Source organism: Mastigoproctus giganteus, chromosome 3 (genome assembly GCF_048544385.1).
Source record: "Mastigoproctus giganteus isolate SK-2022 chromosome 3, ASM4854438v1, whole genome shotgun sequence".
Classification (NCBI taxonomy): Eukaryota; Metazoa; Arthropoda; class Arachnida; order Uropygi; family Thelyphonidae; genus Mastigoproctus; species Mastigoproctus giganteus.
Window position 1 is genome coordinate 237305521 of NC_143577.1, and position 233793 is coordinate 237539313.

The 233793-nt window shown below is 36.0% G+C and overlaps 3 protein-coding genes across 4 annotated transcripts; 2 read left to right on the plus strand and 1 right to left on the minus strand.

The window, feature by feature from the left end:
- Positions 1-11617: 11617 nt before the first annotated feature.
- wfs1 (wolframin ER transmembrane glycoprotein wfs1) lies at positions 11618-14056 on the plus strand. Its single transcript, XM_090370357.1, has one exon. The coding sequence runs from the start codon at positions 11618-11620 to the stop codon at positions 14054-14056; it is 2439 nt and encodes an 812-aa protein (XP_090226483.1).
- Positions 14057-45423: 31367 nt separating this feature from the next.
- Positions 45424-160096, minus strand: Ing3 (Inhibitor of growth family, member 3). Of its 2 annotated transcripts, none has more exons than XM_090369719.1 (11): positions 160004-160096; positions 100829-100952; positions 95694-95765; positions 92968-93068; positions 91738-91803; positions 86634-86730; positions 77253-77306; positions 73576-73892; positions 70400-70578; positions 62777-62969; positions 45424-45754 (listed from the first exon to the last, which is right to left on the minus strand). In XM_090369719.1, the coding sequence occupies exons 2-11, from the start codon at positions 100854-100856 to the stop codon at positions 45638-45640; spliced, it is 1224 nt and encodes a 407-aa protein (XP_090225845.1). In that variant the 5' UTR covers positions 100857-100952; positions 160004-160096; the 3' UTR covers positions 45424-45637. The 2 variants fall into 2 exon arrangements, with proteins under 2 accessions (XP_090225845.1, XP_090225846.1); XM_090369720.1 differs by lacking the exon at positions 160004-160096 and adding an exon at positions 159721-159839.
- Positions 160097-160130: 34 nt separating this feature from the next.
- On the plus strand, positions 160131-215243 carry LOC150088915 (aminomethyltransferase, mitochondrial). Its single transcript, XM_090369718.1, has 8 exons — positions 160131-160336; positions 169938-170175; positions 183031-183176; positions 185356-185437; positions 189197-189342; positions 196206-196392; positions 206259-206375; positions 215004-215243. Exons 1-8 carry the CDS (start codon positions 160214-160216, stop codon positions 215219-215221), a joined length of 1257 nt encoding a protein of 418 aa, XP_090225844.1. The 5' UTR covers positions 160131-160213; the 3' UTR covers positions 215222-215243.
- Positions 215244-233793: the final 18550 nt, after the last annotated feature.

The following is a 233793-nucleotide window of genomic DNA, read 5'->3' on the forward strand; positions in this document are numbered from 1 at the left end:
AGTGCAACATGGGGTGTATATTTTGGACAATGACGCCAAATTACCGATAATATCCGGATTTGTTCAAAATGTTCCAGCTAAATTTTTAGTCGATACAGGAGCAAGTGTCTCCCTTTTGAGTACCGATCTATATAATAAAATCAAGCATGAGAAATTATTAAACCCAAGGTCACCAGATTTGACCGTAACGGGAGTATCAGGTTACATTGTTCCTATCAATATGGAAATTACAGCTAATCTTAAATTGGATAATGCGACCTTTCAGGATAATGTTTTGGTGGCTAATGGGAATTTTAAGGGGCATTATGACGTTATTTTGGGGTTGAATGTTTTGAGACGTTTTTCCTTCATAGTTGACTTAGGCAAAAAAATGATCCGATCAATTCCATTGAATATTTGTTTAAGAGAAGTAGGTGTTAGGGAACAAGTCATGAGTTCTAAACCCGTGGTAGCTAAGCTCACATGTAAACATGTGCTACCCCCTGCGTCAGAGAGGGTAGTGACAGCATATTGTAACCAACTTGCTGTTTCCACTGAACAATTGGTGCTAACAGAGCCTAATTTTAACCTAAGTAGTGAAGACTTAGCTGTCAGGTGTTCAATCGACAAAGTACAGTCCGATGGATTGATATCAGTCTTGGTGGCAAATTTGTCGGCTGAGCCTTTACATCTTCCAAAGGGGATGGGCATTGCTAGTTTGGAAAGGGTTGAAAATAATCCAGTTACTTTTGCAGGTAAGGAAGTAGAAGAAAATAAGGCATCTCCTGTGACTTTAAAAGATTTTGATCTTGATCATTTGACTGGTGATCAGAAACATAAACTATCGGACTTGTTGTATGAATATAGAGATGTTTTTGCCAAGTGTCCAGCTCAGCTAGGAAATTCAAAGGTATTTAAACATAGAATTAAATTGACAGACAGTATACCAGTTAGGCAATCAGCTTATAGGGTTCCTTTCAAGTTGAAAGATGAAGTCCGGAAGCAGGTAAACGATCTTTTGGAATCAAATATTATCGAACCCAGCAATTCACCTTACTCTGCCCCGATAGTTTTAGTAAAGAAGAAGGATGGCACATATCGGCTCTGCATAGATTTTCGCAAGCTGAATGCTAAGACTGTTTCAGATTCGTACCCAATCCCGGATTTAAATCAAATTCTTCAGCTTCTAGGGGAAGCGCGCTACTTTACTTCGCTTGATCTGCAGAGCGGATTCCACCAAATTGAAGTTCACCCCGCTGATCGTCACAAAACTGCCTTCACCACTGGTGAATCCTTATATCAGTTCCGAAAAATGGCGTTTGGATTAAAGAACGCGCCCTGTTCTTTTGTGAGAGCAATGGCCTTGACCTTACAAAATTTGCATAAAGACTCCATTTTTGCTTACATGGACGATTTGATTGTCGCCTCATCCGACTTCGATTCACATCTCCTGAAATTGCGAAAAGTCTTTCAGTGTCTCAGAGAATATGATCTGAAATTGAAACCTAAGAAGTGTGAGTTTCTGAAGGAGCAATTGAAATATTTAGGTCATTTAGTCAGCGGTGACGGTATTCGTCCGGATCCGGCCAACGTCGCGGCAATCCGAGATTGCAAAATTCCGAGGACTATCAAACAAGTCCGATCGTTTCTGGGAATGGCGGGATTTTATAGGAAATTTATCCCAGATTATGCTGAAATCGCCCGTCCATTGACCCAGCTGACCAAAAAGGAAACGCCATTTGTTTGGGATTGCTCTACGCAGCAGGCTTTTGACCAGCTGAAAACTATTTTGACCACTCCTCCGTTATTGGTTTACCCTGATTTCACTAAATCTTTCGTTCTTTCGGCTGATGCCTCGTCCTATGCAATTGCCGCATGTTTAGAATCGCAAGTAGATGAAAATTCAAGACAACCAGTTGCCTATGCTTCGAGATTATTGAAGAAATCCGAAGTAAATTATAGTACAACAGAAAAGGAAGCATTGGCTATTATCTTTGCAGTTATGCAATTTAGACCTTTTCTAGTGGGCAATCACTTTACACTCATAACGGACCACCAACCATTGAGCTTTCTGCTCCATTTGAAAAATCCTTCGCCCCGCTTAGCGAGATGGAGCATGCTGTTACAAGAGTATGACTATAAAATTGTGTATCGTCCGGGTAAAGTGCATTCAAATGCAGATTTCCTCTCGCGACCTGTGTTAGAAGCAGAGGAAAAACCAAAAAGATCAAAGGTAACAAGAACAACTGAGTTAGTCGCTCTCATATCGGCTGATGTAACCATAGAATCACTGGTTATGCCTCAGCAACAAACCAGAACTCTGATTAAAACTCTGCAAAGAGAAGATCCAATTTTGCAGAAGTTAATCGAACAGTTGGAGGGAATACCCCAAGCATCAGTGAAAATCCCAGATTCCTTCTACTTATCTAAAGAGGGAATACTATATCACTACACTTTATCTGACCCTGGAGCGACAAGAGAAGAGCCAACGGAACAACTAGTAGTGCCCGTTGGCCTGAAGTCAGAAGTGTTGAAGGCATGCCACGACAATTCTTTAAGTGGAGGCCATTTTGCGCTACAGAAGACATTGGAGAAACTCAGGAAAAATTTTTTTTGGATTGGGATGTTTTCGGAAGTGAAGAACTATATTGAGACATGTCCATCATGTATGCAACGTAAAGGTTATAACCCTAAAGCCAAAGCAGCTCTGATGAGAGTTCCCGTTGAAAATTCACCTTGGGTGCGAGTGTCATTAGACATTCTAGGACCTCTCCCTATGTCCTTGAGAGGACATAAATATCTATTGTTAGCAGTAGATAATTTCACGCGTTATGTTGAAGCAGTTCCACTCAAAACTCAGAAGGCAGATGAAGTAGCCACAGCATTTATAAACAATGTGATAGCGAGACATGGAATTCCTAAATACATACTCACAGATCGAGGTACTAATTTCATGTCCTCATTATTGCGACAAGTATGTGAAAAATTGAACATTCACCAAATTCATACCTCTTCGTTTCATGCGCAGTGCAATGCCAAGGTGGAACGGTTAAACCGTACCTTAGCGAACATATTATCTCATGTCATAAATCAGACCCAGTCAGATTGGGATGAGATCGTACCATTGGCTGTCGCTGTATATCATGCTGCCACTCACAGTTCTACTCAAGAAACACCCAATTTCTTAATTTATGGAAGAGATCTAGTGTTACCATCAGATTTATGGCACGCTAAAGCGAGACAGTCATACTCATCCCTGGAGAATTATTCAGAAGAGATGTGTGCACGACTCCGTAGAACCTACGAAATTGTTTCGGAACATTTGGAGGAAGCTGTCCAGAAACAAGAGCAACGTAGAGCAGCAGTAGCTGTTGACAAAAACATTCGTGTGGGAAATCTAGTGTATCTTTTTACACCTAAGGTGAAGGTGGGAACAACCAAGAAACTAGCTCGCCTGAGTACAGGCCCGTACCGTGTAATCAATCAAACCTCTCCAGTCAATTTTGAAATACAGAATTTATACGTCCCAAAGGACAGACAGTTAGTGCATGTAGATAGATTGACAAAATTAATTGATAGGAAAGTTTTTCCTGATCTCAGAATGGAGGAATCAGAAGACAGTGAATTATCAGATCAAACATGTACTGAAACAATACCTAAAGAAACCTGGATCTTTGATGATCCCCTTGTGGAAGAGTGTGATTGTATGCCCCCTGTAGACCCACTACCAGTGACAACCCAGCTAACTAGAAGAGCTGCAACTATTCCAGTGTCAATCCCTTTAAACCTCCTCCCCAATAAGGATCAAAATGAGCAAACAAAGACAAAACAACCTGAAGCATTAGTGGAAGCTGCCCATAAACCAACCCCGGCACATGGGTATAACTTGCGCAGTCGTGATCATGTGACCCACACTCCACATATAGTAACTATCAAACCTCCAACCCAAAAGGAAGTGTTAGTTCCTGAATCAGTTCCGGAGGGAAGAGAAAGAGCAGAACCAAATAATCCACCCAGTGAGCAGGAAAATATTAATCAAAACGAACAGCCAAGTGGTGTCGATAGAGCACTACAGTGGATGTTAGGTCCGCTTGCATCAAGGTTAGACCCACAACATGAAGACAAAGGACTTGATTTGGTGGGTCTTATTAGAGATGCATGGAAAGATTGAAAAAAAGAGAGATTTTTTTTTTGTTATTTTTGTTGTTGTTAGTGGGACGCAGTAAAGACGCACCTGAGTAATTTTTTTTTCCTCCCTTTATAGTTTGGTTTTCGTGTCCTATAACAAGTGTGACGCCCAATATGAGTTATTTGCTGAGAATGATCATCCTAGGAACTTTTCTCCTGTTTTGTCAAGCTGAAGTTGAAATTTGTCAAGTCAAACATGGAGTGTACAAGTGTGAGATGACCAAACCATCTTTGTCTCTACGAAAATCACTTCCCCAGAATAGTTGTTCAATAATGAACTGCGGAAATTGCCTCAAGCAATGGGTATCTCGAATTCTCCTTGAAAACGGCACTTTGGTCCCACCAGCCCATTTTATATTAAAACAGTCCCTGAAAGAGAATGGCACTTCAGTTATTTATGAGTGTCAAAGAAATGGAGAGAGTTGTGAGTGTAGCAAGGAAAGATGCAAGGGAAGTATTGAGTATTGTTTCGAAACTGAGTGCAATCAGCAAGCGTCATGTGTATGTCAGAGACAACCAGCTGAAACATATTGGTTAGTGGAGTGGGGCTCGCAGACTATCAGGAATCCGCCAGTGATTTCCTATAAAGTCTGTTTGACACCACCCGTTGAACATGTGCATCGAATTAGGCACACAAGACATGTGTTGTCTGATGAGCAAGCTCATTTTGAAGAGCAAGGATTAGACGTCAAGTTTACAGACCCGGTTTTCTCTATGAGAGAAAAGGGTACCTTAATAATAAGAAGGTTTGGCCATGAACGAACTTTTGTAATAGATAAAGAACCATTTCAGGCAGAAGTTCCTCGCGAGTTTATGTTAACCCCAGGACCATTAAAATTTCTTTTTGTTTCCCAACAAGGGAAAATAATGCAAGGAACAATACATTTGGCCGGAAGAGATGAATGTAAAAAGATGACTTGTATTTTTTGTTGGGAATTCATAAACAATAGACATTGCTTCCCACCTATTGTATCTTATTTAATATACCTAGTTTTGGGTATTCTAGCAGCAATCATTATTTGGTACTCTAAGCTCATCATCGAATCTATAGTGCAAACAGTCAGGGGATTTTTCATGTTGATTAGTGTCATGTGGAAAATGTTTCGAATTGTTTGGCGCCTAACAAGTATGGCAGGCCTAACCACCGGGGCAACTATTAGAACAACCACAGGAAGGGTACAAGAATATTTGGAAGAACATATCCCCATGGAGCCGAGACGACTTTTGCAGGCTGCACCCCTGCAAATCATTGTATACCTATCAGCCCTTATACTTATAGTTGGGTCAACATGTACCAATCACCAGATCTTACATGCCAAAATAAAAGAATGTCAAGCAGACTTATCTCAACCTTGTAAAATCACCACTAAAGCCCGTGTGACTTTGTTAAATTTGGAATACAAACAGTGCTTATGGTTCGTTTCTGATGCAGAACAAACTCTTTTCCAATTGCAGTTAACCTTTAAACAAGTGCAGTGTCATTGGCAGACAAAACGAATGTACTACACTTTCCCCACAGAATTACATCTCATAAGTCAAGTGGCATGCCCCCAGAATGCCTTCTGTGCTTGGGGCCAACATTGTGTGGGTGACTACCTTTTTGAGGGTATCACCAAAGAATCCTTGAGTTGGCCAGGAATTACTAACTGCATCGCAGGAGACAGCGGTTCAAACTGTCTCATCATTGATAGTCAGTCCTGTTTACACTATCGAGTATGGTTAGTTCCAGACTTTACAAGGGTGTACGAAGTCCGCAAAATTGAAGGAGTTTCTTGTCGTTACATAGTTGAAGTTCAGACACGTGCTAATGAGACCGTTGAAACTATTTCTCTAAAGAATTTTGCAATTACACGAAATAATATTGAGATTCAAGTCTTGGGAACCTTTGATCAGGGAACCTTTGAACCTTTGAACCTTTGAACCTTTTGCTTGAAGACGAGTGAAAGGGAAGCAAAACAGTGATAATTATGACAGAGAGTGAGAATAAGAAGAATAAATGGGAAGTATAACTGAGAAGCGTAATTGCTATAAGATCTTCTGCCCTCCCTCTCTCTCTCTCTCTCCATGGACTTATGCATAAAAGGAGAAAGAAACAAGAGTAAATGAAGCAAATCTTTTGAGTGAAAGAGAAGAGGAAGAGTGGATGATGGGATTTGTACCCTACTTACTGTAAGTATTTTATTGTTCTCAGCCACTTCAATCGGGAAGAATATCAGGAGGGTATTGTTCGCCCTATGGTCCTTCCTGGGTGTATACAGTCGATGGCTGTACAAAAGCGTAACACGTGCTGTCACTACATCGGAAGTTACCCGGCAAGTGCCCTCTGGGGCTGAACTAATTCTTACCCCAGAAAGATTTTCTAAAAGACGACGGGTGTGCGGGGCATTCCGCACCCAGCACACAAACAGGATGCCAGTTATGAGACGCCCTCCTCCCCAGCAGTACCAGGTTCCTTTCAACCAGTGGATGGTAATAGATTTCCTGTCCTCGGACGAGATAGAGGCTACACTCTTCGCGGAGGAAATCGCCTGCATCACCTGGGACAACCAGTTTATTACTTCTTCCCTAAAACCAGGGGCCCTCACCTCACCACATTTTGGATCTTGGTTGTCGCACATAACGAGAGAATACCACACGATCCTTACCATGGGGGAAGCGAAGGCACAGCGCCTTGAAGAGCTCCTTCCCTTTAGAACCGTTGTCAATATTAGGATTCTCACTACTTTTAAGAAGGGATCACTGCCAACGGTGAGGGACCATTCCGTTAGATGTCCATGGAATCACCCCACCGAGCGCTGTGCCGTGTACACGGCTGATTTATACACTCAGTGGCTCGAGGGTAAGGGGTTGATTAAGGCGAGACTGTCTCCTCCCATAACGGAATGGTGGGAGTAATAAAATTTACAGCCCAGGGTGTCAGGAAATTACTATGTAAGAAATATTAGAGCTAAAAAAAAAAAAAAAAAAAAAAAAATTTTAGCATTATGTAATCATTAAAACCCACTTATAATTATATGTAAATGTAACCTACAGCGTATTTACACCATTAATTAACCAGATATATATTATCCTATTAACTAAAATTATCACTATATATACTTTGTATGATAAATATTTTTTTAACTTCATTGTTATAATAAGATAAGACAATGTAAACGTCTAAATCATTGTAATCCCACAAATATGTAATTTTGAGTATAAATAGATTCCTAAATTTTACTATTGTAAGTTACTCTGGGCATTTATAGTAGTAAATCTTTATGTATTTTGAAGAGTAACTAGTTCATTTTATGTGTAACCAAAATGTTTATCAACGTGAGTGTATAATAACCACGTGTGTTTAAGGTATAAGCTGACTATATAATAACGGTCAGGAACAAAATTCATATCCAATGCTAAATATATATATGTATATCTATACAAATCATTGAATAATATTGTATGTATAACGTATTACTTGGTATTGAAGCATGTTTAATGCTAAAGGTATATGATACTTTGTAAATGTCTTTAAAGCCAAGAGCAGATACTAATTGTTGTTTATCTCTGTTTCATATCATGTTACATTGGAGAGAAGAGTTTGACGGAGCAGCTACATGCAGCCAGTCCTAGAAGAGAAAATTACCTTAGTGCCCTTTGGACCGTCAGTCTAGTGTTTCTCCAGGAGCTCAAAGCATGGTTTCCCCAAGATTGACAGTCATCAATGAGAGAACACTTTTACAACGTAGTCAATAAAGAACAGTGCGCGATACAAGAGACATTTTTATGTTTTATACAACCTATAGACATTTGTTATTTCATAAACAGAACATTACAGAACATATTAGTGTTTTTGTATCAGTGATCTTGCAGAAAGAAATCTGTGACGACCAAGGTAGGTTGAAGAGACAAAAGAAGGGAGGAACTGTTCTGTTCAAAGTAGCAAGATAACTTTATTGTCCAGAGGAACCCAAAAGGCTCTTGGAAAATTGTTATGTTATTATCTTTCGATATTGTATTATATATATTAGATTAGGGTAGTTCAATTTGTTAGAGGAGACAGGTTGGTTCTTTCCCCCCCATCCAAAAAGCTCCATGCAAACGTTTTTTTTTCATTAGAAAAGCATCTCAAACCCTAAAATTTTGAGCAAGAGGTAATTTCTTTCCCCCCTGCTCGAAAATTTTCGTCGTAGACGGGAGGTGTATTAAAATGTGAACATTTTTATATCGTAAAATATTCTCATAAATAGCCACACATTACTTTTGCCAGTCACTATATGTGTAGAGTAATAAGGCCGTGTTGAAAGTTGTTTTGTCCGATTCTATTCTTAGGAAAGCAGTAATCGAATTTCCATCTCACTCCCATAGTTCGGTCAATCCACTACATGAAGCCGACATTCGATAGGATCAGCTAAGTAGTGCTGCGCTTGCATTACTCAGATATACAATGGCAAAATCTGTGGGGGCTAGTGAGTAAATCGGAATGAGGAAGGTATTCTTGAGAGAAATTCGAACTGATTACTGCGAATTGACTCTTGTTGAAAAATGATGGACAGAGGTAAATAGACTTTGAGTGAAGAGAATACCTTGGTATAACCCGGAAGTATCATCGTATATCAATTAATAATTTACTCCTTTCTCACGGTAGATTTCTCAAATTAAACGTGTCTAATTACTAGGACAGGTGATCCTAGATTTGCTTTTCCCCACAGGAATAAGCTCCTAACCAATCAAGAAAGGGGCCATCCAAAGGAGAAAGGGGTGTATATATTGGGACTATGGGAAAACCGAGGGTCTTTTGGTGGGATGAAGATGGAAACAGAGTTAAAAACGTCCATGATGAGATATAGCGAAGAAGAAGTCGTACCTGGCAAGTCGGTAGGAAAGTATTTGGGTAAGTTCGTCCTTTAGTTTAGCGACCGGTTATCTGGAATTACTGAACGACCACAGCTACTATTATATTCCCCGCCTAATATCACATACTAGCCTCTCTCCTCCCAGCTAAATTCACATATGTATTTTCTATATTAAGGCCAGAATGTGTCATCTATTATACCAACTACTGGATACTGCGTTTCCAGTAACGGTAAACATAACTATATGTCAATCTTACACATTCACCTATAAATTCGAATAGCTGGATGCTCTTCTACTTATTGTATATTAACAACGATTGTTTACCGAAACTACATGAAGAATGTCGACAGAATGGCAGAAAGGTGCCATGTTACTACTATCCATTAACTAGAAAATGTAAAGCTATCCTGAGTAAAGCTAACACTTACAACATAATATAATTCTAATTCCCTGTTTTACTTATTAATTCTTTTACTGTAAATAAATACACAAGTCCATGTATGTATAATAAACTATACCTTGTTTGTTGATCTATCTTTCTTCAGGACTATTCCGAAATACACACTTTTTGATAGCGTATATATATATTTAAATAGACTATCATTAAAGGCGGGCTCAAAGGCCAATACACAAAGGGCCTTAGAGTTAATCATCACAACGCAATTCTCGTTGCTGCATTCTTGCCCAACGTCCATCTGGGTGAGTTTTAGAGCACAGAATCTTGTCCTAATTTAACGCTAGACGCTCATATAAAATCCTAGTCTTTCTGGTTTCTCATTTTAGTGCTGGAAACCTGCCTGGGAGTCTTGATATCCGTATTAAACGCTGCCCAGCAGGCGCCCTACATTATTACAGAAATGACTTCGGAACATGCCACAGGATCTAGAAAAGTTGAGCAGATGGGCCGAGAGGTTGCAAAAGTTTAACATTGATAAATTTTGATTTCTGGAACAAAGTTCCATGTGTAGTTGTAGAATTTGATAGCTTAAATAGATTCAAGGTATAATTAGACAAACATTTGGAGGGAGTGGATGGGTGAAATGAGAGGTTTTTTTTTTTTTTTTTTTTTTTTTGTCTGCTGCTATACAGTATAATAAATTTAAAGCTGAGCTGGACATGCATTTGGGACGAATGGAGGGGTGTAATTGGAGGTGTTTTTTTTGGCTGAATCTGCATATGCTTGCTTTCTTGCATCGTATGTCTCTACTAAATAAGCTTGTTTCTTGCATGACGTGCCTTTACTAATGCTAATGCTAAGTCTTATTTCTGCTGATAAGTACAACTGCCCATTACAGTTCTTCGCGTCATATGAGATTCGAACCCGGGCCTTTTCCACCCGGTGTGGGGAGGCTCTGACGGTGACGATATCACTGTGCTACACGCGCAGGCACGCTGATAAGTACAAAAAAAAAAAAAAAAAAAAAAAGAAATCAAATTATTACCGGTATATCAGGGCCACCTGTAATTTCTTACATATTTTATGTAATATGTCTGTCGTTAATAACATGTCTGTAAATTTCGTGTGTTCTCTGGTCGATTTTCCTGTTTTACTGGGCGAAAAACCTTGATATATATATATACACCTGAGACCGACTAATTCAGCCACGGAGTGAAAAAAAAAGTCCATTAATGTCATCCGTAAATGATTACATCTACTCCTATATTTATTTGGTCTGTAAATTGCGTGTGTTCTCTGGTCGATTTGCCTGCTTTGCTGAACGAAAAAACTACAGTTTCTGGCGGGAAAACCTTTCTATCTACGCCTGAGACAGACTAACTCAGCCATAGAGCGAAAAAACCCCCTTAAAGTTCCTCGCGTCATCGACGGATTCGAACCCGAGCCTCTTCCACCCGGTGTAGGAAGGACGGGGATGATACTACTGTACCACCCCGGCAGACACACTGCTACGTACACATGTGGACATATGTATATGTAAGGGCGGCACCTAGAACGTTTGTTCAACTCCGCCTCGACGCTGCTACGTACATTCGTTTAGGAAGCTATTCATTGTGTTTTGGAAAAAAATGGTCACCATTTATATGCACTGGACATCCTTCATAAGTATCAATCTCGCCTATTTCTGATTCCAACACCCTTCTTCTTTTTTCTTTTATTTTGTAAATTTTTTTTAGGCCGAAATCAATTAAATTAATAATACGTTATATATAGTCTAGTTCACATTAATGATATAAAAATTTAAGATGCTTCATGTCCCTGTAACTGTAAATTTGAATTTAACGGAATGATAACGCGTTGTTAAAACCCACGAAGACTAATAGAAATTTTTTAAGTCGAGTAAGTTTTTTTTTTTTTAGCTCCAATATTGGTGAGATGCTCAAATCATCCGTTAGAGGGACAAATTTAAACTTGTCAAATTGATCACTGAAATCGTTTCGTTCATGCCGTCCAATGTGTGTAGTGTCCGTAGGTTGTACCCATCCCACTACGGTTATGGAAATCTTCCCGGTGCAAACGACTACTTAGTATGTTGTTATTTTTAGTGAGGATTCTTGAAATTTGTGCCTCGACACACTTTCAGTGACGCTGTGAACCTCGTGCTCTTAAACTTGGCTCTCTCTCAGCTGGCACGCGTTTTAGGAAACAGGGTTCCAAATGACAACTCAAAAAATACACAGTGGGTCAACCGCGCGTAAGACTTGGCATGCTTGCGACGGAGTTAAAACATCTACTCATCGTCTCCGTTATCAGCTAGCGGAGGATGGCTGTAAGGAAAGCCAGGTATCTATTGCAAAAAGTCTATTATATGAGTTGACAACTAGTGCCCAAGAACAACGGATAAATGCAGAGTTGGCTGTCCAGTGGTTGGTTCGAGCTGCTGCACAAGGTCACGATGAAGCAGTGACCTTATTAGATCAGTGCTATCAAACTGGAATTGGTGTTACGCAGATAAACAGAAAACGCGTGGAACAGTGCCTCAACAGAAGTGAAGCAGAGAAACTTGCCAACAAGGTAGGTCACAGCATATTTCGTTCAGTTTCTTTGGACTGGGATGAAGCAATAGCCATGGAAGTTTTTCAAGAACAAGCATTATTAATGCTAAATAATGACAGAGAAGGGGAGACTGGCGTAAAAGTGTGCCCGGCAATATTTAATTCTAGTAATGATGTTGGGGAACATGACCCCCTAAAAGGAAAAAAATCTGGTAAAAGTATAACATCAGTTGAAATTGTGTCATCTGTACGGAAGTGTTTAGATGGGGAGATGCCATTAATAGCTTTAAAAGATTCTGCTACCATATATCCCTCAAAACAACGGATAATTGTAAAGATTATAAAATACCCATGGGTACTGTTCTGCTCATGTTTTGAAACATTTATAGAAGGTTTTGCATCAACCATACCAACAGTTACAACTATTATGATGTGTTTTATAATTTGGATGTTGGCACTCATTTTTTCTCCGTCCACTTGGCTTACATCTGGTCAACTAACACGATTTGCCCTTTTTTCTGTGTGTCTTTGTAGCTTTCTTACTATGGTGTCATGCACATGCTACCTCATATTAATAAATGTTGGTTTTACTAGTGTGTGTCAGTGGCTGAATTTAGTGAAGCTCTTTGAGCCAACAACAGAAATGACTGGAATAAAGAAGAAATATGAAAAAAAGAAATTTATACCATCACTTTTATTTTTAGGTGCCACTTCCATTTTCATTTTTGTTTATCCTTTACAGGGCAAAAATAATTTTTCATCTGATATACTCATCTTATCCTTGCTACTTATGTTATGGACTGATAGGAGTATAACAAATCGCACGTATTCTGTAAAATTGTCATTGGCATTAAATGCATTATTGTGCTTGTATAAATTAAACCTGTTAAATATTTTAACATTTGGGTTATTTAGCAGCTTTGATCTCAGTTTTTGCTTCCATCTTGGAAATTTTCAAGTCACAATTAATTGTTTCTCTATTTTGATGTTTCTGCTAGGTTTGTTATATGCTAAGATGGCTCTAAGCAATTCAAGGGAAGGTTTTCGAAAGATACTGCTTCCACATTTAATGGCAGTTGTTTGGATGAATGTGGGACTTTGGCATCTGGAACATAGCCAGTTGCAGAGTTTCATGTCAAGTTTTATTTTTTTATTGGCAATTCTTCTTCTTGCAAAAGTGATTGGTGCATTTGGGAGCCTTGTAGTGATGTCTATTACAAGATGTTGTTTAACTTCCTGTAGTAGTGGATTATCACCAATTATACTAATTTTGGTATTACTTCTATTTACAATTTGTTATCCAGCTAGTTGTCTTCTTGTGCAACAACTTAAGAAGATACCAAAGTTCAAAGTCATTGCCTTACTATCTGGGGGACTCTTAGGATTAGTCCTTTTGTCAAAACTAGCATTGACTCCAGATGTCACAGCCATTAGTACAGTTCTACCTTGGGACCAGTATCAGATGTATTGCCATAGGCCAGCATGGGACACCACCAACATGGCTGAAGTTGAAATGGCTTGCCTTCCCTTGCAGTCTAGCAAGTTAGCTACAGAAGGCACAATTAATTCTCTTAGCATCGTTGGTGTCGAGAACCGTCTTCAAGTTATTACAGATATTTTGCCATCTCCTGTTTCAGAGTGGATGCAATGTGCCTTTGGAAAACCATTTCCCAATTGCACTGATCGAATTTTGACCCCAGTTCAGCAGGAGCGTTGCTTACTCTACGAAGCAGTGGGTCTGAAGGGATGCCACTTATTTGATTGGAACCAGTATAAATTTGAAATGGTTTTGGAAATAGCTGCTCGCTTTTCACCTGAGCTTCAAGTTGTTACTGACGACATTTGCAAAGAATTTATTACAACATTAAAAGAAGGAGATGCTGTTTATGTAGTTGGTATCCTTGAAAGCAATGCTGGTAGTAGAAAACCAAGACTTCATCTTCAGACTGCTTCATGTATTAGTTGCTATGAGGAGATTTCATGTGAACCAAAAATAACTCATTACAAGATTGACTGGATCCCATCAGTCCACTATTTCACGTCATTTTATTTTTCTCCACTTCTGGAATTTGTGCCAATTGAAGCTACACCAAAGAAGTAAAGTGTTTTTTCAACCATTTTTAATCAAGTTTTTACAAAAACTGGAAACAAATACAGTGAGTGGCTTATTTTATAACTTTCTTATTTACAAGCCAGAAAAAAAAGTCATAAACAATTTTTGCTCACCAAAAAAAAAAAAAGTTTTTTTTTTTGTTTGAAGATGTATGTGTTTGTAAGCTGTTGGTTTATCATAGGACATTAGTTTTATCAAAAGATAAATGTTTGTAAGGTTTAGTGAAATTTCAGTAGTTTTTGGATGATAATATATATAGCCAATTTATGCTGCAACTCTCTCGGACTGTTTTGAAACATAAGTAAACTTTCTTGAACTATTTTAAAACATAATTAGTTGCTAATATGATAGGTGTTTTTCCAGACTATTGGGTTGGAGTGGGAGGTAAACTTACATTCCCTTAGAGATTATTTAGTTTAATCTTGGACAAGCTCTGCTTAAGTGGAGAAATTGACTCAATTTCTGCAGTTACTCAATTGTGTTTATTGGTGGTAAAACTATAAATTGTGACCCCTACACCCTCAAAGAGTTATAGACAGCCCATATGATCTTAGATCTTAAATGACTATACCAAACAAGCCATCAGGCCATCTGACTCCTTGATCTGATAAGACTTTGGACTTTGCTCATTTTTCATGCCACTGTCTTTTCGATGATTGATTCTACTTTATGTTCCTGTTTGTTCATTCTTGAGGCTGTCTCTCCAGTAGTGTAGATTGATGTTTTTACTTGTCTAGGAGTCAGAAGTGTTTGAAAAAAATTTTGGGATTTATTCGAGGGTCCGAAATAAGGAAAAAAAAAAAATATAAATGTGTCTTATTTTGAATGGTTATAGTAAAATATTTATTTGCACTAGGTGCATATTTGCTTGTTATCATTGTTTATTTTATTAATTTTTGTCACTTTGACCTCCATAACCATTTTTTTAAAACTTAACAGTTTCTGTTAAGTTTTTTCCATTCAGAACTAAATGGTTAGAGAGGCTCTGAGTTTAAAAAATGAGGGATTTTTTTTTGAACCCTGGAATACATTCCAGAATTTTTTGTACATACATCTGAAATGTCTTTATATTACTGAGTTTATTATTAGTAAGTTATTTAATTTATGAATGAACAGTCATATAAATATGCCAAAATTTTTGCATAAAGACTGATTTTTAGTCTTTGTCATCTAATAAGGGAAGAATTTCAGGTTGCCAATTCCCCCCCCACCCCACCAAGAATATAAAAGTATAAGATAGTTCATTTTGAAATGCACCCAGCGTGGTTGATGACTGCTGATAAAATTCATTTTCATTACTTCAGTTTTTGTCCCAGTGTATGTATATCATCTGCCAAATAACTTATGTATGTTTAAAATATATAAAAGGCAGTTTAATATATAAAATATATAAAAGCAGTTTAATCAATATTTTATCCAGTATAAAAGATATTCTCTCATAATTTTAAGTAAATAAATATTAGCTTTCAGTTATGTCTAGAGGGAGTGCAACTTGCATTCATTTTTGATTATTTTGTTTCTGTCAACAATTTATGGATGTTCTAACAAAGAAGTGCTTAGAAGCAATTTATAAAGTAAAACTAGTGTAGTAGATGTGTTTAAAAATGATAGTTTTCTTCTGCTTGCATCCACAATGCAGTTTGCATGCAAAACAGAGTTGCTCTTACCAAGAAAGGCTTAAGTTCAGCAGATTGCAGCATCTGTAGACTAGGCACCTGTGAGGTGATCTGATTGAGGTGTATAAGACTTTGAATGGTTTGAGCAAGAATCCCATCAGTGCTGATGGGATTCTTCCTCTTGCTCAGCTTATGCACTTGAGGGGGCATAAATTCAAATTGAGGAAAGACAGTTGCAGAATAGATGTGCAGAAATTTGCCTTTAGCTGGCAGTTAGTTGATTGCTGAAACAAACTTCTATCTGTTATTGTGGAAGTTGATAGCTTAAATAAATTCAAGGAAGAACTGGACAAACTTTTGTAGTGAATGAATAGCTGAAATGGGAAGTTTTTTTTTTTTTTTTGGTTGATGCTGAATAAGCTTGCTTTTTTGCATCATATGCCAATACTAAGACAGTCAAAGTAAACTACTTAGCATAAATAGGAATGAAAATACAATACATTTTCCAGAAATAGTAGTGCATGAAACATCATGTCATTCTAGTAGAGTTTGACTGCAGTTGACTCCAACAGCTTCCAAAATTTTGCTCCCCCTCCTTTTTTTTTTTCTCAGCAGTAATGTGCTGCAAATTCTGTTGGCCCCAGTGGCACTTGCAACTTATTCGCACAGGCCAGTTCACCCCTGATATCATGTTTGATATGCTTTCTAGAAACAGCATGAAAATTCCATTGTGTTTAAGATATTTGTAGTCATAGCCCGTGTTTTTTTTTTTTTTTTTTTGTTATTTGTTGGCGCATCGGCTTCTGTGGCCATAATGCACCTCCCAAGGTTTTTGTACTACTCTGATCCAAGCCTGAGGCGGGATTCAAACCCGCGACCTTTGGGTTGCCAGGCAGGCACTTTACCCACCCAACTAGCCCGGTCGGTCATAGCCCATGTGCATTATGATATATGCTCTATTAAAAAGTCTTGGAAAATGCTTGCATTGCTATAGAAAATGCCCTTACAACGATTTTATTATTATTTTTTTTTTCATGAGCCTAAAATTATTGCCAAAAGGTAGTTTCAAAGATTCTTACACAAACTTCTGACTACCATAACAAGTATACTAAATATGGTGGCACAAAAAATGGTTACTCGGATTATTTTTTTCAACTTTAGGACCAGTAGCAAAAGTACATTTAGTGCTTCACAGATACTACTTTTTTAAGGAAGTGTTGCTGGTATGCACCTGGACTCCTTTTTGAAGAACAAAATCATTCTAAAAATTTCTTGGATGTACTGTATATGTAATTATGTAGCAGCATCGTCATCAACTTTTTTTATACCTTTAATTAGGCAGATGGATTTACAAAATAATGCTAATAGTAATAGTCAGACCCAGATTATCAAATCACGAGTCTTTTGTATAATCTGAAATTCGCATGTAAACTTGTGAACTTTTTTGAAGTTCTGCCAAACCATGACTAACTGGCTTTGTGCATAGCCAAATTCCAAAAAGTTTTTTTCCTCCCAAAAGTTTGGCAGTCCAAACTATTATACTAATTATTTGTAACCTTCCCCTTCACTAGTCACAAATACTTTTCAATCTCTTTTGTATATCCCTGATGGAGTGGTATTCTATTTACTCCTGTGTAGAATTCTATCTGAGTGGTTTATGGTTTTAAATCCGTTATTGTTCTGATCTAGTTCTATAGTAATTGGAAATACACTACTGTAATTCTAAATAAATGTATATTATGATTGTGCTGACTTATGTAACAGCTGAAACTAAAATAGCACAGAGAAACAAGAAGCAAATTATCATTCAATCTTAACCTAATAAATAGATTCGTAAACTTAATTTTTGCATTTCTCTTACAGTTTCACAGAGTGCCTTGCTCAATTAAAGTGAAAAATCTCTCCAGGGGGTATATGTTAATCAGTTTAATTTCTCTTAATATAGCTGGAAGTAAAATTTACCTGCTATGCAGTTAGCATATCAATGTTTCAGCTGGATAATTTTTTCAGGAAATGTTTTTATTGTAATTGAGAGATAGGGAGAGTTGAGAATCATTTTCTTTTTGTATTACTAATGCATTTGATAGAATCAAAAATGCATGTATATTTTGCTTTGTTTCTAATCCATTGTAAAAATCAAACTAAAAGGATTGAGACTGTGGCAATCATGACTTATTCTAATTTTGAGCATTTGATCTCAAAATATTCAATTTTTAAGGAAGTTGCCAGAACCAATTTAGTCTTCTAATCAAAAAATCAAAACCAATTGAGCCTTCTAAATTGGTTTTGATTTGCCAGTAATAATTGGAAATACCTTCTATATAAGATAATGGTAAGACTATATTTGGAGTGTTGTATTTAGGTTTGGAGACCACACCTAAGCAAGAAGGTAGAAGTTCTGCAGAGTGTACAAAGAAGGATGACCAGATTGGTGATGAGTGCAATTGAAGTACGTATAAAGAATGGCTTAGAAGATGTGGACTGCAAAGTTTTGCAACTGCAGCAGCCCAGAAAGCAAGTTGCTGGAGATTTCAGGAACTGCTGGGAGCCATGAAACAAGTAAATACATGCGCTGTGTTAGAGTAACTAAGAGTAAGAACAGGTGCATGTATACTTGCATGTACACCAATGGTAGGAGTATAGTAAATAAATTTGATGAATTTGAAGTACTGGTTAAGATATCCAAGGTGGATGTGGTGTCACTGAGATATAAGGGATGCAGAATTGGAATTTGGGGAATACAATGTGTACAGAAAGGATAGACAGGATAGGAAGGGTTATGTTGTTAGTTAAGAAACACATAAAATCTTAGGAAGTTCATTCAGTTGACATAGATGGACAGTGCAATTGTTGAGTCAGTTTGGTGTGATATAAGTGTTGGGAAAGCAAAAATGATAGTAGAAGTTTGTTATAGGCCTAATGACTGATGATGAGTACAATGAACAATTATACAGAGAAATAGTGGGCCAGTAAATCAGTTGTTTTATAATGGAGGATTTTAACTTCCCAGATATAGACTGGAACTTGTGGGTTGGTCACTCGCACACAAGCAAGGCTTTTGTGGATTTATTGGATGATTGTTTTCTACAGCAATATGTTTGAAGGGCAACCAGAGGGAGTAAGTAATACACTTGATCTGATTATTAGCATTGATGATTCATACATTAGGAATTTGCAGATAAAGGAGCCACTAGGTGACAGTGATCACAGTCTACTGATGTGAGATTTACTTAAAGATGTAACTATCATCAGGGATAAAGGGAAGGGTTTTTGCTTTCGTAAAGGCGACTACAGTGGTCTCAGAGATTTTTTAAGTTCTATACAGTGGGATCAATTGATAATGTTACAAACAGCAACTTCTAAATGAGAAGCATTTAAGGAAGTAATTTTGGAAGCTACTAGGCTTTTTGTTCCAACTAAGAAATGAACAATTATCTTAGAACAATGAACAATAAAAAAGGCTTAAGTTTTGCAAATTACAGTGTCTGGAGACTAGGCACCAGCGAGGTGATCTGATAGAGGTGTATAAAGCCTTGAATGGTTTGAGCATGCTCAATGCTGATGGGATTCTTCCTCTTGCTCAGAATAATCACCTGAGAGGGCATAAATTCAAATTGAGGAACGACAGATGTAGGATAGATGTGCGGAAACTTGCCTTTAGCCAGCGGGTAGTTGGTTGGTGGAACAGACTTCCATCCCTTGTCGTGGAAGTTGATAGCCTAAATAAATTTAAGGCTCAGCTGGACGGGTATTTCGAACGAACGGAGGGGTGAAGTGGAAGTGGGTTTTTTTTTTTTTTTTTTTTTTGGCTGATGCTGCATAAGCTTGCTTTCTTGCATCATATGCCTCTACTAATGCTAATGCTGCTCTAGGTGTAGGCCCAAATGGATGTCAGATGAACTGAGATTCATTGCAGGGAATAAAAATGCATGGGATGCACATAAATTGTCAGGTGACACAGAAGCCTATGGTAGATACAAGCTAGTCTGTAATCAAGTCACGAAGGAGGTTAGGCAGATCATGAAAATTTTTTGGCAAAGGATTCAAAGAAAAACAGCAAAGACTTCTTTACTTATATAAACTCTAAAAGGAAGGGGTTGAATCCGATTAGTCCACTTGATATCAGTGGTTTGACTGTAGATGATCATTCTCAGATTGCTGCCGATCTAAATGAGCATTTTGCAACTACATTCACACATGAGGAGTTATTCAAGGAGGGGAGGGCCAGATGTTTATCAAATTCTAACAGGGAGTTAAATGATTTTGTAATAACAAAGAGCAAAGCGGAGGAGAAATTGTTGAAGTTAAACATAAGAAAGGCACCTGGGGTAGATGAGATCTATCCAGTTTTATTAAAGGAGGTGGCAAAGGAAGTAAGCAAACCCTTAGCCATAATTATGAGAGCATCCTTGGACTTGGGGGAAGTTCCCACTTTGGCTTCTGTTCCAGAGAAAATAATGGAGTCACTGGTTAAAGAAGCATTGCAGGATTAGCTAGACAAGATAGCAGTAATAATTAAGACACAGAATGGGTTTGTCAATGGAAAGTCTTGTCTGACCAATTTGATTGGATACCATGATGTGGTTACAAAGGAACTGGATTCAAAAAAATTTTTATATCATATAATTGGATTTCAGGAAACTTTTGATACTGTTGCACATGGAAGACTACTGTACAAATTGGAGCAGTATGATATTAAGGGCAAGTTGCTACAATGGATAACAGGATTGTTGAGTGGGAGACAACAGAGAGTGGTAATCAATGGATACTACTGTACATGGACTAATATTATTAGTGGTGCCTCTCATGGGTCCGTGTTGAGCCCCATTGTTGTTTTGTATATTTATCAATGATATTGATGAAGGTATATCAGGCTTAATGTCCAAGTTTACAGATGATACAAAGATTGGCAGGGTTGTTAATAACAGTAATGGTAATATGCTGCTGCAACAAGATCTGGAAAAGTTGTATAGATGGGCTGAGAAATAGCAACTGAAGTTTAACATTGACAGATGCAAAGTACTGCATATGGGTAGCAGTAACCCTAGAGAAATGTACCAACTGGGTGGTGTTACATTCAGGGTAATGGAGAATGAAAATAGACCGGGGGGGAGGTAATTGTGCAGCCAGATATGAAGTTTTCTGAGCAGTGCAGACAGGCTGCCAGAGTAGGTCATGGGATCTTGTAAATTATATACAGGAATTTTGCGAGCAGGAATAAGGAGGTGATTATCCTCTTGTGCCGACCGGGCTAGCCGAGTGGGTAAAGTACCTGCCCGGCAACCCAAAGGTCGCGGGTTCGATTCCTGCCTCGGGCTTGGATCAAAGTACTGCAAAAACCTTGGGAGGTGCAATATGGCCACAGAAGCCGATGCGCCAACAACTACCAAATCAAAACAAAACTTATCCTCTTGTATAAGGCAATCGTCAGGCCACACCTTGAGTGCTGTGTACAGGTCTGGAAGCCTGATTTTAAGAAGGATGTCGAGTTGCTAGAATAAGTACAGAGAAGGGCAACAATTTCTGTGATGGGAACAAAGGGATGCTCTTATGAAGAAAGGCTTAAGTTCTGGAAATTGCAGCTTCTGGAGACTAGGCACCTGCAAGGTGATCTGATTGAGGCCTTGAATGGATTGAGCAGGCTCAATGCCAATGGTATTATTCCTCTTGCTCGGATTACAAACCTGGCCTGAGGGGGCATAGATTCAAACTGAGGAAAGTCAGTTGTAGAGTAGATGTGCAGAAATTTGCCTTTAGCCAGTGGGGTAGTTGATTGCTGGAACAAACTTTCATCTGTTGTTGTAGAAGTTGATAGCTTAAATAAATTCAAGGCACAACTAGACTAACATTTGGAATGAATGGATCAGTGGAATGGGAAGTTTTTTTTTTTTGGTTTTTTTTTCTGATGCTGTATAAGCTTGCTTTCTTGCATCATGTGCCTCTACTAATGCTAACTAAAAGAGTATAGATATCTAAGGAGAGAGAGATCTCATTGAGGTGGGAAAATGCTAAAGGGAATGAGTAGAATGAATAAGAAAGGTCTGTTCTCTCTTGTAGTTGAGAAAAGAACCATGGGACACAAATATAAAATCTCAGGGAATAACAAAAGGCTTGATCTTGTAATTTGTTTATGGACAGCAGGTTGTCAGACATTGTAATAAATTGCCACCCAATGTAGTTTGTTTTTGGAATTAAATTAAATTCACCATATAACTTTTAGTCATTAAATTAAATATTCATGGCATTAACGTTTTTTTTTTTTATAATTTGAATCGCATTTTTCTAACTCTCAAAAAATGGTAGAGGCTGTAAGTCTGCTGAATTTAAAGCAGAGTTGGATGATTACCATGTGGCGAATAATACGAATATTGTGTTTTATTTTTTTTATATTATTTATTTATTTTTATTTTTTTATGAAAACTCCAAACACGAGAGGTATTATTAGTTTATTTTTTCTCTATTAATTTTTTTTTTTTTTTTTTGGGCTGATCCAGAAAATGTCTGCTTCCTTGCATCATTTAGCCTTACTAAAATGAATAGCTCATAATCAGGAGCACACTGGCACTTTTTATTTTTTATGAAGTTTCATAAAGGTTTTTATGGTTCTCGTTTATAATATAAATTGAATTTTATGTTTGCATGTTGTTTGTGTTTAAAATCATTAGTTACATGAATTTAAACTGATGCTCAGTGATTTGGGGAACCTAGCAGTGCCAAACATAGGAGTCTGGGATGCTTCAGCACACTGCCAGGATGCAGGGTGCCAGAGTCCATGTCCTGCTCATGAAAATATTAAATTCTTTCATGCAACTCTAGCCACTTAGATATTTATACATGAGTTTAATATCCCTGATTCTCTCTGATGCCATGATATCAGGGCATAATTTTGTTTTTTGTTATGTTTGTTTTTTAGTGTAGAAAGGGGTCTGCAATGCTGTCATTTGGAAAGAATCTTCCACTGGATCAGAATGACTTATTCCCATCAGGAACTTCTGAATGGTTTTTTAAACACTAGTTGAGTTGGCTGGTTCTGGTTGGAAGTATAGCTTCTCTTAACAGAAAAGACAGACCAACCAACTATCAAATAATGTAGTCTCTGTCTGTAACTTATTGTAACATTATTGACAGTTATCAAGTCCTTAGGTTGATTCTGTGCTCATAATGAAATCTCTGAATTCAGTTTAAGTTTTTATATTTAAAAGTAAAACATTTAAGAACCGTGTGCATTCTTGTTCCTGTAATAATACCAGTTATTCTGTATTGTTTGCTTTTTTTAATTTTTTTATTATTTTTTTATATATATGGATCGTTTGAATTCCAATCACTGGCTTTGTGCACTTATTTTGTTTGCACCACAAACATCAAATCAAGCAAAAGCACTTGTGCACCTTGCTCCACATACCCTAGTCTGTTTCTGATAGTCTTGATTTAGAGTATGTATAATATACCATACGTTTACAAACTTGGTTCCATGAAATTCTGGGATTCTGTCAAAACCTTTTTACAATCTTTATTAGTGAATTTTACAATCAGAATTTTAAGTCAGACTCGTCAGAGAATTTTACTTTCTTTGTTATGTTTTTCTGTGGCGCCTCCGTAGCCAGGTGGGAAGGAGCAGCAGTGCGTAGCACATGCTTCTTGATTAGACCGGGGTTCAAGCCCGTCACCACCAAATACGGAGGATGCGGAAAGGTCAGGGAATGACCACCGCATTTCCTGGAGCAATATGGCATTAGTTGCTAATGCTCCTAAAAATCAAATAACAAACAAACAAACTGTTTTTGTTTTAATGTAAGAGGGTAGTGAATGAAGAAAGAAATCTATACTGAGGGTATGTGAAATATGTTAACGATGTATTAGCAATTTTAATACATATTGACATATCTAAGTGATAGTTTTAACCGTGTGTTCTGTGGAATCATGGGGGGGGGGCAGAATCACAAAGGGATTCTAGAGGTTCTAAAAATGTGCTGTTAATTTTTTATCATTGATTTTTTGATTTGTACATAGGTATTACTGTTTTTAATTTGTTGTTAATGATAACTATTTTTCAAGATATAATTCTGTAAATTTAGATTTGCGTAACTGTTATGCAATTGAAAAATATTGAAAACCTATGTAATATTCCATATCCTGGTTGTCGTTAAATCCCTTTTTTCTTTAGTTATAGGTTTTCAGGTTGTCTCCTTTTACTCCTGAATTATTTTATTACTTTTTTTTTTTTTTTGTGCTTTAGATCTTAAAACTCTTTGTAAGGTAAAGGAAATGCTCTTTTCAAAATCTAACACAAATTTTACTCTGGGCTGCTAACCAGACTGTTCTATCACTAAAATTACTTCCATCCATTGTAAGAAGTGGTATTATAAGGAATATGTGGATGCCCTTCACACATTGTTCAATTCTTAATCTGATTAGAAAATTTGAATGCACACAGATGCACTATGTTGGCTTTTATTGTTTGGTACTCTGTGTTTTGAAGAACGTATTAAATTAATATTGCTGGATTGCTGTGATATCACTTAATATCACAGCAGTCCAGTGTTTAGCAATATTAAGCATTAGCTGCATGGAATATATATTTATATATAGATTTGCGTGGAATATATTTTAAAGTTAATTCAGTACAAATACTAATGTTATATTTTGTGTGAGTATATTACTCAATAAATATTGATGGGACTAGTTTGTTTTTCTTAATGTACAAATTAAGCGGGCCTCAAAATGTATGTCCATATTTTGAGCCCCAAAAGTCAACTACTGCAAAATCTGACTTCTGTCTTACTCTTTCTCTACTTCAGCTTCATCAGCACTTCGATTTCTATTAAAATTCTTGACCAGCATTCACCTAAGGCAAATTAATCTAGTCCATCTGTTTTTGGGATTCACTTTTGCAAACTTCTAGTCAAACTGCTTTGAAGTTTATTGTCCATTTCTCCTGCTCCTATATCTCAATTTTCTCTCTGGCCCTCTGTTAGTTGCCTCTGAATTTACTGTCTGTGGTCCTGGGATAGCATGTGCATATGGATTGGCATGCTGCCACAAAAAACAGCTCATTGCTAATTGTGAACACCAGTGTGTGTCTAATGAAGATACAAAGTTGCACCATTGGATAAAATAAAATGTAAAATGGATACTCCCTCCATGAGTATTGAGGCTATCTTTTGCAATGTAACAATAACTTTGGAGTAATGGAAATCTGATATTAAATATGGCTATCTGTTATATGTACTTTTATGTTATATGTATTTTAACATGTACTTTGATTCATTTCTCCAGTGAAGTGCCATTCTATAGTTTTCACCTTTTTGGATACATGCTCTTTTCAATAAACAAGACAGTTCAGTAGCTGGCCTACTTATCCCATTGGGCATTTCTACCCCCCCCCTCCCATTTCTGTTATACACCATAAAATGTTTTTTGTAATAATAAACCATTCTGTCTACCTAACAGCTTGCAGTACTTTTAAAGAGAAGTTTTTGCCCCATTTTCTCAATTAAAAATTTGAGAAATTCCCATTAAATAAAGTTTTCCAACCCTCTTTGTCCACTATGTTACTTTTCTTTTGCTTTACTATTTCAAATAACTTTACTATTCCAATTTTTCCTTGCTTTAAGTGGCTAACTCTCTTCCTAAGCTTCTTTTGCTGCTCTGTGCCCACTGAAGAATTTTCATGTCTAAATAGTAGTATGAGAACAGTAGTAATATTTCGATTCTTATAAATGTTTGGATTTTTAGCTAGAGTTAAAACTAAAGTTGAGACAGTAAGTTGTTTTTATAACTTCTGTATGCATTGCACTGTCTATTTTAACCTAAAAGGATCACACAAAATAATGAAATGTAGACAGATTAACTGTTACAATGTGATGAGATACATTTGTTTATCAAAAAAAACCAAAAAAAAACCCATGAACAAATTGCAGTTATTTTATTTATAGTGATATAGGAACAAATTTTTTATATTTTATGTGACTGTTTTGTTTGGAAGAAAATTTGTTTCTATGTTCTGTTGTATCATGCTCAGATTCATTTGAACAATTTTCCACCTCTGTATCCATGTTTATGATTATATTACTTTCTTTTATCTCACTTGATTCACTTTCCAAGTGTTTTTACATTTGTCTCATCATCGTTCATACATCATTGTTCTTCTTGATAGAGGATTTTCAATTTATTTATTTAGAGGCCAGATTGGTTCGAACTTTGTCAGAGGCAAAGAAAAAACCCAGTTTCTCCCCTCATTAATCCAGGCTGTATCTTGGATTTTTGAGGGTGGAGGAGTTAGAGCAACCAACATAATATGATGCATGTTCTAACTGTAACTTTAGACTAATGTTGATTGATTATATGATAAACATATTTTGATGTTCTTTTAAACATTTTGTTAATATTAATAATGTATTTTATGTAGTAGGAACAATTGTGTAATAGCATTAATAGTAAAGGTGCTAGCATACAATACTGGTACTTTCAACAGTAAATGAACCCTGGATTTTTCAAGCTTGGAAGCTTTTGCAGTGTATTAGAATTTAATAATTCTAATATAATATTAAACTTAATTACTCTTACACGATTTTAATGATAAAAGAATGAATGTAGTAAGAAAGCTTAACTCCTATCAGAGTTCACATTTGACTGCAGCTGCATTCATTTTTAATTTTCCTTTGAAATATATTTATTGTTCAGAACAAGGGCTTCCAGTCAAAACTGGTTGAATCACATGCCAGCCAGAAATTTCAGTTTGAAATTGGATTCTGTGAAATTGTCTGCTATGAAAAGCTTTTGTATATTTTTTTATTTTCTGTTGCAGTTTCTCCTGATGTGTTTTGTTAAATTTATAAAAATTTAAGTATATATTTTTAAGTTCCTCGGTCATTTGTTATGCAGAGTAAGAGTAGTTGCTATGAGCTTAGGTATCTTAAATGTTTAATAAATCATTTAATTTTCAAAAGTTTTATATAAGTTTTGTAAATTATAAAAAAAACCCACCAAGTCATTGTTGAAGTCTTCCATGAAGTCAAATGACTCCTTTCACATACTTTTTACCGTGCCTTACATGCTATTAGTTTTGCTATAAAAGATTTTTTCAGTTAGGGATGTAGTAGTTAGCCAGCATCAGGTGAAGGTGTAGGACATTTTCTGGAACATTCTTCCCAGATTGACTTGGAATATAAGCGGTTTGTAGATACAGTATACTGGCACCTGTGATCTTAGCTAACTTTCCTACACAATTCACTTAACCACTGAATTTCCACTTAGTCACTTTCTATATATAGGAATTGCATTAGTCATTTCTTTATATAAGAAGAAAATCTATAATGTTGTCATCAATTTAGTGATAAGCTTGAGGTAAAAAAAATCATGGATTAAGTTTCTTTATTCATACAGAAGTATGAAACAGTGGCCCTTCAGGAGAGTATTTTGTGTGTGGTGTTTGCTGAGAAATTTGTATTTGTTAGAGGCTCTACTTATGTCTTGCTAAAACTAATAACTACAAAAACTAAATATGATTATTAATGGCCCCCAAATGTGCATTCTTAACTGTAAGTTTATTATGCCTGTAGGAATGTGTGTGTCATAGGCCAATTTATATGTTGTGTGGGCTGAAAAACCTGGTATAATTCAAAGAACCCCCCCCCATCTGAGATTGGCTATCTACAGCATTGAATGAAGAAGACTAGAAATTTCTCTAGTCATTGAGGAATCAAATCGGATCTCTCTCTAAATGAGTGGCAGATGGCAATGTATCATGCCAATTAGTCTGCCACAGAAGGCTATAAGCACAGTTGAATGCTTCAGAAATTGCTGTTTTAAACAATTTTAGACAAAAAATCGATTTCAGTGCTAGAATACCCCTAACCTTCCCCAAAATTTTATTGAAACTGTGTGTTTGTCTGTGTATATATTTATGGTTGTGCAATATTTTGACAACACAGATTTTATAAATTTATCTTTTTATAACTATCTTTTCAATCCCAGTAAAGGGCGATTTCTACTCGTTGAAAACTACAAGTTTAATGGACAATGTGCAATCTCTTAAAGTTTGTTAAAAATGTGCGTGACTAGATGTGAATTTTTTTTTTTAATTGCAAAGAAATATGTGCAAACTTTTCTTTTTTAATGATGAAATAGAAGTACGTACAGAAGTTCTTGGTTTTATCAGGAAAAGGTACAATAAAATATCAAAATTAGTTTATAAATATGTCGATTTTAAGTTGGGTTGCATTAAAAACACCAAGGGAGTTTGTGGCATAAATAAAATTTGTTGAGACTGTACATATAATTTATTAGTTGTTTTGCTATTCACAAATGTGAACTTTTGTCTATGTATATCATAAAATTAAGATGTGTGATCTTTTCTGTTTAGACTGTGATATAGAATAGTGGTTCCCAAACATTTTTTTCTCCACAACAATGTAAAATAATATTCTGTACTATCTTGGTTCCAGTTTCAACAGCTAGTTTTTGGTTAATTAAAAAAAAGTGCTCTCTTTTATATAATTGCAAATACAATTGGGTAGAAAACTGTTCAGTTTGAAAAAGAAAGTATTTTGGGAATATATGGATTATGCATTTTTAATAAATGGCTGCATTCCTCTCCCCCCCACCCCAAAAAACACACACACAGTTTGAGATATGCATTTTTGTGTTTGAGTTAATGCAGATCTTCAATTAATGTGCCACCAGGTTAATTGAAGAATTGTTAGAGCATATGCTGTTCTGTACATTTGGATAAAACTTTGACTGTGTAAATATTTTATGAACAAATTTAAAAAAAATAACCTGGCTCCCTCCACCCAAGGGCAACTTCATCCAATCAATCATGCACCCATAAAGCAGTTTGCATATGTCATGTATTTTGAGGCAAGTTTTCCCATCGTGGAGCACACATACTGATTTTATGCATTTTTAACTTAAGTTACATTATTTATTTATATTAGTCATCAGCTTTGTCCTACTAATTCCAAGTGCTCTAATCACTTTTGTTGAAAGTACAGATGTTGTTTTTGCATGGCTTCTTATTATTGTATTTAACACATAACAGTATTAATGCACCTTAAATGCTTTTGTATGTTGTTATAATTGTATTCTAATTAAAATGTTTATACGAGGTGCATTCAAGTTATAAGGTCTCCAAATTTATTTCTCATAAAGTACACAAGATATAGAGGTGGCACTTGCCTCACTTTTCAATGTAGTCTCATAGAAGCTGCATACATTTTTCACACTTGTTCTTCTAAGCTGCAAAGGCCAGAAAAGTTTTTTGGAGCTGTTTGGCCCACTGGTAAATGACAGAGGCAGCTGCTTGTCAGCTAGGAAGTCTTCTGCAACCAAAAGTCACCAGGTATAAGGTCAAGCAAGTATGGAGGATGTGGAAAAACCTCAATGTTTTCTTTAAAAAAAAATTTTGTATATTCCAGAATGATGGGGTGTTGCCATGATGGAAATGAATGTGATTCAGTCCCCGTGAACATTTTTTTTTTTAAGTGCTGGGAGGAACTTTTTTTTTTTTTTTTCAGAATTTCTTTATATGAGTTTCCTTTCACTGTACTGCCCTTTGGTACACAGTGTAAGGATTATTCTATCAGTATCCCAGAAAACAGCAACCATCATTTTCTTTGAGCAGTGGTGAATCAGTGTTCTTTCACTGGGCAGATTGACATTTCATTTTTGAATTGAAGAATGCAACCCATATCTCTCATACATCATGACAATCGAGGAAAAGAAAAATCTATTCACTGCTGCAGCACCTTGAGTGAGCATTGCTTCACACAAGTTGACATGATTGTCTTTTTGTGTGTTTCTTTTTGATGAGTGAAGGATGCAATTTTAAACAGAGTATACTGTTTAGCATGCTGCAATCAATGTGATATAATGCATTGTGCTGCCATCTTCTGAAAATATTCATAACTAATTGGCAATTAGACTAAAAGCAGTCCCATGGATATACTTTGTTTATTTTGTAAGAAATAAATTTGGAGACCGTATAACTTGAATGCACCTTGTAAAACATTAATATTTTACATTTAATTTATATTAATTAAATATGGGGAAAAAAGTGGAAGGGGGCTAAACAAGAATATTTTTGAGATATGCATTTTCACCTTATGTGATATTTTCCAGGAATGCATTAACCATGTTTTATATACAGATATCCCTTTTGAATTATATGAACAAACCTCAAAATGTATTAATTTAACTTGAACTAATGCGTAATGTGTAGCTGAGTCGTTAAGTGCAAGAGTTTAAGTGTACAACATTTGAGTGCACTGTGGTTCAAGCTCACTTCACTGCTACTTATGGTTAACAATTGTATTCATTGTTGAAATGATTAATTGTAAACGCCTCTGTCCTGGTAGTTTTGTCAGAGTACAAACAGCTTTTTTTTAAAAAAAAAGCTAAATCTTTTGCTACTTTTTCACTTCTTTGAATTGCTTTTGCATGGTATACACACCATAGTTTGGGAACCACTAATATACGATTATAAGAGCAGACTATTTATTAAAATTAATACTTAGTTTGGAGGTTAGCTGTAAATTGAACAAAATTTATATTTATTATCACTAAGTGCCTGGTAAATTTTAAAACAGACTTGGGTTTGTGCAGTAAAAATCTTTTGTCATTTGTAATAGCATTGATGATAACTTGCCTTATATACATTTAAACTACAAAATATATTGTAGTCATTGTCTTCTGTCATATGTATTGCAATGCATGTATATTCTCTGAACCACGTTTTACTTAATTGACATTTTCCTATATTTAATAACACTATGCATAAAAATGATTGCACCATATGAAATATGGTTCAATTAATTTTTATGCATAGCACTATTACATATAGGTTACACTATTCTTTTAAGAATATGCTGAAACCTAAGTCTTTGCATGGGCTATCAAGCCACGTTAAGTGGCATAAAATGCCATCATGTAATGCTAACAATTCTGTTCAGCACTATAGAAATTATGAATGAATAGCAAAATATACCTATCATTATGACACATGGGTTAAGTGTAATGTGTCTCATTTGTAATTTATTTTTTCATTTTTTTTGTTGATTCATTTAACTTAGCATAAGGTGAGATTGAACCAAATCCCCAAGGGTGTTCAGAGTTTTTGAAAACAAAATACATATTTGAAAAATGTATTTTGTTTTCTAGTGTGCTGGGACCTTTCAGGTAAAACTTTGATTTTTTTTTTTTTCTTTTTCTTTTTTTTTAGTAATAATATCATCTCTACCTATGCACAAAAATGGAATCAAATAGTTTCTGGTTAGTCCTAGCAGTGTTGAAAGAACCATGATTTCATAACTCCTTCAATTATTTGGAAGCCAATCATGCAATAAGCTATGAAAAATTGTGCAAAAAGCAGTCAGTTCACTGGAGGCAATCCTCTATATTGTTTATTTATCACATAATGCGCTATCTGACCATTCTTCACACAAGTTTGAGTATTCCCACAGAGAGCAAATGGTTTATCATAAATATAGAATAGCCCTTTTTATTCATTTATCTACTGATAAATGAATGCACTGACAGACCACCAGATTAATTTTATTAAAAAATAAAATTGGGCAGTTTTACAGAAAAAATTCTTAAAAAAAATTATTGCAGCTACAAACTTAATTAGCAGGCAATGGTCAGGCCACACCTAGAGTACTATGTACTGGTCTGGAGGCCTCATTTTAGGAAGGATGTAGAGTTGCTAGAATGAGTACAAAGAAGGGAAACAAGATTGGTGAGGGGAACAAAGGGGTATTCTTACCAAGAAAGGCATAAGTTCTGCAAATTGCAGTGCCTGGAGAGTAGGCACCTGTGAGGTGATCTGATTGAGGTGTATAAGGCCTTAAATGGGTTGAGCAAGCTGGCTGATGGGTTTCTTCTTCCTCTTGCTCAGATTAAGAACCTGAGGGGGCATAGATTCAAATTGAGGAAAGACAGTTTTAGAACAGATGTGCGAAAATTTGCCTTTAGCCAGCGGGTGGTTGATTGGTGGAACAGACTTCCATCTTTTGTTGTGGAAGTTGATAGCCTAAATAAATTTAAGGCTGAGCTGGACAGGTGTATGGAATGAATGGAGAGGTGAAATGGGAGGGTGTTTTTTTTTTTGTTTTGGCTGATGCTGCATAAGCTTGCTTTCTTGCATCGTATGCCTCTGCTAATGCTAATTTTATATTTTCATTGTGAACTGTATCCTTGATATTTTTGGTGAAAATGAATGAAAAATCTTTATATGCTGCTGCATTATAATTGTTTTAAGAGTTGTATATTTAAAAATTTAATTAAAAATGAATATAGAGTGAATATGATATTATATATGTTAAAGGATGGATTATTCTTTACTAACAAGAAAAAATTGATTGAGAAATAGGTTTTATATTCTTGTTATTTGCTTTTAAAGTGAGATTTAAATATTGCTGAAAAAACCTAATTTCATTATGAAATGTTATTTGAAAAAGAGTCACAATATGAAAATGGTATTCTCTCTTTACGATATGAAAATGGTATTCTCTCTTTAAAGTCTATATAGTATTAGTAATCAGTGAAAAAAAAAAAACAGAAATATTGAAAAATGGCTGCAATACAACTATTTAAATATAGTATTGGATTGACACAATCTCCACATGCTATCTGGTTGCAAAAAATATTGACTGTGCATTTTGTTGAAGTATAAAATTCAGGATTATGCACATTCACTGATTTCACATGTTGAAGTGCACAAAAATTAAAATTTGTCACTTCAACTAGTTGGATATATGCATTAATGAACCTTCTTCAAGTTAACATCTGTTGCTCTCGGTGATTCTCTCATCTTTGCTTTTCGCTGCTATAAAATTCAAGACACCTCATCTAAACTCGAAGTTAGTTTACACATATTGGATTCTAAAGGATTTAATTCTTAAATTGGATTCTAAAGGATTTAATTCTTAAATGGCTGCACTACAAGCATTTAAATACAGTATTGGATTAACATAATCTCCACATCCCATCTGGTTGCAAAAAATATTGATTATACACTAAGCTACTTTTTTAGCTAAGCAGTGTTTGCTTAACTTCAGTTACTAAAGAAGGGAATTTTTTGGAACTTTTATGAAATAAAGTGATAATTATATTTTAAAAATACCATGTAAGCATACATTACACAAAACTGACAGCTAAAACTTATGCATGGATGCAAACACTGTCGTATTTTTTCAAATGCAGTCAGTAAGCTGCATTTTTCGGAAAATTTTTGGTATAGCCAAATGAAAAAGTACAAAAGGATAGCTTTTATATGAAGTTAGATTTGCCGCAAAATGCTATGTTAGTTTTTAATGTTAAGTTAACATTTTGAAATATCTGAACGCAGAAATGAATTGTTATCTCTGGAAGAAGTGAAACTACAGGAAGTTAAAAAAAAAAATTAGTAATAAAGTAATGCCACCAAAAGATATATTTTATTATCACAGAAGTGAGTAAACTGTCTTGGGTAATGCAAATGGGGGGTTAAATTGTTTGTCTGGTTTCACTAGTAGGCTAGTGTAGAAAAATGCTGCCTTTGGCAGTATTCAGTGCACAAAATTCATAATTTCTGCATGTACACTAGCAAATTAGATAAGCAGATTGACAGTTTTAGAGAATTATCACGAGAAGAAATAAATTAGTTATCATTGATGCTGTGGTTTTGATTTGAGTAAATGTTTTCTAGTCACATAAGTGGGCAACTTTGCATTTTGGCATCATTTCAGCAAAACTGAGAAAGATGTCATAAAAATTGAGTTTAATATAAAGAATGTAGTGGCTAAGAATCTAGAATTGTAAAATAAAAGTTAGTGAATGCCATTAGATTTTAGAAATATAATTGCTGTAGATGGAATAGATGTGAAATGGCTATAGTTGTTTAGAAGAGGATGAAATGCATTTCTTTTAATAATATGAATCAGTCATATTGCATTTGTTAACGTGTCAAGTAATCTGCAGGGTACTTTTTTAAACTTTTAATACTGTGCTTTTGGAGAAGCTGGTTTTTAACTATAAAAAATCACTCTGGTTTTACAATCAGCATTGCACCTTTATCTAATGTAATAAATGTGTAGGTGGTTCCCAACTTTTTTTTTTTTTCCATGCCATGCCTTATTGCTTATGTGTTTTCTCAGGGGAAAGAAGAAAGATATCACTTTCAGGAGTGGATTTATATTTGGTTAGACCTCTAACTTTCATATGTTAATACAGGCAGTCACCTCCACTGAGGAATATTCTGTCACAATTAACAGAGACTATGGCATTAGTGATAGAAGTCTTAGTAAATTATAAATAATAATAAGTAAATAAATTTCTGTTTAGTTCTCATCCACCCAAGGCCAAAAGAATTTACATATTCATCATGACTGCATACGCATTTAATTATTGAAAGCAGCTAGATTTTTGGTTACAGTTTATAACACTGCATTTATCGTGGCAGCATACAGACTCCTCCTTACTTTGGTTGCACATGCTAACCACTGCACTAGTCAGCGATGATATTTAATATATTTTCCTATATTTAAAATATGCAAAAAAAGTAAGTGTTGTTAAATGAAAGATCCAAAATTACTATGGATCTCCCATTTCTGTTGCATTTGCACCTTCCAGCAAGGTATTTTATTGGTTGGGAATCACTGGTGTAATATGAGATTTCAATAATGAACTATTTTTAAAATTTTTTTTTAATGGCATTTAGAATTTAATAATAGTGTCTCTATACATGATTAAATACTAGCATTTATGACCACTATTCATTGTTCATATTTGAAATATTGTGAAATAATGAATCAAAAAAAAAAAAAAAATTAGACTTTTCCTCAATGTATTTCATGTTGTAGATTTTTATTCCATATTATACATGTTCTCAAAGTACAAATTATCATTACTGTGACTTATTCAGATGTATTATATACATATTGAAATATGCATAAGTGATTGATTAGACTAATCATTTCATCAGTACTTTCCCAAATGTGCTAAGGAGTGTTAGATAAATATGATTTTTTTTTTATTATTTTTTTTATTTTATAAAGATTTCTTGTGGAAACTGTTTGTCTGGTGTAAACCCTCTTCAATTTAATAATATACGAGATGAAAATTTAAATGTCTTCTGTTATAATAACAATAAAATGTGTGTAATGTTAATTCTTTTGCATGTGTATATCATCCTTCAGTGTGTTGTCCAGAAATATAAAGTCGTTTCCTTGTTCCTTTTTTTGTGCCAAGAAAAAGATTTAAAACTATTAATTCTATCTTTTTTGTTACCACACAGAAAGCAGAGAAGGCATTTAAGTGTCTATCTTTTTAATTTAATCAAGAAGAAAACAGCAAATTTATACTTATAATTATGAGATTGGTGGCAGAGGAATCATTATGGAAGTCTGGTATGTTGAATTATATTTAATAAAAAACTATCAGTGTAAATACACAATACTTAGTTCGTAATAGTAAACTACAGTAATAGTGGTGTGAATGGCATCGATTTAATCGTATCTCATATTGTGACTACCTTTACAAGTTACCATGTATTGCACTACCTCTTACCACCTGTTATATAAGTAACAATAGCCTTTTTCCGTTGGTGAAGCGCTACTTAGTATTAGTAACGGCCGTATGGTGCAAGAAAGCCTATGGCTTATGCTGCACCAGCCAAAAAAAAAACAAAAAATCCGAACAAAACAAGGATAAAAACAAAAATTAAATAAATAAATAAATAATAATAATTAATAAATAAATAGAAATAATAAAATGAAATAAAAAAAAATAATAAAAAGGAAATTAATCCTATCATCCTATGCGCTTCCCTTAGCCAAAAGTACTATCCAGATGACCTTTGAATTGCCCCAAACTGTCGGCCTCTACCACCCATGAAGGCAACTTATTCCAGTAATTTATAACTCGCTGGCTAAAATAAAACTTCCTGCAGTCCAATCTAAACATTTCCCCCCGTAACTTGAATTTATGTCCCCTAGTTCTAGCATCATTTATAATCTTGAAAATTTTGTCCTCATTCATTTTACTGATGCCTCTCAGAGCCTTAAACACCTCAATCAAATCTCCTCTAAGGTGTCTAGTTTCCAAACTCTGCAACCCACATATTCGAAGTCTTTCTTCATAAGGACGCCCTTTTGCCGATCTCACCAGGCGAGTTACCCTTCTTTGCACCCTTTCAAGAAGCTCGATGTCTTTCTTTAGGTTCGAGGTAGTGCAATACGTGGTAACTCGTGAAGGTTGTCACAATATGAGATACGATTAAATCGATGCTGTTCACACTACTACTGTAGTTTACTATTACGAATGAAGTATTGTGTATTAACACTGATAGTTCTTTAGTAAATTGCAAGTTCGTAGTATATTATGCCGTGTGCATTTATTTTTATTAGTGAATTATATTTAAATATAAGGATATACTTAATAAAATTATTTCGCATTATATTGTGTACATTGACTAAATATGCTCAATTCTTTTAAAAATTGCGAAGCTTTAAACTGGGGGGGGGGGCAAAATAATTATCAAAATAACGTACAGAAGTTTGTGTATATTCGGTACACAAACTTCCAAAAAAAATTGTTCAGTTTAGTGCAAGTTAGCTACGCTGACTTTATTCACTACAAGTGAGATCTTACCCTCGAAAAATTACTATATTGACCCTAAATCAGTTGCAGAGGGTCAATATGACACCAATAAGATTTAAGCAATTTGTGCTTCATCTACTCAGTCTGTACAGCTGAAACTCCTAATAGCTGTTTTTGAAAATATTTTCTTTGAATTCTCTCCATAAAATTCTGGAAATATCTGTTAATTTATCACACAATTAGGAAAAATTCATGATTACATTAAACCTAATTATATGCACATATTGATTGACCACAACAAATAAAACAACACTAAAAAGATGTATGATGTAATTAAGTCCTTAAGACAAAAGTTCCAACCAAAACTTAATGTAATTAAGGACTCCAAAGGAGAAATTTTAACAGAGGAGAACACAATCAAAGGAAGGTGGAAAGAATACTGCAGCTCTTCCGAGCATCTGCTGGCACTAATAATCTGCCACCCCCTTTTCAAGAGTGTGATCATGAACCAGTTCCACTGAAGGAAGAATTCGAAAAAGCCATCAGAGAACTAACGTGTGGCAAGTTACCTGGAATTAATGAAATCCCAGCGGAATTGATTAAAGCTACAGGTTTCACACCTGTAGGGTGCAGAGTTTTTTCATAAAATGATTGTAAAAATTTGGGAAATGGGACGGTGGCCATTAGATTGGAAGAAATAAATTTTCATCCCCTTACCAAAAAAAAAAATCTCAAAATTTGCTCAAATTGCAGGACAGTGAGAATATTAGCCTAATTTCTCACGCTAGCAAGATTCTTGTTAAAATAATATTGAACAGAATTTCAAGAAAATTTGAAGAAATGGCAGAAGAGCAGCAGGTTTCAGAAGGGGTAGAGGAACCAGAGATCAAACTGATTATTGTTATGGGTTTCCCAATCCACATCATTTGGCTGATTAAGCTACTGTACCAGGAACAGGAAGGAACTTTGAGAATGAACATGGGAAACATGGACTTTTCACAATAGGTAACGGTGTCAGGCAGGATTATTTTGTCACATAACCTTTTTAATCTTTATGCTGAAGATATTATGCGTGAAGCTTTGGAAGATTTAGAGACTGGCATTAAAATTGGAGGACTAAAGATAAACAACCTTCGTTATGCAGATGATACTGTGCTAATTTTTAATTCTAAGGATCATCTTAAAGAAACTCTGAGGAGAGTATGTGAAGCAAGTAAGAAAAAAGGATTGTTTCTGAATGTGTGTAAAACTAAAATTATGGTGATAATCTCGATTCCAGTAAAGTGAAGGTTAATGGGCAAGATATCGAAGAAGTTGATGAATTTGATTACTTAGGGTCAAGAATAAATAAAAATAGTGACTGCTCAAACAATGTAAAGAAACAACAAGCAATTGCTAAACGTTGGTTGCTGATCTGATAAAATTATGGAGAGATCATGATCTGCCTCTAAAGACGAGCTGAGAATCATTGATTCGTTAATTTTCCAGTTGCCACTTATGGATGTGAAGGATGGAATCTGAAAAGAGTTGACAGGAAGAAGAAAATTTAGGCATTTGAAATGTGGTGTTACAGGAGAATACTACATATTTCTTACTTGGATTGAAGAACAAATGAGTGAGTATTGAATAAAGTTGGCAGGTCTAAAATTCTTCTTCATAGCATCAACAAAAGAAAACTCAAGTTTTTGGTCATATAGTAAGAAGGGAAAACTTTCTATTGAAGAATATAATGGAAGGAAAAACCAAGGTGAAGAGGTGCAAAGGAAGACCTGCAACTAGGTGAAAGGATGGGATCAATGAACTTCTGGGCATGACACTTTGCAATGCTGCTCATATAGCACACAATCGATGCAGTTGGAGGAATTTGTTGGTAGCCACAACAGCTCCTCAGGGGGCTATGTGACTGGAAGAAGATGGTGTCATGTACAGTAACTGATAGTACACTGTTGTGTGCTTTCAACCAGTCAGTAAATGCCTCTCTGGCTTTATTACATTGATGCATCATCTGGGTCAAACTGTTTATTGAAGTGTGCAGTTTTTAAATTTGCATTTGCTTACAGGCAGGTCTAAAGGGAGTTTTAATTTTAAAAAATTAATTTAAAATATACATTTTTTTTAATACAGAACATGGACTTTTCAAAATTGTATTCAGAAAATCTGCAAATGGGGGGGAACCCCATTTGCAGATCTCCATAAATTCAATTATTAATTTAACTTCATATGTATTTTACTGTTATTAAAGATATTGGAGTTCTCTGTAAAACTTAGGTTTGCAGAAGTTCCATGGTCAAAAAATTTGAACAGCATTTATGGTGCAACCCATTTATGATCAGCAGTGTGCATGAGGTAACCATGGCAATAAAGCCAATGATGTCATTGGATATGAAAATATATTTTTCAGGTGGCATAAAGCATTTTTATTGTAGTTAGGAGCCAGTACAGAATTTATTAGAGCAGTGTGTAAATGGGTTTTCCCCAAGAAATTTTTTTTTTTCGAATACTACCTTACATCCACATCACTTTTACAATGCCAAGAGACATTCACTAATAAATATCCAAACAGGTCTGTACCAAATGAAAAACAGTGCACTCATGCCATGGATGAACTTATTTCTTTGTAAAGATGCATCAAATGGTAAAAAGAGTGAATTTATCTGTCTGCATACCTTTGCTGGAGAAGACATGCATTTGCTCTTCTATCGTGTACTGTAACAGTTTTAAATTTTCTTGTTTTTAATAAAATTGTATTGCAAACTGGCTTACATTTTAATTGTCTAAATCTGTATTATGAATTGAGAAGCAAGAAGAAACTTGTTAACATTAGCCTTGAACCCTGATGTAATTTTCTGGGAGTCAAAAGGAAAGCTGTCTCAGAGAATTGGAAGTATTGAAACTGAGGATGCAGTAGAAACTTAACATTTGTGTTAAGTTTCTACTGATCAGAGGATTTAGGGCATTTACTCGAAGATTAATGGTATTCCATTATTATGGAATACCATTAATAATATGATAATATAAGATGTAAGGAAACAATGCCACTATAATAATTTCATTTAATTTACTGCATATAGGCATGATGCATTTTCAGTAACTTATATGCCTGTAATATGATTATAATATGATATGATGAATTTGTAGGATTCAATAGCTGTCCAGAAGAAAAGTAAAAATTCTTATTTGATGAAATTAGACCTGTATATGTTTAAGCCAATGGCCTTTCATATTACCTATTTGTTAATGCCTATTTTTCCATTCTGAAGTTTGCCAAAATAATTCTTTTAAAAAAAATGTTTAAACAATACACAGTGCAGTAAAAAAAGTAATGAGATTGAATTCAAATAAGGCAAAATGTGGACAAGGAAAATATTTTTTCCTTATCCACATTTTGTGATGGTATTTACTTTTGCTGTTATATTCACCTGAATGTCATAAACACGATCACATTGGCATCCTTTTAGTCTCAGTTTCAACTTGGAAACAGCTACAGGTTATTTTCAGTCATCTTCTTCAAGGATTATCTGATACATTCTAGGATCATTACAAAGATATTTTCTGCTAACTTTAAACTGTGTCTGCAGAAGATATAGCCAGAATTACCTGAAGAGTAGCAGTGGACGCTACTCTTCAGGTAATTTCGGGCTCTGAACCTCTATCTGGATGCAAAGAATAATTTTGATATCATATATTTGGATCTTAGAAAGGCTTTTGATACTGTTGCACATGGAAGACTGCTGCAAAAATTGGAGCAGTGTGGCATTGGAGGCAAATTGCTGCTATGGATAAAGGGATGGTTAAGTGGGAGAAGACAGAGTGGTAATCAGTGGACACTGCTCTTCGTGGACTAATGTTATTAGTAGAGTCCCCCATGGTTCAGTGTTGGGTCCATTGTTTTCTGTATTTATTAATGATATTGATAATGGTATGTCAGGCTTAATGTCCAAGTTTGCAGATGATGCGAAGGTCGGTAGGGTTGTTAATGACAGTACGCTGCTGCAACAGGATCTAGAAAAGTTGGGCTGAGATGTGGCAATTGAAGTTTGACATTGACAAATGTAAAGTACTGCATATGGGAAGCAGTAACCCCAGAGTAATGTATCAACTGTGAGGTACTACACTGACAGTGGTAGAGAATGAAAAGGACCTGGGGGTAATTGTGTAGGCAGATATGAATTTTTCCAAGCAGTGCAGATGGTCTGCAAGAGTAGCTCATGGTGCCTTGTCAATGATATACAGGAATTTTTCTAGCAGGGATAAGGTGATTATCCCATTGTATAAGGCAATGGTCAGGCCCCACCTTGAGTACAGGTCTGGAGGCCTCATTTTAAGAAGGATGTAGAGCTGCTGGAATGAGTATAGAGAAGGGCAACAAGATTAGTGAATGGAACAAAGGATTGCTCTTACAAAGAAAGGCTTAAGTTTTGCAAATTACAGTGTCTGGAGAACTAGGCACCTGTGAGGTGATCTGATTGAGGTGTATAAAGCCTTGAATGGTTTGAGCATGCTCAGTGTTGATGGGATTCTTCCTCTTGCTCAGAATAATTGCCTGAGAGGGAATAAATTCAAATTGAGGAAAGATAGTTGTAGGATAGATGTGCAGAATATATAGATAGATGTGTATAGATAGCAGAGTATAGATAGATGTGCAGCAATCAACCACACGCTGGCCTTTGGCCAGCGTGTGGTTGATTGCTGGAACAAACTTCATCTGTCGTAGAAGTTGGTAGCTTTAAATAGGTTCAAGGCAGAACTAGTTAAACATTTGGAGCGAGTGGATGGGTAAAATGAGAAAGTTTTTTTTGGCTGATGATATATAACAGGCATGGGGAACCTTTCGTAGTTCGGAGGCCAAATTATCATTCTGTCTCCAAGTCAAGGGCCGGACCAAATTATTAAATAAAATAAATTCATATTAAATTAATTAAAACAAGTTGCTACTTCATATTTCATTTATTTATAATATAATGCTTTGGTATAAAGCTCTACATAAATTTTATAATATAATGAACGACATAATTTAATTGTGAAGATTGGCCTTGTACTTGAACTACGAGACTATCAATATTGACGTTAATATTACTTAAGGATAATCGCATAGAATATGAGGTTTTCATCCATTATTCTTGTCCGAATTTTTGATTTATTGTATTTCATCCTCGAAAAAACTGTTCACACATATATGTGCTGCCGAAAAGACAAATCATTTTTCTTGAAAAGGCGCGTAAATTTGCATATTTTTCTTCCACCAAATAAAATTTATAAAAATCCATCAAAGCAATGTTGTTAAATTGTGATTTTAGAACTAAATCCACCTGAAGCTCAATAAGTTCCATCTGTAAGTTTTCTGGCACATTATTTACATCAGCATCCATCGGACGAACAAATATAGCAAATGTGGAGTCTTTGTTTTGGAAGTCGGCAAACCTTGTATCAAATTGCTCTATTAGTGCCTTCAGTTCTTCTCCATATCTATTATAAGGGATATTTTTATGAGTTGCTAGAGTAGGAAAATGATAACAATTTTTAGCTCTTATCTGACTTTCCAACAATCTTAGTTTATTACAAAAAGCTCTGACATGTCCATCCAGTTGTCCTTGTTTTTGCAATTTGAGATTCAGTTTGTTTAGGTATCCAGTGACATCTACAAGATATGCTAAATCACACACCCACTCGTCAAATTTTACTTGGTTAATTGTTTCCTTTTATGTCCATAAAATCTGCAATGTCTTGTCTCATATCATAAAATCATTTTAACATTTTACCTTTACTCAACCACCTCACTTCACAATAATAAGACACATCTTCATAATCCAAAAATAGGTCTGCCAAATACTCCTTAAATTGGCAGTGATTAAGTGCACGTGACTTAGTTAATACTGGCTACTACAACTTCCATAACATTTGTGAATTTAATCGATTTTGCACACAGATTTTGTTGGTGGATAAAGCAGTGAAAATTTGTTAAATTTTCCTGATGGATCTGTAGTTCTATTGCTCTTTCATGAACTATTCCAATAAATCCCTTCCGTGCACCAACCATTGCAGGGGCTCCATCAGTGCATATGCCAGATAGTGAACTCCATTTAAGCCCAAATCTCTCAAAGACGGTGTTGACTGTTTCAAATATATCTTCACCGGTAGTTGTTCCTTTTAACGGCCGAAGCGCCAATAATTCTTCTCTGATGTTGAAATCCACATCAACTCCTCGAAGAAATATTGCTAGTTGTGCTGTATCGGAGGCATCGGTGCTGTCATCCAAAGCAATTGAAAATGCTTTCAATCTAGCAGTCTTCTCTTTTAAACTTTTTTTTGATGTCATCAGCCATAATTTCTATCCATCGGACAACAGTATGTCTCGACAAACAAATATTCTCGAAGTCTTTTTTCTTTTCAGGACATATTATACTTGCAACATCCAGCAGACATTCTTTGATAAATTCTCTTTCAGCAAATGACTTAGAATGCTTAGCGATTTTTTTGCTTACCACAAAGCTGGCTTTGACAATGCTGTGGTGCTGCATTCTTTGCTTGTTGAACATTTGCTGCTGGGTATCCAAGTTCTTCTTCAACTTCTGTATTTCATATTTTCGTAGTTGTCCATCAATTTTTTTGGTGATCCGCATGTCTCGAAGTGAAGTGTCTCTTCAAGTTGTATTCTTTGTTGACAGATACAGATTCCTTGCACAGCAAACATACAGAAAATCCTTTATTCAGAATAAAATAATAATCCCCCATCCAGTTATCTTGAAATTGACGATTCTCTGCATCTACTTTTCTTTTTTTTGACATAATCCCTGACATTGTCCCAAATTTATAAGCAATATTCAGAACTGTCAAACAAACTGTCTTCTACACTGCAGGCACCGAACTGACACGTTGTAACACGTTCACCACACACACACACACACACACACACGCTGCTAGTCAAAGTAAGAAAGAGACCTTGGTGGGAGAAAATGTGTGTTTTGTGCAAGTCATATGATGTCAGCTTAATGTGAGTTAGTAGAACACACCATGTTTTCTCCCACCATGGATCAGACAAACTTCGCTGAAATAGATTAGAGCCGGATCAAAAGAAGTAGAGGGCTGGATATGGCCAGGGGGTTGCCCATATGCCCACCTTGCTTTCTTGCATCATGTGCTTTTACAAATGCTAATCTAATTTACAGAGGTCTGTGTTTCCATATGATAAATAAAATGCCAATCGAATTTGATGATATTACCATAAATACTTCAGTTGACCCAGTGAGAGAAGGCAAATTGTTTGCAGATGGCAAGATAGATGGAGAGAAAGCACAAAGGGGCTCAAATAGAAAGCCGTTACCAAATGTTAACTTTCTAAATAAGTCTACAGGAAAATGATGCACAGTTTTTTCACAAATTATATCATCGCTGGACATGGACATGAGTTATTCAACACTAAACTTAAATTTCTTCATCTTGCTGACTCAGACTGCTGCTTTTGGGGATCTCAAGAGGATTGGAAGCACCTATATTACTGCCCAATTTATGGAGATTTGGGACAACTGACTTCTTTCACGCAAATATTTAATACAGGTCAGGAGCATAAATTCATTGAAGATCCAACCATGTTCCAGATTTTTCAAGATTATGCCAAAGCTTTATGTACTAGATGGAAGTCAGTCCTCTAACAACTGAGGACAACTTTAATGGTTATAACTGATAATTTTATTTTAAGAAAAAAAAAAAAAAAAAAAATGTTATTTTGTCTTTTGATATTTTTATCTGTAAATGAGTTAATACTTTTGTAATGTTATGGAATTATATAGTTCTGTCTTTTGCAGTCTCCTTCCTTCCCCCCCCCCCCATTTATTCCTTATTCTATTTGTCTCTATTCATACCCTTTCCATTATTATATTTTATTCATCCTTTAATATGCTGGACTCACTCACCTGCTTCAGAGTGGAATTTTACTTTATTTCTTAATTTTTCTATTTTCTTTTTTATTCATACTCTTTTTATTAATATTATTTTTTGAACTATTTTTATTTTTCTGTTCTCTAGTATTATTCTTAATTTTTTTTTTTTTTTTTTTTCTGGTAATACTATAATAAGCTAACAGATTCCTAACTGAGTACTTCGTATTACGCTATCTAATTTTACTTTATTCCTTATGCTATCAATTCGAGATATATATACTTTTATGCTATTTTTTTATCGACTACAATATGGCAGCTAGTTCAACAACATTGGTGCCAACATTGGGAGTCGTAACTTCCAAAAATCGCTAGTCAAATTCAAAATAAGAAGCTAACGAACGTTACTAAACCTATTTAATATCGCTGTGAAACAATGTACTATGTTAATTTATGAAGAATACAGTAAAAATTAAAAATACTTATCCCTTTATAGCAACCAAAAATCCACTGACTGTTCTCTTCCATGATTAGAGCATGTCAATTAATCCTTTTGTGAGTGATTGTAGTATCATCCTATTGTTCTATCTTAGACTAGCCACAATGAATCTTTCTGTGTTAAATACATGCTTGTCAAACCTCAATTCTGACATTATTAAAATTGTCAGAAATAGTAAAAGAAAATAATCCTTTCATGATGGTAAATTTAAGGGTAAAAAATAAATGAACATATTATATACTTCTAATTAATATTTTGCTTATGTCATGACTTGACTACAGACATTTAAATTTTTCCTCTGGCATATAATACATGTGTAATTTGATAAAAATCACAAGGAAATGTTGACAGTCTTTCACAGAATGTGTTGCTGTAATAAAAAAAAAAGATAAGCAGCAGCCGTTATCAATCCATTGTAGGATGTAAGCCTCCTCAACAATTCATGTTGAGGAAAATGGACCATAATCTGCCACGCTAGTCCAGTGTGGATTGGCAGATTGACTGTATTTAGCAGTCAGGGGCTTAAACCCCAGTCTACTCAGCGTGTGTGTGCTACTGCATGCCCACTCCTGACCACTTGGCTACGGAAGCCTCTAATTTGTTGCTGTTAATACTAAAACAAAAATGTAACCTATAATGATCAAGCCTAAATTATGTTGATTAAAAAAGACAACAACATGTTCGGTGCAGCCTTTATTTATATATACACGGAGTTGTTTTTTCCCCCTTCTTTTTTTTTTTTCCTTCAAGGAGTCTGAAAAAAAAAATTTTTTTTTTTTGAATGCCATAAAGAATGTAGGCAGTAAACATCCTACATACATTGACACACTACTACACCAACAGGAACCAGATGAACAAATGTGTAGTACACATATCACAGAATGCTAACTGCACAGTAATTAACCTGCAAGATTTCATTAACAGGAAGATGCAGCTGTTCTTCTCCTGTTTTTCCAATTTGCTTATGCTTCTAACCTACAGATGATCTTCCAACTTGTTTTCTTCACTTCTCTTTGCGCCCTCGCCTCTTCATTGAAGCAGTGCACTGTGGACAGTACCACTTTCCTTTAGGAGGTTGAGTAATGCCAACACAAGCATAGTGAAACCATTCAAATGGACACTATAAAAGAAAGCATAATATGGTTAAGTACAGAACTGAGTCTTCCCAATACTACAAAGAAATTGCATCATGTTTGTCACAAATTAACTATCTTTTGTTTTTACAAGATTTCCATGACATATTTCCTTATCTGAGATCATGCATGATTTCAGATAAGGAAATATCTATATCTTGTTACCAGAAACAAATATTATAATGCTATGTATGCATATTATATAGTATGAATCAGAGCTGTAATACTCAATATGTTCTACGTTGATAATAATATTAGTAAATTAATAAGAGGAGTTTACCTCAATATAGTACGTGGAACACTTCCGGAAGTGTTCCACGTACTATATTGAGGTATGCATATTATATAATATGAGTACTGCATTAATATGCCTAATATTAATACTAATGATAACAATAAATACTCATTTAATAATAATTTTAATCTCTCATAAGATTTTTTTTATGCTTTGCATCACTTTTCTTATTAATGTCTCTTGTTATACACATAAAAAATGTTTTGTGTATAACTTTTTTTTTTGAAGGATTTATTCTGAATAATTGAAGTTGTACGACCAGGCTGCCATGCACGGAAATTGAACTTGGCCTGTTATAACGTACGATCACTCATCGGTGAAGACAGGATATTAGAGCTGGAAAAGGAATTAGAAAATGTGAATTGGAATATCATCGGTTTGGCTGAAACAAGAAGAAGAAATGAATCACTTATAAGTTTATCAAGTGGAAATCTGCTGTACACTAATGGAAACAGTGAAAGGAGTGAAGGTGGAGTTGGGTTTCTGGTCCATAAAGATTTTAAAAACAACATTTTGGAATTCAAAAGTACATCACCAAGGGTGTCAAGACTAATACTCAAGATTTCTAAGAGGTACAAGCTAAAGATTGTAATGATTTATGCACCAACATCGAGCCATGATGATGAAGAGGTTGAAGACATGTACACTGAAATTGAGAGTCTTCTAGATGAGCAGAAAACCCACTACACTATTATTATGGGGGACTTCAATGCTAAGGTTGGAAAAAGGCAAAACAGTGCAGAAAGAGGAATTATAGGAAATTTTGGAATTGGTGAAAGAAATAAAAGAGGTGAAAGACTTGTGGAATTTGCAGAATCTCAAGGAATGTCAGTAATGAACACTTTTTTCAAGAAAAGGGTGAACAGAAAGTGGACATGGAAGAGTCCAAATGGATTAACAACTAATGAAATCGACTTCATCCTCACTAACAGAAGATATATTGTGAATGATGTTACCGTCCTGAATAAAGTAAATGTTGGAAGTGATCACAGAATGGTAAGATGTACACTTGATATAGATGTAGGAAAGGAAAGGAAAAAACTGACTCGAGTAAATAATACAAAGGTCTTTGAAATAACAGAGGAGGAGAAAAAGCAGTATGTACTGGAACTTAAGAACAAGTTTGAGCTTCTGCAGACTGCTCAGGACCAAGATATCGATGAGGAATATTACAACTTTCTGAAAGTGATAAAGCCCAAGAAACCTATAGGGAAACAGAAATCCAAAGAAGAGAAAATTAGTCAAGAAACACTTTCATGATGAACCAAAGACAACAAATGAAGAGCAAGAAAAACACTGACAGGGAGAAAATTGAGTATACTGAGTTATGCAAAGCCATTAGAAAGAGACTCAGAGAGGACATAAGAAGATTTAACACAAGAAAAGTAGAACAAGCATTAAGGGAAAACAAAGGATTTAAATCAGCAGCCATGAGCAGTAATACAGAAAGACAAATGATACTGAAACTGAAGAATAGCGATGGTGTACTTATAAACAGCAGAGAAGGCATAATTCAAATAGCAGAAGACTATTATAGAGAATTATACAAGGAGCGAGGGAATGATACCAGCAGTGGGGAAGATGGATTGCAAAGTAGCAACACATACGACATACCCAATATTCTTCCTGATGAGGTAGAACATGCATTGAAGAAAATGAAGAATCGGAAAGCCCCGGGGGAAGATGAAGTTACTGTAGAGTTGTTAAAATTGGGAGGAAGAGACATAACACAAAAACTGGCAAGGCTCTTCACAAAGTGCATTAGAAAAGGTATGATGCCTAAGCAGTGGAATAATGCAATCATAGTTTTGCTGCATAAGAAAGGAGATAAATCAGAAATTGGAAATTATAGACCAATTAGCTTGTTATCCCATATCTACAAGTTGTTCACAAGGGTCATTACTAACAGATTAGAAAGAATACTTGATGAGAATCAACTGAAAGAGCAAGCTGGCTTTAGGACAGGATTCTCAACTATGGATCACCTTCACGTAATATCACAGCTAATGGAGAAAGCAAATGAATATAAAACACCATTATGCCTGGCATTTGTGGATTATGAAAAGGCATTTGACTCCATACAGCATAAGGTAATGTTTCGGGCACTGGAAAGACAAGGCATAGATACTCCATATATTATGATTTTGAAGAAAATATATGAGAGTGCTACATCCTTTATTAGACTAGACAAAGTCAGTAGCAAATTTAAAATCGAGAAAGGAGTTCGACGAGGAGACACAATATCTCCGAAGCTGTTTACTGCTGCCCTTGAGGAAGCTTTCAGAAGATTAGACTGGTCACAGAAAGGAGTCAATGTGAACAGAGAGTACCTAAACCATTTACGATTTGCAGATGACATTGTGGTCATAAGCCACGATCCCAAAGAATTGGAGGAAAATCTTAATCAGTTATGCACAGTTAGTAAGGATTTTGGACTAAAGATGAATATGGCTAAAACAAAAGTAATGATGAACAAGTATGCCATGGAAAGGGAAATAATGATTGAAGGAGCAGTAATTGAAAAGGTGGAGTCATATACTTATCTGGGACAAGTTATTAGCTGTAATAATGATAAATGGCTGGAAGTCAAGAGAAGAATAAATTTTGGATGGATAGCATTCAGGAAATATAGTCACATACTGAAGAGCAATATCCCAGTTTGTCTGAAACGTAAAATAATGAATCAATGTATACTCCCCACCATGACTTATGGAAGTGAAACTTGGGCACTCACCAAAAGAATGGAAGAGAAGCTAAGAACTACACAGCGAAGAATGGAACGAATTATATTGGGAATCAGACTGTTAGATAAGAAGAGAAACACATGGATTAGGCAGCAAACTCAAGTAAAGGACATTCTTATCAAAACTAAAGAACTAAAATGGTCTTGGGCAGGACACATAGCTCGAAGACATGATGACAGATGGACTAAGAAAATAACAGAATGGTACCCAAGAGGAGTTAGAAGAAAACCTGGAAGACAAAGGCGGAGATGGATAGATGAAATTCATGAGTTTTTGAGTAGTAAATGGATGGCCAGTGCTCAAAACAGAAGGAACTGGAAAGTTGCTGGAGAGGCCTTCATCCTGCAGTGGATTGAAAATGGCTGATGATGATGAATTGAAGTTGTATCCCCTAGGTGAATTTGGATAATAAAATTAATAATTAAATGGACAAATTTTATCATTCTTCAACTCTCCATTCACTTATAAATAAAATCAAAGATTTCACGTCATCCAGGCATTTTTTTTTTTTACTGTTCTGATAATTAACTAAGAAATAACTTATTCTAATGAAACAGTTGTTTCTTTATATTCTTAACTTAAATGGCTTAATGAGTAATATGTCTACAAGGAGCTAAAATGTTATCAAATTTTTTTTTTTTTTTTTTTGGCTGGTGCAGCAATTTTTTGTCAACCTTTTGATTGTTATCGAAAGGTTGACAGTGTTTTGGAGGAGAGGGAGATAAAGAGGGCATTATTATTCATTTGGGAATTAATGACATTAATTTCACACAAACTAACTGAAAAAGTCATGAGTTAGTGCAGCATGTATAATAGGAGGGACTTTATGTTGAAAAATCTTGTGGATTAACTCAAGGCTAGAGGACACTGCAAAACTTTGAAGAATTTTTTATCAGCATGGCCTGCACCTATAAGTAGAAGGAACCTATTTTGTAGAGACAGAATACATTTGAACAAAGGCAGTGCAAGGGTCTTTACCAGTATCATTCATGCCTTACGGGTTCATGTAAATTTCTTGTTGGGGGGATTATAGTAGTATAGCTATGGTTTAATAATGCTTGTACACATCTCAAGAGTTCTTCTATGAGGCCTTAAATGCCAGAGATCCCTCTGATATTCAAATATATAGAGAGCAGTGATATTTTAAAAGAAAGGAAAATTAATGCTAGGGCAGCAAACGTGCATTCCTTTAAAGGATGTATTAGGGTAGTTAACAGAGAAGAACACTTAGTCAAAATTGCATGTGCAGTAATGTCAGGAGTGTTGTTAATAAAATGAGCAAGTTTGAATCTCTGGTTAGGACAACTAATGCTGATATATGGCCAACAGAAACTTGGTTCCACCCAAAAATAGAAGTAAGTTTCACTATGGCATGTATAATGTGTTTAGGAAAGATAGACAAAATATGAGGAGGGGGGGTGGTCATGCTTTTTATCAAAAGAAGTCTTGGATTTGAACTTATGTATTTCAATACAGAATCTGTGTGGTATGAAGTAGTTGGAAGTAAAGAGCAAATGAGAGTGAGAATATGCTACAGACCTGAAGATAAAGTTTTAATTTCAGAAAAGTGGACTGACAGTTCATGGTTACATGGTCTTTAACTGGGAAGATGGCACACTTTTTAAAGAAGTAGATCTATAATAATACCACATAAAGCAAAGGCTGATCATGAGAAATCACTGGCTAAGAAAGCTTATGAGAACACAAAGAAAAGAATGAATCTGATCTTACTATTACATAATGGATACAGGAAAGTTGTAGGTAACTTAGCTGATGAATTGAACAGGTATCTTTACAGATGAAAGACTTTTCATGGAGAGTAGTACATAATTAGTGATAGTGAAGTTACAGATTGTTTATTAGAAAAATTTTCAAATCTTTAAAGGCAAGTAAAGATCCTGGAGTTGATGGCATATAAGGTGGTGAGCAAATGTATTGAACCATTATGGTTAATTATGAGGGCATTATTGGACTTAGGTGGAGGTTCCTTTGAATTGGAGAAGTGCCAACATACACCAATCTATAAAGGTGATGCTAAGAGTGAAATCAGTAACTAGACCAATCAGTTAGGCCACTGGTTCCTATCACTGAAGTTCAGTGGCAGAGAAAGTTGTGAAAGTGATGATTAAGAATGCAATACAGAGACATCTTGATAGAAACGTACTGTGAAGTGGAAACAGCACAGTTTTGTAAAGGGAAAATCTTGTTTAACTAATTTAGTTAGCTATTTTGAAGATTGAGAGGATTATTATTTATTTGGTTTTTTTTTTAGGAGCATTGGCAACTAAGGCCATATTGCTCCGGGGATATGTGGTGGTTATTCCGTGACCTTTCCGTATTTGGTGGTCACGGGCTCGAACCCCGGTCTAATCAAGAAGCGTGTGCTACGCACTGCTGCTCCTGCCCACCTGGACTATGGAGGCGCTGATCGAGAGGAACAGACTGAGATTGTTTGGTCCTGTAAAGAGAATGGAGGATAGACTGCCAAAGAGGATATTAGAAATGAAAATGGAGGATAAAAGACCAAGAGGAAAGCAAGAAGAGGTTAAGTGTAATGTGGAGAGAAGATGCATTAGCTGGGAGGAGCTGGAGAGAGAGAAATGGTGGGAAGATAGAGCTAAATGGAGAAGACTGGTTTCCTTATTGACCCAGCAAGAAGCTGGAACAACAATGGTTAAGTAAGTAAGTACCAAATGTTAGACACTAAAGAGTTTGATACTTATATCCTAATACTCAGGATATAGGTATCAAATAATCTTATATCCTAATACTCGGGAAATAAAAAGGTAAGAATCTTATATCCTGATACTCAGGATATAAGATTCTTAAAGCTTTGAGATGATATAATTTTTAATTTTCTTGGTTGGTAGCAGTATATTTTAGTGTTTTTTAATTATATAGTATTTTTATTTGTGCAAAATGCTGTTAAGTAGTAAACTCATAATTATGAATTCGTAGTCCATTTGTATTTTGTTTTTTCTTGAGACCAACAAAAATTTGGCATTTCTAACTGGTTTACTTTGTTAAGTATTTTCAAAATCCTCAGATGCAAACCTAAGGGGACATAAATTCAAATTGGAGAAAGACAGTTGTAGACTTTCTTGCATCACATGCCTCTATTACTATTTCTAAATGTTTTTAGATTGTTAAAGAAAAAATAATTTGGGGGGAGAGGTTAATGTAACTTATTTGTTTTGCTTTTATTTGAGTTTAACATGATGGTTTCCTAAAAGGAAGTTAATTGTTGGTAATAGTTCCTTGCTGATGCTAAACTAAAATTGTAAAACTTTTTGATTTGGGCCAAAGGTAATAAAATTTGCATTTGGCTGCCCATGATTGGCTATTCTTTCTCTGTCATGTGAATATAATTATTTGGTTTTGCATACTAAATTTTATTAAAGCATTTTGAAATGAACATAATCCTTTAAGTATACATTAAAAACTAAACTGTTACGTAATCACTTAACTCATTGTTTGTCCCATAAGGATCATTTTGATTCCCTCTTTTTTTTTAAACTCTGACTTCACTCTGGAATAACTTGCATTGCTTTTGAAGATTTTATTTATTTATTTATTTATTTTTAAAGTTTCTTTATTAACACAGAAGCAGGCATGTTATATTGCCACAAGCACTACTGCCCCCTTAAATTTAAATATTAAAATGTATCAACACTAAGATTTGGTACTGGTTGTGCACAAATATATAATTTAATAATATTTTGGATAGAAAATCTTGAGATTATGAAAATTTTGATGCTTATAATTTTTCCCCCCAGGAATAGAATTAACAATCAAAATAAGCAGCAAAAGGATTAATCAGTTTGTGTTAATCTATCGTTCAGCCAGAATGTTTCTTTCAAATTAATACAATAATAATATTATTATTATTTAATGTGGCATGCTGCATAATGGAAAAATTGCGCATCATTAAGAAATGTAATAAGGTATCAAAAATGATTGAGACAAGTTAAATAAAAAAAAAAAACCACCATCTCTCCATTTTTTATATTTTTGAGAGAATTTTAAATACCCTGAGGGATGTTTATTAGCTCAGTGGCTGATGGAAAATGGTTTTACCCTAAGTTCACCCTTGGGCTTAGGAAACAGGAAATACAGCAAGGGGCAAGATCTGAGCATATAGGGAGGGTGGGGAATAGTGTTGTGCTCATCTATTATGTGGTGTTTCCACAACAGTTGAGGCTGTGTATACCATTTTCATAACAAGTCATCTCTGGCCCACCTTTTGATTCAGTTTTTTAAAACTTCATTGCAATATTGTCCAGACTAATTACATTTCCCCACAGTATATGAGTGTAGAAAAAGGTGATGATGATATACTTGCCAACAAACCTTATAGTTCATGAGTTATTTGTATGTAGAGATGTGCTATGCTCCTTCTGTGGACTTGGTTTTGATTCAGGATATCAGTAGCAGATCTAGAACTCGTCTGCAGTGATTATTCTACTTAAAAAGATCATTTTTCCAATTGTAATTTTTTTTGTCTTCAAGGATGACAGCAGTTATTGATGTTGATGGATGTACTGGGATAATCATGTTTAGTGCTGGTTCTTCCATCTTTTGCAAGTGTCAGTATTTATCTCTTTGCTGAATTTTATATTATTTTAAGGTACTTGAGACAAACAGCGAAATTTGTACCTTCCCAGATATGACCTCAATTTTCATTAGTTTCAATTCTCCTTAGAAGAAATAACCATTTTTCTTTTACTATTTAATGTCTGTGTAAATTATGCTCTTAGGATATTAAAATGCAGTTCTAACTTATTAAACAGTGTGTGTGTGTGTGTGTGTGTGTGTGTGTTTAATGGCGATTCCCAACATGAAAGGTATTAGGACCTATAGTACTTAGTATACCATGTATTGGTTGAAAGGACAGAGGATATTTGTTGACATTGACTGGACTTGAATTTCTGTAAATTCTAATTTTCAGGAAACGGAGGAAGGTTGTTTCAAATAACAAAAGTAGCAGATAAATGAGGAAGAGGGGAAAGTTTCTTGTTTATGCATTGTCACAACCACTGGTCAGAGAAGTTTACAATTAATTACTGTGACAATGAGTACAATCATTAGCAGTCACATGGGATTGAATCACAGTCTACTGAAATGTATGCATTACTGCACTCTTGTGCTTGGCCTCACAGCTACAGCAAGCTGTGAGGCCAAGCACAAGTGTGGCAAGAGTGTAAAAATGGGTCATCAGTTAACACTGACTGCCCTCTTTTGGATATGGTCAATGAGCTTTAGAAAGGTTTTGCTAGCAACAACTCAGATTTGGGAACAATATTTCATGGTAGGGCAGATGTAAGATTTGTTTTTTTTTTTTTTGTTTTGGTAGTTGTTGGCACATCGGCATCTGTGACCATAATGCACCTCCCAAGGTTTTTGCAGTACTTTGATCCAAGCCCAAGGCGGGATTCGAACCCACAACCTTAGGGTTGCCAGGCAGGTACTTTACCCATCTGGCTAGCCCGGTCGGCATAAGATTTGTATGGAGTCAGCAATAGGTGCAATGCTCTTATGCCAAGAGAGAAGTTAGAAATCAGGGTTATCCCTAGTAAAGATATGTGATCTTTTCTGGAAATCCAAGAGTTGTTAAAGCGGAGCATAGGAACAGGAAAATTTTCTTTGTGAGGAGTAAAACAGGGCTGAGTTTTACTCCTTAGAAGGATTGAAATTAACTAAATTTTCTTCTCCCCAGGAATCAGCATTTGTGGAATTAATAGTGAATGTTCAAGAAGTTGTAGTTGCTTATGCAGAGGGGAATATAAGTGATACCATCAGCAAAATTATGGGTAAGATTTACAGTCAGAGAGAGGTCATTAGTATACAGGAGGAAAAGTGAGAGAAAGAACAGAACCTTGGGGAACTTCCATGTTAGTTAAGAAGTTAAAGACAGAAAAGCATCTACCATTGCTCACTGTGAGCAGTGGAAGAGAAAATTGGCTACTCAGTTGCAAAAAGGTAGTCAGGGAAATGGGTAACGTTTTTTGTAATAAGGATAAGTGGACTAGAATCAGGGTCTATATGCCAGGAGTGACAATTAATGATGTCACTAACAGTGTGAGGTTTTAGAGGGGATAAAGAGAAAATTATAATTCATATGGGGGGGGGAACTAATGATATTAAGCACATTATGATCTGATGATTTGTTGGAAAAATATTGGACCATGTTGAAAAAATGCTGCATCAGGTCAGAGTGTGTGTGTGTGTGTGTGTGTGTGTGTGTGCGCAATTCTGCCTGGGAAAAATAGAAGGGACTACGTGCTGAAAGCCTTATGGATTAACTCAAGACTGGAAGGACTCTGCAAGGGTTTAGAGAATTTTTATCAGCGTAGTCTGCACCTGTAGGCAAAGGGAATCTATTTTGGTTAGAAATGGGATACGCCTGAACAAAGTTGGCACAAGAGTTTTTGCCAGCATCACTGAGGAGTCTGCATGGGTAGCACAGTGGTATCGTCACCATCCTCCCCACACCGGGTGGAAAAGGCCCCGATTCAACACGAGGAATTTAATGGGCTTTTTTCACTCTGTGGCTGAGTTAGTCAGTCTCAGGCGTAGATAGCAAGGTTCCCCCCCAGAAACGGGGTTTTTCATCCAGCAAAACGGGCAAATCATCCCGAGAACACACAATTTACAGACACAATATGCGTGCATGGGTATATGTAGGAAATTACCGGATGACCCTAATATTATAATAGTTTTTTTTTTTTTTTTTTGTTGTTTAAGTATCACTGAGGATACCTTAAGGATTTGCAGAAATACCCAGTTGTGGGGGTTGGAGTAACAGATGTGCATTTATCTGATGATATGGATCAAAGTAATGCTTGCATACACCTGAAGAAATCTTGTTTGTTGTCACAACAGTTGATACTATCAAGATGTTTGGAAGATAGTGATATTTCAAATAAGCAGGAAGGTCAAACTAGGGAATTAAGCTTAAATAACTTCAAGGCAATGTCAAGGTAGTAAACCATACAAGGACACTTAGTGTTAACTGTATATACAGTAATGTCAGGAGTCTTGTCAATAAAATGAGTGAATTTGAATGTCTGGTTAGGACAACTAATGCTGATGGGGAAAAGTGGTGCCACCCAGAAATAGATGAGTTTCACTGTGGTATGTGCAATGTATTTTAGGAAGGACAGAAGAGGCAGTGGGATCATGCTCCTTATCAAAAGCAGTCCCAGATAGAGAAATCTCAAGTGCTAGTACAGAATCTTTATGGTGTGAATTGAATTAGCAGAAGCAATGATATAATGAGTAGGAGTAATCTACAGATCAAAAGATCATGATGAGAGTCTCTACACACAAGTGGAATGAGCAAACCAGTGTGAATGTCTTATTATGGGAATCGAATGGAGCAAGTGGGAGGGAAACTCACCATGCAGAACAAAATTTTTAAACTAATTAGATGTTATTGTTATCAGCATTTTAGGAAAAGTACTAGGGAAAAAAATAAGCTAGATCATCCCCCATGAACAAGATGGCATCATAGGGTTACAATACAGGAACCATTAGCTGGGAGAGATCATGAACTTCTAAGTTAGATGATGAGGAGAAAGGTAGTTGTTAAAGACAAAGGAATGGGTTTCAATTTCAGGTAAGGAGATTATGACAACTTCAGGTGCTACATTGCCTCTATCAACTGGGGAGACAGCTCATACAGTGTAAATACATAACTTCAAAGCTATGGTCACAGAAACCTTGAACCATATATACCATTAAGAAAATACATTGAGTGATCACTGAATTATGACCACCTGCCTAATACTTCGTAGTTCCTCCTTTTGCCCTCAGTACAGTAGCTATCCGTGGCACTGATTCAACAAGATGTTGGAAGCATTCGGAAGGTGTGACCAACCAAGATGTATGTAATGCGGCTAGCAATGCAGGTATGGAGGTGATTGGTGTATCCAGACGCCTTTCTGTAGTGTCCCACAAGTGCTCTTGGGATTGATATTGATGGAGTTTGGAGGCCAATGGCTAGGCGTATTTGTCATCTTGGAAGACACCATTGCCATTTGGGAAAAAGTGTAACATAGTGGGGTGTACACAGTCAGCAAGCAGTTGACGATAGCGGAGACCAGTGATATGTTGTTCCACATGCACCAGGGGATCTAAGTTCCTGTCAGTGAAACATGCCCCACACCATACAACTGCCACCACCACCCTGCACTTTTGATACCATGCATGATGGATCAAGAGCATCATGTTGTTACCAAATCTGTACCAGACCATCCATGGTGTGTAGTAAATAACGTTATTCATCCGAACAGTACACCTTCTTCCAGTCTTCTAACATCCAACATGCATGCTCTTTGCACTAGGCAAGTCTTTTACGCCGATGAACCTTGGTTAGGAGAGGGATGCCATAGGGGTTGCCTGCTGGTATAGCCCATACGTGCGAGTGTGCGATGCATGGTCATGCCAGATATTGTTCTGGGTTGGCCCATGTTGTATTGAGTAGTCAACTCTTCAACAGTGCTGCACCTGTTCGCCTGTACGAGTCTTTGGACCCAGCGGTCACCTCTAACATCAACCTTTCGCTGACCTTTGCAGTTGGGTCATTATCTGACCATTTTGACACCAGTCCTGGTACACTTTAACTACGGCGGCTCTTGAACACCCCACCAGTACAGCTGTTTGGGAAATCGAGGCACCAGCTTGTTGAGCTCCCACAATCTGTCCTTTATCAAAGTCCGATAACTCCTTCCTTTTAACCATCAAGCTCGGAATTTTACTACCCACTGAACCACTGACACCTTATCTGTGCTATGTAGGCCGACTAACTGTGCACTCACGTGGTCAACGGATTGCATTCGGTGATCACTCAGTGTATAGTATTAGGAAGATTCCAAGATGGATGAATAATGAACTAGCAAGTTTAATAGAACAGAAAAAGATGGTATGGAAAAGTTACAAGCTGTAAAAAGCAATGAAGCTTGTAACAGCTAAAAATTGATCTGTATCAATACCCCTGAAAAGGTTAAGGCTGCCAAAGGGAGATTGTGAGAAATCGCTGGCTAAGAGAGCAAAGAACAGAAACAAGGTGTTTACCTCAATGTGTGAATACTATGAAGAAGAAGAGCAAAATCAGATTGGGTCCAATCTGATTTTGCTCTTTTCTTCAATCTCTCATCATAATCTTGCGTAATGGAGTGGGAAAAGTCTTAGATAACCTAGCTCATGTTGTAGATGAATATGTACTTTGCATCAATATTTACAGAAGAAAGACCCTTTATGGTGAGCAGACACAGTAATTGTGCAAGTGAAGCTAGAGATCATGAAATTGGTGATATTGTAATTTCAGATGATTATTTATTAGAAAAACATTTGATTGCACCTAAAGGCAAGTAAAGCTCCTGGAGTTGATGGCACCTAGTAATTTTGAGGGAGGCAGCAAAAGAGTGCATTGAAGTTAATTGAGTTAACAACTAGGCCAGATGTTATTCCCTTGGATTGAAGAAGTGCCAAATGTATTGCCAGTACATAAAGATGATTAAGACTGACGTGGGTCAGTCTTAATCATCTACCACTGAAATCAGATTGGCCAATCTGATTTCAGTGGTAGGGAAAATCATGTAGGCAATGATAAAGAGTGCATTACAGAATCATTTAGATATAAATGGTATTCTGAAGAAAATACAACTTGGTTTTATAAAGTTTTATATATTAAAAATTTAACCAACCTGATTAGCATATTAGAGGAAACCTGATTAAGGTGTATAAGGCTCTGAGAGCAGAAAGTAAAATGAATGAGGATGAAATTTTTAATGTTATATATGATTTCAGAACTAGGAGCCATAAATTAATTTTGGAAGAGGTAGGTTTAAAATGGATTTCAGGAAGTTTTTTTATTTTATTTAAGCTAACAAGTTGTTAATTACTGGAATAAGTTGCCTCTGATGCTGAGAGCTTGGAGAAATTCAAAGGTCAGCTGGATAAGTATCTATGTGAGTAGAGAATAAAATACAGTCTGTCCTCGTATAACACGTGTTTGCATTACACGAATTCGATCGTACACGATTTATAAATAGGGGAACAATGTCGCATATAACACAAACGTAATTCGCTTATGCACGATTCGCCTTTGTGTTTACTAGAAATGGTAGTCGAACGCGGCGGAATCACCACAACTGAACACAACACAGTAGGAATGAAGAGAAGATTCTGAAATTTTGTTTTTATGATTTCGTGGAAGGGGAAACACATTTAACATAACGTAAAAATCAACAGAATTTCAGCTACTGTATCGGTATTATTGCAAATGTAATTAGATCGACTTTTACTACCCGTTTATAACAGACTCCACTAGCAGGAACCACCAATAAACCGGAAACTGCAAATTTTTTTTATTGTTTTATGGTAGTGACCTCCAGAAATATGCTTTAGTAAAACATAAGCATGTAATGTGCGAGAATAGTGTGTTTTCACTTTTACTGCATTGTTTATTCAGTTTGTACACGGGCATTGCATCGTTTATTCAGTTGCTACTTGTTCTCTGTGCGTTTATGTATATCAAGCTTGCCTCCTCATTTTCGTTCAGTTTATAATTGTGCTCTATTCTCAAAAAAATGAGTAAAATACTTGAAAAAAGTGTGAAAAGGAAGCGTTCTGGTGAAAATACTTCAGAGAGAAAAAGAAAAGTAATATCAATAGAAGAAAAATATGAAATTGTGAAACGCTTTGACCGGAATGAAAGAACATGCGATATTGTGCATGCTACAGGCCTAAATGAGGGAACGCTGAGAACAATTAGAAAGAATGCAGAAAAAATAAAAGCAACTTTCATAGCAAGAACAACACAGAGTGTAACAAAATCAGTTAGATCAAGACACAAAGAACTGGAAGAGATGGAATGTCTTTTATCTGTTTGGATAGAAGATCAAACAAAGAAGAGATCAGGAACAAGTTTGCTTACGATAAAAGCAAAGGCATTGGCAATATTTGAAGACCTCAGAAATAAAGCTGAAATCCCTCAAGAAGTGCCTCCCTTTACTGCCACTAGTGGCTGGTTCAACAATTTAAGGAAACGTCACGCTTTCCATAATGCGAAATTATCAGGTGAAGCTGCGAGTGCAGATGAAGCAGCAGCAAAGGCATTTCTGCCGATACTGAAAAAACTAATTGAGGAAGAGGGCTATACACTGGACCAAATTTTCAACTTTGATGAAACCGGACTGTATTGGAAAAAAATGCCATCACGAACATATATCTCAAGAGAGGAAGCACGAGCTCCAGGCTTCAAGGCTGCTAAGGATAGGTTTATCATTATGTTAGGAGCAAATGCAAGTGGCGACTTGAAACTGAAGCCTGTTATAGTTTATCATGCAGCCAATCCACGAGCGTTAAAAGGGATCACAAGGACTACCCTGGGTGTTTACTTTAGGAACAGCAGAAGAGGGTGGATGATAGGGCAGATCTTCACTGAACTTCTACTACATGTGTTTGAGGATGTGTTTCGAAGCTACTGCAAAAAGAAAAATTTGGATTTTAAGATTTTAATTATTTTGGAAAATGCACCAAGTCACCCTCCAACCCTTGCTGAACTATCACCAAACATCAAAATCCTGTTTTTACCACCTAACACAACATCTCTTATCCAGCCACTTGACCAAGGAGTAATTGCTGTTTTTAAGCACTATTACACAAGACGGACATTTAAGATGCTGATAGCAGAAACAGAGGGCGAAAATGCACCAACAGTTAAAGACTTCTGGAAGCGATTCAACATTAAGAATGCAATTTACATAATTGTGGAGGCTTGGAACGAAGTGACAAAAGAATGCTTACATGGTGTTTGGCGGCCTCTTTTACCAGATTTTATTCGTGATTTTAAAGGCTTTGATCCTGTAAATGAGCTTCCTAAATTAAAAGCACATTGTGTTGCCCTCGCAAAGCAGGTTGGCTCTGAGGAATTGGAGGAAGATGATTTAGAAGAGTTGCTTCAGTCTCATGAAGAAGAACTTTCAACTGAAGAACTGCAACAACTTGTTGCTGGAGGGCAGGTGGAAGATGAGAAAGACGAAGTTGAATGCCTGAACGCCACCATAAAACTGTTTTCTACTTCAGAGTTATCTTCAGTTTTAAATTCATTTGAGAAAAGTATGCAATGGCTAGAAGATAACGATTATAATGCAGAAAGAAGCAGAAGAGCACTTCATACAATTCGATCTGCTTTGGAGCCATATAAGCAGCTGCTTTGTGAAAGGAGGAAGATTGCAAAACAACAGAAACTAGATGTCTTTTTTATGAAAACACCCAAGAAAGAGACAGAAAATGAGCCGCAGTCCTCTAGTTCTGGCGTGACCACATTTCGTCCAAAGTCCTCATCGGCATCTCCTCCACCTCCCAGTTCCGATAATGATGACAACCTGCCGCCACTTTCCCCATAATTACGCTGCTTCAACCCCTTTCCCTCAAGCTGTCTTCATTTACTTTTAAGGTAAGAATCTAAATTTAAATGATTAAATTATTAATTTTACATTTTTCAACCGTAAGTGTTTTATTACAATTATTTATTGTGTTTGGTAATGTTTTGGTTAAAAATGTGTGTCCAATCTTGGGTGGTCAGCCCCTAACCCTATTTTTTCCATAGGGCCTGTTTATATTACACGATTTTGCATTGCACGAGGGTTTCTAGGAACACAACTATTGTGTTATACAAGGACTGACTGTAGGTACTTTATTTATTATTATTTAATATAGCAAAAGCATCAGGCTTCTTTGTACCATATGACTAATACACAGTTATGAGTTTAATCTGCCATACATCACTTGGCTGCTCATTTAGACTTAATACATTTATAAGAGGCTATCTCATCTGGGTGGCCAACACTGAAACCTTGAGTTCGAAATTATTGGTTTCACTTTTTTTTTTTTTTTTTTTTGTGATGCTATTTATATTAATATGATATTGGTAACTTGGGCCACACACTGAAGTCTGAAAAGCAGTCTCTGCACAGGACAGACTTTGAATGCAGCAATGTTCATTTTCAAATCCACCATGCCTTTATTTATATTTAAAACAAAATTTAAACTATTGTTTAAGGTAAAAAAACATTTTAACTATTTCATATAATGATTACGGCATAGTGTTTGAGGAAGACATTTTTTTTACAAGTCTCATTACATTGTGCAAAGGATTACATAAATGCCTCAAGTAATATTGGGCAAATACTCTTTCTCTAACAAGTTAATAAAATCAGAAGTTTTAGGACCTTTTTCTCTCTTAGCTGTAGATATTCCATTGCTGGCATGTATGGCTCAAGCTAATAGTTTTGCCAACACCAACAGCAGTTAAGTACTCAACTCTCAACAGATTTTCTGTCATATGTTAATGCACAAGTAAAGCACTGTAAGAGTGAGAGTATCTGAGTTCATTCATTCAATGAATAATCCACAATTTTTCAATATCCCAAAGACAAATCAGCCTGTAAGTTGCAACGATACGGAGAGGGTGTTCATTTGAAGGTGTTGATGGTTAGTTAGTTAGTTATTTTGGTTTTTAGGAGCATTAGCAACTAAGGCCATATTGCTCCGGGATATGCGGTGGTCATTCCCTGACCTTTCCGCACCCTCCATATTTGGTGGTGACGGGCTCGAACCCCGGTCTAATCAAGAAGCGTGTGCTACGCACTGCTGCTCCTTCCCACCTGGCTACGGAGGCGCCGATGTTGATGGAAATCAGTATTGGTTATATTAATAAAATTGAATAGGTTTTAATGACACATTGTCTAAATGGTTGTAAGAATGAAGTAAATTGAATGTTAGCTTTTTTTCTCTCCTTCATTGTCACTGTATTAATATTGTAAAATAAATCCTATAGTAATAAAGTTAATTCAGATTACTTAAATATCTACAAATTTTGATAAAAAAAAATTGCTTCCAAAATAAAATGCAGTTTATCAGTGAATATAAAATAAGCTAATTGTTTACAGTTAATTACTTACATCTTCATTATCACAGGCAACCATATCCCCATAAGACACTTGATTACAGATGCAATAACGAGGCTCACTAGGATCAAATTGCCAGTCTACCGGTAAGCCATTCTCATCTACTAATGAGGAGTCACCAGAATCTTCACAGGGTGGTGGTGGGGGTGGAGGTTCAACAGGTTGTGATTGTGAAGCACGTGCTGCCCTATAAAGATAGAAAGCGTATAACACCACTCTTAAAACTAAAATTATGGCAGTGGTTACTTTGATTGCAGTATTCATGTAATATTATAGTAACTATCTGGTACCACTAATACAATCCTCCAAGTTTCAATAAAACAAAGGCAGTTTTATATTTCTAATAGAAATTTAATAATTTATGCATTCTGTCTTAACAGAATTTTATGTATATACCATTTAAGTGACACATTCATGCTCAAACCACAGTGATTATTTTTTTTGAGTCTACATATAAAAGGTAGAGATATAGGTGATGAAGCTTGTGTAAATTTCAGATCAATGGCTCCAGTTCTTTTACTTTGCAATTGAAATTTAAAGGTTACATTTTCAAAGAACGGAAGAAAAAAGGTTTAATTTGTTTCTGCAAAATTATTAAAATCATATTTCAAAATAACTGTCATTGAACTAGCCATAATTGTGTAACAAAGTGATCATTACACCTTCTTTGAATCCATAAGAGTACAGGTAACCCTCGTATAACACAGTAGTTAGATTCCTATAAAATCTCATGTAGTGCGAAACCGTGTTATATGGGACTAAGAACCAGTACGCAAAAGAGGTTACGTTCCAAAAGCTAACAAAAAAATACACCATTTTTCTTAAAACTATCGGAAACTTAATTTTTATTAAAAATAGTAATAACTGAACAAAAGTCTTACAAACTGTGATACATACATATTTGTTAGATAATGTACGTTCACTTAATTTTCTTCCTCTTCATCGCTGCTAAGCACAATCAAACGAGAACGTTTTCTCTGTTGCAGAATACCTCTGAACTCTCTTTTGCAACATCTAGATTTCATGTATCTTCTGCTCTCTCAAAAAAAAAAAAAAAAAAAATCAGTAATCTGGGTTTGTTTGCTTTTGCTTGATAGATCTTTGTAAATTTCATGGTATGGAACTAAGTATTTTTGAAGCTCCCTTTTGAACTTTGTGCTCCTTTCAGTCGAAGGATCTGCATCCAAAAAACAAGATTCTAATTGCTCGGCTAAGTTTATGCTTTCATTTAGTGTAAAATTTGGAACTTCAGAATTTTCATCTATGCCATCATCCTCTGAATTGATTTGATTTACCTCTTATACCATTTCCACCAAATCCGCTTCGCCAGCCTTTTTTCTACCAGTAATTCTTGAACGCTTCAGTAGTCATATCATTAAAACCTCTCCCTCCTACTGACTTAGCAAGTTGTACTATCGCACTGATTCCATTTTCTGCCAGTTTGACCATATTTCCTGAATAAACTGACTCTGGCCATACATTTTTCCAACACTCAGTTAATGTTGACGGTTGGTTTTACTTTGAGTGATAAAGCTATGATTCTAATAGTCCACAACTGAAAAATATTTCCATGCCTCCATCACTTCAATAGATTTGGAATCATTTTTTTCCAAAATCCATTGTAACGATTTTCTGATGTAATGAGTTTTAAAGGAAAATTAAAGAAGTTGTATTAGATGGTAGGAATATTACTTCAATGTTTGGATGACTTAAATCTTTTGGATGGCCTGGTGCGTTATCCAATAGTAATAAACTTTGAAATCTAGATTTTTTTTTTCCACAAGTTCAATAGCACAGAATCTAATACAGGGATTTCTTAAAGTAAAATTTCTGGGATTTCCCAGTTTTTTTTGCATAACGATTAGCGAGCCAAAAGCGGAGATGTACAAAAAAGATTGGAAATGTTCAAAAATTACATCCAACATAATAGCAGGGTTCCCCCTGCACAAAAGCTCAAAAATATCATGTTATGTGAGGTTTGTCACAATTCTCTAACCATGTTAGAGAGAAACTGTGTTATATAAGTAGCGTGTTGTGCGAGGGTTGCTGCAATTTATCAATCATGTTAGATCGAAACCATGTTATACAGGGGTTGCCTGTATTCAAAAAAGTTGTTTCATAATATACCAGTATATCATTTGTGAGGAAATGATTAAAGCAAGCAGATTTCTTATATGAGGAAAAGTTAAAAAGTAAACCCTTTTTTTTTTCTTTTCTTTTGAAAACAATTCATACAGTTGTATGAACGAAAGCGCAATCCACATGTGCATTTTCCCTACCAGTGGATACGAAGTTTTATTTATTTTTTTGCCAGCAGCATCAGTGGAAAGTTATAATGCAATCATATATGAACATTTCTCATTTTTTCATGTACGTCAACAATACCATAGGCACTCTAAAATAAAATATAACTGCAATAATTATTTTATTCTAAAATATTTTCATAATGTCATTCCATTCCACTTTTAGCACTCTTGCACAAAACACTCATTAAGATAAGATAACACTTCTAGAATTACAAGGACAGTCACAAAACATCAAAAACAACTGTCATTCTTTCTAGACAACTTTCTCTAAGATGAGATTTTTACAGTATGAACAAATAAGTGACTCTCTGAAAAATCATGCTTATTCTCACAGTTTATTATTATTTTTACATGATTCAGAGTTCTGTTCAAAGAAAATAAATTTGAAAAAAAAAAAAAATAATAAATAATAATGACTTTTGATTCCATTGTCACTAGAAGTAAACTAATTTTATTGCTTCCATCACAAACTTCCAAAATGTCTCTGAAAGGTAAACAAGATCTCTGAGGGAATACCTGCATGAAGAAAGATTTAAAAAATACTAGGTTGTCCCCCTCCCCCATACCATTCACAGGAATAACTGCTATATTAATTTTTATAGGACCCTCAGCAACTAAGGCCATGTTACTTTGTGTATATTGTCTATAAATTGCGGCATGTGTCCTGAGGTCGATTTTTTTGTTTTTTTTTGCCGGACGAAAAACCCCGAGTTTCCAGGAGGAAAAAACCATGCTACCCTCGCCCAACTTTTGCCACATTGTGAAAAAGACCCATAAAAATTCCTCCCTTCATTGACAGGATTTGAATTGGGGTATTTAAGCCAGTGTGGGGAGGAGGGCAATTCTATTAACGCTGATAATTCATTCCGTAAAAACAGAGCGCTAAGTGAATCCGCGCTAAGCGAGCGTCGCATTCCCATAAGGTAACATATCTATTTGTGAGTTGCGGTCGGTGCCATAGGATATTTCCTAATCAATAATAAACGGTAGTGAAAAGATGCACAAATGTCGGTCAAAATATTTAATATTCAAATATCTGTACATATAAAATATTCCGCATTACATACGTATATAATTATGTGGTAACTATTTACGTATCAAAATTAAACTTAAAATTCCAATTAAAATCATGAATTTAATTGATCTAAATTGATTTAATTTAATTGATGAATTTAATCATGAAAAATGTGTCTATTTTGGGTTGAACTTTGGCCCTCTTCCAAATAAAATAAAAGGGGTATTAATTTTAAATCCCCCGCAGCGTTACCACCCAACAATAAAGTCAACCGATCCTTCGCCGCTTTGAAACCTGGCATGTTTTTTTTTACCTCTTTCAATAGGAAACTTCTTTTAGGCATTCATTTCCACAAAAGTCTATGTTAAAAACTTGTTGAGAAGTATAACACATAATATCCCTCTTCAATAATTTTAACAAGTTCTTTTTTGAAAGTTTCGGCTCCTTCTGCACTGGATTTTAAATCTATTCAACCAGCCCTTACTAGTTTTAAATGGTTCCACATTTTTTTTTTTTTTTAGGTGAATTTTCTTCAGATCATCATATTGGCTAATCTCTCTCTCTCTTTTTAAATAAAATTTAACTTAACTGAATTCTGCATTGGATATTATCTTCAATAAAATTAGTTAAAGTCTTTCCATTTCAATCCTAATAGTCGGCCTAGCCCTAGTTGCTTGCAGTGGAACAGCTATCTTTCCTGCTGCTAAAATTAATTCTTTATTTTTTTTTATAATTGTTCTTACAGTTAAACTTGCAAGTCCTAAATTACGGCACACATCCACTTGTCTTTAACCGGAATCGATTCGCTTCAAAACGTCTAATTTGATTTTCAAATTCAGTCTTTTTTCTTACATTTATGTCTTCGTACTGCACTCAGACGTTGCTTTTTCATTCTTATTGGCTATTATTAACTCTTCGAAAAAATGTAACTGCATTGGTTGCATTAATTATGATACAATGTTCAAGTAAACTGTCCGTTACGCACAATGTCTAATTAATACTGTACTGAGTGATGACTAGACTTCGCATAAATGCATATAACGCAAATATTACAAGCAATATACTTGATCATTTTTTAAAATGTTGATCTCGGAACTACGTAACAAGTCACTGTACTGCAATTAAATTAGTGTGCGAGAAAATTTCACTGAGCGTGGGAAAATTTCTCAAGTCGGCGTGGGAAACATTTTAATGCCATTTTGCTATTCATTTTCAAGCTATCGACTCCATCAAATGAAACGATTTCGTTAAATATGCCAAAAATGCAATCTGTAAAAGAGCGTTATAGTGATCTGTGACAGCGTTATAGTCAGATAGGGGTTATAATATAAGGACAGCGTTATAGCGAATCGGCGTAAAGCGAACCGTGTTATAACGGGGGCCTGCTGTATTATCAAAACCTTCCCCTCCTACTGACTTAGCAAGTTCTGCTATCACATCGATTCTGTTTTCTGCCCATTCCATCATATTTCCTGAATGAACTGACTCTGGCCATACATTTTTTCACATGCACTTAACGGTGACGGTTTTACTTCTTTCAGCAATAAAGCTATGATTCTGATACAGTCCACAACTGAGAAATGTTTCCATGCCTCTATTACTTCAATAGATTTGGAATCAATTTTTTCCAAAATCCATAACGATTTTCTGATGGAATGAATTTTAAAGGTGTATATAATGTCTTGATCTAATGGCTGTATTAACCCAGTACAACTGTGGCGGTAAAACTTAACTTAAACATTTGGATGGCCTGGTGTGCTATCCAATAGTAATAAAACTTTGAAATCTAGGTTTTTCCACAAGTTCAATAGCACAGAACGTAACATGGGAATTTCCCAACAAAATAAAATACAGGGATTTCTCAATTTTTTTTTGACTAGCAAGTCAACGGCGGGGGATTCAAAAAGAGTGGAAACATTGAAAAATTACATCCAACATAATATCACTGTTTTCCCCGCAGGAAAGCTCAAAAATACCCTGTTATGCAAGGTTTACCAAAATTCTCTAGCCGTGTTATAAAAGTACTGTGTTGTGTGAGGATTGCCAATTTATCAATAGTGTTAGAGTGAAACAGTGTTGTAGAAGTACCGTGTTATGCGGGGGTTGCCTGTACTGTAAACCAAAAACATAGAATATATCTTAAAAGTTTTAATAATATCTTAGAATTATAGCAACATGAATTTTAATATTTCTTGGTATGATATTCATTTTCATTGGATAAGTACATTATTATTATTGGTCCTGAAAATAAATGATTGCTGTTACTGAAGATATTATTTGTCCTTATTATTCAATATAGTGTCAGAATGAAATTATAAAGGGTACCATTTTGAACTAGTTCTTGCCTTTTATTCCAAAAACTGCTAAATGGTATATAAAATGTACAACACACCCAATATTGGATTCCTTTTTCTGCACTCACTAGAATATTAAACTGAACGTTGACATAAAAGAGTAAAATACAAAATGTAACATCTAAAATTAAAAGATCAGTCAATATAATCAAATAAATCTAAAATACATAAGTATTTTTTTTATTTTAACTTTTAAATGATAATTTCATTCTAATATATTCAGTCCATAAAGTGAACAGTGCTAGAAGGCAGCCTCTGACTACACCCCAAACAGATTCCCCACCACACACACACACACACACATACATGCTTTCTAAACTTTGTAGCTGGCTGAATTAAAGTCTCCTCCTCATACTATTTTGATTATTGCATATATAAAACAATACTCAAAATTACCAAAATTTTTCATAAACTGAAGGAATAAAAGTCTGCAGCCTAAAGTGAAATCCTCTTAAATGATGTGGAAAAGCAGTAAAAATGAATGGAGGATATTAGAGGGATCATATCTTAAAGGGGCATCAGTGTAAAGCAGTGACACCAATCCACACTATTTGAGATATAATACAAATGCTTCTTATAACAGATATTCAAGAGGATTTTTAAGGATATATGCTACAATGTATAACACATGGCTTTGCAGCATTTTTGCAGTCAGCTCCACTGATAGCACAACTGTAGGCAATTAATAATGCAATAGCACTTGATTATTTTGTGAATGAGCACATTTTCTTCTTTTAACTTCAAATTAAAAATGAAATAATTTTATTAACTTATTGACATTTTCTTAACCTAACCAGATGTAACAATTTCATTAAGATAGGTTAGAGAAAGTATGCAGCCTGTTTACCACTATGGGAAAACTGCTGTAGCTCTCTGGTGATTTGGTCATGTAATATAGACTTTCACTAATCATGATTTACAGCTGGACATTTCCAGTTGTAGCTAAGTGAAGTTGTAAGGAAAAGTACAAGATATACTTTGCCTAGAAACAAATTCTTGCTGTGAGTTACAAGGTGGGAATAGTTTGAGTGGCTTTTGAAACATTTTTGAAATTCTTACCAAAGTGATATCAAGTAAAAATATATTAAAAAAAAAAAGTTGAGCTCTACATGAAAATAAAGATCTGAAATGTCAAGTTTACCAAGAGTAATAAAAGTATTGGTAACAGGCTCAGCATGATTCCTTTAAAGATCAATAGTTAGAACAGGAGCATGTCAAAATCAACATAATATGCTTTGCCAAGAATTAATAATTTTGCTGATACATTTTAATATCACACAAAAATGACAGTAAAAAAAGCTATATTTTTACATCAAAGTAAAGGGGTTTGAGATCCTGAATTTACTGAAGTGTGTGGCTCCCAATGGGTTCTCTGACCTGCTGTTACTATCACTGTTGCCGATGGCTTGCCTATTTCCTCTATTTCTTACTTAATGGAAATGCTACATCTGGTTAGTTTTAGAAAATGGGGATAAGTTAATAAAATTTTTATTTCTAATTTGTAATTAAAAGAAGACAATACATTTTCTCAGCATTGTTTCTTGATGTTTTCAAGTGTCATTGATCAGATCAGAGTTTGCTGACTGCAAGGGAATGCTGGAAAGTAACCCAACACACATATTTCTAATCACAGTCATCCAAAACCTTGTGTATATGAAACAATTCTAAATTTATCTAAGTTGCTGCAAGATCAAAGAGTGGTATTTTATGTTAGCCCTTATTTCAAATTTCTCTATTTTCATTTCTTATCTGGTTACTAAAAAAAGGGAAGGGGAAATGATAATATTTGGTATACAATACACATTTGATTATAAGAGATGCAATTAAAAATTGTGTATTACATGACATTTTTGTCTTTGATTAGTAAAAATGTGTTTATTTACAATGATCAATTCTTTCCCTAAAAATAAGCCTTCAAAAAAAATTGTGCAGATTAACTTACTTTTTTGACCTATTACTAGAACTTTTAACTTCAGGTGGATTTCCTGAGGTTCCAGAAGTCACAGTTAATGAACCAATGTCTCTACTACCCAAAGTAAATTCCCGTCCAAGAGTTGGGAGGCCTGAGTTAATCGCTTCATAGCTTGCTTTCAAACTAGCTGTTCTCCTACCTTGTTGCATCTGCAAGAAAGAATGAGAAGGTCAAAAATTGATACTTTCAAGAATAATGTACTGAATAAAAGAATAAATAACAATACATTGGAATGTTAAATTCTTCACTCTTCCATTCAAACTGTTTTTGTATTATAATAATCAACAATTAAACTTTAATCCGGAAGAATAACTTCTATCACTTTTAGAAAAATAATATAGAAGTGTCCATTTAATTTGATGCACCTTTTGGCAATATAGTTTTTGTCTCTTCTGATAACTCTGCTATTGTTACTAGAGGCAAAAAAAAAAAAAAAAAACAATAATAAGTATATCTTCATAAAAACAGCAAGTAATGTGAATGAACAATAAATATTCCAAAGAAATTATTAAAAAACATTAAAATGAATAGGAAAAAACTGAGTTCACGAGCTAGAGAACTTGCAAGTTAATTGCATTAGAAAATTAATCAGGGCAAAGTCTTAATTTTCCTAGTAGCCAGTGCTAATATACAGTAGAGCATTGATAATCTGAACTAATTGGGACCGGGGATAGTTCGGACTTTTGAACTTATCAAAAATGTTCTGGAGAGTAAAAAAAAAAAAAAAAAAGGTTTAGAAATAAGTTTTACTTGCGTATTTTTATTCATAGGTAACAAAACAAGTGTAACTTTAACCACAATAACATACCTATAGGCCTTTAACAAAAATAATTACTTATTTTTTTGCTGCACCATTTTCAAATTTTTTTCCTTTTCTGTCAGATCTTTCTCTTTTCAGCAAGATAGCTGAGAGTTGGATAGCAATCAGTTTGCTGATTGTTTGTCAATTCAGGTTATTTGTCGATTTTGGCGTATAATTTAATTTTGTTAATTGGTAAGGTAATAAAAGTGTAAATTTGTGGTTTATGTCTTCATTTTTATAGCCTGTGGATAATATTCCTCCAAATTTTGCTTATTAGAATTGCCGTTTAATAGAATCAAAATTCAATTCGAAAACGTGATCACAATAACCGGTGCTTACTGTAATTATTTTATGGCACCAGCATAAAAAAAAATAATAAATGCTGGCTCGTTCGGGATTTCAACACTCTACTATATTCCACTTTTATGGGGTAATAAAGGAACTTACAAAGCTGGTTCTGTTTTTGACAGAAATATAAGTCTACAGCCAAAAGAACATTTATGGATGATGGTATAATGCTGTCATCAAAGAGCAATGAGTAACTGGGATGAAAGTGTACAAAAGTAAGTCATCTAGAATTCGATTACATGGATGAAAAGCACATCTAGAGCCTATACTGACTGATTTCCAATGTAACAGGTGACTACAACAGGCAAAGCACCATGTACAAGTGGACCACGGTACTTTACCTATAAAATCATAAATCTGAAACAATGAGACCAGGACGAAAGCATCCAAGAACAGTAGGTCACCTAAAAATTAGACACGTGGAGGAAAAGCTCAGCCAAAGTCTTTACTGACTCATTTCAAATGCAACATATGATTACAAAATGTAAAGCAGCATGTGTGAATTAAAATGGAAAACACTAGTAACCAAATTGAATTTTGCATTACTGAGAATTAACAGTATTAAACACAACAAAAAGATGGCTACAACAGCAATGGAGCACAGTCAAAATTATAATATTGAACTAAGGCATTTTTCAATTCCATAGCTTGATGTGAAGATATTCTATACGAAATACTAAAGTAAAATTACCTACTACAGTGAATGACTGGTGTTCTAAAGCTGATATATGTTTTTGGTGGTGGAAAAAAAATAGGGGAAATCTTACACCTCTGGAACTTATTGAAGCCTTTTCAAAAGGAAATGATCTAAGCACTTTTTGAAAAGGCTTCAATAATTTCCCTATTACTATCAACATTTACAAATTAATGGTGAGTGACAAATCCAATTGGTGGCAGTCTCCAGGAAGGAACTTGGATAATCTCTAGCCATTTTCAATCTGTATTTTCAGAATTTTCAATCTGTATTGAAAATTCATGGTGTAAAAGGCATATTACACAAAAAAACTTAGTTGAGATACCAGCAGAACATCATCAATGATCAATTATCAGTTTTTTCTTTCTTTCCATGTGCAAGATAAAATAAATAGTGATTTTCATAACTCACAAGATAGAGTGCTCAATCAATTAAAGTTATGATATAAAGGTGCATATAACATTCTGAAAACAAGCATAATTAAAGTAAGACTATTTTCCTGGAACCTCATTGCTGCCAAAAGACAAATTGGCAATTCAATGCTCAAAAGATGCTAAGTAGACTTATAAACAAAGGGAGTTGGCTTATTTGCAATTTTTTTTATGTTAAAATGCCTAATAATGGCAATGATTCATATGTTTCATGTCCAGTTGAGTGGATACAACATATATAGTATACGTCCAGTTTTCATGTACCTTGAAAACAAATTAACTTAAAAATATGGTACTGAACTAAGGCATCTTTCAACTTCACATCCTCTTCACACTCCCTTTACTGAGAAATAATTTGCACAACTTAAATCTTGAGGTCAATTTTCATTCCCATATTACTTTATAAATATTATATTTACATGATGATATTTAAATGAATTGTTTTCAATAATTTACTTCTTTGAAAATTGCATCTCTTTTTGGTAAATTGACATATAGCCCATTCTATATATTTAAATCTGTTAGTCTGGTGTAGATTTTTCAACATACTGTCAAAATTTCATGATTTGGATAGATGGCAACTTTGGTCCCATTGTGGAGCACATAAAAACTCACATGTGTATTTGGCAGCATCTCCAAAAAAGTAAAAAGGATAAAAAAAACACTGCAGGATTACCACTTTTAGTGCCATTTTTAAAGTTGGGTAAATGAAATGAATTTAAAGAAAGTAAGGGCATGTGGCAAAGCAAGACAGAGTATGTACTACTAAACAGGAAGTATATTGTGCACATTCCATCTGCAAAGCATCGCACCACATTTGCATAATAAAAATATCCTGTAAAAATTCTTTAGCATTTTCATTCTAATTTACCTGTTGTGTCGCTGCAATTGCTTGAGATGCAGCAGCAGCAATAGCATTGCTGCCAGCACCTAGTCCATAACCAAGTGGTGGCTGTGATACATTCACTCCTTTGTCTGATGCTGAACTTCCACCTGAACTATTACTACTAGTAGATGACGATGATGAAGTTGAGGATGATGAATGACTCGAAGATCCAGCAGTTGGGCCTCTGTTAGTGATGGTTTCCCGCATCACTTCTGTTACTATAGTTGATAATACTTTATCTGTTGCCACTCTCTTTTCAGGAGGATGACTTGTGTTGCTTCCTTGCTGGGAATATTTTCTTTCTGTAAATATTTTTTCAATAACATGATGCAATTTAATTTATGATCATAATGAAGTAAAAAAGTAAACAGAAAAATGTCATACAAAATAAGTAAACTTGAATAATGTGAAACCCTAAATACAAACCTTTTTGCTATTCTTTAAGGTACAAAAATATACATTGAAATCCTTATTTAATGAATCTTTTAAGGATGGATTTCTTACATTAACTCAAGGTTTTCACTAAATGGAGGTATGCAAACTATATCAAAAAACTATTCATCTTATAAGACTTAAAACTGTAGACCTTCCACCAATATCAGACTAATGCAGAGGTTCCCAAACTGTGTACCGCAGCACCCCAGGGAGCTTCAGCGAACTCACAGGAGGGCCATGAGATATTTTAATTTTCGAGGGAAACACAGCGATACTCGACATCTGTCGGACACCACACGAACTACTAGCTCAAGGTAGTTGACAGTTTCAACATTACTTATTAAGTTGTTTGGATCTAACTACTTAAAAAAAGGAGCTGTTAGGTATTTCTTTTAGCCTAGGGGCACCATGAAAAAATTACTGAGACACCAAGGGTGCCATGAACCGAGAAAGTTTGGGAACCTCTGGACTAATGCATTTAGCAGCAAATCCAGGGGCTATTACTAAGTAAAAAATGAGGCTTTATACCCAAAATTTTACTTGAGTTCTTTAATGGCCATACGATCTTGCATCTCCCATATTGTGAATATAGTTCATTATTAGGTTGTTCAGATCTTCACAGTGTCTGCCTACCCACCAATCTATCTGACAACAGAGTTAATAGAGTTAAAACTGCAGTATGGGTACTGGCATTCTTTTTTAATAAATCAAATATAATTCTCTCTTTCAGTACTTTTTCTTTGTGGTAGTACAATACCAAGGCAACTTGTAGTGGAGGGACTCCACAATACAAGATTGATGCATTTAGTAGTAAGCCAGTTTGCTTGTTGCTACGTAAAAATGAGACTCTACCCTACTATGATGTTCTAAAGCTTTCGTGGCATGAGGCTTTTCTCCCTAAATTTTACTTGAAGACTTACTGTATATAATTAAGACAAAATGGTATTAGCATATGATGCAAGAAAGCAAGCTTATACAGCACCCCAAAAAAAAAAAAAAAAAAAAAACCACTTCTCATTTCGCCCATTCATTCCCTCCAATAGTTTGTGTAGTTCTTTCCTGAATTTAAGTATAAACATCCACAAAAACAAATGAAAGCCTGTTCCAACTATCAACCACTTGCTGGCTAATGGCAAACTTCTGCACATCTATTCTTTAACTGTCCTTCCTCGATTTGAATCTGTGATGCCTTGTGTGTAGTCTGACCAAGAGGAAGAATCCCATCAGCGTTGAGCTTGCTCAATCCATTCAAAGACTTAAACACCTCAATCAGATAACCTCACAGGTGCCTAGTCTCTAGGTGTTGCAATTTTCCAAACCAAAGCCTTTCTTTGTAAGAGCACTCCTTTGTTCCCCTCACCAATCTCGTTGCCCTTCTCTGTACTTGTTCCAGCAGTTCTACCTCTTCCCTAAAATGAGGCCTTCAGACCTGTATGCAGTACTCAAGATGTGGCCTGACCATTGTCTTATACAATGGGATAATCACCTCTTTATCTCTGCTAGCAAAATTCCTGTATATCATTAACAAAATCCCATGAGCTGTCCTGGCAACCTGTCTGCACTGCTCGGAGAACTTCATATCTGATTGTACAATTACCCTAGATTTTTTTCATTTTCTGCTACCTTGAGTGTAGTACCACACACACACACACACACACACACACACACACACACACACACACACACACACACACACACACACACACACACACACACAGTTGGTAAATTAATCTGGGGTTACTGCTACCCATGTGCAGTACTTTGCATTTGTCAATGTTAAACTTCAATTACCATTTTTCAGCCGATCTGCCTAACCTTTCTAGATCCTTTTGCACTAGCATGCTATCATTACTACCGTTAACTACCCTGCCAATCTTTGTATCATCTACACACTTGGACATTAAGCCTTATATGCCTTCGTCAATATCATTGATAAATATAGAAAACAACAATGGGCCCAATACCAAATCCTGGAGAACTCTATTAATAACATTAGTCCACAAAGAGCAGTGTCCACTGATTACCACTCTCTGTCTTCTCCCACTCAGCCATCCCTTTAAAAAATAATTCCTTTATATAAATAAACTTGGGAACAGCAACTGAAGTCATTATTATCATCTATAGAAGAGGTGAAATGAGATTGTTTCACTATATTAAATAATACAGTTTGTGTAAATTCTGTCTGTTAAGGTGAATTAGTAGCAATAGCATCTCGGATAACATTTTGATGAAATTATAATATACCTGAAGAAAAGAATATTAAAGTTTTTGCTGTCAATGTGAATAAAATTATCAGGTGTGTTTAGATACATAATAAGCTTTTGCACATGTTAATACAGTGGGTTTGTTCAAAGTGTTAAGTAAAGGCACTAAATTATCACATCAAACAAAACACATACTATAATTATTAACACTTTTTTTAAACTTAAAGCTAAAAGTACAGTCACAACTATGGTAAGCAAATTAGCCCGAGAGGCTATTTTAAATGTCCAGAAAATCAGAGCCAATGTTATGACCACTGTAATATTAATTTCACCTCAATGAATGCCACTCTCAAACAGTGATAAATGATGAACATTATAATAATAAGCAATAAAACTCAAAACAAAATCCAGTATAATTTTCTATAATATAAATTTAATTAGTTGGTCAATGTTAATTTAATAAGCCATAAAATTAAGTAATTATTATATATTGTAGGTACACTTAATGTTTAAAACTCGAATGTAGACTGCCTCTTAAAATAGTTATCCTCTGCACGTTAATATGGTTACAAACTGTATGTTAGTTACTCCCATACAGCTAATAGTGACTTAATTTGCTGTTGTGAAATATACACAAATAAATACAATTAGTTAATTAACATCCAACATTTTTGTATAATCTTGTTCTTTTTGTGCATCAAGTACAGTGTGACAGTTCAACTGGTAATCTAGTTCATACAGTTTTTTATACATTATATCTATACAAGAATATTTACAGGCTGATTTATATGTTATGCGGGCTGAAAGCTTAAGAACAGGGACAATTTAAAAACGGTAGTTACTTTTCTGAGACCCTGTACATTTTTAGATCTAGAATAGCTATAAAGAAGAGAAGAATCAGTGACAGAAATGTTTTATAAAATATAATGGGAAACACTATGATATTACTAAAAACATTTTAATGGAATTCATTTTATTTTTTTGATCACTAAGAATAATATAATTTAATTTTAAAATACTTACTTTCACCCTTTACATTATTAACTGTAGGTGGAGGATTGTCCAGTTCTAATGATCCTATAACAAGAATATGGCAATTGTAAAAACATTATTAACTAAGTTGGTTAATAAATAAATAAACAGAAATTTTAAAAAATTTAAAGGCTCAGAAGTTTACACAGCAGATAAACCAACACAACAGCTTACAATGGGCTATGCACTTTTTGTGGCACTGTATGTTGCTTGATCTCTCACATGTATGGAGTGAGACAGGAGTCTGGACCCATAGGAAATACACGTGCCATTTTCTTATGGTTACAAAAACACGCTCCTAATATTTTTTTTACATATTTCAGAAATCAGAATACCCTGATGACTAACCACTAGATGACAGTGATCACAGTGCACTGACTTGGAATTTAATTAAAGATATAACTACTGTCAAGGGTAAAGAGAAAGGCTTTTGCTTTTATAAGGGTGACTACAGTGGTCTCAGACAGTTTTTAAATTCTATACAGTGGGACCAACTGATGATGTTACCAGGAGCAAATTCTAAATGGAAAGCATTCAGGGAAGTAATCATAGAAGCCACTAAGCTTTTCATACTAATGAAGAAATACTGTTCAAGGCTTAGATCTAATATGCTAAGAAAAACAGCAAGGATTTCTTTACTTTCTGATATCCATTTACTTTCTAAATGGATATCAGATGAACTATTGAGACAAGTGGCAGAGAAGAAAAGTGCGTGGGATGCATATAAATTATCAGGTTATCCAGAAGCCTATGGTAGATATAAATTAGTTTGTAACTAAGTCACAAAGTAGGTTAGGCAAGCTAAGGCAGATTATGTCTTTGGAAAAGAATACAAAGAAAAGCAACAAAGACTTCTATGCTTATATTAACAGTTTATAAACTAACGAGAGGAATTACCTTGATATAAGCATGCAGAACACTTCTTTCCTAACACTCTCTTTGAATAAAATAATTTAAAATAACTAAACGAATTCTCTATATTCGGAGAAAAAACATTAGCGATAAAATGAAACTAAAAAATTTGCTGTTGTGAAATTTAATTACAATATTCTGAGTATTAAAATACTGGCACAAGCTACTTCATTTAGTATTGTGAAACTCTTGTTAAAATAACGATATTTAAAGAAGCAACGATTTCTTCGGGAAGTTAGGAAATTACGCAATAAATTTTTAAAATATTTACATGCCAGTGATTGGTCTTTATTAAAGACCTCAATTAATTTTCAGGTTGATGCTTTAGCAGTGGAAAAAAAAAACTGACACCGCAACAAACTTAATGCAATATCCTGAAAATTTGGCAATATGCATAAAATTTATACTGAACATCCCCTTAGGTCTCATTCTGCACCAGATCAACCACATATAACCAACCTCTCTTTGTTCAATTTGACTCGAAACCAAATTTAACTTATAACTGAAGGATTAAATTACAATTTACCACCACGTATTTTGCCTAAGAAACAGCTAATTGTAAATGTCAAATTCGGTTTCTGCAACATACCACAAAAAGATAATCATTCAGCAGATAAACCAGGTTATAAATAACCCCAAAATTCTGCATCCCTCCCATAAGCTTAGCAAGAACGAACTTTCAGTGTTATATTATCTCAGAAGAAATAATGATATCATTATATAGCATGCTGACAAAGGAGACACTATTAAAATATTAGATAAAAAAAAAAGACTACATAAATAATTTAAATAACATAATCTCTGACGATTCCACTTTTTATGAAGAAACTTACCAAGAAATTAATGCAGACATTTTCAAACCTGATAAATCAATATAACAAATCTTTGACTTTTTACCGGAAGAATGATTACATCTCAGAGAGCTCATCCACCTCTACAACAAAATACTCAAACAGGGACAGGCGCCTGCGAGGTGGTTGACTTACAGAGTCGTGGCAGTTCCAAAAAAAGCCTCATGGGAAAATACCTGTGGATTTCAGGCCAATATCAATCGCCTCTCCCTACCTGTAATGCCTCGAGAAGTGCATCTATAATGATGTTGCACTCGCAGTCTTTGCACATAGGCTAGATCATACCCATTATGCCATGCCGAATAGATCTACTATAACCTGTCTACAGTCCTTATCGCAGAAAATACTTCACGCCTGGAATGACAACGAGGACCTACATATCATTTTTCTGGACATCAAATCTGCATTTGACTCAGTCCAAATCACACACCTCCTTGCATTACTGAATAGTTTCTAAGGGATATCCGGCAATACACTCAAGCTCCTCAAAAGCCTTTTACATAGGAGAATGCTTCATTTCACATGTAATAACAGCACCATCTATAAAAGTGCAGAAGTAGGAATCCCACAGGGTGGTTCTCTCTCAGCTCTGCTATTCACTGCAATATTCATTCCACTTATGGATCAAGTTCCAGCATTCTTGTCGTATGCTGATGATATTGTATGTTACTTGCCATATAAACACCAGGTTGTTGATCCACAAGAAAGACAAACCTTCTCAGAAACTTTGAACAACTACCTTAATACTTTCTGCCAATATGCCAAATTTTTTTGGTCTTTCAGTTAATCCCCAGAAGTCAAGAAATCTCATCTTTTCTTCAAGTTGCATGACATCCGCTGATACCTTACTTCCGGAATTAGCAGGAAAGGTTCTGACTCCCACAGACAGTGTCAAGTTCCTAGGGGTAATCCTAGACGCGAATCTCGCTTTTAAACAACAAATCCAAGCCCAGCATTCCAAAGCCTTGTGAGTCTTCTGGGAATGAAAATAGATTTATGCAGAACTCACAACAAGCAAATAATTAGGAAATACCTCGAAACGTACTTCAGTAGCATGATGTCCTATGCTCTGGAAGTTTGGTCAGCCGCACCTCCCATCAGCCTCAAGAAACTATGGGGTCTAGAATTCTGGGTGCTGAAGTGAGCCAACGGGTGGTTTTTTTTTTTTTTTTTTTTGATTTGGTAGTTGTTGGCGCATCGGCTTCTGTGGCCATATTGCACCTCCCAAGGTTTTTGCAGTACTTTGATCCAAGCCCGAGGCGGGAATCGAACCCGCGACCTTTGGGTTGCCGGGCAGGTACTTTACCCACTCGGCTAGCCCGGTCGGCCCCAACGGGTGGTCTCATCAGATCTACATGACATACAAATCTGTACTATGCTCCAACCTGCAATACATGCCAGAAGTCTACAGAGCCCACGTGCAGAAAATAAAGGCTTTCCTTCATCTGTGTTCATCTAAGCATGATCATATGAACATCTGGAACACTGTTGGTTGGCGTTTGCAAGGAAGACACCTTCACAATATCCCCTCTTTGTGCTCAAGGCTCCAGAGTTTCAATAGACACTTCCCAAATGTGACTTTGGACACTCTCAACTTGCTCAACATCGACTTGGACCTATGATCAATTGACAAGTCATATCGAGATGACATCTTGGGCTATCTTACTATATATATAAAGGCCAGGTTTGCAAGTGCCGGCCCTAGTACGCCGATGTCATTTTATGTTATGCTTAATTTGTAGTCTTGTTTTTATTAAGATTAATTCTCTGTTCAGATATTTTGTCTTTAATGGTTACTTTGTAGCTGAACTTTGTATCTTTGTGATTGGTCACTTGTATAGTGAATGTTTTGCAAGATTCCTCTGGTTATCTGTGCAGGGAATCAAAAATGTATACCAGGTAATTTATTAAAGAATTTTATTATTATTATCTCCATGGCACAATTAAAGGATTTAAAAGCTAGAACATATAACATTCCCACATTTTGGTCAAATTAAACTTCATAAGAAAGGCTACCCCATCTGTCCAATTGTTTCATATAAACATTCAGCCTTTTCATCCTTAGCCACCCATCTATACAATATAGTGAAGTCCTTTAGACAGCTATCAATTTTGGTATAAAAAATTCTGATGCATTATTAGAAAGTTTGAAACAGATTGAAAGATAAATATGTTATATTCCCTTGATATTACCTCACTATATACTAACATGAATTTTGAGTACAAGTTAGATATCATATGGGAAATGTTGAGTAATAACTCCTTCCCATACAAAACTTCCTATTACAGTAATTTTTGGCTTGATCAAACTTTTAATAGCAGCCAATAAGGAGGTGATTATCCCCTTGTATAAGACAATGGTCAGGCCACACCTTGAGTACTGTATACAGGTCTGGAGGTCTCATTTTAGGAAGGATGTAGAGCTGCTGGAACAAGTACAGAGAAGGACAACAAGATTAGTGAATGGAACAAAGGGTTGCTCTTATGAAGAAAGGCTTAAGATTTGCAAATTACAGTGTCTGGCGACTAGGCACCTGCAAGGTGATCTGATTGAGGTGTATAAGGCCTTGAATGGTTTGAGCAAGCTTAATACTGATGGGATTCTTCCTCTTGCCCAGATTAATCACCTGAGGAGACATAAATTCAAATTGAGGAATGACAGTTGTAGAATAGATGTGCGGAAATTTTCCTTTAGCCAGCTTGTGGTTGATTGCTGGAACAAACTTCCATCCGTCGTCGTAGAAGTTGACAGCCTACATAAATTCAAGGCAAAACTAGACAAACATATGGAGCGAATGGATGGGTGAAATGGGAAGGGGTTTTTTTTTTTTTTTTGGCTGATGTTGTATAACCTTGCTTTCTTGCATCATATGCCTCTACTAATACTAATAACATCACATTTCAAAATAAAGCTTAAAAACAGATTTTTGGATTGCCTATGGGTCTGAGTCTAAGTGGCCTCATGTTGGAAATCTACTTGTCCAAATTGAACAGTTATATTTATCACCTTTTCTTCCTAGGATTAGATATTACGGTAGATATCTAGATGATGTCCTCTGTATCACAGATCAACCACCTTGTAGGAAATTTTATATACCTTTAATGACATTCATTCTAGACTACAGTTTACCTTGGAAACTGAGAATGTGGACAATAGAGCATTAAATTTTGTAAATTGTACTCTTATCTGTAATAATAATGACATTTTGTTCAAAATATATAGAAAACCCATAAACACTGGCATGTTTTTACATTATAACAGCTACCATCCCTTCATAAAAAGCACAAAAGATCAACCATTCTAAATCAATTCCTAAATGCATTTAAATATTCTTCATCTGGATCTGCTTTAAATACAGAAATAAAAATATTAACAAACAGTTACCCACTACCAGTAATAAACCATATCAAGGAACAAGCAGATAGTCAGCTAAAACAAACTGATCTGAATAACAATAGTAATATGAGAAAAAAAATATTTTATTTCTTTACCATACATTGAGCGATGGCATAAATAGCTTAACCAACTTTTCAAAGAGACAGAATTTAAAATTGTTTCTAAACCTATGAGGAAATTACAGACTGTGCTAAATAATCATTCTATCCAACCTTCTTTCATGTTTCAAACAAATGATTTGGTCTATCATATTTCATGCAAAGACTGCAACTCATTCTATCAGGGATCTAAATGCTGCAATTTGGACATGAGAGTGAAACAGCACAAGGCTTCTGTCCTTGCTTCACATTCTTCAGCCTCGGAATTAGCTTTCCATGCATCAGTGAAGGCCATACATTCTTGTTTAATGATGCCAAAAATTATTAATATCCAACACGATTATATGAAATTTAATAGCAGAAATGCTCGAAATTATAAATTACATCAAAATTCAATTAATGTGCAGCACCCCTATCCGATTTCAGATTTTTTACACACATGCTCCGGGATAACAGCTGATCTCTCATCTATAAATTCTGCCATTCATTTCATGTTTTTACTATCCTGTGATCATGACCAAAGTCAAAAAGTCCTGTCCACTTCAGAAAAATAAAAAAGAAATTTTTTTTAGAATAGATTTGTATTCATTTTAATCATAGACACAATGTCTTCTTTCACTTGTTGACATTTGTTGGTGGTCCGATGTATTTTGACGTCGAGTTTAGAGCTTTTGAACCACAGATTCTGGGTACATTTGATCGCTAATGTTTTTCCTCTGAGTGTAGAGAATTCATTGTGATAACTGAAAGGAAAGTGGAATTGTTGCAGCTTAACATAAAAAAGGCACCTGGGGTGGATGGTATATATCCAATCATATTAAAAGAGGCAGCAAAGGAAGTAAGCCTTTAGCCATAATTATGGGACCATCCTTGGATTCAGGGGAGGTCCTATCGACTGTAAAAGTGCAAATGTATCCCCAATTCATAAAGGGAATCAAAAGTGACATAAGTAATTATAGACCTGTTAGCTTAACATCTGTCCCAGGGAAAATAATGGAATCACTGGTAAAAGAAGTAATGCAGGACCATTTGGACAGGCAGACAATTATACTGCAACCACAGCATAGATCTGTTAAGGGCTGATCTTGTCTAACCAATCTGATAGGTTACTATGATGCAGTGACCAAGGAACTGGATGCAAAAAATAATTTTGACATCATATACTTGGATTTCAGGAAGGCTTTTCATACTGTTTCACATAAAAGGCTGCTGTATAAACTGGAGCAAAGTGACATTAAGGGCAAGTTATTGCTATGGATAAATGGTTTTAAGTAGAAGAAGACAAAGAGTGGTTATCCACTGGCACCTGCTCTTTGTGGACTAATGTTATCAGTGGAATCCCCCAAGGTTCAGTGCTGGGCCCATTATTGTTTTCATATTTATTAATAATATTGATGAAGGCTTAATGTCAAAGTCTGTAGATGATACAAAGGTTGGCAGCGTGACTAACAACAGTAATCAGGGTGAGCTACTGAAACAAGACTTAAGAAAATTAGCATTAGCATTAACAAGGGCACATTGTGGTTTATAACCCAAAAACAAATAGTACTGCAGCATTGAAGGAAAACATTTGAAATGCATGCTCTCAGATCAGCACTTCTGTTTTAAGAAATGTCCAAGAAAATATTCATACAAGAATTCATATGTATGGATGTTAGTGGCAATCAATTTGAATATTAAAAAAATAAGTATATTGTTTCATTTTTCCTATGAAGCCAGACTTCTGATACTTCTGAGACACATGCTAGTGTCTTTCATGCCATCACAAGACTGTGGCCATCCCACTTAAAGAAAGAAAGAAATGTTAAAGGAATATTCCTCAAAAAGAGATAGCAATAACAACCAATTTTGTTTGAATACAGCTTCTGAGTCATACTCGCAAACTTTTAGAAATCTGAATCCATAAAACTTTTAATACAGATTCTTCTTCTATCTAAAACGTTGTTCCAGAACATTTCTTCAAAATTAATATATATCATACAACACACTGAGAAAATTATGCATGACACTAAAAAATGTAATCAACTGTATTTTAAAGTTATCTACACTATTTTTTATATATATTCTAAAAGTACTTTTAGAATATATTCACTTTTAAATACTCTAAATAATTATATAATCTATATAATCACTGCACTTTTATATATTCTAAAAATATTTTATTTATTTATTTTATTTTTGTTTCACTCAATTATATAGTATTAGCTATTTTTCATGCTTACAAAAATTAACATCAAAATCAACCTTCAAGCAGTTTCATCAAAAAAAAAAGTCATATCAGCAGTATACTGTTCACCATTCATTTGTTTTGGAATAAAGGGGCAAGGCTAGAAACAATTTAAAATTGTGTATTTTATAGTGCATCCATTATTTTGGCATTATAAAAGGATGTGATTATATATATATATATTTATTTATTTATTTATTTATTATTATTTTTTAAATATTCAAGATAATGGATCACAAGGTGTAACTTTCTGTACCATTTAGTATATCTGTTTTTGGAAAAAATAAAAATAATAAATAAAGTAGTCAAAATATAATTACAATGAAATGTTAAAATTCACTGTAATCACTAACAAAAATTAATAAATGTAATTACTTTTTGCTTCAAATGTACACTGGAACACCCACTTGAATTTTAAAATCAAATCTTTACTAAAATAAATTAAAAAGTAAACATGTTACATAAAGTTGTAGAATACATGTGGGATTTCTTCCCTTACTTCCATTATGCAGAACTCTGTAAAAAAAATGACAATAGTTGATTGGTCGAAGAAAACTTTAAAATTCTTCCAGTCTCTGATGGAATACAAACCTAGACCTTCAAACGAGTGAAAAGTAGCAAACCCATTATATTGTTGTGGAGATGATTTTGTATATTTGTTCATATGTGTGGTTATGCAATAATAACCCTTTATCACAAAAACAAAACCAATAATGAATATTTGTGGGACCCTTGCACAGAAGTACAGGTCAAATGAAAAATAAATAATTTTATTCTATGTATGGAATTGTACTTTTTTTTTCATCCCAGAGTATTTGTTTGGAACATGATACATTTTGGAGAAAACAACATTCACAAAAAATAACTCAATTCTCAGGTAAGGTTCATGCTTCCAATATATTTTATGAGAGCAAATAAAATTAGGAGAATTAATGTAAACTATCAAACAGATATATTTTTTCAAAAAGGTCACTATTGTTTGTCCTTCATGCCAAAAAAAAAAAAAAAAAAAAAAAACATTATGCAAACAGGCAAGCTGGTGTACTGCATACAACAGGATGAAACAGGAGGGAGAACCTTGATTTTTTTTATGATTTATTTATTTTTTTAATTGATTTATTTTTCATACTCAGACTTTAATCCATGCAATGATACAGATCAAAAGTCAGAATGTGGTTATTCTTTAATAGTTGGCTTTTTTTTTTTTTTTTTTTTGGTTGCAAAATAGGCACAGGACTGGTTACAAGTAGTGAGGAAGCTTTTGTATAAGCCAAAATATGAAAACTCATACTCAACAAGATTATGCTATGCAGTAAGCTGAACACAGAAAAGAAATTCTTCGTTTTCAGAAGAATAATGACTGTATCAGATATGAAAACTTAAGAAGTTTAATCAAAATATTTCTAGTGAGAAATGCATTGTTTATTATTACTAGATGTTCATTATTACTATATGGATGAACTGTACCTGTTCATTATCTGCATACATGATAAATTAAAAATATAGTTTAATTTATCAAACTAGCTATTTTTCATTAACAGCTTTCACAGGTAGTTTGTATTATACAATGCCAGGCTGGCCACAGTCTCATATGTTAGGAATCCCACTTTCAGCTAGTAGACACAACAGTAATCAGTGAATCCTGATAATTGAGCTGCAAAGGATACTCATATGACAGGCAGCAGTAATCACACCCTTCTGGTTAGTGATCAGAAATTATGCAAAAACAACCTGAAATTTTAGAGTTTATGATCTGGCCACTTAGTACACTGAACAGTGTAAAGTGCAGTGCTGTTTAGGTATAAAACAACCAACTGATCTCTACAGTGATTATATTTATATATAGAATACCTTTAACATCTACACAAGATATTAAATATTACTTACTCCTTTCTAAAATTTCTGTGATACCAGCATTGTCTGCTTCTAGTTCCATTTTAAATTTTTGCAATTCTTGATCAAGTCTCCTAAGATATCTGTCAACCTAAAGTAAATAATATTATAGTTCATAATTTAGTATTTTGATATTATTGTACAGGTAGACACAGCAAAGAGCAAACTAAGTTCACTATTTAATTCATCGATTTCATATTGTGGAGGCCCTTCACCACGAGAAGCTCAATATTGAGGCAGCTCATATTGAGCTGCCTCGATACTATACTATTCCAAATAAAAAGCATTATTCCAGGGAATTAGTATGTTGTTATTTATTTAAAGGTATGACATTACCCATACCAATGCCTCCTTTTTGGAAGCCTGATCAGTGGGTACCATGAAGACTTGAATAATCCAATGAATTGATACATCCACAATATGGAAGATGTGAGTGGTAATAGCAATTAAGCTGGCCTTCAGTCCAATGAACATTGTAAAAAGTGCAGTGCTGTTCAGATACAAAATAACTAACTGATCTGTCAGTGATCATAGTATGAGGCATTTGCCCTAAATTTACTTAAGTATATTTAGTAGAGAATTAGTATATAGTGGGTCTTTGATATCCATTGTTAATTGGTACCATAACAATTTATGGTACCAATTAAAAATGGATAATTCTGCTTATCTGCCATTTCCTTAACCATCACAAGATTAAGTAAATGACAGATAAGGAGCAATATACTCACAGGTTAAGGAAATGACAGATAAGGAGCAATATACTCATAGGTTATAATGATAATTTGTTCCAGGGGGAACTATAAACTTGCACACTCACTAATTTTTCGAGTATTTCTGTCATCACTGGCATGTAGAGACTCGTTATTTTTTTTATTATTCTAACGGTAAGACTGGATGATTAATAAGCAGCTGTTTCTTGTCGACATCCCATAATCCTATAGTTGAGTGATGTGAAGACCATCCAAAAAAAAAAAACCTAATAAAGACTAGATTAACAATACTTTTATTGATTTCAACATACAATGTGCACGTCAGTTTACTGTACAGTGCTCCTTGAAGAAGGAATCATTCCCTATCTAATATTAGGAGCTTAAAGGCCTAAATTGAGGGCTGTGGCTGCTTGGTATCTCCTTTCTTCTTGTAGAATGAATCTAGAGTTGATTATACTAGTCTTTTTCCTTTTATTCAGAACAGAAATGAAAATCAGCTATAACATCCCTGATGACTTTGAAAGATCTCACTGAACATGTGAAGAGCTTATGCTGAGCTCTTCAGCTTGTGCTGCCAACAGTTCTAAAACATTAGAGAGTTATACAGTAGAGCGTCAAAAATCTGAACAAGCCAGCATTTATTTATTTTTTTATACTGGTAATAAAGTTTTTTGTCAATGTGGAAAATTGACAAACAAACTGAATACTGAATCAACAAACGATCAATAAACTCAATGCTATCCAACCCAACTACACTTGCTAAAAAGAGTGAGAGATCTAGCAGCAAAGAAAATAAGTTCAGAAATTCTGCGGCAAAAAATAAGTAATTATTTTCATTAAAGGCCTATACATATGTGTTATTGTGGCTGAAAAGTTTCATTTGTACCAATGAATGAAAATACTTAAGCACAACTTGGTGTTTTTATTTCTAAACTTCCTGAACTTTTTTTTTTAGTCTCCAAAACAGTATTTTTGATAAGTTCGAAAATCTGAACAAATAGGAAGTCCGAACTACCCCCGGTCCCAATTAGTTCGGATTATCGCTCTACTGTAATTTCAAGCCTGATTGGTTATCCAGCTCCATAATCTTTTCCTTCATTTTTTTGGGTGTTTCCTCTTGGAATTCTTGTAAACTAGTGACACAATAAGCCAGAATTTCTTTCATTTGCAGCATTCATACAGTGGAAACCGACTTTACCTAGGCAACTGCAATACTGTCAACTGCACTCTTTATTGAAACTTACCTAATTCCCTTAGAATGGGCGTTTCTCCATCAGTGGTCTCCAAGCATTTGGTACCATATGACCATATGGTAGTAATGTTTGAAATTAACAATAACATTCTGTTCCATGGGCTGTAAGATTGATGTCCTACCAAGAGAAAAAAAGATTGTTTTTGCTATCCTATAAGTTAACCCATCAAGGTTGTCTGGATAACATGCAGCATTGATGCATTCTCAGCTAGTTATTCTTACTGACCTTGACTATAGGGCAGAAATGATGACAGAACCATTCCTGGAATAAGGTCCTGGCAACCCAAGCTTTCTTGCTTGACTTCCAAACTACAGGAAGCTTTTCTTTCACAAAGCTCTTCAAATCTCTTGGGTTCTCAGAGTGGTAAATGAATGTTTGTTTTAACTTGAAGTCACAAGTAATGTTGCTTCCCTGAAGAGTCAGTCGGTCCTTAGATGGCTTAAAACTTGGCAAACCTTTCTCTTCCTTTATAATGAGACTCCTGTTGGGTATCTTTTCTTCCAGAACAGTTCCATTTCATCAATGTTGAAAACTTATTTAGGACTGTATCCATGTTCATCAATAATTCTAGCAAACACTAATGTAACGCTCTACCAACATTGGCTGAATCATGCCTCAGAACCAAATGAATTCCAGTCCTCAATTTAAACTTATAGAACCAGTCCTTACCCGTGGAAAATACAATGCAGAAATTTTTTTTTGTACCTTGAGATTACTGAAAATCCTCTTAACCCTCTGTCTTATCAGGGTGGAATCTGCATCCTTCCTTAGCTTGCTGATCAGAAATCCAAATCAATAATAACTACTCCATTTTTAGCAAAATATTTTCTCTCTCTTAAGCCTTTAATTCTGTCAGGCACTGCTAATTTTGCAACATCGATGTTTCTGTTTATCAGTTACAATTGTTCTTACCATTGTAGAGCAGTATTCCATGTCTGCATCTGGTATCAGTTATTTGTTTGCCAGTTCAAAATCAGCAATAATTTTCAATTTCCATTCCAAAATGGGGAACTACTCTTGACCTCTTAGAATTCTTATATGACATCAAAAACAATAAAACACAAAATTAGCACTGAACTGGTGTTTGAAAATATCTCATATACAAATAAAACTTAACTTGGGTAAAATTCAATGCTGCAATTTATTAACTAGAGTGATAACATCACATTGTCAGTTGGATGTTACATGCTTACATGTGAGACTTTCATTGTTTTATGCTGCCTATATATAAAACTGTTATGTATATTGGTGTGTCTGTAAATAGTGTCCTATATGGAAGTATGAATTTATTTACAGTTTCAAAAGTTGTTTTTAATACATACAAGTATTACCATTCTATGTGTGTATATGTATAGCAAATATATCACCTTTTTAATCAATGTGCAACTCAAGTGACAAATGGTTGGAAACCACTAATTTAAACTATGGACATCCACAATAATATGAGTGACATTTTAAAGACAAGAGATATGAGAAATGACAGATATTGAGAGCCTACTGTATATACGTATACTAATTCAGTATATGCAACTACCAAAATGCAACATACCATCCCCTTTATTTTCAATTCACATAATTGAAAAATGTAGTAATTATTTGCATCTTCTAACAGCAATTTGAATATTGTCTACTCCATGGATTAAGTCAATTATGTATTGCATATTCACAGAACCTTGATAACTAGATGAGAATGGCCTTATGAAATTTTTTCGACACTTTCCCCTTACATTATGCCAAATTGATGAAGATTTTTTATCTAACACTTCAGTTTTCACAACAAAAACTGACAATGTATTCCAGAGAAGCAATTTGACTTTTAAATGGGTGTGTGTGGGGGGAGAAGATAAGAAAAATTTTCAAGTTTCTGAAATGTAATAATATTATTTTAAGGCTAATCTAACAATTAAAAAAAAAAAAAAAACGTATTTCAGATAAAGTGAATTGGACAAATTTCAACTTTTCTTTAGAAAGTAATTATTTTACAATTTTAAGTAATTTTTGAAACTAAAGAATGAAACAAAAATAATAAATATGAAAATTCATTACATAATCAAACACGATTAAAAAATGTATATTTTTCTTTTAACAAATTTAAAATTTCTAACTCTAATTTCTTTTGAAATTAGTGCTAGTTTTATAAATCTTATTCAATCACATCTGTTGTAAGCATATATCTTTATTCTTTTCATTAACAAAATTTCTTAACAGTCAAAATGGACATTAGTATTATGGTGAGAAGCTGTGGCATGCCTTTACTCAGTGAAGATAGAGCTTAGAAGCAGCGCCTCCGTAGCCAGGTGGGAAGGAGCAGCAATGCGCATCACACGCTTCTTGATTAGACCGGGGTTCGAGCCTGTCACCACCAAATACGGAGGATGCGGAAAGGTCAAGGAATGACCACCGCATATCCCGGAGCAATATGGCCTTAGTTGCTAATGCTCCTAAAAACCAACCAACCTGCTTAGAAGCATTAAGGGTTCATCTGGGTATTTTTCTGAAAATTTATTCATTTTATTCATTTGTATTAACGCTTTTAAAGTCACATAAATAACATAACTCTTAATTTGCATGAAAATCATCACTAATCCTAAGCACTGTTCCAAGAATTAAATAAATGTGAAGGCTGTTCATTTAATTTATAAACTGAAGCTATTAAACACTTAACCCTTAATCAGGTGCAAAAATTTTCTAACAAACTGATGTGACCAGTAAAGGTTAAAGAAGTGGAATGGGCAAAAAGAATGGTTCTTTAAGGTAAAATAAATAAATCTTGCCTACTATTTTGATCATTCTTTCTAATAATTCTTTCCTTCTGAAAAAAAAAATTCTGGTGGTCCTGTGCTCGGTAAAGGGTTAAATGCTGTCACAGCAGCAGGAGCTACAGTGAATCAAAATGCTGGCTGCTCAGCTCTTCAACCTTGGGAAGAATAAAAAATCACATAGTGCGAGAGAGAGAGAGAGAGAGAGAGAGAGAGAGAGAGAGAGAGAGAGAGAGAGAGAGAGAGAGAGAGAGAGAGAGAGAGAGAGAGGATGTTATGGCAATATCCCGTCCCCCCCTACTCATATTAGCATGTCTTCATTAAGCTCAGCATATTTTTGTTTTTGGTTAATGATTAAAAGTTGGGTTCTACTTACCAAGTCATAAATCTGATTGGCTATATGAACTTTTTCATCTGCATCTTCTAATGCTTTGTAATAATCCTAAATAAGGAAGAAAACCAATAAAGCAACAGCAGTAATTAGTTATAAAATATAAATTGTTAAATGTTACATATTCAAAACTTAATGCATGCAAGTGAGTAAATCATCACATATCAACTTGTCACGTGTGCATCTAGATTCTTTATATCTTACAAATTGGGCTGGTGGTGTGTTTCTGTTAGCTTGTTCATGTTCGTTTCAGTTATTTTCTTTGTTCAAATTTCTTTAATATGCTTATTTTTAAATAAATTTACTTCTCTAATTATAGCTAAATTTATCTAGCTTTAGTCAGTTATATTTCAGAATTTAATTTAATGAGAATCATAACTTAGCATCATATTCCATACATATAACTTTTATTATGTTGGTTAACTTTGAATTCAACCTCATATTTAAAAATAAAGATGATAAAAATTCATGCTTATAAGCTCATTCTGATATGAACCTTTATCAATTTATCCCATAATTGATAATTTAGTAACCGAGTGTTTCCATTTTCTGAATGTATCATGGATAAGAGGACTGGAAGGGCTAGTTAACACTGATTTTCCAGTTCAACTCTATATGGCATCTTTGGAGTTGCAAGTACCATGGTGGTGCTGGTATAATCTTATCTTTAATACTATCTGTTTTTACAATGCCATATGTGTAATGCAACAATGATCCCTTAATAGATGTGACATTGCTTCTTTGCACAGACTGGCACCATCTATAAAACTGTGTTATTTTGTTCACATTCAATTAATTAGCAAGGTAATGATAAAGTATTTTCCCACCCTTATTGTTAGGCCAGATGGCAAGATTTCACAGAGAATCTAGAAATGTATTCAAATTGTTAGGTAGTGTTTTGTGTTGGAGCAAGGGTATATGTGAATGTACACTATTGGAATGTCACTAACCTAGTTTTCAGCACAATAAATCCCATTAAGAAGCATAAGAAGTCATGTGATGTTTTTGGTTTACTGGTGTTTCTTTTTTTAAATAATAATTATTTAATTAAAACATATTTTGGATCTGCTATCTTCATTTATTCACAACAAATGAACAAATAATAAAGAACAACTTGAAATTTTTGAAAAGTAATTATTGGACTAATTCATTTTACATGTTTTATGCATATATTAAAAATCAATGGCAAATAAATAAAAACTAAATAAACAATACCTGACGTAGCTTTTCATAATCTCCATCTCTCTGTTCAGTTTTTTGTTTCTTTGCATTTGTGAAAAACTGTTTTACTCTCTCATCCAGACTATCCATAGCATCTAAAATAAAGAGGGGAAAAATTATCTCACTTATGCTAATAGAATAAACAATTAAAATAACACATTATCAATTTTTTAACTGGAAATATTTTAGTCAATAAAAAATCTACAATTAGATTTGTGCACACAGTTATCACTGTACAGCTACCATATGCAGAATAGCTCTTGTGTTATGATACCTCTTCAGAAGTTATGATATCAGAGTTTTGCAAAAAACACAGCAGAATATGATATCTGAAACAATATAATTAGTCAAACTAGTGTTCATGTGCCATATCTTAGATGATAAGTAGGGCTGCTAATAGCCATGTATTTTTTTTCTATTTTTATTTTTTTGGAAACAATACTATATACATGGCAAAATTTAACATAACATAACGATTTTTATAACTGAAAATTTAAAATAATCATGCACAAATTACTTCTCTAGCAGGTGCGTTAATTATGTTTTGAAGATCTTCTGTGCAGTCAGAAAAAGTAACCAATTTTACAACCTTAAAATCAGGGAAAAAAAAAAAAAAATCTAAAATCGTTCATTTTTTATACCACCTTTATTTTTAATATAGTAAGAGCTGTGAAAAATCCATTTTTTTTTTTCTATATTGAAAACAGTTTTAATTATTTTTTAAAATAAAACTCCCTATGGAGTGATCTGGTAGTGCTGCTTATCACTACCTACATTTGGATATCTTCACTGTTGCTATGGCTAGCATCACTGAGAACGAACCAAAAAACCTGCAGGCTTCAACAATTAAATATCACCAACCAGATGGTGCAGTAACATGTGAATCCAGGATGTGTAAACAATTGAAAAATGCTGATACAGAACATGAAGCCAGCACACTTCAATAATTGCATGCAAGAGGTGCCACTAATTTTAAATTCTCATTGTACAATAACTGCATTAATTATGCTTAAGAAATGTTATTTTATTTTTTTTTTTATGACCAAACCTCTTCAATGATAAAACAATTAACGGAAAGACTGAAAGTCAAACCAATCAATAAATCAAAAGTCACATTGCTCCAGCTGTATAAGTTATTTATTTTGGTTTTTTTTAGGAGCATTAGCAACTAAGGCCATATTGCTCCGGGGATATGCGGTGGTCATTCCCTGACCTTTCCGCATCCTCCGTATTTGGTGGTCACAGGCTCGAACCCCGGTCTAATCAAGAAGCGTGTGCTACGCACTGCTGCTCCTACCCACCTGGCTACGGAGGCGCCAAGCTGTATAAGCTGGAGCAATGTGGCATTAAGGGCAAGTTACTGCTATGGATAAAGGGATGGTTAAACGAAAGAAGATAGAGTGGTTATCAATGGGCACTGCTCTTCGTGGACTAATGTTATCAGTGGAGTCCCCCAGAGTTCAGTATACTGGATCCATTGTTGTTTTCAATATTTATTAATGATATTGATGAAGGTATATCAGGCTTAATGTCAAAGTTTGCAGATGATACAAAGGTTGGCAGGGTGACTAACTACAGTAATCAGGGCGAGTTACTGCAATAAGTCCTAGGAAAATTGGCTCGATGGACTGAGAAATAGCAGTTAAAGTTTAACATTGACAAATGCAAGGTACTGCCTATGGGTAGCAGTAATCCCAAAGAAACTTATCAACTGTGTGGTACTACACACATGGTAATGGAAAACGAAAAAGACCTGGGAGTAATTGTGCAGTCGGATATGAAATTCTCTGAACAGTGCAGATATGCTTCCAGAACAGCTCATGGAGTTTTGTCAACGATATACTGAAACTTTGGTAGCAGGGATAAGGAGGTGATTATCCTTTTGTACAAGACTATGGTTAGGCTGCATCTTGAGTATTGTATACAGGTGTGAAGGCCTCACTTTAGGAAGGATGTAGATCTGCTGGAATGGATGCAGAGAAGGGCAACCATATTAGTGAAAGGAACAAAAGGTTTCTTACACAGAAAGGCTTCAGTTCTGCAAATTGCATCTTCTGAAGACTAGACGCATGGGGGGTGATCTGATTGAGGTATTTTTAAGGCTTTGAATGGATTGAGTAAGCAGAATGTGAATGGCATTCTTCCTCTTGCTGAGACTACACACATAAGGGGGCATAAATTTAAGTTAAGGAAGGATGCTGCAGGATAAATGTGCAGATGTTTGCCTTCAGACAGCGGGTTAGAACAGGCTTCTATCTGTTGTAGAAGTGGATGGGTTGAATAAATTCAAGGAAGAAGTAGACAAATTCTTGAAAGGTATGGAAGTGTGTAGATTTTTTTTTTTTTGGCTGAATGCTATATAAGCTTGCTTTCTTGCATCATTTGCCACTACTACTACTATTATTATTCTAACTAGGCCTGAAAATTTTGAGTAAAAATATTTGTTGTCTAATGGTATTAGTCAAAACTTCTGTTGGTGTTAACTATAGACTTTTCTATCCGGCAGTATAAGTAACTTATTAATCATGCCACCATTTGGTAATAACTTCATAATTTATGCTCTTTTATCTGAACAATTATACAAATATTTAATTAATTAATGTGAATATATTTAGGACATAATAAATTAAAGTAATTAAAATACTGAATATGTAAAAAATAAAGTCCTAAATTCCTATTAAACTAAGCAGGAATTTAATATAGATATAAGTAAATCTTACTTTGAACTTGAAGATCCATCTCTCTCATTTCTGTAAACCTGTCTCTTAGCTCCTGAGGTAGATGCTCTATCACTGAAAGTAAATGTAGATTAACATGAAACAAAGTTGGTTCCTTTACCCAGAAACATATGGATATTTAAGAAGCACAGATATGGAGTAATACCAACATTATATTACAGAGATATTACATTATATATCTCTGTGCAAAACACAGTAAAAAAGGTTGCTGAACTTAACCAACTCCCCCACCTTTATATTAGATAAGACCAGCAGTTATAAGATAAACTGGACCAGCCATATTATTTTTTAATAATATAATCATACTTCTGTCATTTACTTAATAGCTCAAATGCCACATGAAGTCAAAACCAAATAGTGAAAAAGATATATAAAATAGCTTAATCAGCCAGAGATGGCACATCATCAGGATAGTACATCACCTCCAATAATCTTTGATAAAATTATATAAATCGTAAACAGCAGTCTGATAAATGCAAAATAATAATGAAGGAATCATTAACTGGAACTGGATCTCGTCTTGTCTTGAGTTCAACCTGTACTGTATTCTCTTTCCCCCACCCAACTCCAGTCCCTAAGTCAAAACACAGAAGTTGAGGCAGTAAAATCCATAGCTATGATTTCGTTATGCAATTAATCTGGATGGTTCCCCTTCAATGTACAGAATACATTCCAGGCAATAACCTTGTCAGAACTTCATAAACAGCCGTAGCACTCTTATAAAGTGCTGCCAAAAGCATATATAAAATCTTGCTCAAGAAATACAATATGTACAAATTCCTCTCCTGTCCAGAGTATAAATATTTTATTCATTTAAAAGCTTGTCATTTAAAACCTATTCACTAACAAGCAGATACAACGTTGGCAGCACCAATGAGGATGCAGTCACGATTGGTCAATAATCGACGGAATGGAATACTCAAAAACCTCTACAATAACATGGATAAAATTGCTGTTTAATGTATTTACATCCAATATATATATTTATAAATAAAATTGCCTATAAGTGCTGTTTACTTATAATCTTCAATGAATATTATCATAATTATGTGTTACTGATGTCATTTTAACAAGACATTGTATCAGCTCCAAATTTAAATATCTCAGGATAGCACATCACACCACAATGGTGGTGAAACAAGTTATATCAGTTCACTAATATTCGAATGCAAGAGTAAAAAATAAAATTAAAAATTTGGTCTTGTAAGTAATTCTTTCTTCTTCCTAATAATCCAACTATACTGTTTAATAATATTATTAATAATAATATTATTAAGCAAATATATTGCTTGCTCTACACATCTAAAAAAATTAGTTTTCTCTTTTGCTCTCAGTGTTACTTTCTTCCAAACAGCCGTTCACTCTGTACAAATTGCCAATCTGGAATACCATGGAATATTGTTCCCACATCTGGGGGGGGGGGGTGCAAACCTGCTCTCAAACTTCTAGATTTCATTCAAAAGAGGGCAGTTAGGTTAATTAATGACTCATCTCTAACAGAGTCTGTTAGAGATGAGTCATTAATTAACAAATTTCTTCTATCTCATTTATTCCTTCAGCTCCCATTTTTTGGAACAACCTCCCTTCAATTTTCAGGAAGTATTTCCTGAAAATTGCAATCTACAGAAGTTCAAGTCTAACGTCAACAAATATATTCTTTCATCTTCTCAACCTCCAACCCATGCACAGTACTAAGTATTATAGGTTCTAATACCTCTCGTGTTTGGGGTTTTCATAAAAGAAAAAAATAAAATTACTGTCAGCTTATCTCAGAAAGTGTTTGCATGTAAAAATAAGTTTCCTGATCAACCAGAGTAAACTGGAAATGTCCTTTTTTAGCATTGCCATTAACATTAGTAGTGGCAAGTGATCCAAGAAAGCAAGTTTATAGAGAAACAAACAAACAAACAAACAAAAAAAAAAAACACACACTTCCCACTTCACCTATTCATTTCCTCCACTAGCGTTAAGTATCTGCAAAGATGGTTTTTTTTTTTTTTTTTCCAGTTTGTTCCATTCTTTCTTGAATTTATTTAAGCTATCAACTTACACAGAAACAGATGTAGCTTGTTCTGACTATCAACACACCCACTGGCTAAAGGTAAACTTCCGCATATCTATTCTGCAACCATCCTTCTTCAATTTGAACCTGTGCCACTTCATATGTGAAGTCTGACCAAGAGGAATAATCCCATCAATATTAAGCTCACTCAATCCATTCAAAGCCCTAAACATCTCAATCAGATTACAAGAAACACAGCAAAGACTTTTTTCTTATGTAAACACTAGAAGGAAGGACATGAATAAAATTGGTCCACTTGATATCGATGGTTCAACTATCCTGCTCAGGTAGCTGACAAACTGAATGAGTATTTTGTATCTACATCCACACAAGAGGAATTCTGTAGGGAAGTGAAGGCTAGAAGCTTAAGCTTATCAAACTCTAACAGGGAGCTAAATGATTTTGTAATAACTGAGAGCAAAGTGGAGGAGAAATTGTTGAAGTTAAACATAAGAAAGGCACCTGAGGTGGATGGGTCTATCCAGTTATGTTAAAAAAAGCAGAAAAGTAAGCAAGCAAACTCTTATCCATAATTATGAGAGAATAGGACTTGAATTCTTTATGACTCCAAGAATGACCTCATAATTATGGCTAAAGGTTTGCTTACTTCCTTTGTTGCTTCTTTTAATATAATTGGATAGATCCCATTCATCCCAGGTGCCTTTCTTATGTTTAACTTCAACACTTTATCTTCCACTTTCCTCTCAGTTATTACAAAATCATATAGCTCTCTGTTAGAGTTTGATAAACTACCGGCATTCCCTTCCATAAAGAATTCCTCGTGTGAGAATGTAGACACAAAATACTCATTCAGTGTATCATCAATCTGAGCAGGATCATCAACAGTTGAACCATCGATATCAAGTGGGCTAATTTTATTCATCACCTTCGTTTCTTCCTTCTAGTGTTTACATAAGTAAAGAAGTCTTTGCTGTTTTTCTTTGCATCTGTCACCAAAGATTTCTCATAATCTGCCTTTGTTTGCCTAACTTCCTACGTGACTTGATTATAGACTAGTTTATATATACTATATAAATATATAGGATTCTGTGTCACCTGATAAATTATTTGCATCCCATGCATTATTATTCTCTGCCACGAGTCTCATTAGTTCATCTGACATCCACTTAGGCCCATATCATGAATAGTATTAGTTGGTATGAAAAGACTAGTAGCTTCTATTTAATTTTTTGAATGCTTCCCATTTAGAACCTGCTAATGGTACATCAACAGTTGGTCCCAGTGTACAGTATTTAAAAACTGTCTGAGGCCATTGTAGTCATCTTTATGAAAGCAAAAACTCTTCCCTTTACCCTTGATGTTAGTTACGTCTTAAGGAAATCCCAAATCACTGTCATGTAGTGGTTCTTTTATCTGCAGATTCTTAATGTAAGAATAAAAACTGCTGATAATCAGATCAAGAGTATTAGTCCCTCTTGTTGCCATTCTAACATACTGTTGTCGAAAACCGTCATCGAATAAATCCACAAAATTTTGCTAGGCTGTGAGTGACCAACCCACAAGTTCCAGTCAATATCTGGAAAGTTAAAATCCCCTATTATAAAACATTCAATTTACTGGCCCGCTCTGTTTCTCTGTACAGTTGTTCATTGTACTCATCAGAGTCATTAGACCTATAACAAACTCATATTCTCATTTTTGCTTTCCCAGCGCTTATGTCACTCAAAATTGCACTTGCCTTGTTCTATATATACAGGGTGTTTCAATTAAAAGGCACCAAGGTTTATCCCACTCATTTTTCGGTTCATACTATTTGTTGTTTGACCTTTTTTGTCATATTTAGACTGAAAATTTTGAATATGATGTTAAAAAGAAACAAAATAACACCACATAGATTTTACAATTTGAAAATTAAATTTTGCTGAAGAATCTTTTTTTTTTCTCAATCAGGAAGTCACTCTTTATTTAGTCTAAGAACTTTGCTGGTGTTCTTCTGAAATGAACATAAACTATTTTATTTGGGGGGGGGGAAATAATAATAACACAATGGCCATAGCATACAGAGTTGTGACAAAAAAACTGCCAAAACTACTCAACTGCATACTGCAAAGCAAACATTACATACAACTGTTGTGTTCTGTTTTGTTTTTTTTCTTCAAATAAAAATGGTTTATGTTCATTCCACAATGACGTTTTTAGACTAAACCAAAGACTGGGAACAACTTTCCCACTAAATACCACTGAAAAAAAAAAAAAAGTAGTTAGTTAAGCAATTTTTAATTTAAAAATTGTAAAATCTAAACCACAATACTTAGCTCAATTTTAGCATCACATTCAAAAATTTCAGTCTAAATATGATAAAAAAAATGTTCAGACAACAAATAGTCTATACCTAAAAATATATGAGATAGAACTCACCTGTGCCTTTTAATTAAAACACTTTTGACACTGCATATTAGATTACAGATGGTAGATATATATATAGATTTTCTGTTTGCAGCTGAACACAGAATTAAATTCACAAACAGAACCTTGAAACCAATTTTTTTTTCTTATCGTAATCAAAAATACACAAAAGGTTAATGAACCTGTAGTACCCTTAATACTGTAGAAGGATATAAAAGGATGTAATATTAAAAAAAAAAAAAAAAACATTTACATTAATTTCAATTTTGAAAGACTAATAACTCCCAACAAAATATTAGGCAAAATATTGTTTTGGAGAATAGATGCAGATAGGATCATTAAGTTAGGTTATTTATATTAGCACAGAGACAGCTCAGGCCATAATGTGTCTATAAACTGCATTACAAAAAAAGTCAGCATTTCCATCGGGAAAAATTGTACCACCTCAAAACTGTGGAAATGGAGACCTGTCTGTATTACGTGAAAATACAATAATGAAAAAGAATTCTTTAACATCAAAACAAATTGTACATTAAGCACAATAAAAATTTAGAAGTATTAACAAAAAAAATCACGAGGGTTAAATAATTAATTAAATAAAAATAAATGGTATCATAATTAGTACACCTTTCATTTCATGTATTCATATATTTTTTAGTTATAAAGTAAATAATGCAAGCATACTTACTCTCCAGATAATCTTCTAAGTACAACATATTTTCACTTTGTTGCTTTACTATTTACAAAGCAGTAAGTTTTATTTACAAGAAATAATTGGCCTTACAAGTTGTTTCTTTAATCAGCAAAAAAACCTGCAAAAAGAAATTTTGCTTTATTAATATCTGTAGGAAAAAAAAATTAAAACTTGAAATGTAATACAAATTTTGGATATTACACAGATCACTTTCAAACATTATCTAAACAGTAATTTGCAATAGTGCATCATACACTAAAGGAAAACTTATTATGAAGGAACAGAGAATCAAAAGCATTCAAATGTCAGAAAAAATTACTTTTGTTTTATTTGTAATAAACAAGAAAAAAAAAAAAAAGGTGGAAAATACTCATTAACAAAATAAGACCCCTTTAATTTCACCAAGCCCCCAATAAAAATACAGATCTTAACACCAAATACAGATGAGGATATTATTAATTTTTGTTCAAATATTTTTCAAAAGTAATTAATTCTTAAATGATCCATATAAATATACATTAAAAGTTAATATTATGCAGCAAATTCTTTCATAAAAAACAGAACCTATTCATTAAATAATGAAACAAACTTTGAACTAGAAAAAAACTTTTAAGTTACTGTTCTGCTTTGAAAATATCTCTAGGATTATTTATTATGTAATAACTTGTGAATATCCTCTTAGTATTGAAAGGATGCAAGGAAGCAAAGCTTATACCAGAGGCAACCCAGGACATAATGTGCCTTTGTACCATGTCTATTGTCTATAAACTGCATTATAAAAACTCAGCATAACTGCAAATAAAAAAAAAAAGTTATCTAATTCATTTACCCACCCCTCCAAACTATTCTTTCAAATCTTCTTTTCAAGGGGTAAAATTTTTCTCAGTGTGGGCTGTACTTGTTAATAGGAGTAAGAGTTTTTACGGGGATGGAATACACTTAAACAGAAAGGACTCAAGAATATTTGCTGCTGCTATTATTATTATTAGCTACATGGTGCATGGAAGCCTGAGGCTTATGCTGCACCAGCCAAAAAAAAAATTCCCCAAGTTACCCTACGAGAGAGAGAGAGAGAGAGAGAGAGAGAGAGAGAGAGAGAGAGAGAGAGAGAGAGAGAGAGAGTAAAAGGGAATCACCAAGAAAGAGAAGAATGATGATATCCAGCTGAGGACACCGGGTGTGCCAAGCCCATACTCACCAGATGTAAGCCCCTGGGATTTGTTTTTTTGTCAGCACACTGCTAGTTTGGTGGATACAAGAAAAGATATGAAACTGATTCTTGTATTGCTTCTATTATGATATGAAAAAGCCTGGAAAGCAAGGTGTAGGGATTACAAGGCCAGGGAGTCCTCATGGAAGAGGCAAATATTTGTACTAAGAGCAAAAACAGGCACATATATTTGCTTGTAAACTAAGGCTAGGAGAATATAAAATAGCCGACCGGGCTAGCCGGGTAGGTAAAGTGCCTGCTTGGCAACTCAAAGGTCATGGATTCAAATCCCGCCTCGGGCTTGGATCAAAGTACTGCAAAAACCTTGGGAGGTGCATTATGGCTACAGAAGCCAATGCGCCAACAACTACCAAAATAAAAAAAATAAAAATAGAAAATAAATTTGAAGTATTGGTTTGGTCATCAGACACAAACATTATATAGATAACAGAAACATTGGGCCACTCAGACATAGGGGAATGCAGAATTTGAATGTGGGAAGTATAATATGGACAGAAAGGAGAGACAAGACTGGAAGGGAAGGAGTTATGCTCTTGGTTAAGAAGGACATAAAATCTAAGGCAGTGTATCCATTTGATGTGAGCTGCCAGGATAATATTGAATCAGTTTGGTGTGATATAAACATTGTGGAAAAAAAAAAAAAAAAAATAGTAGTAGTAGTAATGGGAAATGATGCAAAATAAAAACAAGCTTGTATAGCATCAGCCAAAAAAAAAAAAAAAAAAAAACCTACACAGTTCACCCATCTGTACTCTCCAAGGATTTGTCTAGTTCTTCCTTGAATTTATTCAACTCATCCACTTCCACAACAACAGATGGAAACCTGTTGCAACAATCAATCATTTGCCGACTGAAGGCAAACTTCTGCACATCTACCATGCAGCCATTCTTCCTCAACTTGAATTTATGCCACCTCATGTGTGTAGTCTCAGCAAGTGGGAGAATGCCATCAGCTTACTCGATCCATTCAAGGCCTTAAACACCTCAATCAGATCTCCCTGCATATGCCTAGTCTCGAGACACTACAATTTGCAGAACTGAAGCCTTTCTAGGTAAGAGCACCCTTTTGTTCCCTTCACCAGTCTGGTTGCTCTCCTCTATTTACCCATTTCAGCAGATCTACATCCTTCCTAAAGTGAGGACTACAGATCTGTATGCAGTATTCAAGATGCAGCATAACCATGGCCTTATACAAAGGGATAATCACCTTCTTATCCCTGCTAGCAAAGTTTCTGTATATCATTATATCATTAACAAAACCCCACTCCATAAGCTGTCCTGGCAGCATGTGTGCACTGCTCAGAGAATTTCATATCCAACTGCACAATTACTCCCGGATCTTTTTCATTTTCCATTACCATGCATGTAATACCATACAGTTGATAAGTTTCTCTGGGATTACCACTACCCATATGCAGTACCTTGCATTTGTCAATGTTAAACTTCAACTGCCATTTCTCAGCCTATCAACCCAACTTTCCTAATCTTGTTGAAGTAGCGTGAGCTACTTCAACAAGATTAGGAAACCTAGAAAACTCCACTAACAACATTAGTTCACAAAGAGCAGTGCCCATTGATAACCACACTCTGTCTTTTCCCACTTGACCATCCCTTTATCCATAGCAGTAACCTGCCCTTAATGCCACATTGCTTCAACTTATATAGCAGTCTTTTATGTTTTTAAGGTGACTACTACGACAATGACAGTTCTTGAATTCTTTTCATTGGGTCAGCTGAGGATGTTAACAACTGCAAATTCTAAATGGGAAGTGTTCATGGAAGTAAATTTAGAAGTTTTTATGTTTTTACACCAACAAAGAGATACTGTGCATGGTTTAGACCTCTCATATGAACTGATTAGATTAATGACAGAGAAGAAAAATGTGTGGAATGATTATAAATTATTAGGAACTCTTAGCATTAATCAGCAATCAAGTCACTAAGGGGGTTAGGCAAGCTAAAGCAATTACAAGAGGTCTTTGGCTAAGGGTGCAAAGAATTCTTTGCTTATATTAACACTAGAAAGAAAGGGATCAACAAAATTATTTTGCTAGGAATGAATGGCAAAACAATTGATGATCCCATTCAGGCTGCTGACAAACAATTATTTTACATCTACATTCACAAGTGAAAAGTTTTCAGGAATGGGATACCTTGAAGCATATAAAATTCTAACCAGGAACTAAATCATTTGGTGATAACAAGAAAAGTGGAAGAAAAACAAACTTTTGGCCATAATTGTGAGGACTTTACTGGATTCAGGGTTGGTCCCTACAGGTGCTTTCTTGCATCATTTGCCACTACTAATGCTATGCTATTCACAAAGAGAAATCAAAGAGCAAAGTGAGTAATTACTGTCCTGTAAGCTTGACTTCTGTTCTAGAGGAAATAATGGGGTTAATGATAAAATAATGCAAGATCATCTTGACAGGAATGCAATTATATGGCAATCACAGCACAAATTTGTTAGAAGAAGATCATGTCTGACCAATCTAATTAACTACTCTAATGAAGTTACAAATGAACTGGATGCAAAGAATAAATTTTCCATTATATAGTTACATTTCAGTAAGCCTTTGATATTGTACCACATGTACAGTTGTTGTATAACTTGGAGCAATGTCAAATTAGAGGTAAGTTACTACTTTGGATAAAGTAGTAACTTACCTCTTGGATGGTTGGTAGGAGATAAAAAGTGGTCATAAACAACCACTGATCTTCATGGACTAATGTGATGAATGGGGTTTGACAGCAGTCAAAGTTGGTCCCTTACTGTTTTCAATATTTATTAATTAATGACACATGTATATCTAGTTTGATACTAAGTTTGCTGATGATATAAAGTCAACACAGTGGTTAATGACAGTAATCATGATATACTACTCCAACTAGAGCTGGATAAATTAGGTATATAGGCTGAAAAGTGGCAGTTGAGGTTTAATAGTGATAAATGCATTAATCCATAATAATGTATCATTTGGGTAGCACTCGAGGTAGTGGAATATGAAAAAAAGCTAGGATAACTGTATAGTCCAACATGAAATTTACGGCCAGCCCATGGAGTTCTGTCAATTATATACAGGAAATTTTAATGGTAGGGACAAAGAGGTAATTATCATATTGTATAAGGCAATGGGAAGTCACATCTGGAATACTGCATACAGGTTCAGAAACCTGATTTTAAGAAGGACATAAATCTGTTCAATAGGGTGCAGAAAAAGAGTAATGAGATTAGTTAGGGGGTACAAAAGGATATTCTTACCAAGACAGGTAAGAGGTTGTGTAAATTGCAGTTTCTTCAGTCTGTTGCTGAAGGAACAATCCCCCCCCTCCCTTCAGCCTGTCTTGTATAACACCACTCAGGATGGTTTTCAATAATCGTAAACTAATAGCTGTTTTAACTTAGTTTTTTCCTGATCTCAGAAGTTATTCGCTTTTATCATGTACCATTTTTTCACAAATGACTTAAGTTGATGTCATGATTTGTATTATTGAATGTATTAAGTTAGGAGTAAATTCTGAGAATTTGTAAACTAAATCTTCACATTGGAAACACTGCCTTCAGTCATTTGTTTCTTAATCTTGAGAGCTCCATGCAGCAGTGTTCATCAGTATGAGCTAAGTTTATTTTTGAGTCATGACATTAGAATGTGAAATTTGTGCTGAAAAGTGAGTAAAATGTCTTCACACAAGTGTTTGAACAATCTGAACTTATTTTGTTATATTTGTGGAAGTTATGTAGTCCTCAAGCAGACAAGATATTACAGATTTTGTAAAAAATGTGTACTGTGCTTATTTTTGAGCGAAACTCAGTGACCAAGATAAACAATGGGCTCCACATGAAGTTTGCCAAACCTGTGTTGAAACATCGGATTGTGGAAAAATGGTAAAAAGGAGGCTATGCCATTTGCAAATCCCAAGATTTGGAGGGAGCCTAAAAACCACTGTGATGACTGTTACTTTTCCTTAGTTAATGTAGAGGGATACAAATCAATGAGTAAGAGGGGCATTATGTATCCTAATATTCCACCTACCATTAGACCAGTCCCATATGGAGATAATCTGCCAATTCCATGCCCTCTACTTATATTGGAGAATGTAGCAGTACAGAGAGCTGAAAGTGAAGCTTCTGAAGAAGAAAATGAAGTCTACATGTCTGGAGACAGTGCCATCGTGAGATATTTTTGTGTCCTTTTAAATAATCCGCATGACCATGAAGCACCACTACCCAAATGACGCCCTAGGCATTTGCCTGGATGCCTACTGATAGCATGATTGCACTGCCTGGAGACATGAGTCCACCCCTCAATGTTTTTCACAGCATGAACTCAATGATCTGGTAAGAGAATTAAATTTACCAAAGGAATCTGCAGCACTCCTTGGTTCTTGGACATAACTCAAAAAATCTTCTAGCACATGGGATGTTTTTTGGATGGTACAGAAATAGAGAATGAGAACTAGTCCCCTAGTTTTCTGAGGATGATTATATTTTGTTTTTTGCAGTAATATAAATGACTTACTGAACTATTTAGGAATTAGTTACAATTCTATACAGTGAAGACTTTTTATTGACTCATGAAAGAGGAGTCTCAAAGGTGTGTTGCTCCACAATGGAAATAAATAGGGTCAATTCCAGTAGCTCACTCTGTGCATTCGAAATAAACATATGAGAACTTGATGATGAAGTTGTTGACAAATATTAAGTATGAAGAACATGGTTGGTTGGTTGGTCTGTGCTGACTTTAAAGTTATAGGCATGTTACTTGGACAGCAAGACTGCTGTCCAAGTAATGTCCCACTCACACAAAAATGCTTTGCTTTCTGTGTGAGTGGGATAATCAGGAAAGGAGTAAGCAATGGACTGTCAAGGTCTGGTCAAAGAGGCAGCTTGTTGTCTTAATCAAAGAACATAGTTCATAAACCACTGATAGACCCCAAAACTGTCCTCCTTCCACCCTTGCATGTTTTATGAAACACTTTGTGAAAGTTTTAACTCAGTAAGGTCCTTGCTTCAACTAACTTTGTACTAAATCCCACTGATCACCCAAGAGAAGTTAAAACAAGGTATTTTTGTTGGATCTCAAATTCAAAACCTGATGAGGAACTGACATTTTGAGGGAACTATGAATAAAAGAGAAGAACAGGCATGGATTAGCATCAGGTCTGTTGTTGAGAACTTCTTAGTTAATAACGAGGATCCAGACTGCAAGAATATAGTTGAAAATACGTTGGCAAACTTCACAAAGTTGAGCCGCAACATGATGAGTGTCAAAGTACATTTTTTACACTCCCACATTGACTATTTCTCAGAAAATCTAGAAAGCGTTAGTGAAGAACTGGATGAGAGGTTTCACCAGGACATTAAAGACATGGAAATGAGGTACCAAGGGAAGTGGAATGTCAACACGATGGTCAACTACTGCTGGATGCTGAAGAGGTACTGTAAAGTAGGAGGATCTGCAAGAAAATCAAAATTTGCCACACCATAGATCAATTTTTAAAATGAGAAGTGAGTGTTTAGTGATCTTCTTACCACATTGTCCCTGGAACAACACCACTGCATCGCATGTCATCCATTGAGGATGTAACCACAATGCAATCCAACAGGCTCATCATGGCATCTAACTCCACTGGAGCCCAGATCTCTCTGATACAAGCTTGCCCGAAAAGCATCAGCAATCTCCTCAACAACTGCTCTGAATCACTGTTACTGGAAGAGGCATCTGAAGAATGTATCATGAGGTTCCTTAAAAGCCGTAGTGTTCACAGGGTCGACTCCCACCTATAATTAGAACAGTACCACTCATCCTGCATACACCCTGTCTACCATAATAATATTCCATTCTAATGTACTGCATCATGACCTTTTCAAGCCCCTTTCAAATTGACATTCAGCATTTGACTCATGCTCTCCCAACTGCAACAAGATAACTTCTGAATAGTTGGACTGCAAAATTTTGAAGTGCGTAAAAATCTTATTTTGCACTAACTAACAGTTGTTCACATCCAAGAGTAAGGGAGAGGAGATTAGAAGCTTCTTCAGTTGTCCCTCAAGTCACAATACTCAACATATGCATTGAAAATATGGTCCAATCTTCCAGGAATCTGCAAGTACATAGAGTACACTCAGTGATTCCAAATTCCATTAACTTTGCAAAAAAAGAATCATGTCTAGTCAAAAGATAAGTTGTATGGAGATTGAGATTAAACCAAGATGCCCCACTGTTTACCATTAGCATTTACCATAGGAAAAATTTTTTTTTTATTTTTATTGCCATTCCTTTACCAATTCTATCCATAGAAGCTTCCGTTCCTCTTTGTAACTCACATCACAATTTATTTTAAGTGACAAACAGTTATATGGCAGCTCTTTCTCAGATGATAGCTCATTGACAGAAACACCAAATGTAAATCCAGTAGTAAGCGACCTGTCAAAACTTGTAGTGCATCAGCAGAAACATCTTCAACAGAATGATCGCTGAAATGTAAATCCAGTAGTAGGCGAATGTAAATCCAAATGTAAATCCAGTAGTAGGCGACCTGTCTAAACTTGTAGTGCATCAGCAGAAACATCTTCAACAGAATGATCCAGAAATATCTTCAACAGAATGATCGCTGAATTGAAAAAATCTTTCGCACATTAAATTTCTGCAAAACAGAGCTCAACCAGATATTAGCATTAGTTGAGGCATATGATGCTAAAAGCAAGCTTACATAGCATCAGCCAAAAAAAAAAAATCTTCCCATTTCGCCCATCCATTCACTCCAAATGTTTGTCTAGTTCAGCCTTATATTTATTTAAGCTATCAACTTCCACAACAACAGATGGAAGTCTGTCCCAGCAATCAACTACCCACTAGCTAAAGACAAACTTCTGCATATCTATTCTACAAATGTCTTTCCTCAATTTGAATCTATGCCCCCTCAGGTTCTTAATCCGTGCAAGCGGAAGTATCTCATCAGCACTGAGCCTGCTTAAACCATTCAAGGCAATATTTCGGGCACTGGAAAGACAAGGCATAGATACCACATATATTATGATTTTGAAGAAAATATATGAGAATGCTACCTCCTTTATTAGACTAGAAAAGGACAGTAGCAAATTTAAAATCGAGAAAGGAGTTCGACGAGGAGACACAATATCTCCGAAGCTGTTTACTGCTGCCCTTGAGAAAGCTTTCAGAAGATTAGACTGGTCACAGAAAGGAGTCAATGTGAACGGAGAGTACCTAAACCATTTACGATTTGCAGATGACATTGTGGTCATAAACCACAATCCCAAAGAATTAGAGGAAAATCTTAATCAGTTATGCACAGTTAGTAAGGATTTTGGACTAAAGATGAATATGGCTAAAACAAAAGTAATGATGAACAAGTATGCCACAGAAAGGGACATAATGATTGAAGGAGCAGTAATTGAAAAGGTAGAGTCATATACTTATCTGGGACAAGTTATTAGCTGTAATAATGATAAATGGCTGGAAGTCAAGAGAAGAATAAATTTTGGGTGGAAAGCATTCAGGAAATATAGTCACATACCGAGGAGCAATATCCCAGTTTGTCTGAAACGTAAAATAATGAACCAATCTATACTGCCCAATATGACTTATGGAAGTGAAACTTGGGCACTCACCAAAAGAATGGAAGAGAAGCTGAGAACTATACAGCGAAGAATGGAACGCATTATATCGGGAATCAGACTGTTAGATAAGAAGAGAAACACATGGATTAGGCAGCAAACTCAAGTAAAGGACATTGTTATCAAAACTAAAGAACTAAAATGGTCTTGGGCAGGACACATGGCTTCAAGACATGATGACAGATGGACTAAGAAAATAACAGAATGGTACCCAAGAGAAGCTAGACGAAAACCTGGAAGACAACAATGGAGATGGACAGATGAAATTCATGAGTTTGTGGGTAGTAAATGGATGGCCATTGCACAAAACAGAAGGAACTGGAAAGTTGCTGGAGAGGCCTTCATCCTGCAGTGTATTGAAAATGGCTGATAATGATGATGATGAGTAGAGGAGACTACCGTTATTTATTTTTGGTGGATACCACCACCCAGACGATCATTTCGAAGCTAGTTGGCTTTGTCATCAGTGAGACAATTAAAACAATGCCTTTTACGCTATATACGTAGTTCAAATTTATGGGTAAATTATGGTATCTACACTGATATTATATAGTTAATTACCTAAACCCATAAGAAATTAAGCCTTGTGTATTTCATCTTCTAATACATCATTATTTATACACCATTTGGCATATCTCATATTGTGGAAATAACTTTGCAACTGTGATGGCATGTTGCACTACCAGGGTACCTGTCCACTCACTGATGACGAAGCCAACTAGCTTTGAAACGATCATCTGGGTGGTGGTATCCACTGAAAACAAATAATTAAAGTAGTCTTCTCTACTAGAGAAGCATTATTTATTTGAAGTAGTGCAATACCAGCTATCTTGTTGTGAAGGCACCCACAATATAAGACACAATTAAAACGATGCCATTTGCACTGCATAAGTAGTTCAAATTTATGGGTAAACTATGGTGTATCTACACCGATATACAGCAATCTTCCATGTGCAACAGTGTCAAAAGCTTTCCTGAAATCCAAGTATATGATATCAAAATTATTTTTTGCATCTAGTTTCTTTGTAATCACAGCATATTATGTAATCAAATTTGTCAGACAAGACTTTCCCTTAACAAACCCATGCTGTGTCTGGATTATTGGTGGTCTTGTCTAGATGATCCTGCAATGTCTCTTTAACCAGTGACTCCATTATTTTACCCGGAACAGAAGTTAAACTAATTGGTCTGTAATTAGTCGTGTCACCTTTAGATCCCTCTTTGTGAATTGGGGATACATTTGCACATTTCCAGTCCGTGGAGACCTCCCCTGAGTCCAAGGATACTCTCATAATTATGGCTAAGGGTCTGCTTAGTTCCTTTGCCGCTGCCTCCAATATAACTGGATAGATTGCATCCACTCCAGGTGCCTTTCTTATGTTTAACTTCAACAATTTCTCCTCCACTTTGTTCTCAGTTATTACAAAATCATTAAGCACCCTGTTACAGTTTGATAGACTTCTGGAATTTTCCTCCCTTAATAACTGCTCACGTGTGAATTTAGATGAAAAATATTCATTCAGATTATCGGCTATCTGAGCAGGATCATCAACAGTCAAATCACTGATATCAAGTGGACCAATCTGATTCATCCACTTCCTTTTAGAGTTTATATGAGTAAAGAAGTCCTTGCTGTTTTTCTTAGCATCCTTTGTCAAAGATTTCTCGTAATCTGCCTTTGCTTTCCTAATCTCCTTTGTGACTTGATTACAGGCTAGCTTATATAATCTGTTATAGGCTTCTGTATCGCCTGATAATTTATATACATCCCATACATTTTTCTTCTCTGCCACGAGTCTCATTGGTTCATCTGACATCCATTTAGGCCTAAACCCTGAACAATATTTCTTAATCGGTATGAAAAGCCTAGTAGCTTTCACAATTAATTCCTTGAATGCATCCACTTAGAATTTGCTGTTGGTAACATCATCAGTTGGTCTCACTGTACAGAATTTAAAAACTGTCTGAGACCACTGCAGTCACCATTACGGAAGCAAAAACTTTTCCCTTTACCTCTGATGGTAATATATCTTTAAGTAAATCGCACATCATACATTGTAATCACTGCCACCTAGTGGTTCCTTTATCTGCAAATTCTTAATGCACAAATAATCAGCAGCAATTATTTGTGACTAAGGGTTTACTTAGCTCCTTCGCAGCCTCCCTTAATAAAATTCAATAGTTCCATCCACCCCAGGTGCCTTTTATGTTCAGCTTCAACAATTTCTCTTCCAATTTCCTTTCAATTATCACAAAGTCATTTAGCTCCTCACTGGAGTTCAATAAACTTCTGACATCCCTTCCCATAAAGAATTCCTCATGTGTGAAAGTAGATGCAAAATAACTATTCAATTTTCACAGCCTAAGCAGGGTCATCAACAGTTAGCCCATTGGGGTAGAATTTTTTTCAGCGTGGTCTGTGCTTGTAAACAGGAGAGAATGCTTCTACAGGAATGGGATACAGTTAAATAGAAAGGGTGCAAGAATATTTCGTGATGCTATCGAAGCAGTGTTAGTGGATCGGAAAACTGCTAGCTTGTGGAGGATACACAGGCTAATAGATTAACATTAGCTGCTGGCAGATGTGACAGTTATTCCTGCACTACTTCTATTGAAATAAGCAGCAGCCTAGAAAGCAAGGTACTAGGGATTTCAAGAACTGCTGGGAGTCATGGAACAAGTAAAATACAAGGGCTGTGTTGGTGTAACTAAGAGTAAGAACAGGTGCACGTATACTTGCACCTACACCAATGCAAGAAATATAGTAAATAAATTCGATGAATTTGAAGTGCTGGTTAAGACATAAAAAGCAGAAACTGTTAGGATATCAGACATGTCATGTCATACAGATTTTTTGGAATGCAAAATATGAATTTGGGGATTACAATGTTTACAGATAGGAAGGGAAGGGATAAGGCATTATGCTGATAATTAGGAAATACATAAAATATATGGCAGTGTATCCAGCTGATATATGTGGGCAGTGCAAACTTGAGTCAGTTTGGTGTGACATAAGTATTGGGAAAGCAAATATGAGAGTAGCAGTGTGTTATAGGCCTAATGACTCTGATGAGAACAACAACTGTACAGAGAAACAGAGTGGGCCAGTAAATCCGAATGTCTTATAATCTGGTGAATATGGCCTTGGCACACCCAGGGTCCTAAGCTAGATATCAGGAATAACTGTCTCTCTGAGGGTAACTTGGAAATTTTTTTTTTTTTAGCTGGTGCAGGATAAGCCTCAGGCTTCTTTGCACTATATGGCTAGTAGTAATAATAATAATAATGGAGGATTTTAACTTTCCAGATATTGACTGCAACTTGTGCTTTGGTCACTCGCACATTAGGAAGGCTTTTGTGGATTTATTGGATGATTGTTTTAGCATTAGTAGAGGCATATGATGCAAGAAAGCAAGCTTATGCAGCATCAGCCAAAAAAAAAAAAAACTTCACTTCCCCGTTCGTTCAAAATACCTGTCCATCTAAGCCTTACATTTATTTAGGCTATCAACTTACACAACAAGGGATGGAAGTCTGTTCCACCAAACAACAACCTGCTGGCTAAAGGCAAATTTTGGCACATCTATCCTACATCTGTCTTTCCTCAATTTGAATTTATGCCCTCTCAGGTGATTATTCTGAGAAAGAGGAAGAATCCCATCGGCATTGAGCATACTCAAATCATTCAAGGCTTTATACACCTCTATCAGATCACCTCGCCGGTGCCTAGTCTCCAGACACTGTAATTTGCAAAATTTAAACCTTTCTTTGTAAGAGCAACCCTTTGTTCCATTCACTAATCTTGGTGCCCTTCTCTGTACTCGTTCCAGCAGCTCTACATCCTTCTTGAAATGAGGCCTCCAGACCTGTATACAGTACTCAAGGTGTGGCCTGACCATTGCCTTATACAAAGGGAATAATCACCTCCTTATCCCTGCTAGAAAAATCCCTGTATATCATTGACAAGACACCATGAGCTACTCTTGCAGCCCATCTGCACTGCTCAGAAAACTTCATACCTGCCTGCACAATTACACCCAGGTCCTTTTCATTCTCTACCACTGTCAGTGTAGTACCACAGTGGTAGACACTGTGGTACTACACTGACAGTGGTAGAGAATGAAAAGTGGAAGAGAATGGTACCACAGTTTATACGTTGCTCTGGGGTTACTGTTTCCCATATGTAGTACTTTACATTTGTCAATGTTAAACTTCAGTTGCCACTTCTCAGCCCAGCTACTCAACCTTTCCAGATCCTGTTGCAGCAGCATACTGTCAGTAGTGTCCTTAACAACCCTGCTAACTTTTGTATCGTCTGCAAACTTGGACATAAAGCTTGACATACCTTCATCAATATCATTTATAAATACAGAAAACAACAATGGACCCAACACTGAACCCTGAGGGACTTCACTAATAACATTAGTCCACGATGAGCAGTGTCCATTGATTGCCGGAACAAATTTCCATCTGCCATTGTGGAAGTTAGCTTAAATAAACAGAAAACAACAATGGACCCAACACTGAACCCTGAGCGCATTGTACATTGCTGACATTCCACTATTTTATTAGTGGAGTCCCTCAGGGTTCAGTATTGGGTTCATTGTTGTTTTCTGTATTTATAAATGGATTTACTGAATTTTCTTAAATATTTACTGGGATTTACTTAAATATTTAACTATCATGAGGAGTAAAGGGAATGTTTTTTTCTTTTGCAAATGTGAATATGGTGGTCTCAGACAGTTTTTAAAAATTCTATGCAGTGGGACCAACTGATGATGATCCTGCTCAGGTAGCTGACAAACTGAATGAGTATTTTGCATCTACATTTGCATGAGGGATTCTGTAGAGAAGTGAAGGCCAAAAAATTTATCACACTCTAACTGGGAGCTAAATGATTTTGTGATAATCCAAAGGAAAGTGGAGGAGAAATTGTTGAAGTTAAACATAAGAAAGGAAGCCACCTGGGCTGGATGAGACCTATCCAGTTATATTAAGAGAGACAGCAAATTTAATTAAACAAACCCTTAGACATAATTATGAGAGCATCCTTGGATTCAGGAGATGTCCCCACAGACCGGAGATGGGAAAATGTATCCCCAATTGACAAACCGGGATCTGCAAATTGTAGCACCTGGAGACTAAGAGTCTGCGAGGTGATCTGAATGAGGTGTATAAATTACAGACCTGTTAATTTAACTTCTGTTCTGGGGAAAATAATAGTCCCTGGTTAAAGAATCAATGCAGGATCATCTAGACAAGACTGCAGTTATAGTTCAGACACAGCATGGGTTTGTTAAAGGGAAATCTTGTCTGATCAATTTGATTGGATACTACAATGTGGTCACAATTGAATTTCACGAAAGCTTTTGATAATGTTGCACATAAAAGATTGCTGTGAAAATTGGAGCAGTAAACGGCCTCCGTAGCCGAGTGGTCAGGAGCGGGAGTGCAGTAGCACATGCTCTTTGAGTAGACCGGGGTTCAAGCCCCTGACTGCTGAATACGGTCGATCTGCCAACCCGCACTGGACCAGCGTGGCAGATTATGGTCCAATTCCCTCAGCATGAATTGTTGAGGAGGCTTCCATCCTGCAGTGGGTTGATAATGGCTGCACTTTTATGGCATTAAGGACAAGTTGCTGCTATGGATAAAGGGGTGGTTGAATGTGAGAAGACAGGGAGTGGTAATCAATGAACATTGCCTATATGGACTAATGTTATTAGTGGTATCTCCCAGCGTTCGGTTTTGGGCCCATTGTTGTTTTCTATATTTATCAATGATATTGATGAATGTATATCAAGCTTAATGTCCAAGTTTGCAGATGATACAAAAGTTGGCAGGTTTGTTAAAGGAAGTACACTGCTGCAACAGGATCTAGAAAAGCTGGGCAGTTGGGCTGAGAAGTGGCAACTGAAGTTTAACATTGACAAATGCAAAGTACTACTTATGGATAGCAGTAACTTCAGAGTAATGTAAAAACTGTGTGGTACTACACTTAGGGTAGTGGAAAATGGAAAAAGACCTGGAGGTAATTGTGCATTCTGATATAAATTTCTCTGAGCAATATAGACAGGCTGCCAGCACAGTTAATGGGATTTTGTCAATGATATACAAGAATTTTGCTAGCAGGGATAAGGAGGTGATTATCCCATTGTATAAGGCAATGAGATTGGTGAGTGGAACAAAGGGGTGCTCTTACCAAGGAAGGCTTAAGTTCTGCAAATTGTAGCATCTGGAGACTAAGCATCTGCGAGATGATCTGATTGAGGTGTATAAGGCTTTGAATAGTTTAAGCAAGCTCAATGCTGATGGGTTTCTTCTTCTTGCTCAGATTACGCACCGGAAAGGGCATAAATTAAAATTGAGGAAAGACAGTTTCAGAATACGTGCGTGGAAATTTGCCTTTATCCAGTGAGAGTTTGATTGCAGGAACAAATTTCCATCTGCCGTTGTGGAAGTTAGCTTAAATAAATTCATGGAAGAACTAGGCAAACTTTTGGAGCAAATGGATAGGTGAAATGAGAAGAGTTATTTTTTTTTTGGCTGATGCTCTGTAAGCTTGCTTTCTTGCATGATATGTCATTACTAATGCAAATTGACATCAAGTGAACCAATGTGATTCAATCCCTTTTTTCTACTCTTAATATAAGCATAGTAGTCGTTGCTCCTCTTCTTGGTATTCTTCACCAGAAACGTCTCATAATCTGCCCTAGCATGCTTAACTTCCTTTAAGACTTGATTATAGAATAATTTATATCTACCATAGGCTTCTATATCACCTAATAATTTATATGCATTCCATGCACTTTTCTTATCTGCTATGTGTCTCAATAGTTCATCTGACATTCATTTAGGCCTACGCCTTTAAGAGGATCGCTCTGTTGGTATGAAAAGCCTAGTAGCTTCTTTGATTACTTCCTTGAATTCTTCCCATTTATAATTTGATGTTAGCATTAGTATTAGTAGAGGCATACGATGCAAGAAAGCAATGCTTATGCAGCATCAGCCAAAAAAAAAATTGGAGTGGGTTGTGTACGGGGACACAATCGCAATCGTTTAAAGCGTGAATCCGTAAGGCTGATGATAGGAGAAGTAAGATACATATGGCATAGTATTTACATCGCTGTTTCTTACAAAAGTTAAAGCTATACAAGTGTTGCCCAGAGTAGTGGGGGATGTAGAAATGTACTTCAAGTTTAACTCACGTTGAACTTTTGAATTTTTCTTTCCAATGATATACGTTTCTTACATTTCTGTTCATATTTCCTTTGCAATTTTTTTGACATTATGAAAATTTTCTTCAACTCAGCACACTTATCGGCTTATAAAACTTCAAATTTTATTTTATCAGTTATTATTGCTAAATAATATTGTAGATCCTGTTATTCTCTACAAACCGACACCAATTTCAATGTCCTATCTCTTCGCAATGCAAAGTTACACTGCTCAAACGCGTGCGGCATTGCCATTTTCAGTGTTCATGCATAAGTGCTACCCCTCCCCCTGCATACCCCCACTACCCACCATTTTAGATACGGACATAAACCCTCTATCCAACAAATTTTAAATCATTAGATTATCATTTATAATTTACGAGATATAAGTGCAACAAATCTTGCATTCACGTAGATACAAGATTTCCATTTCTCTCCTCCATTTGTTCCAAATGCCTTTCCAGCTTAGCCTTAAATTTATTTAGGCTATCAACTTCCACAACAAAAGATGGAAGTCTGTTCCACCAAGCAACTATCCGCTGGCTAAAGGCAAATTTCCACACATCTATTCTAGAACTGTCTTTCCTCAATTTCAATCTGTGCCCCCTCAGGTTCTTAATCTGAGCAAGAATCCCATCAGCATTCAGCTTGCTCAACCCATTCAAGGCCCTATACACCTCAATCAGATCACCTGCGAGGCGATCTGATTGGGACCAACTGATGATGTTGGTAACATGATCAGTCAGTTCCACTGCATAGAATTTAAAAACTGTCTTAGACCACTATAGTCACCCTTACAAAAGCAAAAGCGTTTCCTTTTACTCATGACAGTAGTAATGTCTTTAATTCAATTTCACATTAGTACACTGTGATCGATGCCACTCGGTCGGTCATTTACTGCAGATTCTTAATGCATGAAGGATCACTGCTGATAACCAGATCATGATAACCAGATCTTGGGGGGAGACAAAGACTAATGGATTAACAGTAGCCACTGGCAGAGGTGAAAGAGATTCTTGCACTGCTTCTATTGGAATGAGCAGAAGCCTGAAAAACAAGATGCAGGATATTTCAGAGACTGCTGGAAGTCATTGCGGTACAAGTAAACACATGGGTTGTGTTAGGGTAGCTAAGAATAGAAACAGGTGCATGTATACTTGCGTGTACACTAATGCTAGGAGTTTAGTAAATAAATTTGATGAATTTGAAGTATTGCTCAAAACATCAAAGGCAGATATTGTTGGGATATCAGAGACGTGGTGTCACACAGATATAAGGAATGCAGAACTGGAATTTGGGGAGTACAACGTCTACAGAAAGGATAGACAGGATAGGAAGGGAGGAGGGGTTATGCTATTAGTTAAAAAACACATAAAATCCAAGGAAGTGAAGCCAGTTGACATCGCTGGACAGTGCAGTGTTGAGTCAGTTTGGTGTGACATAAGCATAGGTAAATCAAAATTGAGAGTAGGAGTGTGCTATAGGCCTAATGACTCTGATGAGTATAAAAAGATGCTGTACAGGGAAATAGAATGGGCCAGTAAATCGGAGAGTCTTATAATGGGGGATTTTAATTTCCCAGATATTGACTGGAATTTGTGGGTTGGTCACTCACACACTAGCAAGGCTTTTGTGGATTTATTGGATGATTGTTTTCTACACCAGCATGTTCGGGAGGCAACTAGAGGGAGTAATACTCTTGATCTGATTATCAGTAGGGATTCTTCATGCATTAGGAATCTGCAGATAAATGAACCACTGGGTGGCAGTGATCACAGTGTGCTGAAGTGGGATTTACTCAAGGAGGTAACTACCATCAGAGGTAAAGGGAAGGGTTTTTGCTTTCGTAAAGGCGACTATGATGGTCTGAGACAGTATTTAAATTCTATACAGTGGGACCAACTGATGATGTTACCAACAGCAAATTCAAAATGGGAAGCATTCAAGGAACTAATCTTGGAAGCTACCAGGCTTTACATACCAACCAAGAAATATTGTTCAAGGTTCAGGCCTAAATGGTTGTCAGATGAACTAATGAGACATATGGCAGAGAAGAAAAATGCATGGGATACATACAAATTAATGGGTGACGTGGAAGCCTATGATAGATATAAGTTGGTCTGTAACCAAGTCACAAAGGAGATTAGGCAGGCAAAGGCAGATTATGAGAAATCCTTGGCGAAGGATGCAAAGAAAAACAGAAAAGAGTTCTTTACCTATTTAAACTCAAGAAGGAAAGGGATGAATCAGATTGGTCCACTGGATGTTGATGGTTCAACAGTTGAGGATCCAGCTCAGGTGGCTAACAATCTAAACGAGTATTTTGCATCTACATTCACACATGAGGAGTTATTCAGGAAGGGGAATGTCGTAGGTGAAGTAAACATTGGCAGTGAGCTAGATGATTTTCTAATAACTGAGAGGAAAGTGGAGGAGAAATTGTTGAGGATAAACATAAAAAAGGCACCCGGGGTGGATGGGATCTATCCAGTTATATTAAAGGAGGCAGCAAAGGAAGTAAGCAAACCCCTAGCCATAATTATGAGAGCTTCATTGGACTCAGGGGAGGTACCCATGGACTGGAGATGTGCAAATGTAACCCCAATTCACAAAGGAGGATCAAAGGCTGACACAAGTAATTATAGACCTGTTAGTTTAACTTTGGTTCCAGGAAAATTAATGGAGGCACTGGTTAAAGAAGCACTGCAGGATCATCTGGACAAGAAGTCAGTTATAGCTCAGACACAGCATGAGTTTGTTAAGGGCAGGTCTTGTCTGACCAATTTGATTGGATACTATGATGTAGTCACAAAAGAACTGGATGCAGGGAATAACTTTGATATTATATATTTGGATCTTAGAAAGGCTTTTGATACTGTTGCGCATGGAAGACTGCTGCACAAATTGGAGAAGTGTGGCATTCGAGGCAAATTGCTGCTATGGATAAAGGGATGGTTGAGTGGCAGAAGACAGAGAGTGGTAATCAATGGACACTGCTCAACGTGGACTAATGTTATTAGTGGAGTTCCTCAGGGTTCAGTGTTGGGTCCATTGTTGTTTTCTGTATTTATAAATGATATTGATGATGGTGTATCAGGCTTAATGTCCAAGTTTGCAGACGATACAAAGATTGGCAGGGTTGTTAAGGACACTACTGATACTATGCTGCTGCAACAGAATCTGGAAAGGTTGAGCAGATGGGCTGAGAGGTGGCAAATGAAGTTTAACATTGACAAATGTAAAGTACTACATATGGGAAACAGTAACCCCAGATCAACGTATCAACTCTGTGGTACTACGCTGACAGTGGTAGAGAATGAAAAGGACCTGGGGGTAATTGTGCAGGCAGATATGAAGTTCTCTGAGCAGTGCAGACGAGCTGCAAGAGTAGCTCATGGTGTCTTGTCAATGATATACAGGAATTTTTCTAGCAGGGACAGGGATGTGATTATTCCCTTGTATAAGGCATTGGTCAGGCCACACCTTGAGTACTGTATACAGGTCTGGAGGCCTCATTTCAAGAAGGATGTAGAGCTGCTGGAACGAGTACAGAGAAGGGCAACAAGATTAGTGAATGGAACAAAGGGTTGCTCTTACGAAGAAAGGCTTAAGTTTTGCAAATTACAGAGCCTGGAGACTAGGCATCGCCGAGGTGATCTGATAGAGGTGTACAAGGCTTTGAATGGCTTGAGCATGCTCAATGCCGATGGGATTCTTCCTCTTGCTCAGAATAATCACCTGAGAGGGCATAAATTCAAATTGAGGAAGGACGGATGTCGGATAGATGTGCGGAAATTCGCCTTTAGCCAGCGGGCAGTTGGTTTGTGGAATAGACTTCCATCGCTTGTTGTTGAAGTTGATAGCCTAAACAAATTTAAGGCTCAGCTGGACAGGTATTTCGAACGAATTGAGGGGTGAAATGGGAGTAGTGGTTGTTTTATTTTATTTTTTTTTTTTTTTTGGCTGATGCTGAATAAGCTTGCTTTCTTGCATCATATGCCTCTACTAATGCTAATGCTAATGAGTACTGCTTCCTCTTGTTGCCTCTCTAACATGCTGCTGTTGAAAACATTCATACAAGAAATCTACAAAAGTTTTGCTAGTGTATTAGTGACTAACCAACAAATTCCAGTCAACATCTGGAAAGTTAAAATCCCCATTATGACATTCTAATTTCCTGGCCCACTCTATTTCTCTGTATAGCTGTTTGGTATATTGATCATAGTCATTAGGCCTAGAACACACTCCTACTCTCAATTTTGTTTTCTCAGTGCTCTCTCTGACTGACTCAATATAGCACTGGTCACCCATGGTAACTGGATGCACTGCCTTAGATTTAATATGCTTCTTGGCTAAGAGCATAACCCCTCCTGTCCTGTCTGTCCCCTCCATCCACCTGTACTGCCCTTATTCAAATTAACACACTCCTACTCTCAATTTTGTTTTCTCAGTGCTCTCTCTGACTGACTCAATATTGCACTGGTCACCCATGGTAACTGGATGCACTGCCTTAGATTTAATATGCTTCTTGGCTAAGACAGGACCCATCCTGTCCTGTCTGTCCCCTCCACCCACCTGTAATGCATACACTGTACTGCCCTTATTCAAATTAAGTATCACTTATGTCTGAGTGATGCCATGTTTCCACTGTCCCTACAATGTCACATTTGATGACAATCAGTACTTCAAATATCTCAAATTTATTTACAATGCTCCCAGAATTAGTGTACATACACATGTTCTTACTCTTACCCTTACACAGCCCATGTATTCACTGGTTCTACGATGACAACAGCAGGGCCTGAAATCCCCGATACTTTGTGTTACAGGTTGCTGCACGTACCAACAACAGCAATGCAAGAATCACCTTCACCTCTGCCTGCAGGTCTGGTTAATCTATTAGTCTGTGTATCCCCAAGCTAAGCATCAGCAAATATTCTTGCTTTCATATGTTGTTGTTGTTATTTGGTTTTTAGGAGCATTAGCAACTAAGGCCAAGGTTTAGATAAAGGACGAGATTTTAAAGTGGAGTGTGGGATGAAGGATTCCATTCCTGCTAGAATAATTTCACTGATACGATCTGAGCAAACGTTGACGAAATGAAACAGTAATCTGACCAAGGAAAAGAAGAAAAGAAGTCTCGCAGGTCATCTCATTTTGCATTCTTGTAATGCCAAACAACACGAGGTTGCGAATAGCCATGAGATAAAGGTTCCATTGGAGAAGAGACAATAACCAAGTTGTGATCTGAGGTGCCTACAGGACCTCTCACTTCGATCGTGTACTTAGAAGGGTTGTTGTTTGTGAGAAAAAGATCAAGCGTGTTGGCTGTATGGTTAGGACTGTCCCGTATTCTTCTAGGTAAATGAGCAATCTGAGCAAGGTCATTAGTAATTGCAAAAGCCTCAGTATCTCGACCAGTTGGGTCGGGATTGATTAGTGGAGTGACTAAAAAACGGAAGCCAGCTGGAGTTGTGAACATTAAAATCACAAGGAAAATTACCCCACTGTTAGGAAAGTTGGACTGGAGAAAGTCAAGTTGCAAAGAGAGGAAGTCAAAGAGCTCTAAGTGATTAGTGGAGTTGGGAGAACAGTAGAGACAACAGATGAATTTGACACAATGAGGTAGAGAGTTTAAGCCACAGAAGATCGAAAAGAGGAGATTCCAAATTACCAAGTCTTTGACAGGGAATATCAGAACAGACATATGCACAAGTACCACCTTTGAGGCGAAACGAATCATACAGCGAATAATTTGGGCAACTGAGATTCTATCAGAAAAAGTACATAGGGTTTGGCAGACTGCAAGTGGAAATGGACATCGTTGAAATTAGAATTGAGACCACGTATATTTGTGAAATGAATTAGGAAGTGTTTGGGAGGTTTAGATCTTTTCGCAGATAAGCTTGCTCTATTAGTTTTACAATTCGTGGTGTAAGAAAAAGTGGGTGGGACATGCTGTATGAGGTAATAAAATTTTTGGATATGGCGTACACATGGTAAGAATATATCCAGATCCTTGACATAATGTGGCCTCGACAATGACCCCCACACTACTCGGACTCCCTCCAGTCACTATCTGGCAGAGTAAAGGTAGCAAGATTATACACTAGCTGATCCGGAAGCCTTCTAGATAGTTACCAATAGGTTCGGTCTGGTGTACTAACTAGCAGCCCGCCTGCGAACACCGTATTAGAGCTTTACCCTTGAAATGTAAGGAATATCAGACCTCGCCACGATGTTCATCATAACCTCAAAAGTCATGAATCATACTGCATGATGGATGAGATGGGGAAGGGTTGACTGGAACTTAGCTCTGGAGACTAAACATGGGTTCCACCACTTCAAGCCTCCAATAAGCAATGTGGTGGTATTGCAACGGTTGATGAGAGTCATCTACCACCTAGTACTGCTTGGTAACACAGAGGGGCAGCATTCCTCCATGTGGTGTGGGTGCCACACCTCGACCCCTGCTTACGTTGGTTCACACCTGTATGCACCCTCCATGTACTTGTGCATGGAGGTTATACCCAGGATTACTAACAGTCCCACCATCTTGAAGGTGCAAGCAGAGGATTTGACCGTCCCAGACTGTCCAGACTTCACCAAAATTGGGTCCACTTGATTTGAGTGTCAACCTAATATCAGTTCCATCAGCGTTTTAGACTTCCAGGTAGCAAGTACAGCTTGTCTGAAATATCTGAGAGAATGTCTGTGACAACCTCAAGTAGATGTGTGGAAATTTGCCTGCAACAATTTGATTGCTGAAACAAACTTCCATCTGGTGTTGTAGTGGTGGTGGGTAGTTTGAATAAATTTAGGGGAAATGGATAGTGTTGGATTAGTATTTTTTTTTTTTTTTTTGTGTGGGTGGGTGTCTATATAAAGCTTTCTTTCTGGCAGAATTTGCCACTACTAATAGTAATCTAAACTCTCATCTTTATCCACACCATTCTTTTCCAATAAATATGCTAAGACTTTTCAAGAACGCATTACAACTGGCTGCTATTAAATCTCGGTCTTCATTTATTGTGTACTAAATCTATAAACAATTGTGGAGAGATTATTAATGGAAACTTGATTCTGAAAGGTTAAGAATAGGAACATTGCTTCTCGTCCAAATAGCAATTCAGCTCTTTTTTGGTCTCTTGCCAAAACTATTCATCACTTTTTCCATCAATACTTCCAGCCAATGGTGCTATATTCCAACAATTCTGCTGCATCCACATCTAAAGATGAAGCTGTCTTATTAGCATCTTAATTTTCCTCTAATTTTTACATTGAGAAACTTGGTAGATTTCCCTGAATACATTTCATTTATTTTTTTGGTTTTCAAATGCTAAAATATTGACAAGTCTCCAGAACCTGGTGGCAGTTCTCCACTTGTTTCTTAAAACATGTGCTCCAGAATTAATCAGTTTTGTATCACCTTTTTTACTCTTATTCTAATAGTGTTTTTCCTTCTGCATCAAAATTTGCTAATATCCAACCAATTCCTAAAATGGAAGCAAATGTCTTCATTACAGTTATTGTTCCATTGCATTCTCATCAACCCTTTCAAAAGTAAAAGAGAATTATAATGCCAACTTTTATACTAACTTGAAACCTTCCTACTGATTCTGTTAGTGTCAACCCACTTGTGTTATATTTGCTTGTTTTATTCATCTGTGTACAAATCAAGCAGTTTCTCTAGACATTTCCAAGATTTTATCACAATTTGAAGTCAAAGTTTGTAGATGACACCAAGCTTAGCAGGGAGGTTAATGGGAGTATGCTACAGGCAACAGGATCTAGAAAAGTTAGGCAGATAGGCTAAGAAATGGTAATTGAAGTTTAACATTGACAAATGCAAATTACTGCACATGGGTAGCAGTAACCCCAGATTAATGTACCAACTGTGTGTGTGGTACTACACTCAAGGTAGCAGAAAATGAAAAAGACCTGGGGTAATTGTGCAGTCAGATGGTCAGGCCACATCTTGAGTACTGCATGCAGGTCTGGAGGCCTCATTTTAGGAAGGATGTAGAGCTGTTTGAAAGAGTACAGAGGACAATGAGATTCATGAGTGGAACAAAGGGGTGCTCTTACCAAGAAAGGCTTCTGTTCTACAAACTGCAATGTCTGGAGACTAGGCATGTACCTGCAAGGTGATATGATTGAGGTGTTTAATGCTTTGAATGGATTGAGCAGAATCAGTGCTGATGGGATTATTCCTCTTGCTCAGACTATGCACATGAGGGGGGGGGGGGGCAAAATTTCAAATTGAGAAATGACAGTTGCAGAATAGATGTGCAGAAGTTTGTCTTTAACCAGCAGGTGGTTGACTGTTGGAACAAACTTCTGTTATTGTGGAAGTTGAAAACTTAAATAAATTCAAGGAATAAGTAGACAACCTATTGAAGGGAATGAATGGGTGAAATGGAAAGGTTTTTTTTTTTTTTTTTTACTGATGCTGCTTAAGCTTGTTTTCTTGCATCATTTGCTACTGCTAATGACCACAACATCACCAGGAACTTTATTGCCACACTTCATGTGTAATCACAATGCATTTGCACTCTTCTATCTTTGATCGTCTGTAGAATAAATGGTTCATTATTAATACAAAATGTTGTACACAATGCAAAAGCATGACTTTTCTAGATCCTGTTTACAACTGTTTTTGCAGCTTTCACTGCAGGATTAATTAAAGACTCCAAGTTTATTCCACTCCATCACATAGCCATTCAGTTTCTGCTGCATTCCCTTGCAATAGATATTTCCATGGGCACTGTTATTTTGTATTGGCATCTGTAATTCCATTTTCCTCCCTTCTGAATTAGTCCAAACATGTGCCTCAATTAGTCTACATCTATTCAATTGTTCAATACAACTCACTAAAATAACCTTTCTTCTTCCTTATTTATCCCTACTATTCTTTGAAAAATCTTCTTTAGTATGTATTTCCTGAAAATTACAATCTACAAAAATTCAACAACGAACAGATATCCTCCATCTTCTTAATCCAGACATGGTACTAGAGGTTCTAACACCTTTACTTTTGGCATCCCATAATAATCATCTAGCTAGCACACTGATGTATTTGATACACCAAAAACAGTAAAACTTATGCATTTAAACTTTTGTTATAATCAACATGTGTGAATTTTAGTATTAGTATTCTTCCAGCATATTGAGTTTTAAGCTCCATAATTAATTAATTGGAAAAGTCTAGTAATAAAAAAATTTCTTCATGACAGAGTGTATGTCAAAAAAATACCATTCATACGGTAACTTAACATGGAGTTTAGATTTCCTTCTTTTTTCACCTTTTTTTTTGCCACTAACAGCCCTGATTTTTGGCTGTACAGTTACTTGGTCACAAAATATATATATTTTTGGATATCTAGGTTGTTGTTTCTAATGATATTTTTGATTTTATTATACAATACACTGCTAGAATTAAGAATAAAATTTTTACAATTTCCCATTTTAAACTATTTCCCCCTCTCAATTCAAGAAAAAAAAAATTGGTGAAGGAAAGACAACCATATACCTGCTATGATTTTTTGCATATCTACTACAAGGGTTAAAGAAGAAAATTCTCTTAAAGCATACCCCTAAAAATATTTTGTTAATTTCAATAACTTCCCAATGATTCTTCAATTCAAATCAGCATAGCTCCAGAGACAAAGTGTTATTCAGTTTAAACAACAGGATTAAATGCTTTTTAATGAAACATCTATTATCATGTTATTTAATACAGTTGTTTCATTTCACTAAACTAGTGGAAGTGTAGTTCATTTATTAATTCAGCCCTGGATCATGCAGTACATTCAATGTAGGCGGTACCAAGAAAACTAAATTGTATGGAAAATGTATTTTTGGTGGCAATAAATTCCGGAAGAATATTTACATTTTACAAAAGTTATTTTATTCTGTAATACAGAAAAGAGAAAAACGTGAATTATTTTACATCCTGTGAAAGGTTACATTGTATAATAAATATCCTTTCCTTCATTTCTTCGGACGAAGAATTGATTCATTAAAAAATAGAATAAGTAAAATAAGTGAAAGGCATGGTGTAGAACGGATGTGATTTCACAAAATAAACATGAGATGTACACACAATGAATTTCCATAGCATATATCAAAATCTCAATCACTGATTGAAACTACACTTACATAACTTCCAAGTATGAAAACCTTTTTTATATTTTAAAACTTAAGATAATTAGACACCAGACAAAAGATGGCAAAAAAATGATGCATGCATAATTGAGAAAAATTCAATCACCCAGTCAGAAACTTTATTCTTGGCAAATGGTGACAATTTCTGTTATCAAAATCACATTGGAGTTATCTTAAAAATGCTTTGTGTTGATGGTATTTTTATGAACATTATTTATTAGGGTATAAACAAATATTTTTTAAAAATAATTCATGATATTTAATAGAGACTATATAAGCCTTAGCTGTACGGCTGTATATATAGTTATTGTACATGCACTTGTACACTTTAAATAAAAAGCAATATGCTTCTCTGATGGAGCTGTGCCTTTTATTTAGAGTAGTTCAATGTGAAGGAAAATTGTAGTGAAGTGCCTCCACAATATGAGATCAATGCACTAAGTAGCAAACCTAGTTTGCACACAGCTATGTATAGTAACTCTATATAGTTTTCATATCTTGAGGTTTTTGCTGCCCTAGCCTTAACTATGGCTATATATAGTTAATACATTGTATATATGTAACAGTACTTTTGTCCCTGATTTTTAGTCAGCAGACTTCAAATTTCAGTGAACATTGTATGATATTCACACAATAGAAAAAAGGTTCAATTGTGAGTAATAAGCAATATTCACTGAATATTGCATTGCCATTTACTGAATTTAAAATATGACAGCCTGTTTTAGTTAAGTCTTGAGACAGGCTGTCACAGAAGAAGTATCTCCCCTTTTAAATAAATGGCTGATTAGCCATTCAGTAATGTCATTAATTTAAAGTACTTAAGGAACTCGTATATTAACTTGATCGTTGCAATATTCACCTGTCTGAACCTGTTGGCAAAATGTAAATTGAAACACCTGCACCCTTCAACCATTAGACACAAACCTGAAAGTAACAATTGAAGCCACTGTGAATGCTTCATTACTGGACACCAGCCAGAAACTTCAATTTCATGAAACCAGAGAGTGTAACTATTGGGGACACTGATATTTATCATAAAGCCAGTGCATTTCAATAACTGAATGCAAGAGATGCCACTCAACACACCCTTTGTACAATAAGTGATTTCTGGAAACTTCAATGGATAAATCAAAGAGAACACTTTTGATGATATCTATTGGGAGTTTCAGTTGCACGGATTGACAGAGTATGACATCACTGAAATCATGAACACATGTGACCCTACATGCCTAGTTCAGAGTTAAAAGAAAAACCTCTTATAGAGATAATGGATTTAGACTTCCATCTGAATCTATACCAGATTCATCACTATTTTCCTACTGGAATTACCAGTAACACTGACCACTGCAATCGATAAGTATGTTCATTACACGTGCATCATTTTCTTTCATCTTTCTGCGCTGGCTACTATAGGTATGCATAAAAATTATCAATGTTTTCAGAACTGAGTTTTAAAATGTCATCAGCGCAAGATTAATTGTGCATGCAAGAAAATATTACTCCAGGAAGTGACTAGTTCTGAAAGTTGCAAAGTCTAAGTACCAAACACTTAAGGGAATCAAATTTAGTAAATTTAATTGAAGCAAATTTAATTCTTGGAGTATATTTTCTCTTTCTAGTATGATACAAACAAGAGGACAGTGATGAGAAGCAAAACAATGTTCTGCCCTCATAAAATTTCCATAAATGCACCCCACAATCTTTAATAAACATACCAACCATCAGAGCACCTTGCCATGCAGTATGGACCTAGCATATGGTAATTTTACCACTGACACTTGTTCAAATTAATGAAAGATAATTGTAGACCGGACATAAAATATGCTTTAGTTACAGGGTTAGTTAATGGAACAAACCACCACCTAGCTTTGTAAATTATGAAGTGTATTTCCACAGGGGCTCACATCTGGTGAGTATGGGCTTGGCACACCCAGGGTCCCGAGCTGGATATCATCATTCTTCTCTTTCTTGGTGATTCCCTTCTACTTCTCTCTCTCTCTTTTTCTCGGGGGTAATTCAGAAATTTTTTTTTTTTTTTTGGCTGGTGCAGCATAAGCCCAGGCTTCCTTGCACCGTATGACTAATAATAATAAGTACAGGGCATACCTATTTTTCAAAGTAATTACTGAAGTACTATGAACTGATTAGACAGACAATGTTTGTTAGCCAATATAATATTATTTAGTTTTTTTTTTTTTTTTTTTTTTTTTTTTAGGAGCATTAGCAACTAAGGCCATATTGCTCTGGGGATATGCAGTTGTCATTCCCTGACCTTTCCACATCCTCCGTATTTGGTGGGATCACGGGCTCGAACCCCGGTCTAATCAAGAAGCGTGTGCTATGCACAGCTGCTCCCGCCCACCTGGCTACGGAGGCGCCAACAGCCAATATTATAACATTTAGTTTACACACATTCAAAAACAGTGTTATAAACAAACTTTTTCAATCTGATCAAATTTTCCATTGGACATGAAAGAAAGTACACAGAACATTGCCAGTTACTTCCACTGCTAATTTCCTCAAATTCATCAGTAGTTTTTACTTTCTCTGATAAACTTTTTTGTTGGTCCAGCCCCAAAATAAAAAATTCCTAAGATTAAACCAGGGCTCCTTCTGATCCACATATACTAATCCATCTGTTAGGAAAATTAATATCATGCCAGTTTTGAACAAGAATACTGAAGCATGATGGAACTCCATTCTACATAAAGATCATTTCGCATATATTTGGGGTTTATCAGCGATGTACAGAGACTTTGCTAGCAGGGATAGGGAGGTGATTGTTCTTTCTGCATGGAGCCATGGTTGGGCTGCATCCAGATCTGGAGGCTTCATTTTGGGAGGAATGTAGATCTGCTGGAACAGATGCAGAGGGGAAATCAGATTGGTGAAGTGAACAAATGGGTACTCTTGCCCAGAAGGGTTTCAGTTCTGCAAATTACAGCATCTCGAGACCAGGCACCTGCGGAGAGATCTGATTGAGGTGTTTAAAGCCTTGAATGGATTGAGTGAGCTAAATGTTAATGGTATTCTTCCACTTGCTTTCAGAGACTACACATAGGAAGGGGAATGAATTCAAGTTCAGGAGGGATGGTGCAGAAGTTTGCCTTTAGCCAGCAGATGGTTGATTGTTGGAACAGGCTTCCATTTGTTGTTGTGGAAGTGGATAGGTTGAATACATTCAAGGGAAAACTACACAAATTCTTGGAGGGTACAGATGGATGAACTGGTTTTTTTTTGGCTGATGCTATATAAGCTTACTTTCTTGCATCATTTGCCATTACATTTACTACTATATTAGTGCCCACTGGGTGTCCTCACGGAAAAAGCAAATATATAGATTGTGTTACAGTTACTAAAAGCAAAAGCAGGCTATTGTTATTGTTATTTGGTTTTTAGGAGCATTAGCAACTAAGGCCATATTGCTCCAGGATATGCGGTGGTCATTCCCTGACCTTTCCACATCCTCTGTATTTGGTGGTGACGGGCTCGAACCCCGGTCTAATCAAGAAGCGTGTGCTACGCACTGCGGCTCCTTCCCACCTGGCTACGGAGGCACTGCAAAAGCAGGCACACATATACTTGATTATACAGTAATGCTACAAACATAGTAAATAAATTCAATGAACGTGTAACTTTTCATCAAATTTATTTACTATGCTGGTTAAGTCATCAAATGCAGACATTGTAGAGCTATCAGAAACATGATGATACATAGGGGATGTGGATTTTGAATATGGTGAATACTATCTATACAGAAAGGAAATTGTATTACATGTTGGTCGAGGCAGCACAGAAAGTTTCCTTAAACTCAGCATGATATCTATTGCAATGGTACAGAACACTTTGAGCCAGTCACTGTGTGTGTAGTGCAGTGTGTTATGATGGTGTGTTGTATAGCATTAGAAGAGGCATACGATGCAAGAAAGCTGGCTTATGCAGCATCAGCCAAACCCTCCCTCTCATTTCACTCATCTATTCACTCCAAATGGTTGTCCAGCTCAACCTAAAATTTATTTAAGCTATCAACTTACACAACAAGAGATGGAAGTCTGTTCCAGCAATCTACTACTGTTGGCTAAATGCAAATTTCCACACATCTATTCTACAACTGTCTTTCCTCAGTTTGAATCTATGCCCCCTTAGGTTCTTAATCTGAACAAGAGGAAGAATCCCATCAGCACTGAGCTTGCTCAACCCGTTCAAGGCCTTATACACCTCAGTTAGATCACCTCACATGTGCCTAGTCTCCAGGTGCTATAATTTACAGAACTTAAGCCTACCATGGTAAAAGCACCCCTTTGTTCCCCTCAACAATCTTGTTACCCTTCTTTGTACTCATTCTAGCAACTCTACATCCTTCCTAAAATGAAGCCTCCAGACCTGTACAACCGTATTCAAAGGTGTGGCCTGACTATTGCCTTGTACAACAGGATAATCACCTCCTTGTCCCTGCTAGCAAAATTCCTATATATCATTGACAGGACTCCATGACATTAACAACCCTGCCAACCTTTGTATTATCTGCAAAGGTTGGCAGGGTTGTTAATGACAGTAAATATAACTGGCCTCTAAGCCACCAGGGAACAGCAATCACATTAAGCATGGAAAGGAGCTACTACCTGGTACCCACCATTACAAGTAGGAGGGCCATCTGCCATATGTAAAGCTTAGATGTGACAGGCCCTCTATTTACAAGAAAGGCAGAGGGCTAGTCCTTAAGGTAGTAAAAAAATTCTCTGTTGGGACTTATCCTTTTCTTGACTGGGCGAGATGAGGGGCTGGCTATTAATTAATGTGAAAGGTCTTGGGAGAAAGTACATGAGTAGAAGGTACAGAGTCATTTCTCAGCATCTGTTCCTGGATTTCTACTTTGTCAAACTCTGGATGGGCACACACACCCAGCTTGCCTGGGGTGTGCCCATCTAGGGCTAGCTCATAGTTAGAAAGAAAACAAAAGTGAAGAAACCAGGCAATAGTAAGAGAGTTGGCAGAACAAATGAAGGAAATAATAGAGCATTAAAGAACGAGGCACTCTCCAGGTAGGAGCAGTAGCAGGAGATAGGAGGGATCCCCTGTTGCACCAACACGATCCCACATTAGGTAGGTACTCAATACCAACAGTAATTCTGCCATAAGAAAAGGGTTTGCAGCAATAAACTTATCCCATGCTGAGCTTGTTTACTCAGCATTCTCTAGAATCCTATCCTAAGGATTAGGGTTTGCAGCATTATGCTTTGAAGAATTAACCCAAGCTAAGCTGGTTTATTCAACACCACTAATTATCCTACCCCTGGGGGCCAGGAGTTAGCACTACACCAGCTTTGTGTTACCAGAAGTAAATTCAAGGCAGAACTAGACAAACATTTGGAGCGAAATGGGAAGTTTTTTTTTTTTTTGGCTGATGCTGTATAAGCTTGCTTTCTTGCATCATATGCTTCTGCTAATGCAATGCCAGCAGTTTGACTAACTGGGAAATGATTTGCAATATTTAGAAATAATCCCACTGGGAGGAGATCCCTGTGTCCACATAACTCTACCCTCACTGGCCATGAGTTTGCAGTGAAAGAGATATGATGAATCTCAACATTGGGGCACAAGGAGCCATTGTGTCAGCCTGATCCTGCCCTACTAGAGGATTAGAACATAAATAATTCCACACCGTCTGTGGACCCAGTGAAAGCAGTTAAGTGATGCATATGAATATAACGGAAAGGTGAGGCTCAAGATGAGTGTTTTTAAGTTGCTAAAGGATGTTGTAGCTGTAGCCATATTCTGGATTCTCTAAGGGTGAAAGCTTCCAAGGAAAAGATGGTAAAGTGCTTGAGGGCCTCCTTTCTTCTACAAGGTTTTCTTGGCCAACCTGAAGAGTTCTGATGTCAGCTAGTAGTGTGCTCGTCGGTTGGTGTTAATGTGAACATTTATATAAAATATGAGACCAATCTTCTGTCACCCTGCAATCACAGAGTGGAGCTTCCCATTTAGGGATCTGTGGCCAGTAATCAAGAAGGTGGCATAGAGGCCAGGATGTCTTCTTCCAGTTTACTGTCGTAACAATCGGGATGAATCTCTTAGTTACAGTGCCCTTCTCAGAGTTGTCCCACCTTTCCTGGCAGACTTACTATTATTACTATTATCAGCTGTATCGTGCAAGGAAACCTGAAGCTTATGCTTCAGGTTTGCTTGCACCAAAAAAAATTTCCAAGTTACCCCGAGAGAGAGAAGTAGAAAGAAGTCACCAAGAAAGAGAAGAATGATGATATCCAGCTCAGGTCCCTGGGTGTGCCAAGCCCATACTCACCAGATGTGGGCTTGTACTAACTTGCTCTGGATTGCCTTCTTTTCAGATCATCGGGTAGGTGTATATTGATTCCAGTGTAGTTAGCAAGTATTCCTTATGTGCAGTGGAGTATAGACAGGTAAGCGAAAGCCCAATAGGTTACTTCGAGGTCAAGTAAAACTTCAATGACCGGCAGGGTAGGAGTTGGTGCCATACTGTTGGCCCTGGTGGTGGTAAGGATTAGCCTTTACAGGGAATCCAGGTGACAACTGCTAATGTTCCTGTCAGTGTTCCAGACCATAGAAAAAAAATTACAAAAATATGGATTTTTAGATAAGTGCAAGGGTTTTTGCTTCTGTGGTCCCAGTCAGACCTGGTGATTCTCCTGATTAGCCCAAACCAATTTTTTCTCTTTTTCTTAATATAGGTGATATGTGGTAGAAAAGTAAGTTTACTGTCTATCACAAGCACAGGGTGGTGCCATTCATAGACATGGGAGATGTGCTGATTGTTCAAGTCTGACCCTCGGTTTTTAGTTCATGGAATTTTCAATTTATGGATTTGGGTCCAGTGATAGTTTATCTAGAGCTTGATCAGCAATGCCATTCAAGCTCTGTCTGAGAATCTGCCCCATTTAGGATCACTAAGTCATCGACAAAGGCTACCAACAAACACTCCAAGGAAAAGTGCATATGATTGATCCCTGTGGACAGTCCATACTAACATTGTGGGTGGTAGTTTGGTATTTATTGACTATCACTACGCATTCTGAGAGGTAAGGTTTAGTCCAGAGGCAGAAAATCTTTTTAAGGGGGTGTGTGTGCCAAAAATGGCTAAATTTAAAAAAAAAAAAAAAACTACCCTCGTGTGCCCCTTGAAATTTTTCGCATGCCCCTCTAAAGGCAATATTCAAGACATTTAATCACACAATTTTGTTAGTACATCTCACCACTCAGACTTCAAACAAATCACTCACTGCATGAATACAGCTATTTACTGAATGGTGTGACGTCACTACATGCCTGGCAGTGAGAAAGGGCGTGCACAAGTCACGGCTCAAGGTGGATTCTTGGAGTGATGTTGTTTCAAAATTTTAAATTTTTTTGAAACACTGATTTCCGTGCCCAAAAATTTTTTTACGCATAGACTACACCAGGGGTTCGCTGCCCCTGGTGTAGTCTATCTACAAGAATGAAAACGATAACCCTATGGTCACTGATCATCCTGGATCGCCCAGCCCTGGATTTTTCCTGCTGATGTCAATGTTTCCAAGGAGATATCAATATTGCTTTCCCATTGAGTATTGATGAAGGTTGCCAGATAGTTTCAGAGGTTAAGTACCATGAGACTAGCGACTTAGATGAATTCTCCTAAGTGCATTTTGCACTCTGGTATGAGTGACATGGACTTTGTGCCATAGTGGTGACTAACAATTTTTTTTTTTTTATGAAACCCCCAAACAAGAACCTATAGTACTTAGTACTGTGCATCGGTTGAAGGTTGAGAAGATACTTGTTGACATTAGACGAATTTCTGTAGATTGTAATTTCCAGGAACTGAGAGGTTTTGGGGGCATCACCCCAAATGTGGGAATATTCCATGGTAGGGTAGATTTGTGATTTGTACAGGGTGAACAATTGTTTGGAAGAAAAGTAATGCTGAGAGCCAAAGAGAAAACCCACTTTTTTTTTTTTGATTCAGAGGAAGCAATATTTGTAATGTGCTTATGCCAAGAGAGAGTAGAAGTCAGGGTATTCGCAATAGAGATATATGACCTTGCCTAGAAATCAGTGTCATCGAAGATAAGAATATAGGCAAAGATAATGCTTTGAATGGATGGAGTTAGCTCAATGTTGATGAAATCTGTCCTCTTATTCAGACTACACACATGGGGAGCATAAATTCAAATTAAGGAAGGATGGTTGCAGGTAGGATGTGTGAAAATTTGCCTTCAGCCAGAAGTTAGCCGATTACTGGAACAAACTCCCATCTGGTGTTGTGGAGATAGGTAGGTTGAATAAATTCAAGGAAGAACTAGATAAACTGGTTTTTTTTTTTTATAAAAACCCCTAACACGAGAGGTATTAGTACCGTGCTTGGGTTATTTTGGGTTTTTTTTTTTTTAGGAGCATTAGCAACTAAGGCCATATTGCTCCAGGATATGCGGAGGTCATTCCCTGACCTTTCCGCATCCTCTGTATTTGATGGTGACGGGCTCGAACCCCGGTCTAATCAAGAAGCATGTGCTACGCACTGCTGCTCCTACCCACCTGGCTAAGGAAGAGCCCCCGTGCTTGGGTTGGAGGTTGAGAAGACGAAAGAAGATATTTGTTGACATTAGACTTGAACTTCTGTAGACTAATTTTTAGGAAATACGTACGAAGGAAAGTTGTTCCAGAAAACGGCAGTTGAATGAATAAATGAGGAAGATTAAAAGTTGGTTCTGTGAGTTTCAAGTTGGAGTAAATGGATGCTGGCTGGTGGTGGCACGTGTTCGGACTGTTTTGACAGAGAGAGCGGGAATTATAGAAGCCAATTCAGAAGAACAGTGCCCATGGAAGTATCTGTAGAAAAGGTGCAGCAGAAACAGTATGTCTATATGTTAGAGGGGATGAACAGGTAATATGGAAAGTGTTGGTTTCTTTGAACAAACTTATGCAGCTTTTTTTTTTTTTGGTAGTTGTTGGCGCATCGGCTTCTGTGGCCATAATGCACCTCCCAAGGTTTTTTTTGGTACTTTGATCCAAGCCCGAGGCGGGATTCGAACCCACGACCTTTGGGTTGCCAGGCAGGCACTTTACCCATCTGGCTAGCCCGTCGGCACTTATGCAGCTGATGATGCATAGGTCAGTAAAAAACTTATGCAGCATCAGCTGCATGAGTTGTTTTCTGGCATCAATCGCCACTACTACTAATAATAACAACAATAAAGTCAAAAATTAATATCTAATTTCTGGGACTCTGGCCCTCAGCTTTCTTAGCTTTTAATCTTATGCTTGTGGTTGCTGCATTATTCATGATTTTCTATGAATCTGCTCTAGTAGCTGTCTCTATAATGACAGCACTGTTTCTGATTTTTCGTAGTTTTAATTTCCACTGCCTTAAGCTGAGATAATCTTTTGTGAATTTATCTTTTGCTGCTTCAATGATAGTGAGATAACATTCTTCTGTAGCTCTTAAAAATCACAAAATTTGGTTCTTGTATTTGTTTTTTATTTGGTGGTTGGTCCTGCCTCAGTGTATTTGTCCTGAGCACTTCTGCATAGGAATGGGAGTGCTGTGACATTTTGTTTACCCATCCAGTAACCTCTTGATGCTCAGGCTTAGCTTTGGGCCTTCGTTTTCTACAGGAAGATCTAAAAGAACTCTTTCTATCCTTGTCCATCTCTTAATTATTTCTGCAGATGATGCCCAAGCTATGCAGATACTATATACACCCATAAACCCCTTGAGATCCACTCGCACAGCATACACTTGGTTGGGGAGGGGGGTACCACTTAGTTCTGATGGCATGGTTATAATGTTTAGATTCTCTGTACAGAAAGGACCAAAAAATAAACTGTCATATTAGGGGCCCCTCTCCCCAAGAATTACGTCACCTACTCATTTTATATAACTTCCATAAATTGCATGTGTTCTCTGCTCAGTTCACTTAATTTGCTGGAAACAAAAAAAAAAAAAAAAAAAAACCTATTTTCCACAGGAGTGGAACCTTGCTATCTTCACTCAAGACCAACTAACTCAGCCATGGGGCAAAAAAGCCCATTAAAGTTCATGTCATTGACAGGATTTGAATCCAGGTCTTTTCCATCTGGTGTGGAGAGAATGGTAATTATAACCAATGTGCAACTCCGAAGAACATTTTTAAAATTTATTATATTAGGCAATCCCAGCTAATTTTTTGGCAACACCATCACCCATTGTACAGAAAATATCATATAGGGAGGGTTTAATAGAATCATTAGTTATTGTTACTGGCCACATTGCATTGCAGGATCATCTAGACAAGACTGCACCAATAATTCAGACACAGCATGGATTTGTTAAGGGAAAGTCGCCTGACAAATTTGATTGGTTATTTATGATGTGGTTACAAAGGAACTGGATGCAAAAAATAATTTTGATATCATATATTTGGATTTCAGGAAAGCTATTGACACTGTTGTGCATGGAAGACTATTATACGAATTGGAGCAGAATGGTATTAAGGGCCAGTTGCTACAATGGATAAAAGGATGGTTAAGTGGGAGAAGACAGAGGGTGGTAATCAATGGGTGCTGCTCTTTGTGGACTAATGTTATTAGTGGAGTCCCAAAGGGTTCGGTGTTGGGTCCACTGTTGTTTTGTATATTTATCAATGATATTGATGAAGGTATATCAGGCTTAGTGTCGAAGTTTGCAGATGATACAAAGGTTGGCAGGGTTGTTAATGACAGTAACGGCAGTGTGCTACTGCAACAGGAGCTAGATAATTTGGGCAGATGGGCTAAGAAGTGGCAACTGAAGTTTAACCTTGACAAACGCAAAGTACTGCATATGGGTAGAAGTAACCCGAGAGAAAAGTACCAACTGTGTGGTACTACACTTAAGGTGGTAGAAAATGAAAAAGACCTGGGAGTAATTGTGCAGTCAGATATGAAGTTTTCTGAGCAATGCAGACAGGCTGCCAGGGCAGGTCATGGGGTTTTGTCAATGATATATAGGAATTTTGCTAGCAGGGAAAAGGAGGTGATTGTCCCTCTGTATAAGGCAATGGTCAGGCCACGCCTTGAGTACTGCGTACAGGTCTGGAGGCCTCATTTTAGGATGTCGATTTTCTTGAGCATGTACAGAGAAGAGCAACAAGATTGGTGAGGGGAATGAAGGGATCCTCTTACCAAGAGAGGCTAAAGTTCTGCAAATTGCAGTGGCTGGAGACTAGGCACCTGCACGGTGATCTGATTGAGGTGTATAAGGCCTTGAATGGGTTGAGCACGCTGAATTCTGATGGGATCCTTCCACTTGTTCAGATTACGAACCTAAGGGGGCATAAATTCAAATTAAGAAAAGACAGATGTAGAATAAATGTGCGGAAATTTGCCTTTAGCCAGCGGGTGGTTAATTGCTGGAACAAACTTCCATCTGTCGTTGTGGAAGTTGATAGGTTGAATAAATTTAAGGAGGAACTGGACAGGCATTTGGAGGGAATGGTGTGATTTTTTTTTTTTTTTTTTTTTTGGCTGATGCTGCATAAGCTCATACACTTGCTTTTTTGCATCACATGCCACTACTACTACTACTACATTTCCCTCTCTTTTTAGATAGTTACAAAATCAATCATTTTCCTTCTTTTGACAGAACTGAGATCACTTATTTTAATGGAACTGAGTTTTCTAAAAACTGATCAGAAGTACAGCTTACTAAAACAATGTAGGATGATATAGTAGTTCAGTTAGCCAGAAGAAGGATCATGACAGTAGTAGTTCAGCCCTAGTCTGTTCTCTTTTCACACTTGTACTGAAAGCTCCAACCTAGTTTCTTCTCTGGTCATTAGCACAAGAATTTCCTTGATGGTGCAGTAGTTCAGTCAGTCAACAGCACAAGGAGCACTCTTAATGCATCAACGTATATATATCGCGGACTGATAGTGTAAGGTATAAAGTAAAACTAGATAGCGTAATATGTAGTACTCAATTAGGAATCTGTTAGCTTATTATAGTATTATCAATTAACCAAAAATATTATTAATCTTATTAAATTTCATTGTTAATTAAATTGTATTTAAACGGAAATCATGACCCAGACTAGAGCTGCAAAGCAAAGATCACAGACTAGCGAGAGTGCTGTGACTCGGGGGAGAAACGAAGGGAACAATTCTCCAACGCATCACAGTCTCAAAAAATGTGCGAAATGTGAAATGTTTGCTGACTTTCTAAAACAGGACATGATCTAGCCAAGGAGGATGCCTTTGTGTGTGCTAGGTGTCTAGAATGTCAAGAAATTAGGTACCAACTCAGCGTTGTGATGGGCATCTATGAGAGTTTGAGATGTAGGATAAATGCCCTTGAAGAAATTAATATGAGGGGCCCATCAAGGGTCTCAGCTGCCCAGCTCAATGGCACAGCTTACTCCTGTGCATCAGGCAGCACAGAGGCAATCTCCAAGGCAGAATGTGCTGGTCCCAAAGGAAATAGTTATTGTTGGTGACTCTATTGTCAGGGAGACAGGGAATATACTATACAAGAAGGATAGGTGCAACAGGACCAGAGTATGTCTGCCAGGGGCAAAACTTGACGTAGAGCAGATATTATCTTTTAAGGGCACAAAAGGTGATGTTGTTGTACACGTTTGAACTAATGACATTAAGAGTAAGAGATATGCAGATTTACTCAACAAGTACAGGTCAATGTTGAAAAAAGTCACGAGTTAGGTTTGAATGTGAAAGTGTCTGCAATTTTGCCCAGACACAATAGGAGAGAGTATATGATGAGAACCTTGTCAATCAGTTCAGCACTGGAGAGATTGTGCAAGGCTCAAGGGGTAGAATTTTTCTCAATCTGGTCTGTGCTTGTTAATAGGAGAGACTGCTTCTACAGGGATGGGATACACTTAAATAGAAAGGGTGCAAGAAAATTTGCAGATGCTATCGAGGCAGAGTTAGGTGAGTCAGAAAACGCTAGCTTGGAGAGATACACGGACTAATAGATTAACAGTAGCTGCTGGCAAAGGTGAAAGTGATTCTTGCACTGCTTCTATTGAAATGCAATTGAGCAGCAGCCTGGAAAGCAAGTCAATGGGGATTTTCAGGACTGCAGGGAGTCATAGTGAAACAAATAAATATATCTGCTGTGTTAGAGTAACTAAGAGTAGAAACAGGTGCATGTACACCAATGCTAGTATAGTTAATAAATTTGATGAGCTTGAAGTGCTAGTCAAGACATCAAAGGCAGATATTGTTGGGATATCAGAGACGTGGCGTCACACAGACAAAAGCAGTGCAGAATTCGAATTTGGGGATTGCAATGTGTACAGGATGGATTGACAGGACAGGAAGGGAGGAGGGGTTATGCTGTTAGTTTAGAAACACATAAAATCTACTTAAGTTCATCCAATTGATGTTGGTGGACAATGCAGTGTTGAGTCCATTTGGTGTGAAATAAGCACTGGAAAAAGGAAAAATGAGAGTAGGTGTGTTTTATAGGCCTAATGAATCTGATGAGTATAATGAGCAATTGTGCAGAGAAATAGTGGGCCAGTAAATCACAATGTCTTATAATGGGGGATTTTAACTTCCCAGATATTGACTGGAATGTGTGGGTTGGTCAGTCGCACACTAGCAAGATTTTGTGGATTTACTGGATGACTGTTTTCTATAGCAACACATTTGAGAAGCAACCAGAGGGAGTAATACTCTTGATCTGATTATCAGCAGTGATTATTCATGCATTAAGAAGTTGCAGATAAAGGAACCACTGGGTGACAGTACTGATGTGGGAATTATTTAAATATGTAACTACCATCAAGACTAAAGGGAAGGTCAATTAATTTTGTAAAGGTGACTACAGGGGTCTCAGACAGATTTTAAATTCTGTACAGTGGGATCAACTGATGTTAAATTCTAAATGGGAAGCCTTCAGGGACTTAATATTGGAGGCTACTAGGCTTTTCATTCCAACTAAGAAATACTGTTCAAGGTTTAAGCCTAAATGGATGTCGAATTAACTAATGAGGCTCATGGCAGAGAAAAAAAATGTATGGAATGCATATAAGGTGACACAGAAGCCTATGGTAGATATAAACTAGTCTGTAATAAAGTCACAAAGGAGGTTAGGCAGGCGAAGGCAGATTACGAGAAATCCTTGGCAAAGGATGCAAAAAAAAAACAGCAAAGAGTTCTTTACTTATGTAAACTCTAGAAGGAAAGGGATGAATCAGATTGGACCACTTAACATAGATAGGTTGACTATTGATGGTCATGCTCAGGTATCTGATAAACTGAGTATTTTGCATCTACATTCACACATGAGGAGTTAATCAATGAGGGGAGTACCAGAAGTTAATCAAACTCTAACAGGGAGCTAAGTGATTTTGTAATAACTGAGAGCAAAGTGGAGGAGAAATTGTTGAAGTTAAACATAAAAAAAAACCACCTGGGGTGGATGGCATCTATCCAATTATATTACAGGAGGCAGAAAAAGGAAGTAAGCAAACCCTTAGCCATAATTATGAGAGCTTCCTTGGACTCAGGGGAGGACCCCATGGACTGGAGGTGTGCAAATGTATCACCAATTCACAAAGGGGGTTCAAAAGGTGACACAAGTAACTATAGAGTTTTTAGTTTAACTTGTGTTCCGGGGAAAATAATGGAATCACTGGTTAAAGAAGCATTGCAGGATCATCTAGACAAGACTGCAGTAATAGTTAAGACACAGCATGGGTTTGTTAAAGGGAGATCTTGTCTGACCAATTTGATTGGATACTATGATGTGGTCACAAAGGAACTGAATGCCAAAGATAATTTTCATATCATATACTTGGATTTCAGGAAAGCTTTTGATACTGTTGCACACGGAAGACTGCTCTACGAATTGGAGAGATATGGCATTAAGGGTAAGTTGCTACAATGGATAAAGGGATGGTTGAGTGGGAGAAGAGTGGTAATCAATGGACACTGCTCTTCGTGGGCAAATGTTATTGGTGGAGTTCCCCAGGGTTCGGTGTTGGGCTCATTGTTGTTTTGTATATTTATCAATGATATTGATGAAGGTATATTAGGTTTTATGTCCAAGTTTGCAGATAAATACAGGTTGGCAGGATTGTTAATGACAGAAAAGACAGTATACTACTCCAACTGGATCTAGATAAGTTGAGCAAATGGGCTGAGAAGTGGTAACTAAAGTTTAACATTGATAAATGCAAAGTACTGCATATGGGTAGCAGTAACAGAAGAGAAATGTACCAACTGTGTGATACTACATTCAGGGAAATGGAAAAGACCTTGGGGTAATTGTGCAGTCGAATATGAAGTTCGCTGAGCAGTGTAGACGGGCGGCCAGGGCAGGTCATGGAGTCTTATCAATGATATATAAGAATTTTGCTAGCAGGGACAGGGAGGTGATTATCCCGTTATACAAGGCAATGGTCAGGCCACACCTACAGTACTGTGTGCAGGTCTGGAGGCTTCATTTTAGGAAGGATGTAGAGTTGCTAGAATAAGAAAGAAAGAAAAAATATATATATATACAAAGAAAGGCAACACGATTGGTGAAAGAAAAAATGGAGTGCTCTTACCAAGAAAGGCTTAAGTTCTGCAAATTGCAGCGCCTAGAGCGTAAGCACCTGAGAGGTGATCTGATTGAGGTGTTTAAGGCCTTGAATGGCTTGAGCAAGCTGAATGCTGATGGGATTCTTCCTCTTGCTCAGATTAAGAACCTGAGGGGACACAGATTCAAATTGAGGAAAGACAGTTTTAGAACAGATATGTGGAAATTTGCCTTTAGCCCAGTGGATAGTTGATTGGTGGAACAGACTTCCATGTTTTGTTGTGGAAGTTGATAGCCTAAATAAATTGAAGGCTGAGCTGGACAGGCATTTGATTTGGAAAGAATGAAGGGGTGAAATGGGAGGGGTTTTTTTATTATTTTTTGGCTGATGCTGCATAAGCTTGCTTTCTTGCATCGTACGCCTCTACTAATGCTAATGCTAACACTTTCCAGATAAAGTAACCACCAGGCAATGAGCACAATATACATCAACGTGTTATTTCCTTACGATATAACTACTGTCATGAGTAAAAGGAAGGGTTTTTTCTTTCATAAAGATGAATGTAATGGTCTTAGATACGTTTTAAATTCTTTTCAGTAGGATTATAGACCATCTCATGTTACTTACTGCAAATTCTAAACAGACACATACAGGGAAGTAATCACAAAAGCTACTAAGCTTTTTATACCAATAAGGTATTGTTCAAAGTTATTATTGTTGTTGTTATTTGGTTTTTTTAGGAGCATTAGCAACTAAGGCCATATTGCTCCAGTGCGGTGGTCATTCCCTGACCTTTCCGCATGCTCCGTATTTGGTGGTGATGGGCTCGAACCCCGGTCTAATCAAGAAGCGTGTGCTACGCACTGCTGCTCCTTCCCACCTGGCTACGGAGGCGCCTATTGTTCGAGGTTCAGACCTAAATGGATATCAGATGAACTGATGATGAATTAACATGGGACACACAAACCAGTCTGCAATTAGGTCACTAAAGGGGTTAGGCAAGTCAAGGCTGATTATGGGATATCTTTAGCTAAGAATGGAAAGAAAAGTAGCAAAGAATTATTTGTAGCAAAGATTTTTATCACTAGAATAAAAATATATGAACCACACTGACATTAGCATTTAGCATTACCATTAGTAGAGGCATATGATGCAAGAAAGCAAGCTTATGCCGCATCAACCAAAAAAAAACACTTCCATTTCACCCCTCCGTTAGTTCCAAATACCTGTCCAGACCAGCCTTAAATTTATTTAGGCTATCAAATTCCACAACAAGGGATGGAAGTCTGTTCCACCAACCAACTACCTGCTGGCTAAAGGCAAATTTCCGTACATCTATCCTACATCTGTCTTTCCTCAATTTGAATTTATGCCCTCTCAGGTGATTATTCTGAGCAAGAGGAAGAATCCCATCAGCATTGAGCATGCTCAAACCATTCAAGGCTTTATACACCTCTATCATATCACCTCGCTGGTGCCTAGTCTCCAGACACTGTAATTTGCAAAACTTAAGCCTTTCTTCGTAAGAGCACCCCTTTGTTCCATTCACTAATCTTGTTGCTCTCCTCTGTACTCGTTCCAGCAGCTCTACATCCTTCTTGAAATGAGGCCTCCAGACCTGTATACAGTACTCAAGGTGTGGCCTGACCATTGCCTTATACAAGGGAATAATCACCTCCTTATCCCTGCTAGAAAAATTCCTGTATATCATTGACAATACACGAGCTACTCTTGTAGCCTGTCTGCACTGCTCAGAGAACTTCATATCTGCCTGCACAACCACCCCCAGGTCCTTTTCATTCTCTACCACTGTCAGTGTAGTAGCACAGAGTTGATATGTTGCTCTGGAGTTGCTGTTTCCCATATGTAGTACTTTACATTTATCAATGTTAAACTTCATTTGCCACCTTTCAGCCCATCTGCTCAACCTTTCCAGATCCTGTTGCAGCAGCATAGTGTCAGTAGTGTCCTTGACAACTCTGCCAACTTTGTATCGTCTGCAAACTTGGATATTAAGCTTGATATACCATCATCAATATCATTTATAAATACAGAAAACAATAATGGACCCAACACCGAACCCTGAGGGACTCCACTAATAACATTAGTCCACGATGAGCAGTGTCCATTGATTACCACTCTGTCTTCTCCCCCTCAACCACCCCTTTATCCATAGCAGCAATTTGCCTCCAATGCCACACTGCTCCAATTTGTGCAGCAGTCTTCCATGTGCAACAGTATCAAAAGCCTTTCTAAGATCAAAGTATATAATATCAGAGTTATTCCCTGCATCCAGTTCTTTTGTGACTGCATCATAGTATCCAATCAAATTGGTCAGGCAAGACTTCCCCTTAACAAAACCATGCTGTGTCCGAGCTATAACTGAAGTTTTGTCTAGATGATCCTGCAGTGATTCTTTAACCAGTGTCTCCATTAATTTTCCTGGAACAGAAGTTAAACTCACAGGTCTATAATTACTTGTGTCAGCCTTTGATCCTCCTTTGTGAATTGGGGTCACATTTGCACATCTCCAGTCTGTGGGTACCTCCCCTGAGTCCAAGGAAGCTCTCATAATTATGGCTAAAGGTTTGCTTACTTCCTTTGCTGCCTCCTTTAATATAACTGGATAGATCCCATCAACCCCTATCCAGTGTTTATCTTCAACAATTTCTCCTCCACTTTACTCTCAGTTATTACAAGATTCTCTAGCTTACTGCCAGAGTTGAATACACCTCTGGCATTCCCCTCGCTGAATAACTCCTCATGTGTGAATGGCGATGCAAAATATTCATTTAGTTTGTTAGCTACCTGAGCAAGATCATCAACAGTTGACCCATCGATATCAAGTGGACCAATCTGATTTATCCCCTTCCTTCTAGAGTTTACATAAGTAAAGAATTCTTTGCTGTTTTTCTTTGCATCCCTTGCCAAAGATTCCTCGTAATCTGCCTTCGCCTGCCTAACCTCCTTTGTAACTTGGTTACAGATCAACTTGTATCTATCATAGGCTTCTGTGTCACATGTTAATTTGTATGTATCCCATGCATTTTTCTTCTCTGACATACGTCTCATTAGTTCATCTGACATCCATTTAGGTCTAAACCTTGAACAATATTTCTTAGTTGGTATGTAAAGCCTAGTAGCTTCCAAGATAAGTTCTTTGAATGCTTCCCATTTTGAATTTGCTGTTGGTAACATCATCAGTTGGTCCCACTGTATAGAATTTAAATACTGTCTCAGACCATCGTAGTCGCCTTTACGAAAGCAATAACCCTTCCCTTTACCCCTAATGGTAGTTACCTCTTTGAGTAAATCCCACTTTAGCACACTGTGATCACTGCCACCTAGTGGTTCCTTTATCTGCAGATTCTTAATGCATGAAGAATCACTACTGATAATCAAATAAAGAGTATTACTCCCTCTAGTTGCCTCCAGAATATGTTGATGTAGAAAACAATCATCCAATAAATCCACAAAAGCCTTGCTAGTGTGTGAGTGAGCAGCCCACAAATTCCAGTCAATATCTGGGAAATTAAAATCCCCCATTATAAGACTCTCTGATTTACTGGCCCACTCTATTTCCCTGTACAGTTTCTTATTATACTCATTATACACATAACTTCTGATAATCCTATTTAGATTGTTGATAAATATTTTGCATCTTCATTAATGCATGAAGAAGTTTTAGAGGTGGGAATATCAGAAATATACCAAGGTATAACTGGAAAAATTATTTTGTGATAACTGAAAAGAAAGTGGAAGAGAAGCTCAAGAAAGAAAGTTGCAGCCAAAAGTAAAGGCACCTGGGGCTGATGAAATCTAACCAATAAAAAGCGAGCAAACCTTTGGCCATAATTATGATTTCAGGGGAAGTAGCTATAGACTGGAGATGTGCAAATGTCTCTTCCACTCACAACAGGGGATTTCAGTATTTAATAATGATACCAATGAAGGTATATCAAGCTTATTACCTAAGTTTGTTGAGGATTACAAGGTTAGCAGCATAGTTAATGACATAAATCAAATTGTACTACTGCAATAAGACCTAGAAAAATTAGACAAATGGACTGAGAAGTGGCAATTGAGATTTAACATTGAAAAATGCAAGGTACTGTATACAGGCAGTAGTAATATGAGAATAACATGCACAAGGTGATAACAAACTAAAGAAACCTAGGAACGACTGTGTACAGTATGATATGAAGTGTTCTGAGCAGTGCAGACAGTCGATATACAGTCAGTTCTGTTATAATGCAGTACATGTGTTCCTAAAAATCCGTGTTATGGTATTTCACACATTAAAAACAACAAGACTTATGGGAAAAATAGGAATAGAGACAGAGCACCCAAAAAATGTTCAGTCTGGTAAGTAAAACAGTAAAAAAAAGTTGGAAACCCAATAATATTGCTAACACAGATTAAACATCTTAAATTTCTAATAAATAAATAAATATAGCACTTTACTTTGACAAGATATGAATTTTGTTTGTTTGATTGATATTTCTGTTCACTGATATTTTCTTTTTTTTTGTTGTAAAATTTAAAACAGTAAAAAAGATGATCAATCAATAACAACACGGCACGCACAAAAGAGAAGATTCTGAAATTTTATTTCTGTTTTTTATATGACCGAAGAGGAAGGGGGAAACACATCTCACCATCAGTATCAGTATTATTGCAAATGCAATAAGATCAAGTTTACTACCCATTTATAATTAGACTGCACTAACAGAAAAGACCAATAAACCAGAAACTGCAAATTGTTTTTATTTTTTATGGTAGTGACCTCCAGAAATGTTCTCCTCCAGTCACGCTATCCCGCCTCACAAAATTTCTGTTCGAACAGAAAATCTTGTGAATACAGCGAATGATAAGTTTCATAACAATGTCTCTGACCAATACAATTACAGTAAATGGGAAATATAGCTCTCACACATTTGACATTTTTTAAGCTTTGTAAACTTGTATGTATTGCTGCGCAGGTCGCTACATTCAGCTTGGTGCTGGGTTTCATGTTCACCTGGTGTTACTCACAGATGAAATCGAGCACGAGCCACATTTGTTCCCAAATATATCAATCGCATTGGAGCAAATTCGCGTTTCAAAAATTAATGTTATAACAGAACTGACCACACAAGAATTTTGGCAGCAGGGACAAGGAGGTAACCATCCCACTGTATAAATCAACGGATAAGCTATATCTTGGGTACTGCATACAGGCCTGGAATAAAGATATGGAACCGTTGGAACAGGTGCAGAGAAGAGCAACAAGATTAGTCGAGGAAAGAAGGGGTATTCTTACCATGAAAGACTTCAGTTCTGCAAACTGCAGTACGTGGAAACCAAGAAGACCTACTGAAGTGTTAAGGTTTTAAATGGATTGGGTAAGATAAGCACTGATAGCAACCTTATTCTCTCTTGGAAAACACACAGTAACAAACACAACAAAACATGACATAATTATGTTATTTTTTTAAAAATTTACATCTTGAAAAATATGTACAGCACATACACAGTTAACTCCTGTTAGAGTATTTGCCATGGTCCAGTGGTTAGTGCACATGGCCACAAGTAAGGAGGTTGTCAGTTCAAGACCATAGGCTTCCACGAATGATATGTCGCTCACTGAAAATCCAGCTGCCCTTAATAATAATTAATTCAATATGTATGCAGTCACAATGAATATATAAACTCTTCTGGCATCTGCCATATCATTTATTTGTTATTCTAGGGAACCTCTACTAATGAGTATTGTAAACAGGAAAGCATTATAAGTTGGGCATCCTTTTTGGGACCTATTATATATTTTTTATTAATATTCAGGTAGACAACTTTGATTTTTGTTTGTTACTTGAAACTTGCATATTTAATACATTAGTACTTTGTTTCCTTAGCACTTTTGACTTTTTTTTTTGTACACTATTAATAAAAAAACAAAAATTATAAATTAAACCAAACATGATAAAGTTGCATTAACATAATAATGCTATCATTAATAAAATTTATTGATGCCATGTTGAGCACACATACATAACAGCAAGGAAAGTAGATAAACAATGTTGAATTAAAAAAAAAAAAAAAAAAGAGCTGGGTTTCCCCTATTTGTTGGTGGAAATGTACTAATAAATGGGAAAAGCACTGCCTTTCCTATCTTCAAAGCTTTGAGTTAAATATGAAATGCCATCTGCAGTGAGAAATGATTTATATGAAGTAAACAAACTGCACAATTCCTAGATCTCCTCTCTCTCTCATCCCTTTCCCAAAACTCATGAGGAAGGAGTTATATCCAGATTTAGAAAATATAACCCTCCTATTTTAAGATTCCTTCTTAGAACCTTAAAGAAATGCAATATCAACTGGAAAGTGTTTTAACAGGCGCACCACAGACATAAAAAGGATGCACGACACTTCACAGATTAATCATGGGACAAGAAGGACTTTAAAAGCAAAACTGTGGTATAAGTTGGAGCGTTACAACAGAAGTTTACTGTATACATAATCTTTTAAGAATTTTAATTGACTGTCGAATAAACATCTTCAACACAAGTAATCATTGCTGATGCTGTTACGGGTGGAATTGAGCATTTCACCATTTGAGTTCATATCACTCGATTTTTACAAAATTTTTGCTATGCACATACATAGACTCAATGAAAAGTTAAAAAGAATACCATCCTCTGTTGTGCAATTACAGAGTATCTATAAATTATTTACATATGAATCTCAATTAAAATTTTATTGTAATAGGTATCTTAAAATAGTTTTCTGCAGTTATGAAAGCAACTCGAATTTTTTCTCATGCAGTTGGCAGCCTTGGTCCCAGTAAGCACTGCGACAGTACAGCATTAAAATGCCGACAGTGCAAGAGAAAGTAATGTGTCCATTGTGGCTGTGGGATAATAAATTTGCAGTGACAGTAAAAAGAGACCTTTTCAAGGGGAATTTCAGAAAAATCAATGAGCTGATGGTTGAAACAGTTTCAAGAAACTGTCAGTGTGCTGCACCCAAGCCTAACATATCTGCAGATAAAGTTTCAGAAATTTAGGAAGTTTACTCAAAGTCCTATAAAATTTATTCTGCCACCCAAGCCTGCAACTGCAAATACCATGAGCAACATTGCACAGGGTGATTCACAAAAGGTAGAAACATTATGCTTACAAAGTGCAAATCATCCAGGAAATTAACCCTACAACAAGCCACAATGAGAGGAATTCGTTGTTTACATTCTCAACCATATAGATCAGTATTTGCCAAACTTTTTTTTATCACGGAGCACTTTTTACTTACAATACAAAGGGTACTAGGAAAGTTTTGCAATATGACGCAACAATGAATCACAGGAAGCTGCATGTTGAGACATGTTCATACGTGCATAGTAGCCGCCGCGCCAAGTCGATGGGCTCAGTTATTCATTAGTAGTGAGAGTGTAAAGTGCTTGCGATGGCATCGTGGTCACGAAATGAGATAAGGACAGTTTTGCGGTATAATTTCGTGCGTGGTTTAACCATAGACTAGTGCTTAGAAGAAATGACTCTTGTACTAGATGATGATTGTCCACATCGTACAACGATATTCAGGTGGTATAGAGAATTCCAAAGGGGAAATTTCACTCTGGAGGATTCTGAGAGGCCGAGAAGGCCACGAACGTCAGTTACGGAGGAAAACATTACTGCTGTGAGGAAAATGCTTGACGAAAACAGACGAGTGACCTACCAACAGATAGAGGATACTTTGGGCCTAAATGCACCAGCAATTCGTTCGATTCTGCAAGATCATTTGCACGTGAAGAAACTTTGTTCTCTCTGGGTGCCGCATCAACTGACTGAAGAGCAGATGACACGACGTGTGACTTGGTGCCGGGAGATGTTAAAAAAGTTTGATAAGGGACAATCTCGGTATGTGAACAACATCGTGACAGGTGACGAGACTTGGCTGTACTATTACGATCTGCCGACCAAGGCTCAAACAAAGTTTGGGTCTTTGATGTCAAGATTTTTCAAATCGAGTGGAATTGTGGAACGTGTCGTTTTGGACACGCAGAAGACAGTCACAGCTAAGTGGTATACTGAACAATGCCTGCCTAAAGTCATTGGATCTATGAAGAACCTGCGGCCAAAGTCAAGAATGGACACCTGGTACCTCCATCTCGATAATGCTAGAGCTCACCGCGCCAAAGCCTGCACCGAATATTTGACCACGACAGGACTGAAACTTCTCGAGCACCCTCCCTACAGTCCAAACCTTGCTCCCTGCGACTTTGCACTGTTCCCGCATGTGAAAATTAAGCTAAAAGGGAGGCGGTTTTCCAGTGATGAGGACCTTCTACGGGCTTGGGACAACGAGTGTGCTTTACTCCCTAGTGAAACTTGGCAGAACTGGTTTAAAGATTGGTTTCGGAGGATGGAGAGGTGTATTGAATGTAGAGGAAATTACTTTGAAAAAATTAAATAAACAAAGCTGTATTGCAAAACTTTCCTAGTACCCTTTGTATATTTATGGCTATTTGGTTTTTGAAAACAAAATCAAAATATAAAATACTGTACAATTTCCATCAAGAAAACATGTATAAAAATTCATTCAAAATCAACATCTGTTTTACATTAAAAAAAGTCATATGCATACGAACGTATCGAGTGAATGTGTCACATCCAGAATGCGATATGTCAATAACTGGAAAAAATAATGTTAAATTATACTCGAGGGATTTTTTTTATTAATTATGATTTTTTATGGAACACAGTTTGGGAAACTGATATAGACGAAGACGAGCACTTTCCATGATGAAGTGACATTCCACCTGTCTGATAAAGTTAACAGACACAATTGCTACATATGGGGATCTGGAAATTCCCTACTCAGTTTGTGAACATGAGTGTAATAGTTCCAATGTAAATGTGTTGCACATTGTCCTGCCAAGTGATTGGACCATTTTCCTTCAACAAAAATGCTATGAACCTAGATATGCTAGAATTGCATGCTGTACCTCGGTGGAAAAATATGCAGCCATGTATTCTATCAACAGGAGGGGGACCAACCACACTGGAGCTTCCATGTGCATGATTTCCAAAAAAAAAAAAATAATAATAATTTTCTAACCAATGGATCAACCAGGATGGTCTCATTCTGTGCCCTTGTTCTCCAGATATCACACCAATGGTTTTTTGTATGGGGCTACATAAAGGAAAAGGTGTATATATGTATATATATATATATATATAAAAAAAAAAGTTAATGTCACAGAGTTAATAGACTGGACTGAACAGGCTATGACTTACATTTTTCAAGAGATGCTTAAAAACACCTGGAATAAAATCAGCTACCAGTTTGACATTCTATATGTTGCCAAAAGTGCCCAAGTGGTTTGGTGATAAGAAATTTTTTGAGCTGCTTTATTAAGTGTAGCAAACCATTTCGCAATACCTACTATAATAAAATTTTAATCAAGCTTCATAATCAGGTGAATAATTTATAGACACACTGTGTATACATATAAATATGCATCTACATAGATACATGAAAACATATACATATAGAATACATACAAACATAATAAATTATTTCTTTATTAAGTTACTGCTATTGAAACTATACTTTTTCCACAATCATCTGAAATTACATTATACACGCAACCACACATATTCAGTGTTCTCCCTAGGAACTATCGAATGGGCGCACCACCCAGGTAAAATTTAAGCGATTCTCATGGTACCACTCACTGATCTCAATTAATATTAATTCGAACATACTATGCGATCAAGATCAATGTGACAGGAGCATATAATGTTAAATTATGCAATTAACTTTTGCTCTGAATCGCTTAAGTCATATTTATAAATAATAGAAAATTTTATAATGTTGCAAAGTATAACACTTCCCATCCAGTTGCTTCGTAATGCCACTCGGCTGGCAAAATTTTCAGGGAAGAACACTGATATTATATATATCAAATTTGGAAATAATAGTAATATCAAAAAATACAAAAAACAATGGTAATATTATTGCAGGACAGAGGTATAGAGACTAAAATATAATTTAGAATCCAAAGCAGGGCAAAGGTCTGATAATGTTAAACTTAAAAATGTTATTATTTATTTGCAGTAGCAGCAATATTCTCACTTTTTTTTTTTTATGTTGTTATGTTGTTGTTATTTGGTTTTTAGGAGCATTAGCAACTAAGGCCATATTGCTCCGAGGATATGCGGTGGTCATTCCCTGACCTTTCCGGCTCGAACCCCGGTCTAATCAAGAAGCATGTGCTACGCACTGCTGCTCCTGCCCACCTGGCTACGGAGGTGCCTTTTTTTTTTTTTTTTTTTTTTTTATGAAAACCCCAAACACGAGAGGTATTAGAACCTATTGTACTTAGTACCGTGCTTGGGTTGGAGGCTGAGAAGATGAAAGAAGATATTTGTTGAAATTAGACTTGAACTTCTGTAGACTGTAATTTTCAGGAAATACATATGAAGGAAGGTTGTTCCAGAAAACGGCAGTTGAATTAATAAACGAGGAAGATGAAAAGTTGGTTCTGTGAGTTTGAAATTGGACAGTAAATGGATGTTGGCTGATGGTGGCAAATGATCGGACTGTTTTGAAAGAGAGAGCGCAAATTATGAAAGCCAATTTAGAAGAACAGTGCCCATGGAAGTATCTGTAGAAAAGGCATGCAGCAGAAACAGTACGTCTATGAGACAGCAAGTGGAGAGACTCGGTTAGAGATGAATCATTAATTAACCTAACTGCCCTCTTCTGAATAGAATCAAGAAGCCTGAGAGAGGTTTTGGGGGCACCGCCCCAGATGTGGGAACAATATTCCATGGTAGGGCAGATTTGTGATTTATACAGAGTGAGCAGCTGTTTGGAAGAAAAGTAACGCCGAGAGCGAAAGAGAAAACCAAGTTTTTTAGATGCAGAGGAAGCAATATTTGTAATGTGCTTGTGCCAAGAGAGATTAGAAGTCAGGGTAATCCCCAAAAGAGATATTTTGCCTAGAAATTGGAGTGTCACCAAAGATAAGCATAGGAGCAGAAGAATCCATGTTGCGAGATATAAGACAAGACAGTTTTAGATGGATTTAAATGAACTAAGTTGTCTTTGCCCCACGAGAATTACCTGAAGATCGGCACTTAAGCAATTGGTAGCAGATTTTCGAGAAGTTGAAGCTGATTGAGCAGGGCAAGGTTTCTCAAAATGGAAAGTGGAATGCAATGTGCTATCATTGGCAAAACTATGGATAGGATTTCCAGTCAATGGAAATCCTATCAATAGTTTTGCTGAGGAAAAGATTGGGGAAAAGAACTGAACCTTGGGAGACACAAGTACTAATGGAGAAGTTAGAAGACAGAGAGCCATCTGCCATCACCCTCAGTGAGCGAGAGATAACTGGATAACCTATTACAAAAAACAGTTGGCAAACCATAAGATGCAGCTTGTTTAGAAGACCTTTATGCCAAACACGATCGAAAGCCTTTGGGATGTCAAGAGCAACTGCTTGTGTTTCACAAAAAACTTTTCCATCGAATTTGTCCATAAATGAGTAACATAAGCCAGAATATCACCAGTGGATCGACACTGATGGAATCCATACTGGCAATTGTTGATCAGACGGAAGGTTTCTAGGTAGTTTAAGAGTTGCCGGTTAATTGATTTCTCCATTACTTTAGAAAGAGTAGAAGTAATTGCAATAGGACGATAATTCGATGGGTGGGATTTGTCACCCTTTTTAGGAACTGGCTGGATATGAGCAAATTTTCAAGCAGAAGGAAAAACACCTTTGGAATAAGAAAGTGAAAAAAAAGGCAGCAAAGAATAGGAGTAAGTTCAGGAACACAGGTTTTAAGAACAAATGGAGAAATACCATCAGGACCTGGAGCTTCCTTTGCATCAAGATTCGTCAAAATCATTCTGACATCCTTTTGATGGAAGGCCACAGGAGGTATTGAATGGTGCATGTTGGGAGGTGTTTTACCAAGATCATTAATACATGAGTTGGAAGAAAAATGGGACACTAGCAGGTCAGCTTTATCCTTGGCTGAAGTGACAACAGAACCATCTGGTTTTGATAGAGGTGGGAGCAGAGATGGGCAAAAGTTGTGGCCAATGGCTTTGGCAAGAAACCAGAATGCTCGGCTACCATTAGGGCAAGAACTAAGTTTTCTACTCTTAGTCTGTTCAAAATCGAGTTTGGACAGTTATGTTATGTTATTTGGTTTTTAGGAGCATTAGCAACTAAGGCCATATTGCTCCAGGAATATGCGGTGGTCATTCTCTGACCTTTCCGCATTCTCCGTATTCAGTGGTCACGGGCTCGAACCCCAGTCTAATCAAGAAGCGTGTGCTACGCACTGCTGCTCCTGCCCACGGAGGCGCCTGAATTTGGACAGATTAATAACTGCTTTACAATTGTTGTGAGCTTTGGTGTACGCAGAAAATGAAACTGAAGAATTGGAAACAAGCCAATTACGATACGCAACGTTCTTCTCTTGAACAGCCTTAGCACATTTATTGGAAAACCAAGGTTTAGATAAAGGACGAGATTTTAAAATGGAATGTGGAATAAAGGATTCCATTCCTACAAGAATAAATTCACTGACACAATCTAAGCAAACACATTGACATCAGAAGTTTTGAAACAGTAATCCGACCAAGGAAAAGAAGAAAAGAAATCTTGCAGGTCATCCCATTTTGCATTTGTGTAATGAAGGTTGGGAATAGCCATGAGATAAAGGCTCCTTTGGAGAAGAGACAATCACCAAGTTGTGATCTGGAGTGCCTAAAGGACCTCTCACTTAGATCATGTACTTAGAAGGGTTGTTTGTGAGAAAAAGATCAAGCGTGTTGGCTGTGTGGTTAGGATTGTCCGGTATTCTTGTAGGTAAATGAATAATCTGTGCAAGGTCATTAGTAATTGCAAAAACCTCAGCATCTCGAACAGCTGGATCAGGTGACTAGAAAACGGAAGCCAGCTGGAGTTATGAACATTAAAATCACAAGGAAAATTACCTCACTGTTAGGAAAGTTGGACTGGAGAAAGTTAAGTTGCAAAGAGAGGAAGTCAAAGAGCTCCAAGTGATTAGTGGAGTTGGGAGAATGGTAGAGACAACAGATGAATTTGACACAATGAGGTAGAGAGATTTTAAGCCAGAGAAGATAAAAAAGAGGAGATTCCAAATTACCAAGTCTCTGACAGGGAATATCGGAATGGACATATGCACAAGTCCCACCTTTGAAGCAAAAGGAATCATACAGCGAATAATTTTGGCAACTGAGATGAGCAGTAGTTGAATCAATCGATAACTGAGATTCTGTCAGAAAAAGTACATGGAGTTTGGCAGACTGCAAGTGGAAATGGACGTCATTGAGATTAGAATTGAGACTACAAATATTTGTGAAATGAACTAGGAAGTGTTTGGGAGGTTTAAATCTTTTCGCAGAAAAGCTTACTCAATTAGTTTGAAAATTCGTGGTAAAAAAGTGGGGTGGGCCATGCTGTATGAAGTAATGAAATTTTTGGATACGGCATACACATGGTAAGAATATATCCAGATCCTTGACATAACGTGACCTCCACAATGCCCCCTACATATACACTACTCGGACTCCCTCCAGTCACTATCTGGCAGAGTAGAGGTAGCAAGATTATACACTAGCTGATCCGGAAGCCTCCTAGAGTTACCAATAAGTTCAGTCCAGTGTACTAACTAGCAGCCGGCCTGCAAACACCGTTTTAGAGATGTACCCTCGAAATGTAAGGAATATTGGATCTCGCCACGATGTTCATCATAACCTCAAAAGTCATCAATCATCCTGCATTATGGAAGAGATAGGGAAGGGTTGACCGGAACTTAGCTCTAGAGACTAAACATGGGTCCCACCACTTCAAGATTGTTTTGTTTGGTTTTTAGGAGCATTAGCAACTAAGGCCATATTGCTCCGGGATATGCGGTGGTCATTCCCTGACCTTTCCGCATCCTCCGTATTTGGTGGTGGCTCGAACCCCAGTTTAATCAAGAAGCGTGTGCTACGCACTGCTGCTCCTTCCCACCTGGCTACGGAGGCACCACCACTTCAAGCCTCCAATAAGCAAAGTGGTGGTATTGCACCGGTTGATGAGAGTCATCTACCACCTAGTACTGCCTGGTAACAGAGGGGCAGCATTCCTCCATGTGGTATGGGTGCCACACCTTGAACTCTGCTTACGTTGGTTCACACCTGGGTGGTCACCCACAGTGTGCTTGTGCATGGAGGTTATACCCAGGATTACTAACAGTCCCACCATCGTGAAGGTGCAAGCAGAGGATATGGTTGTCACAGACCATCCGGACTTCACTGAAATTGGGTCCACTTGACTTGAATGTCACCCGAATATCAGTTCCATCAGCGTTTTAGACTCCCAGGTAGCAAGTACAGCTTGTCTGTCATATCTGAGAGAACGTTTGCAACAACAACCTCAAGGACCAAGGATCACTGCTATATATATATATAAAAAAATTTGGCTTAAATCTATTATTTGGGTACCACTTGTCTCCTCGCAGTGGGCGTAGTCATAGAACAGGGTGATTATTGTGAAGGCATTTTGTTTCTGATTGTTTCTGTAGTCGAGGGGGTGCTTAGCTTAGGTAGAGTGTTTTTCCCCCATCCCACTGTTATTTTAAAACAGCAGCAAAGTTCAATGTGACAGGAGCATATAATGTTAAATTATGCAATTAACTTTTGCTCTGGATCGCTTAAGTCACGTTTATAAATAACAGAATTTTATAATATTGCAAAGTATTACACTTCCCACCCAGTTACTTTGTAATGCCACTCAGCTGGCAAATTTTCGGGGGAGAACACTGATATTATATATATATATATATCAAATTTGGAAATAGTAATATCAAAGAATACAAAAACAATAGTAACATTATTGTAGGACAGAGATATACAGACTGTGAAATATAATTTAGAATTCAAAAGCAGGGCAAAGATCTGATAATATTAAACTTAAAAATTTTATTTTTTATTTGCGGTTGCAGCAATATTCTCACTGTTATATATACAAAAAAATCTGGCTAAAATTTATTATTTTCATACCACTTGTCTCCTCGCAGTGGGTGTAGTCATAGAACGGAGTGATTGCACAGTCAAGTTTTGTGATTGGGTTATTATTGTGAAGGCATTTTGTTTCTGATTGTTTTCTGTTGTCGAGGTGGTGCTTAGCTTAGGTAGGGTGTTCATCCCCCATCACACTGTTATTTTAATACAGCGGCAAGTGTGAGGGGATAAACACCCTAGGCATATCAAGCTAGGCCAGGGGGCAGGGCAAAACAGTGAGTGGCACCTGCCAATCACTGTCTTCTTCATGAAATTTAGTTGAAGTATGGAATTGTACCCAAGATCCAAATTTTAACCAAATATTTATATTGTAGTTATGTTTTTAGGGTTAAAAAATTTTATTTTTTCATGTCGGTTACAGTTACAACAGATTCAAAAACACTAAAAAGATACAGACAAAAATCATTATAAAACACAGGTTTCATAAATATATTTGAAATTCAGCACACATGCTATTTTACAGTCATGTTAAAAGAATTTACCATGCACAATATCAGCTGACATATTTACTGATGACACAGTGTGGCTAAATTATTCAGGAACAATGCCAAATAGTATAACAGCACTATTCAGGTACAATGACAAATAACTGCCAATTACAGATCACACATAATACCACTTACTACCAGAGGCAGACTGGGAACTCTTTTTCTAGTGGGTTTTGGTACAACAGCCATTACGTTCAAGCAGCCCAATATACACAGACCTTATGGCCAGTCCATCCCTGCTCGCTACAACAGCTGCCTCACTAGTAAGTACAAACTTCATTATAAGATAGCCATGTCATTCACAGGTACAAAAAATAAGATGACCTAAAGTCCAGCAGGGTACTGGAATATTCTTAACCCAATTCAGGGTTAAGGGAGAACTAGTTTTGTGCCCAGCTAATCTCTATTTTCCCTAAGTACAGCCTACTACTGTGTGTGCACATGCACAGTTTGTTTTTTTTTTAATTGGAAACAGTTTCAATTCTTTCACCTTTCAAAAAAATAAAATAAAAAGTAAGATATCTGGGGAAACAGAACCACTGCTGATGTGCAACAATACCAAGCTATCAAACTGCAAATACCAAAGATGCACCAGATTAATTTAGCAACAAATGTAATGCAACAGCAAATATTATGCAATCAGATGTTTAAAAAGCAATGTCCTGTGTTTGGAATAAGTACCCACTTACCATACATTTGATTTTAAAAATAACAGTATGTTATTTTTTAAAAGTTGAATTAATTAACATGCTTATTCATAAATATTTATATCCATGAATTTGGGCTTTGCATCATTAGATTTATTTACAGTAATAACCAGAATCATGGGTTATTCCTCAATTGATAATACTATACTAGTTTTGGTGGCTTTAAAACATTGGCATGCATCACCTTGCCCGAAACATCACAATGCAACCACATTTAGAAAAAATAACAGCCTAGCAGCACATTTTCAAAGCATATCTTGCATTTCAATCAATCACACTGTGACCACGTGGAGTAGTCACGTTTGTTAAAATTTACGACTCTGCTCAAAATTTACTTTAAAAAACACAGAATTCTGATATATAATAAATGGGCTAGCTTTGAAAAATGTGTAATATATCTCAAAGTCAACATTATATTATTTATTGTGCCAGAAATACATTTAAAAGTGGCACAACAAATAAGATGGACAAACTCGAATCTGACATCATCTGTCCTGTTGGAACGTTCAAAGAAGTAAGGTTAGGTGGATAAAGTGTTAAATTTCATTTCGAAAGAAAAAATATGCATTACAATATTAAATTCAAATTTATTGCATTACAAAACGTACAAATTTTGAAATACTTCCATAATACATGAAACAAATATCATACGAAACTGAAATTAAACAATAGTATCAATGCTTTTCACTATCATTTCATTCTATGCTCTTTATTGAAATTAAGTTTCGTATATTTTATAAAAATTTTCCTGTTAAATAACAATGAAATTAAATTCAGAAAAAAATATTATGAAAATATTTCTTTATTATTAAAAAAATTACCGGTGGTATTATTTGAAGTGTAGTTGTTTAAATTTATGGTAATAACTTTCGACCTTCGACCTTGTAAATTAGCCTTGTTGTCGTCGGCCAATCAGAATTTTGAACAGCCATGATTGAATCTACAGTTAATGTCCGTCGACGCCATGTTTGAGCTGCAATCTTGTTGTACATAAGGTGCACTATTTTGGCACATATAATATGAAATAAGTTATTATATGTAACTTAATACACCTTATATCATAAACAAAACGATCTCCACCTGTAATCCATAAATTTCACTCACTTTAATGTCCAATGGCGACGACTATAGTGATGCCCTCACAGAGTCACGATAGACAACCGACCGTTGAGAAACAACTGACGTAGCAAAGTTTCCTTGCTAGGGGTAAAGGAGGAAAGGTGGCGCTAAATTACAGCATGGCAGCCTGAGCATAGCTGGAATGATTTTGGAATCTGTTAATTCACCTAAATAATAGTTTAACACGGTGAGAGAATGATTTATGTTTTAAGAACACGTATTATTCCACAAGTTAGTGCTAGATACTCCTTAACTGCAAATTTTGATTCAGGTCTGCGTTCTCGCATATCAAGGACGTTACAATTTTATAGTACTGAGGTGAGTTTAAGTGATCCTTTTATATAAATTTGTACACCCGTTATGTATATTTAAGTTGGATCGGTAGTTCCTGATCGTTTTTAAGCATTCTTGGCCTTTCTGATCTGCTTCGTAGTTAGTGCAAAAGCTTAGCAAGGCATGACGCATGTTAAACCAGGATTTCGTATTTTGCTTGCAAACGAACATCTAAAACTTGAGTAAAATAAAGGTTTTCTAAACTCTTTGCCTTTATATAGTGAGCTATATCCTTTACAAAATATTAATACGATATAGTAGCCATCTGTTTAAGTTTTAATCATCCTGTGGTTGCCATTCTATGAGATATAATAGTTCCACAACGTTAGAACGCACACGAACAACTTTCCCTCATAAGTACTTTGACCTTGCTTGCATGACTCGCAGTAACTAGCTTGGGCTCATCGTCACATTAACTGAGAGCTATCACATTATCGAGATCTCCAACTACAAATTATCCAAAGGATAATAATAATAAATTCCGTTTATTAGTCAGGAGTCCATACAATACAGGTGGCTAGTAGGCTGCTTTTACTAGAGAAAAGGTTTATATTAACTAAATCACAACTATCTCAGAGTTAACAGTCAGTGTCGATTAAAATTAAGAAATAATTCTGTAATGAAATTAAGAATGAATTTCTTGGTACAAAGTGTGTGTGTGTATATATATAATGTGTGGTTTGTAACAAATAAAATGTCTGTGAAAATGGAAATGAAAAATACACAACATGCCTGAACTAAGAGAAGTTTAAGGGGTAGTAGAAACTGGAAGTGACGTAGTGGTAAAAAAGTGAAAGAATTTGAAAAAACCTAGTACAAAAATGAACTGGGACTGAGGAAGCAAAACAATATACAAAAATAATTTTATACTAATAAATAAATAACACTGTATTCAGATATGGGAGGGCAATTTTAGCAAGAGGTCAAATCAAGGGATGGCAAATATACAAAATCTGAATACAGTAAATGAAAAGATGATACATAGCCAGGAATTTCATCAGGGGACTACTCCTGACCATGTATCAGGCACTGCATTTCCAAACTTGTCTATAGTATTAGAAAAAAGGTGGGAGCAAATGTTAGTATCGTAATACTAACAGACAAGGTCTGTTAGTATTACGATAAAGGCCACATATTTGCTCCCACCCTTTTTCTATAGTGATCCTGGATAGACAGGTTTGGAAATGCAGTGCCTGATACATGGTCAGGAGTAGTCCCCTGGTGAAATTCCTGGCTATGTATCATCTTTTCATTTACTGTATTCAGATTTTGCATATTTGCCATCCCTTGATTCGACCTCTTGCTAAAATTGCCCTCCCATATCTGAATACAGTGTTATTTACTTATTTGTATAAAATTATTTTTGTACTAGGTTTTTCAAATTTTTTCACCACTACTTCACTTCCAGTTTCTACTATCCTTTAAACTTCTCTTAGTTCAGGCACTTTGTGTATTTTTCATTTCCATTTTCACAGACACTTTATTTATGTTACAAACTACACATTATTTATATCCTTTTGCTTCCTTTACTGCTGCGCTGTACGTTTTGGAGCATTAGACATAACTTCTGTTATTTTCCTTTTTCTGCTTATTTCTATTTCTTACCAGTTCAATATTACTGCTATATATATATATATATTATAAGAAAGCAACAGTTCAAAATATATATATAAATTGCTGTTTTAGCCAGTGTAGTGGTAAAAGAATTTATTGGTTCGGGATGGTGAAAAGTTATGGTGTCAGTACAGTAAGACACCAGTGCACATGCCTCAGTGTGTGTGTGTGTATATATATATATATATATTTATTTAAATAATGGTTAAAAGTTAAGATATAATAAAAAATAAATAAATATTAAGCTATCATTAGAGGCAGCAAAATGCACATCCTCCACATGAAGCCCAGATATATCCGATAATTCAAAATAAAACATAGGCAGTAGTATGGCAAAAACTGTAGAACGAAAATTAACATAAAATAAACCAACAGGGAGGGGGAAGTAAAGGTAATAAGACATAAAGCCGAAAGCCCCCTATATAATTTAGCACTTTAAATCCAATTAATAAAACCAATATAAAATTTAAAATAATGCCAATTATATTATAATTTAGCGGTAACCCCTTCGAAGATAACAGTTCCGAAAAACGTGAAATATCACCAAAAAGGTGTTAAAAGAACTACTAAGAGAAAAACAAAATATCAAATTAATAGACTGACCATTATGCCCCATATCGACAGAGGGCCATCTGGAGTTCCTTCTAGGTGTTCACAGGGAGACCGATTGCTGTTAGGCTGTTATGTAGGGTCTTTGGCACCATACCTGTGGTTGATCGGGATGGTTGTTACTTGTTGCATATGCCACATCTCTTTGATCTCCTGTCTTAGGTTCATGTACTTCCTAATTTTTTCCCCCCATGAGTTTTCTGCAGGTTGCCGGTGTTGGGTACCGCTATGTCAATCAGATAGGTAGCCTTTTCCTTCTTGTCCACAAGGGTTATGTCCAGTCTGTTGTGATTGTCTTGTCCATTATTATAGTGCGGTCCCAGTACAGCTTATGTGGGTTGGGGTCTCTAGGCTTCTGATGTATTATCCTGGCTACCTGGTCATGTCTATGAGTGTACTCAGTCTGGGTGATCACCTTGCATCCTGCAGTGATGTGTTGGATCATTTCTGGACATGTGTCATCGAACACTCTGGGCTCCTTGGCTATGTATTTTTTATAGTTTCTGGTATTGATTACCTGGTCTTGGATGCTGAGCATGAATCCTTCAGTCTCAAGGAAGAGCGTCCTGCTCGTGAGCCATGCATTGGAAGCAATTTTATCTGTGTGATCTTGGTGGAGATCATTGTAGTGTCTGATGGAGTGTCTTCTTTGCCCATCTTTCTAGCTTTGTTTGTGCCTCCTGGTTGGGAGGGGACTCCTTGCAAAGGTTGAGTGGGGTATACTGCTTGTATATCTTCCTTATGGTCTGGTGGAGTGCTGCTATGTGTTCATGGAAGTAATCACTGATTTTTGTTGCTTGATGAGGTCTATCAGGCCCTTCTTCTTCTTTCCGAACAATTGTCAGTCTCTCCACGACTGACATCAGGTGGCATTGGCGGCTCTTGGTAATAATTGTCCTTGTCTTTCTCATGATATCATCCAGTTTGGTGTTGGTGTTAGTCCAATCTATGACCCGAAAGGAGTATGTTAGTACTGGGACTGCATACGTGTTTATGGCTTTAACTGTGTTCCCTCCATTCAGCTTTGCTTTCAGCAGGCTTCTGAGTCTCTGATGGTATTTTTCAGTCAGGTGGGCCTTAATTTCCTTTTGCTGTAACTGCATCATCCCCAAGTATTTGTAGGCCTCTCCCTCTGCCATGGCTTCGATCTCTTTACCAGTCTGCAGCTGGTAGTTTCAGTTGACTAATTTTCCCTGGTGCAATCCGTGGGTCTTGCATTTGTCTAGACCAAATTCCATCCTACTATCATTGCTGAATTTTTCAGTGATCCGGAGTAGTTGCTGGAGTTGCTTCTCGGTTGCCGCATAGAGCTTGATGTCATCCATGTACATCGATTGGGTGAGGGTGTACAGGCTCTTTCTTCCTTCCTTGAGGTTATATCCGTACTTGCTGCTGTTGAGCATGGTGGTTAATAGGTTAAGTGCTAGACAGAACCACAGTGAGCTCAGGGCATCTCCCTGAGTCAACCCGATAGTGACGTTTGTCACTACCAGGTTGACTTTGTAGATGTTCAGCACCTCTATTAGCCAGCTAAGGGGCATGAAGTCTTGCGGTAATCAATGTAAGATGTGTACATGTTGCGGCACTTCTTGTTGGCTTGCTCTATAACTGCGGCATCTATGGTTAATTGCTCCTTGCATCCTTTCTGCTGCTCGGCCATTATGTTCTGACTCTCCAAATGGTCTGATATCTTTTTGGTTATGCAGCTGGTCAGGATCTTGTACATTGTTGGAAGGCAGGTGATTGGCCTGTATTTCGCCGGGTTTTTTGTATCTTCATCTTTAGGCTTCGATTTGTGATTCCTTGAGTGAGAAACTTCGGGATTGTCTCTGGGTGCCTTATCATTCGAGTGAACTGCTAGCCAGGTGCTTGTGTATGCAAGTAAGCTTCTTATACCAGTAGTTGTGGACGTTACTATTCCTAGAGTTCGCCAGTTGCAAGAGTTCCTGATCATCTATTTTACTTCTTCCCGAATCTCCCATTCTCTCATCTCTTGTACGTCCTTGGTTTTCTTGCATTCTAGTTCTATTCATGGGGCTTGACTGTTATTATTATTAACCATATGGTGCAAGGAAGCTGGAGGCTTTTGCTGCTCTAGCCAAAAAAAAAAAAATTCTGAGTTAACCTGAGAGAAAGAGAGAGGAGTCAGAAGTAGAAGGGAACCATCAAGAAAGAGAAGAATGATTTATATATAATATTTATGATTATATATAAAATTAATCATTTTTGTATTAGACATTTATACTAAAAAGAATAAACTCACAAGATGTAATAAGCTATGGATTGGAAATTCACTATAAGAATATCATGATATATCACCATATTTTTCCATAGTAGTAAAAAACTACAGAAATAGTGTAAATAGCATCAATTTGTCTTATATTGGACATTTATATATAAAATTAATCATCTTAATTAATAGGCTGTAGCAATATGCAAATCATAATTTTGCCATTAATCAAATATTTCAATAATTAAAAGAACAAAGTATGCTTAAACTCTAGATTTCTTTTATCATCACAATGTCTTTCTCGATCCCTCAATTTTTATTTATTTTTTTTTTTCCCCCTCTTCATTAGCCATTGTCATCCCTGCTTTTGTCTGTTAATCATCTAGAACTTTTTCCCAACTTTTTTGATCCCTTTCATTATTCATTTAGGCTCTTCTCTCCAAAAAAACTGTAACGGATTCTGTGCTGACCGGCCTAGCTGGGTGGGTAAAGTGCTTTCCTGGCAACCCAAAGGTCGCAGGTTCGAATTCTGCCTTGGGCTTTGATCAGAGTAGAAAATGTAAAAACCTTGCGAGGTGCAATATGGCCACTGCCATATGGGGCCAGGCGCCTCCGTAGCCAGGTGGGCAGGAGCAGCAGTGCGTAGCACATGCTTCTTGATTAGACCGGGGTTCGAGCCCGTGACCACCAAATACGGAGGATGCGGAAAGGTCAGGGAATGACCACCGCATATCCCCAGAGCAATATGGCCTTAGTTGCTAATGCTCCTAAAAACCAAATAATAACAATATGGCCACAAAGAAGCCAATGCACCAACAACTAACAAAAAAAAAAAAAAAAAAATCTAACGGATTCTGTGTATAAAATCCATGTTTAGTCTCTAGAGCAAAGTTTCCAGCATCCCCCCCCCATACTTCTCTTTCAACCCATGCACAGTACTAAGTACTATAGGTTTTGATACCTTTCGTGTTTGGGGTTTTCATTAAAAAAAAAAAAAACTATTTTTACTCCTAGATCGTTGATGGTTTGTGTTTCTAGTTTCTATTAATGATCCTGTCCTTGATTTCTGGTTAGACTAGTGTTTTATTCTCTTGACCTTCACTGAAATTATTCTTCATTACTCAGTAGTAAGTATTCCTGATCCCACAATAAATTCTCATTTTTTATCTAAATCATGGGTTTTCTAAAAAAATATGGTAAGACATATTTCAAAACCATTTAGGATGAGAATGTAGTATATTGTAATTGGCTTTTATTCAGATTTCCAGTTTCAGTGACTACACTAAAAGTTTACAATTCTAAACAAGTTTAGAGTTTTAAATAAATCCAAATTTAATTTTGTAAAGTAGTATAAACTTCTCTCTTGTCCATGGTAATCTTGTCTCTTGCCAAGCTGTGGTTCTTCCACCTTTGTTTCATGTTCACCTAAAGATAAAGAGCTGGCTTATTAGCATCTTACTTTTCAGTGATCATTTTAAGTATTTTGCAGTCTACAAAGGGTACTAGGAAAGTTTTGCAATACAGCTTTGTTTATTTAATTTTTTCAAAATAATTTCCTCTACATTCAATACACCTCTCCATCCTCCGAAACCAATCTTTAAACCAGTTCTGCCAAGTTTCACTAGGGAGTAAAGCACACTCATTGTCCCAAGCCCGTAGAAGGTCCTCATCACTGGAAAACCGCCTCCCTTTTAGCTTCATTTTCACATGCGGGAACAGTGCAAAGTCGCAGGGAGCAAGGTCTGGACTGTAGGGAGGGTGCTCGAGAAGTTTCAGTCCTGTCATGGTCAAATATTCGGTGCAGGCTTTGGCGCGGTGAGCTGCAGCATTATCGTGATGGAGGTACCAGGTGTCCATTCTTGACTTTGGCCGTAGGTTCTTCATAGATCCAATGACTTTAGGCAGGCATTGTTCAGTATACCACTTAGCTGTGACTGTCTTCTGCGTGTCCAAAACGACACGTTCCACAATTCCACTCGATTTGAAAAATACAGCTATCATTTTCTTCTTTACAGATCGGGATTTTCTGACAATTACGGGTGTGTCGTCATCATCATAGACCCAAACTTTGTTTTGAGCCTTGGTCGGCAGATCGTAATAGTACAGCCAAGTCTCGTCACCTGTCACGATGTTGTTCACATACCGAGATTGTCCCTTATCAAACTTTTTTAACATCTCCCGGCACCAAGTCACACGTCGTGTCATCTGCTCTTCAGTCAGTTGATGCGGCACCCAGAGAGAACAAAGTTTCTTCACGTGCAAATGATCTTGCAGAATCGAACGAATTGCTGGTGCATTTAGGCCCAAAGTATCCTCTATCTGTTGGTAGGTCACTCGCCTGTTTTCGTCAAGCATTTTCCTCACAGCAGTAACGTTTTCCTCCGTAACTGACGTTCGTGGCCTTCCCGGCCTCTCAGAATCCTCCAGAGTGAAATTTCCCCTTTGGAATTCTCTATACCACCTGAATATCGTTGTACGATGTGGACAATCATCATCTAGTGCAAGAGTCATTTCTTCTAAGCACTGGTGTATGGTTAAACCACGCACGAAATTATACCGCAAAACTGTCCTTATCTCATTTCGTGACCACGATGCCATCGCAAGCACTTTACACTCTCGCTACTAATGAATAACTGAGCCCATCGACTTGGTGCGGCGGCTACTATGCACGTATGAACATGTCTCAGCATGCAGCAACAAGCAGCTTCCTGTGATTCATTGTTGCATCATATTGCAAAACTTTCCTAGTACCCTTTGTATTTAGCACCTCTCTTGGTTTTCCAACAGAAAGAGATTAAAAGAATTCTGAACATTCTCTTGATGGCATTTCTCCGCTTGTCTTTGAAACCTGGGCGCTAACTTCTGTTTTGAGCAAATAAATCATAATGCTTTTTTTTTTTTTACACTATCTTTTTCCACTGATGTTTTTGCTTTTGCATTTAAATTGCTCATATTCAAGCATTTCCTGAAAAGAGTGGCATACTGCTCCTACCAGTTATCTTTGCACTTACCATTACATTGCTCTTTTCAGAAAACACCATCTGTTTGCTAACTTGAAATCACTTTTTCATCCACTTAATACTCATCAATAATGATTTTGTCAGCATAGATCCACTGGTAATATGGCTTATGTTACTCATCTGTGGACAAATTCTAGAAAAGTATGACAAAATTTAAAGAGTTGCTTTTTGGTATTTCTAAAGCTTTTGATTGTATTTGGCAAGTATTCTTAACAAGCTTTCTTATGATCTTCCTTCCAATTTTTACAAATGGGCAACCAGTTTTTTCTAACTTCCCACTAATGCTCAAGTTCTTCAAGGTTTCTTTAGCCTGCTCTTTACTCCCTATAGGTTAATCACCTTCCACTTTGACACACTGCTCAGCATATAGAGATATAACCCTCCATGTTTGCCACCAGTACTTTATATGTTAACCCCCGCATTTCTCAGGTGGTTAGAGAAAACTTGGTTAATCCAGCAGTGGTGGTGCTGGATCATTGAGGTTCCTCTCAAAAATAAGTCTCATGTTAACTATTCACTGAAGATTAAAATCTGAAATGTTTTCTACCTTTATAAATATTGAGATACTTGTACTTCAGTAATCGTCGATGTGATTTCTTGTGGTTTTTGCAGAGAAATTGCATGTGAGAACCTGTTTGGTGCTGTGAAGCTTTGTTTCTAGTTCAGGGTTACTTACTTTTACTCTCCTGCAGATTCTATAAATACAGTTTACACAAGTTGTTTTTAAAAGAGTTATTATTGTTTTTGCACAATAAAGACAGAACACGGATGTTTTTAGCATTAGTAGTGGTATATGATGCAAGGAAACAAGCTTATACAGCATCAGCAAAAAAAAAAAAAACCACTTCCCATTTCACCTATCCATTCCCTCCAAAAGTTTGTCTAGTTTTTCCTGAATGTATTAAGCTATCAACTTCCACAACGGCAGATGGAAGTTTGTTCCAGCAGTCAACCACTTGCTGGCTAAAGGTAAATTTCCATACATCTATTCTGCAACCATCTTTCCTCAGTTTGAATTTATGCCCCCTCAAGTGTGTAATCTAAGAGGAAGAATCTCATCAGCATTAAGCTTGCTCAAACCATTCATTGCCTTAAACACCTCAATTAGATCACCTCGCAGATACCTAGGCTTCAGACATTGCAATTTGCAGAACTGAAGCCTTTCTTGGTAAGAGCACCCCTTTGACCTACTCACCAATCTCATTGCCATTTTTCTGTACTTGTTCCAGCAGCTCTATATCCTTCCTAAAATGAGGCCTCCAGACCTATATGTAGTACTCAAGGCGTGGTGTGACCATTGCTTTATACAAAGGGATGATCACCTCCTTATCCCTGCTAGCAAAATTCCTGTATATCATTGACAATACCCTATGAGCTGTCCAGGCAGCCAGTCTGCAATGCTCAGAGAACTTTATATCTGATTGCACAATTACCCCCAAGTCATTCTCCATTACCCTGAGTGTAGTACTAAACAGTTGGTGCATTACTCTGTGGTTACTGCTACTCATATACAGTACTTTGCATTTGTCAATGTTAAACTTCAGTTGCTGCTTCTCAGCCCATCTGCCTAACTTTTCTAGATCCTGTTGCAGTAGCTTACTGTCATTAACAACCATGCCAACCTTTATCAATTCTCTATTTTAAAAAAAAAAGATAATCAGGTTAATTAATGGTCCCTTAGAGAGTCACTCCACATGCTATAACACAGATGTTTAATATCTGTTGGATGCCCTTTCTGCAGATATTTCCATGAGCAAACCATTCCTTTGAATTAGCATCTGTAAATCTATTCTTGCTTTCAAAAGTCTGAATATGTTCATCAGCTAATCAACAAATATTCACAGTTCAGCTCCAAATTCACTGAGTCAACTTTTCCTCTATCTCATTTACCCCTTCTATTTATGTTCTCTGAAACAGTTTTTTCCTGAAAATTACACCCTGTAGAAATTTAAGCCCAGTATCAATAAGTATGTTCCGCTTTCTCAATCCATTACTTACCCATGTTTCAGCACCTTTTATGTTTCTTTTAAATTTTTAAAAAATTAAGTGAGTTTCAGATATTCAGATTTATAAAGAATAAATCCATGACTAGCATTCTTTTATTCTTCTATAGGTATCTACAAAAAAAAGAACATGCTTATATGATTTTCACTTAAAACATGGAGCTAAAATTGTATCCTTTGCTGGATTTGAGATGCCTGTGCAATATGGAAATCATAGCATTTCAGCATCTCATGTCCACACAAGAAACCATGTGAGTATTTTTGATGTTTCTCACATGCTACAATCAAAAATTCATGGAAAAGACAGAATTAGTTTCATGGAAAGCTTAGTTGTTGCAGACCTCCAAGGTAAGTATTTCAATGGAAATTTTTGTGAGAGAAATTGAGATTGCCTTTTTTGTGTGCATGTGCATATACAACATAAATAGTTCATTCCTTTATATCTCTATATATAACTGAACATGTTTAACTTTATTATCTCTTAAAACACAAACATACATAAATGGTTATATTTTGAAAGATAAATCTGAAAGATAATTTTAATGTTTTAAAATAATATTCTTAAATGAAATACCCAAAACTGACAGGAAAGTAGACCATTTTAGAATATTACACACACACAGAGTTACATATACATTGGGGCAGTGGTGCCAGCACTGAAGTGGGGTGCCTTGTTTTTTCCTACTCCTAATATTTTTATTTTATAGGATTTTTTCAATTTTAATGGAAAAAATTAGCATTTTAATTTTAATTAAAAAGTAATGTATGGGCTCCACCAAGAAACTTCACTTTATTACACTCTGCAAATTTTTTGAAATTATTATTGATTCATATTTTAAAGAAATTTATCCCTCATTATGTCTTCAAAAAGACAATTTTTTTTTTTTTTAAGCCAATTTTCATACTATTATTTTAACTGGTGGGAGGAGTGTATCGTGAAACTTTGCAAGCTGTCATAGAAGAAGAATATTTATCGTGTCGTCTTCATATTAGAAAAGACTTCTCTTTTTGAGAAAAGAATGCCCAGAAGACCTTTCATTTTTTATGAGAAAAATTATTGCACCTGTGTTTAAGGCAGAAGGTGGTTAAATGTTGAAGCATATTTTAAGTTGAAACCCATGGTGGTATATCACAGACTCTAAGGGCTCTTCACCATTAGAAAGACTCAATATGGCCCTAGCAGCCTGCGTGTCGTTAAACTCAATAACAACTTTAAGGGCTCTTAAAGGATATAAAAAACTCTCTTCCTGTGTATGTAAATCAAATCAGAAGTGGGTAACTAGGAATTTTTGAAGAATGGTTTACTTCTGCCCAGCTATAAAGAAATTTTGCAAATATAATAATCACACACAAAGCATTGTTGCTTCTTGACAATCCTTGGAACATCTGGTCAAATTGCATGAGAAGTCACAACTGTCTTGGTTCAACTTATGGATCAAGGTGATGCAATCTACACATTTAAAGCAAACTTAAAATTGTTTAAAGAAAACAATTAGCCCAGATGATTCATGGAAAAGAAAGCGTTGGCAAGTCAACAGTTCAGGAATTCTGCAAAATTACATTGTGCATATTAACAATATTTGAGAATCTTGTTGTGAAACCAAACATTCAACATCAAATGTTTGATTTCATGTCATGTAATTTCCTAGGCTATAATGAACAAATGCTGCAATAATGGACATTATTAAACTTTCACAAGATGGGGTGCTTCAAAGAGGTTGAGGAAAGAGATGTGATAGAGTTGTTAAATTTGCATAGTGAAGCTTTATCAAATGAAGACTTACTTGAATTGAAGAAGATGAAAACAACTTTGGAAGATGGTGAAGAAAATAACTCTGAAGGACAGATCACTCTTCAAATTACATCAAAGAAACTAGAACAAGTTTTTACTTTAATTGACTAGTCTCAGTTAATTATTGAAGATTCCTATTCCATAGTTAAGAAGTGGGCAGTGGAATTTAACCAAGGGAGGGAGAGCCTGGAAGATGTCCCACACTGTGGAAGACCTGCAATGTCCATCATTCCAGAAGTTGTTGACAGTGTGCATGATCTGGTAATGAGTGACAGTTCAGTACATTACCAGAAACTTGGGAATCTCATTTGAATGTATGTACCACCTAATAACAGAGATTTTTGCTATGAAAGAGATGTCAGCACAATGGGTCCCAAAGTAGAAAAAAATGCACAAGAGTTGTCAAGTCAATTGAACATCAGTGTTTGTAGGGACTCTGAACCAATCAATTGAAAGTTACAAAGAAATTTATAGGAAGAAGCAGAAGTCTAGTACTGTGAAAAGTACACTGGACATATTTTTTTTGTAAAAGTTCATTATCTGCACCAAGTAATCATGTAATGCAGGTATCCAGCTAAGGCCATGAGGCTCCAACATAAACCCTCAATAAATTCATTCAGTAATTTTTTTTGTGAATTTTTAACATCATCTCTCTCTCTCCCTCTCTCTCTCTGAAACAACTTAATTTTATTTTTTATATTTTTAGTCTTAATAAATTTTCTAATTTCTGTAAGGGTCTATGCATGCACAGTTATCACAGAATAGTACTTGGTAATCTACTGAACAAAGGATAAAAAAAAAAATTACTTGACAACTTTTTATGACATTATATATGAAAATAGCAGAGAAGCCATAATTCAAATAGCAGAAGACTTCTGTAGAGAATTGTACAAGGAGCAAGGGAATGATGCCAGCAGCGGGGAATATGAATCGCAAATTAGTAACACATACAACATACCCGATATTCTTCCTGATGAGGTGGTTGAAGAAAATGAAGAATCAGAAAGCCCTGGGGGAAGATGAAGCTACTGTATAGTTGTTAAAATTGGGAGGAAGAGACTGACACAAAAACTGGCTAGACTCTTCACAAAATGCATTATAAAAGGTGTGAGGCGCCTCCGAAGCCAGATGGGCAGGAGCAGCAGTGCGTAGCACACGCTTCTTGATTAGACCGGGGTTTGAGCCCGTGACCACCAAATACGGAGGATGCGGAAAGGTCAGGGAATGACCACCGCATATCCCCAGAGCAATATGGCCTTGGTTGCTAATGCTCCTAAAAACCAAATAACAATAACAAAAGGTGTGATGCATAAGGAGGGAATAATACAATCATAGTTTTGCTGCATAAGAAAGGAGATAAATCAGAAATTGGAAATTATAGACCAATTAGCTTGTTATATGAGAGTGCTACCTCCTTTATTAGACTAGACAAAGACAGTAGGAAATTTAAAATCGAGAAAGGAGTTTGACAAGGAGACACAATATCTCCAAAGCTGTTTACTGCTGCCCTTGAGGAAGCTTTCAGAAGATTAGACTGGTCGCAGAAAGGAGTCAATGTGAACGGAGAGTACCTAAACCATTTACGATTTGCAGATGACATTGTGGTCATAAGCCACGATCCCAAAGAATTAGAGGAAAATCTTAATCAGTTATGCACAGCTAGTAAGGATTTTGGACTAAAGATGAATATGGCTAAAACAAAAGTAATGATGAACAAGTATGCCACAGAAAGGGAAATAATGATTGAAAGAGCAGTAATTGAAAAGGTGGTGTCATATACTTATCTGGGACAAGTTATTAGCTGTAATAATGATGAATGGCTGGAAGTCAAGAGAAGAATAAATTTTGGATGGATAGCATTCAGGAAATATAGTCACATACTGAAGACCAATATCCCAGTTTGTCTGAAACGTAAAATAATGAACCAATGTATACTCCCTACCATGACTTATGGAAGTGAAGCTTGGGCACTCACCAAAAGAATGGAAGAGAAGCTGAGAACTACACAGCGAAGAATGGAACGAATCATATTGGGAATCAGACTGTTAGATAAGAAGAGAAACACATGGATTAGACAGCAAACTCAAGTAAGAGACATTCTTATCAAAACTAAAGAACTAAAATGGTCTTGGGCAGGACATATAGCTCAAAGACATGATGACAGATGGACTAAGAAAATAACAGAATGGTATCCAAGAGGAGCTAGAAGAAAACCTGGAAGAGAAAGGCGGAGATGGATAGATGAAATTCATGAGTTTGTGGGTAGTAAATGGATGGCCAGTGCTCAAGACAAAAGAAACTGGAAAGTTGCTGGAGAGGCCTTCATCCTGCAGTGGATTGAAAATGGCTGATGATGATGATAGCTTGTTATCCCACATCTACAAGTTGTTCACAAGGGTCATTACGAACAGATTAGAAAGAATACTTGATGAGAATCAACCAAAAGAGCAAGCTGGCTTTAGGACAGGATTCTCAACTATGGATCACCTTCATATAATATCACAGCTAATGGAGAAAGTAAATGAATATAAAACACCATTATGCCTACCATTTGTGGATTATGAAAAGGCACTGGAAAGACAAGGAATAGATACCCCATATATTATGATTTTGAACGCTACCTCCTTTATTAGACTAGACAAAAACAGTAGCAAATTTAAAATTGAGAAAGGAGTTCGATGAGGAGACACAATATCTCCGAAGTTGTTTACTGCTGCCCTTGAGGAAGCTTTCAGAAGATTAGACTGGTTGCAGAAAGGAGTCAATGTAATTGGAGTATACCTAAACCATTTATGATTTGCAGATGAAATTGTGGTCATAAGCCATGATCCCAAAGAATTAGAGGAAAATCTTAATCAGTTATGCACAGTTAGTGAGGATTTTTGACTAAAGGTGAATATGGCTAAAACAAAAGTAATGATGAACAAGTATGCCACAGAAAGGGACATAATGATTGAAGGAGCAGTAATTGAAAAGGTGGAGTCATATACTTATCTGAGACAAGTTATTAGCTGTGATAATGATAAATGGCTGGAAGTCAAGAGAAGAATAAATTTTGGATGGATAGCATTCAGGAAATATAGTCAAATACTGAGGAGCAATATCCCAGTTTGTCTGAAACATAAAATAATGAACCAATGTATACTCCCCACCATGACTTATGGAAGTGAAACTTGAGCACTCACCAAAAGAATGGAAGAGAAGCTGAGAACTACATAGCAAAGAATGTAACGAATTATATCGGGAATCAGACTGTTAGATAAGAAGAGAAACACATGGATTAGACAGCAAACTCAAATAAATGATATTCTTATGAAAACTAAAGAACAAAAATGGTCTTGGGCAGGACACATAGCTCGAAGACATGATGACAGATGGACTAAAAAAGGTAACAGAACGGTAACCAAGAGGAGCTAGAAGAAAACCTGGAAGACAACGGCGGAGATGGATAGATGAAATTCATGAGTTTGTGTATAGTAAATGGATGGCCATTGCACAAAACAGAAGGAACTGGAAAGTTGCTGGAGAGGCCTTCATCCTGCAGTGGATTGAAAATGGCTGATAATGATGATGATATGAAAAAGTGTTGGGAGTGTATCTTATCATTATTGCATGTATTCTTATCAAAGAATAATTTTCATTTAGCTTGGCAATTTTCTGGAACATGTCTACCATGCTAAACAAGGGATACCTGTATTTTTATCGTGTTACCTTACTAAAAAGGACTTTGAATTACAGTATATCATATTAAAATTGAAAATAGGCATCTGATCCTCTTTTCAGTTTTGAAATTCCTACAGTTTATTCACAAGCATGTAAATGTGAAAGTGCACCATTTATTGCCAAAAATGTATTATTATGAAAGTAAGTATTTATGTTCATATATACAATTCCTGCTCATTTAAACAGCACTGCAGACAGCCATAGCACAAGGAAAGTTACAAATCTGTGCATGGTTTCATTGTGGTATGGTAGCCTGTGCCACTCTTGATTATACCGGTGCACAAGGTACCAAATTAAATCTGGAACATATGATTCTTGAAAACCAGATAACTATAGGTCCTGAAGTTAATAAAGTTGTGTGAATGAGGAAAGATGGACAAAATCAGCCACTGTGCAGTCATCCACTATTTGGGGGAAAAAATAATTAATGACAATTCATGAGAATGGTTACAACATCAGGGGAGGATGCCCCTTCCTTTTCCATGGTTAAGAAGTGGGCAGTGGAATTTAAATGTGGGAGAGAGGAAGAGCCTGTAAGATCTGCCACACTATTGACAGTGTGCATGATCTGGCGACGAGTGATCGACGAATGATAGTTCAGTACATTGCCAGCAACTTGGGCATCTCATATAAATGTGAGTACCACTTAATAACAGAGATTTGTGCTATGAAAAAAATGTCAACACAATGGGTCCCAAAGTTGTTGACAGTAGACTAAAAATGCACAAGAGTTTTCAAGACAATTGAACATTTGCATTGTTTTCAAGTACAACCCAAACAGTGGAAAAACATCCATTCTCCCTTCCAAAGAAAGCCAAGTTAGTTCCTTCTGCTAGCAAGTTGATGGTAGTAGGTTTTTTTGTTTTTTTTTTTATGATGCTGATAGTGTTGCTAGTGGATTATCTTCAGAAAGGCCAGACAGCCAGCCACACACCTTGTGAGGTGTTTGTGGGAAAACATAAAAGACAAATGTCAAGAAAAACTCAGTGAAGGAGGTTTTGTTCCCCCAGAGCAGCAGATCAGCATGCCTGCTTGCGTGGGTTTGAAATCTTGAACCATCCCCTATATTCAACAGATCTAGTACCATGAGATTTTCACCTATTTTCAAATTTGAAAATAGGTGAAAGTATAATGGATGCACCAGTACCCTGGTGCATTCATTTTCCCACTGACAGTGATTTCATTGCTGTAGGTGATACATTCCTGGAGGCTCAAGCGAAAACTTTCTTCACAGCTGGAACAAAACATTTGCAGAATTGGTGGATAAGGTCTATTGACTCCAAATGGGACTACGTTGAAAACTAACTTGTTACCATATTACTCAAATGAACTTTTCATACTCAGGCCATTAACTTTTCAAACACCCGTTGTTTAAATGACAGATTGGCTCTTGTTTTCAAAAAAAAAGATGTTTTTTTATATTTATACAGGGTATTTTTTATTTATATGGCAGTGTTAGGCGAGTCGGAAAACTGCTAGCTTGGGGGGATTATACAGACTAAAAGGTTAACAGTGGCCGAAGGCAGAGGCAAAACTGATTCTTGCACTGCTTCTATTAGAATAAGCAGCAGCTTGGAAAGCAAGGCAAAGGAGATTTCCAGGACTGCTGGGAGTCATAGTGGAAAAAGTAAATACATGGGCTGTGTTAGGGTAACTAAGAGTAGAAACAGGTGCATGTATACTTGCATGTACATGAATGCTAGAAGTATAGTTAATAAATTTTATGAGCTTGAAGTGCTAGTCAAGACATCAAAGGCAGATATTGTTAGGATATCAGAGACATGGTGTCACACAGACATAAGCAGTGCAGAATTGGAATTTGGGGAATACAATGTGTATAGGAAGGCTAGACAGGACAGGAAGTGGGGGGGGGGGATTATGCTGTTAGTTAAGAAACACAAAATCTAAGGAAGTGCATCCAATTGATGTTGGTGGACAATGCAATGTTGAGTCTGTTTGGTGTGACATAAGCACTGGTAAAGGAAAAATGAGAGTGTGTGTTATAGGCCAAATGAATCTGATGAGTATAATGAGCAATTCTGCAGAGAAATAGAGTGGGCCGGTAATAATGAGGATTTTAACTTTCCAGATATTGACTGGAACTTGTGGATTGGTCACTCACACACACTAGCAAGAGTTTTGTGGATTTATTGGATGACTGTTTTCTACAGCAACATGTTCGAGAGGGAGTAATACTCTTGATCTGATTATCAGTAGTGATTAATCATGCATTTGCAGATAAAGGAGCCACTGGTTGACAGTGATCACAATGTACTGATGTGGGAATTACTTAGAGATGTAACTACCATCAAGGCTAAAGGGAAGGGCTTTTGCTTTCATAAAGGTGATTACAAGGGTCTCAGGCAGTTTTTGGATTCTGTACAGTGGGATCAACTGATGATGTTACCAACGTTGAATTCTAAATGGGAATTAAGTCCCTTCAGGGACTTAATTTTGAAGGCTACTAGGCTTTTCATTCCAGATAAGAAATGCTGTTCAAGGTTTAGGCCTAAATGGATGCCAGATGAACTAATGAGGCTCGTGGTAGAGAAGAAAAATGTATGGGATGTATATAAATTATCAGGTGACACATGGCAGATATAAACTAGTCTGTAATCAAGTCACAAAGGAGGGAAAAAGCAGGCAAAGGCAAAGTGCGAGAAATCTTTGGCAAAGGATGCAAAGAAAAATAGCAAAGACTTCTTTACTTATGTAAAGTCTAGAAGAAAAGGGATGAATCAGATTGGACCACTTAATATAGATGGGTCGACTATTGATGATCATGCTCAGGTAGCTAATAAACAATGAGTATTTTGCATCTACATTCACACATGAGGAGTTAATCAATGAGGGGAGTGCCAGAAGTTAATCAAACTCTAACAGGGAGCCAAGTGATTTTGCAATAACTGAGAGCAAAGTGGAGGAGAAATTGTTGAAGTTAAACATAAAAATGAGGGTGGACGGGAATCTTTCCAGTTATATTAAAGGAGGTAAGCAAACCTTAGGCATAATTAGTGCAGGTTCCCATGGACCTGCACTAATTGTGGAGTGTGCAGGTCCCCATGGACTGGAGGTGTGCAAATATATCACCAATTCACAAAGCGGGTTCAAAAGGTGACACACAAGGTAACTATAGACCTGTTAGTTTAACATGTGTTCCGGGGAAAATAATGGAATCACTGGTTAAATAAGCATTGCAGGATCATCTAGATAAGTCTGCAGTAATAGTTAAGACAGCATAGGTTTGTTAAAGGGAGGTGTTGTCTAACCAGTTTGATTGGATGCTATGATGTGGTCACAAAGGAACTGAATGCCAAAAATAATTTTGATATCATATACTTGGATTTCAGGAAAGCTTTTGATACTGTTGCACATGGAAGACTACTCTACAAATTGGAGAGCTATGGCATTAAGGGTAAGTTGCTACAATGGATAAAGGGATGGTTGAGTGGGAGAAGACTGAGAGCGGTAATCAATGGACACTGCTCTTCGTGGACAAATGTTATTGGTGGAGTTCCCCAGGGTTTGGTGTTGGGCTCGTTGTTTTGTATATTTATCAATGATATTGATGAAGCTATATTAGGTTTTATGTCCAAGTTTGCAGATAATACAGGTTGGCAGGATTGTTAATGACAGTAAAGACAGTATACTACTCCAACTGGATCTAGATAAGTTGGGCAAATGGGCTGAAAAGTGGCAACTGAAGTTTAACATTGATAAACAAAGTACTGCATATGGGTAACAATATCCGAAGAGAATCATGCCAACTGTGTGGTACTGCACTCAGGGAAGTGAAAAAGACCTGGGGTAATTGTGCAGTAAAATATGAAGTTTTCTGAGCAGGGCAGGTCATGTAGTCTTGTCAATGATATATAGAAATTTTGCAGCAGGGACAGAGGGATGATTATCCCGTTATACAAGGCAGTGGTCAGGCCATACGTAGAGTACTGTGTACAAGTCTGGAGGCCTCATTTTAGGAAGGATGTAAAGTTGCTAGAATGAGGTCAAAGAACTGCAACAAGATTGGTGAGGGGAACAAAGGGATGCTCTTACCAAGGAAGGCTTAAGTTCTGCAAATTGCAGTGCCTGGAGAGTAGGCACCTGCGAGGTGATCTGATTGAGGTGTATAAAGCCTTGAATGGGTTGAGCAAGCTGAATCCTGGTGGGATTCTTCCTTTTGCTCAGATTAAGAACCTAGGGGGATACAGATTCAAATTGAGGAAAGACAGTTGTAGAATAGATGTGCGGAAATTTGCCCTTAGCCAGCAGGTAGTTGATGGGTGGAACAGACTTCCATCTTTTGTTTTGAAAGTTGATAGCCTAAATAAATTTAAGGCTTAGCTGGAGAGGCATTTGGAATGAATGGAGAGGTGAAATGGGAAGGTGTTTTTTTTTTTTTATTTGGATGATGCTGCGTAAGCTTCCTTTCTTGCATCGTATACCTCTACCAATGCTAATGCTAATCCAAAAGATGTAGCTACAAACGTACTTGTATCAAACACGGAGCTTTTTCACCTTTCACTTGTATTCAGCTTTGGGATCATCCCTTTTCACCATCTGACAATAATTGGCTAACATAGTGGCACTCCATTTCCTTTTGTATCTTTGTTCTGTCACTGCAATGTCTTGATGGAAGCACTCGCCATGTTCTCTGACGGCACCACAGTTTTGCAGGAGAAATCCAGATGTGAGTGCAAGAAATGTATCTTCAATGACATGTTGCACTCCAGTTTTTCGTAAGAAGTAATGAGATCTTCCACAAGCTGCGTATAGTTGCCAGCTTGAATATTTCCCAAAAAACCAGTCAAAACATTTCGAAAGGCTTTCCGTGCTGATTTTTTGTTATCACTAAGCACACATTCAAACTGTTTGTCTTTGAAAATTTGCCTTATATGTGAACCAGTGAAAATGCCTTCATTAATCTTCTCTCTCTTGGGAATTTCTTTTGCAAGTATGTGAATGCAGGACTGTTCACTTCTAAAGCCTTTGTGAAATTTTTCATGAGCCCCAGTTTGATGTGGAGTGGTGGAAGCAAAACTTTATTTGGGTCTACTAGAGGTTCAAATGCTATGTTCTTCATTTCAGATGTTAATGATTTTCATTGAGGCCAACTCCGCTTCTCGTAGTACACATCCTTGGCACGACTATCCCCTGAATACCTCATCTCCAAAAAATATAGTAATATGATACAAAGGTCATTCAAATGAAAATCACAAAAGTTAAAGTATTTTACAGACAGCAAGGAAACTATACATGTCTGTTTTTAATGTAGTCTCCATTATATTCAACCCATTTCCTCCAATGCTGCACTGATACCTGGATTTCTCAAGGGAAGTTTTGTCATTTGTGTTGAAACTATTCGTACACCATCTCAGCCCCTTCATGTGACAAGAGTTGATTGTCCTCTGAGTGCACCTTACTGAATATAGAGGATGGGATAATACTTCATTTTTTTTTTTTTTTTTTTTTTTCACTATAGAATGGGCAGTGTTGAGGATGATATTATTGTGCTGTAGGTACAACTAAGGACAGCAAATCACATTTCTCTCATATCACTCCTTCATGACCCTAGAATACAGTATCACTTTCTTGGCTGGCACTTGGGTATATGAGGTTACTCTGAATTTGCATATTTGCTTTCTGGTGTATAATAGTGCACCTAGGGTTCATTTCCAGTCATTATAAATTCTAAGAAGGCATCTCCTTCATGCTTATACCATCCAAGAAATACAACACCCATTTGTCAGTCCTTTAGTTCTGGTGTAAAATTCCATGGAATCCATCGAATACATAATTTTAAAGTGCAACTCCTCACTACTGATTGTATGTGCTGAACTAACACTAATCTTGCATACTGTGGAAATTTTTTTTTTCAATAGTAATGCAATGATTTCCTTATGTGAGTTTATTCCCACTGCTGTGAATTCTGGTGTCACAGTACAAGAATCCTTAACAACTTGGATACCGTTCTTAAACTTATCTACCCACTTGTAGATTTTCACAGTTTCCCAATACTTAGCTAACATTCTTTAGTAAATTTTAACAGGTTTTATTCCTTCTGCATTCAAAAATTAGATTACAAATCACATCTCTACCTTGGTGCATGACTGGAAAGGTACTACTATCTTGAAAATTGACTGTTTCCAGTTAATGCTAGCAGATGCCCACATGTGTGCTTAGTGTTGCCAATAGACTTCAATTGATAATCTGACACACGGTCCCATCAGGTTTTGCATAATAAACATTTTATGTTAGTTTTGCAGTTTTCGTTTGATTGATCTTGTATATAAAATTTCTCGTGATAGTAGCTTCCTTGATGTAAGAAAACTTATACTTCACTAAAAACATAATTTATATTGTTGATCCTTACTAGTTTCTATCTACTTTTCCCGTGAATTCTTTCTACATTTCTTAGCCAATATCAGCAAGTCATAGTTTACTGCAAAGTGCCTGAGCTGTAAATATGCAATGAAAAAAATTTTTTGAAATTGAGATAAATTTTTTTCCTTCTTGTTTCTAATAAGATATATCCGAATTAAATTCATATACAAATAAAAAAAGAATAAATTACTGTCACTCTTGTAGAATAATAGCCAGTACTTGGACTCTAGAACTAATGGTTATGGACAGCATTGCATATTCAGTTTACCCACCCACATTGATATTTGATTCTGTTTAGAGTTGTTCAACCCTTGGGGCATGCTAATGCGTGCTGAATGCTAAACAAGAGAAGAGGGAGACTGTGTGTCGGTAGGTATATGCTGAATCAAGGCTATTTTGAAATCAGCCTGGCCAGTTGTTACCTTTCAAAAAAAAAAAAAAAAAAAAAAGAACATGTCCAAAACTAAGCTCTGAGTATGAAGCACATGAAGAATTAAATGTATTGTAAATTTTTGTATGCATTAAACACATAATTGTATTTTAATCAATAAATTATATCAGTATATGTAATGAAACAAAATTAGAGTGAAAACAATGTTGGTATGACAAAAAAAATGGATATTTCTTTTGCGGCAATGTGGCACTCGCTTTAGAAAGCTCTGTTGCTGCTCTCTACATGTTTAGCTTCGTTGCTGATTTTTTATATCAGTCACGTAATTTTTATGTTACAAAGAAATGGAATGTTATTTTATTTTTTTTTTCATTTACTTCAGGAGGCAGGCCACTAACAAGAGTTATATAGGTTGACCACCTCCTGCTCTACAATATATGGTAATTGAATCCAAATATTTAAAATAAAAAAAAAAAAAGTCCCTTTTAGAAGAACAACCTGAGCAATGTGGGAAATGTGTAAACTGTTTTCAGTGACAAATATTAGGTAACTCACCACAGTGCTAAATGAAGATCTATGAAATATTTTACTATAAATATATGCTTTTTAATCAACTGTGATGACTTCATTTTAAATAACTGTGGTTCCAATTAAAATTGATTCACACTACTGTACAATAGTTACAGTATTCCAGAGTTGTCATCAAAAATGCTGACCCATATCATGAATTTCGGAAAGTTGTCTTTTCTGCTTAAATTCATAGTTTCTTTTTGAAATAAAAGAATAGCCCAAACTGATATTTGATTTACTCTAACATAATTCTCCCTCCTTTCATAGATGTTATATGAAATTAGAATACTTTATTTGCATTTTTATATTCTAACTCAATTTTTAACTATATTATTTTTGATTATAGGCTTAACAAACCATCAGGGAACACTTACCCTTTATACCAATGAGAAAGGAGGAATCATAGATGATCTCATTGTCACCAAAACCACTGACTACCTTTATATAGTTTCTAATGCTTGTCGTATAGAGAATGACCTCGCTCATCTTCAGGTTGGTTTTTTTTTTGGTTTGTTTGTTTTTTTTAAACCACACATTACCGTGCAAGAAGTGTTTTTAGAGTAGAAGTGCAATAATCCACAAGACTGCAGCATTGCCAGATGATTGAATATTTATCCAATATATTCATTGTACAAATGTATAAGGCTATTTCTACAAGCTGTTTTATATTTTATCTATTATTTTGTGTAATACAATAAAATAAAAAAAAATACATAAGACTCAAGTACAGAGAAAAAATTAACAGTGAAACAACCTGCAATTGTTTTGGAATTAGTTTTCGTTGTCCTTTTTTAATACCCTCCATAGAAGTAAAAAAAAAGTAAAAGTAAAGTGCAGCCATTATCAACCCACTGCAGGATGGAAGCCTCCTCAACAATTCATGCTGAGGGAAATGGACCATAATCTGCCACGCTGGTCCAGTGCGGGTTGGCAGATCGACCGTATTCAGCAGTCAGGGGCTTGAACCCCGGTCTACTCAAAGAGCGTGTGCTACTGCACCCCCCGTTCCTGACCACTCGGCTATAGAAGAACCAACATTAAACTCCACCATGATAACAATGTGGTTTTTATCAAATGTGTACTTTAGGTCCCATTCTTAAACTTTGTCATAGTTTGATGACAATGAGACATGTCAAAGTCTGAAAGTTAAAGGCTTTTAAATTTTTTTTTACTTGATTACTTTTAATTCATATTTGGTGGATATTCTCTTAGCATCATTGGTCAGAATTTGAATATGACAAGCCCACCATTGAGAAAGGTTGCCAAAATAATTATCTGTATCACCTTCTAAACTACTGCTCACTTTCAAGCTTTCTAGCATACGATTTAAATAACAGTAACAGGTTGTTTTACAGCAACCGTCATAAACTTTTGAGCGTCATGAGATTGCCCAATCATATCATGGTGTGAGTATATTTGGTCCAGACTGGGATTGCTATGATAATGCTTTCTTTTGGAACCTAAAAAAACTCAGTTTCCCCATTGATACCTTTCTTAAAGTCTATGATTTCTCTCTGATGGATAGTCAGTGCAGCATGCTTCCTTTTTGTGCCTGTCAATCTGTATAATTTCTCACAAATCACACCCTGTTTATTGAAAAACATAATTAGCTTCATCATGATACTGGACTTCTGTAAACAAAACTTTTTTTTTTTTTTTTGGGCCTTGGTGATGAATTTGAAGTCTACTGCATGCCCTGATGCTTCGTCTCTGGAACATACTGAAACACCTAACACTCATTTCCAGTCAAGGAAATTAGGATTTTCTTGATAAGCCTGGATGCAGTCTTCACATGACACCCTTCGTTGCTTCTTGCTCATCTGTGAGACTGTGTGGCACAAATTTTGCACAGACCTTCCTTTTCCCTAAATCTTTATGTGGAATTTGATGAATCATCTTATTCATATCCAACTTATTTGCCATCATTCTGAGGGTCAAACAACAATCTTTTTCCACAATTTCTTGAACTTTTTCAACTCTGTTCTTGTTTCGATTGATAGACGCCTACTTCATGGGTCATTGCAGACAATCCCCATGTTTGCCTTTTAACCATTCATGCCATTCAAACACACTGGTATGTCTTAATGTTTCATCGCCATAAACAGTTTTTAACATTTATATATTTCTGTTCCAGATTTTCTCAGTTTAAAGCAAAATTTGATATTTGTTTCTTACTCACTACAAATTCATGACACAGAACATTAACACTACAAACAAAACTTGGTTTTTACTTGCAACCTGCAAGCCTAGTGGACAACTTCCATAGCACCATCTGTTTGAGGAAGTTTGTACTACATTTTTCAAAGAACTTTATTGCCACACCTTGTATTTTTATTCCAGTCTTGCTTTAAGTTATTTTAAAAATATTTGTTAATTTGCTACTAATATGATATTTTTCTTTCAAAATGAAAAAACAACTTCAAATTCAAAATGAAGGTAGTAAACATTAGTTAAAAGAGGAATTTTGTCCACTGGTGTACATACAAGTACAGTTAAAGTTCTCAAAATTTTGCCAAATTAAATTTTACTTCACCACCCAGCTGATTTGATACACTAGACTAGTAGATCAAGCTGTCATTTTTGAAATTTCACTCTTGTTAAACTGATCATAAATTGATACCGACAAAATCTTGCATTCATTAAATTGATTTTTTTTTTTTTTTTTTTGTAGAAGAAATTGGAAGAATTTAATAGGAAAGGAGGTGAGGCACACTTGGAGGTCTTGACTAACAGAGCATTACTTGCTGTTCAAGGTAATTGATTACTCCTACTAGTTTAACTTTTGGCCACGAAGGGACATTGCAACACTATCCAATCTTGTAACCATTACAATTGAAAGTGATGCAATAAAAGTCTCTCTCTTTATTTGAAATTATTGAAATGATTTATAAAATGAGAATATTCATTTGTTAAAATTGCCTGCATTGAAATTGGTGAGTTTGCTGATATATATAGTATATTAATGAAACATTAAGTCTAAATAAATTTTATGCAGTAAAACCTGGTTAATTTGAAGTTCAAGGTACCAAAATATGTTCAGTTCAATTAAAACATGTTTAGTGTATCTGGTCATGTTTAGAAAATATCAGATTTAATTAATCCACCAAAGAAATTTTTAGTCAGATACTTGTATTGACATTGTGCAGACTTTTCATAATTTTCATTTAACATAATAATATTTTAGTTTTGTTGTGGTAAACATTCCTACAAAGATGATTACAATGCATTAATTTAGTCAATATGAGAATGATAACACTTGTGCTGTGGAAAGAAATTCATTAAATTTACACATGAGAACAACATTGCTAAGCTTCTTTTTTGTTGCCATTACTAGTAATGCAGTCAGTGTATACAAACTGCTCCTACTAAAAACAGAGTATCTGTGTTTTAGGATATTATTTGCTGTTTGATACTTCTAGTCCAAAGAATGATAATGTTTTTTTTTTTATGTTATTGCCTTCTGTAAACTTCATAATTAATCAAAAACTGCTCATACTAATTACACTGCATGAATCTGTGTCCAGCTTGATGCTGCTTTAGAACAGTTAGAGTGGTACACAGAAAATACTGTGTCTAAGTAGGGTGAAAAAAATACACATTTGGTTACAGTTTCAAAATTTTACTTTGACTGTGTGCAAGGCAGGCATTAGGCTGCTCTGAGGCAGGGAGATTTTTGCTGCATCCCCATCATGTCTCATGGGTATCCAACAATCAAGAGTTACACTTTACTAAATCATTACTATCTAAAATTATCACATAATACATGTCAATACTTATGTAACTTAATTTATAAACATCTTTAATAATTAAAGTATGTGCATAAACATATTTTAAAGGTAATTTTTTAATTAACATATCTACAAGAATTGTAATAAAAGTACTGGAAAATAACCCTTGGATTTTTAACACCATGCAAATTATTGCCTATGGAATAACTAGACACAACACTGGCACTAAGCAGATGAGTGTGCATTTTATGTTACACCATTGCTCGTGACAACAACAGCTGTCATACTTAAATGGCTGCAGAAAAAGACTTTTTTTTTTTTCTTTATCATTTTGGGCAAATTCCTCTTGGGAAAGGGGTTCTCTTAAATTTTTTAAATGGCAATATTCCCAAAGTTTAGGCAAGGTATTACTATTCTTTTGGTTTATAAAAGAGCTCTAACAAAGCACAATCTTTTTTTTGTAGTTGACTTTTGCTTGCTACTTGATTGCATCTTAGATATGATCGCTCCCTCCACATGGTCTAGATCAGGTACCAGCAGTCTATTTTGCCACCATACTTTAAACAGTCTTAAGAATTGATTTGTCACAGTTTTTACAAGTGTCTCTATCTTATATAAATTATGCATGTAGTATTATTATAATTTTTATTATAAAAAGCACATTAGTTAAGTGCAGTAAAATTTGAAGTAAATTTATAAACTAAATCAGGCAAGTAATTAATGAGATTTCTGACATTGGAATGTTTAGCTGTTAATATCTTACAAACAAATGCTTAATGTAACGTTTAACAATATAATTTATTGCAACACTGGAGCTTTTGAGAACCCAGCTAGCAATGAAGAACCACAGCGCAAAATTAATATAAATGCTAGAACACCGTGCTAAAGTTTACTTGCAAAATATAATAATAATTTTCCATTTATACTCCAGAACAACCATGTTCAGAAGAATTCACAAGAAAAAATTCCATATTTAGGTATTTTTTCAACTCAAAGTGCATACACTCATGCACCCTCACACCTAACCACTTGGCTACACTGTGGGATGCCATTAGCTGACCATGGCCAATCACAGCATGACATGCTTTATCCCTTGACCTCCTTATGATCCTTATATCATCATCCTTATGAACATGTTGATAATGGTACACAGTCATGAACATGTTCATAATATTTAATACGTACAGATAAAACCAAAATCCATCTGTGCATGCACATGTGTGTGTAACTCAGTTTGATGCAAAACTTGTTCTCTGAATAGTGCTGAAGAATTAGTTCTCTGAATTTGATTACATCAAAAAATAATGGTAAACAATATGCTTTCAAAAACTTGATTTGTAGATTTGAATTTACAAAATTTAGTTATTATTATGCTTTTATTTTTTGCTGGCAGTCAAATGAAATTCACAACTTACCAAAGTTATTTATTTATATATTATTCCTGTATATTTTGAAAAATTGCATTTGCATATAAACATTACTATACCTTTACTCTATGTGGAAACACTTTGGGTGAAATGTTGTGCTGCAATTCATCATCTAACAACCTATGATGTCCATATAATTTCTCTATACCCCTCTCTCGTTGGTCTTCAATAATTGTTGTTGACAGAGAGAAGGTGACCTTTAGTAAATTATTAATAAGGGACAGCAATGTTTTGATTCATATTTTCAAACTTCTAATTCTATACATTTATTTGCTTTGAAAGTTAATCTTTATATTAGTTAAATCTACTTATTTCTGAAGTGAGGAAGCATACCCTCTGTGAGATGTAGCATTTGTTTTGCACGTAAAGAAAAAACCTGCAGAATAAATTTTGACTGAAAGCTAATGGCAGACTTTTCTCAGGTGTTTATTTGTTACTCTTGCCTTGCTAATTATGTACTATGTAGGTATCTAGTTTGTTTTAATAAGTAAAATGAGCATGCATGTACTCTATTAAATATATCTAAACACAGCTACAGAGAATTACATTTGCAGTTTCCATTTTCATCTTGATTTTCAAGAGTACATTTGGCCAACAATACCATACAAATGTGTGTGTGTTTTGAAAAGTGGCTCAGAAAAATCACAAAAATGTTTGCCCATAATTAATAGAGGGGATAGATAGATAGATCCCCTCTTGTTGGGTAGTGATTTTTTTTGTTGAGTATTGATTTTTTTTTTTTTTTTTTTCCCCAATGCTATATAAGCTTTGCTTCCTTGCATCATTTATCATTACTAATACTAATTGTACATATTTTGGGACCCCGCACTCAAACCCAATCGAAAACACAAGGAAGCAGTTTCCCATACTTGCAAATATGCATAATTATGAGTATTTACACTCATAATTATGCAGGTTGTTTTCTTCAACAGTGAGGAATTTTTCTTCAGTAATTCCTTCTGCCAGTCCTGTCTATAAATGACCAGTTCAACATTGGGGCCCTAAAGCATTTGAGAAAGCATATTAGAAGAAAAAGCTCAAGACAGATGGCATACTCAAGATTGGCCTCTGCATCATGATAATATGCACACCAGTCCACATGCCTTTGTTGGTTCAGCAGTTTTTAACCAAGAACAAAATGACGGTGGTTCCAAATCCTCCCTGTTCTCCCAACCTGACCCCCCTCTGACGACTTATTCCCTAAAATGAAAACCAAGCAGAATCAGAGAAAGTGTATATAAGAGAGAGAGTATGTGTGTATATATAAGAGAAAGTATGTATAAGAGAGAGTGTATATATATTTATTTTCATTTTTGTTGTGCACATTGAAATTGCATATTTTGTTTTGACACTTTAGGACCAGGTACAATTAAAGTACTGCAGCCATTGACAAATTTTGACCTTAAAGAGCTTTATTTTATGACATCTGTACTTACTTCTGTGTGTGGAGTAGATGGATGTCGAGTTACCAGATGTGGTTATACAGGAGAAGATGGTGTTGAGGTAAAAAAAAAAAAAAAAATCTATTTTAGTACATTTTAAGTTTATGTTAAGTATTTTATATGTTGTAATGCACCCTACAGAAACAACAATTTATCATATACTGAAAGGTTTTTTTTGTGACACTCCCCCCCCCCCCACAACAAACAAAGTTTTAGAATCTGAATCTGTGTCAGCTTAGTCTGTCACTTGTTTGGAGAGGTCTAGATTCATTTTCCATATCTGACTAGACCAATTTTTAGATGTCTTCAATCAGAGCTATAGTTATCCAGTCTCAAGTAGAGGGGAACAGGGTTGTTCCAAGTTTTTCTTTCTACAGATACATGTTCTACAGGCAAAATCATGTGTCCATGTTAGGAGTAGTGACCTAATATTGCCATGTCAATACACTAGTAGTGTGGGCTTGGATTTCTGGGGAACTCCAATCTACAGAAATTCAAAGGAAGCCTGTTCCAAAGAAGATAAATACAATGAACAAATGAGAAATAGTTAGTTCAGTGGGTTTGTATTTGAATCGTGAATGGATATTGACTAGTCGAGGTACATGTTTAGACTAGTTTGGAATCATATATGCTATAGAAAAGGTGCACAACAGAACTGTGTAATATAGAGAAGTTGTAATATTTGTGTCATTAATTAATTGGCCCCCCTCTCTTTTTGATAGAATATATGAGAGGTTTTGGGAGTACCACCCTAGACATTGGAATAGTGTTTCATGAAGGGGCAGATTTGTGGTTTGTACAGAGTTAATTGCTGTTTAGAAAAAAGGTAATGCCCAGAGTGGAAAACTTAGTTCTCTGCAGCAATATCTATGATAACTTTATGCCAAAAAAGGTTAAAAGTCAGATTATCCCATTGAAGATGTGTAATTATGTTTAGATATTTAGACAGGATCATATATATCTTTACTGCAGATGGCACTTAAATGGTAGTGTTGTGCAAAGATAAGTATGGAAGCTCTTTTTAGTGAGAAATAAGACTGAATTTTAGAAGAGTCAAAGTTGTCTAATTTTTCTTCTCCTAGCTGAAATTTTAGTTTTTTGTGCATCTCATGGTTTCTCAGACTTGAAGCTGGAACATAGTGTACTACCATCAGCAAATTCTGGTCAAGATGTCCAGTCAGCAGAATAAAGTCATTAATATATAGGAGAGAGAGAGTGGGAGAAAGAATAAAAGCATTATTTGAGAAGTTAGAAGACAAAGAGCCATCCACCATCATCTGTAGTGAGTGGTCAGAGAGAAAACTGGCCATGCAATTACAAAAAGGGAAAAAAATGGAAAAACCATAAGATGGATGCCTATTTAGAAAATATTTATTTGAAACACAGTTAAGAGCAACTGTGTGAGATTTTACTGTTGAATTTGTTAAAAAATTAGTAACACAGAATCTCGGTTATCGGTTGATTCAGCTACTGCTCATCTCAGATGTCCAAATTATTCGTTGTATGATTCCTTTCACCTCAAAGGTGGTACTTGTGCATATGTCCGTTCTGATATTACCTGTCAGAGACTTGGCAATTTGGAATCTCCTCTCTTTGATCTTCTCTGGCTTAAAATCTTTCTGCCTCATTGTGTCAAATTCATCCGTTGCTCTACCATTCTCCCAACTCCACTAATCACTTGGAGCTCTTTGACTTCCTCTCTTTGCAACTTGACTTTCTCTAGTCCAACTTTCCTAACAGTGAAGTAATTTTCCTTGGTGATTTTAATGTTCACAACTCCTTCTGGCTTCCGTTTTCTAGTCACACCGACCCGGCTGGTCGAGATGCTGAGGCTTTTGCAATGACTAATGACCTTGCACATATTGTTCATTTTCCTACAAGAATACCAGACAATCCTAATCATACAGCGAACACGCTTGATCTTTTTCTCACAAACAACCCTTCTAAGTACACAGTCGAAGTGAGAGGTCCTTTAGGCACTTCAGATCACAACTTGGCGATTGTCTCTTCTCCAATGGAACCTTTATCTCATGACTATTCCCAACCTCATGTTGTTTGGCATTACACGAATGAAAAATGGGATGACCTGCAAGATTTCTTTTCCTTGGTCGGATTACTGTTTCAAAACTTCTGATGTCAATGTTTGCTCAGATCGTGTCAGTGAAATTATTCTTGCAGGAATGGAATCCTTTATCCCATGCTCCACTTTAAAATCTCGTCCTTTATCTAAACCTTGGTTTTCCAATAAATGTGCTAAAGCTTTTTAAGAGAAGAACGTTGCATATTGTAATTGGCTTGTTTCTAATTCTTCAGTTTCATTTTCTGCCTACACCAAAGCTCGCAACAATTGTACAGCAGTTATTAATCAGTCCAAACTAGAGTTTGAACAGGCTAAGAGTAGAAAACTTGCTTCTTGCCCTAATGGTAGCCAAGCATTCTGGTCTCTTTCCAAAGCTATTGGCCACAACTTTTGCCCATCTCTGCTCCCACCTCTGTCCAAACCAGATGGTTCTGTTGTCACTTCAGCCAAGGATAAAGCTGACCTGCTAGCATCCCATTTTTCTTCCAACTCATGTATTAATGATCTTGGTAAACTACCTCCCACCATTCCCAAAATGCTCCATTCAATGCCTCCTGTGGTCTTCCGTCAAAAGGGTGTCAGTAGGATTTTGACGAATCTTGATGCTAAGAAAGCTCCAGGTCCCAATGGTATTTCTCCACTTGTTCTCAAAACCTGTGCTTCTGAACTTACTCCTATTCTTTGCCGCCTTTTTTTCACTTTCTTATTCCAAAGGTGTTTTTCCTTCTGCTTGGAAATTTGCTCATATCCAGTCAGTTCCTAAAAAGGGTGAGAAATCCCTCCCATCCAATTATCGTCCCATTGCAATTACTCTACTCTTTCTAAAGTAATGGAGAAATCAATAAACCGCCAACTCTTAAACTACCTAGAAACCTTCCGTCTGATCAACGATCGCCAGTATGGATTCCGTCAGTGTCGATCCACTGGTGATATTCTGGCTTATGTTACCCATTAATGGACTAATTCAATGGAAAGGTTCAGTGAAACACAAATAGTTGCTCTTGACATCTCAAAAGCCTTCGATCGTGTTTGGCATAAAGGTCTTCTAAACAAGCTTCCATCTTATGGTTTGCCAACTGTTTTTAGTAATTGGTTATCCAGTTTTCTCTCTGATCGCTCACTGAGGGTGATGGTAGATGGCTCTCTGTCTTCTAACTTCTCCACTAATGCCGGTGTCCCCCAAGGTTCAGTTCTTTCCCCAACTCTTTTCCTCTTGTATATTAATGACCTTCTTCCATTGACTGGAAATCCTATCCATAGTTTTGCCGATGATAGCACATTGCATTCCACTTTCCATTTTGAGAAACCTTGCCCTTCTCAATCAGCTTGAACTTCTCGAAAATCTGCTTCCAATTCCTTAAATGCCGATATTCAAGTAATTCTTCAGTGGGGCAAAGACAACTTAGTTGATTTCAACCCTTCTAAAACTCAGTCTTGTCTTTATATCTCGCAAAAAGGATTCTTCTGCTCCTATGCTTATCTTTAGCGACACTCCGATTTCTAGGCAAAATGATATATCTCTTTTGGGGATTACCCTGACTTCTAATCTCTCTTGGCACAAGCACATTACAAATATTGCTTCCTCTGCATCTAAAAAACTTGGTTTTCTCTTTCGCTCTCGGTGTTACTTTTCTTCCAAACAGCTGCTCACTCTGTATAAATCGCAAATCTGCCATACCATGGAATATTGTTTCCACATCTGGGGTGGGTCCCCCAAAACCTCTCTCAGGCTTCTTGATTCCATTCAAAAGAGGGCAGTTAGGTTAATTAATGATTCATCTCTAACGGAGTCTCTTCACTCGTCTCATAGACGTATTGTTTCTGCTGCATGCCTCTTCTACAGATACTTCCATGGGCACTGTTCTTCTGAATTGGCTTCTATAATTCCCGCTCTCTCTTTCAAAAAAGTCCGAACACGTGCTGCCACCAGCCAACATCCATTTACTGTCCAACTTCAAACTCACCGAACCAACTTTTCATCTTCCTCATTTATTCATTCGACTGCCATTTTCTGGAACAACCTGCCTTCATACGTATTTCCTGAAAATTACAGTCTACAGAAGTTCAAGTCTAATATCAATAAATATCTTCTTTCGTCTTCTCAACCTCCAACCCAAGCACGGTATTAAGTACTACAGGTTTCAATACCTCTCGTGTTTGGGGTTTACATAAAAAAAAAAAAAAAAAATGCAGCCTATGACCAGTGAATCAACACTGTTTGGAATCCATATCCATATGAATCAGAACAGAAGTTTTCAAGATAGTGTAATTTATGAATTTCTCCAATACTTTGGTCCTCCATAGCCAGGTGGGAAGGAGCAGCAGTGCGTAGCACACGCTTCTTGATTAGACCGGGGTTCGAGCCCGTCACCACCAAATACAGAGGATGTGGAAAGGGCAGGGAACGACCACCGCATATCCCTGAGCAATATGGCCTTAGTTGCTAATGCTCCTAAAAACCAAATAACAAACAAACAATCTCTAATACTTTGGAAAGGGTTGAGGTACAAACACGGATGGATTTGGGGTTTTTTTTTTTTTTTTTTTTAAGAATTTGCTTTGTGTGCACAAATTTCTATGCAGAAAGAAAAACACCAGCAGAATAAGGAATTCTTAGAAAGGTGACACAAGATGGGAGTTAGTTCTGCAGCACAGGTTTTAAGAAGCGAAGAAATTGTGCATGTTAATTACTGTGGTGGAATCATAAAATATTTTTGAAGAGATACAATTTCAATACAGGTAGCCCTTGCTTTGCGCTGGTCTGATGTGTACCGAACACTAACAACAACGCTATTTTTATTTATTTTTTTGCAATTTTTTTATAAATTGAAAGTTTAAAATCATTAGACAAAATTTATTGGCATCATACTGTGCTATGTATCGTGCACTGTTCACGTGATTTAGGATAATCTGAGCCAATCAGCAATTAGTGCATTAGTATCAGAGATGAGAAAGATTCCTGCCCTCAGAGTAACCACTCATGGATGCGGGTAGTTAAGGTCCATGCGATGAAGCATTCAGTTGGTTGTTGTTTATGCTATTTACACATGTTGGAAATTTATTACGTTAACATTTTTTTATTAATTGTACTATTAATAAATTGTGTTATAAAGTTTTTAATTTAATAGAATAAAGACACGTCATGTCTGGTAAAAGTAGTTAATTGAATCCTAGTGCAATATTTATTTGATAGAATCTGATGCAAGCTGCCCTAATGTGTGTAGAGTTATGATTATGCCTCCATTGACTATTACTACAACTATGAAGAATTCTAATAAAATAAAACAATCAATTAAAAGTGGTGGGTAAAAGTTTTGGTGCCCGGAACCTAACCCTGTGATTTCCAATTGACTCCATTGTATAAAGGGTTCCATTTGCACCTGTCCCCTCAGGAAGCTCACTCCGACATAAATCCAGGGCTGCCTGTATTGTATACATAGATTTTAGTAAAGCTTTAGTCAGTCCCCATAAGAAGTTAATGTACAAACTGTAGCATTCTAGGATTATTGGGAAGATCCTTAAGTAGATCAAGAGCTGTCTGAGAGAAAGGAGACAGCAGGTAATTGGTATTATTCAGAATGGACTAGTGTAGCAAGCAAGGTTTCTTTGGATTCAGTGTTGAAGCTCACTCTTGTTTTTGATTTTTCTCAGTGATATTGATGGGGATATACAATAAAGGTTGTTAAATTTTGTTGAGTAATTAAAGGTAGGTAGGATGGTAAATAATTGTAGGTAGGCTATGCCACTTCAGAATAATTAGATCATTTACTACTACAGTCTGAAATATGATAGCTTTAGTTTAATCCTACTGAATGAAAGGCCTTGCATTTGTGAAAAGAAATACAGGGTTGAACTGAGGGGCTGGAATTATAGTTAGTTCAGGATGAAAAAGATTTAGGGGTTATGATACAAGTAGATGAAATTTTTCTTGTAATGTAAGCAGGTTACCAGGAAGACTAAGGGTGTACTGTCAATGAACTATAGCAGTAGATTCTCAATCTTTAGTGAAGAGAAGCACGTTTGAACATAGGGACTCTCTTTTTATCTTGAAATATTTTCTCCCACACTAAACAAAATTATTTCTGTGCTTTAAATTTTATAGAAATTTTTAAATTTGTATAAGCAATTTTGGGCATTATTCTTGGAACCCTTAGAAGATATGGATCTGAGACTTGGGTACCTTAAGGTTGACCTGTTCATGGTGTTCAAAGCCCATAAAGAAACAAGCAGAATGAAAGAGGAAGTATATTTGTACTGGCAGGTGAAACTAGAACAAGAGGACACAGATAACAATTTTGAAAGCAACAGAAGATAATATCTCATGAATTTTGCCTTTGGGCAATGAAACTACAACAAGAGGACTAGAACACATTGCCCAAAGGCAAAATTCATGAGATCTAATCTTCTGTTGCTTTCAAAATTGTTATCTGCGTCCTCTTGTTCTAGTTGATCATTGGAATAAATTGCTTCCAAAGGTAGTGAGGTAGTGGCAAAATTGGATAGTTACTTTTTATTGATAGGCAGATTAGGATAACTTTGTGTATATGTGTGAATGCATGTGTGATTTTGATGGGAGGGGAATAAGTTCACTTCCTTGAGTCATTTGACCCATTTTATATTGAAATTAATACTATATGTATATATAGAATTCTCAAGATACATAATGAGCAACACATGTTTAGTTATTTATTTTAAAATTGTGGACAAAACTAAATTTCTGGAAGAAATTTTGTGGGCATTGCATTCTGATGACTACTGCTTTGCAAAAGTACCATTGAACTTTATACAGAATTCTTTATATTTTTATTATTTTGCTATTATTATTCTTGTATTATTTTGAACAGATATCTGTTCCACCAGAAAAGGCTGCTGATGTGGCTGAAGCCATTTTAAATTCTAAAGAAGATGATGTGAAACTGGCTGGTCTTGGAGCCAGAGATACATTACGGTTGGAAGCAGGCTTATGTCTCTATGGCAATGACATAACTGATACCACAACTCCTATAGAAGCGGGTTTAGCATGGACTATAGGTAAGGAATTTTATGTGCTTCATGATTGAATTCCATCCACACACCACCACAACCACTATAAGACATATCTTTCTGTTGAATTAACATTACCCATAACTGCTTATTTCTGGTGTTTCCAAACTGTCTCCCACCTGTTTTTCAAATGTAAATTATATTTAACCATTACAAGCTCATGGTATAACATACCAAACCTAGTTTTGATTAACTTTTGATGAATTTGAAAAATGTACTTACAAAATATTTTATGCAGATAAGATTAATTAAGAATAGCCTAAAATCCATCATGATCCAGTAAGTGTATTGAGAGTTGAAGTTGCAGGCAACTCTCACACATGCAACAAAGTTAGTTCCTGTGTTAAAATTATACAGTAATACCCCGAAGTTTTGCGATAGATGGGTCCGACAAAAATCGCTTAAGTCGAATTCGCGTAAGTCGGGGTACAACTTTGCATATAAATACATATAAATTTTGTTTAATTGGGACCATCAAAAATACTAGTTTAGAAGAAAAATATTTAATAAAATTGGAGTTATTTATACATATTAATACAAATTATGTATTATAAAAAATAAATGAGTTACGTAAAAAAGTTATTTCGATGTCGATGGCTTCATAAAATCTAACAAATTCGTCTGACGACACAGCGCTGCCTTTTTTTCACGCAGAATTTCTTCGTAGCAAGCTAATAATTTTTTTATTCCTTGCTTTGTAGCTATAATGCGTTCTTCGTTGGAGTATGTTTTCTAAAATTTTTAAGCCCTTTTCAATTGAGCTGAGACCTGTCAAACTTGCAATTGTCATGTGCTTTTCTGGTGGAACTGGGTCTGAAGTGTCGGATACTTCAGTGACGTTTTTCTCACGCATTTCTGAGCTCATTCATTGTCAGCTCCTGACTATGTGAATCCAACAGCTCGTTGACATCAACACCATTGACTTCCAAATCTAATTGCCTGGCAAGATTAACAACTTCTATCACATGAACGACATGATCAGTTTCTGTCGTTGTTTTCATCTCATTCTTGAAAAAAAATGGACAAAGTTTCTTCCAGACACCATTCAATGTTTTTTTGTGAATTTCATCCCAAGATTCTTCAGTGATTCTTACGGCATCTAAAACATTGAATTGTTTCCAAAAGTCTTTAACAGATATCTCACTATTTTGTCTCATAGCTTCGTTCAGACATGCAAACGAACGCCTCGTGTAGTAAGCCTTGAATGTTTTGATGACTCCCTGGTCCATCAGTTGAAGCAAGCTGGTTGTATTTGGAGGCAAAAAAACAACTTTCACATGTGGGTCGAAATTAATTAGGGTGGCAGGAGGGTGACCGGGTGCATTGTCATTAAGAAGCATCACTTTAAATGGAATCTGTTTAGACTTGCAATAACGTTCGACTTCGGGTATGAAATGGTGACTAAACCAGTCCTCAAAAACGGAAGCTGTCACCCAAGCTTTATGATTTGACTTGCAAATCACTGGTAAGCTAATTTTAGATATACACCAAACGAAAAAATCAAGAACCGCGTAAGTCGGGGTATTACTGTATTGTAAAATGAAGCACATTTTCTCATAGAAACAACATTGTTTTCTGGAAATTTCCCAAGAGTTTTTACATATCACAAATCATTTGATTTTCTTCCAGTTGGAACTTATAAAATATACATATCATAAAGGTTAATTATGCAAGGAAGCATGGTTTTTCTGCATCTGCCAAAAACAAAGGGAAAAAATTTTCAACCACTCACATTTCCCCCCCCCCCACACACACACAATTGCCAAAAAAAAGTGACTATCCAGTTCTGCTTTGAAAATTACCAAATTCTCTTCGTTCACTGTGGCAGCCAGTTTATTCCAGTGATTTGTTCTGGCTGCCTGAAGAGACAACTTAGAGATCCAGCTTTCTGTCACTCCCTAAAATTTTATATTTTTTACCTCACTCATTCATTTTACTGATCCCTTTTAATGGATTATATACCTCAGTTAGATCCCCCCTCTTCCAGAGGTGCCAGGCTCCGAACTTTCCATCCTTTACCTTCTAAGCCATTTTAATGTGGACATTAGTTAGTTCCTTCTCACCAATCTGATGCTCTTCTTTGAACCCTTTCTAGAAGCTCTGTCTTTCTTCAGGTGTAGCTTCCAGACCTGAACACAATATATAAATTTAGTCTCACTATCTTATATCAGGGAACAATAACATCCTTTTTTTTCCCATGTGAAACGGTCCCGTATATCATACACAGGCCACCCTATACCTTCCTAACCACTTGTTTACACCATAAGGAATATTTCCTGTCTGACTGAATTGTAACGAGCCCCTAAGTCTTCCTCATCCTGAACCTCTTTTAACTTCCCTCCTCCTAGCTTTATAAGCAACTCCTGGATTTCTGGATTTCTATGTTCTTGCCATTATTATGTGCAACTGGCCTAGTTGTGGTCATTTACCACCCTTCTACTTTTAATACATCATCAAACTTTGACAACTTCACTGGTTAAAGAAGCACTGCAAGATCATCTACACAAGACTGCAGTTATAGTTCAAACACAGCATGGGTTTGTTAAGGGGAACTCTTGTCTGACCAATTTAATTGGATACTATGAAGTGGTCACAAAGGAACTGGATGCAAAAAATTATTTTGATATCATATACTTGGATTTTAGAAAAACTTTTGATATTGTTGCACATGGAAGACTACAGTACAAATTGGAGCATTAAGTGCAAGCTGCTACTATGGATAAAGGAGTGAATGGGAGAAGGCAGAGAGTTGTAATCAATGAACACTGGTCGTAGCATTAGTAGAGGCATACAATGCAAGAAAGCAAGCTTATGCAGAATCAGCCAAAAAAAATCACTCCCATTTCACCCTTCCGTTCATTCCAAATACCGGTCCAGCTCAGCCTTAAATTTATTTAGGCTATCAACTTCCGCAACAAAAGATGGAAGTCTGTTCCACCAATCAACTACCCGCTGGCTAAAGGCAAACTTCCGCACATCTATCCTACAACTGTCTTTCCTCAATTTCAATTTATGCCCTCTCAGGAGATTATTCTGAGCAAGAGGAAGAATTCCATCAGCATTGAGCATGCTCAAGCCATTCAAGGCTTTATACACCTCAGTCAGATCACCTCGCAAGTGCCTAGTCTCCAGATGCTGTAATCTGCAAAATTAAGCCTTTCTTCGTAAGAGCAACCCCTTTGTTCTATTCACTAATCTCTGTACTCATTCCAACAGCTCTATATCCTTCTTAATATGAGGCCTCCACACCTTGTTATAATATTCAGGGTGTGGCCTGACCATTGCCTTATACAAGGGGATAATCACCTTCTTATCCCTGCTAGAAAAATTCCTGTATATCATTGACAAGACACCACGAGCTACTCTTGCAGCCCATCTGCACTGCTCAGAAAACTTCATATCTGCCTGCACAATTACCCCCAGGTCCTTTTCATTCTCCACCACTGCCAGTGTAGTACCACAGAGTTGATACATTACTCTGGGGTTACTGTTTCCCATATGTAGTACTTGAAATTTGTTAATGTTAAACTTTATTTGCCACCTCTCAGCACATCTGCTCAACTTTTCTAGATCCTGTTGCAGCAGCATACTGTCATTAGTGTCTTTAACAACCCTTCCAACCTTCGTATCATCTGCAAACTTGGACATTAAGCCTGATATACCATCATCTGTATCATTTATAAATACAGAAAACAAAATGGACCCAACAATGAACCCTGAGGGACTCCACTAATGATATTAGTGCACGAAGAGCAGTGTCCATTGATTACCACTCTGTCTTCTCCCACTCAACCATCTCTTTATCCATAGCAGCAATTTTCCTCCAGTACCACACTGCTCAATTTGTACAGCAGTCTTCCATGTGCAACAGTATCAAAAGCCTTTCTAAGATCCAAATATATGATATCAAAGTTATCCCTTGCATCCAGTTCCTTTATGACCACAACATAGTATCCAATCAAATTGGTCAGGCAAGACTTCTCCTTAACAAAACCATGCTGTGTCCAAGCTATAACTGAAGTCTTGTATAGATGATCCTGCAGTGCTTCTTTAACCAGTGCATCCATTAATTTCCCTGGAACACAAGTTAAACTAACAGGTCTATAATTACTTGTTGCCCTTTGTGAATTGGAGTCACATTTGCACATCTCCAGTCCATGGGTCCCCTGAGTCCAAGGAAGTGCTCATAATAATGGCTAAGGGTTTGCTTACTTCCTTTGCTGCCACCTTTTAATATAACTTGATAGATCCCATCCACCTCGGGAACCTTTTTTATGTTTATCTTCAACAATTTCTCTTCCACTTTCCTCTCAGTTATTACAAAATCATCTAGCTTACTGCCAAAGTTTAATTCACCTCTGGCATTCCTCTCTCTGAATAACTCCTGATGTGTGAATGTAGATGCAAAATACTCATTTAGTTTGTTAGCCACCTGAGCAGGATCATTAACAGTTGAACCATCAATATCCAGTGGACCAATCTGATTCATCCCTTTCCTTCTAGAATTTACATAGGTAAAGAACTCTGCTGTTTTTCTTTGCAAACTTTTTGCCAAAGATTTCTCATAATCTGCCTTCGCCTGCCTAACCTCCTTTGTGACTTGGTTACAGACCAGCTTATATCTATCATAGGCTTCCATGTTGCCCATTAATTTATATGTATTCCATGCTGCCACATATCTCATTAGTTCATCTGACATCCATTTAGACAGAGGTTAACAGAGGTTAGGTGAACCTTGAACAATATTTCTTAGTTGGTATGTAAATCCTAGTAGCTTCCAAGATTAATTCTTTGAATGCCTCCCATTTTGAATTTTCTGTTGGTAGCATAATCAGTTGGACCCACCGTAGAGAATTTAAATACTGTCTCAGACCATCATAGTCACCTTTACGAAAGCAAAAACCCTTCCCATTATCCCTGATGGTGGTTACCTCTTTGAGTAAATCCCACTTGTGATTACTGCCACCTAGTGGTTCCTTTATCTGCAGATTCTTAATGCATAAAGAATCACTACTGATAATCAGATCAATAGTATTCCTCCCTCTAGTTGCCTCCTGAACATGCTAATGTAGAAAACAATCATGCAATAAATCCACAAAAGCCTTGCTAGTGTGTGATTGCACAAATTCCAGTTAATTAAAATCCTCATCTACTGCACTCATCAACAGATTAGCGACGTCATTTCCACTTCTAGCATTTTGCAAACATCACGAAGTGGAGTATGCAAATCAAATTGTTGCACAAAATGTTGTGTAAATTGTCATACTGTATTTTTTATAAAATGCATGATGAAAATTTAAGGCTACAACAAATGGATTGTTGCTGTGGTACAATAATTCATTACATGTATGGTGAGTAGAAGAACATTAACGTTAGCAGAATATGCAGATATTGACTTTGTGTATGTAAAGGAAATGCTAGAGCTGCAGCCACTGAATACCAGCATCGTTTTCCAATAAGGCACACTCTAATTAGTGTGTGTTTGTCAACGGCCACCTGATTATTAGTTTTTTCAGAGAATATTGCCAACATTTCTGGAAGATGTTCCTTTATTGGAGTCACATGAAACAAATTGTTTACACTACAGAGGTTAACAACCAAGATGACTTGTTGAATCTCATCCATGAAGCTGCTATCACTATTAAAAATAGTGCAGTGCTATTCACCCTTGTATGGGATTCTTTCTTACACTGTGTTGAAGCCTGTCATATGGCACTCATTTTGAACATCTTTTGTGCTACAGAAAATGAATTGTTTAATAAAACATAGGTTTTGTAAGCCTAAAATTTTTTTTTATTTATTTTTTTTATGAAAACCCCAAACACGAAAGGTATCAAAACCTATAGTACTTAGTACCGTGCATGGGTTGAAGGAGAAGTATGGGGGGAGGGGGATGCTGGAAACTTTGCTCTAGAGACTAAACATGTACAGTCAGAAAAATAAATCTTAAATATATTTCTTTTGAACACGCTTCAGCTTGATTGCAGGACTAATAAAATTCATTTACTCCTGCCATACAACATTATTGAGTTTCTCAGTGCTCTTCAGTTAAAAGCTAAATTTTAATCAACGAACATATATTGTTCTGGATTTGTTGATAACCATGTACAGTACGAGTGACAGTATTCAGATACTTAGTAATAATTAAATTTCTGACCGGGCCTAGTTTTGGGCGCATTATAGCCTTAGTTGCTAATGCGCCAATAAAACCTAACAAACCAAACCACACCGACCGGGCTAGCCAGGTGGGTAAAGTGCCTGCCTAGCAATCCAAAGGTCGCGGGTTCGAATCCCACCTCGGGCTTGGATCAAAGTACTGCAAAAACCTTGGGAGGTTCATTATGGCCACAGAAGCCGATACGCCAACAACTACCAAAAAAAAAAAAAATAATAATAATAATTAAATTAAATTTTTACATAAATGTTTCTAATTAAAGTAAGCGTTTTCATAATGATTGCTTTTCATAAATTTAATGTTGTATGCAAAATGCTATAAGTGGAAATGGTGTTAAAATCTGTTTAATGTTATAACTTAAAACCCATTGCTCCTACTTCAAACTGAGTGTAGACTTTTTATTTGTATTTTAATGAACCATTCCCTCAATAAATATCAACGTTGATTTCAAGGACAACCTGTATAAAACCTTTCCCTGTCATTTATGGTTTTATTCCAGGCTCTGGGATTTTTAATTAAATGGTCGAAACATTTAGTGAATTGAAAAGTTATGTAAAGATTTATTCCTTACCATGGAATCCCAAATAATAAGTACTTATAGAACACTGGTTGAGAAACACTGACCTAGAGGCAGTTTTAGGGTAACTTATGCAGGCAGACATAAAGCAGATTATTTGTTAAAATTTGAAATGCATGCCAGTGCTAGTTTTCCTTCACATGAGTTGAAGAACTGAGCATCATGTTTTACAAGTGTCATAAAGCGTTTAAAGAAATACGTTGACTGAATGAATATCCAAACAGCAATAAATGAAAGTTTGAGGTGAGGAGAGGTTGTGCCTTGCATTTAGGAAAGTCAGGGATCATGTATGGCAGCAGTTCCCAACCTTTTTTTACTCGTGAACCCCTTTCAATGTAATATTTTTTTATCACAAACCCCTTACAACATAATATTTTTAATGCTAAACACTAAGCCTATATTCTCTGAAATCGTATAATTTTTATTATAAATTATTTCCAATACTACATTTTTACAAGTGACATTGAGTAATAATAAAAATTATTATTAAGTATTGTTTATACTTTGTAAATAAGTTATTATTCAGTCCAAACTAGATTTTGAACAAGCTAAGGGTAGAAAACTTGCTTCTTGTCCAAATGGTGGCTGAGCATTCTGGTCTCTTGCCAAACCTATTAGCCGCAATTTTTGCCCATCTCTGTTCCCACCTCTGTCAAAACCAGATTGTTCTGTTGCCACATCAGCCAAAGATAAAGCTGACCTGCTAGCATCCTATTTTTCTTCCAACTCATGTGTTGGTGAACTTGGTAAATCACCTTATACCATTCAATGCCTCCTGTGGTCTTCCATCAAAAGGATGTCAGAAGATTTTGAACAACCTTGATGCTAAGAAAGCTCCAGGTCTTGATGGTATTTCTCCACTTGTTTCAAAACCTGTGCTCCTGAACTTACTCCTCTTTTGTGTCTCCTTTTTTTCACTTTCTTATTCCAAAGGTGTTTTCTCTTTTGCTTGGAAATTTGCTCATATCCAGCCAGTTCCTAAAAAGGGTGAAAAATCCCTCCCATCCAATTATTGTTCTATTGCACTTATTTCTACTCTTTCTAACGTAATGGAGAAATCAATTAACCCCAAATCTTAAACTATCTATAAATCTTTCATCTGATCAACGATCGCCAGTATAGATTCCATCAGTGTCGTTCCACTGGTGATATTCTGGCTTACACTGCCCTACCATTAATATTCAGACACCCCTCCCTGGATGGGAAAACAGGCCCTATACATGCAACACGTCACAGAACCTGCTATAAATATGCACACTGGGCTTCGAACAGACAATTACTAAAGTGGGCAAGCAAGATGACACGTTCAACAGAATTACCTCAATAGTTCAACAGAATTGATCACCTCAACAAATGCTAGAAGCCAATTAACATGGTGTAAGGAGTGCGAATCCTGGACTGTAGAGCAGTAGAAAACAGTCCTATAGACAGATGAGTCGAGGTTCGCAATCTACCAGTCTGATAGCCGTTCCTGGGTGGGGTGAATGCCAGGGGAGCAGTTCCTTCCTGATTGTATCCTCTCTACAATGAAGTTTGGTGGAGGCAGTGTCATGGTATGGGGCTCCTTTTGTGGTTTGGCTTGTGCCCATTAGTCGTTATCGACAAAACTATGAATGATGTGCACAATTATGCACTTCCAACATTATGGCAATACTTTGGGAAAGGTGCATACCTGTATCAGCAAGACAACACACCATGCCAAACTGCTCAGGTCGTAACAAAGTGGTTTGAGCAATGGATGTGGAAAATTTGGATTGGCCACCCCAGAGTCTTTATCTGAACCCTATCGAGTGTCTTTGGGATGTACAGTAAGTCCTCGTATAGCACGATAGTTGTGTTCCTAGAAACCCTCATGCAATGCAAAATGGGGCGCCTCCGTAGCCAGGTGGGAAGGAGCAGCAGTGCATAGCACATGCTTCTTGATTAGACCGGGGTTCGAGCCCGTCACCACCAAATATGGAGGATGCGGAAAGGTCAGGGAATGACCACCACATATCCCGGAGCAATATGGCCTTAGTTGCTAATGCTCCTAAAAACTAAACAACAACAGCAATGCAAAATCGTGCAATATAAACAACAGGCCCTATGGGAAAAATAGGGTTAGGTTTAATCGTAATAAAATACTTACGTATTTTATAACGATTAAAATACGTAATAAAAAGTAATATTATAATTTTTTATAATATTTTTATTATTATTATATTATATTTTATTATAATATAATAAATAATAAAAATACGTGAGTATTTTTTACGAATAAAATACGTACATATTTTATTACGACTATTACGTAATAAAATATTGCTGATGCTTTTGCTTCTATCGTAAGCAAACTTGTTTTTTGTTTGATTTTCTATCCAAACAGATGACTGGCCTAACTTTAGTTCCCAATTAAGTTAAATGGATAACAAAATTATTTGTAATGATTGAACAAATTTTTCATTCCTTGCAAATTTTCAAAAGCTTAGCGATTATAGTATAGAAACATATTATTTTGAATTATACCATTGTAATATAAGTTATTCTCCCATTATTCTGAATGATCCCCATAATGGGATCTAGGTTTATGGATCAACCTTTTTTTTCTGTAGATGCAGTATTTTTTTTTGCATGTGTACATGAGTATCTTATAAAACTTTGTTATTATGTCATAGTGCAATGTGGAAATTCTTATTCCAGCAAAAATGGAGATCCTATTACTGATCTATTACCAATACTGAGGTAATGTTACATTTTTTCAAGAGAAAATTTTCCTAGATAATGAATAGCTTGGTGACAGTGGTCCCTTTGCCTCTGCTCCCTGGGTACCGAGCCTGCCTACAGAGAGCATTTTTATTTGCAATTTGGATGGTAAACACTCTCTTTAACGAACTTCCATACAGCAAATTTTTTTGATTTCCTCTTGGTCGTTACATTGAAAATAGTTTCTGTATAACAAAGAAAATTTCCATATAACAAACTGGTTTTGAGAGAATGCATAAACTTCATTTGTTTGTTATCGTTACACTTTAAAATTATTAGAATTTTGTGTTGTGCTAATTGTATATTAATTATTATGCTTCTCTCCCCGAGTAATTTGCATCTTTGTTTTGTTCAAACTAGGAAAAAGGCGAAGAGAAACTGCAGACTTTCCTGGTGCTGAAATAATTCTCCAACAGCTTAAAAATAAACCATCTTCTCGCAGAGTAGGATTTATATCTGCAGGCCCACCTGCAAGAAGTAGGTGGTAAAAATAAATTATTTGAATTAATTTTAATCTTTATGTGGACTTTTTTTTTTAGTAGTATATTTTTAGATTTTCCCAGAAGTTTGCTGCACAGGTCTCTGGAGCAATCTAAACTTCAAAGAATGTGATGGTCTCTAAATTTTTTAAAGGAATGGTAAGGTGAAGTTATTTCAGAATAAGCAGCAGATGGTCAGAATATAGACTGGTTAATAATTTTCTCCTTCTAATAAGAATACCAGGGAAACATTAAATTACAAAAAATTTTAAAACTGTCTTGAAAGAAGGAGGCTTTTGAAAGAAAGAAAGAAATACCAGTAATAGTAACAAACAGATTAATCTGTTTGTTACTTCTATTAATGAATAATCTCTAAAAATATTTCTTGACTAAATGTCTAAGAGTATGAAATAGTTGGTTTTTGCATGGTCACTACACGTACATCATTTCTACTACACAGGTAGTATGTAGTATAATTATACGATAGATTCATACTACCTGGGTAGTAGAAATGATGCACATGCAGTAACCATGCATATTTCATACTCTTAGACATTTAGTCAAGAAATATTTTTAGATTAAACTATGCACACCGTCAAGCATCTCTCATATTGTGGACTTATACTTCATAACTTGGTTGTCACTATTGCAACAACAGGGTACCTGCCCTTTTAAAAGAACTGAGTTTAGCAGTTTTTAAAAGTTTATGCAAAGTTTACTGTCAAAACACATCAGTTTATTGGGAATGAAGACATCACAGGAATGATTAATCTGCCTGTTTGTTACTAACTAAATTCTGATGATTTAATTAAATATATATACACACTCTCTTTAATGAACTTCCATACAGCAAATTTTTTTGATTTCCCCTTGGTCATTACATTGAAAATAGTTTCTACATAAAGATAATTTCCATATAACAAACTGGTTTTGAGAGACCTGCATATGCATTGTTTGCACCTCTGGCCTTTAGGCAATAGAGCTGATGCTGTAGAAAGCATGAATTAAGAGCTAAAAGGATTAAGAATTAATCATTTTAGCTTTTAAGAGCTAAAGGGGTTAATTCTTGAGAGCATTCCACAATTTAGTGGTGCCTGTCAAGCCTTTACTGTACCGAGAAGTTGTGCTGGTCAACAGCTTCTGTGTCCACAGTCATTCGCAAAGATTACGTCATATTCCTGACATGATGGACATTGGCTCTGGTCAACCTGTTTTCTATTGTAAGCACCATATTAGAGATTCATCTAATATGGTGCTTAGACCCAGAAATTCATCTGTTGTTTTGTAGAAATGAGTCTTCCACACTTTCACTAAATTTCACCTTTCTCTTTATGGTAAGTACAGCCAGTGGTCCCCACATCAGTTTTGTTTTAGCTGCTGTGCAGTCTTGTTTGGTGCAGATATGGCTGGTAATAAAAAACTGAAACTTTTGGTAATAGGCAAAAGTAAACAACCCTGATGTTTCAAAGCAGTAAAGTTGTTAGAGTTGAACTACAACAAAAAAGCTTGGATGACAAGTGAAATGAGATGAACAGTGGATTTTAAATTTTGATAGAAAGATGACAAAATAAAACAGAAAAATCGCATTGATTGTCGACAACCACTCAGAAATTTCGAAACTTACAAGTGTGAAGCTTCTTTTCTTCCCTCCGAATACCTCGTCTAAACTGGAGCCAATGGACTGGGGCATTATTAAGAATTTAAAAATTCACTGCCAGAGGCACATACTGAAAAAATTATACTAAGAATAGAAACTAAGCAACCTATAGATTGTTATAGATTTGCAGATGTGCATATCAAAGTTGATGAAAGTGTGGAGTCAAGATATGACAAAAACAACAATTAAGAATTGTTTCGCAAAAGCAGGTTTTGCTAAAACGCCAATTAACAGCGATGAGAGGGATGAACTACTACTACTCAATCTTGTGAAGAACTCCAAGCAAGAGATTTGGTCAATGGAGAAATTGTTCTTGATGAATTTTTAGGAGTTGATAATGATGTCGTAGTAGCTGAATATCCAAGTGACTCCAACATTTTGGAGAGTATTCAAAGAACTAATGACAATATCAACGATGAATTGGATGAAAATGAAGGCAATGGGGGTAATATTTAACCTTCTAGAGATTTTCTATGGATTCATATCCAGTGAATTCAGTGGACGCAACATTGAGAAGTGGAAGTCTCTTGTGTTTAGCAGCCTACTCTTGAACAATACAGAACAATACATGAAATGTTGGCATTTTGAAACTTTGCATCGAGGCCTTCAGTGTGAAGAAAATGTGCTTGGAAAAGTGTACTAATATATTGTACACATCATGTAAGTAGTCATTTCTTAATATGTATGTATTAATAAATTAATTGTTTTAAAATATTAGAAAATTTATTCATTCCCACTTATTTCTGATTTGTTTTCCACCTTACTATATTTCTGAATGTTGAATTACAGTATTTTTCATTGTTGAAAAGGTCATATTTATAACAAAATTTCTGTTTAATGAATTTTTTCAAGTGAGCAATTGATTTTGTTATATAGAGGTCTGACTGCACACACACACACACACACACACACACACACACACACACACACACACACACACACACACACACACACACACACACACACACACACACACACACACACAAGTTTGACAACAGTCAGGGTGTTAATTTTCCAAACTTTCCGTAAAGAGTCCTTTATAGTTACAAGAATTGTTTACTCTTTTCCTCTTGCAAATGCCATTGCAATTCAAATTTTTATAATTAAGATGTTTGGTTCATTAATTTATCCATTAACCAATGGTATGGAACTCTCAGAAACAGATTGTTCATATTTAGTTTACATATCCTATGATGATCATCTTATTAAAACCCAAAACACACATTTGGCTACTGAGAATATTTTCAAGCAAATTTCACTGCTACTCTCATTGAAATAACTAAATCCAATAGTGATCGTCATAAACATTCTAATGAACAATGGAATGATGCTTATAATATTGCTACGAGAGAGAAAAAAAAATAAAGTTTGGAATCTTTATTGTAGTCAGATCACCATTGCAAATCTCATTAATTATAAAAAATAGAAAAGTAGTATAATTAATAACAGGGAGATCATTTCAAATTAAGACTATTGCAGTATTTGAAACATTATATTTAAATATAATGATCTCTGCATTAACTTTTGCACTCAACCATCAGGGACACTGCAGTCTCTCCAGTGATGGTAAATGTTCAGACTTATGCTCTTTTTATAAACAACTACAGATGTACAAATAGTCGTTTCCAAAAGACATAAAGTAACTAGTATCACTTTTAGTTAGATAACATTATCCATTAAAAAATCGAGGCACTGCTATGACTGGTCACAAGTATGCACGTATATACTGCCCAATCAAAACTTTATGATCAATTACCTAATACTGGGCATGGACTCTATAAGGCTTCTGATGGTTGCAAGAGGTATGTGGTACCATGCTGCCAGGTTTATGTCCTGCGGATCTGTGATAGTCCATGGTTGAGGATCCAAATGCCAGATATGTTGATCCACACAATCCTAGAGATTTTCTATGGATTCATATCCAGTGAATTCAGTGGACGCAACATTGAGAAGTGGAAGTCTCTTGTGTTTAGCAGCCTACTCTTGAACAATACAGAAAACAACGTAGCAGGGCGCATTTTCCTGCTGGAACACACCTGTGCCATCTGGGAAGATAGTTACCATGAAGGGCTGCACCTGATCAACCACAATGGATAGATAGCTTTTAGCATTCAGAAGTTTGAATTCAGAAGAGTGTGGTCTAGGTGTATAAAGGTTCCAAGAGGTTTCCAGGAAATCATTGCACATACCAAAACCCTGCTGCCACTTGCCTGTTTCTTTTGGATCAGGATGTTGGAGTTATTCCTCTCTGCAGTTTGCCACTGTACCCTTCATCTGCTGTTCACGTGGCATAGCAAGAAATGTGATTCATCAAAAAGGGCAACTTTTTTCCCAATCATTGGGGTCCAATGACACTGTTCAGATGCACACTTTAGGTGTTGTTGGTGCTGGGTGGCCATAAGCATGGGTACTTTTTGGGGTGCATACTTCAGATGCCAATACAGAGGAGGGGTTGTTGAATTGCAGTCTTGGAAACACTGCTTATCATCCTCTGGTTAAGGTCCAAAGTCAGCCATTCCACCAATTTCCATCTGTCAGCTTGCACAAGGAAGGGCAGCCTGTGTTCACACAATAAGTAGAGGTGTGCACCTGCCAGTGGCTGCTCTACTCTGTCCACTCTTAGAATACCTTAACTACATCACTTTGAAAGCAGCCCACAAGATTTGCAGCTTCCATAATATTGCCACCATTTAATCAGTACCTGACAATCATTCCTTTTTTGAAGTCCATCAGATTATGTCCCTTGTGCATGTCAGTCAAGTACTTCGTGTGATCGCATGCCACAAACCTGCAGTATCACATTTACTGGTCTCACAGCATCACAGGTGCCACTAGGTAGGGAAGAACCACTAATTGCCAAAATGTGGGTAGTGATAATATTTTTACTTAACAGTATGTACATTATATATGCATTGGCCAATAAGCCTTGAAATGGTGCCATATGGGTGGTGGTATCTGCCAAGAATAAGTAGCAATAGTCTTCTCTATTAGTGAAGTGTTACTTATTTGAGATAGTGCAATATCATGGTGACTCGTTGTGAAGGTAGTAAATTGATGCCATCCATTATACTACTTTGTAGTTCACTATGAACAAAATATTGTGAATTATCACCGCCAGTTCTATAATATATAAGCATGAATATTACCAAAGAAAAAATATGTAATGATGAGTTTATTTTTTCCCGTTTTTATTTTTATTTATTTATTTAACATTTATTTTTGATAATAAGACTGCTCAAATGTTCACCTGCAGAGGTAAAATGGGAATAGGACCATAAAGTTTAAGAACTTCAAAATTACTTTAAAAAAAACTCACTCCAGGTTGCATGCACACTGTCCAGAGACCCACTTGTGGAAGGGTTTACAGACATTCATTCTGTAAACTATTATATTACTGAAGCTGTTGACTTTTCTGAGAATAAATGTACAGATCAAGATGCCAGAAATCCTCCTGCCTCTGACATTGCAAATCTTGAAATCTCAGAAAGCATGTGCGGATTTTAAATACATCACCTCCAGAGATTGCAAAGAACAGCGGGTCTAATTTGGCAAGCACAAACTACAGTCATGTGACAGTTGCTTCAGAAGAAAGGCCAGTATCCACTTGAGTATTACTTTCTGAGGTGCATATTGGCCATACTCATATAATATATCCTTTTCTATTTATGAAAGATGCTCCACCCCAGTGTATACACAATTAACTCTCAAACACAGTTAACAGTCATGTACATCTTTATTTGATTGTGTTCATTATTCAATCACCAAAGCAGCTACATTATTAGTCTTTATGAAACCCACTGAAACTATTCACATTGTGGACCATAATGATTAAGAACTGTAGTAGATAAGCAGTAGTGCTGAACTTGGAAAGTCTTAGTTAATTTAAAATCTTATTGTTGTTTTGCTAGAAAGCTTTGGATGAGAAATACAGTCAAGGGAAAGATGTTGAAAGCAAGTATCAAATATAGTAATGACAATATGCTACTGCAACAAGATCTAGAAAAATTAGGCAATTGAGGTTTAACATTGACAAATGCAAAGTATTGCATATGAGTAGTAGTAATCCCAAATTAACATACCCATTGTGTAGATAATGAAAGAGACCTGGTTAGTTATTTTGGTTAGTTATTTGGTTTTTAGGAGCATTAGCAACTAAGGCCATATTGCTCCGGGATATGTGGTGGTCATTTCCTGACCTTTCCACATCCTCCGTATTTGGTGGTGACGGGCTCGAACCCCGGTTTATTCAAGAAGCATGTGCTATGCACTGCTGCTCCTTCCCACCTGGCTACGGAGGCGCCGTAGATAATGAAAGAGACCTGGGGGTAATTGTACATTCAGATACATTCTTTGAACAGTGCAGACAGGCTGCCAGGACAATACACATGGGGTTTTGTCAATGATATATAATTTTGTTAATAGTGATAAGGAGGGTGATTATTATACGGCAGTTATCAGGCACACCTTGACTATTGCATACAGGTATAGAGGCCTCATTTTAGGAAGGATGTAGAGCTGCTGGAGCAGGTGTAGAGAGGGCAACAAAGGAGTGCACTTTTTAAGAAAACCCCAAGCACGAGAGGTATTAGAACCTATAGTTCTTAGTACCATGCATGGGTTGAAGGTTGAAAAGATGAAAGAAGATACTTGTTGACATTAGACTTGAATTTCTGTAGATTGTAAGTTTCAGGAAATACATATGAAAGAAGATTGTCCCAAAAAACGTAAGTTGAATGAATACATGAGGAAGAATAAAAGTTGGTTCTATGAGCTCGAAGTTGGACAGTAGATGGTATGCTGACTTGCTGTGGCAAAATGTTCAGACTGGTTTGAAAGAGAGAATGGGAGTTATAGAAGCCAATTCAGAAGAACAATGCCTATGAAAGTATCTATAGAAAAGGCATGCAGTAAAAACAGAACATGTGAGACAGAGTTGAGAGACTTAGTTGTAGAGATTAGTCATTAATTAATCAGAGATGACGCTGATTTCTAGACAAGAAATCAGTGTCATCAAAGGTAAGCTATAAGAGCAAAAGAAACTTTTTTTATGAGATATAAGACAGGACTCAGTTTTAGAAGGATTGAAATCAACTAAGTTATCTTTGCCCTACTGGAGATCACCAAGAAAGGCTTCATTTTTGCAAATTTCAGTGTCTGGAGACCAGGCACCTGCAAATTGATCTGATTGAGTTGTTTAAGCTTTGAGTGGATTGAGCAAGCTCAATGCTGATGAGATTCTTCCTCTTGCTCAGACTATGCACATGAGGGGACATAAATTCAAATCAAGGAAGGATGGTTGCAGAATAGATGTGTGGAAGTTTACCTCTAGCCAGTGGGAGGTGGATAGCTTGAATAAATTCAAGGAAGAACTAGACAAACTGTTGGAGGGAATGGATAGGTGAAATTGATTATCATATCAGAAATTGATATGATAATATCAATATGATAATATATTTTTTGATAATATAAAAATAAACAAATATGATAATATTTTTTTTTTGCCGATGCTTGATGCTGTATGATCTTGCTTTCTTGCACAATTTGCCCCCTAATGTTCATTTTTATCTCAACTATTATTGTTCTTTTAGTTTGAAATAAAACATTACACTATTTTTTCATTATATTTGATTATGGTTAGGGCTTACAATACCGAAATCCCGGTAATTTTTTTCCAGTATTCAAATACTGGTATTGATACCAAAATACTGGTTTTTCAGTACTGATTTAAAAAATAATTGTTTTTGATTTATTCAAAGGTTATAAAATCATCTTTATGTGATTTTATAACCACCAACCAAAATGATAAATATTTACAAAAGCATATTGCAGCACAATTTGGCAAAGAAATTGTCATGCAATTAAATTCCAAGACTTGTTGGAACAGTTTACTATCCATGCTTGAAAGCTTTTTTGAGTTGAGATAGTGTGTGCAGAAAGCTTTAATTGATTTAGATTCAAGTGTTCATTTCTGTAAGGATGAATTTAATTTATTATCTGCATGTATATCTACACTGATGTCTATAAAGTTAGCAGTAGATGTGCTGTGCTGCAAAGAAATGAATCTTTTAACTGCATATGCTGCCATAAAATTTATGATGAAAACCCTTGGCAATCAAAATTCTGAAATAGCTAGAGAATTGCATACAGCATTGAAACTCCATATTTCACGCAGGTGTACAAATTTATCACAGGTTCTTCAGTAATTGCAAAATTTGGACACAATATGATAGCAAATTATTTCCCAGACAGTAAAGGTACTATAGTGAAAATTATACTTTTCTTAATGTCTTTCTCCTTCAGAAAATGATGAACAGAATTCAACCTTAGAAGACCAATATAGAACAGAACATTGTTCTGCAAGCTCTTTCCAAAATAAATTGCCTGACTCTAATGAGATTTATAAAGATAAACTGAGTTGGCAATTAATGAAATACTTTTAACTGTTCCTGCTAAAAAATAGTTCAAAGCCTAGAAAATATGGTTATTTTTTGAAGATGAGGGAATAAGGGGGATAAACCTGCAACTCATCTAAGACTGTCTCAGTACAATAGCATCGTCCAACATAGAATCTGAAAGGGCTTTTTCTGCCACTAATCAATTATGTACCAAAATTAGATCCAGTTTGATTCTTGAAGAGCTCACTATATTTGGATAAGTAGTATGGATGCTTAAAGATAACTAAAATTTGCAGTGTCAATATGCATTTTTATAGCTGTATTTTTAATAATTTTTGTCAGAATATTTATTATTATTGTAATAAAAGTTTGATTTAAATATGAATTCAAGTAATTGTTTTTACTTACTTTATTGCACCTAATTTTCATCAAAATTTATTGAGAAATATGTTTGTTTTTGGAATACTGGTATTAAGATTTTGACAGGTATTGTTAAACCTACTTGTGGTATATACTTATGACTAAATTCAGATTATTAGAATCTTTTCTCATAAGAAAAATCATTATGCTGCAGGTCATACACTTATTTTTGATCAAAATGGTAATCAAGTTGGGAAGATAACAAGTGGATGTCCATCACCATGCTTGAAGGAAAACATATCAATGGGATATATAGGAACAAAGAATGCCAAGATAGGAACCAAACTTTATTTTGAGATTCGTAAGAAGCAAATAGAAACAGAAGTAGTAAAAATGCCATTTGTTTCCACAAAGTATTACTTATGCAAATAATAATTATAACTTATTATATAGGAACAAAGAATGCCAAGATAAGAACCAAACTTTATTTTGAGATTCGTAAAAAGCAAATAGAAACAGAACTAGTAAAAATGCCATTTGTTTCCACAAAGTATTACTTGTGTAAATAATAATGTGTAAATAATAATTATAACTTGTTGAAAGTTAAGCATTTGTTGTAGTAGATAATGAGCTTGAGTAATATTATATACAAATTTTTGCATATATGTAACTATATTAAAAAAATATTTTCATACTACATGAGTATGAATCATAGTACAAACAAACAATATAGGCCCTTGGGACTTATATTATTAATGTGTAAATAATAATTATAACTTGTTGAAAGTTAAGCATTTGTTGTAGTAGATAATGAGCTTGAGTAATATTATATACAAATTTTTGCATATATGTAACTATGTTAAAAAAATATTTTCATACTACATGAGTATGAATCATAGTACAAACAAACAATATAGGCCCTTGGGACTTTTAAACTTCTTTCTGAAAGAGAGTCCTTTCTGTTCCATAAGCTAGGAAGGTATCAGTTATATGATGCTTTTCGTATCTTAATTTCATCACATTAAGTGGGAAAATGTTGAATAATTTAAAATGCCATATAAGGACAGGAAAAAATTCTATCTCTACCACAATCATCAGTAACAATTACTGTCATTTAGCACCAAATGTAAACAATACTAAACATGTAGAATGCTGTATATTATATATTTTGCTTTAGTATGACATAATAATCGTAGTGTATTTAATTTTTTCTATCGTGTCATGCCAAGAAAATTTTCAGAGAAATTCCTGGACACTGTACCAAGTGTAGAAGAATTGTCCTGGCAAACATAATTTTTTTTTTTGCTGAAATAAGACAATTTTTATTTTATTTAAATAAAAAGGGTCTTATTGCAATAATAATTTAAAAAAAAACTAAAATATATGAAAATTTTAAAATTTCCTGTTTTTAAATGTGGCTTCTGTTGAACAGGGGTTTGGATCAAGCAAGGTTTAAGTATTATACTACATTTATCTGAAATGTAATCAGACCTAAAAATTGAGACAAAATATCTCCCCTTATTTCTGATCCTCTCATTATTCTCTCATTAGATGTATATTGAAGTGCACATTTAGTATAGTTAAAAAGAAGAAAAAAAAGAATATGCTATGCTTATGCAATCATACAAGTAATTTAAAAAATAAGTATTGCACTTCCAGAATTATTGTGATATATTTTGTTCCTTAATACAATATTTATTGTAATATTTATGGTATAAGGCTAATTAAAAACAAGTTTATGTGTATTCTTTTAATCCATTAAAACTTTTTTTATACTAAATTGGAATTTCACCACTGATGCTGTACTGCATTTTATTTTAATTCCTTTGATGTATCTTTTACTATATTTACAAATTTTAATGCTGTAATGCAAGCATGAAAGTTTGGATTACAAATATTGTTATAGTACTGGAGTCTGTGGCTTTTTTGAAGAAAGTAATGCTGAGAGCAAATAAAACCCAATTTTTTGATGCAGAAAAAGCAATATGAGTGTCATCAAACATTAGGACAGTGGACTCTTTTTTTTTTTTTTATAAAAAATGATAGGGAAGAGTTTTAGAAGTGGGATTGGTGGTGTATAATTCAAGTTAAAGTTGTTTGTGCAGGGCAAGGCCTCTCAAACTGAAACTGGAATGTAGAATGTAGTGTGCTATTATTAGCAAACCTGGGTGTGCATCAATTTTATGCGAGGTGATTCACTGTACAACAGTTTGATACATGACAATTCTGTGTATGTGGTAATTCAGTGCATAACAGTTTGGTGTAAACAATTTAATGAAAGACAGTTGGTGCATACAGCATTTCACTGTATTCACCAAACTGTGTGAGAATTAGGTGTATGAAATATTCTGTGCATGAAAATGCAAACTTTTAACATGCTGTGCTATAAATAGTTAATATAATGACCACAGGATGGTTTATATTTTGATAGAGTGCACTGCCCACTCTCATTTTCAGGTGTGTTAACATACATGCATAAAGCACCTGTTGTCTTCACCATATCTGTCTGTCCATCTGCACTTACTAATGGATGAATTTTCATGAAATTTTATATTTGGCTCTTTCAGAAAGATATGTTGAGCCCCTCCCAAATTTCATTAAAATCGAGGCATTAGAAACCTGGCAATTATTTTTTTTGTTCATCCATCTTCATATAATGGCACTACTTCCACTGGATGGATTTTCGTGAAATTTTACATTTAGCTCTCTCAGAAAGATCTGCTAAGGCCTTCTCCTACATTTCATTACAATTGTCCCCCTCTCCCAATACCATTGCATGATTGCATGAATACCATTGCAAATTCAGCAGCATCAAGTGGTTGAGTATGCACCTGTTATCTTCAGCATGACTCTGCCCATATTGTAAAGTTGTGTTACAATATGGACTGACAGTCATGCTGAAGATGAGAGCATATTCACTTTTCAATCTCATAATTTCTTATGAGCAAGATTGGGTTGAATGCCTTTATACAAATGTCATACTTGGAAGAGTGTTTGTGACAAGCCTCAGGGATCATGTGCTAGTCATTGAAAAATGGTGGGAAATGCGGTTTTAAAATACCTTCAGAAGTTTATAATGCTGCCACTCTCTCTCTCTCTCTCGCGTTTCATCTGGTTATAATATTATGAATATTTTAAAAATAAAAGGAAAACTAAACTGTTTTAATAATGCAGTTCAGTGTTTAATTCTGCAAGAAATCCCCATTGTTTTCTGTGTCTTCTTCAACCCTGTTGCTGTGGAAGTGGAATTTCTCTTATAAACAGTCCAGTATATTGCTGGAAGTGTAGCTAAGCCTATTTACAAAATTGTTCGGTGGGTGAAGTGTAGGATGTATGGCTTCTCAAAGGACACTTCGACCATTACTTGTCCATCATCGCAAAACTTAAATTTTGTGATGGTGGGATTTGTTTTTACGATTATAATTTAGAATTTTCTTGAAAGGCATTAAAGATTATGGTAAAGGCTTTTTTTTTTTTTTTTAATAACTTGTCAGTATTTTGTCAACACTGGCAAGTTAAAATATCCGTATTTTCCAGCCAAGCTGTACGTGGTGTCTTGCATAAACCACTGAGTGTCCATAGTAAGCTTAGTTGCCATGAGCTGCAGTAGAATGTTATTCTGAATTATATGTTGGTAACACTGAGTTAACAGTTTCACTGAAGAATAAAGGTTCATTTGAACTATGACTTGACAGGGTTACTTGGTCACCTTGTGTTTATGTGATCTGGAAGGGAAGTTCTACAGCTCAAAACTGTATATTCTGCATGTTCAAAGTTCCATCCAAATGAAAATAAGCTTCATCTGAAACTGGGTATTGTGTAACACCACATTTCTCCTCCTTGACCCATGCAGTGAATCATCTCTGTTTATTATTTTCAGAAAATATGCAGCACTATAATTTTGTAATGGAACATTTCCAAATCCAGTTGAAACATTCTTTGGACAGAATGCCAAGATATTCCAAGGTCATGAGTTGCTTTTCTTAATTTTCCCAGACTATGTCATATTGTACTCAAGAGGAGATCAACATTTTCTCAAGAACATTGACTGTGCAAAGTCATTTTCATTCCTCTATATGGCTTTCCTCTTCACACTATTAGGATAAAAGTCCAGTAGTTCAGTTTTGATTGATAATTATGTCCACATTTCCTTCACCTCTCTCTCTGGCACGTGTATATGGTTTTGGGGGTTAAGTTTACTTCTTTGGCTCATTTGACCCATTTTATATTAAAACTGATATTAATAAGAATTCTATATAATTCTCAAGATACAAATGAGTAACACATTTACTTATTTATTTAAAAGTTGTGAGCAAATACTAGTCCATTGTATATATGATAATGCATCTGTATATAATGTAATATGATTTGGATAACTAATTTAAATTCATATTTTCAGGGCAGCTGTAATAATTATTATCATATAATTTTCTTAGTTGTATTTTTTGTGTTTTTCTATTGTCATTTTGTCTCTTGTAATTCAAGTTTTGATCCTCTGAGCCAGTTTTATAAATTTTTGTGCAATGGAACGATTTAAAGTAAGTAAGAAATTGGTGGAATACCTAAATTTTATTTAGTTCATTCGCTTTCAGTAAAAAAAAAAAAAAAAACCTATTGTTTTGATATCTAGAAATAAAATAATTCAAATTAATTACATCACCAGAATTGGTTTCTAATATTTTGTATATTTTTTGTATAACATAACTTGTATATTTTCTTTTTATTTTAAAGTGTACTGAATATTGAAATGTAAAGTAGTGTTCATTGCTGGTGGAACATTTTGAGAAATATTTGAGTAATGCTTGCCAAACACAAATTGAAATATTTAAAAAAATACTTTTTTAAATGAGGGAAAAGTGTCACATTGATTGATTGATTGATTTCTTCCTACCTTCCTTCTTCCTTCCTTCCTTCCTTAAACCAATGAATTTAGAGCAGAGAAGCAATACATGTTGATTATACTAAATATCTTCATAATAAATTATGCTAATTGTCATTGACCTTATCCAAATATGCAGTTATTTAACTTTTTAATTTGTCTTTCCATCTTGTCTGCATTATCATAGTTTATTATATTAGTGTTTCACTAAACTGGCAATAATTAGTACACACACACACACACACACACACACACACACACACACACACTCTCTCTCTCTCTCTCTCTCTCTCTCTCTCTCTCTCTCTCTCTCTCTCTCTCTCTCTCTCTCTCTCTCTCTCTCTCTCTGTTATGTAATATAACACGTTTATCTGATTTTGAGAAGCAGTCACTGGGTAGTTATATTTAAAGACTAATTCAATAACACAATGTTTTTGATTTGAGTGATACTGAGTTTAAATTTTAATCCTTTATTCATTAAGCCTGTCTAACAATCTCTATTTGCCTGTTACATGATATATTCATATCATTCTTCAGTATATGGTGATAATTTTAGGTTATTACAGTTGCAGATAAAGTTTGCATTGCTTTGGATGTCCATACTGAAGAGTTATAAGTTTATAGCTAATAATTCACTGGTTCGTCCAGTGAGTTGTCATAAATCATTGTTATCCATCTTGATCTAGTATAAGTTTTAAGTAATGTGTGAGGAGTTAAAAGACTAAAGAAGTGATAAAGTAGAAATTCATAAAATAAAATGTGCACAGATCTTTTGATTTGTGATGAAATAAAACATAAAAAATGTTTGAAATTTGTGCTCCAGTTTTTGAGTAATCCATCAGCTGATATCATCAAAAGAAAGAAATTTAAAATTCATAAAAGCTTGCTTTTTATTGCTGGAAGGTTACAGTGGTTTACATAATCTTGCAAAATTTCTGACTGATGGAGTGTCTGAAAACTTTAGTACAAGTTACCAGTGTCTTTTAATCATATTATTTCATAATGTGCCAATTTGTTTTTGGGGATTTCTGTTTTATCACGTCTTTAGTTATTTAACCCTTCACACCATAAATATCATTAATTAATATCCAGCAATTGCTTAGTGTCTTTATAGTAAAGTAATATAATAATAATTTTATTCAGTAATGCTTGGTTTTTATTATTATTTTTTTTATTTATATTTTTTATATATATTTATCAAATGTATCAGTATATTAATTTTTACCATAAAATCTTACTAGAGTGCTATTGTGTCCTTAATTTTATATACCCAAGTATCATCAACCAACCAGTAACTAGTAGATACATATGATATTAATTAAGCTAAAATTTAATAATTTTAGCTTAATTAAGATATTAAGCCAAAATTATTAAATAAAATGAATAAGTACTAATTACTGCCTGTATATATTGATAAGCACTCAACAGGGACCAACACTTATCAATGCACAAGTAGAAGTAATTAGCAACACTACTATCTGTTTCTATGAACCTCATACCAGTTCGTAAAACATAATGGATAGTATCTAAAGAGCAGGGGGAATATACTAAATTTATGTTTATTATAATATGTTATATTATATTAAATATTGTCATTGGTTTCTATACAGTTAAATTGTTCTTATCTCTTTAGTACATATATTTTACATTTTAAGTAAAATCTTTTATAGTCTACATGTAATCTAGTTTCTTTTTATATTTATATTTTAATACTTCTGATAAAAGCTTTGCATATATCAGAAGTATTTTATTGATTTTTAAAGCTTTCCCATTTTTATTTCGGCATGAGCAATAACCCAATAATTTCACAAGAATTTTACAAGTTTCAGTTTACATGTATATGATAGTGGAGTGCCAAGGAAACATTTATATATGAAAAATTGGCAAGTTTTAGGGAGAGATATGATATTTTCAAAACAATGATTAATTATGCACCCTGTATTCTTTAAAATCTACCATGATGCACTTCAGCTTTCTCCATACATTATTTGAACTACTATTACTAACTAACTTTTATGAATTACTAATCTTATCTTAACACTTTTAGTGTAGAAATTACAGAATTGACATTCAGCCTTTTTTTTGTTGACATCTCCATTACAATTTTCTCAAGAAATATTGCATCCTCATATTTTTTCCATGAAATTTGTCTCTTGAATGGACTTTGTCAATATTGTCCTTGATAACTGGCAAATTATTGAACACTTGATTAACACAAATTTACCTTATAGATATTAAAATATAATTTTTCAGTAAAGCCAGCTTTATATGCTATCATGCTATTTCACTCCCCAGAGTATGGGTGCCACTAGTTTAATACCACTGAATGAATTCAACTGAATTCATTTACTTGTTAGAAAACTTACCCAGAGAGAGAGAGAGAGAGAGAGAAGAATTGTATACACTATATATTCTGTATTTTCTACCTCATATGACAGTATTACCATTGCAATTGCAAAATAGTTACAGTAAGTTTGGTGCTTCATTACATTAAACCTTTTAATATGTTTTTGTGGCCAGGAGGATTTAAATTGCCTACATTATGCAATGACCTTATTGCTCATGGCAAAACAAATTTTGCCTATACACTGAGTTGCTTGGTATTGTACTACTTTCAAACAAATTGCATCATGTTTTGGTGATGCAATTTGCTTGAAATCTGCTATTTATTTTAAAAAATGAGAAACCTGTTGTGACAGCTTGTTATAGGACTTATTGGTTCCTCGTTACATATTTGGCAATCTCTTAACTTAATAGCCTTTAACCTCTTGGTAATGCTCTATATTCAAAAGTAGTTCAATAACAAGATAACACATTGTGGAGGCAATGTTTTTGTAAAATGCTAAAAACTGAGGGACCAAAAAACTCTTATGACTTCTTTATCACTAATTTTCAGTTGCTAATTTTGTTCATAAATAGCAGAGCAATCTTGACCTTCTAACAAACTTCTCTGTGCCATAAATGTAATTACATACCTTAAACATTTTAGGTTACTGTATGTTGTAGTACAGGAGCAGTGGAAAAATTTATTTCCTTAGTGAAATCTCCACCCTTCTGGCAAAACTGCTGTCCTGGGTGAAAATAATATATAAATAATGAAAAAATACACAAATGAAAACTAGATAATCCTGCACTGCTATAGTCATTTTTGTATAATCTTTAACAAGTGTGTATGTTCAGCAGACTATATATTAATTATAGATACCATATAAATAATACAACAAGAATGAACCACTGATACCAAAGAGATGTTGAAGTTCTTCATTTAATGAAGGGTCATCATTTTATGCATTTAATGGACCCAAATATCAATAGAGATTCTAGCTGCATTATTGTATTGGCAGTGAAGATTGTCCTTGGGTTTCATTTTATGTTTAAACAAATTTTGTTAATAAATACATGGATTACAAATATGCTTAATAAAGCATATCCATTTTTATATTTAATTTTTTATTATTATTATTATTAGCCATATGGTGCAAGGAAGTCTGAGGTTTATGCTGCACCAGCCAAAAATTTGGGTTACCCTGAGAGAGAGAGAGAGAGAGAGAGAGAGAGAGAGAGAGAGAGAGAGAGCGCGCGCGCGCTCAGGACCCTGGGTGTGCCAAGCCCGAACTCATTGATTGTTGTGCATTAACTAAATTAAACTAATTTATTTGGACTACTATATTGCTTAATTTGTGCGGCTTCAAGTAATTAACAATGATGATGCAAAAGAAATGAAAAGCTTTAAATTTAGGCAACAATACAGTAGTTGCTTTGCTATATATCTGAAATAGAAAGAACGCAATATGTATATTTTTTTATGTTTATTTTATAACTGGTTTACATTTGATATTTACATTACAGAAACATGACTGTTTGCCATATTTTTTTTCAATATATTGTTATAATATAATATGTATATAAGATGCCTCTAGACCATTTCCAGATTTTTCAAAATGGTAGATTTTCAAGATGCTGTATCTAATCATTTTTTAGATTATGCCATTTTTTTATGCATTGTTGCATAATTTCTTGTTTATATATTGTATTAAATTTTTGTATAAAACTGTACAAAAAATTTCTCATTAAATATGTTCAATAAGTATAACAAAATAAATTTATAAAGTATATTTTAAGCATCACTTCAGAATTTAGAAATGTTTATGTAGCACTCTCCCTATATAATCTCCCCTCCACCTTATAAAATGTGTCTCCATCGATGTGTGTACTGTTCAGTTTATGTAACAAGATACATAATGAGTTTTATTTCCCAGAAACCAGGTGTTATCAGTTCACTAGACCACACATGATACTAAAGATAATGTTGCAAATTGAATTAAATGTTATCTTGTTACTTTCCCTTAGTACCACTCTAATCTAATAAAACTTGCATTGTTACTACAGTCTTAAATGTTTAAATATAATAATTTTACCAAAAGTCTGTACTTTAATTGACATGACTGTAAACTTTAATCCAATATGAGATGCATTATATGTAACTTCAGAATTATAAATAATTTGATCCTTACTAAGACAGCAATTGTGCCAAATATGTAAATTTTCCTGTTATTCTTTGTACAAACTGCAATTTTTTTTTACAAGATTTTTAAATCTTTAGCAGCATACTTTGCGAAACCTTAATAATCAAAATTAATTATATTTTTGTAAGATTTATATTCCAATAAAGAATATTTTTATTTAATATTCTCTTTTGTGTACTGAGTTTCTATTTCTCTGAATTTGTTTGATAAAGAAGTTGCAAGAATATTATGCTCCATAGCCATGTTTACAAATCAGTTTTGGGTTGTTTTTTACTTGAAAGCATTCAGCCGTGTTAATTTTTTTATTGTTTTTTTATTTTATATCTAATATTTGATGCATCTTGGAAAGTGGATAGTAAAGAAATATTGCTATTATAAGGATGGTGATTTTTAAGTTTAAGTACACAGTGCATTTCCACAAATTACATGTACTCTGTGAAAAGTAAATTCATTGCTATAATTACAACAAAAAAGAAAGCGAATCAGATTGAACCCTTGTGTGTGGACGTGGGAAAGTCTTAGATAACCCAGCTGATTATTGCTGATGAATTGAATAGGTACTTTGCATTGGTCTTTACTGACAAAAGGCCATATCGAAAAGAAGATGCGCAATTGAGTTTGAGTCATATGAAATTAGTGATTTCAAAATTACAGATGACTGTTTATTAGAAAAACTTTCAAGCATAAAGACAAGTAAGGCTCCCAGAGTTGATGGCATATACCCAGTAATTTTGAGGGAGGTCACCAGAGAGTGTATCAAACCATTGAGGGCTCCTTTGAACTGGAGGTGTGCCAATGTATTGCCAATATGTAAACATGGTTCTAAGAGTAAATTTGGTAACTACAGACTGGTTAGTCTGACTTACAGTAGTAGAGAAAATCTTAGAGGCAGTTATTAAGAGTGCAATCCAGGGACATTTTGATAAAAATGTCATTCTGAAGAACCCAACATTGCTTTGTTAAGGGAAAATCATACAGGGGATATTCATGTGTTGTTGTGGCGGACCCCAGGGTTTCCCCCATTAGCCGCTACTACTTCTTGTTTTGAGGCTCACGCCAGAACCGGCCATTTGTATGTAGTGTGTTGGGTGTGTAAATGTTATGATGTGTTCTGTTGTTATGTAGTCGGCCGGTACCTGGCTCTTAGCAAGTGGGAAGCAGCAACACCTGGTCACAGCTTCCCACCCCCCATCCCCGCCACGTGGAGGCGGCCAGGATCTTCTACCTTCATGCTAGTCTATACTGAAACAAAGTTCCAGGATAGGCAAAGTTAGGAGAAAAAATAATAATAATAAAATAAAATAATAAATAAATAAAATAATAATAATAATAGTAAAATAAAATAAAACAAAAATAATAAAATAAATAAAAATAGCTGGAAAAGTTAGGGTGGTGCGGAAGGAAAGAAGTGCAGCGGGGGGGGTCAGAGAAGGGACCCCCGTAATAAAAGAAAGTTAAGAGAAATTGAGAAAAGATAATCATACAGTAAATCCCCGCTATTCGCGGTATCTGTATTCGCGATCGCCGATTTAATATAAAATGAAACCTAAAAAAATGTGAATTTTAAAGCGCCGTGAATGTTTTCAGCCATAAAAAAACATGGGCGTGGCAAAAATTATCTTTCCCGGTCAAAACAGCGCTCAGTGGGTGGGGGAGAGGGGTGACAAAATCGCGAGCGTGGATGTTTCTCGCTAATCCTTGTTCAGTATATGTTATGCGCTTGTCATGGAAGGTTTCGTCGTTTGTTTTTAATTTATATGCTTATAAATTGATACATTTATTCAATGCTTTTAAGCATATCAATTTATAAATTCATATGCTTAAAAAATGATAAATCTACCGTTTTGCAGTGTAAAACAAACTTTTTCGAGTGTGTTAACGGAAGAAAGTGACTTTATTGTGGACAAGTTCTTTCTAACCCCTACAAAAATATGGCTACGAATAACAAGAGAAATGTGAAAATATCAAAGAAGGTGATCATTAGCGAATAAAATTGAGTTATTAGATAAAATTTCTAATGGCGAAAGTGTCTCCTCAGTGGCAAAACATAAAATCAATGAGTCAACGGTATGATCAATCAAGAAATCTGAAGAAAAAATCCGCCGTAGTGCCCGTGAAAACGCGCTAATTGCTTCAAAAATTTGCTCTGTAACTCGTGATGTTAAATTAATAAAATCGGAAAAAGCTTTAAATCTGTGGATAGAAGACCGAACTCAAAATAAAATTCCGTTAAGTTCACTCATTATTCGTGAAAAGGCAAAACTCCTTTATCAACACTTTAGCAAAACTGGTGATAGCACTGGCAGGATAAGTTTTTTAGCTAGCAAAGGCGCTGGTTTGAAAGATTTGTTTGAAATTTCTAATAAATATTACATTTAATATTAAATTGTTTCTTATTTTCATTTCGATGCCATATGCTTGCATTTCACTATGTACATAGTCATATTATGAAGGTACGTATAATACATACGTAGACAAAATTTTAGACTAGTTTTTCTTATATATTTCATACTTTGGAACGGAACCACTTTATTACTATGGGAGCCATAACTCAGTATTCGCGACATTTCTCAGGAATGTAATCCCCGCTATTCGCGGGGGTTACATTCCTGAGAAATGACAGTTTGTTTGGATTTTAGCCAGTTTTTTGACAGTTTGTTTGGATTTTAGCAAAGCATTTGACTCAGTCCTTTATGAAAGTACTGTACAAACTGGAACATGTTGGGATTATTGGAAAGATTCTAAGATGAATTGCTGTGTGGTTGCAGTGCAGAAGGCAGAGGATTGTGATTAATTGATACTCTTCAAATTGGTGTAATGTCAAAAAATCACCTTAAGATCAGTTTATGGACTGCTACTGCTATTGTTTCTGATTTTCATAAACAACAGCAGTGAAGGGATAGAAGGCATGCATGTCAAAATTTGGAGACATACAGATTGGCAGAGTTATTAATTATCAGTACCAAGCAGCACTCCTTCGTGATGACTTGAACAGGCTTCATGAATTGTCAGAAAAGTGCCAGCTAAATTTTAATGCAGCAAAATGCAAGGTTTTATACTTGGGGAATAGCAACTCCAAAATAAATTATACACGGTAGGGTTGAATTAAAAACTACAGGAAGAAAATCTGGGAGAATAATATATGACATTTTCTGAGTAGAGTAAACCCATTATATATGGCAATTGTAAGAGTGCATTTGGAATACTGTGTCCATGTATGGAGACCTCATATTGAGATTCTTGAAAGGGTCCAGAGACAGGCAACTCACATGAAAGGCACTGATTATGTGGGCTGCAGACCTTGAAAACCAGGGACCCGATTGAGATTTATAACGGACTCTGCGAGGGGTTAGTAAAATGAATGAAGGTGGAATTATCAGTGAAAAAGAATTCCAAAACTGTAGGCTGTAAATTCAAATTACAGGGGAAGAGGTTTACACTAAATTATTGGAAGCTTTTCTTTTAGCCAGTGAGTCAATTACTGGAACAAGTCTCTGCCAGTAGTTGAGGCAGAGAGTTTAAAGAAATTCCAAGGTCAACTTTATAGTTACATTAGTGAGCATGTGTATTTGGTCTTTTTTTTTTTTTTTTGTCCAGTGCATCAAAGCCTGTGGCTTGAACTATTTGGCTAATAGTTCAATATACAAGTGCCCATTTATTTCCAACCCTTGATACTTGAATGTGACCATTTTCAGGGTTTCGTTTATATGGGAGAATGCTTTTCATTAATAATAGAGAAATCAAGATAATCCTAGATTATCTTGTGTTCCACTGAGAATATCTGCTTTACCCTTTCATTGCATAGTTGGAAAGTGATGTTTTAACAGGTTATATTTACAGCAGAATAGTGTCACTACATACACTGCTAATGGCTCCACGAAGGTGCTCATATGTTTGAAGACGGTAAGTTTAGAACTCTAGTAGACGTGAAAAAAGTCTCACAAGCAGGCATGATGTTTTATTTTGTGCAACACTTGATAATTTTGAAAATACAAAATAGTTCAATGGTGTATATGAAAATTATTTTCTGATATTACACCATCCTTCAAAAGTATATACAGCCAAGGTGACTCATTTCGAGAGAGATATTGCCAGATACCACATCACTGGCTTGTTAATAGGTGCAATTGGCAACAGCCTAAAGTCGACCATTAGCAATATGAAATCGAATTGTAATGGTACTGCCACCATCCAGCAGCACAAGATGACCACAGGAATTTACTCCACTTGACAAGAGGGCACTCAAAAAGAGGGGCATCTTGACAGGTTCCTGCAGACCACTAACCAGAAGTTTAAGGCATTGAGGAAGTTGTCTTTCTGAACACTACATATGGAACTCCACAACCATGGTTTCCTTAAGACAGCAGCAGTGGGTAAGCTAAACATTGACTGCAATCATCTTGCATGTTGCAGTGAATAATTGATCTGTAGAGAAGTGAAAATTGATCCTGTGGAGTAAAGAATCTTGCTGCACTCCATTCTGATTAGGTGGACAAGTGTGAGTACAGAACATGACTGAAGTGTCTTCTGCTAAGGTGCATTGTGCCAGCAAATGATATGCTAAGATTGTGGATTTATGGTATGAGGCTGTTTTTTGCAATATCTCCTAAGACCTTTAGTAATCTTATGATGTCACATATCACAGCATGGAATTTCCGAAATTACATTTCAGAAGTTCTGCTTCCTAGAATGTGGCAATTCTTTTGTACAGGCCTATGTTTTTTTTTTTTTTTTTTTTTTTTTCAAGAGAATACTGCCCCATACCATACTGCTTGTGCAGAATCTCAGTTTGAACTGTCTGAAACACAGGATGGATGAGAATGTCCAGTGAGAGCCAGACCAACAAGTCGCACGTCATTATTGCTGAATTGAAAAATGATACTTTTTTGTCAGGTATTGTAAGATAAGAACAAATGCATCCACTGGAATGAACTTCTAAGTTATTATTATTACTAGCCATAGTGCAAGGAAGCCTGAGGCTTATGCTGCACCAACTAAAACAAATTTCCGAGTTACCCTGAGAGAGAGAGAAGTAGAAGGAAATAACCAAGAAAGAGAAGAATGATGATATCCAGCTAAGAACCGCTCAGGACCCTGGGTGTGCCAAGCCCATACTCACCAGATATGAGTCCCTGGGGTTAATATGATGATCTTTTTGCTTGGCAGAATAAATGGCCTGCAGAACAAATTCTCATTGTATTGGATTACATTCAAACATATGGCATTGCCAAAAAATAATTTCTGATTTTAAAAGGATGACATTAGCATGGCAGCCTGTTTAGCGATTTACTGGGCCTTTAAACAAGCTGTTAGTGATTCCTTGGAACACTGCTTTTGTCCTCCCCCCAAAAAAATTCTAGGACTATCCCTGGCCAGAGACTACCAGGAAATCATTAAATGTAATCAGGATGTAGCAGTAAAAACATTATTTTGAAGGAGGCTATACCCCCTGAGACCACCCGTGCCATTCACAGTGTCCAGACAAAGTTGTAAGGAAGTTAAATGTGAGTTGGCATACACTATATGAAGTTAGAGCTTTAAAATTATAACTAATGTTCTGACCTTACAAAAATGAGATCAGAAGAAGCAGCTTATCCTTTCAGTAAGTTTACCAGTCATCTCAAAATTTGACTGTCTCCAGAAAAGCAACTCAAAACTTAAAATCATTGTTGCAATGAGCTCTCTCTAAGTGGTCAATGTGATATTCGATTACTACTGTTATGGCAAGTTTGAGTGGATATGAGTGGCACCAGTAGGATATGACGTAGAAAAACATTCCATCACATTAAGTTGCCCTGTGATTGTGTTGCCTTCCAATCCATTTGTTTCTAAACTAGTGGGCCGATTAGTCTTTTGGGATGTCATTTGTTGGAAAATAGTTTAATACCAATGCAGCTCATTGTGAATGAAAAGTTTGTTTTGGCTACAAAGTTTAATTCTTTTGCTGACTGCGAAACACATGGGGACAAGAAAGGTTTATCATTATATAATTTAATAGATATTTTATTTTAATTTTATAATCTTCATTTGTTTTATTTTATATAAAATAATCCACTGCACTAGTCTGTGCATATATCAATGTGGAATCAGCCCCGGCCACAAGCATGTTCTGTTGAATAGGGTCCCCACACTCAAATTATCCAAATAATCTCATCCGCATTACTATCAGTGAGCCTACTGTTGTCTTAATGTCTAGTTACCCACATTATCTTCACTCCGAGAGCTATAAAATTTGAAAAAATAAAATATTAAAAAAATCACTTACAAAAATACCCCTGTAACTTTTGCAAAGAACAGGAACCTGCAAGTAATTTTTGAACAGGGCCCCAAAAAATTTTGGGGCTGGCCCTGCAGGGAATCGTCACTATTCTTCCCCGCAGGGTGGAAAAGCCCTGATTCAAATCCTGTCAATGAAGGGACGAACCTCTCTTGGCTTTTTTTCCCCATGTTAGTCGTCAATTAGTCGATATCAAGGGTAGGAAACAAGGTTTATTACGCCCAGAAACGTGAGGTTTTCGTCCAGAAAAACTGGCAAAATCTACCAGAGAACACACGCCAACATAATAGACTTGGGCAGATCAATTGATATTCTGGGTCGCCCAAGTGTGACAACGCATTTTATGAAGGCGTTAAAATTTTAACTCCTTCACAAAATAAAGTTATTAATTATCGACTGAAAAGAGTTGTTTGCAGTGGATTTTTCAGTAGATTTGGAGAATAATTCTTAAAATTTCACATCATGTGACAATTGATGCATGCATTTACTAGTTTTTGTCTTGGCGCATTATAGCCTTAGTAGCTAATGCGCCAATAAAAACAAAACCAACAACAACAACAACAACTAGTTTTTGTGATTACCCATTATACGTATATCTTATTACAATTAGCATTAGTAGAGGCACATGATGCAAGAAAGAAAGCTTATACAGCGTAAGACAAAATAAAAAAAAACATTTCACTGATCCATTCATTCCAAATGTTTGTCTAGTTCTGTGTTGAATTTATTTAAGCTATCAACTTCCACAACACCAGATGGAAATTTGTTCCACAAATCAACTACCCGCTGGCTAAAGGCAAACTCCCGCACATCTATTCTATAACTGTCTTTCCTCAGTTTGAATCTGTGCCCCTCAGGTTTGTAATCTGAGCAAGAGGAAGAATACCATCAGGATTGAGCCTGCTCAATTCACTCAAGGCCATATACACCTCAATCGATCGCCTCAGATGCCTAGTCTCCAGAAGCTGCAATTTCCAGAACTTAAGCCTTTCTTCATAAGAGCACCCCTTGGTTCCCTACACCCGTCTTTTTGCCCTTCTCTGAACTCGTTCTAGCAACTCTACATCCTAAAATGAGACTTCCAGACATGTACGCAGTACTCAAAGTGTGGCCTAACCATTGCTTTATAAAAGGGGATAATCAGATCCTTATCCCTGCTCCAAAAATTCCTGTATATCATTGACAACACCCCATGACCTACTCTGGCAGACTGCCAGCACTGCTCAGAAAACTTCATATTATTTGTATTATTATTAGCCATAGGGTACAAGGAAGCCTGAGGCTCATACTGCAACAGCCAAAAAAAATTTCTGAGTTATCCTGAGAGAGAAAGAAAAACAGAAGGCAATCACCAAGAAAGAGAAGAATGATGATATCCAGCTCAGGACCCTGGATCTGACTGCACAATTATCCCCAGGCCTCTTTCATTCTCCACTACCCCAAGTGTAACACCGCTGTTTTGGTACATTTCTCTGGGGTTACTATTAACCATATGCAGCACCTCGCATTTGCAAACTTTGGCATTAAGTTTGATATGCCTTCATCACTATCATTAATAAATATACAAAACAACAATGGGCCAAACACCGAACCCTGAGGGACCACTAATAACATTAGTCCAGGTAGAACAGTACCCATTGATTACCACTCTTTGTATTCTCCCACTTAGTCATCCTTTTATCCATTGTAGCAACTTGCCCTTAATGCCATACTGCTCCAATTTGTACAGTAGCCTTCAATGTGCAACAGTATCATAAGCTTTCCTGAAATCCAAGTATATGATATCAAAATTATTTTTTACGTCCAGTTCCATTGTGACCACATCATAGTATCTAATCAAATTGGTCAGACAAGACTTCCCATTGAAAAACCCATGCTATGTCTGATTTATGACTGCTGTCTGTCTAGATGATCCTGCAATGCTTCTTTAACCAGTGACTCCATTATTTTCCGTGGAACAGAGGTCAAATTAACAGGTCTGTAATTATTCTTGTCACCCTTTGATTCTTCTTTGTAAATTAGAGATATATTTGCACATCTCCCCCCCCCGAGTCCAAGGATGCTCTCATAATTATGGCTAGGGTTTGCTTACTTCTTTTGCCACCAACTTTGATATATAACTGAATAGAACCCATCTACCCCAGGTACCTTTTTTATGTTAACTTCAACAATTTCTCTTTCTCTTTGCTCTCAGTTATTACAAAATCATTTAGCTCCCTGTTAGAGTTTGAAAAACACCTGGCCCTCTCCTCCTTGAATAACTCAGTTCAGTGTTGGCATTCGAGGTGAGCGGACGCGCTTAGTCAGGGCTCCTCAGTTAAGTGGTTACTTTTGGAGTGCTTTTAAATATTTGATTTATTTAGATATTGTTGGATTATTTTGTTATAGGTTTTCCTGTAACAGTTTCATTTTAATAATATTATAGATATAATTTTTTAAAGTTAACTTTCATTGATATTTATTTAATTTTATAATGGTAGTTAAGAGATCTGCCTTAAACACGTCACAGGGTATCGTGACTCACACGGAAATAGTCAATGGCGATTTACGGGTGAGTAATTATTTAATCCGTTGTGAAACCTGTGGAATGTTTTCCAAGGTCGACCTGGTGACTAATCCTACCTCACCTGGGGATTCTTTTCTTTGTGATCGATGTAAGGAGTGCACCGATCTTAAATTACAATTTGGTGCACTAAAGGAACAATTTGAGTCCCTGAAAAAACGGGTGCCTGCCCTCGAAAATAATGCATCTGGGAGCTCGTCAGAGACTCAAGACTCCAGCAATCTACCAAGTGATGCACACTCGATTCGAGCCTCAAAACAGAAAAACCAAGTGCAAACTACTCTGGTTAAAAAGAACATTGTTTTATTAGGAGACTCCATTGTCAGGGAAACGGGGAATATTTTTTGTAATAAGGATAGTTGGAGTAGAACCAGGGTATGTCTGCCGGGAGCAACTATTGATGATGTCACCAACAGATTGTCAGATTTTAAAGGGGGTAAAGAGAATATTATTATTCATGTGGGGACTAATGACATTAAACGTACACGATCTGACGATTTGTTGGAAAAATACAGGACCATGCTGAGGAAATGGCGGGAGCTAGGCCATAATGTCTATGTGTTTGCAATTCTGTCCAGACACGATAGGAGGGATTATATGTTAAGAGCCTTGTGGATTAACTCAAGACTTGAAGGAATCTGCAAGGCTTTAGGGGGGGGGGGAATTTCTATCAGCATGGCCCACACTTGTAGGTAGAAGGAATTTGTTTTGTAGAGACGGGATACACTTAAACAAAGGTGGTGCAAAAGTTTTTGCCAG

Bases quoted from the DNA above. Each gene is read 5' to 3' on its own strand.
- wfs1 (XM_090370357.1), top strand. From the start codon at position 11,618: ATGACAACTCAAAAAATACACAGTGGGTCAACCGCGCGTAAGACTTGG.
- Ing3 (XM_090369719.1), bottom strand. From the start codon at position 100,856: ATGTTGTACTTAGAAGATTATCTGGAGA. The intron at 95,766-100,828 runs GTAAGTATGCTT...ATTTACTTTCAG, and splicing joins CTTAGAAGATTATCTGGAGA to TGATAGAGCATCTACCTCAG. The intron at 70,579-73,575 runs GTAAATTAGAAT...TCTTTCTTGCAG, and splicing joins CAATTGCAGCGACACAACAG to ATGCAACAAGGTAGGAGAAC.
- LOC150088915 (XM_090369718.1), top strand. From the start codon at position 160,214: ATGATTTATGTTTTAAGAACACGTATTATTCCACAAGTTAGTGCTAGA. The intron at 160,337-169,937 runs GTGAGTTTAAGT...ATTCTTCTATAG, and splicing joins TACAATTTTATAGTACTGAG to GTATCTACAAAAAAAAGAAC. The intron at 189,343-196,205 runs GTAAAAAAAAAA...TATTTTGAACAG, and splicing joins CAGGAGAAGATGGTGTTGAG to ATATCTGTTCCACCAGAAAA.